The sequence below is a fragment of the Stegodyphus dumicola genome, chromosome X2 (assembly GCF_044657685.1).
Source record: "Stegodyphus dumicola isolate Sdum_Otavi_A_Nest chromosome X2, ASM4465768v1".
Taxonomy (NCBI): domain Eukaryota; kingdom Metazoa; phylum Arthropoda; class Arachnida; order Araneae; family Eresidae; genus Stegodyphus; species Stegodyphus dumicola.
Genome location: NC_140781.1, coordinates 49,668,624 through 49,930,966, shown reverse-complemented (window position 1 = coordinate 49,930,966; position 262,343 = coordinate 49,668,624). Strand labels below are relative to the sequence as shown.

At 34.6% G+C, this 262,343-nt stretch overlaps 1 protein-coding gene across 3 annotated transcripts; it reads right to left on the bottom strand.

Moving 5' to 3' along the window:
- Positions 1–20,766: 20,766 nt before the first annotated feature.
- LOC118181850 (uncharacterized) lies at positions 20,767–185,545 on the bottom strand. Of its 3 annotated transcripts, XM_085809006.1 has the most exons (9): positions 185,296–185,545; positions 162,125–162,172; positions 59,897–59,931; positions 43,516–43,809; positions 37,920–38,333; positions 32,528–32,569; positions 32,282–32,323; positions 26,575–26,653; positions 20,767–21,912 (listed from the first exon to the last, which is right to left on the bottom strand). In XM_085809006.1, the coding sequence occupies exons 1-9, from the start codon at positions 185,528–185,530 to the stop codon at positions 21,089–21,091; spliced, it is 2,013 nt and encodes a 670-aa protein (XP_085665132.1). In that variant the 5' UTR covers positions 185,531–185,545; the 3' UTR covers positions 20,767–21,088. The 3 variants fall into 3 exon arrangements, with proteins under 3 accessions (XP_085665132.1, XP_085665133.1, XP_035206954.2); XM_085809007.1 differs by lacking the exon at positions 37,920–38,333; XM_035351063.2 differs by lacking the exon at positions 162,125–162,172.
- Between the last annotated feature and the right edge of the window lie 76,798 nt (positions 185,546–262,343).

Here is a 262,343-nt window from a genome sequence, read left to right as displayed (position 1 = left end):
GCATCGTCTGGGAGACATACATTGTATTAACAATCATACCAACCATGCAATATTGGTTTTTTGTAAATAGGTTCTTTTTGTAATTTGCTCCAGCGAGAAAAAATCGCAAATTTTTTTAATAATATCCAACGTATAGCATCTTTTTTTGCTCTTTACCTTTAGTTTAATAAATAAGCTTTACAAATAAGTCAAATTTGTTTTGCTTCTAACTCATCCTTTGCCTGATTTTGCATTATCCTTAATTTATGGACATGAGTGTATTTATTAATCGAATGTATTGGTAACATGATGTAATATTTAATTAGTAATAATAAAACTGTTTCTCTTTTGGTCAAGTATACTAAAAGAATATCACTATTTAAACGTATGTCCTAATTATTAGAAAAAGTATTAAGATATTGCTGAAAAATTCGTTTTCAGTTATTATTAAAATAAAAAATAAAGCATATTCTTAAATTCCAAAGCGAAAGTTAAAGGAGCAAATAATTTTTTCTATATAGCATTGTGTAAGACAAGCACGCTAAATGTGGTTTGGAAACGAAATAACGGCGCTCTTATGAATGGTATAGAAGTTAATGTTCTTTGGTTCCTGAATGGTATATAAGTAAGTTCCTGAATGTATATACTATTCAGGAACCATTCATTCTGTAAAGCTGTATTTCACTCTTTCAACCGCATTTCATCCGTAATATTACGAAAAATGGGCAAGTAAGTCTTTCCCCCCCAAAAAAAAAATGTAGCAGGGGCAGTTTTCTAACTCCCGCTTTAGTTGGTCTGTTGACAAAGTTTAAACTGCATTTTTCATGTCTCGTAAATACGTGTTAATATATACATCTTATCCGCAAAAGTCCATAGCCACCTTTTATTTTCGGAACCGTTGATCATAGACATATACTTCCAGTTACAAAACTGTTTTACATGACAGAAAGATGCATGTTTTCGTTTTTTTTTTAAGTAAAAAAAGAAATTAATTTTGTGTAAATACGAAATCTAAACCACAGTATCTAAGTGCTTTTTAGCGTAAGCACTAAGACTATTTTTTTTAACTTGTTTTTTAAATTTTGCAGCTCAATGCGCAAATATCTTGACCAGAAAGGTCTTTTTTAGTTTGTTCTCTTTTCTTCAATTATATATATATATAGAATGATCTAAAATTCATTGAGTTCGAAAATAAGTTTTTCTAATACTTGCGCAAAAGCTGCAAAGTAAGATAATAGTAATTTATTTACTAAAGAAATATTGATTATATTATGTCCTAATATAAATTTAGTAGAATGTGTCAAAAAAGAGTGAACCCATATGTAAGAAGTTTAATTCCGAAAATTGTGTTTTAAAGTAACTTGAATGTAAATCATGAAATTATGAATGAATGTAAATCATGAAATTATGAATTATTCATGATTTAAATTCAAGTCTCTTTAAAACATTTTTTTCGTGATTTACATTCGAGTTACTTTAAAACACAATTTTCGGAATTAAACTTCCTACATATGGGTTCACTCTTTTTTGATACATTCTACTAAATTTATATTAGGAGATAATATAATCAATATTTCTTTGGTGAATATATATATATATATATAAACCATAAAATTCAACCGTATTATTAACCGAAATATTTAATTTTAAAATTTGTCGTCATTCTGCATTTGTACTAAGAAGTCGATTAGTAAATAATTAGGATAATTCGAAGAATCTCAAGGAATGTAGCGAGGTCAGAGGGTCATCTAAAATCCTACGCTAGTTTCATTCAAAAGTTAGAGTATCTTTGTTCAATTATTGAGTCCTCGCAGAAGACGAATTCGCACAAGCGGTCTTCCAGACACCGCACCAGACTTTAATGGATCACCGCGCATAATGTCTGACGACTTGGTCACATAAAGGATTGTCCAAATTTCAATAATGACTTTTGTTTCCGTTTTAGGAACCTGTCATAAAATATCGCGGAATATTTAGGAACCTGCTGAAATATCGCATAATCTGGCCAAAGCATTCTGGAGAAAAAGTGTGCATCCATCTAAAATCCTACGCTAGTTTCATTCAAAAGTATTTTCGTTCAATTATTAAGTCCTCGCAGAACACGGATCCGATTAAGCGGTCTTCCAAACACCACACCAGACTTTAATAGACCAGCGTGCATAATGTCTGACAACTTGTCCCACGAGGGATTGTACAAATTTCAATAATGATTTTTGTTTCCGATTTAGGAGCCTGTTATGTTGGAATATCGTCTCATCTGTCCAAAGCATTCTGGAGAAAAAGTCTGCGTCATCTTCGACTTTATTCATGACCCAGTTGCAGCCACGAAATCGTTGTTTTACAGCAATAATTCATGGTTTGGTAAGGGTGGGCATAGCTCGTGCATTACCAAACATGCCTTTGTGATAGGCTACCTGCCCTGGAGATATCTCTCGTACTGCTTTAAGGATGCGCTAATGCATATTGTAAACTATCTCCAGGGCGGCTTGTAAGTGCTTCCTGTTTCCTGAGTCATCAAACTCTTTCAGTGATTCTTGGATGAAGATTTGTTGGAAATCTGGCATATTTTCGTACAATCTGGATGGCGCTTCATGGGCATTCACCTTATAGGAGCACCATTTCACAAAATATTATTGCTCATTCATTGGGTGAAAGCTGCGGTTTCAATTCACAGGTCTGCCTCTAATTCCAAGTGGATGAGCTTTTTCATCGGCAAAGAAAGGTACATAGGCTTATTACGTCTGACGACAGTGCATTTGATTTCTTTGTATTTGTTTTCTGTTTGAAATATGACATCCAAGTTTGCGCGTCGTATTTGTATACGGTCAAATTTTCATTTGAAATAGTTACATAGGCATGGCTTTAAGGGGGAGATTCTTTTTCATTTTTGGAAGAAATTCACACTTCGCGTAAACAAAACGTCGCACTTCCATTTCGGACATTTTAGGCTGTACAGGTGACTATTTATCATGTCCAAGTGCACGACATGTCTTTGTATACTAAGCCAATCATATTATACAGCTATGTAATTGATTTTTTTTATTGTTATTGTTTGTTTCTTTCACAGTTTTTGAGATAGGATTGCGAAGTTGTGAATTTCGCTGGTATGGGAGCTGCAAGGTGTCTCCTTTTATAGAGCATGGTCTTTTTTACTATAATCAGACTTTACGTTCATAGCTGTAGCTAACTGTGTTCGCCAGTCACTTATAGATAAAAGGAAATTCCTGTTCACCTAGCATATATGGTTGTATATATTTATAAATATGTTTTTATGCTTTTCTTGTAGTATGTATCAGTTTTCGAATTTAGTTTGATGCAATTAATTCTGAATCTTAAAGTTATTTTATTATAAATTTTTATATATATGTACAATGTTTGGAAAAGGTGGCTACAATTTTTTTTTTTTTTTTTTTTTTTATCTTAAATGTTGGTTTTGGACATTTGGACATTTGCATTCCATCACAAAGGTTTTAAATATAAGGTAGGGAGTTTTATGAAAACAGTCGTAGTGTGATTGGGGAAGGCTTTTCTAAGCATGAAATATAACTTTTTAGATGACCACAGTAGAGAAAAATTCTAATTAGGGAAATACTCATTATACTTAATACAGTGGTGATCAAACACAGGTCTCCGAACCGCGCGTGACCATGTGAAATCATTTTTCGCAGCGAAAGCCCAAGTTAACGAAAATTGTAATTGTTTTTATTTCTGACCCCAGACCTCCTGATAGTTTCATACCCCCTTCTTTTTATGATTTTTAGTGCAGAGAGGTTTAGAGCGTAAAGTCGAAAATTAATTTTGCTGAGTTGTTGCATCCCAATGTTATCCTTAATTTATATTATATTTTAAGCCCAGGAATGAACATTTTACTGAAAAATACTATATTTAAAACGGCATTTTGAATTTCTTATATTTGTATCTTTCATTTGGTTTCAATGTGGTTTTATCTACGAACATACTATTTACAAAGATAATTTGAAGTACCAGTACCTTGAAGTACTCCAATACCTTGAAGTTTTCATTACCATTGTTTTTATTGTTCTGGAACGTAATGCTAAGTATTAAGCAAAATGTAGGATCACTGAATAATTTCTTTGGTAATTTTGAAAGTTTATAGCAAAATAGCTCTAAGAGATAGAGCTAAAATGTGCATAGCAGTACACAAAGAATCTTTCCAAGTGTGCATTCGCTATAGTTCTATCACGTAAGTGTAGATTTAGCCACTAGATGACAGTTAAAGCTAGGAGGAGAATCAGGAGGTATGTGTCAGTCCTATCATGTAATTGTAGATTTAGCCGCTGAATGGCAGTTATAATGCGAGATGAGAATCACTCAAATATGATATTCCCTGTTAAAAATTTTACGTGCTGTCATCCTTTATTGGTTCCTTTCTGCCCTTTCATTTTCACCTATACACTTGTTTGACCTTGAGTGCTTCGAGGGGTCATGTAGTTGGCTGCATGCCACGTGGTTTGATTTTTTCGTCTGCGGTTCATTTGTCTCGTTACATGAGCTAGAGCTCAGACGTGAATTTTACGTGTCGCTAGTAATACTCGAAATTTTGAACACGTAAATTTTTCGTGTCACTAGTAATACACGACTTTTTAAATACGTAATTTTAACGTAGTCCTAGTGATAGCGTCTGTTATTTTTAAATTTGTGAGCGGCATATATAAATGTGTTTCAAATCTTATTTCATACTGTGTTGAAAAAATGGCGAAACGCCGCAAATATTTAACGAATGAAGAAATTCAAGCAATGCTTTTGGAATCTGATGAAAGTGAAAGTGGTGATAATGTTGAATTTGATGAAGATATTGATGACAGTGATGCTGATCCGGATTATATTCCTGATGATAGAATAGAGATTGATCCTGATTTAGTAATTGATTCCCCGATACAAGATATTGAGTGCAGTAGTGATATGGACAAAAGTAAGAAAAAGAAAGTTGAATTAAATGTTGAAAAGAAAAATAGAAAGACTACAAATATTGAAGATACAAATGAACAAGGACATATTATATTTCTGGATGCTGACTTAGTAAAAGGAATAAATGGTTATGAGTGGTGTACGAAAATTAATGACACCACTAAACAGAAAACCAGCGCAAAAAATATAGTTCATATTAGACCAGGTCAAGTTGCTGAGGCTCGATTTGCTAAGGAACCAATTGATTGTTTTAATTTGTTTATTTCCGATGTAGTAAAGGAAGAAATACTTACTCACACAAACGCAGAGATAAACAGAAAGAAGATAGGTTATGCCAATGCTACGGATGGTTCCCTAAATAATTTAAATTATGATGAACTGAATGCCTTGTTTGGAATATTAATACTTTCTGCAGCTTTAAAAGATAACCATTTGTCAACAAAAATTATGTTTGATGTAACTTTTTCTGGTGGAAGGTATAGAGCAACATTTTCTGAGAGACGCTTTTCATTTCTTTTGGATTGCTTAAGATTTGATGAAAAAGACACAAGGGAAGAGCGTAAAAAAAACTGATAAATTAGCTGCTATTCGCCAAATATGGGAAATTCTTATTGAAAATTGTAAAAAATATTACAAACCCAGTTCACACACGACTATAGACGAGCAGTTGATTGGATTTCGGGGAAGATGTCCTTTTCGCATGTACATTCCGTCAAAACCCAACAAGTACGGGATAAAAGTGATAATGATATGCGACAACAGCACTAAATACATGATGAATGCGGTCCCATATTTAGGAAGCGGAAGTGTACCTAGAGGAATGGTTGCAGCAGACTATTTTGTAAACAAACTGACCGAAACTATCAAGAACAGTAACAGAAACGTAACAATGGACAATTGGTTCTCGAACGTGCCTCTTGCTGAAAAGATGCTAAAAGAAGACAAACTAACAGTGGTTGGCACGATAAAGAAAAATAAAAGGGAGTTTCCTCCGGAATTTACTGATGTAAAGTATCAAGAGCGAAAGAATGGTTCTAGTTTGTTTTTATTTCACGATGAAGTCACTGCAGTATCTTACAAAGCAAAGAAAAAACTTGTGACTTTAATATCAACGATGCATTCTAACTCAGAAGTTAACCAGTCAACCGGAAAACCAGAAATAGTTATCACATACAATTCTACAAAAGGTGGAGTTGACTGTTTTGATCAATTGTGTAATCATATGAACTGTGGCAGAAAAACCAAAAGATGGCCAATGGCTTTTTTCTATAATATTATAAATATAGCAGGAATAAATGCATACGTAATTTATCTGCATAATTTTTACAGAGATCGAACTGGAAATGGAATGCCATTATCAAGATTGAACTTCATGTTGAAACTTCATCAACAATTATGTGAAAAATGGCAACTTCAACGTCTAAATGTTCCAAATCTGTCAAGAGAATTGAAAGATATAATCACAAAAGCGTTAGGACAGGAACCACAGATTTTAGAACTTCCCCAAAATCAGCAAGGTCTTCGAACCTATTGCAGCTTTTGTGACTATAAAAAAAAAAAGAGAATGACAACCACCTACTGCAAATGTGGAAAAGCTATATGTGGAGAGTACCAGATGAAGTCATGTCCTTCTTGTGTATAGACATAATTGTATTGGTAACTAATTATTATGTAAATTTATTTTTTAATTGTGTCAATTATATTAAATTTAAAAGGCGAACAACTTTTATTATAGTTTTTTTTTGTTTTCGTGGTTTTTGTCTATTATTAATTGATATTTTAATATGTGTTATTTAAAATAAAATGTGCTAAACTATATTTTATTTATATTTTATCTATCAGTATACATTTTTATAGTTTTCAATTATATTTTTAAATACAATTAATTATCAAGTTAATGAAAATTTAGTAATATTGGGTAAAACAGCAAATAAAAACATATTTAGAAACATCGAATATAAGAAACATATAAGTAAAAAAATGAATTTTAAACGAGCACGTAAATTTTACGTATCGCTAGTGATAGCGGCATATATAAACACGCTAGTGTTCTAGGGTTAAATACAAAGTTTACTGCGTCTTACATTTCACTAAACGTGAGTCGTGTGTGACATTACATCAAAGATTTCGTGTGAAACTTGAAATAAAAACATCTACACACAAGACAGTTGTCCTTGTTTCAAAAGTTTCAAGAAGACTGGCTGCCTATGCAGTGCAAAAAGTACCGGTTGGCTGAGACAGTCGACAGAGACTGAAGTGTGCTGTAGCACCAGAAGTGCACATTTTGAACAATTCTGGGGATTCAAAGGAACATATAAAATTTGGGAAGATTCTTTATATACTGATATGCAGTTTTGCTGTACTTGTTATGTTTACTTCAGTTAACATTTTCGAAATCCCAGAAAACGTCGCCATGAATATTGTGCTAAGACACACTTGAAACTTGCTGTGATATGTTCAGAAACTGGTAACGCCAACTCTAATAATTTAATTATAGAAAATTACATAAATGTAAAATCGCATAGATATTCTAGAACGAATTTACAATTTATATGGTTTTTCTCTGTCTGTCACTGATTTAAATTTAAGATTTTTGTATCAAATGTGAAAAACAAACTGTGAAATAAAAAGTTGCTCATTTTGTCGATTCATTTTTCTGTCTTAAGGCTTGTGTCTGATTAATGAAGTCTGTAACCTTTTATGGCATCGCCTATGCATGGATGGTGCGTTAGAAACAACTGGTGGTTTTTTAAAAGAAATAGAACGCCAATGGAAAGTGAAAATAACTATTTTTCACGTATATTTATTGCAGAAGGAATAGATTTTTCTATGGTATCATCTTATTTTGAATAAGACGTAAGGTAAATGAACATCCTGCACGTCGAAGCATCGCTTGAGGTACTGACTGCTCATATACACTCCTGAATTCAGTCCTTAACTCAAAAATGGTACAAGAATTTGTTTCTTACATTTTGAGGTAACACCAAAAGAACAGTCAGGTAAGGCTAAATCAGGTGTCCGAAGGGATCATTCTCACGAATCGCCATTATTGTCAGGTTTAAGGCGTAAAAGTCTGTTCACACGTTCTCAACAGGGTTTAAGCCAGTCAAGAAAAGTAAAGTTATGCATGCATAAATGTGCAGTTGATTCAGTGAAACCATCGACCGAATGTCAGTTCGTATTGATTTGCTGTAATTAGTCGGTTTTTATACCTAGTTGGCATAAAGTCGAAAAGTTGGAAAATTTAGACAAAATCCTTGTACCAATTTTTGTGACGTAGCAAGTTTTGGCTGCTTAGCGATGAAACTCGGCTTATGACCGCAAAGTTCTCGTCTGAACGAAGCCTAATGCTGCAGTGGAGGCCCTGGAAACAGCAAGAAACGTGGTTATTTTTGACCGCGAAAAACTAAGCCATGGTCCGTCGACAACTATACGCAGCTAGTATTGGCAATTACTGCAACCACCACTCACGGTAATGAAGTCCTGTAGCATCATGAAACGTTTGGAACATTACCGTGCACCGTTAGAGAATTTTATAACTGCACACTGGTATCGCAGTCGTGGGAGTAGTTTCTAAAATGGATCAATGGGCTTCAACTGCAAATTTGGCTCACATGATGTTAGTATTCTGCTTCAAGTTACTGCTTGTGAACTCTGCCGTACGTTTCGCAGTTTGCTTATGAACTGATAGTGTTTCATTAATTACGTCGATGATATCATTGAATAATGATAAGAAAGGCCAGTCGTACGTACGCTTGGCTAAACTAAAATAGGTTTTTAGTGCAGGAATGGAAAATTTGATGAGAAACAGTATGTCAGTATTACAAGACTTGCTCAATAATACAATCTTATTACAAAAAAAAAAAAAAAAAAAAAAAAAAAATTGGCGTACCAAGAAGGAGTTGTCCGATGGAGACAAAAATTCGTGGATAGGAAGATTATGTACGGAATAGAAAATTATTAACATTTCAGAACAATTGAATGATTTATTTCATAGTTACATAGTAACGAGTTCAATAAGGTGCTGACCCATCTCTAGCCTGTATGCAATCTGTCACACGGCGTGGCACAGATTGATAAAGCTCCCAGATGGTCTGCGTCATTCAGATTCTTGCCAAATTTGCATCAATTTTCGAGCTAGGTCATCAACATTCTCTGGTAGATGCAGTCACCTTCCCATCGTATCCCACACATAGACGATGGGAGAGAGATCTGGCTGGCCAAGGATGTGTTTGCCAAACTGTAGGGGTCTGGCATTATCTTGCTGAAAAATAAGGCCAGGGTACTGCAAAAGGAACGGTAGCAAAACGGGTCTCAGAATGTTATCGATGTATCGCTGTGCTGTAAGTGTATCTCTAATGATGTTTGCCAAACTGTAGGGGGTCTGGTATTATCTTGCTGAAAAATAAGGCCAGGGTACTGCAAAAGGAACGGTAGCAAAACGGGTCTCAGAATGTTATCGACGTATCGCTGTGCTGTAAGTGTATCTCTAATGACGATCAAAGGGATCCGGTTATCATATGTTATATTGAGACGTGCCGTGAGAGGGTCGAATAAACACAAAAAAAATATACACTTATCTGTTAAGACATCTTGACCAATGTTATATCTTAAATTCATATTATGTTAAATGTTAAATATGAAACTACTTGCCGTGAAAGGTAGTGATCGTATAGTGAAACGTGTACAGCATTTTTGCGTTGTGAAAAAAAATGCATCCCGGGACCGCGCCGTGAGAGGATCGAAACATAAGAAAAACGTATACAAGATATAAAGGAAAAGTTCATATTAAATATATAAAGAAAACATACTGTAAGAGGTTCCAGATTAACTATCAGTTTATTCAATTACATCACAATAAGAAAAATCTTAACCTCATCTGAGAGTCTTTACATTTAAATTCACAAAAAAACTTAAGGTTTGTCTGGTAATTTAAAAAAAAGGAAAGGGAAACAATTTAAGCCTGAGAGCTAAATTTTAGATTCGACGTTGTTTTTACGGCTAAGGACGTTTTTGAAAAACTTGCCTAAAGTTCAAACACACCAAAAAAATAAAACTTATCTTGAGTGGACATCTTGAAGGTCGACCGGGCTCATCGTTACACTGGTATGTTATTTTTCCACTGTAGAACAGAAACAGGAGCACTGCTGCCCAGGACGGCTATCCGCTTGGTCCTGAAAGTCCTAATTTCGCCTCTTTACCAGCACGCCGCACGGAAGAGTGTTTTCAACTTCAGGCCAGAAACGTTTTTTCTAGGCAATTACGGCTCGCCTGTTCTTACTCATCCCAAGAGCAAGCTTCACGAGTAACGTCCCAAGTAAGTTCCACCCGCCAGTCAGTAAGAGAGAGAATCCAACTCGAATTTCCTTCAAGCCAGTTTTCAAGAGCAACGTCCACTAGTGGAGCTGGCCCGAAAATCAGCGAGTCCAAGAGTGAGTGAGTCCAGAGTCAGTGAGTCCAGAGTAAGTGTGTCTCGCCTCTTAACCAAACGCGGCCGGGGAGCATATTTGCCGCTCCCCGCCGGAAAACATCTCGCTTCGTAATTACATTTTTTCCAGCAAGCCCGTAAGTCCAGCAAGCCCGAAAATCAGCGAGTCAGTCAGAGAGTCAGCCAAAAAGTAAGTGTGTCTCGCCTCTTAACCAAACGCGGCCGGGGAGCATATTTGCCGCTCCCCGCCGGAAAACATTTTTCTTCGTACTTCTTCACAAAACGGGCTCCCACTATGGCTTCACTTATCGCCCCCTTAATTTTGGCAAAATTTTCGTTTTCAACTCCAGAATGCGGAAATAAGGGTGATCGCGCATGCGCGCCCTTCTTCACTTAGCCAACAACCGGACCCTCAATCGCCAAAAACCTGAATGACTTACATTGAAAGACAAGTAGCAACCTTTGACCTTTCTGTCACGTACTTTCCTCTCTTAAGGTCAACTAACAATGAAAATTCTTTCTCGAACATTCTAAAGGACAAAGCACGCGAAATCATGACTTGGCAAAAATTGCCTCCCTTTCCCTGCTTCTTTCACAATGAATAAAAGTTTGTACAAGATTTGCAAATAAAAGAAAATAAATAATATTCATTTAAACTAAATAATATTTCCAGAAGCATCTGTTTTTCCCCAAAATTAAGGCCTTAAAATAAATAATTCATAATCAAATAAAAATTAAGATTTCCATAAATCATAAAATCATTCACCTAATTTTTATAACGCTATCAGATAATTTCTCTACATAACACATATAAAAAGGCACCCCAGACCATAACTGCTGGTTGAGGGCCTGTGTGGCGAGCAATAGTGAAAGCAGGATCGGCACGCTGTTCTGGGTGTCTCCAGATACGTCTTCGATAATGGTCACGACACAGTTGGAAACGGAATTCGTCGCTAAAGACTATATGTCCCCAGTCAACATCATTCCAACTTGATCGATCCAGGCACCACTGTAATCTGGCTCGACAGTGTACAGGCGTGAGTGGCAGGTGGAACGGTCGGAACAAATGTAGATTTGCGTACCTCTTTCAAACTCTGACAGTTGCTCGTAATGAGCTCGAATCCTGCTGCGAGGCATTTTTTCAGTCGTTGAAAGGTATCCTAAATCGCAATGCAATAGAAATTTTTAACAATAGTTCAAGAACAGCTCCTTATATACATCTGCTGATGCGCAGTTGCGATGTGCTGGAGATCGCACTATTCATTCATTGGACACCAAATTCTAATCATTTGAATATTAGGTCAAAACATTTATGCATACGAAATTTCAAAGCAATCAGATGATAACTTCTTGGTGCGTCGATTTTTTTTGTTATAGAGTGTATTTTGTGAAACACTTATAACATAATAATTACAGAACACATGCAATCTACATAAAAAAGATTTGTTATCGGCTTTTCGTGGGCATGGAGGAATTTTTTAACACCTAAAATTGAGTGTTATTATTTCCACCACTGGAATTCGTGTTATAGAAAAACAAAACTTGTGTGCAGTTTACCTGCGGAAAATATTTGTTGCAAACCTCGTTAGCAAACTAACCAGCGATAAAAATGCACAATTAAGTCTTAAATAATTTAGTGTTTTCTTTATAAAATATGTGCAAAGGTCTCCGTGAGGTGTTCATTTATAATGGAATAAAATTACAGGATCCCCTCCTCCTACTATTTGGCATTGCTGTTTTGTACATCTCATTTTAATTATATGATTTTATGTTTATTATCTTGAATTTCTGGGGATTAATCCTTAAACAAGTAGATCTTTCGCAAATGGTCAGATGAAAGTTGTTTCATGTGTTGAACTGAATTCTAAATACAAAGATTAGATATTGCAGTTTTTTTAAAGAATACTGTAAATAACATTCGTTTATTAAACAAATTCATAAAAGCATCGTTTTTCTCTTTAGATGGTCTGAGAAGCTTTTTTCTCTTAATTCTGATGCTTAAAGAAGAAGCGTATTTCTTAACTATACAGTCTACTTGTTTAAAAATAATAAATCGATAAATTAAAAAAAATAATATAATTTTAGAGCTATCTGAACAGGTCGAAAATTTCAATGCAAAATATTTTAAATATCCTAATAAAACTTGAAATGTTTAGTTTGAAACCATTTAACTAACATACAAAGAAAATTTTAAATGTAATATTAAATTTATAATTATACATTCATTCTACTTAGTAAGGTTAAATTATATGAATAATTATTTTTGAATTATATGAAATTATATGAATAATTTAACCTCATTAAACAATATCGCATAGGATAAAATTCAAAGTTCCAAATAAGATAAACTAAATGGTGTGTGTTTTAAGTTTAATGTATGTTGTATAAAATCTATCTATACAATGAATTTTAAAATAACAAAGTCATTACTTTTTTTAATATCTAAATTTCATTGTTGTATATTTATGATATAATTTTTGCAAGTAAAAATGCTCATCCATTGACTAAATTTATGTTGATGAGATATTTTGGCTTGTTTATTTGAGTATGGCAAAATATATGACTGTTATTTCCTAAGGAAATCTGGGCCCAGCAGGGGCTGAGCTGTAATGTCGCTGAATACTGGTAGTTCAGTCCGTGGTTCGAATCCCTGCGAACGGTGCTGGCTGCACAGGCGTTTTCGTTAATTTTCCTATATGTAACATGTAGACAAGGCCAGTTTTCCTTAAAAAGTCTTCCATGAAGGCATTCCTTATCTTAGACAGATGGCCTTCGAGCGCTTTGTCGTAATCAAATATATCAAACCAATCAACGTTAACGGAAGTTATGTTTTCGTGACGGACATAATAAGGAAAACTGGCTAGTAATTACATTACTCACGAGGAAAACCATGAAAACAACCATACAGTCAGCACATTTGTTGAAATTTTAACTCAAGTGGAACTACCAGTGTTCAGCTGTCTTAACTCCTGGGCCGCTGGTGAAATGAAAAGAATATTGATACACATTTAATGAGTTTCTGAGTTATTTGCAAATGCATCAGAGATTATTAAATATTTGAACTTTTGCTTAAAATGTTAATACCCAAGACTACAAATACAGTAAAACCTCGATATACGAGTGCCCTAGTATACGAGTGTTTTGAGGTACGAACCGCCGAGTGAGCGATAATTTGCTTTGAGATGAGAGCAAGATTTGAGATACGAAGAATCGCATACTACACCGCTGCACACGACCGCAACATGCGCGCGCATGTTGGTGTCGTGTGCAGCGTCTAACACTTTCTCCCATCTCAGACTAGACTTGTTTCTCTGGGAAAATCCATGGGTCTGGAGGTGGATGAGAGAGATGAGGAAGCGAAAATTAATTTTCTCAAGATTTGTGGAATATCCAGCATGTGTACACGTTCTTTATAATTTCTTTTAAACAAGCACCAAAATCTTCTCAGGTTCTTAAATTGGACCGAATTTCATGTTGAAATTTTTCCACAGATAAAGGCAGCTTTAATTTCACTTTGAAAAGAAATTTAGGCAGCAAAAGTTTCTTTATGGTTATAAATTGGCGGTACAGGTTTCGTGACAAAAGAGAGGATGCTGTTGCAAGTCTATTGATCTGATGCAGAAGGTCCTTCCCCATATACTATTGCGCAGTTATGAAAGTCGTGTACCGTTGAGCTTCTGCAATAACTGTTTTACCTGTCTCATTAAAAATAGTGAGAGAGAGGGAGAAAGAATGTGAATGAGTCAAACTTAGCGCTATAGAAATTTCATAACATACTTTTTTTTTCTTTGGCATTGTGGAGATAGCATTGATTTATTTCTTGCGGATTATTTGGAGCCCAGTATCGGTTATTCTGCTATTGATATTAATAACTCTATCGCGGAAATGGAGTGTTGTGTGGACCAAAGTTCCGTCTCAACTAAAATCTCGACTATACATAATCGCTATGATAAGAATAGCATAGAGCTGGCATTGTATCAAAACGCGTCGGAAAAGAGTCAACTGATTTTGACGCACCCTATATATGTGTGTAGTCACCCTGTTGCGAGTTCGAATCCTGGAGAAAGTATGCACGTTTGTAAGTGTACCTTTGCGACATGAGGGCACTTACAGTACCTAAGAGCCGAAAGTTCTCTACAGAGGCTGATAGGAGGAAAAGAGGGATGGGAGACCATTGGCTTCGTCTCTTAAGGTGCTTTGAGCTTTATCTCGGCTTAAGGTGCTTTTGGGCTTTTCACCATTAGATTTGGTAATACAAAGGGAGGCTTCTATTCCGAGAGGATCCCAGTTATCACAGACAGTCACGCTATCGAATCATATACGTATTCATACTGAATATGAACAAAGGCTCACCTAATAGCCCTGTCATCCTGCTTATTTTAACATAGCCAACTATATCACGCTGACACTTCTGGAGCCTGACTCTGAATTTTTAAGGATAAGGCAAACAGAGGTACTGATTTTGTCACGTAGTAACTGGAGAGCTTATATAAGAATGGACGGGCACATTGAGTTAGTTCAACTCGGTCTTTTAGGCAGAGCTCACGGTCCTGAAGACAGCTGTTAAATATTCCCCCTCGTTACCACAGCCGGTTTCAATCTATTCCAGCCTAGCAGCGATGGCTTAGCTCCAGCTTAGCAGCAATGGCTGGCAACTATTGAGCGAGCCCATTAGCTCAACAGGTCCAAAAGTTACTGCTAGCAGTTCTAGAGCACATGCATCGACGTGTATACTGGGTTACAGACCGTATAGGTATCATGGCCAATGAGTAGGCCAATATTCTTTTCAAACAACTTGCCAATGCCTAAAGTGAAAGCGTCACAGCAATACTTTTTTATTTCTTGGCTAAAGCTAATTACGGTGCGCAAGCTACTGTGTTTTCCCAAAAATAAGGCCTAATAAAAATATACCTTAGCATGACCTTTCAGGGAACTCCTAACATAAGGCCTGTCCCTAAAATAATTCCTAGTTAAGGCAGCTAGTCAGGGCGCTTTATTCCCGAATGATCAAGTGCGGATGCAACACACATGCATATTTGAAACAAACGGATGTGATTGCGACAAATTAGAATCTTCAGTGTTCAATACGTTGCATCAGCAACGGAATTTTAGCATTTTATTTAATAATTAATTTAAAGGATAATAAATTTTGGGTACTTTTCCGTTTTCCCGGCGCAGGCGATAAAGTCGCCAGTAATGGTACAGCTGATGCCAAACAGAATATCCTCGCTGGTAACCTTTTACGCCTCATTTTCAAACCAAGTCGCAGACATTTCATATCAGATTGATTGTTTCTTTCAATCCTGGCAATAATTACATAGAATTTTTACCAGATAGTTCAATTTTATGCCCTAAGGCCATTCGTGGTAATAAGTCAATTAGGATGCAATCACACCTCTCACCCGAACGCGAAAATATAAAAAAGGCAAAGTCAGGAGTTAAATGCATCAATTCTAATGAGAATGCACTAGCGAATTAAAGCACGGCCGTTTTACATAATTTCTGAGTAAGCTATTCGTACAAATTGAAATAATTCTTGCATTTAAACTTATATTCCAAATTAAGATTTAACTTGAAATTAATGTAGATAATTAGTGAGAGAATTAGATTTTTGTACTGTAGTTTACGTGAGATGAGATCACTTGGAGTCACGTGATATGAACCGGCGAATCAGGATTTTGAACCATGAAAGCGTAGTAAATTCTTAAATTAATGTCTTTTTACAAATTTATTGGCTTTTTACAAAATTTTCAACAATATTAAAATGTTTATGCCTTCAAAATAAGAAATTTTTAGAACTACCATTTGTTAACATGTTTTATGTGTATACTGTATGTTGACGCCAAGAAAGTCCGCTTGGCGATATTTGCGCCGGCGAAACAGAAAAGTACCAAATTTTGATGCTCAAGTAATGAGCGCAAGAAGAAAGAGCTGTTCCGTCGAGTGCAAGATAGGAATTTTGGAAGACACCGGGGATAAAATCTAACAGATTTCTGCAAACAGAAGAAGCTGGATCTACAAATGGTCCAAAATGGAGATCAGAATGCAACAACCTCAATCAACAGATCGAGGAGGGAAATGCCAAGTAAAAACTTTCGAAAATGATTGCTATGATGAAATTGCAGCGTTTATTGGTCAAGGATCTCAAGCTACCATTGATCACAGAGGTGTCTCTGCAATATTCATACCCTCTACTTGTTACGAAAGTGCACGTATTACATTACATGTATTTTAAGAAAGAACCACCCTCTAATCATATCTAAGGGCAAGAAAGAGGAAATCGAATGTGTTCAAGGTATTTATATTCCTTAGACTGATCGGATTCATGCACTCAAGTAGTAAGATGAAAGTGGGTCGATTTATTCCTCTTGCTTTGTAAGGTAGCCAAAAGTGTACACTAATGAGGAATTCTGCCAGTATTCACCATGAGCAACTTTCTTGCAGAAAGAACTGATCAAATAATGATTCCCGCAGAAATAACTACATATCTCCAAACTCCTTAAACAAGCTATTTAAAGACCAACTGAGCACGAAAATCAATGACTATACTGAAAATAGAATGCAGAGAAATCAAACAGGGAACTTTGTGACGCCTAAGTTGCAAGAAGTCGTTACTTGGGTGAAAAATGCATGGGAATGCCTTACGAGCAGGCTACACAGACAAGAAGAGCTCACTTGAGGAAAGTTTCATTGCTCAACATGAGCGGCTAGGGCCAATGGTTTTAGAGAAAATGAAGTAGCAAAAAATTTAGCCCGGCAATCCGCGGTTTGGAGCTTTAAGATGATGTTCCAGTGAAGACGATACGCATGTATTAGAATAAATGATTTTGTTCATTTTTGAATATTTTTTTAACGTAAATGAATGTATTTCTTAAACCTGAATAAATGTATTTCTTGTACCTGAAGTAATATATGTATTTCTTGAGCATGAACAAATGTAAACTATTTTGCCTGAAAAATAAGACATCCTCTGAAAATGAGGCGTAGCGTGTCTTTTGCAGCAACAATTAATGCAAGACCGGTCTTATATTTGAGGAAACACGGTATTAGATAAATGACAGGAACACTGGGCTACAGAGGATACAGGAAGGAACGTTTCATCACCATCTCGCTTACTAAGTGATGACGGACAACAAATCTGCGCAATTTCAAAAACATGGCAGAGTGTGAAAAGGCATAGGAAGCGTATACCTATGTTTTTGAATGCCCCTTGGATGAAAGGTGGAATCTGAACAATCCAGTGGATGTTAACTAGCCAGCGTAGTCCATCAATACATTATGCAACATAAGAGCAAAAACTGCATATGGAAAATTTTTACCGCAGATTCTTCTTCTTAGACTGAATTGCATTAATTTCAAGACCTCACTCCGTTTAATGTGTATTCACTCTCATTCATAACTAATCTATACCTGTATAATACAATTATTGTTGTTCAATCAGCATACAAGTTTGTTTATTGATTGATTTCTTATATCAAAATTATGACAGTAGATAATTTATTTTTTATTATATTTATTTTTTCTGTTCCTGTATTTTATTTGTAATTGCATAGTATATAGCAACAACTATAATACTTATCGAACTATCGTTAACTTCAGTATCAACAAGATACAGTATTGCTTCTGCTTTTTTTTTTTTTACTGGTATCATCATTATTATCATTTACTTTTACACATTGTACATTTAATCAGTTTTCTGCATATTCCAGTAACGTTACCTGATTCAAGTCCTATTGTTCGCTAATCTTTCTTACTGTACATTTTACACTGACTACCAATAAGTATTTGGACACCTGTGATAGAAAAGAAAAACTAACTTTATTCAAAATCAATAGTTGGTAGAGCCTCCACGAGAGGTAATTACAGCGTGGACCCTCCGGGGCATACTTTCCACAAGTCTTTGTATGACAGCTAGTGGTATTTTCTTCCACTCGGCTTGGAGAAGACATAGAAGTTCCTTCACCGATTTTGCACGGGTAGTGCACCCCTGAATTCGGCGATGCAACTCGTTCCAGAGGTTCTCCATAGGGTTCAGGTCTGGACTCTGGGCAGGCCAGTCCATTCGATGAACTCCATTGGCACCATACCAAGCCTTGGTTAACGTCGAAACATGACAACTGGCATTGTCGTCCTGAAAGTAACAGGGGTCCAACCCGGAAAACTGCCACAACGTAGGAAGCACATTGCCATCCAAAATAATGCAGTAGGCATCGGAGTTGAGCTTACCATGAATGGGGACGAAGGGTCCCAGCCCATACCAGGAGAAACACACCCAGAAAATAATTCCACCTCCGCCGAACTTGACTGTTGGCACAATGCATTCTGGCAGGAGACGTTCTCCAGGTAGACGCCAGACCCAGACCCTGCCATCTGAACGGTAAAGGGTGAACATTGATTCGTCACTTCAAAGAACCCGTTTCCACTGATCTACGGTCCAATTTCGATGTGCTTTGCACCACATTAACCGAGCAGCGTGGTTGGACTTTGTGATCAAAGGCTTATGGGCAGCAGCACGACCATGAAAACCAAGCAGATGTGCTTCCTTACGGATGGCATTCATTGAAACAATACTCCCGGATGCCTGTTGAAACTCCTCGCGGATGAGGGCCATCGGTTGGGTGCGGTTCTTCCGAATTTCTCTGGACAGCACTCGTCGGTCTCTATCTCCCAGTTTCGTTGGTTTGCCTACTCGGGGCACATTCCGACAATCACCGCTCACCTTCCACTTCTTAATCACATAGGCCACTGTCAATTTTGGGTACTTCAGATCGCTAGATATGTCCCTTAAGGATCGGCCACATTTGTGATACCGAATGATTATACCTTTCTCGAAATCAGACAGCTGCGAACTGCGAGGCATCTTGCATGCGACTAAAGCCGATGCTGTTTCCTACAGGATTTATACCGGCGGAGTCCGTGACGTACCTTAGGACCGCAGATATCGTCATTTGCATAGGTGTCCAAATACTTATTGGTATTCAGTGTATTTTATTTTGCCTGCATTGTACTATCACTGGTAGTTGTTAAATTGTTTTGTACCTTAGGACAGTATTATGTCTTGATATGGTCACTATACTTTTTAATGTACATTTTATTTTATTTTGCCTGCATTGTACTATCACTGGTAGTTGTTAAATTGTTTTGTACCTTAGGACAGTATTATGTCTTGATATGGTCACTATACTTTTTAATGTACATTTTATTTTATTTTGCCTGCATTATACATTCATTGTTAGTTGTTGTTCTGAACTTTAGGACAGTATTTGTCTTGACATGTTCACATGTATTTACTGTGCGATAGTAGTTGTCGGCCACATACTTTGGTACCTTTTATACTTGCCCGAGCTGTCATTTGGCCCTTGGGCGAGGTTTTGTATTTAGAAGAATCTACTGTTGGTTGGCTATATTGGCTGTACGCTCAGACGCTGCTAATTGGGGAGGAGTTCTGCCCTTTCTTACATGCGTAATTCTGCAACTACCTGTGGCAACTTTCTCGGTGATGAGATGGCTAAATGAACGCTGGATTTGGGCCATTCCCTATGAAAGCATTAAGATGCAGGTGTCCGGCCATTTGAAACAACAATATACGAATAACTAAAGGGAATTAAATAAATGGCAGAACTTTGGTTTCTCTATGAGGTCTTGTTCAGATTTATGGTAGGTAATAAACTGAATGTAAGCTCAAGGTAAAGAATAGAATGAATGATATGGAATTTAAATAATATTTATGGTAATTAGAAAGTATTTCACTTGAAAAATTTTAAAGACAAAAGCTCGATTCAATTTAAATCTATGCTTAAGAACAGTAGTTATGGAAGTAATATCTGTAACCTCCTAACTGTGAAGCCTATAGCCTGCTTTCACAACTAATCAATGTATAGATCTTTTTCTATTCTTTTCCTTAGAGAAAGCACAGTCTGAAAACGGGGGGCGAGGGGACTGCTGCTTCAGTTTGACGTAGATTTTTACAATTTTGTCAATTGATTTGTCGTAAACCATGACTTAATTTGTCCTTCACAATTTTGTCAAGGACGATCATACCCAAGTCCCTCTTCTCCAAAAGGGGGAAAAATCGATTTTTTATTCAAAAAGAATTCAATTTTCATTCAAAATTACAAGTTTTATTCAAAAAAACTACGCCAAATTAAGGTTTTGGTTTTTGCTTTATTTAAAAGTCTACATTGATATATTTCCCTACCAATCTGGCAGTCTAATACCTTGGAAAACTCCACGTCTTTTTATGTTTCAGTCAGTGTCATGCGTGTTTGGTTGCTGAAATGTTAGTGTATTATGCTTTTCGTAAAATACATTTTACAGTACTAAAAGTTTAGTTTGATGAATAGCATAATGCTGGTGAATTAAACATACGGAATATTTTTTTATCATTGTTTATCATTGTTCATGAAAGTTTGATAAAAGAAAGGAGTATCTTTATAACATGCGATATTTTATTAAACGGTTGTTACATCTGTTGGAGGGAATACATTCTGTTCCATTCACAGAAGTATTTAAGTGTCATAATAGTGCAAAGCTCTTTTTACGCTTCTGAATTATGTGAAAGCATACATTATTAATGAAACATTTATTAAATGTATTCTACCACAGTTACAGATGGACAAAAAATTATTTCTTTCGATATAATATGATAATTTATTCTTTAATGGCAATGCATAAAAGGTTCACAACACCACTTTGTCACGATATTGAGAGGGGAACTGAACTAACTTCTTGACGTTAAACTTCTGTGTCATTCTAAATTTTGGCCGGTTCACTTTCAGGATTTTCCGTCTGCACTTCTGAATGCTCTTCATCTTTTGTACTTGTTTCAAAATTTGCGCGAACAAGGCTGTCAGATAATACAATAATTTTTCCATCTCTCAGTTGTCTCTTCATGTCATCACTCAGCTCTGCATCAATTTTATGACTTGAATTAGATTTATATGGAATGGATGTCATCAAGTGCGATTGAAGGAATGTGGCATTCTTATGATCCCATTGTTTCAAATAAGGATAAGGAGCATAACTGCCCCTAGCAATATACTCTGAGTAATGTGGAAGTGGGGTTAGAACATTACTTTGTTTTTGTTGTCGCTGAGGTTTCAGAGTTCCCTTAGGGACCTCTACATAGGGATATGAGATAAAATGCGGATAATTGGGTCCCAGATTGTTAGGGGGTTGCATTACATGACTTCTTATTGCATAAGTGGGTTGATCTTGCTTCTGGAGATACGCGATTGAGTCTTGAATAGCGTCATGATGCTCATGGGCAGCATTACCTGGTATGTTCTGGGGCTCACGAATTTCTTGAACTTTGGAATCAGCCGTTGGTCCATTCAAAAGCATATGCTGGTAAGTGTTATTTATGTATGTTACTTTTGGCTGCGGAGGTTTAGAATAAATTTGAATTTCTTCTGAGTTTGACATGTCTGGTTTAATTCCAACAATGACTTTTTCGTCTTGTTTTAAATCATTTACCCCTTGTATAGCTTTATTAGCTTGGTTAGGTTCCGCAGCTTCAAAGTTATTTATATCTCTTCTGTTCGACTCTTGAGTATTCAGACTTGGATTTATAATACCTGAAAAAGCAAAATATCAATATGAAGTAGCTATTAAACAGTGTTTTAGAAATAAACTAATAAGAAATTGCAAATGAGTTTATTTTTCATATTTCATCACGTGAGTGGTTTTCATTTTTCTTATAAACACGAATTCTTAATTATTATAAGTGCAAATGAAGATGAACAGCAAAAGAAAAATTAAAACAGTTACAAAAATACACATGCGGGAAATTTTGGACGTGTATATAATTAATTCTAAAAAGTACTTCTACGACACCTTATTGTAGTTTATAAAAGTAATTAATAATTAAAATTATCTGTAAGGATAATTAATACTTATAAAATCTAGGAAACTTCACAAATTATTTGTGATTTATTAAGACTGTAAATATAGATGCTTTATTTCATATGAAATAAAATTTAGTAGTATTGCCCAAAACATTTTTAACAGAACCCAAATCATAAGTATTTGTCCTTTATGGAAAACAGTGAAATAGTTTTTTTATAATACTACAGCAGAGTCCTGGAAACTCGACTGTCAATATCTCAACATTCCGTATAACTCGAAAATTTTTAGGAACTTTTTTAAGATATCTCTAGGCCGAACATAGAATATGTTACATACCGTTACATATAATTATTATTTATGCGTATGTCTTTCCTGTTGTGTTCAAAGATTTGAACACAACAGGAAAGGAAGTTTTCTGTAAATTCTTTTTTGTCGTTTTCGCACTGTACCATCTATTCTTGGAACTTCTTGGGTTCTTGAAATTTCAAGATAGTTTGTAACACGTTGCAACGCTGTTTGCTTCTATCTAGGATACGAAGAAAGTCAGGTAGCAGCTGATCCCTGGCTCACATTCTTTTCTATTGTTGTGAAACGTTAGGACATTTGCCTGAAGTTCTGTGACTGCAGCTTACTGAAACTGAACTCACATCAGTTCATTGCGGGTATCGTTCCTTAGTTCACATCCAGGCGTATAAGTGTTAACTTATTTTTGAGAAGTTTTAATATTCTATGAAGTGAAAATGTCGTTCGAAAAGAAAACTCACTAACGTGATAATGTAAATGAAACTAGATGCCTTAAAGAGATTGGCTAAAGGGGAAAGTGTAAACAAAATTACCATGGATTTAGGTGTTGGACGGACTACTTTGATAGAGTGGAAAAAGAAGAGGTTCGAAATCGAATCTTGGTGTGTAAAAAGAGCATGTACAGTTATTTTAAAGGAAAGAAAAGTATAAAAAGGTGGTGAATATGAAAAGTGAGCGAGGCGATTTATTTGTGGTTCAGGCAGCAAGGGGAACAAAGAACGCCTATTTCAGGGAAAATTTTTAAAAGAGAAAGCCCTAAAATTTGCCAATGCTACCTTCAAAAACGCTGGCATCATGGTAAGAAAAATCGGCACTTGGCTACAAAAGAATCAAGGAGAGAGCCCCAATCTTTTCATGCTGCAATGCACAGGCAGCCGAAAGCTCAAACTAGCGCTTATAGGCAAATCAAAAAATCCCCTAGCATTTAAAAACGTAAAAATGTACACTAATGGAACCGAAACCAACTATGATCTTCCTGTTTGGTACTGGAATAGGTCAAACGCATGGAAGATAGGAGCAATATTTAAGGATTGGTTTCATCAGCAGTTCGTTCGATCGGCGGAAAATTTTTTTAAATTAAAAAAAAAAAAAAATCTACCAAAGAAGGAGATTCTCATTCTCGTTCGTTCCTGGAGAAAGTTGCTGGACCATTCGGAAAACGAATTTCACAGAAGCAGAGAAAAGACGAAACTTGTGAAATAGTTGACTTGAGAAAATTCCAGGCTGCAAAGAAGTTACTGATCGTGATGCTGAAGAATGGATGGGATAAGATGAAAATTAGGACATGCAGAAATAGTTGCAGTGTTGAAAGACAATGTGGATAAAATGAAGATGAATCAGAAAACGAAGAGATTGAAGACAACAGAAATGCTAAAATGATAACCCACAGTGAAGGACTGAAGGCCGCTGAAGGAATGCTTCTTTACATGGAGGAGCAAGGTGCATCTGGTATGGATATTTTGCTCCTCCTTCACCTACGGGATGAAGCTGCACGACGACTGAATGAATGTGAGAAGACAATCTACCATCACACGATATTTTTATACCAAGAACTGCTAATAATGTTTATTCATTTTTGTATGTACGTTTTTTTACTCAATTATATTAGGGTAGTTGTTCTTTTTATGATCCTATTGTGCTAGAACTTGACACAGAAAAATCAGCATTAATTTAATTGTATGCTGTACTTTTCTGTGTCCAATATTATGCTACAAATTTCTAGAGTAATTTGCAGTTAAATACTAAGTGTTCTGAATCCACCCTTTATTCCGGAAAACTAGACAGTCTCCCAGTCTACATTATGTCGAGTTTGCCGGACTCTGTATTATTGTATTATTTTTTACATAATTGGCATCGCAGCTAAACCTAAGAGGAATTTTCTTCAATTTAAGTAAAATATAATTATATTTTATAGTATTATTTTAAAAGTAATCACTATACAATTGTAGAAATATTTTTTTTTTGTTTGATATTAATCACACAGCCAGTTTGCAGCATATTTTGCAGCATCTGAAAAGTCTCATGTTCGATTACTGGTGAGGGAACGGTCGATTTTTCAGATTCTTCCTACATAACTTAATCATTCTTCTAAGGATGATGCTTACCAGTATTAATAATGTTTTCATTAAGAATATTAAGTGTGTATCAGTTAAATGAAAACTATTTCTGAGACCTTGAATAACGTTTTCCAAACTTTTGAATGTAAGTGTAATGATAGTATATTCATAGTTCATGAAGTTGTTCTAAATTACTGAAAGAGCCGAATTCGTGAAAGACCTGTTTATCTGCAAGACCTTAAATACAAAGCCAATTTTTTCTTATTAATATTAATAGTGTCATAGAATATTTTGTACAGTTAAAATTTTATTAATTTAATCAGGATATGCTTTAATATTTTAGCTGTTGTAATCGATTTTAATGAATACACATAAACGTCGGAATGTTAATTTTTTTAATACCTTCCATTGTAAATATTATATTAAGGATACCGACAGCTGTAATATTAGAAGCATCAGTAAAACTGAAACATTTTAATATAAAAGGATGCTTTTATAAGAATTTACACTTAGTTCTAAATTTTCATGGGAGATTGCTGAGTTTTTTAGTTTAAATATTAAATCAGCATGTACATTTAGTCCTTGAAAATCAGTGGTTGTGTCAGTCCATAGTTTGCAATAACATGTGCGTTAGGTATACGCATTAGGATTGGATTATTAAATTATGGCAAAGCACACGAGGGCTATCTGCCTAAAGGGAGGGATGCCTTTGTGGAGGACTTTCTAAGGGAAACTGGATCGTATACACGTTACACATGGGGAAAACCACGAAAACGTCCATGCAGCCAGCCCGTTCGCGGGTTTCGAACCTCGGACCGAACTACCCGTGTTCAGCGGCTTTACCGCTCGGCCGCTTTTGAGCAGGTATACGCATTAGAATTACACTAGTTTATTTCCTATGATAGATTTTTTGAATAAATACACTTCAAAATCTTTTTGAGCTACATAATTTTAAAATAAAAACTCTGCGCATAAATTATGTAACTTACAAGATTAAAAATAACTTCAAATTTATTTTTTGAATATTTAAAATGTATACAGATAGTACTTTTTTATTATTTAAGATTATAAAATGAACAAAAATGTATTATGAAAAATTATTAGTTTCACAGCTAGTACTGCAGTGAACTCAGTAGCACAAATCTCTATATTTTTCTTTTTGACATTTATATTATAGTATACAAAATGTGTTAATTTGCAGTTTATACTATCAATACGATAATAGTCAGTCTAAAAATCAAATTTTAAGATGTTAAAATTATATATTAATTTTGGACTGCGCAGAACATTGGCATCGTTATCCTTACATGATTTAATTAAGGACCAACTGCATTTGCCCTCTCCGGAAATTTGCCTATTACGATTTTCAGAAACAAACTATTTATATTTACTGTTCTGCTTGTTAAGCTGATAAAATTATGACTTAAATATTTATAGTAACTTTCTTTTCAGTGTAGAAGAGCAATATATGTAAACATGATTTTATGTATTCATTTTTACATTTTTTACAAATGAATTAATTATCAGATCAAGGAAAGAATTCATAAATAAATATTAACAATCAAAACATGGTAAAGCAGCGAACAAAAGAGTATCATGAAGATAACAATAACATATAAGAGTTACCAAAATTATACTAACCAAATGAATGAACAGTTAATTAATGGATGAAATTATAATTAAAGATGATATGCAAATGTCATAACTAATTAAAAATAAACAAAGTTTTCGAATTTTCACCACATCTACCACAAGCTTGTTTGTTTACATTAGCAGTTCTTACATCACGTGACCCCTAAGTCACCGGAATGTATCTCATTAGAGGAATGAAGGCTTGTAGGAAAATTAAAAATTTTCTAATTTTCTATGTAGGGATTTATATTTACTTTAACTTGTTAGTTAAAATAAATATAAATCCCTACAAACCTCATATTAAATAATTTAGTATTTAGTAAATTAAATAACTGGACACAATGCATCTAAAACACAGCTTGAACTGAACTGTATATAAAATAAAAAATATAATCATACTTGCGTAATGCGGATTGTCAAGATGCAAAGTTTTCGTTATTTCAGCTTGGGATTTTCCCTTACTCTGAAGTTGTGCCACCTAAAGGAATAATCATACATCCATGTTAACAATTTTTCAAGCTATTTTGTATGTTACGGGAAACTGAAATTCATTACAACAAAACTAAAAGATAATAAAAGGTAATTATTAAAATCAAACAAAAATTTTGTTACAGGAGAAAAACACTTGGATTTTGTACATACGCATTTATAAAGGCATATTAAGTGAATCATTCTAAAATATAATTGCGATTGCCAACTATATACAAAATTTTTAAAAAAAAAAAAAAAAAAAAAAAAAAAAAAAACAGAAAATTGCATCATCTTTATTCTCGATGCTATGATTATTTAATAAAATGTATAATCAGGCATTATTATTTAAAATGTCATTTAAGGGTATGGAATCAAAAGTTATTTTTCTAAAAGAGCGCAACAAAGTCCAGGAGTCTTCGAGGAGTTAGTTGGTGAGCCGCAGTTCTTCGACCTAGGGCATTCCAGACGTTTTCAGTATGGCTGAGGTGAAGCCAGTATGGTGGTTAATGTATTTGAGCAATATCCTCAACCTGAAAGTGTTCACTCACTCCTAGTTAGTAGTTCTATAAGTTCATGCATTTTCAGCCGTGAACAAAAAAAAATCTGAGCTCAAAAGCGCCCATAAACAACCTTATTTGGGGACGCAAATCCATGATGCTTATTTCCTACCAAGTAAGCCTGAAACGTGGAAATAGTCTTTCATGAACATGCCACTGAAGATTGCGTATTTGAGGCTCTTTTCAGGAGAAAGTACATTTAGAATCATAGCTTAAACTTGAATCACTTGATCGTCTAAAATCACTGAACTTGTACTGATCCGTAAACAGTACTCACGCGCAATCATCTTAGCTGCTCTGATCACTGGAGGTGTTTTTGCTGTGGTTTGTTTCACTTGCCTGACAGTAACTTCAGAACAAGCCAACGAAACTCATCGTACAAGATCATTGAGCACCATACAGCACGACTTCACTCAGTTTCGATCCCAATTTTGATGGATAGCACCCCAAAGGGATGGGGTCGAGTGTCTCCCATCCCCTCTTCCCCTACCACCAACCTCTCGAGAAGATTTTCAGCTCGCTGCATATTTAGAGTTCCCCCATGCCGCACGGACACTACATTTACAAACATCCATGCCTTCTCTGGGGCTCAAATAAGGGGCCCTTCGGTACCGCAGTAGGCTCCCTTAACCATTGTGCCGTCTGGGCGGCTGCTCATTGGAGTAGCAGTTGCTACTGAGATGTCCCAAGTGATTGCGTAATGGTCTAGCGATGGCGCAATGATTTTTTCCTGCCCAAAACGACAGATAATGATCTTCAGATGCTGCAGTTACCCTCAGACGCCTTTGGCCAGCGAGATAACTATTTTTTTTCAGGCTGTTCTAGATTCTTAAGAGAATGGTTTGAAGGATATTCAGCTCTTTGTGGTTATTCAACTCGGTTCGATTCATCTAGAGCAGCAGTTCTCAATCTTTTGACTAACGCGTACCATCTAAACGAAAATTGGAAACCTTTAGTACCACCACTACAAAGTAGTACTACTACCACCACCACTCTTGAACAAAGCTCAGAACGCATAAATTTACGAGTGCTAGAGAAGGAACTCAATCAGGATGTTGGAATTTTAATTTTTGAATTTAATACCTAAAAATAATTTGCTTCTTTGCGTACCACCTATTTTTCTCTTGCGTACCACCGGTTGAGGACCCCTGGTCTAGAGTCTAGCGACCATTCGGCACTTCTGGCTTTCAACCAAATCATATCTGACAGACATGGTTAACCATCTGACTATTTTCAGATCTATAGCTTTACGTTTACCTGAGCTATACTCGATGCTGAGCCTTTTGCTTTTATGATTTGCTGACATTCGCATTATTTCCATACATTGTGGCCATACCAGCGCAAAAGTAGGTCTTCGAGTTCTTATGTTATTGCTATAATAATTACATTCAGTGCAATTTTAACCGTATTTGTAGATTTAGCATAACGTTTAAAAGAAAATTAAACGCGAATGCACAATTGAATAATTAGTTCCTGGTGCATTTTTACGTATATGAATCAAAATATATGGTTTTATTAATTTCTTTCTTCTTCCATTCTTTATTAATTTTTTTTAATTTTCCATCATTCGAAATAATTCAACTGATAATGTTTAATATATTAATGTTTTGCTTGAGATTATTTAATTCGGTTTTATACATCTTATTATACATGCATTTGTAAGAAATTGTCTCCTTCCTTACCGGGTTTCTTCGTGGTGTAATTGCAAATGCATCCGGCTAGAGTTGGAATTTCAGGAGCCTGGCGAGGGCACTGCTGATTTTTGACATTTCGTGTTTCGAAATAAACCTAGTGACTCTTCACATTTTCTGACTAAGGTTAAACACACTTCGACGTAATATAAGAAGTTAAGCTCTGTGGACTCAATTCACAAAAAAGTAGCGAGTGCCTAGTTATTTATTACAAAGTATACTAATAAAATTAAAGAAAATATATTCAGGTACATTTTTAATTCTTAAGTGATTACTTCACAACAAGTATATCTATTAAAACGTTTTGTATGTTAATACAAACAAAATAAAGAACCACAATAAATTTCAATATAAACTTCGCACCGATATTCCTCCCTTTAATAAAGTGCACAGAGTCTCATTCGTTTTAGTAACATAAACTATGAGAACTCTACCCAAGACTTAGGCAACTTATCACTATGTCTTTGGAACTATAACCGAAACTTCGAAAGGGTGTAAAATACCCTTCTATTTAACTCAGATAAAAGTTTAACAGTAGGCACTGGTCGTGCTTATAGAAACAGCCTTAATTTTTCGCTTAACTCAAAATATAAGAGAATTTAAATTAGACTAAATTAATCGTAAGCTAGCCAGAAGGCTACACAGACACAAAACGCGCAAGTTGGCTTAGACCTAATATCGGAGTGTTAAGCTTAATGGTCACAATAACGCAATGCCGCAGATAAGCTCTCAAGAGAATCAAGTAGCAAACGTGGCCTTCAGCAGGCGGAACATGCTCTTATTCTACTCTCTAAAACCTTCCTTAAAATCCTATCACTTTTCTATTACAAACGTTATTTGAATCACTAGAAATCTGCATTCTGGCAGGCAAATAGAAAGCGAGAAAGACAGTAAAGGTAATTAGCATAAAATAACTGGTTAGAAAAACTAAATGTATACTCTACAAGTGTAACAGTGCACTAAAGAGTAATAATTGCCATACTTGTATAGTTCGTAGCTTCTGGAGAGAAGCTGGAGGGACAGAGATACTAGTTTTTCAAAGAGTGTCGCAAAGTTTTTTTTTTGTGGAACTAAGGTCCAGAAAATACGCAAATCATCCACCTTGCTGAAGAAGGTAATCATCCATCAAACGAAAATATAAACACACAGTTGCTGCGTAGAGTTTCTTGATGATCTCATCCTAACACCTTTGGGCCGGCATAATAATATGTCTGTGAACACGTACATTAAGGTGCAATATGCCAAAGAATATACTAATAAAATAATGCAGGACAAATTACCAGTGTATCATGACTTTAGTAAATCTTTGTGCTCGGAATTTTAATTTTGAGTATAGGGTTAAGTTCTTTCACTGTGTAAACTGTTGTGTACTTTTTTATGCACTGTAAAATGCTAACAAAGAATGTCTTGCTGCTTGTAGTTATCACATTTAATGCGCTGTATTTGTGTAGTCTTATGCAACGATGTTAAATGTTACATTATGTTGAATACATACACCCATTATATTTTTTTTGACTGGTCCGATGACATTGGAAAATGTGTAAGTAGTATAGTAATATGTTGCTATGCATATATACGCATAGCATTCACGTCTAAATCTCTAAAAATACTTCACATGCTTAATAGAATGATGGCGCAAGGGTTATACTTAGTTTCTAAATTGGGCGAGAAAGATGAGAAATGGAATCCACAGATATGTTGTGATTTGAGTGCTACTAGTTAAGGCACTTACTTAAGGGTTCACGATCATCTTTACCATACGGGTAATGTACACATTGCTGATTATTACTGCATATCGTACCAATTTGTGAAATCTGTTCACTCCATCAACTATACAAATCTATCATTAGCTTTGCGCCTATACAATCGAAACAGTCTTATTTCCTATCCCTAAAGCAATGAGGTCGTTCAGTCAAGATGATGACATCCTTCAGCGAACGAATGAGCCACTATATTGCTCGCAGTATCATTGCCTAACTATTAAAAAGAAGTTAAATAATAAGGTAATAGATTTCGCAAAAAAGCACATAAAGTTGTTAGGTTTTTAAGCTTTCAACAAAACGACACATTGTACATAAAAATGAAAGGATTTTACGAAACGTTTTCATGAGTTGTGTTGCGCAGATTTTGTCAATTCATTAAACTTTTAGAGATGTAACAACAAAGCGAAGATTCGTTAAAAAGGACATCGCTTTTTTTGTAAATGGCAATACTTATCTTTTTATAATTTTAGTTCATCTTGTGAAGGCGACGAGCGGCGAAGTCGCTGAACACTGGCAGTTCGACCCGGGTTCGAGAGCTAACGAAAGGGCTGGCTGAATCGGCTTTTTAAAATTCGAATCGTAGTTTTCACCATGTGTAACACAGATAGAGCCTCCACGAAGGCATCGCTTCCCTTAGATACATAGCCCTTGTGTGCTTTGATGTAATCAAATAAGCCAAACGAAACCAAACCGTCCTATGTACATGACAGAATGTTATGAAAATATACTTCGAGAGCTAAAATGTGATTACCTGTAGCAAATATAAAGTGATAGTTATCGGCAAACTTTCTGAAAGTAAAATATTTTTTGCAATAAATTTGTAACACATATGATGGCTTTTGATTTGGAAATCCAATAATTATGATAAAACTAGGTGCAGTAAAATTTCGATTATTCGAATTTTGAAAAGCGAAATATTTGAGAAGTCGAATATAGAGTTACAGAAATCGAAATCAATGTAAAAGTTTTCCATCATGCTGAATTTTGGAGCACTCGAAAATTTTTTCATCTTCATTCAGTTTCAATTTATCGAAGTTCGACTATATTAACTTCGTAAAAATTAAGCTTAAAAAATAAAAAAAAAAAAAAAAAAAAGATCACACCAAATTTATTGGATTTGGATATATTAGATTACGGCCAAGCTTACTGGTTATATTCTTAAGCAAAGATTTGAATTCGTGGAGGATTTTCTAAGCTAATTTATTTCATATTCACGTTATACAGGAAGAAAACCATGAATGTACTGGACTGGATTATTTTAGATTACTTCTTGAATCAGTTTTCGTGCTCTTCCAAGCGCAGCAAGTATGCATTAAATTTTTTCATGACTGAAAAGTATATGCATATTGAAATTTAATTCACTTTGGCATTCATGTAATTCAGCATATAAAGGATTAAATGTAAATCCCTTTAGATCTTAGATTATAACTTTTTTATTTGCATGTAGATCACGATAAAAAAATAATTTTTAAAATTGTAAAAAATTAACTATTTAATAGGCCATTCTTATCTATTAATTACGAAGAGTTAACTGATAAGATCAGGTGGTCATAGTAGAAAAGTCTTAAAAAGTAAAAATACTATCATTTTCAGACTTGCAAATGAAAAGAGTACGGTAGCTTACCTCATGCTGAAGCATTGTGCTTAGTATTCCCTTTTCCAACTTCTGAAACAAAAGAAAAAATAGTTTAACTATTAGGCATTAAAATTTTGAAATGAATATTTTGAATTTCTGAATTCTGCACAGAACAGAATAGAATAGAAGAATAGATTTTTTTTTTTCATTTTTTCGTTTTTTTTTAACTTGATGTCACGGAAGCTGTATAAATATTTTATGTTAAAATGACAAATAACTAGAAATATAACTTACATCTTCGCTTATCCTTGATTTGAAACCTTCTTTCTCCGTTTCCTAAAACAGGGAAATAGTAGAAAAAGTATCTCTTAAGTTACACTGAAGTACAAGAATTAATTTGTTACTTGTTTTACAGAAGTAATTATACATCAAAGTATAGAAACATTATTTTAAGTTACCAAATTCGATGTTTAACCAAGTGAATAAGGAAGTGAAATATACAGGGTGATTCAAAACTAGAGGAACAACTTCTAGGAGGGGTAGGGTACACCTAGACGACCTGGAATCCTATAGCATTACAGGGTCGGAAGTGCAATCTAACCAGATAGGGGGAATTAAACCAGAAAGCCCCGTCTTCTTGCTTAATACTGCATAAATTCACATACTTCTCCAATTGATCTCTACAGCCCTAAGTTAAAACGTTCAGTAACAACTGAGAAAGGCGCCTAATTAGCCAAGTAATAGCGAGTCAGCTATCTTTGTTATTTGCATAAGTCAGCAAGCCACGTCTTCTTTCTTGCATAAACCCAGTAGTAATTTGTAGGGAACGATGTACCTTAGAAAATGAGATGAAGAAAGATCAGAGTTACCCAAATTAAATCTGGCTTAAATGAACCTGAACTTAAAAGTAGTAGCTTACATATTTCACAAAACATTGCTGAGTAATTGATATTTTAATTCTATGACATAAAAGTTGCATGGTAACTTGGAAATGTGATTAAATGAAGCTTTCGACTAAACTTCCCATTTAGTTTGCATCCCTTTATTCTTGGCAATATTATTATCAACAAATTTTAATATTTGCTATGTGTTACACGAATTTTTGCATTAAATAAATTAAATCTCATATTCAACTAAAAACTCTAAAACTTTTGAACGCATTTTTCCCATGAAAGCACTGTATTATTATATTTCTCAATTTAGCCACAGTTCTTATTATGTCATTTACTGAATACGATTTTCTAATTGTTAAATGCATGTTAACATCAATACTGAAATTAAAAGATTTTTTTTCCGTTTCTTCCAAGATTGAACTAATTAAGGCCAATATTCCTTCTAATTATTATCATAACTGTGCGATATTGGAAGTTGCACAGAAGAAAAAATATTGTTAAACTGAAAAAATATTGAGTGCTATATTGTTAAACTGATAAGTTACTGAACAACTTCCATTCAGTGACGTAATAATAAAATATACTGCGCATTCATAATGCGCTTTCTCTCTATTTCTAGGAAATTAAAGATCTATGAAAGTACAAGATCTTAGTGTTTAAGTAATGATAAAGTAACAGAAAAATATTGTGCTGAAATACATAGCGTCATGTAGAGTTTCATTGTATGAGGAACAAATAAAAATTTTGCTTTTCCATGAGAGCTCTGTATAAACCATAAACAATGAATTGTTTTCACTCATTGCCATTGTCTGTTTCTTTAATTTCCAAAAATCCATCTTTTCTGCCTCTATAAAACAAGGATCCGCGAGTAGATAGTATCAGTTTTTCTTGCTGTCTCTTACTTATTCTTCTTATATGAATCTTATAAACTAATGGAATATATTAACTTTTGCCCTAAATGTCTTTTTTCGAAAGTTTTATCATGGTTACGTCTTAATTAAAGTTCTTTCGGAACAGCAATAGTTGGAAATAGGGTTTTTATAACCGCAGATGTCAGAAGAATTACAATAAGGTATTTTCGCGACTTTTGCTGTGGGTGATTCTACGAATTCAGAATCCTTCGTTAAAACGTTTTGTACTTCCTGTCCAAAAGGCAATATGATGCAGAGCTGTTACTTAAAGAGAGACAACAAAAACTGCAATAGAGTTTTGGGAGACATTCGTGAATTTTGGTTTCCTTTCCGATTACGTTTGGTCAATAATGTGGCTGAACTCTAATTAATTTGTAGGAAATTACTGCATTCCCTGAGCATGTTTTTGGGGTGTAAGTATTTAGCACATTCATTTAGCAGTTTGGGAGATCCGTGATTTAAATCCTGGTGATAACAAAATTCATTTTTGACGTTTCTCACTCCGGAAAACGTTTAATAGTAGCCACAAAATACAGAACGTTTAAAAACAGGCGGAAACTAATTTCAAAAATTGTGTAAATTCCAATATGGATATTATTGGCAAGTTGTTTCAGTGGACGACAGCCCTATACTGTAACAAATTATACGTCACCTTGAAATTTAAGTTGCAGTTTACGGTGTGAATTCTAAAATCCGATTATTTAGTGCAATTTTGAGATGAGTTGTTCCTATGTAAAACAAATTTTTGTGACTGAACATTGCTTCGTAACGGATAATGATTTCTTCTATCTCTCACGGTTTGTTAGCGAGTGCAGCATTTTATTCCAGATTTCGTCCATTTTGTCCGAGCTCAGAAGTCCGAGCTTACAGTTCCTCGAAATCAGGTCACTAAGCGGAAAATCATTGTCTTGTTAAGTTTACAAACAAGAAGGTATCTTTAAACTTTTCAACTACTCTCTCGTAAGAATACGTTGCGAAGTTATGCTCAGTCATAGAGATTTGTTCTGTGGGAGAAAAACTCATCTTGATCTTCCACAAGAAAATATATTTTAAAACAAAGAGCATAAACTGCAAAAAAAATTTCAAGTGATATTTTTTAAGTGACACATTAACCTTTTAACCTTTTAATGTGTAAACCCACTGAGACTATTTACCATTAATATCAATTTTGGAATTTCCACAATTTTTGGAAATTTAATCTGCATGACTCTTGGATCAGCTAGTAGTATCTGCAAACTATTTAGAAAGTTTTGTATCTCTAAAGGTAAGGAAACTTCGCTCGTTTCCCACTAGTAAAATATCATCGGAAATGGGAGAGATTAACACGGTGAAAGATTAAATATCAATATAACTGCTTTGAAAGACATACAAAGAGGAAACGTTACATTCGCGTATTTTTTTTTAAGTTATGCCTTAATGGCACAAAAACAGATTTTGCAACGTTAGGTCTCGTTTCTTTAAAACCCGAAATACTGAAAATTCTAAATTAACCCTCTGACTGCTCAATTTGTGGATCGCAATCGCTTCCAGAATTGCGTTTTTTTTCTTTTTTCATATTTTAAATCTATATACTATATAAGAGAATTGGAAAATGCACTTTTTCTTTCTAGAAAATATTTTTTATATAGATTTTCATCATGAGAAACTAATTTGCCAGAAAAACCAATTTCAGATGTTATCACAAAAAAAAAAAAAAAAAATTTTTTAAAATAAATTTCAATCGAATTACAGTTAATTTCTATTTATTGCATAATATAAAAAAGTAAACTGTATAAAATTTAAGAAAATATAAAGCGCTGAAGGGAAAATACCTTAAAAATGCAGTTTAATACGATAGAGTTCAAACTTCAGAGTCTTTGCACCAGATTCAATAAATCTAATTAATAAGCAATCTAATTATTAATCTAATCAATAATTTAATAATTTAATTAAAAAATCAAGATAATCGCTGAACGTTTTCTAGCAGCCATTTCTGTAAGAAAAAAGCGGCAAAAAGTGAAGTTTGAGCGCTAATATCACGTGCCTTCAAATGCCACAATTTAGTGGACAACTTACGATATCTGTTGGCCAAAACGCAAACTAAACACCTAATACTGTATATAATTTATTTCAATGGTTAAAAGGGGAAAAAATAAATTTTCGTAGAGAAATGAAAGGCTTCTTTTTGCATCAAATGTTGGAAATTCCGGTTTTTTTTACTAGCGAAACACATTAAAGTAAAAATATTGATGCTAACTGCACACTGTTGAAAAATAAATAAATCTATATAATTCTCCTTCATATATGAACAGTAATGCGTTGCTTTTTATAATACCAAGAAATGTAGTGCTTAAGATCATGGCATTTAGCCCTCTTTACTGTAAATTGAGGGAAAAAAAGTTTCTTCAGTTATAAGTAACAGCTTCCGAAATATATGAAAAAAATCCATAATTCTTTTCTGAGAAAGATTTTCAAGGGTCCGTTGATGCAAGTTTCGGGGATCGATAGTTGAAAGTAAAACTCAGCTACTTTTTGCTTGATAGTGAGTCCGAGACTTGATGTACATATGCTTCCACGAAGAGTCTCTAGTTTTTAACTCACGATAAGCCAAAAATCAAGTGCAGAAAACTTCATAAACTAACTTTTTCTGTTTCATTATTGTACATCAAAATAATATTTATGTACCACTGGCTGTTACATCACATATAAAGAATATCTTCAGGTCCCGTTCGCTTCTGCAATACTGGAAACTTCTATTTTATAAAAGCTGGAAAAATCAAAAATATGAAATATATAAATGTAGTGAAATTTAAAGGCAATCAGCCAATGAATGTCTAATAAAAACAAGAACTGAAAATGTTTATTTAAGTTTTGATCGAAAAATATCTTTTTTTATTTCCCTTCCGAAACTAATGATTATTATATTTCCGTTTTAACTTAATTTCCATCTTTTGCCCATACAATAAAACATTATGTCACGATTCAATAAACTGCATTGTTTAGAGTCAAGAGTATTTTTATTTTTTAAATTGCTGGTAGTCGTTGGTTTATACGTAATCTCTCGGTATTTTTAAGAATAGAAGTTCATTTAATCTCAGTACCACTACATTGACTTTCAAAATTATTTTTATGGACATAAAAACAATTATATTTAGTGAAGTAAAGAATCTGAATTTTTTTTTCCATGAGCAAGCGTATGGCGAACCTAATTGCCATAAGAATTATCTTGCCATATATTTCTTTTTTTGGCACAGGTTTTTTTTTTAAATTTTGCATACTAATATTTCTCTCATTTCTTCCACTTTGGTCTATCTGCTGAGCACTTGGGATGCGATGTTTTCATATTTATATAACATGGCTTGCTTTATTTTTTAACTCTTTTACTCAGGTTTTTACGCCATGATTTTGATTTAGCCTTGAAGTAAAACAAAAAGAGTTCGAATCTAGAGATAACTTAAAAGATCTTCGGTAGCACGATTTGTTAAAAGAAGAGCTTTCAAAAAAGGAAAAGAAAGCCAGAAATGGTATGCAGTGGCATACCATTTCTGGCTTTTATCCTAATGTAAATGTTCACTTCTCTAAATATTCTTTGCCTAAGACACAATATAAAAGTTTTAAATGACATGCATTTATTTTCATTGTTATTATAATTAATACAATAGAATTAATAACATCAATTATATTATTAACTAGCTCTGCGTTTGTTTCAATGCAAATGTTCGATTCCTGAACAGTCTTTGCCTAAGGACGTCATATGAAAGTTCTATGACCCACTTGCATGAAATGTATTTATTTCATCATTATTATAAGTAATATAACACAAATAATGTAATACAAGTTAATAATATATATTATATTGCTAATTAATTTAGAGGTATTACTAGATTCATCATTTATACGAACTTGAATATATTTTCTAGGTTCTTCAGGAGTTTTCATGCTAGGTGAGTGTGCTTCTGTGCTTTGATCAGGATTACTTGGAGATTCAACTTTGTTCTTATGTAAGCTTTGTAACTCTCGAACTAACTGATCATCTTCCATTCCTTTTAGTTGCGATTCATCCTCATCTAGATTATTAGAAGGATAATCATTTCCTAGGACCGTTTGTTTCAATGCTGGTGATGCTACTGGGTATTCAAATGCCAACTTCTGGACTTTCACTTCAGATGCATTTATGGCTGGGGCTGGCGCATTTAGGGCTGGGGCTGGTGCATTTATGGCTGGGGCTGGTGCATTTATGGCTGGGACTTTCACTTCAGATGCATTTATGGCTGGGATAGCGAATTCTGGGCGTAGCATTGCCATTTGCCTCCAATTCTGCATAGAACAAACAATTGTTATTCGAACATAATATTTACTTAGAAAATTATGTAGCTTAATAATATTGCTGTAGGCCCACCAGCGGCAGAGCGGTAAAATGCCACTGAACACCGATAGTTCGGTTAGGGGTTCCAGTCTCGGCGAACGGGCTGATTGCATGCAGGTATAAATAGAAGGGCTAGGTCATTCCTAAGTTCGACTCCTCGCCGACGCGAGCCTCATGGAGGGGGTTAACTGGAAGTAATCTGACGTGTCTGTGTTGCACCTGCTCTGATTTCGCACGTTTAAAACTGTAGTTTCATTCAGTTGCGAGACGATTTTCTGGAGGTCGCATATCCCAAATTAATTTTAATCATACATATTTGTTTTCTAATAATGCAAATATTTAATAATTTGTGTGTATATATATATATATAGTTTTAGTCAGTTTTCCTTTTAAATTCTATATTTAAAGTATCCTTTATGTAATATGGCTTTTTGTGCTGTACCAACGTGCCGTAACACTTATAGAAATACGAAAGGAAGAAATATTGTATCTCATGCTTTCCCAAAGGACAATTTGCGTTTGTCGAAAGAATGGATACATGAATGTCGAAGACAGTATTCTATTAATGTGAAAAACGCAAGAATTTGCGGCGAACATTTTCTGTGCAGTGATTATGAAGATGACATGAGAAATCACTTGCTTGAAACAGTTGAAATGCAATATTGTGCTGAAAGTAAATTTATCGTGTGCAGTAAACGAAACAACACCAAGAAATCGGAGACATTTGAAAAGAAAACTAATGCAGAGTGCTTTTGAAAGACTACACGAATTAAGCCCAAAGAAAATTTATTTTGAGGCCGAGAACGAAATTGAAGCTGACAATAATAAATCAAATGTGAATGATTTTGAAATAAAACTCACAAGTGACAATGACCTAAGTGTAAAGATAAACAAGAATGTATTGATAATTTGAAGAACAAAATAATATCCTTAGAATATTGTGGTAAAATATTGAAAAATAGAGAAAAGGAAAATTTTAAAATGTTTACTCAGCGACAAAGAAGGTGGACGACATCTAGAAAGAAATTTGTATCGGAAATTCAGAAATTAAAATTCCAAACAACGAAATTTAGGAAAAAACAGAACAGATCGGAGAATTTGGAAAAACGTCTAAAGCATATTTTTACAAAACGCAGATTAATGCATTCCTAGAAAAGAAGGAAAAAATCAGGTGGACTAGTGAAGATATTTCACGTTGCATTGTCATAAGAGCTCTGTAGAATACGATTCTTAAATAGAAAAGCATATGTTTTTTCTAAAGAAAAGCAACCCAAAAGGCAAAAAAGTAGATTGCTTCGTATGTGGTAGCCAATAAATAATATTTCAACAAATTGTAGTTGCATTGTGACTGTACAAGTAAGCATATATAATATGTTTTGATTTGAAATATTTCTAGATGACATTTTAGAAGTTAATAGCGTAAAGCATATTTCAAATGAGAACTAATTTTGTTAAGTTATTGTTAAAGTTATTTTTATTGTATGTGTTATTATTGATTCGATTTTGTGCTAGATTAGCATTCTAGATAAAATATAATAGTATAACATTTAAGTAACTGGCATAAGAAAACCTGCCTTCTTAACCCCCACTTTTGAAAAATTAAATAATTTTTTTAGGTACTGTGAGTAAAGTTGTTTTGTCTAAATTAAGATAACAATCTTAATGCATTTATTTAAATGTAATATTGATGTAAGGCTAAGTTACAAAATTATTTTAAAATATATGTTATTATATTGAATCGAGAGAAAAATATGCCAATGTAAAATTTACAATTAGGCTGAAATTCAAACTTAGATTAGCAGAAATTTTGAAAACTATGCCAATTTAAGGTTGTTTTTTTTTGATTAATTTTAAATAGCTGTTATTATAGTTATCTGAGAAGCAGTAGTACAGTTCTCTTAGTTAACATGCAGATAAAGAAATGATTAGAAATAAACAGGCATTTAAAAAAAAAAAAAAAAAAAAAAAGAATCCCTGAAAATTAAAAAAAAAGGAACTTTATGCTAAGAGTAGCGCATTTTATCTGTTATTTTAAAATTGAGTAAGTACTATTTCATTTTTTAATGTTCAGTGTAAAATGCATACTGCAGTAACATTGTCTCTTCTAAATTACAGCTATCTTTCACACACAGCTCATTTTAAACGCTGGTTCTTCAGATTTAAAACGCTAATTTCTATGTTGTCAGTTGCATTTCCGCGCTCAGTGTCATCATGGCTACGTCATCACTCCCCACTGCCTGTTTCAGGGGGAAAAGCTCTATGAGCTAGCCCTTCTCTTTTAAGTCCTGGACTGCATGGATCTTTACGTGGTTTTCCCCATGCGTAACGTGAATACGAGCCAGTTTCCATTAAATAGTCCTCCACGAGCATCCCTCTGTTTCCGTGTAGTGTAAAAATGGCGGAGCACGAAATAAATAAAAAATAGTAATATTTATGTATCTTAAAATACTGTAATGATATTTTTCTCATTTACTAAACAAATTCGGCTTAAAAACTTAATGCTTTTTCTGCTACGTAAGATCAGTCACCTCATGTTCATATTTTCGACCTTATTCTAGTCGCTTAAGCAGAAAACGGACGCAAACCAAACAATCATTAAGTATGGAGTATGCATCTCACCTAGATTTAGAGTTTTAGACGAATATTGTTTAACCTGTCGATTACTTAGCAGTTCTGTTTTAGTACGTATAGCATGCTGCTGTACATGATTAAATGAAAATAATCTCTACTGAGGAATTAATTCGTAATTAATTTAATTATTATCATTACAAAATAGATTAATTAACTGATGCTAAATAATGCACGAAAGAGTTGTCCGCCTAGAGCTGCTTGTTTAAATTAATACGATAAAGAACTCAAGGACTGTCTACTTGAGGGAAGGGATGCCTTCGTAGAGGACTTGTAAACTGTGCCGGCAATTACATTATATACGAGAAAGACTAAGAAAATACTCATATAGCCAGAAAATTCATCAGTATTCGAATTCTGAGTCGAATTGTCAGTGTTCTGTGGTCTTATTCACTCAGCCACTGATGGTGTTTCTACTTAGAACGTTTGAAATATATGCTCAGGTTTTAAGATCATGCTTTATATTTCTGCTACATATGATATAAAACACCTAGTTTACCAGCAGCCAAGTTAATGAAAATCAGTGGTAGTTTAAAGATGCAATCTGGCTATGTATGTTTCTTCATCTATTTTGTCATGTGTAACTTAACTATAAATCATTTTCTCTTGGAAAATGGTCATAAATTTTTTATTCCAAATCTGTTTTTCCGTAACTGAGAACTTCCTCCCTTGTTAAAGACGTCCATGCAGACCGATCATTTAGCGTTGGTTCAGATGTCGCAAATAGTAAAACACTACTTGTATGAGATCTAATCCCAAAATTACATCATGAAGTTATATATTAACCTTCTCGTTCTCTTTACGGCTGTAGGGTATAAACATGACCATAGCACCCGCTACTTTCCAGTCTTGAAGATTTCTTTGCTCGTGATGAAGAAGGACATGTACCTGTCCGCCCTCGAAATTGATTGAGTTCTTAACTAAATTTAGGCCCACAAGGTTTCTGCTTTGCTGATTTTATGATGCATTGAAATTCGTAAATCTTTCCAGATCTTATTTAAATAAGAGTATAACTTGAGCTTTATTAAAAAATTGCCCTTTGCATCTAGGTCGTTTTACTGGGAATCTAGTCAGCTAGATCAAAAGCTTCATCCCTTTGATCACTGATGAGCTGATCATAATGCTAAAATGATATCACTGCAACTAGCGCGTCAACGACAGTAGAGACAAAAGAAAAAAAAATATCGATTTTATGCAAAACAGTAGTGAAGTGCATACGCTTGGGAGGGCAAATGCAACTCAGCTTTCTCCTCCCAGAACCCTCCAGGACCTGAAAACAGCGTTGCTGCAGGAGATGGACCAACTGCCACAGGGACTCATAAACTGCCTCATTTCCAGTATGAAATCACGCTGTAAGATCTGTATGACTGTTAGAAGGACACCGTACCTCTATTGCCTCCTTTTGTTCGTTCTTGCAACCTTTGCCACAGACCTTCCTGCGCCGATAAACCTTGCGCAGAGTCTTGCTTGTCTACCATGACTGCTGTTCGGTATATATTTTGTACTACATTAGCCTACGACCATATCAGATTTCATTTAAATCTGTCAAACAGTTCTGGAGATAATCGACTACATGTGAAAATTAATTTTGAATATCAGTGTAAAAGAGCATATGAGCACATTGTTCGCTGTAATTCAATAATATGCATGCATATAATTCCTAAAAAATTATTAAGAAATTATATGTTTGACAAATCAAAATGCACGCTTTTACTTCCTTTTACTAGTTATGTTTGTGGACTTTGTTAATTATAATGGGATACTGCATTTATGTTCATTGTAACATAGGAAGGAAAATGCTGTCCTCTGTTCCTTAATTTACAGCAAAAAATTCTTAAACACCCTTTTTAAACATTATAGATGCCGTTCAGACGGGAAAGTGGTTAGTGACTCTGACTGCCGTACTGAAGGGCCAGGTTCGAATCCCGGAGAAGGCGTGTATGTACTAAATTGTCCCTCCCTTCATAGGAAGTAACAAGGGCCACCTATGAAGTGCCTCTAATAAAATGACCAGCACTTCTGGCCTTAGCAGCAGCCTAGTCCTTTTTTAATTATTATTATTTCCAATGATGGGCACTAGTCGTTATTGGCATTGGTCACTTAATAAAGTGGAGGTAACTAATAGGGTAATAATAACTAAAATAATAATGGAGGCAACTAATAGGTGGATCACCGTTGCCTCCTGTGAACAAACAGATAATTTACGTCCATACTTTCTACGGGATTCAAACCCGGGCTCTTCGGTATGGCAGTAAGAGTCACTAACCATTTTCCAGTGTGGGCGGCCTAGTCTTAGCGGTGACTAAAGCCTAAATTAGTTAGTGCTTGTCACTAAAAACTATTGGTTTAAAGCTTAATATACTGTTTTCAATTTTCGGCTTGCAGCTGCTGTCATATTTTTTTGCGATTAGATTTATGTTGCATTATCTTTGCTTCAAAGCTTGTAACATGAATATTTGTTAAATATGAATACTAGGAATAAATAGGTATTGATAGTTTACTCACCTTACCAAAATGGCTATTAATAAAATCATTATAATCATTATACGTTTCTGCATTGTACAGGTATTCGGTTTGTTCTAGCGCTCTCTCCAGAGATTTCAGTCGATAGAGGAATGTTTGAAGCCATATTCGTTCCTTAAAAATCTTGACTCTGTTTAACATAGTTTCTGCTTCCTGGAGGAGATCTGAAGTTTTGCGTTTGAACAAAGCGGGATATCCTTGGTTTAGTAGGTAGCCACTAGTGAGTGGGGCCTGCCTTTTCCTAGAGGGGTCCTCAGGTTGTCTATTGTCCATGGCCTAGAGTTCAGAGAGAAAAAAGAAAAGAAAGTGATGAAATGAGAAATGCATCAAATAAATACATTAATCTGCTAGTTTCTTCAAGCTATCTCAAAAGATTTGTTTTTTATTACCCATATGGAGAAACTATGTGCACTATGGGATGCAGATGTTTTGATTCTAAAAATCGTATTATAATACAAGACTATAATAAAGTTTAAGAAATGAATATCACAGTTTTTTAATATTTCTTCGAAGAACTGTGGCTGATAGCGTTACTACTACTTCACCGATAAAACTGATTTTTGGAGATATATATCTGTACTGCTTGTGTATATACAAATTCAGAACTTGCAAATGGGGTGTCGATAATGAAGAAAAAAGCTTATTTGTAAACTTATCTAAAAGTTTAATTATTTATAAACTCATACAGTTATGTTACTCACTGCTTGAAAATTAATTTGCATTTGAGTATAGATGTCTTTAAAAGTCAGGTGGTACTGAAGGAAGAATTTAAGAAATTAGGGTTGGATGAAACTGTGATGGAATAACCCTTTGCACTTGTAACCCTACATTAAATTTTTACTTTTAGTAAATTTTTATCTAAAATTTAAATTTAGATTAGCTCACTCTATGGCAACCTTTAAGTAGTTTAAATTCTATGGTTTTGTGTTATTTACTAAAATAAAGAAAATTTCTTCAAATGGAATTTATTGTCGACAAGATTATATTGAGCAGCTCATTTATGTGTTACGTCTACGTGTTAGTGGAACTTCTTCCAATCAAAAGTATTGTTGATGAAATTATTATGCAACACATTATAATATCTACGCGTTAAATATAATGGAACTTGGGTTATCCAACAGTCTGGGGACTTTTGTCGTGACGGTTAAGACAACAGACAAATAACAGAAGCTCCTTTCACAATCTCCGCTACCAATCCAGATTGGTTGTGTAATTTAATTGCATAATAGCTACTCAGTTCGCTATTATTTAGAAATTTATTGTTTATTATTTAGAAATTTAATATTTATTAATCTTATATTTTTAATATTTATTAATTTATTTTATTAAGCTCAAAATAGTTCCTAGGTAAAGAACGATAAATATCAAATATCTTTTTATTGTTCTAGAGCGCTTTAATTTTTCATTTAATTTATTATTTTCCTAGACTGCTTTTAATTTCAGCTCAGTTTAAAATAAAACGTAATACTGCGTTTTTTGTCCCGCGCAATAACTGAAAAGTATGTACAAAATCTGGAGTACAAACAAAGCTAATTCGTTATTGTTTCAGGTGCAAGTAAGACTACGTAGATAAAACAGAAAGTGGTGTCTGAATGTTATTATTAAACACATGAATGTAGGTGTAGGCGGTTAACTGTCATTCCGACTGTAAATTGCATTTTTCTTGATTAACCGTAAGAAAGGTGAAAATAAATTTTGTATACAGTACTGTACTGCGCCTATGCCATTAAACGCAGCCATTTTATTGCTTTAATACATCTTGCAATTTTTTGAAGTTAATCTACCCATCGGATTATTTTAGTCACTAGTGGATAATAGAAACTGACGGTTAAAATTTTCTGTTGCAACTGTTCCAGTGATGTTAGTTATAAGTAGGAATAGGAACTTGAGAACTGGAACGTCTTAATATTTTTTTTTTTTTTTTGTATTTTCTCTATTCTTAATTTTATTTCTTTATTACTACTTTATTATTTAATCTTTCTTGTTTTATTACCTTATCATATTTTCCCCCTCTCCCCCAAATGCTGAATGTCGAAATACGCTAAATGCACATAGCAACATAAAAATCACTGTAAATAATGTAAGAGTTCAACGAAGCACGAACTCTTGTACATCGTACATAACTGTGTGTAGTCTGCAGTGCTTGAAGTCGTATCACTGTGAATAATACAGGGTGTTCCGAAACTCATGGGCAAAAATTTAAGAAGTGATAAAGATGCGTATTAGAAATGCTTTCATGGGGAAAGGTGTATTCATCCGTGAGTAACACATACGCAGTGAAAATCAGGCTGCGCTGCTAGCTGTTGCAAAACCAACGTGCAAACTCGACACGTGGCGCATAATCTGCAGGTATCCAGGCTTGCACTTTGTGTACATGGTAGAGGTGTAATGCTTCGTCCCGTAATACTCGCCAAACAATAGAGTGGGACACATTTACGGCACGGGAAACTCAGGCGTGCTAATATCCGCACGATCTTCCACTCTTTCAGAATGTCTTCTAGAACTTGCGTCCGCACACTCCTGCCACGCCCTTATATCATGCATGACGGTGACAAAGGATCCCGTTTCGCACAGGCACCGATGCACAATCGCTCGAACATTTTTCGGTTTGCCACGTGTCTTCTCGAGAAACGCCGTCTGTACAGTTTTTCGGCTTCCAGAGCATTCCCATTCGCAAGACCGTACATAAAATATATTTCTGCCTTTTCCTGATTAATGTACGTCCACATCTTTTCTGAAATCTACGCTAGAAATGACGATGTGTAAGAAAACTCGCGTTTTATGCTTTTCATTACAGCGCAGTCTAGCGGATCACCACTTGGCACTCCGCCCATGCATTGTATGGTGAACATTGCTAGTTTGGATGTTTTCTACCAGCCTTTAAATTTTTTGCTCATGAATTTCGAAACAACACCCTGTATAAGAGCATAACGAAGCACGAACTTGTGTACCATGTAATATTTTATGTAACATAAAAGTGCGTAACCTGTAATGCTTGAAGTTGTTTCAATAAATATGTGTCCGCTAATTGTTTTCTTTTCGTTGGAATGACATTAACCCGTTAGGTACCCCAGCTTAGGTCGGATGTCAACTCGACGACGAGAATTAACGAGAAGTACGGTGAAAGCGAGCCACACAGACATTCATATACTTTTTTAGATTCATATTCGTAACCTTAAAAAAGATGCAAAAATGATAGTAGTTAAGCTAAGCTACTTATTATTTAATGACAAAAATGTTCCGCCAATCCCCAAAAGGAAATTGCGTTTTCGTTTATTTGACAGTGTAGAATAAAAAAGGAATGCTTTATTTAGTAAGGTTTATTAAGTTTAAAAGTAAAGCAAAAAACGAATTTTTTTGCACAAACTTTTAAAAAACTGTATAAAGTCCAAAATTTGGCATAACTGTAATTAATATGATATCGTTTCCAGATTTTATTTATTATATATGGTTCACTTGCAATGTGTTTAAAATATCTCATAAATGAGAATAAAATGAACACATTCATAAAAATAATTTTAAAATGGCTTAAGTAATAAACTATATCCTTCCCTAACTTAAACATGCTTCTTCATACTGAAAAGATAAATCAGCAGACACTTCAGAAGAAACAATGACCGTATGAGGGGTTAGAACCCCAATGAGAATTAACTCCACCTTAAACAGTTTTCAAAAAAAAGTGCATTAATTAAAAATGGAACAAAACTAATGAGAAAGACAAATCCTGTTTTTTTTATGAACCATATACATGACAACATTTGTAAGGTATTTTCTCCCTTCTTACTGCGTGCCTGTGTGGTGTAATCGTGAGAAAGCACGTCCACCTAGCAGTCGGGAAATCTGGAGCTCGAATCCCGGTAAGAGCATTGCACATTTTCAGGTCTTCCGTTCCGAAATGAAACGCCCAATGGTCTCTAAAAGTACAACTTTACAAACATTAGGTATTTAGGCGCGAAAATACTTTACGCTGAATTTAAAGCCTATTAAATCCGATTAGAAAAATACCTATAGAATAAGAATTGAGTAGAAAAATACAATATTAGCACGAAAATAGATAATCGCTTATTTTACGTACTGAAAATATTGATCAAATACAACAAAAATAGCCAAACGCTTAAACCAATCTCTTTTAATCATTTTATTCACCAGATACCCGAGTGTATTTTATAAGAGAAGAAATGAACAAATGCCTAGTTTTTAAGTACGAATGGTACAAAGAAGATCATATTTAAGAGTGTCAAACACATGCAACTTTCCTCTAACGACTGTCAAATTACCTTAGAGTCCGTGGGACTTCGTTCCTACGTCCGTGGGACTTCGTTCGTATCCTACGTCCGTGGGATTTCGTTCTCGCGGGCGCAACCCCGCTGTCCCGCCCGGTTTTTACGAAGCATTGGGCAGTACATTAACGTTGCAAAAGAATTACGTTGTCACCTTGACGCCGGGCACCAATCCATTGGCATTTCAGTTTTGTTAAAATTTAAAGGGAAAAATATTTAAAGAAATCTGTTATGTGGACTATAACTATTCTTAAATTTCATACTGTGTTTACAGTAGGCATCCAACTAATTTTCAGACCTTATAACTGACATTCGTCTGTAGCTAGTTTTCTAACTAACTGACTGTTTTTACTTATAACCAGATTTGGGTTATGAACGAATAGAGTTTACACGTCATCTGTGAGCAAAATCAGTAAATTTTGGAATCACCTGGTTTGAGCTCTAAACGTTTGTAACTTCATACTTTACCTGTGTCTCACAAAAAGTGGAGTTACACCATTTGCGTTCTGAATTCTCCAGACATTTCTCAACCCTTACTCTACATCATTTACACAGACACACCGGACGAAGACACAGACCTCCGTCCCAGGTCCTCATTATGTGGGACCCATTCAGAGTTTGGAGTATCCTACGTCCGTGGGACTTCGTTCTCACGGGCGCAACCCCGCTGTCCCCGCCCGGTTTTTACGAAGCATTGGGCAGTACATTAACGTTGCAAAAGAATTACGTTGTCACCTTGACGCCGGGCACCACTCCATTGGCAAACACATCATTTAAAACAGTCGGATGACAAGGGGTAACCTCCATATTTTTTTTGGAAAGGGATTAATGGATGGGAATGCATGATTGGACTAGCCGCCATCAGCCAGTACTAAAAATAAAGTTACTAGAATTTGTCAACGAGGACAGGTACGCTGAAAGAAGAGACTTCGGCAGCATACTCCTGATAAACTAATGAAGAGTTTGAACATTTACTTACTTTGCTCTGAGCATTTACTTAGAGAATCATGACTGAACAGATGCAGGTGAACAAGGATGTTCAAAGACATTACTGTCCAAATCATGATACTATATGAATTCGATGAATTTAGCTTTTGTTTACTCCGGGCTATGACGTTACACAAGACAGGTTACAACGAACTTAGATTCACCGGAGAGTAGAAATGACCTTTATTTCTTTCACCCGGCAAGTTTGAAAATTATCTGAGAGTAAAAACGATTTTCAGAGCATGATTTCATTTAGCAATTTTTGGTTCGACAGCTAACTGCTAAATTCTACTTATTTCACAATCATTCGGCGTCGACAGATTACATGCGTCCGCAGCTATTGATAAAATATTTTGAAAAATATACTTATTTATGCAATATTGGAACTTATTTATGCAATATAAATAATATATTGGAATTATATTGGAACTTATTTATGCAATATAAATAATATATTGGAATTATATTGGAACTTATTTAGGCAATATAAATAAGTTCTGCAACTGGCAACCATCTTGCTTTCACTGCTGCAACTACTATTCATATCCATGAAGATCAGTTCATTCTAAAGTGTTAACGCAGACTGAGGATATTTTTATAGTTGAAGGAGTGTAATTATCTTCAGCGGTTGTAAAGCTAAAGTTAATCCGACTGTTGCACGTGATCGGATAAACAAAACATGAATAGGTGATCTCGTTGTGCTATACTTATGCTTTTCACAGTAGTAGTAGATATTCTTCTTCTTACTACAGAATGGTCATTTGTGAGCTCATGTTTTGTTGCGTTCATACTTTGACGCGCGGAAAGACTGAAAATGATTTGGAAAGGGCTGTAATGCAGGAAGGCCTCAACTGCTTTAGCTATAAATCAATTCCACAATGCGTGGGAGACACTAGGATGAAGAGTTGGTAATTTTTTGCCTCAATATGTAACGAATCCATTTACATCCATCTAGCTGCTCAGTATTTTAGTAAGTCAGTTAAAGGATTTTTGCTTGATATAATTAACAGTAGCTTTGGAATAATGCATCTGAAAGATAGTGTAATTAAAGATTTAGAACAGGACACATTTATAAAGATGCAGTATATAGAGCTATTCTTTTGCTTTGAGCTTAAGTACTTCATTTAGAAACTAATGTATTTGTCTAAAATCTGTATTTAAAATGTTAAATATTTTTAATACTGCATATAAAGTTTTTTTAATGTTTGTAAGGAAATTTATGGTTAGCGATCATTTTTAAGCCTCAAGGTACATGCATTTCTCGTAAAGAAGTAACCTGCTGTAAGTACTAAATTCGTAAATTGGGCAATTGTTATGCATTGTAGTACATGGTGTTAACACAATGGCATTAAAAAAGAAGCATATAGCTAATAAACGAGTGGAACAGTTTCGCTTAACAGTATGATAATACAAACTTCTGTTATTCTAAGAAAAGAATTCTTAAGGAATAAAAGCTTCCTGAAAGCAGAATTTTTAATAAGATAAGATATATTTTTATACTTTAATGGGAAACACATTAGTTTTCTAAAAAAAGAAACTGAGTATGCTCTTTACATTTCCGCGCTTACGTTTTAATATTTTCCAAACGAAAAATCTTACTTTTCTTCTGTTATGTTGCCAAGGCGATATCTTGTTTTAAGCATCCTGAAATTGTAATGCACACCACCTTTTAGATTTTCATAGCATGCATACAACGTTTGTTTTTATAATTTTCGCCTGTTGTGAGCAGAAATTATGCCATTGTTAATGACCAGTTGCGTGACTAAGAATTCCTTCCCTTCAAATCGACACTCGAGTAATTCGATAGGTGTGTCCATACTTGGTAATATTATTATATTTTTGTTTCTAAGCTTCAAAGATTTCGGTTTTCAGCTTAATTTTTTTTTTTCTACAATTATTTGTGGATCATTATTTCAACTCAAACATAAATAGGTGATCTCGTTTCAAACATAAATAGGTGATCTTGTTGTTGCACAAGAATCATATACAATAAAGATCGCATAAATAGGTGATCTTTATTGTATATGATTCTTGTGCAAGTTTATCTAAATAGGCCATTATGAGATTGTACCTATCTAAAAAAAAATGAAGTTTTGGATTTTAAACCGAGGAAACAGCCGTAGGAACTTCCTGTTTGCTTACTTCAAAAGCAAAGCTGGAAATCGTGACCTAATATTCAAACTGATGACCAGATCTTTACGAGTGACTATGTATTACTGTGCCGCTTATGGCCTCATTATTCGTGAAATATTCATTTTCACTCAGAATGATCTGATTCAATGCATATCTAAAATTCTTCTGAATGCTATTAGATAGAAAGAAAAATATTTTTTGCCTTTTATTGCATTGTTCAATGACATAATAATTATTGCTAAATCTCAGCTGTCTATCTATTTATGATATATCGCAACAAAAGGAGGAAGAAAATCATTTTATTGACGATGATAAATATCATCGAGATAAATTTCGTTGTTTTTTGGTTGCAAATGCGGATAGCTGAGTTAAAACGTCATGATATCATATTATTAATTTTGCAGAAGAATTTGATTTGAAAATAAATTAGTTGATGAAGCGTATGATGGCACCGTGATTTTGGGATGAAATACAGTGATGTAGAACATTATTATGAATAATGGACATGTTTTGAATGAATGCCTACACGCTTACGCATCGACTCATATTTCATTGTACATAGCGATTTTTCGCTAACGAGATATTGCTTGAAAGTTTCATTCATAAACCTTCCAACGCAATACAGGCGTCCTAAATATTGAAATTTCATCCTCTGATGAATTTTTTTCTAGCTTCTCATTGTTTATGTATTATAGCTGAAACAACTGTAGAGACATTAGGTTTCTTCGAAGCAGAAGACATGAAAAATAAGCAATGCCCTCGCCGGGACTCGAACCTCGAACCTCTCGAGTACGGGCCGAGTGTGCTGGCCATTACACCACGAAGGCATGCTAAGAAGGCGGGAGAAATACCTTACACAATCCCTTTTAAAGGGCGACTGGGGATTAGGGGACTCAATCGCTAAATCCTGGTGGTGGAGAATCATCCTCCTCCATCTTTTATTTAGTTCAGGCGCCACTGTAGATTTATTAGGTTATTTCAAAGCAGAAGACATCAAAAATGAGCATTGCTCTCGCCGGACCTCTCGAATGCGCTTCGAGTGTGCTGGCCATTACACTACGAAGGTGAGAGAAATATCAAATACCTGCACCTTTGTTGCATTCTGTAGTTCAGAAGCACTCACCTGCCATGATGAACTTCAAGGGATGGAAGTTTGTTTTCATTTCGCTATATCCGATCCGATAAGAAAATGATTATCTCCTCCAAATACGTAAAACTTTAATGGTGCATTGTCACGTCTACCCAAAGAAGTGAATAATAAATCTAATTAAAAATTCATATGAAAATTTAATTGCACTGTAGAGTCATTAGTAGTTTTGATACTGGAGATTTGAAAAATGAGTAGTGCCCTCGCCGGTATTCGAACTTCAGGCCTGCCGAATACGCATCGAGAGGGCTTTCAGTTAATCACGAAGGCATGCGGAAAGGAGGGAGAAAATACCTTATAGCACTTATTGTTACGCAAAGTTATTAATTTTATTTTTCTTTGTTCTTGAGTCTTTCCATTGTTCTGACAAATTCATTGGCCTTTGCATTTGTCCAGATATTGGAAAATTGAGACTTATTTGAGCGGTGAATCATTATAGCAATTCTTCTTCAGCATCCCTGTTGGTCCACCTTTCTCAAATTTTTCAACGTATCCAAATTTTTTCACGAACAGAAATTATTTTCGATTTTTTTTTATGTAGTAACTACTGTAGATTTAGATAAATTGTGTTTCTGGCAGATATCAGTTTGCTTAGATCCGTTTTGTATTTCTAGAATAAAGTTCACCTCATCGTCAATGCAGAAGCTATATGCTATCACGAAGCTATAGTGATCTCGCTATCAGGAGGAATTTTTTGGCGCAGAGCGCAGAGATAATGTCATATTTGGCCAAAAGAATATGGGAGAGTTTGCGCTGTTCTGGGAAATATGAAAACGAAGGTAATTTCGTCACCCGTTCGTCTTATCCAATGTCCAGTGATAACACAATCCTTTTTCGCAAGATATGTAATGGTTGAAACACAAAATTTAATAACCTTTATAAATTATCTTTTGTTCCCTTATAGCCTTTGTTCAGAAAAGTGTATACATCGGGAGTAAAGATGAAACAAAATAATATATGTGTTCATTTTTACGTATGGAATTTGAAAGGAATTTAGGTCCTAGTATTCAAAACGTTTAGGAATTTAACGATTAGTAATTTTTTGTTAAAGCTGCCAGAAATTCTAGGAAAAATAATGAAAAATACGACCAAAAAAGGGAGGAATGGTTCAGTCGAAAATTATAGTATTTATTGTTCAGTTATCATTCAGTTCCTTATATCTGATATTTATTCTCTTGTGGTTCGCTATAACAGCGGAAAATAACTCCAAATGTACAGAGAACTGCCGAAAAATTCGTTCGTTACATCCGAGGAGTAGTTATAAGTAATTTATAACGAGGTTCGACTATGTAATTAATTTTGCAGCAATATATCAACTATATCAGCATATCTTTAAAATGTTTTTTGCTGTTTCTTCACTGCTTTTTCAATGCAAAAAAGTACAGCATTTGCTATACGATGAAGTTTCACTTAGAGGCTGATGCATATCAATCATAAAAAGAATTCTTTCTGACATATTGAAAAAGGAAAGGCTCAAAATATGGAACTGTGTTAGAAGAATAACAAATTAAAAAGTTTGAAGTGAACACTACATGACTTTTTTGTACGGCCTATTAAATTATACACATTTTTTGCTGCACTTCATTTAAACGTACTTCCTCGAATTCTTCTAACTTAATTAACGGATTTCTCCAGGCAAGTTGAAAATAAAATAAAAAATTTCAAATTTTTGAAATTAAATATCCCGGTCAATTTTTGTTAATTCTTTTTACAAATTAACGTTGTTAAAACATGAATATTTTCGTCGTTTAAAACATTTCTGTAACTGGAAGTATATGATTACCACCAAAGATTGCGAAAATAAGGACGAGTAAGGACTTTTAAGCCGGGCTAGGGGCTGGGACGTTTGGTAATGCCAACTATAATGTAAAAACGGGAAGCACAACTAGATGTTACAGCGGTAGACAAAGCAGGTATAGCATATACAAATTTCAACGTTCTATATTTTCAACGTTCTTCTATTTCAACGTCTAGTTTTTGACTTATACGAGATACATATAGATGTACCTACGTGCGTATAGACGTCACAAAAAAGGCCTTTTTGAAGCCCTTTTAGATCCATTCTACTATCGGTTTTGGAAAGAGAGTCCTTTATTCTATCCGTACGTACACACGTCAAATAAAAATATCGCCCAAATGAATTCGGAAACGGTCAAAATGAATATTTCCATTGAAACATGATACCCTACATCTTTCACGATTACAGTACTTCTTTTACTTCGTACAAGAAAGTGAAAAAAAATTCCAAAACAAAGTGTAAATTTTCTGCTACTATTGAAAAAAATAAAAAACCAGTTTTTGAAAAATAAGAAACCATTATCGTTGGAGCGTCCAGATTAACTTGACATTAGTAAGAGACATGCTTCCATTTAATAAATGCATAATCTTTTAGAGTCTAAAAACAGGGAAACAAGAGAAATCTTGCACTGTCCTCTCCATGATTCATTCTCGAATCCCCCGATTGGCAGCGAGACGTGCTTCCAACCGCACCACAAATTCATACAGTAAGGAGAGAGAAAATACTTCACATTCTCCCCTATTTAAAGGGAGACTAAGAAGGTGGGACCAAATCCTGGTTAGGATGAATTATCGTCCAGCATAATTTAGTTCAGGCGCCACTTATAAAGTGTATTTTCATTTTTTAGATCCTGGAAACATGAGAGAACATGAAATGCTGAGATTCGAAATCCGAACCTCCCGATCATCAGCCGGACGAGCTTCCAATACATCACGATGGCACACGATAAAGAGGAAGAAAATATCTTACAAGCTTCATTTTCAAAAATCTTTGCAACTTTTAACAATGTCGCATTAGTCGGTCACATATAACTATTTAACACATTTCTAACTAAGCCATAATTCATCTCTACGTCATACAATACAATTGGCGACACGTTTTTCGATTTTTTTATTATCAAGACGTGATTATCAATTTCTGGCAGCTTGAGATCGGCTCACGTGGTGATGCCACAAGCAATTTTCTCAACATTGCTAAATGAGCACCAAACAAAGCTCGTTTAAATAATTTGAAACTTTTCGAGTATTTTATTGTGAAACCAAACGAAATGTTATCTGGTTATTAACGAGATGTTGAAGAACTTCGATACAGTTCATCTCCGCAGTTCATCTTTACTATTCTTCCTCCTGGAAAGGTTTGAATAAGCTCAACATCAAAAAACAGTCTGATACCTAAATCTTTGATTTCAGTAAATGAGAATGATATATATATATATATATATATATATATATATATATATATACCGAAGAGCCATTATATTATGACCACCTTTCATCTATTAACAATGGGCTTGCCCAGGAAAAACAGCACTGCGCGTGCGAGGCTGATGTTGGAATACATAAAGCGGCTGTGCATTGTCTCAGCCGCTGAAAAACCTGTATCCAGCCGACTAAATCGAAAATCTTGGTCATCAGGAAACACCGAAGACGAGGTCTTCTCAAATCAAAAGTTATTTTAATTGGATCTCCTGTCCCGCTTGTTAAGAAAACCAGTTACTTAGGTGTCACGCTAAATAACAACCTCACCTGGAAAGGTAACGTGACCCAGGCCTGCTTGAAAGCCTACAGGATCAAGTTCAACAGTTTTCCACTTTTTAAGAGTGATAATCTATCACTGAACCTAAAGAAAAAAGTTTTTATCTTTCGGTTATCCCACCGATTCTGACCTATGCCTCCCCTACCTACGCCAATGCCACAGATAAGGATATTAAGAAAATTCAGGTAGTGCAAAATAAGTTTCTTCGCACAATCACTGGTGCGCCATATTACGTCCGAAATAAAAGTCTTCATTTCGACCTGAAAATTGAACTAGTTCAGAATTTCATCAATAGGATTAATGAGAATTTCTTCGCAAGAGCTTTGATAAACAACCCAGCGAAATTCGCTGAAGTGCTTTCCTACGAAATTCTGAGCGAAGACAAACTTCTACGCCCATTCGCCGCCCACCTACTACAAACAAATCAGGCCAGCCAAGTGAAAGTGCAGATAATCTCCTATGGTCGTCGGATTTAATTAACACATTTTTTCGTTAATTCATGCACCGCAACTGACCCAACAGTGTTTTAGATGAACTGTTTGTATTTTACGAATATTTTACGGGGGTCATTCTCTCGACTTCGGACATACCAAGAAATTTTAAGACTTTTTATTCCTTTACTGTGATTTTCGACATACTGGACTTTATATGCTACCGCTCAGCCAGGCAATCTCCGGCCCCCAGTAGCTTGAAAAGTAGCAGCCATTTCAGTGCTGTTCTTAAAAGTACATTTCTTCACCATGTAAATAGTGTACATAGCAATTTCTGAATATTTCATGTAATTGTTTTGAATTGTGTGCATATATCTTTTCAATTAGAGCAGTAGTTGGCAAGCCACGCCCCTCATTGACATTAGATTCACTGCTTTTGGCCACGTGACCAGCTAAACGGTGCCTGACAACAGCCCCTTCTATAGCTCCATCCAGTCTTGATATTTTCTCCCAGGAAACAATGAACTTCAAAGTTTTTCCCACCTCAGCGTATACATCATCTGGAGAATACTATTTACGGACTTTCTCAGACGTCAGGCCCGATTCGGGATTCACTCAGGAATCTGGAAAGAGCAGGGATAGGAATTCCACGCTGCATGCCAGAATAATAACAATAGTATCAAAGTATCAAGTTCCAAACATAGCGCGATTATCGACATAATGGAAAAAGCAGCTGATTTAGCAGACTTCTATAAAGGTCAAATCGTTATGGCTCGGCGACTGGGAACATCAATATCCGAAAAGGCGCGTTTAGTGGGCTGTTCACGTACAGTTGTTGTGAGCACATATCGAAAGTGATATATGGATGGTGAAACGACAAGTCACAGGCCAGCAATGTCACGTCGAAGGGGAAATGATTTCAGAGGAGAGCGGAGATTAGTAAGCATCGTTCGCCGTGACCGAACAGCTACAACAGCCGAAATCACCACCAGTTACAACAATGGTGACCCAGACAGTGTTTCTCAACACACTGTCTGGGTCACAACATACACTGCTGCGTATGGGCCTACGTAGCCGGAGGCCGAAGCATGTTTCTGCCCTGACGACACGTCATCGCCAGCTGCGCCTGCAATGGGCCAAGAAAAATTGGAATCGGACATTAGAAGAATGGAAGAAAGTTGCATGGTCCGACGAATCACGTTTTCTGGTCCATCACATCGACAGGCGTATGCCAATACGCCGATTTCCAAACGAAACCCTGGTTCTCAGATGCACAGTTCGACGGCGACAAGCTGGTGGCGAGGGTATTATGATGTGCGCAATGTTTTCATGAAGCATATTAGGACCAATAATTCCCATAGAAGCATATTAGGACCAATAATTCCTTCTCTACCGAAGCTATCTGGTTAAGAATTTACCTAAAAGTATAGGCTGAATTTAAATATAAATAAGGTTTATGTTAAATTTTTAAAGTAGCATTTCACAAACTTTTTAGCATCGCGACCCACATTTATAGCAGCGACTTACGCGATACGCATGCACATAGTTGCTTTTGTGAAACGATTGAGAGAAAGAAGAGATATAAAGGAAATAATGTGCTAATATGAACGAGAAATAAATATGATTAATTATTAACAATTCCTTGATAATTAAAAATGAATTAATATTTTAATTGAATATGTATAACTTGGGGGGGTGTGTGCTTTTAGCGTCGCTGACTGCCGTGCAGAGATTGCTCGGATTCGTATCCCGGAGAAGGCATGGATATTTGAAAATGTATACTATCTGTGCAGCATGGGGCACTCTAAATATGCAAGGAGCCGAAAGTCCTCTCAAGAAATTTGTGGCAGGTGAAGAGGAGAGGGAGACCCTCGAACCCGTACCCCGGGGTGCACTCCATCAAAACTGGGGGTGGAATTGAGCAAAGTCATACTGTCACCTGTATGATGCTCTAGGCTCTTGCCAACGACAAGCGCAATCTTGCACTCCTTGCCTCGATAAGTTTCGTGGCCTGGTTCTGATGTTATTATCAGATAAGTGAGCTACGGTCATAATAACAAACTACACCTAGGTATTTAATTACTAGTAGCAATGTTAATACATTGTTTTTACAGTCCATTCAGTATAAATTATATGCATCTAATTTTCGTGCAGATATATTTAATACTCGAAGGAAGTGATATAAGTTAAATCATTTAACCATACTTCAGATGTTATATTTGATTAACTACATTGTTCACTAATTTTTGTTTCAAAATATATACCCAGATGTATCAAAATCCAAAATATGCACTAGCGGCCGAGCGGTAAAATCGTTAAACAGTGGTAGTTCCAACCTGGATTCGAATTCAGGCGAAGGAGCTGGATGTATGGGGGTTTTCGTGGTCTTTCTCGTGTGTAACGTGTACACGAGCAAGTTTTCTTTAGAAGGTCCTCCACGAAGGCATCTTTCCCCTTAGGCAGATAGCCTTACTGTGCTTTGCCATAATAAACTAAACCAAAGCCAAAACAAGATAAGCAGTTGATATCAGTGTATTATTTTAAAATTTTGCTTCTTCATAATATGCGAGTAAATATTGGGAAATATTAAATAAATATAATTTAAAATCATGCTTAAGAGTAACAGTAGATGTAAAAGTAAGAAAGATTTTCTTAATTAATGATAATGCTTAGTAGTTAATATATTATTGGAGAAGTTAAAGCAACGAGAATCTGCTTAATATTCATGAATTTACAGAATTAGTTTCGAATATTTAAATACAGAATCTTCTTCTTCAATTACAGAAGTGCAAATGACGAAAGAGAAGCCAGTGATAAGATCTTTATGTACCCAAAATTACTCAAAAAACATCTCTCGTTGGCGAATTAAGATTTTCTAGTGGCATTTCACATTCATAAATGTCTTTCAGTTTTCGTTACGATTTCGTTACGATTCGAATTCCAATCCGCCTTTATCCTCAAGGTTTTAAGAATATCATTTCATAGTTGTTTTCATTTTCCATCAATAGAGGGCGCCAGCAGCTTGCCTTCTTTCCTGTCATTCTTATCGCCTTATTTTGACACTTGTTTCTTTTTCGTCATTTACACTTCTGCAGCTGAAGTAGATTTGTTCTGTATTTAAACCTCCGAAATGAGTCCTCCAAATTTATGAATGTCATATTGATATATTTTTATTCGGCGTGTTATTTTAACTCAAATTTAATTAATATATATCAGAAAATTATTGTGACTTTAACAAACATTTTGTGAAATTAATCAGCTTAATTATCTTATTTACAACTTGAGCAAAATGTTGTCTTTATTCGCGTATTTTCTCCCTTTTTCTATTAATTTTACCGCTTGAAAACCGCGTTGGAAATATACGCAGTGTATACTGCTTCTGAAGTAATGGCTTAAATGATAATGATAAATCTAGCACATTTAAAGGCATAAATAAGGACATAAGACACTAATGTTATAATATGTATTTCAAAGAACTTCATCAATTTCAATAATATTATTTTTACTTAGGCAGATTACTTTACTATTTGTGCACACATTTTACATTGTTAGCATGAATCAGAATTTCTAAATTAAATGCTGAAAATATAATGGATAAAGTACCCGAGGGAGGAAATATGCGAGTAAATATTGTATTTTTGCAACTGGATGACTTCAGTTTTTTATTATTTATTTTTGTACGTAATATTCAAGCGAAACCAATACATTAACATTTTTGTTTGAGTAAGATTAACTGCAGTTCACTTGATTTTCGACAGAACTTATAATTACATGTATTTAGTAAATAATCCTTTCAATTTTAAATGCCAATCAGAAATAAAATCTAATTTACCTGTTGAAGCTCAGGCTGCCCTTGAACAAAGCCACCTAAAAAAAAAGAAAAGTTTTAGTACATTCAAAAAAACTACATTACTGCATTAATAAGTACTACATGTTAGAAACTACGTAATTCATATTAAATGTAATTGAATATAACTAAAAAAAATATACTGTATCTATATATATAAGTAATATTCATGTCAAAGAAGCATGAAAACAGTACAAAAATTAAGACATATATTCAATGGACAATTATATTCATGTCAAAGATGCATGAGAACAGTACAAAAAGCATAATATATATTCAACGGAAAAAAAATTCGTATCAATGAAGCATGAAAATAGTACACAAATTATAGCATATATTCAATGGAAAATAATATTCACATCACAGAAGCATGAAAACAGTACAAAAATTATAACATATGATCAGTAGATATAATATTTATATCAATGAAGCATGAAAATAGTACACAATTTATAATATATATTCAGTGTAAAATACTATTCATATCAAAGCATGAAAACTACAAAAGTTATAACATATATTAAGTGAAACATAATATTCATTCATTCATTCAGTGAAACATAATATAAAAGAAGCATGAAAACAGTATGCAAATTATAATACATTTTCATTGACCTCCTTATCTGGTTTCACTTTAACCAGACTCACTTTTAGAAATCGTATTTTAGCAAGATTCACATTCGCTTCAGGAACATTCTTTTACGATAGTTCTGTTTTGAATTTGCTTTAATTTGAAATTCTGAATTCCAGCAAGCGGAAATAGAGCATGCTAAATTTTCAAATGTAATTTAGTGTTAGAATGCTTTGCTAATGGAGATCTTGTGAAATGATTGGATTATTCAATTATGGCAAAGCACACGAGGGCTATCTGCCTAAAGGGAGGGATGCCTTCGTGGAGGACTTTCTAAGAGAAACTGGCTCGTGTACACGTTACACATGAGGAAAACCACGAAAACGCCCATGCAGCCAGCCCGTTAGCCGGATTCGAACTTCGGACCGAACTACCAGTGTTCAGCGTCTTTACCGCTCGGCCGCTGGTGGGCTCTTGTGAAATGAATGCATAGTGAACCAAATGTCAGAAAAATTGTAGGGGTGACTTGAGAAGAAAACCATCTACCAATGATATTACCTTCAAATGCCTTCATCATGGCCACTGGTGCGGTAAAGTTGCTGAATTGTGATAGTTCGGTCGGGAATTCGAAACCGGCGAACGGGCTGGCTGCACAGACGTTTTCGTGGTCCCCCCCCTGTGTAACGTGGATAATTGCGAGTTTCCTTTGAAAGTGTTCCAAGAAACATTCCTTTCTTTAGCGGATACCATTGCGTAGTAATTAGAGTAATTATATTTTTGAATCAAGAAATGGGGAAAGTGACAATTTATATTTTACAAATAAATAAAAATAGTTTTAAGAAGGGTTCATAGAATACAGATACCTTATGTACTGTACTTACGTACTATCCCATCGACCGTTGGCGGAAATTTCGTACTACTAAATCGTACTACTTGGCCAGTCGACGAGATAATACGTAAGTACCCATACTGTTTAAATCAGATTTACAACTTGCAATTTTCTATCCTTTTAATAATAATTTCTATCCTTTAAATCGGCGCAGTCTAAAGATTTGATTCCATATAGGCCGGTTCATCGGGAATCTCCTGTATATATTCATACATACATACGTGCATGCGTTACATTATTAAAAAATATTTATTAAACTTGTTAAACCGAAAATAAACATGCAAACTTCACGGTAATTTTTTCTTATTCAAAACCCAAACAGGTTTGGTTTATTTAATTATGGCGAAGCACTTTTGGAGCTATCTGCCTAAGAGGAGGGATACTTTCGTGGAGGATGTCTTAAGAGAAACTGGCTCGTATACACGTTACACATGGGGAAAAACCTGAAAACGTCCATGCAGCCAACCATTTGCCGTGACTCGAAACCCGGACCAAACTACCAGTATTCAGCGATTTTATCGCTCGGCCGCTGGTTGGCCTCAAAAACCGAACAGATAAGACCAACTCTATAAAAACTCTTAATTTGGATAAAAACACAAAATGAACGACAAAGGAGAATAAAAAGTGGCAAATAGAAGCACATAAAAAAAAAGATGATTCTCATATTTGTCATAGTGTAACAGAGATAAATCGCGGTTTATGATAAATTTGTAGACAATACTTAAATTGCGCATGATTAACTATAAACCAAACTTGACATGACAGCTACTCTGCGTATAGGATGATTAGTTTCTCTTTAAACGAAAATAAATTTTGGCGCTTTGCCAGCCATTTAAACTTTAACAAATGAAGATAAGAAGAGTACAATAGAAAAAATATGCTCACGCTATAAGCAGTAATTTGTAACTGTCTTTTTTATACGTGTGCGTTGTGGAGCGTGATACGAATCATAAGACAAAATAAGCAAAATCTATTATCATACATTTTGCAAGAGCAGGAGGTTCTGCCAGCAAGAAAGTTTGAGCATGATTTGATTTTGCAATATACTTTATTCATCATCTAAGTCAATAGTTTCGCTCCTATTTTTCTTCCCGTGCGACAGTTAAATGGCTTCTTAGTTAAAGTCATTTAATTAAATTCACATTAGATAAGGCTTCATAACATATTAATTTACTTGTTTGGTATAAATGAATTTTATTCATCTTTTGTACATAATTAACCTTTCCTGGAAGCTAGGACTATATGTCCCATGCATTCGCCATATTAAAAAAATTACTTTACTATGGAGATTTAAAATTTACTACATAATGCGAAGCTACTGCTTCGCATTATGACAGACCATGCTGATTTGTTTTCTGTTCCTTGCTGATTTTTAATAGTTAACTATATGGCTTCAGTGCATAAAGAATTAGCCCTCCGCAGTCAACGTGAAAAGGTTAAATTAAAAGATTCCCTAAAATACTCAGAAGTGTTTAAAAATCTTGCATCGATATTATCCAGTTAAACTAAAAACTGCGAGAGCTTTATTGAAACAATCCTCATACGTTTGTATTCAAAATTAAATCTTTTAGGAAAACAGAAGTTTATATAAACAAACAAGAAGCAACAGAGTAATAACTAACCTTTTCCTGGAAACTGGGACTAAATGTACCACGCATTCTCTACATTAAATAAGGTTAGAAAATTTTAGTTTACTATGGAGATTTAAAATTTACTACATAATACGAAACAGTAAATGACAGACCATGTTGATTTGTTTTTCTGATCCTTGCTTAAACTAAATGGCTTTAATGTATAAAGAATTAGCCCCCGCAGTCCACGTGAAAAGGTTAAATTAAGAGATTCACTAAAATATTTAGAAGTGTTTAAAAATCTTGCATCAATATTATCCAGTTAAACTAAAAACAAGGTGAGCTTTATTGAAACATTTCTCCTACATTCCTATTCAAAATCAAATAAATCACTTACGAAAATAGAATTTACGTAAACAAACTAGAAGCAACAGAATAATAACTAAAATTATTAAAATTATTCATTTGCTTATAGAACTGCTAAGATTTATCTTACAACTCTCACAGTCGGCAGCTTTATCGTTTGGTTTGGTTTAGTTTGGTTTAGTTGATTATGGCAAAGCACTCGAAGGCTATCTGCCTAAGGAGAGGGAGGCCTTCGTGGAGGACTTTCTAAGGGAAGCTGGCTAGTATAGCTGTTACACACGAAGAAAAACACGAAAGCGCCCATGCAGCCAGCCCGTTCGCGAGATTCGTTCCTCGGCCCGAGCTCCTAGTGTTCATCAACTTTTACCGCTCGTGGTTCCCAAGAGCTTTATGATTATATTTTTAAAGACTTATATGAAACTGCTCCTTCTGCGATTTTCTTATGTATTTTTTATGTTAGTATCCTTTTAATGCTTTGCTGATGTAAGCAAAGCTGGTAAATAACATTTTATAGTGTCAGATTAATCTCTGTATTTTTGAACTCCTTACATCTAATTTTGTTTTAACAATAAATAATAATTTTTTAAAAATATTTTTTATAGTGTGTGATGAGTAAAACTCTGAGAGCTTTTCTAATTAATTTCATGGCTTACGAGAGACATATAAATAATATATTTGAAGTGTTTACATTTCACGACGCATCTATATTAAAATTCGTCCATACTTTGATTTGGCAAAAGAGCTCTGCGTCTGAAAAAACACTTTCTTTTCCTGTCAGTTTGATTCCCCATTCTTCACGAAGTGTAACTTAAGAAAATGTTATTTCTAGCACTCAGATAAAATTTGACTTCTTTCTGCCACAAATGTCTACCTTTGTTCCTGACATCTAAAGAAAGAATCCATTTTGCATTTTTTCCCTAGGCATTTGGAAGGCATATTATACTTCAGATTACATTTTCCATTTCTGTTTCTCTTTTCGAGAAAAAAAGGCCTGAAGATTTACATACATGAAGGAGACTTTTACGCAGAATATCTTTTAAGCCAGCTGAAAGTTATTGTTTGGAGAAATATATTGGATTTCGTAAGATACTTTAACAGACATGAGCCCAGTCTGAAGGTTTTTACTTATCAGTTTTAAAGATGTATGAGTGAAGATTTGGGTAACTGTAAAAGTTGACCTTGACTTTTTTTCACAATTCTTTAGACTAAGAATATTGAATTACACAACTACTAAGGAATTATTTATGGAATATTTATATGCAAGTTGAGCTCCAGTTTTTATTCCATCTGGAAACAAAATTATTGGGCTCAGACTAGAAAATGTTTCTTTTCTACTTCAGTTTTTGAAATGAAAGCAAAACTGTGCAACAAGTGATCTACGTAACTTCATTAACATGAATAGCACTGAACTGATAGAGAAATTCTTAAATGGTTTTTGAAATTGATTGGTTTCTTTGTTAAGGTTGCACCAACCTAACATGTTTAATGTTTCCCCAAAGGAAAAACTCCAGAGGCGTCAGATCTGGAATATAAAATCACCAGATGTGCTACTTCATACAGATTCACCAGACCTGCTACTGCATACAAAATCACTAGACCTGCTACTGCATACAAAATCACCGTGTTTAATGAGTAACACAAATTCATAAAGCCGAGAAACAGTTAATTAGGAAAACATGACATTCTACATGAACATTTTGTTGATATCCTAAAAGTTAGAGATTTTTTTTCAGCATATGGCATATCTACTTAATGTTATGGTTACGACTGTTTCTTGTTTGAATGATTATGGGAAAACACACGAAGATTATGTTCCTAACGGAAGGAAGGCATTCGAGGAGGACTTTAAGGAAAACTGGCTCGTATTTAAATTGTGCGCAGGGAAAACTGTGCAATTATCTGTTTCTGGGATTGAAAATGGGACGAACCACTTTATCAACTTAACCACTGATGGGCGGATACATGATTAGTAGCAACTGAACTATGCTCATTAGAGCTAGGATTAATCATTTTTAATATCTTGCACATATTTAAGAATTACTTCTAACTTAACGTAATTTCTTTATTAATTGTCACACCACTTTTACTTAAATGTTGGTTATTTATCAAGAATTTCTATACTTTTTGTTGCTTATTTTATAAAAACACATTACAAAATATTCAAAATCTAAATGTATGTATATGTATTTTTTCTAGTTTTGGAAAGGAGAGTGATGATCTAGCAGTGGTGAAAGTAGTGCACAGGGTAAAAAAAACCACTGCATTATTGTATGCAAGCAAGCAGTGATGTTAGCGAATATTGTGATAAGAACTAAATACCCCCCTCGTATAAACGCAGCTAAGAATAAACTATGTGTGGTGTGGTGGTGGTGTATTTAATTATGGCAAAGCACACTAGGGCTATCTGCCTAAGGGGAGGGATGCCTTCGTGGAGGACTTTCTAAGGGAAACTCGCTCGTATACACGTTACACATGGGGAAAACCATGAAAACGCCCATGCAGCCAGCCCGTTCGCGGGATTAGAACCTCGGACCGAACTACCAGTGTTCAGCGACTTTACCGCTCGGCCGCTGGTCGGCCAACTATGTGTGAAAGATTGTCTTTAGTACTGACACACTGTATGTCGAGTTTGTCATCATCCAGCGGTCGAGCGGTAGAGTCGTTGAACACTGGTAGTTCGACATTAGTATCCATTCCAGGCGAACAGGCTGACTGCATGGTTGCTTTCTTGGATTTTCCCATGGACAAGAGACAGCTTTACAGTAAAAGTTCTCCACGAAGGCGTCCCTCCGCTTAGGCAAGAAAAGCCTAGCGTGCTTTGCCATAATGGCGAGTTTGTATATTATAATTTACGTTTTCGCATCGATTACAGTACATTAAAAATTTATTGTAGTTAAAGAAACATATACATGCGATAAATATTTTACTACGTAAGTTTTAATTATTTTATCTCAGTTCTGGGTGAATGGCTCAAAGGAAATTTTAACTCGCTTTAAATTAAAAAAAAGAATAATCAAAATTATTGTAGAGTTTATCATTAAACGCGCATAATATATCCTTGCAACGAGTGACTGGACCTAGGAGGAAATACACAGAAGTTTGTCGGTCTCAAGTTCAAGAATGAATAAATAAATTTCAGCTTCTTTCATTCCACTTCTATCTACTTCTTACCTTTATAAACACACGTTGTCTTTAACACAGAGTTTAAAGTGAAAATAATTAAAAGAACAATGAGAAGTTTCACCTTTTTTCAGCAATGTTTTAATGGAACTTTACGGTGCTATGCTACTTTATGTTAATTATTACGGCAAAGCACATGAAGGGTAGCCTGAGGAATGCTGCTTAATAGAGGATATTTTTAAGGGAAACTAACTTGTTCACATTATGCGCGAGAAAAATCTTATACAGACAGTGAAGGGAATGGAAAAGTAAAATTGCCAAGGGTTACATAAGCTGATCAGATTTTTTTTCGAAACTAGAAATTAAATTATGCAGTATACTCCATAAATTTTAATGCAAGATTTTTTAAATTACACTAGCTGATATATAAGTTACTAATTAGATAGTGTTATGTATAAGAAATGGACATAATTAAATATAAGTACACCAGCGACCAAGCTATAAAATCACTGAACGTTGGTAGTTCAACCGAAGCCCACCAGACTCTGAGCGGTAAAGTAGCTGAATGCTTGTAGTTCGACTTTAGTTCGATCCCGGCGAACGGGCTGGCTGCATAGGAGTTTTCGTAGTTCCTGACGTATAATGTTGATATAAGCCAAAGTTTCCCTTAAAAAGTTCTCCATGAAGGCATTCCTTCCCTTAGGTAGATAGCCATCGCCTGCTTTGACACAATCAGATAAGCCAACCAGTTCGATCCATGTTCAAATCCTGCCTGAATGGGCTCACTACGTGAGAGGTTTTGTGGTTTTCCCCATGTGTGAAGTGAATACGAGACAGTTTTCCGTAAAACGTCATCCGCGAAGTCATTTGTCCTCTTAGGAAGATAGTTACTGCCTGATCTTCATAGTACAGATCATAATTAAAACCTCTGATAACATACTAGCGGTAGAGAGGTAAAATCTCTGAGCGCTGGCAGTTTGACCCAGATTCAAATCCCGGAAGAATGGGCTAGCTGGATTGGAGGTTTTGTGCTTTTCCCAATGTGTAATGTAAATACTATCCAGTTTCTCTCACAATATCACACGAAGTCATTCATCCTCTTAAACAGATAGCCCTCGCATGTTTTGCCATAATCCAGCTAACAATTAAGTGTCCAAAAGGTAACTTTGAATTTCCCCGGCAACCGAGCGGGTAAAGACAAACAACGGTAGTTTTGATTCGGGTCCAAATGCTTTTTCCCGTGTTTAAGTATGACTATGATCCAGTTTCCTTTAGAAAGGTCTTGCGTGAAAGATCCCTCCCGTTTAGTTGATAGACACAGAAAGCTTTGCCATAATCTAAATCCAAGTTGAGGAAGTAAGACCGGGTGTCTGTACTCTTAGGGAACAATGATAAGAATATTTTAATAATCCTTAGCCTTATTAACCTTCTCCTTACTATTTCTTCCGGAAAAAGTTGACCCCTCAATGGCATAAATCACAGCGTTTAGTAATTACTAGAACGCCTTTACTGTGATGGATAGGCAAGGCGTTATAAAGATTCTGAGTCCTTGTCCTTGCTCTTTTTGCCTCTCTCGCAGCCAAATCCTATCTATGCTATCGGGAATGAAACCTGCAAAAAAGCTATCGAGTTCAGTGATCTTATCTATTCGGCCACTTCTAGATATCTTACAATGTGAATATGAAACAAATGAAAAGTTAATAAACATGGCTACCTAATAACAATCTTGCATTTTATTTGTCGGAATATACCTTGACTTTTATAAATGAAGTACTAAAAACATTAATTAATTACTCACATTTAAGTAAATAAACTGATATTAATCGTGAAATTCACTAACCAAAGAATTTTTAGAAATATTTTATGGAAAGAATTTTTAGAAATGTTTAATTTTAGAAATTTCTATATTAATTCATTCTTTAAAGCAAGAGATCAAAAGAATTTAACTTAAAATATCCCGCGCTTTAACTTAAATTTATTTTTATTTATATTTTTAATGTATGATGTTGAAAAAAATAATTATCGCGTTTAATATAAATGAGTGAGGATATTTAATAGGAAAAATTCCTATCACGTTTTACAACATACAAAGTGCTACATGCACGAAACTGACCGAATGTTTCTTTTAAGTTCCAGAAACGTTTGTGAATCGCGTCAAATCGAGACTAGTTAAATGGATGGTTTGGAGGTTTGCCAAAGGCCTTCTAATCCGTCCTTGCGGACGTACCACTAGCAGGGAAGATTTCAGTTGGCTAAAAGCTGCCTCACAGCTGATTTTATCGATCACAAAACTGATAATGCTTTGTGCGACAAAATGCAGTGTTATGCCAGCTTAGAAAACATGCTATCGTAAGAGCAAATCATTCAGTTTCCTCAGATGGAATTCAACTTGTTTGAAGAATAAATCAATGATTCCTTTTCGAGATAACTTTCCTCTAATTCAGTTTTGCGCTGCTTTTACACGAATTTTAGAAAGCCAATAATGAACTCATTTTAAATAAGACAGGTCTCTTTTAAAACTCAACTATATAAACCTGAAAAATAAAGAGCGTCTGGAAGATATTTAATAAGCTGAAGAATTAAATTGGGGATGCTTTAATCAACCCTTAGGCTGCTTTGAACCATTAGTAAATTAAATTTTCTTTATTTGGGAAAATGAAATACAGAAGTTTTCTGCGTTGAAAACTTGCGTGGTTGTAGAACTATTGTTTGTGGATCTTTAACAAACCTTCGCCTTGACGATTTGGGGAACATATGCATATATTTGCATATATACTTATAAGTTTAAAGTTGTTGAACTTTCTTTCTTCCACATCTGTGTGTTCAGGCTAATTTTGCGTATTGAGCCTATATATACTGGTTGTGAATAATTTCAATTCAAGAATGAAACTCGGTAGTTCGATGACATGACTGCGGAACATTTCCGGGGGAGAAATTATAATCGCATTCGTGCTCCGCAAACTAAATAATATACTGACCACTCACCCTTCTGGATCGACTGCCTATGAAGCGAAAGAAGCAGGCTCGCAAAAAATGTTTCCGACGGAACTGAAAAATTCCCTTTCCATCTTTAACACATTTTAGGGGAGGCGGATCTTTAAAATTTCAGACGTACCGTGAAGGATGCGGAGCTTATACAAACCGACGTCTAACTGACTGGCCGCTAAACTAAATGCCTGGATGGTGTAAATTAGGAATCCAATTCCTGTATTTTACACTCCTGGAGCCGAGACTGTACGAGAACATATCTCTGCCAATACAATCAACGACCCCGGGAAGAGGAGATGAGAAAGAAGAGAGAGAGGGAGAGAACCACAAAAGGGACAAATCCTTTAAAACATTTTTAAGGAGACTAAAATAAATTTAAAGAAATGTCTTGCAAAATAATAGCATTTTGAAAGGTTAAATTAAAAATTCAACTAACTGCATTTCGTTTTGTACTTCTGCAGCTGAAGAAGAAGTTCTATATTTAACTTAAAAAAATAGTTCTGTACATTTATGACTATTACATTGATTCTTGTTGCTTTAGCTCCTGAAATAATCGTCATTTACCGCGTTATTTTAATTCAAATATGTGTAACTGTATTTAATGTTTACTTAAGTATTTCTGTTATTAATGGTATATCAAAACAAATTATAAAATCAAAGCACTAAAGGAGTAATGTCACGTCGGTTAGGTCGAAGCACAGAGTTTCATTCGTAAAAGAAAATTATTCACAGCCAGTATGACACAATAGAAAAACGCATCATAAGCGTTTAGAAGTCAAGTATTCGAACTTCCACCGAGGTTAGATTATTTGATTACGGCAAAGCACACGAAGGCTATATGTTATAAGAAGAGGGATGCCTTCGTGAAGAACTTTTTGAGGAAAACTGGTTAGTATTCAGGTTACAGATGGAGAAACCACGAAAACGCACAAAACACCCTGCAGCCAGCCCGTTTGCGGGATTCGAGCCTCGTACCGAACTACCAGTGATCAGCGATGTTACCGCTCGGTCTATTTTGGGACTACTTTTCAAGTAAAAGCTTGGTTAAGACGGATTCAGCTGTGATTTCCCTTCGTTTTCATTGCTTGTTTAAATTCAGTTCGCAAATTTTAAAATTATTTTGCTTAAAGCGTTATTTAAGTGCCCATGTTATTAGCATTATATAAGAATCCTGTGGAAAGAATTAATTTTGAAATGATGCAGTTTAAAGAGGTTTATTTTAAGCAGTTCTTACTTTTAAGAAGGTTTGGTTTATTTTTAATGGCTAAGCACACAAGGCTATCTGCTTTAGGTTGGGTTTGGTTGGTTTGGTTTACTAGATTACGGCAAAGCACTCGAGGGCTATCTGCCTTAAGGGAGGGCTGCCTTCGTGGAGGACTTTTTAAGGGAAGCTGGCTCGTATATACGTTACACATGGGGAAAACCACGAAAACACCCATGCAGCCAGCCTGTTCGCGGGATTTGAACCTCGGACCGAACTACCAGTGTTCAGCGACGCTACCGCTCGGCCGCTGGTGGGCCCCTATCTGCTTTAGGAGGGATGCCTTAGTGACGGATTTTATTTTTAGGGAGGAAAAGGAGAAATAACTAAATTAGGAAAGAGATTAAGGGATATTGGAATTAAGGGATATTGATAATTAAGGGATATATTAAGGATAATTGGATTAAATTAAGGGATATTGGAATTTAAAGTTAACATTTTCTTTCTTTTTTTTTTTATCTTTCATACACACACACACATATAATTTATATAAAAAAATGCTTAATTGTATACTGCGCAAAATAAATGAGCAGAATCTTACGCAACCCGTATTTTTTTTCCGAAATCATTTCGGCTTACTGCTTTATTCATGTTTCAGTTATCCGGACTTTTAATTTCAATTATCCACGGTTAATATCTCGAAGATTACAAACAGCACTATAAAGTCAGATTATACAGATATACATTTTGGGGGAACTTTACGGTTTCTAAATTCCTCTAAGATTTCATTATTCCGGTATAAATTTAGAGCTCATTCTTAATTTGAAAGTAACTATTAATAAATTAATTTAATATTAAAAAAATTGAAGCGGGTATCAATGTAAAATTATGAGCTTATGAAACATTAGGTAAAGACAGAATAGGCGAACGAAATATTGATCTTTCTCGAAAAATCAAGTGTGAAATTACTGAATATCAGAAAGTTGGATACATTATGTATAAGAAGAGCTGACGATGAAAAAAAGTGCGGAAGCAACTGCAAGTCAAATACGTTAAGTTATCAATTTTAATCAGACTGGCTGTATGTACCATCTCTTTTGAGTAGCTGACACTTTTTCTTTCTTTTAGTCGCTCTCGTTTTCTTTTCTTTCTCTTATCTCATTTTCCCTTTTTCTTCTCTTCTATCTTGTCGCTTTTATTCTCTTCATTAATATTCCATATTCATAATAAAGGATGTCACAATCTGTAAATGTTTCCTGATTGGTGCAACCGAAAGTTTTAGAAAAGACTGATTGCTTTCAACACTTTCGATATCTTCAGCGAGTTCGCTTTATTTACTAACTCACCGACTGTTGAATCTTGCGTCCAATGCGGGTGATAATTTGTTACCTGTAAGCCACGGAATAAGCATTAGCTTACCAATTTGTACATCCTAAAATTTTGCTCCTTTTACTTAACTTCAGTTATTATTTTCATTACTCTATTTACTGCATTATTGAATAAAATTCAATTCATTTGCTCAAATTCCTCTCAAAACGAACAGAACTTTCTTTGAATAGTGCATTAGGGCGCGACTTTATGTTCTTTTTATTTTTGTTTAATAAGAATTTATTCCCACCAGAGGCCGACAGGTAATTCCCTGAATACTAGTAGCTTTACGCAAGTTCAAATCCTTACAAACGGGCTGGCAGAATGGAAGTGTTTTTGGTTTTTCTCATATGTAACGTGAATATGAGTCAGTTTCGTGTACACGTTTCGCAGTCGTGCACCGAAATACGCAATTACTTTCGAAGAGCAGTACTATAAAAGCCCAGGAGTTATGCATTAAAATAATCCCATATATGGAGTTAGGTACACTTTTTATTAATTACAATGTTGCTACAAATGTTAATAAAATTATCATTTGGTTATATTATAAAGTAAATGCATTTTAAATTATATCAGTGTCGTTCAGACGGGAAAGTGAATAGTGACTCTGAATGTCGTACCGAAGTGCCCGGGCTCGAATCCCGGAAAAGGCGTTGATGTAATCTGTCTGTCCCTTTATAGGAAGCAACGGTGGCCCACCTGTTAGATGCCTCCATAATAAAGAGACCACCGCTTCCGGCTTTAGTAGTGGCCAATGCCTATAAACGGCTAGAGCCCGCCATTGGAAATATATATATATATATATATATATCAGTTAGATATATTATTAAAAGGCAACACATTCAAATAATTAAATTTTTGTTGCTCTTCAGTACGTCAGCTTGCTAAACTGGTAATTTGAAAGCTAAAGACCTTACTACATCACGTCAAACGGCACCTGGCCGTTTGCCAGGCCCGTGTAGCAGATAAATTATAGTTCGTATGTTTCTGCTCATTGATAACATTTACCAAATCGTGAGCATGATAAATGCTTAGCAGTGGGATATAATGTATGGAATGTAATTTAACGTGAAGCAACGGTCTAAAAATATTAGAAGTTCTCTGCTAAAGGTGTTGGAGGGCAGAAGAAATAGCTATTAAATAAATCCTGAATTGCAGCATAAAATCCAACTTTCAGTTTCAACAAGTATTCAAAGGTGTTTTAATAGCAGTCATTTCCCTTACGATAACACAAAGTTTAATTCATTTTATTGTGATTTAATGCAAACACGCTACATACGAATGTAAGGTGTACATTACATTTGCGCAGGTTATGTGATAGATGCACCAGCTCAGACTCATCTATAAACACAAATTGTGCGTCCATGGCGCCCCGAAACAAACGTACATGTTGTTCCAGAATGACGTCACGATAGATTTGGCTTGTCATGGTTCCAATTTGAACATGCAGGTCAGTTCTGGAATCCAGAATAATTCCATCCCAAACGAGCACTCCTGCCCCACCGTAACGGTGTCGTTCAATGATATTTTCTTGGTGGTAACGGGTCCCTGGAGCTCTCCATATGAAAGTCCGGCGAGAATAAGACTGCAAGCTAAACCTGGACTCGTCGGAAAACATCACACAAGCCCACTGTTTCGGTGTCCACAATGCATGCTCTCTACTCCAGGCTAACCGCAGGCGACAGTTAGTTGCAGTAAGTGGAATGCATCTGACTGGTCTACAAGCATATATAGCAATCTGCCCTAAACGTCTGTACACGGTCTGCCTTGAAATTGTCGTACCAGTGGCTGAAGAGAGCTGACGAGACAGGTCTGAGGCTGTGCTCCGCCTGTTTCTTTTGGCAGTAACTGCCAAATACCGGTCCTCAGTCGGCGTTGTAACTCTGGGGCGACCTGTACTGTAACGTCTTCTCACATTACCATCATCTTGGAATCGTTGCCAAACCCTGGAGATTACACTCTGGGCAATTCCAAGTTCGTCTGATACTTCCAGTTGGGTACACCCACATTCCAAACGGCCGATAATTCTACCACGTAAAAAATCATCCAAATGCATCCTTTGTGTCATAACTATTCGGTTATTGCACTGAAATGCTTATAAAGCGCCTGCGAACAATTTTACTTCTTTGCCTGTATTCCTTATATATCACTCTCTTACACTCTCGTCATTGTGACGTACCATCGGTGTCATCTGGTTACTTCCTGAAATTTGCATATGATTCTTGAAGATGTGTGTAGTGATTTTACAGGTGATATATTTATTTTAGAGATCGATTTCCGCGTGACTCCGAATTATCCTTAATTTATGGACATGAGTGTATTTATGCTTTTGAACATCAGTGATGAAAACCGTAGGAAGAATTTTAGAATTGAGAATTCGGAAACTCCACCTATTTTGACAAAGTTCGTTTTCAGAATGCATGCTATATTTGAAGCTTTTTTTTAAAATGTATACTTGGGATTGAGTTATAGTTTCATTTATTGAATATGTTTCAGCAGGAAGGAACAATCAGTCACGTATCTGAAAATCGAGTTAATTACATAAATCTGACTTCTGCTATCCAGCAGTTACTTATGTTGGTTATACAGCAATTACTTATATTGCTATCCAGCTAATGCTTCTTCATTAGCTGTCTACGGATGAACAACCAAAGAAACCTTCGCAGAAACAGCGAAAGAAAATTTATTCCTAACCGAAACATGACTTCATTAACTCGTCAAGGAGAATTTGGGAAATTCGTTTCAATTATGCGTTTCTTTTTTCTCGCTAAAAGTAATTGCATGCTTAATTTCTCGTAATGAAAGATTTCTCATTTCGATATTTTTTAAATTTGAGCGAATATTTTGTTGCAGGGAATTTGTATCTTAATTCCTTACTCAGTTCTAACTGCATCTACATTCTAAAGGATAAAAAAAATGCGATTTCTGCCTTTCCAGCCTCTAGCCCTGAGACAGTTTAACGCCCTACGATACCTAATAACTGTCCAAAAAATAATTTTATGAAAAGGATCAACAGTAGCTTGAAATCTGTGATTTTCAAAATTGAGATGCTTGCGAAGATTATTTTCTTTCTTTTTCAGTGACGGGCACTAGCTATTTTAGTGCTTTGGCTATTATTAAAGACTGAAGCAGTAGTCATTTTATTATGTAGACACCTAATAGGTGGCCACCGTTGCCTGTTCTGAAGGAACACACAATTTACATCCATGCCTTCTCTGGGATTCGAACTCGGAGAATCCCAGAACCTCTCGGGTACTTCGGTATGGCAGTTGGAGGCACTCACTTTCCCATCTAGGCGGCGTGCTTGCGCAGATAGAAAGATAATATATACCTTTTTTCAATATATATATTTCAATAATAAGTATAAAAAATGATACTATATGCTTTTTTTCCCATTTTAGGCTTTGGCCACTACTAAGGCTAGAAGCGGTAGTCATTGGCGGCCTATGAAGAGGCAGACAATTTATCCATGCCTTCACCGGGATTTGAACCCGAGACCTTCGTTACGGCAGTCCGAGTCCCTAACCATTTTCCCGTCTGGGCGGCGTACTTGGACAAATAGAAAGATAAATATAAAAAATTGTAATATATGGTTACGATGACGTTTCATTAGTTTAGGTTAGGTTAGGTTAATGTAAAACATACGAGTGTTACCTGCCTAGGAAAGGAATGCTTTTGTGAAGGACGTTTTGAGCGAAACTAAGTCGCATTCATGTCACACACCAGAAAAACCATGAAAGTTCCCATGCAGCCTGCTCGTTCATCGGGCTTTGAAATGGGGTCAAAATACCAGTGTTCCGCAATCGTACCGCTCTGCTGATGGTGGGCATATGTTGCCTTCCATTGTCATATATAATATATTTGCATGTATATTAAACACAGAATTAATAAATTTAGTTTTTATAAAGTACTCTTTTCTTGAGAAAAGGGGCACATTCATAGACCACAAATCCAATTCTAAATTTTTATTCAATAACTGGATTATAATGCTTGTTTGGAAACTTTAGAGAATAGAAAACTTATTTTAAAATTCTTCTCATAAAAATTCTATTTTTGAATGTAAAATATCCTCTAAATTCAGACTCGAATATTAAAACGAAAATCAAAGAACTTTGACATTTTAAAGCAAAATATTTGTTTAAATTTCAGACTTTAGAAGTTAAAGGCAGAAAAGTGCTGGCAGTAAGTCTCTCTAAGCATTCCGAAAATCATTTGATGTACAATTAAGAGTATAATATTTATTATGCTCAAAATGTATTTCAGTAGAACTTAATACTTAAAGGATTTGTAAAGCATATCTGATAGTATGCTTCCTAATTTTTTATGCTTGAAAGCCTTTAACCTTTTCATGCTGAACTAGTTGCCATCTTTGGAGACTAAGAATGGGTGGAATTGGTTTACAGACGTGACAAATTAACGCCACGAATAAAGTCGACATTCTCTTTGCCCCCAAGCAATTTCATGGTGTATATTTTAGGCTTCAGTCTTTTGACGACCCATCATAGAACACTTAAAATTCCTGTTTCCGCAGAAATTATCTTGGAAGACTTTGTACGAAAAAATAAACGAGCGATAAAATATGAATTGAAGTAGATGAAAGCTCGTCCACGTCATAAAGTATTTATGGAGTTAACTTGTGACACTTTCAAACCAGAGATATCTTTTAACAAGAAGCAACAGTGCGTTTAATTGTATTATGTACTTCACATTTTTATGAGAAATGCAAGATATACATAATATTTACTTTATCTTTCTTGTAGGATGCTAGTTAAAACTTTCGTATTTACGCAGTTGAATCTGTCAACATATGTTGGGATATCTCATTTATGCCATTGTAAAATCAGTATTCTAAGTATCATCTTTCATGACCGGCAGGATGTTTCGTTGTTAGTTGAGGTTGATTACTAATTCATGATCTGCTATTCAAATACGTTCACCAGCGGTCGAGCGATAATGTCGCCGAACACTAGTACTCAAGACATAGGTTGAGTTCCAGGCGAACGGGATGGCTGTATGAGCGTTTCCGAGGTTTTCCTCTTGCCTAACGTGTATACGAACCACTTTCCATCAGAAAGTCCTCCACGAAGGCATCCAATTCCTCAGGCAGATAGCCCTGATCGTCGATTCAAATACCTAGTAATACATGAATTAGCTGTAACTACATTTTTTTTGCTCTTACAAGTCTTATTGCCATAGGCTGATGGTTAAGGAGACCGGGCTACTAAAACTTCAAAATTTTTTTTCGGAATTATTTCAATCGGAACTGTGATGAAGCAGATGTTGTGAGTATGAAAAAGGACATTTTGTGAGCATATTCAAGTATGGAAAGCGCACAACTTTAATAATCCAAGCCAATCCAAATTCTTTTAAATTGTTTACATATTTTGCTTTTTTTAGACCTGAGGTTAATGATAATCCTCTGATATATCATCATTATCTTTGTATGTACGACAGTGGTGCAAAATTGATATGCAAAGTATTACACTATGCAAATATTTTCATTAGTATATATGTTTTACCTTTGTACTGGTATAAAATAAATCATAATTTAACCAATATTAAATTTTAAAATTTTCCTTTTATATAATTATTGTTCAATTTCAGTATTCTGACAACCTTTTTCTATGATCTAATTCTATATTGAAAAAAAAAAACTCTTTTACAAAAACTTTTTGTATATTTTAACTCTAAAATATATGTAGATTTAAAATATGTAATAAAAAAATACGCAATTTTTGAACCTATTTTGTTAAAAAAAGTACGTAGTGAGAGGGTTAAGCAACACTCCCGTAAGAATGCATTGGGAAGTAATGCTTAATCATAAAAATTCTTTCTTCTTTGGGAAAACTCTTTTCCATGTTGCACAAGACAAACGGTTTTTAAAGGTAGCAGAATAATCTGCAATTGAAATTTCCATACGAGTAACACTATAGAGGTATAGGATCCATTGAAAAACTTAGCCATTTAAAACCCCCATTTTGAAGTTTCCTCAGATTTTGAAATTTTGATGTGCATGATGTCCTCCGGTAGTATTACGATTAAGTATGACAAGACACCTAGGACACCTAGGATATTGGGATTATTTTGATAATGATAAAGCACTCGATGGCTAGCTGTCTAACGGGAGAGATGCTTCCGTAGAGACTTCTAAGAGATACTCGCTCGTATTCACATTTCACATGGGGAAAGCTATGCAAACCTTATGTAGCCAGACTTTCTCAATGATCTCTTTTCTCTGAAAGACTTCTCTCAAACTACTAGTGTTCGTTCAGCGAATTTACAGCTTGGCCGGTGATGCAGCAAGGGGGAGGATGCTTTCGTGGAAGAATCTGTAAAGGAAATTGGTTCGTATTTAACCTAGACATGGCATATATAACGTGGATACGAATTACATTAACTTAAAACTATCTCCATGAAGGCATTCCTTCTTTGTCGCTTTCTTTAAAAATTCTTTATCTTTCTCCTCAAATTAACTGCGAAACTGCTATCTTATTTCTGTACAATCTGTTACCTGTAATAGTCAATCTGATTATTAATTGATAAATTTATCATCGTAGTGCTTACCTGAGCAATCCTGCGCTTACAAAGCCACAAAAATATTTTGTTTATGTTTTTATTTATTTGCCTTGCTGTTAAAATCTTTACCTTATACAAGCCCTTTCCCTCCAGAGGTCGTGCTGTAAATCTGCTACACACTGAAATCTTGGGGTTTTGCCTGCCTAGATAGGAATTTTCATTGTTTTCCCCATTTGTATGACGAACCACATTTCCTTAATAGGTCCTTTGCGAATGTTTCCCTCTCTTTAAGAAGATAGCCCTCATGTATTTTCCCGGAACTTAAATATTCCTTATCTTATGCTATACACGTGAAAGGCCTTGAAATTGCATATGCAGCAAACCAATAACCGGGATTTAAAATCTGGCCGAACTACTAGTGTTCAGCTGTCTTTATTTTACCACTGATGAGACATATCTAGTATTAAAACGCGAGAAAATGTTCTGTCTTGCTAAAAGAAAGCACTGCACAATTTAATTAATAATAAATTCTCTCATTCAAAATTAATTATATTCTTTCAGAATATTTAAGACTTTATTGTCACAGTTTAGAATGGGAAACTGTATGTTCCATTCTCACTGTTCATCTGTATAGCAAAGTCTAACAAAAGCCAATAATATTTTAATCTTGAAGAGATTTTTTGCAGCGAAACACAATTCGTAAGCGAAAATGCAATGACTACGATACCATAAAGAAATCAACTAACATAATGATTACTAGCGAGGAAAATAAATAAAAAAAAAATTAGAAAGACTTGTTTGTCATCGTGATATAATAAAAGAAATTGTAGAGTCAATATTTAGAAAACGAAAGTTTGATACTAGTTTTACCTCAACAATAAAGGAAAAATTTAAACTTTTAAATAATTTCTATCCCAGTATGCCACAGAGAATAAAATATTGCATAAACTTACCCGGGATTACAAAAGGAATTTCTCTTTATTGAAACTCTACTATTATAGAGATTTTGAAAATTTTGAAAGTATCGACGTGTAAAACTCAGTTTAATAGAAATGAAATACCTTAATTGGCGGAATAGCTTTCAAATGGCAAGAAATGAAAATCCCTTTGAGAGCGTCAATTCAATTCGAAGGTTTCACAAATGGGATTAAATTTCTTACTTCAATTTCTCGTTGTTTAAGGGAAAGAATTATCGATCTTTTCTCAAACATAACCCGAGCGGCTTCTTACTATCCCACAGTGGGATAGTGCATTAACATTTAGCATATTTGCCCTGAAAAGTTAAAAAAAAAATAATATTTTTGGAATTTTGACTTGAACAAAACAAACTGAATATTCATTTATATTAAAGCTAGTTTTATTTTCCATTCTCTTTTTATAACTAGGAAAAGGAGAAAAAACTCTACTGTATAATTTTTCCGTACATAGCTTAAGCGGTCTTTTGAGATGCAAGCACAATTTGCTAAATGAGTTTTATTTTGAATAATTCCCTAGAAACATAAAATGAACGATTTTTCAGTAATGTGACAAATAATAATTGAATTGCTAGAGTTTGAAAAATGATTCTATTGCTTATGAAATGTTTTGACAGAAACATTTTGTTAAAATACATTTTGAAATGACATTTTTAATGGTAGCTACAAAAGTTAAAGTGACCGTTACGAAATAACAGCAGAGGTGAATAGGTAAAACCGAAGAAAGGAAACAACTCATTCATTATTTCATATAGTTTAATGTATTTCCGCTTAAAAATTATAATGTGCCAAAGGTGGGATTTAATTGGTTAGTTTCCTTTTCATCTTAGTTTGTTTATTCGAATAAGCAAAAGTACACAGGGTACATTTAATTAAGAGAAAAGATATTTTAAGAAGTTACCAATGAGAAATTAGCGAGTATTTTTGCTTTACGGCTTAGAGTGTTACGTTAGGAATATACTGTTAACTTAGATTATTTTGAATCATTAAGAGCACATTAAGTGACCAGAAATTCTAATTCAATTAACTTAAAAAATTCATATCTTTTTTCAGTATAACGTGAGTACAAGCCAGGTTTCTTTAATAAAAAAACCCTCCATGAAGTCATTCTTTCTCATAGGCAGATAGTCCTCCCGTGTTTTATCATAATCTAAAATAATTCTAACAATTCGCCGATCTTGCTATTTACATGCCGGATAGTCCATCATCTCTTAAAGGTCAGTTTGATCCAGAACGGTATTCTGTCCATGAAAATACAATTTCCCAGCTTTCATATTCTCAAAGCACTTGGTGATATTTCCATACAACTCTTGTAGCAATACAAAGGTGGTTCCATAACTACAAACAGCCTTTGCATTTGCCACCAAAGTGGTATGGCATAGCATTTGCTGGTGGGAATGGATTACTTAGATTACGGTAAAGCACTCAAGGGCTTCATGCTTAAAGGTAGCGAAGATTTCGTGGAAGATTAATTTAAGTAAAAATGGCTCGTAATCACGTTACACATGTCGAAAACCATAAAAATTCCTAAGCAGACAGCCCGTGTGTCGGAATTTCAGCTCGGAACTACCGGTATTTAACGGTTTACTGCTCGACAACTAGTGCGTCGTGTTTGCTGATAAATACAGGAATTGACATGATGTCCCGGCACAGCAGCAAATAAAATCATAAACATAATATCGTCACGGTGTGGAAAGAAAAATGGCTTATTCTCACGTTACACAGGGATAAAACCATCGAAATTCTCAAGCACCAGGCACGTTTACAGAGCTTTCAGCCGGGGTCGAACTACCAGTGTTTAGCGGTTTACCAATCGAAAGGTAAATGCGCCATGCGTGCTGGTAAAAAATAAGAATTTTCGCTGGAAGTACCCATCCAGCGGCAAATAAAACTTTAAATGGTGTTGTCATGGTAATCGAAGCGTATGATTGAAGAGGAATCGCATTGCATTTATAAATTTCTCAAGAGTAACTAAACTGACTGTTCTAGATGAAGTTTATACGAGATCGTATAGAAACAACGTAACAGTTTTACAGATGATTCGGGGAGTGAGATGGAGACTTTTAAAAAATTCTTCACCTTAGTTTCGTTTGGAAGATAAATATGTCAGTGTAAATTTGATAAAAGATGGCTTTTGAAATACTAATGCACTCTTGCAAATTGGCATATTTGTTGGATACGTTAAATTTATGATTATATTAGCATTTCAGGTATTATTCTGATAACTATATACGATAGTTAATAGCCTCTATAATGGTATTATTAGCTATGCAGATTAGTACAGTACACCATCTTATCACATAAGACGCAGAAAATTTCCCATATACTAAAACCGAATTCGGTTTTAGGTATTGTATATATTTATTTATGGAAGCATATAGCAAGTAAGAGCGATCAGGTGATGACTATACTGCGTAGAAAAAGACCATGATAAAATTTAGTTAGTATTTAAAGTGGTACCATGACTACAAATCTGTAAGATAATTCCAAAAATGTGGACCTACATCTCAAGATCGCAAGATTTAAGGATACAATGAGTAAAAAAATATTGGCAATTACCTATAATAGATCATATTAGCTAACAAAGGAAATGCTCTTAATGCACAGTCCAAAAGGGCTTTATCCTTGAGGGGCTATTGTTTTCGTTTTCCGAATTTGCGTTGGTTCACTATAAATATCCGTTTCACTTTTCAAATCGTTGCCACCAAATACTATCGCCTTGTATTATATTTGAAGAAATTAAATAAATAAAATATGTGCATATATGTATGTATGTTTCTCGCATTGTGATGAAACAACGGTACTTAGAGCCATCCGATTTTTGAATGACGTAATCCTACTGCGAATATGGGCATCTGAAAGCCCAAATTTGAAATTTGGAATTTGTTTTATTATCGATTTCATATTTTGTAAAACTTTAACGTATTTTTGATTAACAAACTCAATTATTTAAAAGCGAGAAATGGCAACACTTTACGGAGGAAAAAACTTCTTGTCTCCAGCTCGTGGAACTGCGTATCGGAAATTCTAAAGATATGCTGATTTAAAAATTATTTTGCGACATTGCTGTTGAACTGAATTTTACGGTTTAAGGGCAAAGAACAAGGATGTTTAATAAATAAAGGTAACACACAAAAAGTTAAAAAAAACGCTCCTTTGGACGTTATTTTAAATCTGAAACCTTTCAGTTTTTTTTTTTTGTTTTTTTTGTTGTTGTTGTTGTTTTTTTGTAAGAGCTGAGCAAAATGCACTCAATAATTTATAATATTACATCATTAAATTTTTCTAGTTAAAACTCTAATAAATATTGCTACTGAAATTAAGGAGCTGCTTAATTTCATATGTCAATTTATCATTGTTAACCGGAAGCTTAATTACAAGGCCCAAAAAAAAAAAATCTTTCACTGTGTTATGAAGATTTTCTTATACTTCGTATATAATAATAATTCTTTATATATATATTAAATCAATTTGTTTAAGCTTTATGTAAAATGTTTCGCCATTTTTGACCCAAATACCGCTTGGCTACTTGAGAAATGGCCTAGAAACGGCCGAGGTTTAAAATCGCTGAATGATGATAATTTTGCCTGGATTCGAATCCCAGCTAATGGGTTGGCTGCATGAGAGTCTTCGTGGATTTTCTCATGTTAACCAGACTTTGGAAAACTGGTTAAAAGACTGCGAAAGTATCCCTTCTCAGAGCGAGACAGCACTTGCGTGCTTTACCGGAATCAATAATAACCCTAATGGTACTTGAGCTATCTTAGTATGCACATTTCCGATAATCCAGCTTTTCGTTAAGCTCAGCGTGATTCACATTGGTATTCTCGGCTACAGCGCACGAGTTTGCAGCTTCCATACCTAGAAAACAATTGGTGAATTTTTCTTTACAACTCGACATAAAACATGGGGATTCTATGGAAATAATAAACACAGATAGTCCCCATGGTTCGTGACGAGTAATATGACATAAGGCTTTTGGGATACCTAACGGGGATCGTAGTTAGCGACTGCGACTGATGAGCTCGGTTTCGAATCCCAGAAAAGGCATAAATGTTTGTAAAAATGCATAGTTCTTGTGCGGCACGCAGCGAGCCTAAAGTCCTCTCGAGAAGCTGATGGAAGAGGAAGAGGGGTGGGAGATCCTCGGAACCGTCCCTCTCCCAGGATGCTCCGCCTCAAAATTGGGGAAGAACTGACCTAAAGTCGGGCTGTCACCTATATGGTGCTCGACTCATGCCAACCAAAGCTCTCGATGGCTATTTTCCATAGAAATAGGAAACCGTCATGAAGGTCTTAAAGAAAATTGGCTCGATTAGCCGTTACATATGAGGAAAACTACGAAATTTCCAATGCAACTAACCCGTCAGCCGGGATTTGAGCCCGCGTTGAATTATTAGTCTTCGGCAGTTTCATCAGTTGCTTGAAGGCTTCTGGTTACGAGAAATGAGTGAATACAATTAATAATTTATTTAATATTAGTTATGGGTATATCGTTTTTCAAAACTCGAATAGATAATGAGGTGCAGTCTAAGAAAATGTTCAGTTTTATATACTGCTTTATCATTAATGTTAGGACACGTCGTCATCAAGGGGGGGTGGGAAACTTTTCATTGTGTTGTTAAGTTTTATTGAGCACGATGTAGTATATTAAAATAATAATTCTTGGTTAAAACATTACGTAAATATTCCCCGCTCGGCACTTATGCAGCCATTAGTTCAGCCTTATTACTTAGACTCTTGCCCCTAGAGTGCCGAATCACTGAATTTCGGGTAACCTGACCCAGTTTCAAATCCCAGCAAACGAGCTGGCTGCATTGGAATTTTTGTGGTTCTGCTTGTAAGTCACATGAATACAATCCAGTTTCTGGAGAAATGTTCTCCACTAAAGCATCCCTTCCTATAGGTTTATGGCACTCCTGGTGCTTCACCAGAAACTAGAAATATATTAATCCCATTTCTGGGATCTTGCTTAAACCTATCCAAAAAGCCATCTCCTCTTAAAAGTCAGTATGATTCAGATCAGTATTCTGGACTGGAAAATGCGAATTTGCAGTTTCCGTATCTTCAAGATATTTAGAGACATTTCCTTATGACCCTTCGAGTAAAACGGAGGTGGTTCGGAGATCATGAACACAAACCAGTTCTTCAAAACATCTTCAGTAGTATATCATAAGGCTTGCTGGTTGTTTTGAGTAATTTAGATTATGGCAAAGCAGTACAAAGCTATCTAATTTAGAGGAAAAAGGACTACACGGAGGACATTTTAAGGGAAACTTGCTTGAACTGATGTTATACATGTTCCTTTTGGATATCAGAAACAGGGCTCGTGTATTTTATGCCCCCAGAACTGATACTGTCAGAGTAGAATAATAAGCCAGTACATAAGATCCCAGGGGTAGTACAGAAGGGTTGGTTCCTTTGATTATTGCAAAGCACTCCAGGGGTATATGCCTAAGGGGAGGGATGCCTTCGTGGAGGACATTTTAAAGGGAAACGGCCTCGTATCCACGTTGCACATGGGGGAAAACCACGAAAATGCTCATGCAGCCAGCCTGTTCGCGGGATTTGAACCTCGGACCGAATTACCAGTGTTCAACTATTTTTACCGCTAAGCCGCTAGTCGGCCTAGTAGGAGAGGGAAGACACCGTTAAAGACATTTATTTGAAATTTTCTAGATTTCACGTTACATTAGGGATAAATGAGGCAAATACCCATGCAGATAGACAGTTCGTTGTGGTTTAAATTAAACCCTTGTCCAACTACTACCATTCAGGTGACTCACCCCTCACTCGCTGGTGGGCTTTTAACTGCAAGCATTTCTAGAAAAGCATTTACAACTTTTTAAAAAAATATTATTTAAATCGGGTTTTCTTCAAAACTCGGAGAAATTCTGCGACGCAGTCAAAGAAAATGTTCAATTACCATTAATCTCAATACACCTCGTCGACAACGGAGAGAAAATTCCATTGTTTTGGTAATTTTTTCTGACACTAATATAAAATATAAAACTAATTCCTGGCATAGATTCGACCAAATTATATTCTATATTATGTGTAATATATTTTTGGATCCTAATGCAAGAATTAATTTAATTTTATTAGGAAGCTGTTAGAGAGGTAAACACTGGATGTCTGTCCACAAGGTCACACTCTAGAGTACTGAGAGGCCGCATGGCAATCTTCATCATTTCCCGGATGTACAGCTTGAGCAAAAGACAGGTTTACTTGAAAAATCCTTCACGAAGTCATTCTTTCTTTATGCAAATAGCCCTTCCGTGCTTTACCATAATCTAGAATAATCCTTACTCTTCTTTTTCCATCTTGCTAACCCGATAATCCACCTCCTCTTAAAGGCCAGCATGACATTGCGGAATAAGCTTTCCATATTCCACATCCTGAAGACACTGGGGATTTTACCTTGCAGCTCTCGGAGCAATACATCCGCGGTTTCGTATTCACAATGCAAACCGCCTTTGCATTGCATCCCGAGAGTGGTACGGGATAGCATTTGCTGATACGATTGGAATATTCAAAATATGATAAAGCATTCAAGGGCTTAGTGCTTAAAGGAAGAGAAGTTTTCATGGTAGACTTTTTAATTAAAAACCGTCTCGTATTTACGTTACACATTGGGAAAACCACGAAAATGCTAATGCAACTGATCATTTGAGGGAAATTCAGTCCAGCTCTAATTATCATTATTTATCGGTGTATGGCTCGACTGCTGGTGCACCGAAGTTGCCGGTAAATATAGAGCAGCCTACCTGGTATAGTTGGTAATAATGCTGATTGCAACACCGATTGGCCTGGATTCGAATGTCGGAGATAGCATGGATGTGAGTATATAGTGTTTGTGAGGTAAGGCGGAACTCAAAATATACGGCAAGTCGAATGTCCTGTTGAGAGGTTATGGTAGGGAAGAGGGGTGGGAGACCTCGGACCGTCCCTAGGGGTAGTTTTCTCAAAATTGGGGATGCACAGTTAGAGCGGAGGGACCTTTTCCCTGTACGACCAACGATTAAATTTGTGTTTCTCGCTCACTTCTACCTCTAACCTGGTAAATATAAGCATTTTGCCAGGAAGTTCCCGCGCAGAAACAAATAAAATCATACACATGGGTTATCGTCACGGTGCATGAAGCGCTGGATTGCCCTGGTAAAAGCACTGCATTTATAAATTTTTTTAAATATTAATTAAATTTACTATTCTAAATAACTTTTTAAGAAGATCTTATGGAAATAAAGTAGCAGTTTTACAGATAACACGGGAGTAAGATGGGTAATTTAAGTTGTATGTGAAAGAGAAACAGACCAATGCAATATCTGATAAAGATGGCTTTTCTGAAAGTCAACTAGCTGTCACAAAATGGCCTAAAATTCTTACAGCAAAGTAATAGCAGCTGTGTTACTTGGCCGTTAGATTGGTAATATCACTGAGGACTGGTTTTCTGATCAGAGGCCGAAAGTTCCTCAGAACAGACTGCTAATAATAATTTTCATCATAGCTGTCATGTGTAATGTAAAAACAAGCAAAGTTTCCTTAAAATATACTCCACGAACGCATCCATTCGATACAGAGATAAGTCTCGCGTGCTTTACAATATTCTAAAATAACCGTATTCATATATATTTTCGATCTTCTTTTATGCGAGCAGCTGAAAATCCTTCTCTTCTTTAAAGTCAGCATGTATCATATCGGTATTCTTCGTGGATAACTTCAACTTCGTATCTACCAAATCTTCAAAATGCTGGATGAGTTTTCCTTACAACTCTTTACGTAAGACCGAGGTAGTTTCATAGCTACAAACACGAACTACGTCGGGTTTACGTACTAGAGAGGTATGGCATGGCATTTGGTAGTGGGATTAGATTACTTAGGTCAAGATAAAGCTCTCGAGGTATTAAAGAGACGGAAGTCTTCACGTAAGAAAATGGGCTAGTACTCATGTTTGATGTACGGCAAACTATGAAAACTCCCAATCAGCCGGCGCGTTTGTCAGGATTTCAGCCCGGGTCAAGCTAGCAGTGTTTAGAAGTCTATCACTCGAAAGCCAGTGCACGGAACTTGCTGGTAAAGGTAAAGAATTTGCGAGGAGGTTCCAACCAGCAGCAAATAAAGCTTTCATCCTTGTTGGAAGGGCATGATAGCCCACGAACAGAATTAAATTTATAAAATTGTCAATAGCAATGTAACTGATCATTCTAGAAAAGTTTTATACTATATAAGAATAATATAGCATTTTTACAGATGATTCGTGGAGTGAGATGGAGGCATTTCAAATTTCTTTAACTTCGGAAGAGAAACGCACCAATGTAAAATCTGATAAAAAGATTGCTTTCGCGAAAGCCAAAAGTAACTGTCGCAAATTAACAAATAAGATGCATCCATTAAATTTATTATTACATTTACATCTCAAGTATTGTTTTGATAACTATGTTTGTTAGTTAATAAGATCTATAATGGTATTATTTGCAACACAGTTGAATACAAAATAATATCTCAACACATAACAGAGAGAAAGTCACAGTGGAATTTCGCCATAGTTCTGCTTTGAAATACTCTCAACTTGATATCCGTCAGGACATTTCGTCGACGACAACAGACAAAGACCTTTCATTATTTTGCTAATTTTTTCTGAGCCTGATATTTATAACAATAATAATCCATGGTATAGATTCAACCAAATTATATTAAGTATTCTGTGGAATATTTCTTTCTCTGCTTGGCCTTAATTAATGCAAGAATTAGTTAATCTTTCTTAGTTTTGCTTTATTATGTGCTCCGCCATTAGGCATTACACGGAAAGGGAGGGATGCCCCGAGGAGGTCTTTTTTAAGGGAAATTGGCTCGTATCCACGTTACACATCGGGAAAACCACGAAAACGTCCACGCAGCCAGCCCGTTTGCCGGGACTCGAACCTCGGATCGAACTACCAGTATTCAACGATTTTATCGCTCGGCCACTGGTGGGCCAACCTTTCTTAGTTGGCTTTTAAAATTGTAATATCAATGAGATCTGACCAGAGGCCGCAAACTCCAGCGAACACACTGGTGGTATTAAATTTCGCCTTTGTCGCCAAATATAACGGGAATGCAAGTAATCTTAAAATGTCTTCAAGAAGGGATCAGTTTCAAAGACAGATAGATCTTGCGTGCTGTACCATACTCTAAAGTAATCGCATCTGTACACTGTCGATCTTCTTATTCAAGTAAGCTAAAATCCATCTACTCTACGTCTCAGAACGGCATTCTTGGTGAGAAACTCCAACTTTGCAGCTTCCAAATCTTCAAAATACATGATGAGTTTTCCATACAACTCTTTATGTAAAACAGAGATGATTCTGTAAATACAAACAGGAACCAGCTCGGTCTTACGTAATAGAGTAGTATGGATGGCACTTCGTGGTGGGATTAGATTGCATACGTTAACACAAAGCACTTCAGTTCTTTAAAGAGAGATAAGCCTTCGTATAAGAAGACGGGGTGGTACTCGTGTTACACATACGAAAAACTATGAAAATTCCCAATCAATCAACCGGTTTGCCGAGATTTCAGCTCAGGTCGAGTTACCACTGTTTTGGGGCTTACCATTCGAAAGTCAGTGCATGGGCTAGCTGGTAAACGTAAGAATTTTAATAGAAGATCCCCATCCAGCGACAAATAAAACCTTAAATGGTGTTGGAAGAGCATGATTGCTGAGGGGCATGAGTGAATTTACAAAATTGTTAACAGTATTGTAAATGAGTATTCTAGAACACTTTTATACCAGACGGTATAGAAATAAAGTAGCAGTACAGATGACTCCGTGAAAAAAGATGAGGAATTTAAAGAATTCTTTACCATATTTCTATATAAAAGAGTAACATACCAATGTAAAATCTCGTAAAGATGGCTTTTCTGAAAGTTACTAACTGCCTCAAAACGAAGTATACGATGGATTCACGTTTTAGGCATTGTTCTGATAACCGATCTGTTTTTCGTTAGTTAATAACATTTATAATGATATTATAGGTTAATGCAAAGCATCGACTCAGCCTATAACACGGAGAAAATTCAAAGTACAGCAGTACCTACGTATAGGTCTGCACTGAAGTACGCCAGACCTGATATACGTCCTGTTTGGATGTGAAAGGTTTTGTTCATTATACGACATTTACTTGGAATACGACTCGAGCTGAGTCTGGATTGTGAGCACTACCCTTGTTTACGTCTTTCAAGACGCAGGCTAAAATACCGGTTATCAGGGGCTTCACTGCTCGGTCACGGTTGGACGTTTCGTTGCAAGCATTGATCGGAAAGCTTTTAATTTTTTATGGTAGTTAAATCTATTTTTCTTTCAAACCTCGAAGAGGTTCTGAGGGGTAATCTAAGGAATTGCTTAATTTCTATTAATTTAAGAAGCTGCTTAATTACCATTTGTCTCAGAACATTTCGTTAACAACGGGAGGAAAAGACGTTCATTGCTCTGTTAATTTGTTTTGAGCCCGATATATAACACAATAATAATTTCTGGTACAGATTCAACCAAACTGTTTTCAAAACCCAGCGAACAGGTTAGATACATGGGATTCTTTCTGGGTTTTCTCAGGTGAATATTAGCCAGTTTCCCTAAAACGTCCATCACGATGGTGACATAGTAGTACATGCCTTAGTCAGGCAGCACACCTCTGCTTGTCTGGAACCTAACCTAATCGTTATCCTATTAAGATCATCTTGATATGCATTTATCTGATAATCCAGATCTTCGTTAATGTCAACATCATTCATATTCTGGATTTTACAACTTCCGTATCCTCAAAACACGTCGGTGATTTTGTCTTACAACTTTTGGTGTAATACGAGAGAAGTTCTGTAACTATAAACACGAACTCCCTTTGTATTGCACACGAAGAGTGGTATGGCATGGCACATGTTGTTGAACCGAATTACTTAAACTACGACAAAAACCTTCGAGGTCTATGCATTTAAGGAAAGGTGAAACTTCATTTAAGAATACTGGCTCTTACTCACGTTATACGCCGGCAAAACCATCAAAATTCCCAAGCAGTTCGCCAGGATTTGTGCCGGGGGTCGAACTACCAATGTTTAGCGATTTATCAATTGAAAGGTAGTGGGCCTGCTTTCTGGTTAAAAGTACGAATTTTACCAATAAGTATCCAACCAACAACAAACAAGACTTTAAATGGTGCTGTCATGATGATGGAAGCGCATGTTTGGCCAAGAGGAAAACTGCATTTATAAACTTTGTCAATAGCAATTAAATTGACTATTATAGGTAACTTTCATTCGAGAGCGTATAGAAAAAAAACGTTGCAGTTTTATAGATGATTGATTCTATTAGTAAAACTGATAATTTTTTCAATTCTTTACCTAAGTTCTAACTGGAAGGACATGCATATTTAAAATTTGATAAAAAATGACTTTTTTAAAAGCTCACTTTCTGTGTCAAATTGCCATATACGATGGATGCATTAAATTTAATTTTGTATACAGTGGGTACAAAAAGTATTTGCACACATACATTTTTGTTCGCAATTTATAAGAAAATGCATTAATAAATACAAAAATTGGCATTTAAAAAATAGAATAAGCCTATTCATTTAAATTAATTACAAAAAATACAATAATATTAATAATAAACATTTTTTGCAACAATATTAAAATAGCTTATGTCAAAAAAAGTATTTGCACACTCAACTCAACTCTAGCAAATTTGCATTTTATGCTATTATTTGACAATCATCCCGCAGTAAATAATATATGTAAGACGACTATAAAAGGAGGTGTTTTCGAAATGTTATCAGTTGATTGCCGATTCAAATTGTAATGGCACCTAAGAAATCTGAATTGTCGATTTCATTGCGAGAAAATTTTTTTTTCTCTACGTGAAAATGGCCTAAGTTATCAAGAAATAGGTAAAAAAGTAAATGTTTGCTTCTCTACTATTTGGTATGTTATAAAGAAAGAGGATCTACATCAAATAACTTGCGCTCTGGACGCCCAAAGAAACTTTCACTGCGAATGAAGCGAAAAATCATAAGAGAAGCATAAAAAAATCCATTTGTTAGTGCAATTACTTTAGCCAATGATGTCGCTTCAACATCTGGAGTTCAAATCTGTGCCCAAAGTGTTTGAAATGTCCTGCACGATGCACACATTTATAGGAGATCACCAAGGAAAAAACCTCTCCTAACTGAACGAAACAGACTGAAGAGACTTGAATTCGCTAAGGAATATATCAATAAGCCAATCGATTTCTGGAAAAATGTCATATTCTCCGAGAGTGAGTTCAATATTTTTAAATCAGATGGCAGAAAATTAGTTTGGAGAAAACCTTGTGCTGCTTTTCATACCAAAAATGTGTTACCTACAGTTAAACATGGAGGAGGTTCTGTTATGATTTGGGGGTGCATGGCTAGCAAAGGAATTGGTAGTTTGTGTTTCATTGATGGGAATATGACAGCTCGAACCTATATTGATGTGTTGAGAGATAACTTGCCACAAAGTGCAATAAAATTTGGTATCAGTAATTCGTACTATTTTCAGCAAGACCATGATCCCAAGCACACTGCCGGTATAACTCGTATGTGGTTGCTTTATAATGTACCCAGAAAACTTGCCGCTCCACCACAATCCCCAGACTTAAATCCTTTGGAAAATCTGTGGAATTCTTTGGATTTAAAAATAAGAAAAAGGAAGATTTCAAGCAAATCTGCCCTTAAACAAGCCCTTATTGAAGGGTGACCGAATACTGAGCCTACTGTTACAGAAAATTTAATTAAATCAATGCCAGCAAGATTACAAGCAGTAATAGATGCTAAAGGCATGCATACTAAATATTAGTTATTTGAAATTTGCTTATATATTTTATTTCTTTTGTATTCATGCAGGTGTGCAAATACTTTTTTGATACGAGATATTTTAATTTTGTTACAAAAAAGCATTGTTATTTATATTATTGTAATTTTTCTGTTTGTTTTGGATGATTAAACTTATTCTGACTTGCCAATACCAATTTTTTAATTTCTTAATGCTTCTTTTTATGAATTGCAAACAAAAATGTAGGTGTGCAAATACTTTTTTTACCCACTGTAAATGTATAAGGTATTATTCTGCTAACTATATACGTTAGTTAATAAAGTCTATAATGGTATTATTGGCGACGTTGATTAATGCAAAACATCATGTGATCACATAACAACGAGAAACTTCCAACTAATTGCAGGCAACATATACAAAAAACACAATAGGTTTAGGCATTGTATTTATATTTATGGAAATGCAGAGTGAGTACGAGGGATTAGGATATGGCTGAAGATCATTAAACAAAGTAGTACTACATAGTCATAAACAACGATAAAATTTAGTAAGCTTTTCAAGTAGTCCCATGATTGAAAATCTGGAATTACATTCGAAGAATTAAAGATATGTTTTGATTTTCACTTTCTTTGCTATTTTTTGGTTGTAAGAATTGAGCAAAATTCATTTAACACATTTTTTATATTAGATCACACAATGTTTCTCCTTAAATTCTAATAAACACAGCCATGCATCGTAAGGAAGTGCTTAATTTAATCCTCCTTTTTTACCATAAATAACAGGCTTTTTCATTATCAGCCCCCCCCAAAAAAACCATTTTGCTGAGTTGCAAAGATTACTTAATATATAACATGAATCTTTATATATAAAAATTAAATCATTTCAAGTTTTATGTGAAATGTATCTTTACTTGGAATCTAATGCAGCTTTGTTACTTCGCCACAAACAGTCCTTAAACTGGTGGTCCACAAACTTAGTGGTCCACAAACAGTCGACGACTAAATCTGCTCAATATAGGTATTACTACCAAATGCCAACGAATAGACTAGCTACATGGCATTCTTTCTGGATTTTCTCAAGAATAATATGAATAGTAGCAGTTTCTGTTGTTCTTTTACGAACGTATACTCCCACATAGTCAGACAATACATTCGCACTTTGCTGGAATCTATAATAATGCCACTCATGCGATCTTGTTATGACGGTACTCGACAATCCAGCTCCTCGTTAAGCTCAGAATGATTCAGCTTAGTAGTCTGGACTTTCAGGTCTCCAAATCCTCAAAACAGTTGGCGACGTTTTTCCTTACAACTTGTGGAGTAACACGACGATATTCCGCTTTCCTAAACACGGATAGTCCTCGTGGTACCGCACGAGAAGTACGGCATGGGTCTTGTTGGTTCTTTGGAATTATTTAGATTATGGTAAAGCACTCGATGGCTATACTCCTTACGGAAAGAAAGCCGTTTTGAAGGGAAACTGGCTTGTATTTATGTTACGCATACGAAAATTTACATGCAGGCAAGCCCGGTCTCTGAGATTTCAGCGCAGGTCAAACTACCAGTATTAGGTGGTTTCATCGCTCAGTCGCTGATGGGCTTGGTTGCAAGTATTGAGTGGAATGCGTTCCATAACGTTTTTAATATTTGTCAAGTGCATTTTTCTTTCAAAATACGTATAGATACTGCGGTCCAGTCTAAAAACACTGATTTATCGTTAACCTTAGGGTACGTCATAATCAAGCGGGAGAGTGATTGTCTGACTGTGTAGCTAACCTTTTTCGTAGCTCGAAATATATTACAATAATTATTCCTTGTATATCTTTGGCAACTTCATTTAAAATATTAAGTGAAATATTCCGCCACTCATCTCGTAATGGAGCCATTAACCTTCTGACCGCAGGTATAAAATTAATAAAAGTGTAAAAAAAGAATTAAAAAAAAACTTTCCATCTTATGAAACTGACGGCAGTTGTAATACTAGTTTCTGTCGACGCAATAAGGAAGTTCCCAGAGTATATTCAGTATGAAAGGTCAATGCGTAATTTACGGACTCCGCGTTTTCGGAGGGTTAGTTCAGCTTTGTTATTTAGGTGATGTCCCGCCAGCTGCCGAATCGTTGCTCACTGGTAAACCGACTCGGGTTCAAACTGCAGCAAACAGCGGGGGCTGCATGGGAATATTCGTAGTTTTCCTTATATGCAAAGTGAATACGTTACAAATTTTCGTATAATATCCTCTGTGAAGGTATCCTTCCTCATAAGCATATAGCATTCCTGGGTGCTTCATAAGGATTTAAAATAATCCTAATTATAATATGGTTATCTTGTCACGCACCGATAAACAGGCTTTTCTATAATCTCAAGCATGCTTCAGATCGATACTCTGTGCTAAAAAAAAATTTACAGTTTCTATGTCCTAAAAAATGTTGGGAATTTTTCCTTACGAGTTTTGGAGTAACGGAGAAGCTGTTCTGAAGTTACAAACACAACGCAGTAGTACACTCCGAGAGTGGTATATATTTTCCGAGAGTGGTACATACTTTCTGGTGGATCTGTGTTATTTAGATTACGGTAATGTACACAAGGGCTTTGTGCTTTAGCATACTTTAGCATAGTCTGGGTTATGAATGAAGCCTTTTCATGGAAGAAAAGGAGAGTTCCTTCCTTCCATGAAGGCTTCACTCTTTGAACTTCATGGAGTTAAAAAAGGTAACCATCGTGGAAGTTTCTTTAACGAGAACTGGCTGCTTATTGTCGTTACACATGGTGAAAAACACGAAAATGTCCTTGCAAGTATCCAGAACTTCAGCCGGGTAGAGCTACCAGTGCTCAGCTGTTTCACCGCTGAGTCGTTGGTATTCTTTTGATTGAGGAAGCGCAGTCGAATGAATTTAATAATTTTGTTCATATCAGGTAAATCACTTTTTCTTGGAGACTCGATACTGCTGCGGAATCTAAGAAACTGCTTAATTTTCATAAATTTAAAGAAACTGCTTTATTACCTTTAATCTTAGGACACTTCGCCAACAGGAGGGGTAAAAACGTCTCCTTAATACTTTTCTTGTGCTGCTAATTTTTTTTCTAAGCCTTATGTACAGTATAATAATAATTCCTGGTACACATTTGATTTTGTTTTTATGTGAAATATTTCCCCATTTGGATATTAATGCGACATTTAGTTCAGCTTTGTTAGGAGGCTGTTACAGCGGTAAACACTGGATGTCTGCCCACAACGTCCCATTTTAGCGTACAGACCGGCCATACGACAATTTTCATCATTTTGCGCATGTGTAGCTTGAGCAAAAGAAAGCTTTCCTTTAGAAGCTCCCCCCCCCCATATCGAGTCGGTTATGCAAATAGCCCTCACGTGCTTTATCATACTTTAGAATAATCCTGACTCTTCTTTGGAGATCTTGCTAATCCGATAATCCACCTCCTCTTAAAGGCCAGTATGACTCACTGCGGGACCAGCTTTCCATATTCCACATCCTGAAGACACTGGTGATTTTACCTTACAGCTCTCGGAACAATACATCCGCGGTTTAATATCTAAAACACAAATCGCTTCTGCATTGCATCCCGAGAGTGTTGCGGCATAGCATTTGTTGATGCGATTGGATTACTTAAAATGTGATAAACACACGAGGGCTTAGTGCTTGAAAAAAGAAGTTTTCGTGGTAAGTTGTTTTAATTAAATCTGTCTTGTACTCATCTTACACATGGGATGGATAGATCCCACCTTACACACGGGATCCCGCAAATGCTTTAGATGCTTTTGCATCCATTGAATGCTAAAGTAGCTAATCCATTTGCGGGCAATTCAGTTCGGGCCGAACTACCAGTGTTTACCGAAGTAGGCTTGAGTGATAATGCATTGGACTTGCTGGTAAATATAGAACCGCTCAGCTGGTATAGTGGCTAGTGACGCTCATTGCCTTACCGATGATCCCGGGCTCGAATCTCAAAAAGCATGGATGTAAGCATGCAGTGTCTACGCAGCAAGTGGGTACTCAAAATATACGTCAAGCCAAAAACCCTCTAAAGAGGTTGGTGGTCGAGAAAGAGGGTTGGGAGACCTTGGACCGCCCGCGGGTTGTTTTACCTCAAAATTGGGGGTAAAAGTTAGAGCGGCGGGACTATACCTGTACCACTGATGGTGAAATTTTGGTTTCCCGCCCACTTCTACCTGTAGCTGGTAAATATAGGAATTTTGACTGGACGTCCCTGCGTAGTAACAAATGAAATAATACACAAATCTTCGTCACGTTCCTGGGTGTGCACAATAGTCCAAGAAAAGAACTGCGTTTATAAATTTTTGAATATTAATTAAATTTACTGTTCTAGATAACTTTTTTAGAAGATCGTATCGAAACAAAGTAACAGTTTCACAGATGACACGGGGAGTAAGATGGAAAAATTTAAAAATTCCCTACCTTAATTTGAATTGGAAGAGAAAAATGCGAAAGTTTAATTTTAAATTAGGTAAGAAACAAGCAAAGATTTTAAATAAAAGTCTGTCAATTTTGGAGGTTATTTTAGGATCAAAATATTTTTGCATAGCTTGGGAGAGGGTTTTGTTCTTGATTGCATTTTCAGATGACCGCCAAAATCTGTAGAGTTTTATTTCAAATCTACGTCAGAATAAGACAGTGTTTTTGCCTAATTTTAAATTCAGTTTGTAAGTTAGATAAGAATTTTGAGATATAAATCTCTAGAAAGTATTATTTTTAAGAATGTATTACCTAATTTACAGTCGAAGGATATACAGAATTTAATTTTCCATTACATTTACAAGAACTGAAGTCGAGCATAGAATTCGCCAAAATCGTTTTTTTATTTAATAGATTAAGTCATTTTTCTTTACTTCAGTTGGGGCTTTTTTCCGCACCCTAGTTTTGGCGTTTTTTTCGCACCGTACCTAGTTAGGGCGCTTATTTCGCACCCTAGTTGGGAAAATTTTTTTCTCTACCCCAGTTGAGATTTTTTTCGCACCATAGTTGGAGCTTTTTATCGCACCCCAGTTATGGAATAAATATGAATTAAACGTTCATAGCTATATGTTGAGTAATATACTAAGTCCACAACTTGTTCAAAGGCTTACCCGCCTTGGCATTGATTCCTCTCAGTTTGTTTATTTGTGGAGAGCAGCTGACCTACCTACCTGCCCACATATGGCCCTGTGACTTAATTAGGCTGTATAGACATTAACACAGCACAGACAATAAAGTAGAATTCCCACAATTGATCGACTATTATTGATATAATTCATAATCTTTCTTGACAGATTTATCGGATATTGTCAGACGTTGTCTGACACAGTGTCATCAAAGTAAGGTAAAATCCATTCCCCGTTAAAATTTAAATTGTTTTGCAGATTGTCTGACAGATTATCGAAATCTATTCCATGTTAAAATTTAAATTTATGACAAAATCTTTCCTTACATCTTTTAAGAGGGTTCGGTCTCCATGACGTGTTCACCATCTCCAATTTCATTGCAGCTGCCGCAGAGGCCGGAGTTTTGAAGATTCAATCATTTAAAATATGCAGGAAAATGGGCACGACTCGTCGAAATTTGATTTCAGTCTATATCACTGTATGTTTGTTCCTTTTTTATTGTTACCAAAAATATTCATCTGATTTATCTAGGTGCTGAAATGTACTTAGTGGGACCTGTAACCATTCCTTTTGAAAGGAGATATACAAGAGAGAAAAAAAGTTCAATGTACTGTCGCTTCGTCTCAGGCGGCATTCCAAAGCATTCCGTAAGTATTTGACAAGAATAAGAACGTCTGAGAGGCCACTTCATACGTGTCCTGCTATTGGAATGTTCCTGTAGCCCAAGGTCCTTAAAGTAGGAATCATGAGTTGATTTTACTAAACTACTCTGTAGCCATTTACTCAGGAGAGTTTCATTACTGACTTGGAATGTACAACTTTCAGCGGAAGAAATGCACGTGTTCTCCACTGCAGTGATATGTCTGTTTTGTGATATCAGGGGTGCAAGAAAAATACCAGCGAAATTCTCCATACAATCGTCGCCACTGGCCGAGACAACGATTATTGTGTTTGTAGAATCTTCATATTATTGATGTGACAGATTACAGTTCATTTATGAAATACCAGCTGTTATCATGGCAGCTGCCGAGATCTTTTTCGTCATTCATTGCCACATTTACAAAATTTATCTTGAGCAAGATTTGCCGCAGACTTCTCAAAATTTATTTTTATATATCTTCATATATGCGTTTGAAGACTAGATGAATTGCGACAATTCTGAACAGCAAGATATTCAAATGAAATTGGTGAGCGAAAGTTCCTTTTCTTTCACTTCAAAATCAGACACGTTGGGTGAGGTTACATGAACATGGGTATGCACACGAGATCCATCTGCTTAAAGGGAGGAATGCATTCGTAGAAGGAAAATGGCTTTTATCGAAATTACACACGGGGAAAACTACGGAAACACCCATGCAGCCAATCTGTTCACTCGGGTTCGAACCTGAGGTGGACTACAGGAGTTATACGATCTTAATCACTCAGCCAGTAGTTAGTGACAATTACTTTCAGTCAGGCAGTAACAAATACTTTCAGAAATTATTCCTACGATAAAAAAAACCCTATTGCGTGGCTTCAGAAAAATAATTATAAACATGTCTAGAAGTCAATACATAGGAATGGAACTAGCCGATATGAAGACGTTAAATCATCTTATAACTGATATGTCAAATTCACTCCTAACTGCCCACCATGACGACACCATTACGGACATTGTCAAGTCGTGCAGCGTACCTACCATCGAATTCGATTTTGTGAGGCAAGACGTTAAATATATCATTAAGACCTGCTCAAGCCCCACCTCCATATCGGAAAGCCACCCGGATTTTGATGGCGTCTAGAGGTCAATACCGAAAGCTTTCCTCTTGTAAAGGTAGCGAAATTCCCAATTCACTAAGCATAGAAGGAAGATATACGAACTGAAGTCTGGTCCGCCATGGAATTTACCTGAAGGACAATATTTAGGAGTTTGGTTCATATATATTATATACACCCAGAGCCAAGACTGTCCGAGTACAGATCTCAGCCAGTGTAATAATCGGCCCTAGGGGATAATGTGAAGAAGGGCTGAATATGGTATTGAGAGTAGAAGGGCTGAATAATATATCATTAAAAGCTGAGTTTATATATACAGTGAAAGCGTGTTTAAGCTTTATAAACCTAATCCGTAAAAGTGTTTTCTTCATTATATTTATTTTACTGATATAACAGAAATACAGAGAGTGAGCAAGACCTCAGTCTTTAAATTTTCTTTCGGGTTTTCTTAACTGTACATACATCACCATAATTTGACTATTATTCCATGATTTTACTATTATTATTTTCAGATTATATTCAATAAAAATGATAAACTTGAATAAAAAAGATAAAGATTCAATAAAAAAGATGTATCTTTAACAAAAAAGCATGGAAGACGTATACTTTATTTTTTGTACGTGTTTCCGTGTAATTTAAGAAAACGCGTTACAGGTGTTTATATCCAGCTCTGAATACTTATATAGAGAGATTTATTTCATATCCTTAATGAAGATTTATCCCATTACTATGGAAATGACATTGCTTTCAGAGTCAAGTTCCTTTCAATTGCTTTGCTTTAAGTACTCCGTGGCTGACATCTTTATTTCACATAATTGCCTGAATTAGACGCCCTATTACGAAAGCTTTGTTGTTGATAGCTTGCGCTTTAGACAAGATATTCCAACCGAATAAACTTCAGTTCACTCACTTGGCATTTTGCAAGTGTAGACGTCATACACACCATGGCGTGCCTATGAAATTGACTGTCAGTATGAGAGCGCATATAAGAATGAAAATTGATTATTCAAATATTATTTTAGAATTATTCTTTACGCTCAATTTAATACTCAGATACGGATCCAGGAAGGGAATTTTGACGTGAAAAATTAATGTTTTGTTTAGCGATGTCGTAAATGCAGAGTCAAATGAAAGCATCCATAGAATTTCTGCTGCGTTTAAAAGTGAAATCAGTTTACGATATGAAAACTCCAAAGCGTTTCTCGAGTATTTGATTGTTCAGAATCTTCTTTCCTGCATTTTTTTTCATGCTTAAAGTTCCCCAGTCGATACCATTAACAAGATTAGGAAATAACAGCTTCAATTTTGATGCATGCGCGGGTGAACTATGTTTACCCAAAACGACACCCTTTAATGTTCCCCCAAAGACATATCAGAGAAGACAGTGAGCGATTTGCTTAAGTACTTTCCCTTACTTTGGCACTTAGTCTGTTGGAATTTCTTAGACCTTTAAATATGTCGTTTCAATACCGTAGGGTTTAATAAGATAGTAGACAGTTGATATACAGGAAGAATTCTATTTCGGTATTTTTTTTCTTCTCTCTATTTGCTTTAATTATTTAGATATGAGGATATATTTATTACATTGTTTTAATTCTATTATATAAGATGATGTTTCTTAATGTTTATAATACGTTATTTCAAGAAAGAAGTAAATTAAATTCCAGCTATGAAAATAATCATTGTTCTCAAATGCAGTAATATTATTGATTCTAAGATACAATAATAATATGAAAATCGTATTTTTTATAATACAAGAAAGAAACATGTACTAATATTCAAAGATGATTTAATTATTAGTTTCTTAAATTATGCTTTAATTTGAAAGTCTCTTTGTTGTCAGGCGACTGCCTCTGTCTTTGGCTGGGGGTGGAATCCTGAAGAAGGCATGGATGCTTGTAAGTGTATATAGTGTGGCATGGGGGAACTTAAAGTAATGCTGAGCCTAAAGTTCACTAGATAGGTTGATAGTACGGGTAAAAAGGGTGACTGGTGACGGAGGGCGAGGTTACCTGATGTCTAACAAAGATAACCATGTGTAAGACGGTAGAAGAAACTTGGATCGGTCCCTTGTTTTATTATCCCTTAAAACTGGAATGGTGCTTGCCCTTTCTCATATGTGTAATCCAGTCGTCTCTTTGGTGCATTCAAAGTAAGGTTCTCGTTAATGAAAAACTAAATGATCGAATAGGTTCGATCATTCCCGAGGAATGCTTAGCTAGAAAAGTGTCCGGCTGTTGAAGGAACGAAACACTTTAATTTGTAACTAAGAAACATTTACTTGAAAATACAAGTCAAGGACAAATATTTTAAGTTCGTAAAAACATGAATATTTGCAGTCTCAAACGATTGAATCCTCCATACTTTATTTATTACTTTATTTAGTTTTGGATTATTTATTATTACTTTATTTAAGTTGAAAGTTGTCAGTCTAAAAGAAGGAATGTCTTTGTGGGGGACGTTTTAAGAAAATTGGCTCATGTTCACTTTACTAAGAGAGAAAGCAGATAATAGCAGATAAGCAGATTTAAGATTACCGTTCGGTCGCTAATGGACTCATCCAAACTGAAAATTTCAGAATTTTCAGACTGTATGAGATTTAAGGTTAAGTCTACTAATGTTAGATGAATGTTCTTCTTTAATCAACCAAGGAGGGTACCAGATGAAAGACGGGAGGATAAGATAACACTAATAGTTTCAATCCTGTATGAATCTGATCCAGTTACATGTCTCTTTTCATGGTTTTCTCCATGTGTAACTCAAACAACAGCCGGTTTTATTCCTTCGTAATAAACGACTTGCTATTTTTCTTGTAACGGGGGGTATCATTCATGTAGCGGGCCACACATATAACGGAGCGTATCATCCTAGTCTCGTCAGCAATAAAATCAGAAAGCTCCATCCTGACTCAGCTGTATACTGAACACTGTCCTACACCGGCTTATCTACATGAGTGCGGCCCTTAGAGACTCGGACCACTTCTCCTGTGTCAAAGTAGGCAATTTGAGACATTACTTACATAAATGTACCCTAACACGGGACATGTATCTCTCAGAAATGGAGAGCTCGACAAGTGGAAAATGAGAAAGGGCTAAAGGAAGCTCTCAAGGTAATTGCATATATTAATACTAATGCTAATAATATTTAGACCTTTTACACAGCACTTTACACTTAACTCAGAGCTGTCTATTGCGAAGTACGTTGCTCAGTCTCGGATGACGTTTAATCTGTAACAAGCATATTTGCTTCACATTCTCTAAACCGTTATTTTATAAATATTTGTATGAATTTTTATTTTGACACTTACATATATTCTGTAAAAAGTTCCTGTAATATCTAACACAATATGTGATTATATGAAACTGATGTAAATAATCATATAAATTGTGCAGTGAGACTTTTAAACTTATGATATTCTGTTCACTGATAGCAACACAGGATTCCAATATATTTTCTTCCAGAGCCTTGCATGCCCATGTAACTCAACAACAATTGTTTAAATTATATCGTAGTTCCCCCCATGTGTAGCGTTTACAAGTCAGTTCACCTTAGAAAAGGGATGGGCAAACGTTTTCGGTTGCGGGCCAAAAATCGAAAGAAAAAAGTTTGGCGGACCAAGATAAGTTTTTCTAAAATTTTAAAAACAATATACAAGCATTACAAGTTAAATGTATTAATGAGATGAATGAAATTCCAATTTCATTTTTAAAAGTTCCTTATATTGAGGTTCGAAGTGATATGTACTGATTCTCAGGAACGAGGCTAAATGCTCATTTGTCAGTATACTTTTGAAATAATTCTTTCTAAGGTTTATAGTTGAAAACACTTGTTCACATATATAAGATGAAGCAAATATAGCACTGATTTTCTGGGCGTGAGATGCTAAATTGAGAAACTTACTTTCGATAATGATTCGTAAAACTCAAACTTTGGCATATTTAGAAACAACTGCTTGAGATGATTGTTAGATTGCAAATCAATTAATTCAAGCTGCAAACGTGACCTCACTGCTTCACAATTTATGTTGAAAGCCATAGTAAAATATCAGTTCTGTTTGAATAGCACTGCGTTCGAACCCAAAATGCAGTTTTTTCAAGCCATCTTTATAATTCTTAAGCTTCTTTTCATTTACTGTATTTCAAATTCATTTGTGTTGAATTTAACCTTAATATTTCTATTCATTTGTATTGAACTTAACCACGGGAAATGAGACCAGTCGTTCTTGCTAGATTAAGAGTTTTATTAAGAGTTTTATTAAGTTTTAAGTTAAGATAATTAAGTTAAGATTAAGTTTTTCTAAGAGGTCTAATTCACCTATATTGGATTCTCATATATCTTCTCGAGAAAGAGATAACTCTTGCTGGCGCCAATATACAGCTATAACTAACAAAGAACTTCCGCTTTTAACACTTTGCCGATTGAAAGCTGTCTGTGCTTGCAATTTACGTCGATTTATGTTTTGTAGAAAAAAGTAGAGAAAGTAAAAAGATCATCAGTCCTTTGAAAAAAGGGAAGGAAAATATATTTAAACAAAGTACAAAAGGAAATGGATATATAATATATAAATATATATTTCTTTTAATTTTGCCTCGGAGCGGCAAATTAAAATTCTATCCGCGGGCCGGATGGAAACTTCCGGTGGGCCGGAGTTGGCCCATCCCTGCCTTAGAAAGTCCTGTACGAAGGCATCCCTCTCCTTAGGCAGATAGCCCTAGTGTGCTTTACCATAATCTACTAAACCAAATCAAACCATTCCCCAGACCCTCCAGGATCTAAAAAATGCACTTTCAGAAAAGTAGCGTACAGTTCTACAAGATCAAAAAGTCTATGAATTCTATGAAATTAAGATGCGAGGCGTACTTTTCTGTCAGAGGTGACCACACACCATATTAAAGAAAGATTACTTTATAATAGTTTTTAAATGTCCATAAATTTGACTTAAAACTCAGAATTTTGACATTAACCAGCTATCAAAGACGGTATTTTGTACTAACTAATGCTTTTGTACGAATTGTGTCAACCATTTTTCGATAAGCGTGAGGTATTTTTTCTCTCTCATTATATTTAATATTGACGAGCAAAGTAATTATAAATGCACTAAGGAAATTCATGTTTTGTGTTAAACGTATACTGTGAAGAAATTGAAATAATAGGAAAGTATAGATTCTGATAGTTAGCAGACCGTTCAGTTTTTGAAAAACAGAAGTTTTTACGGAAAACGTGCATTCAAATGCAAGCAAAATTTAATGCTTCTAAATCCTGAAAATCCTTTAGATTCTTGAAGATCCAGAATACAATATAATTTAAACTCGAAATAATATTACCTCAATTCACAGATTCAAATAATGTTAGATTGTCGCTAAAGGATGTAACGGTTTAGGTGGTCAGTAGAAATTCGATATCGAACTCATTTATAAAGAAGCCAGGTGTCTTGGATCCCAACGTAACGAGTTAGCTGCGAAGCTGAAAACATATTTCAAGCTCTTTGCGCATTTTCTGAAATCTGCCTGTCAGTGCTTCCTGCAAATCGAAGCAAATATAACTTACGTTTTTATCTCCTTCCGCATACAAACTCATGTACATGGATAGTGAAAATGAGCATATTTTATAAAAAAATATATAATTCAAATGAGTTACTGTTATTCCCTTGTCTGGGCAGTTGTCATACTGGAGCAGTATTTGATAATGATGATGAATGAAGTATTTATGAACGAATTAGATGAAATATTACTCTAACGCTGGCTATCGTATAGTTGTTAAGCAGTACAGAGAATAATGAAAGAAAACTATTAGACTAGCCGGGCTTTTGAATTTAACTTTCAGAAAAATGAGCAGCAAACACATAACGAAATAATGATAAAAATAACATAGAAATTTCTATTGATAGAAGCATGTGCTCTTCATGGAATAATATGCTATTTATCTAATTTATTAATGCATTATAGCATATTAAACACCGGCACTTAAATAAATCTTGTAAATTACGTTTCTTATTTAAATTAATAACTATAATAAATAAATCGCTTATGCTCCGGATAGTTATCATATTCATCCATTAAAAATTGATCAAGTTATTTATTACATACTTTGTATGCAGAAAGGATATTAGGAAACAGTAAAATCTTAATTAGCTTAGCTGTTTTTTATTATCATCGTGTATTCATTACAATAAACACATTTGTTTACTTTTATACATTTGTTTGAAACTTACCATTGCAGCGATTTTTCTGCGAGCTAAGCTACCAGAGCCTATCTGTTAGCTTTCGTACTTTTTCCGTACTTTTTTTTTTGTACTGGTCTTTCTTAATACTTTTTTCTTTACAGGTTCCGGATATTTCATTCAACAGCCGAAAAACTAATTCGAATTCTTTTAGATTTCCTCAAAATTAGAGTAGTCGTTGTTAAAGCAATTTGAATAAAATTTCAGAACACACTTGGTTTTCTTTGTGATTAATAATTTAGCATTTTTGATGTAGAGTTATATTAATTTCATTTTGTGATCATTTTAATAAGCTTTAAAGCATCTTTAATTAAGTGGCAAAGTGGCAAAAGTTCAAGAGTTTCTGTTGACGTACTGGGGTCATGATAAGGGGACATTCTTAACACAAACGTTTCTGTAGTGCAAAAGAATGCCTTACGCTAGGTTTCACTGTTTAGTTTTAATTGTATAATTAGCAGCAGTTTTTTTAACTTTCTAACTTCTAAGCTCTAATTTTTTAAATCTCTCTAATTGTTATTTTAATTGTCTTTCGAAGGCTAAAGCCGACTTCTGCAAACAGAATAGTAATTTGTGCACTTACTGTAAAGAGAGAAAGGTTTTTCTAATGAAACTGGATCATCTTGCGAATTAAAATCGGAATAAAAGGACATGTTTACTTTACTTTAGAGCTAATTTCCTCATCGATTTAAAGTTTCATTTCCTATCACTGCTTATTAGTGAAATCCTTCTTATCCTTAATAGGTTAAATTAGATTATTTGAATTCGGGAAAACACACAAAAGTTATTTGCCCAATGGATGTCCTGCCTTATCGGAGGGCTAACCATGAAAACCAACAATCTAGCCAGCACGTTCGCTTGGGATTGAACCTGGGATTGAACTCCCAGTATTCAACAGTCTTTAACCTCCCTCTCAGATACTTTTTTTGCTTCTTAATTTTTAACTGTATTTATCTACTATTTTTGTAAGATTATTTTCTTTAGCATTAAATTATTGTACAAATGCTGCTATTTTTTTTTGCATTATCTTTCTGAGAAAAATGTCGGGAGTTTCTCAAAGTAAAAACTGTGACTTAATTCTTTCGAAATTTAAAAATTTGAGTAATTTGAAAAATATACGTTTTTATAAAAATCGAAAACCTGCCGAAGAGGAAATAATATTTAAGCAAATAATAATGTGTAACAAGAATCGTCATAACAATGAGTAAATTTGACAGACTACGGTTCTGAAGGTTAATTAGACATTATAGTCTTGCTACATTTCTAAATATTTTTAGCCCAAAGGGGCAGTTTGCCCAGAAGGACTATTAATTTCGTTTTGGCATTTTGCGTTGGTTCACTATAAAACGGCGTTCCACTTTCCAAATTGTTGCCACCAAATACTAGAGACCTACCTTATATTTAAAGAAATTAAATAATGAAGAATCTGCATGAACGTATGTGTGTTTCTCGCACTGCGAAAAAACAATGGTACCTGGAGACATCAAATTTTGAATAACATAGTCCTCCACTCGAATATGGGCATGTGGAATCCGAAATTTGGAATTTGGTTTACTATCTATTTCATATTTTGTAAAACGTGAATGAATTTATGATTAACAAACTCAACGATTTCAAAGCGAGGAACGGCAAAACTGTAGGAAAAAAAAAATATTTTATCTCCAACGCGCGAGACTGTGTATCGGAAATTCTATAGATATGCTCTTTTAAAATTAATTTGCGACATTGCTGTTGAATTGAATTTGATGGTTTAAGTGCGAAGAACATGATATTTAATAAATAAGAATAACACACAAAACGTTAAAAAAACGCCCCTTTGAGTGCAACATAAAATCTGAAAGCTTTTAGAATTTTTTTAAAAATTTTATTTCCAGTGTCAGAGAATAAGACAAACATTATACAAATAAAACAAAATTCTGAATGCATATAATTTAAAAAGTCAATATCTCATCATTTGACTTCTAGGCGTTCCAATACCTCTCCACCTCAGAGGCTCCACGCTGCGCCCGGCATCAACTGATGTGGGTCCTGTCCAATTTTCTGCAATTAAGCCGCAAAGTAGTCAGTTTGGTTGGTAAGAATACCAACACAACAGAGATGGCTCTCCAAGCAATCGTGACCGGTTTCAAGCCTAAAAATGGTCACAGCTATTCCTCGTGGTTTGTCTGGTAATTTCCTTTCCAAGATGTTCCTCCAGCTCTTGGCTGAGGATACGCTTCATAAGTGCACCGTTCCATTTCTGCTTCAGGAATTGACGAATGTATAATTTTGCAGAATGGTAAGAACTATTAAAACTGCAAATTGCTGTCGCAAGATTTATGTGAATTACTGCCACATAGGACTAAACGAAATGCTTATTTTACGTTCATGTGCTCTTCCCAGAGTTTATTTACTTAGTATAGGTTCTACCGTATCGAACGGAACTTAAGTCATTACATATGATAGCCTAGGGGACAAGTCATAGATGAAGTAAAGATTGCACCAAGTCGAAAACTTCTTGATCTCCGATCTCCGATGGTAAGAACAATTTGTAGATATCTTTTGAACAATTTCTGTACCTTTTTTTGCAAGTTTGTCTGCCTGATCGTTACCATAAAGGCCACAATGACTGGAAATCAATTGTAGTACCATTTCTTTTATCCCTAGTCTCAGTTTCCCTAAAAGAATTCGGCATTCAAGGATTTTCTTGGAGATTGGACAGGCCCCCTGATTCAATCACCTATAGTGCCTCCCTGAGTCCGAGAAGATGACTGCTTTGTCACAACTGAAATTTGGGGCATTATTAATCTGTCTTAGAGTCACACAAACAGCCATTACCTCGCCATCAAAAGCCAGTGTCCGTGCGCCCGTGGGTATGTAAAACGAAAACTGGGCGGAAAAAATTCTCCGGCCGGCATTTAGCGAACCTTCAATAAATGAACCATCCGTATAGATGTGAAATTAGTCCGGTTACGATGCTATGGTAAATACCTGATATAATTGCTTACCTTGAGACGAGTAGCCGACGTCCCGACCTGTGTATTTGGCAGTTAAGCTTTCTAATGGTGTGAATATAGCATCTGAATTCTCCTGTTGGAGCCAAACTAACAAGTGGAAGGTGGATATTGTTGTTTTCTGTATTAAATACTCGAGATACTGAAACCCCGCAAACAGAGGTTGGTAGAAATTGTTAACTCTTAGGTTGTACTACAAGAGATAGCTCTAATAATCCTCTCAATTAAGTTTTAACTCTTATCTTTGTTGTTGACATTTCTGTAGATTTTTATTTAGTGCAAAGGCAAAAATCCGCCAGCGAAAGGCAAGGTTGAACAAATGAAAATAATTAGATAATTACGAAGTTTAGTTGTAGGGGTAAAGCACTCTAAACAGTTCTTGCAAGTAACGAAACAACAGTTAATTGGTTAATGAAAAACGTAAAAGATCTATTTGCCTAAGCTAAGGAATACTTTCGTGGAGGAATTTAAGAGAAAAACCTGGCTTGTATTTGCATTACACTTCGGGAAAACTAAGAAAGCACCTATTTAGTCAAACCATATATGGCGAGATTCGCATCCGGAACAAACTGCCAGTCTCAGTGGTCCCATACCACTCGGCCATTCTGGCCAGGTGCAGCATGGGAAATGAAACGCGATAAATCAGGAGGGGATATTTTACTTTTCAGTTTTATTATATATTCCAATTTCTAATTTAATTTAGTATTTCTGTAAAAAATAAAATAATTACTTAATATTTGAGACAGCCAATATCTACTTACATAATATTTTGAGGTATATTTTCTATTTCTGTATTTTATAAATTTCCTTCAACAATTATTTTCTGAATTAATTTTATTATAATAAGTTATTAAATGACTATAATTTCCGATTTTTAATTTCTAAATGGTGAAAAAAAATATACCTTTGGATTTATATGATTTAAAAGAAACAGCTAGTAATTCAACATTTAAATAATCAAATAATATTTAAATTCTACAAACAGTTCATCAGAAATATATCATTTTAAAAATAACATAATCGTAGTAATTCTAGACTCTAAAACAGCTGTTTAAATTATACTTTCATAATTAAATCTTTTACTTCCTGTTATACTACAACTCATCTTCTGAATTTTATGCATCTCTTTACCGCATCCTTGATTTGTATCTTTCAGTGCATTATTTTAGCTCGTTGTTTACTTTTTTCATTAAATATTTTCCCTCACAACCTAATAAAATTCTATAAACATTTTCTTTTAGTTGCTCTTATGCTCTTACAATTTTATGCCCACTAGCACGAGGCCCACTAGTGGCCGAGTGGTAAGGTTGCTGATTACTGGTAGTTGGCCCGAGGTTCGAATCCCGTGAACGAGGTGGCTGCATGGACGTTATCGTGGTTTTTCCCATGTGTAACGTGTATACTAGCCAGATTCCATTAGCAAGTCCTCCACGAAGGCATACTTCTCCATAGGTAGATAACCCTGGAGTGCTTTCCCAAAATCAAATAAAATAAACCAAAACAATGTTAAGCAAGAGCGAATATTTTTCCTATGCGTTTGGCGCATCCCATCTTTTACGTTATGCTCTAGAAATTAGCCACCGCTAAATCAGCTACAAGCTTAGATTTTGAAATATAATTAACGAAAAACATTCAGCTTAGTCTCATTCAGATTTCGAAAGATCGAAGAATATTTTTAGCACTCCGGTAATTGTTGCTAGTAATGAAAGAAGTTTCAGCAATCTTAAAATAATAAAAATTTAATTAGGCTTTCACATTGAGAAAAAGTACGAATGTGGATATTTTTCTTCACAACTGATACATTTTCTTGATTCTCTAGAGAACAAAAATAAAGTAATCAATTAAATTTTGAAAAGAAAATGTTGGGGACTTTTCTTCCTTAAAAACAAGAAAAACTAAATTATGAATTAAATGCTTGAAGATTTTAACGCAATACTTTTTTATGTTTGTTGCATTATTATTTAATTAATTTAACTGGATTATCAAAAATTTCTCTTTTAATATTCTTCATTTAAATTCTACAAATCTTTTTATGATTATATTTCTGTATATAAAAAGCTGTGATCAAACGTTACGATCAAAAGTTACAACATTATGATTCAAAAGAGCTGCATTTGTCTGATTGCAAAAATGTACTGGTATAGTTCAATTTCATCTGTACAATAAAGGCGTGCATTTACCCTCTTGCCTCAGATGAAGAAATATCCTAGCACTGCTCTTCTGGATTTCTGAACTAGCTAAGACAAAATTCTTATAGTTTTGGAATAAAAGTGCTATTCTTAAGTGTAAATACGAACATATAAAGAATTATAATAATAAAAGAGTTGTTCAAAATTCGAATCAATAATGCTTATCGGCGTAGTGTATTTATGGAAGGAATTCTCTTTTAAACTTTCGTATGACTGAATAAAGTCATTTAATTTTTAAGCTATGTAAGTTCAATAAAATATCTTGGATAATATTATTGGAGAGTCTCATAATTAATTATAGCAAAACACTGGAGTTTTGTTTGCTTAGATCACTTCATCGAGGAACATTATTAAAGAGAGTATGTCTATTATAGTATGGCACCGAATGAGTACTTGACATTTTAGAGACAAAACAGCTTACTTGGAATGTCAATTGATATATAACCATTTAAAGCTAAGAATCTAAATTAAGACCAGTTTTATGTAACAGGCACTGAAACAACCAAAACGATTTCAAGAAGTTAAGCGACTGAAATTCCAAAATTATAAATATTCGCGCTCTTAATCGCGGAAATGCTAATGAGAAACATTTATGTTTTTTAATACGGAGGTTATGAAAACTGCCTGAATTTTGATCAAAAAGAAAGATTAAGATGTTTCGATTTTCTAATTTAATGAGAAATATTTACGTTATTAGCATATTTTTCAAGATTATGAAAACGTTTTGTAATTTCTGTTTTAATAAAAGTAACATTATAACATGATGTTTCTAATAAAGCTCTAATTAAAATAAGTAACAGAGTTTTTTGACTTTAACTTAGAGGGATTTACGTTAATTAACCAGTTACTTTATTATTTTTACTATACGTTTATTTCTTTTTTCGTCGGCTCTCACCACGATGCCAATTAGTTTATGTATTTAGGCACAATTCAAAAGAGAGCTTTTACAGAGCTTTAGCCATAATTGCTCGTAAACGTTTGTGGGCCTGAGCCAAAGCTTGTATGCCAAGTTTACATTGCTTAACATTTAAATCTGTGTAAGAGTCAAGCTGTCGATTCAATAAAGAATCTTCTCGGGTTGGGGTTATTTTACTTCTTAAGTTGAGGTTATTTTACTTAGAAATTTAAGACTAGAAGAATTTTACTGGCAAACTCAACCTCTCTCTCTGCAAAACTAAAAAGACGCTTTTCTCATCTTTCACAAGTGCCCACCAGCGGCCGATCGGTAAAGTCACTGAACACTGGTAGTTCGGTCCGAGGCTCGAATACCGCAAACGGGCTGGCTGCATGGGCCTTTTCATGGTTTTCCTCATGTGTAACGTGTATACGAACCAGTTTTCCTCAGAAAGTCCTCCACGAGGCAATTCCTTCCCTTAGGCAGAAAGCCCTCGAGGCTTTGCCGTAATCACGTAAACCAAACTGAAAAGTCAGTGACTAGATAGAAGGTAGGTGATGAAAACCAAATGATACATCTCTTCAATTTTAATTTTAGTAAAAATTTACCAAATAATTCAAAAATTTGAAATATATAGCATTTTGAAATACTGCGTTTAGATTTCCGTCTGAAATCTCAGTTTATAAATTACAAATTATTCAACGGTTTGCGGAAGGAAGAACATGCATCACTGAAAACAATCCAGTGGGAAAAGGTTATATTAGCATTTGTTAAAGGAACCTGTAATTTATAAATAATCAATCAATTCAATGAAAACGAACCCCGTAATGATTTTTATCATTTTTTTAATTCTCAGCTTTGATGAGAAATAGAAAATTCCTAGCTACGGGACGGTAAAGTTCTTTCCTTAAACATTTTAATTTTTAAATTAACTAATGTATCCGAGAACTGATTAACTAATAAAATATCTCTGAAATTTGCAGCCCAGTAACAGCCTAACGGTAAAACAGTTGAACATTAGTAGTTCAAGCTAGGTTATAATCGCAGCTAATAGGCCTGTTGAACGGGAGATTTCGAATAAATACGAGCCAGTTTGCTTTGGAAAGTCCATCACAAAGGCATTCACCTTCTTTGGAATATGGCCGTCGTGCGCTTTCCCATAACTCAAACTTCCGAAGATTTCCTTTCTATTGGTTCACATTTTTATGCAGGAAATGATAGCGGCTTATCAGATTTCACATTCGAGAATATGTCATATAAGTAAAACTGTGAAAATTCCATGCCTGGATTCGGATTTCGAAGTACTAGCTACTTTTAAATTAGGTTAACTGAATATAGTAAAGCGACAAGTGCTGTATGCCTAAGAGAATATGTGTGTATTTATTTATGGCAAAGCACACGAGGGCTATCTGCCTAAGGGGAGGGATGCCTTCGTGGAGGACTTTCTAAGGGAAACTGGCTCGTATACACGTTACACATGGGGAAAACCACGAAAACGCCCATGCAGCCAGCCCGTTCGCGGGATTCGAACCTCGGACCGAACTACCAGTGTTCAGCGGCTTTACCACTCGGCCGTTGGTGGGCGCCTAAGAGAAGGAATGGCTTTATGGAGGACTTATAGGAGCTGGCTCGTATTCATGTTAAACATTGGGAAAAAAACCAATCATGCAGCTAGCTCGTCCGTTTGGGATGGAGCTCGCAGTATTCAGTTTCTTAACTACTCGGCCACTAGTGGGACTACAGAGATCAATGCGCGATCTTTTTGCAGTTTTCCTTAAGTATAGTTACTATATAAGCCAGTTTTCCTCAGATAGTCTTCTACGAAAGCTTTCATTCTCTCAAGCAGACAGCATTCGCGTGTTTAGATATAATAATTACATAAATAAGCAAATAAACCGAATGACTAATGTAAGGTAAGGTAATTTATTCACTACAGAAAGGCAAGTGAGGGGGTATCTATTTTAAAAGGATTTATTGTGTAGAGAATTTACTGAAGAAAATTAACTTGTATATAGTATATTAGTTTTGAGAAATTAAGGAAAATACCGCATTCAGTCTGATGTTTTCATTTATAATCGAGTCTGCAATGAAAATATTAGCACTTCGGTGATTTTTATCTACAAGGCTTTGGGCGAATAATGTAGTTGGCTCAACTGTGAACTTGAGAACATACACGTTGCGTTGGGTTCCATAACTTTTCGGACAAAGTGAAATTTTCAAGATGACTTTGAATCACTTTCGCATGTAAATTAAACGAAGAATATATTTACCACTAAACTAGATTTACCGAAGCACAAATAGATCTGTGTATTCGTATATCACTGCCCTTTGGTTTTATCAGTTAAGCAAACCAATGTGTTTGAATTATTTTAAGTGACAAGAAGAAGTCTAATGTGGCAGAATATCTGATGTCGTGCTGGTACGATGTGAGGAGCAAACCCAACTTGAGATAAAAGGGTTCCTTCAGTATATTTTCGGAGTTGATTTAGGGTGATTTAGTTTTTAATGACAGATACAAATAAATCAGAAATTCAATGCAGAGAAATAACAATGGGTATTAAGTATTTCCTAGAGGAAGGATCCAAAGGATGCTGACTGATCTGGGTATTTCTAACAAGATAATGATTATCTATATTTTACTTCTATATTCACTTATAACATAAGACTGCTAACTGGTTTTAGTCTGGCAATGTTTCTGTGATAACGTGCTCATTATGAAGCCAATATACACTGAAGTGACAAAAGCCATGGGATAGCAATATGCAAATATACAGATGGCAGTAGTATCGCGTAGAAAATGTATAAATGCGAAGTGCTTTGGCAGGGCTTTCATTGACGGGTTGTGAGAGAGAATCAGAGTTTCTGATTTAAGCGCGTCTGCCTTTTTAGCCACTTTCTTGTCGGTGAGTCGAACGTTTTTCCTCGCTCTTGATTGCCGTTACTCTGCTAACTACTCGCATATTTCTGCACTTGTTGGCACATACAGAAGGTTTGTTCCCGTTGAACCTTGTGTTCTGGGGACTGTAAAAGGTCCTTGCGTGCCCTATTTCTTGCCTAGCTCTAATTTTCTTGACTTGGACTTGATCTGGAAAATGTCAATTATTCAGCAAATTGTGGATCGCTTTCATGCACTGACTTCCAGGAATGATAGCCTGACCCCCTATGAGCAAGTTGAATTGGCATTCCTGAACAGATTTATGGATATAATAAATAACACGGAAAGAGATTTGGCCTCTCAATCTGAGTCTAACCATTCTAACGATGTGGATTCAAGCATGGAATGGATTACCCCCAGTCACAGTGTTAAACGGCCGCTCAGCCCTGAAAAGTCAGCCGAATTGGATTTGAAAAACAAATACCATGTGCTAACTCAGCTTCCTCCCGAAAAAGCTCATACCCATGGTACTGAACGGAGTACTCACTCAACTACCCAAGGCGATGTTGCAGTAAAACGCAGGATGAAACCGAAGGCTGCAAAAGCTGATGATTCATCCAAAAAGCCGAATGAAATCTCCTCCACAAACCCATCTAAAGTAGCGACCAGTAGCCACGCTAAAGTGGCGCCATCTAGTGAATCCTCCGAGAAGCCGGCTGCAAGTACGTCCCTGACGGAAAGCATGTTGCGGCCTATTGGAAATACAGATGAGGTCACGTGCCCGGCTGGGCAAATAAGTGATGCTCATGTATCTGAAGAATTTAAGTTTCCGAAAAGAAGTTCGAAGCTTCCGCCGATTGTCATTAAGGATTCAAACTGGAAATGGAAGGATATTACTGATCTATTGGATAACTCCGGCTACAGTGAATTTAATGCAAAGATGAAAGCCGTAGATGAATTTGAAATCAAAGTCAATTCCAGTGAGACTTATCGTAACATCACGAACCTCCTTGACGACAAAAAGATTAAATTTCATTCATATCAGCTTGCTGAAGACAAAAACATCAAAGTCGTCATTCGTAGCCTTCCGATTGACACCCCAGTTACGGATATCCAAGATGCTCTCATTGCAGAAGGATACGCTGTAAAAAAGGTTGTACAAATGTCTCGCCGAAAAGGTCCTGAAATTGCCCCCATGCCTCTATTTCTGATCTTGCTAGAAAGGAATGAGAAAACCAAGGACATTTTTAATAATCTAAAGTATCTTATGAGGCTAAAGATAACAGTTGAAAGATACAGAGGTAGACGCGGTATCACGCAGTGCTTCCGTTGCCAAGACTTTTACCACGCTCAAAGTCAATGCCGTCACGCACCACGGTGTGTCAAATGTGGTCAGGGGCATGAGTCTCGTGACTGCACCAAGCCCAAGGATGTGCCACCAAAGTGCTGTCATTGCGGACTTCCTCATACTGCCAGTTTTAAAGGTTGTTCGTTCTACCCCAAGCCTCGCTCATCCTTTGTGCAAAAAGGCATATCATATGCAGATAGAGTAGTCAACAATAGTAATGCTACTCCCCCACAGATGGCGCCACAAGCAATCTTCCCACAACTCAGTGAGCTTCAAGCAAAGCTCGACGAAGCTAATGCGGTAATTCAAAAGCTCACAACAGCCATCTCTATGTTTGCTGATGTAGCGAAGGCACTTCCTACCGCCTCTATGATAGAGGACACAGTCAGGCCAGCTTCTCCCAACCATGGATAATCCCACCTCCCGGCAAAGTTCTCCTGTTAAGATCCTGCTCTGGAACGCGCAGAACGTTACCTCCAAGATACCGGAACTTCATGAATTTATCCAGCAAAATAACGTAGACATCTGCTTAATTACAGAAACCCATGCTAACCCTTCGCACTCCTTAAGGATAGCCAATTATTTCAGCTACCGTAGTGACAGACTCCACCACCGTGGTGGCGGAGTGCTCATTTATGTTAAAAGGACATTTGATTCATATCTGAAAAGTGCAGAAAATTGTGATGGAATGGAAAGTGTTAAAGTGATGGTGAATCTACCCAACATTGGGGATGTCACTTTCCGTGCGATGTATAACCGCCCTGTGAACAAGCTCAGTGCTGAAATTCTGGATAGACTTATTAACTCAGACTTCCCCACCTTTCTAGGTGGCGATTTAAACGCCAAGCATCTCGACTGGGGATGCCGCAACTCGAATTATAATGGACACATAGTGCATGATTTTGTGTGTAATTACCCTGTCTTTCTGCATGTGCCGGATGAGCCTACCTATAGGCCAAATATACTCAACCATCGGCCTGACATTCTGGATATTTTTATTACGACGTTCAATATTCCTATGGCTATTACGGTAACATGTGACATGTCTTCTGATCATGTACCTGTACTTGCTTACCTTGTAGTGGAAAATGCTAAGAACCTACCGCCAATTAAGCATACTGATTGGAATCTTTATCATAATACTTTGATGACCACTGATTTTAATTGTGACTCGTTACAAAGCACTACGGATATTGAACGTGCTATAACAGACTTTACTTCGTACCTGCATTCTGCTAAGTCCCTAGCTACGACTGAGGTTGACCGTGTCAGACATGAGCACACGCTTCCTGCCAATATTCGTGAAATAATCTGCTTTCGAAATCATCCCCGAAAGGAATTTAATCTCACCTGGGATCCTGCTATCAAAACTCAAATTAACAGGCTTAATAGGAAGATCAAGCAAAAGATTCAGGACCATCGTTCTAGCTTATGGCAGGATAAGATGGAAAAGATCAACGACGAACCTGGCGCCATACAAGGACACTAAAACGCCCCTGCTCTGCCAGAAAACCGCTTAAATGCGATAACGGATTTGCTTACTCCGATCAAGACAAAGCGGAACTTTTTGCGGAACACCTTTCTAAACAGTTCATTCCAAATTCCTTCCCCTCAGATCATAGTTCGGACATTCAAGTTCATTACCTTAACGATCAATGGCTGCACTCCCCTTCTACGGAACCTTCTATCAAACTAACCACGCCGCACGAAGTGCAGAACATTATTAAGGGACTTAAATTAAAGAAAGCTCCAGGAAAGGACAAGATCACGAACCAGATGCTGAAAAACATGCCTTTTAAGACCGTATGCAAATTAACAGGCATTCTCAATGCATGTTTGTATCAAAATTATTTCCCGCTTTTCTGGAAGCAAGCAAGCATCCTAATGATTCCTAAGCCAGGGAAAACACAGGATTACCCGGCAAACTTTAGACCCATCAGCCTGCTGTCCTCCATAAGCAAGATCCTGGAACGTATTATTTATCTCAGAATGCAAGGAAACTTGGACTTTCTCGTTGATCACCAGCACGGTTTCCGGAAAGGACTTTCGACCACAACGCAGTTAGTCAGGCTCACGGAGTTCATCGGCGCGGCTATGCACAACAGAATGAGTGTTGCTATCCTGATGCTAGACGTGGCAAAGGCTTTTGACCGCGTCTGGCATCCAGGGCTAATCTATAAGCTAATTAATCTCGGTTTCCCCAGAAATCTGATACTCATTATCAAGTCCTTCCTTGAAAATAGAACTTACACCGTTGGAGTTGGAAATGCAACTTCATGTGTCAAAAATATTTACGCAGGTATTCCTCAAGGGTCAATTTTAGGCCCGGTTTTTTACATCATCTATACCAACGATTTCCCTTGCTTTTCCGAGGATACAAATGTTCTCGCAGCCAGCTACGCTGATGATACAGCGATAGCCACCAAGTCTCTAAACCCAGAGTATGCCTTGTCAAGAATTCAGGCCAAAATCCCTGCTATTGAGGGGTGGTGCAGTCGCTGGAAAACGTGCATTCAGCCAGAAAAGTCCAAGATTCTACTCATTCGAAATCGCAGACAGAGGAAAAGGGTCAGAACTGAGGTTAAACGTTTTGGCAAAATCATCCCTACAGTTGATAAAGCTAATTACCTGGGAGTTACCCTTAACAAGAACTACAATTGCTTAGAGTAAGCGGAAAAGCACACGGGATCATTTTCAGGCTTTTTCCTCTCCTAAAGAATGAAAACCTCACCATCAGACTGAAAAAGAGGATTTATGAAACTGTAATCCGACCCATTCTCACGTATGCTTCCCCAGCCTGGGCAAACTACAAAGCAAACGAAATTAGCAAACTCCAAGTGCTTCAAAATAAGGTGCTAAGAATCATCACAAAAGCTCCTTACTATGTTCGGAATAGGACTCTCCACTCCGACTTGAAAATAGATACTATTCAGGACTACCTCAGCAGAATAAACAACAACTTTTTTAATAATATTATCAATGTGAATCCCGCTAATTTCACGGACATTCTTATCTACGAAATCCTGGCTGAAGACAAAAACCTCCGCCCATTTGCCGCCCACCTCTTGAGTTCAGAATTCTAAGTTCCAGTTTTCTGGTTTTCAAGCAGCATCGATCGGGGTCAGTTTCTGGGAGGGTGACCTCCCACGTGACTGGCTCCGACGAATGAACAGTTAGTATTCGGGCTATCTTACACAGGTCATCCGAAGTTTCTTTCTTCGGCCCCTGCTAGGCGGATTCCATCCAAGATGTAGCAGTACAGGAGCAAAGTGCTTCTTTTTCTCTCTCCAGCACACTTCTACCTCCACGAGAGAAAATTTCTTTCAGGTTTCTACTCTGTCAGGCCCCACATGGGATCACATCAGGAACTGGCAAGAGAAGGACTTTAATTTCCTGCTGAAAGCCAGTATAACCGCAAAGTTCCAAAGTTCCAAAGGGCTTTCATTTGTATTTAAGTTATTCACGTGAAGAGGCTTTGACGTGATTATGGCCGCACGACGAGAATTAACAGACTTTGAACGCGGAATGGTAGTTGGAGCTAGACGCATGGGTCATTCCATTTCGGATATCGTTAGGGAATTCAACATTCCAAGATCCACAGTGTCAAGAGTGTGCCGAGAGTATCTAATTTCAGGCATAACATCCCACCACGGACAACGCAGTGGCCGACCACCTGCACTTAACGACCGAGACCAGCGACGTCTGCGTAGAGTTGTCAGTGTTCACAGACAAGCAACACTGCGTCAAATAACGGCAGAAATCAATGCGGGACGTACGAGGGACTCCGATAGGACAGTGCGGCGAAATTTGTCTTCCTTGGGCTATGCCAGCAGAAGACCTCTACTGACAGCACGACATCGCCTGCAGCGACTCTCGCGGGCTCGTGAGCATATCGGTTGGTCCCTAAACGAATGGAAAACCGTTGCTTGGTCAGATGAGTCACGATTTCAGTTGGTAAGAGCTGATGGTAGGGTTCGAGTGTGGCGTAGACTTCACGAAGCCATGGACCCAAGTTGTCAAAAAGGCACTGTTCAAGCTGGTGGTGGTTCCATAATGGTCTGGGCTGTTTTTACATGGCATGGACTCGGTCCTCTGGTGCAACTGAACCGATCATTGACTGGAAATGGATACCTTCAGCTGCTTGGAGATCACATACAGCCATTCATGGACTTCACGTACTCAAACAACGATGGGATTTTTATGGATAACAATGCGCCATGTCACAGGGCCACAATTGTTCGCGATTGGTTAGAAGAACATTCTGGAGAATTCCAGCGAATGATCTGGCCACCAAGATCGCCCGACATGAATCCCATCGAACATTTATGGGACATTATCGAGAGGTCAGTTCGTGCCCAAAACCCTGCACCGTCAACACTTTCACAATTATGGGCGTCTATAGAGGCAATAGAGGCAGCATGGCTCAATATTCCTGCAGGGGACTTCCAACGATTTGTTGAGTTTATGCCACGTCGAGTTGCTGCACTTCGCCGGGCAAAAGGAGGACCGACAAAATATTAGCAGGTATCCCATGACTTTTGTCACTTCAGTGTATATGCCCTGTGGAAAACTTAAGGAAAATATGGGTCAAAAGGTGTTCGATCAAAATGAGCAGTACAATTACGCCAATATATAAGCTGATGTTTCAGATGGTTCGTAGAAATTATACCTTGTTCTTTTAAAAGACTCATCGATTCTTTGCTTAATAGAACGTTCGAGATAATTCAGTGATATGCATGACTCATAGGACTTTGGATTCAAAATGAACCAACTAGAATTTTGAACTTTTACAATAAATGTGAAACTACGAATCAGTGAAAAGATAAGTTTCTGAGGATCATTTCAGAATACACTCAGTACTTTTCTTTTCTTTGTTTTCATACTGTTTATTTAACAGCAAATATAGTCCCGCAAATTTTGTTTCATATGTAAATAAAATTAAAATACTTGAAGTATTCGTGAAAATCTGTAATGCACTATGCGTATATGCAGAGGTTAGTCGAAACGTAACGCACAATACGCTGTAGTTCGGTAGTGACAGATACTAGATAAATGAAATTTTATAGATAGGAGCATTTGTTCATCTATCTACAAACCTGACGTATACCTAATCCCACCTAGTGATACCTATTTCCACTTACCCTACACCTAATTCTTACAGTTATGGCAAGAAAGCTATTTTAGTTGATCAATTACAGGTATTAGTGGACAGAACATCGAAATTTCACCACATGTTTAGACCCACCGTGCTAACTGCGCAGCTCTGCCCCAATTTTGAATAACACCCCAAGCAGCAATAGGAAAGGCTACCACAAACTGAGACACTATTACGTCGACATGCAGTGATCAAATGCCTCTAAAGATACAGGAATAACTCACCAATATCTGTTCACTGTAAGCTGTTGTCAGTCTATGAAGACAATGTTACGAATCGAAATCATGTATATCGAGGGTTTCAGTGATTCCGAGGTGATGAGTGCAATACACAAAACTAGCCAGGATCAGGTAGGACACCAATTGTCACAACCGAAGAAAACGCATCAGCCATTGAGGGAACTCATGCAGAACGAAAGATGTATCCCCACAAGACTGATATTGGAACACACAGGTATGGCAATAGGATCTGTGTTAAGGCTAATGCAACGACTAATACTCAGAAAGAATTGTGCTCACTGAGTTCCACGGCTCTTGAGAAGGGAGAGGCAATAAGGAAGAACGTGTATGATGATTTTATGCAAAGGAACTTATGCTCATGGAACTTTGCAGAATGTTTTTTGGAGTCATCACATTTTGATGAAACCTGGTAGTTTTATTTCGATCCTGAGGCCAAATACTGTCAACGGAATGGGTGTCATTCGTTCCGTTGAATCAAAGATAATTGCATTTCAGTAAAACAAATGTATTATATATTCAGAGACATTTCTAAACGGTCATTATGACCACTACTATTATACACCTATAAAAGTTCATTCCTCTAGTGCTTACCATCACATAGCTGCAGTGGACTGTGCGTTGTCTTTTGACAACGCACAGTCCACTTTTTCTCTATGTAGATACATAGAGAAACATAAACGAACGGCATGAAATTGTGCATCAGGAATGATGTTACCATTTGCCTATTTATGATGCTTTGCAAGATGGAAACCTAATTTAGATATGTGCAAGGTAAATGAACCTTTTGAAGATGCTTTCGTTAAGATATTTTCTGAAGGGTGAAATTATATTTGATTTAATATTTTGGTTGTGTTTAAAAGCATTACTTAAAATTACATGAATATTTTGTAAGATGTAAAAGACCATACAAAAATGAAATGAACTGCAGTGGGGAGAGAAGTAGTTGAGCAGAATATTATTTAAAGTTATTGGGAGAGAAAGGAAAATACTCAAAAAACATATTTTAAATCTCACAAAAATCTTTAAATAAATAAATTTCCTTGGCAAATGATAAAAAATTCACTGAAATCGCAGATATTCTCGCAACGAAAGAAAAATCAAAACAATTCATCATGCTTTACATTGAAATATAAACGGTTTCTGGAGGGAAAAGTCTCGTTACTAAGCAATATATCTTTAGTAAAGTATCATATGAGCTACGATAATATGATAGGACTAGACAGGTATAGGTATGTGAGAAAAGATTTCGTATAGCTAGAACTTTAACGAAAGGATGCATAAATTGGTAGGGATAAAATTTCAAGCTCTATTTGATGGAAATTCGCGAATATATTAGAGGTGATCGAGTAGAAAATTGCCGATCTGAGACTAAAATATCGTATTTTAAGGAAGGGTTTATATTTTGCAATTAAGAAGCATTAAAACTATCCGATGTAGCGCTATTGCAATTCATCTATAGTTATTTTATAGAGAAGATGCTTGGAATAAACATTCTACAAAATGTTGGATATAAGAGGAGCATATCCAGCTTAAAAGTTAAAATTGGGCAGAATGCAAATTGATTTGGATTTGATTTTAAATTCAGAGAATATGACCCTGATTTCTCTTTAAGAAGAAATCACCCCGAGCCGCAATGCAAAGTTTTATTGTTTAAATATTACCCGCCCTCATTGGCTAGACACTTTGACTTCCATATCTAATGATATGACCCCATTGACTTCCACATCTAACGATTGCTGATTAAGCAATCGTTAGCTATGGCGAAATCCTTCAGTCATTTAGCAGTTTCACTACCGAGAACGCTGCCCACGTTGCATCAAATAGGTCCCGATTTTACACCAAAAGGCCATTTACATCAGATGACAATCTCGAGTTTACACCCGCGAGAAAGGGATACATCCTAATTTCGCTGGAGGAATACCCATGAGAATGGATCCGAGGATCTCTCAACCCTCTTCTTCGGCCACCAATCTCTCGAGAGGACTTTCGGCTTGACAGTATTTTAAATTCCTCCATGACGCAAGCACACTGTACACTCATAAACATACATGCCTTGTCTGGTATGCGAAGATTATAACACTTAGGAAATATCCGGCCGCAAGACTAGAGTAACGACTTACCTCCACCTTTTTGACTTATCACCAGCTTGTTGATTACTAGCTCACTAAGACTTGTTCAGTCGTAACGACGCCATTAAGGAACATCGCCGAGCCGAAGCAGAGTACTCACTACCAAGTACTTCTTTATGAGTTAGACGTTGAATGTACCACAAAGAGTTAAATGTACTTAGAGGGAACGCCAAATATATAACAGCCGGTTTTCTTACAACCATGTCAACAGGTGACATTCTTTAAATATGGAATTAAAATTAATAAAGAAAGAAAACACTTTAAAATCGTGACGTCATCTATCAAGCAAAACAAGAAATGTATTAGGATTAATGTTAAAGCCATTACTCAATTATATATCCTTTCCTTTTCATTTCGCTCAATAGTTGGCGTAGCGATTATTGTTTTCCTTATTTACTTATTTACCTTTATTACATTATCGAATAGTAAGATCTGAGATAGCTGCGTAGCTAACCTAAGATCGAGTTTTGACCAGTTTTAAAAGTTTGACTCTTACTTATGATGATAATTTTAAGCAAATTATCATTGACTTTTTAGCTAAAATTAAAGGATGAATTTGTTCCTTTTTTGAAATTAATGTCGACAGATATGTGAAAAACTTGTTTTAGCTTACCTCAAAAACCGAACCTTTCCCATGCTCTGCCAAAAAATTCATTGTTACAAAGTGGGGAAACGATTATTCTGCACAGGGGGGGGGGGTAATGTATAGCATTAAGAATATTTTCTAATGTCTAAAATAATGTTGCAAATGTTTATGAAAAATTGGAGCATTATAAATCACATGAATTAAATGCACATTATAAACTGTGTATATCAATTACAGATAGTATTAAAAATAACAGATGTAAATTATAAAGCCATATGCATACTGCTTTCAGTTTACTAAATCTGTTAAGCAATGTATTTTTTAACATGAAAGATAAATTAAGGATCCTATTGTTTCGTATCCTATTGTATCGAGCCGCTATACAATAGGATACAGATACGGGTACGCTATACAATAGCTCGGATCCTATTGTATCGAGCCGCTTCGAACGGAAATATCTCTGAGAATCAGGTAGTTTGTGAGACCCTTGGGTGACAAATGAAGTGTGTTATATCACTTTGAATGACAATAATTTTCAGAATGAATGGATGATAAATGCCCTGGTAGCGTAACGTAAGGGAATTTAAAAAATGGAAAGAATGCTTATAATATCAAAATTTAGTCTTCTGCTATTTATTCAATCCTTAAAATACGCCACTGACGGTGAAATTCGTTGAATATCAAGCTGCTGATTTGCAGTTTCAATTAAACCCGAAAATTAAAATTTCGAATTCCCGTGAAATCTTTATTTAAAAATGAAAAAACTAATTTAAAACCGCACACTCCCCTTCTCTAACTGTTTATGAATGATTTGAGGCCTAAGGAATAGCAGATACAACAATAAGCTCGGGTGAGATACAAGTTACAGAAAAGTAGAAATGAAGGTATTGTAATGTTAATGTTAATCTGTATTCTTATTAAAATGCAGGTTTCATTTAAAGAATAGTATTGTGATAGTTACCTGTTGTTTATCCATGACCACTTTTCATTTGCTATGTTCTTACTGTAACTGCGTCCTTCGGAAATTAAATTATTTGCATAATTTTCCCCTCTCGATTTTCGAACGATTTTTCTTATAATTCTTTCGTCTTATTTTATGTTACAAAACGAAAAGAAATATTCATCTGGATTTCACAAGAATCAGCATGGTGCAAACTTAATAAAAAAAAACATTCCTAGGAATGTCCTTTGGAAAAACCAGCACTGTTCCCTAAGGTAAAGAATCTGTCACAAACCAGTCGAGTGGAACACTTTCTTTATATCCATTTAAAATAAATATTGGGACATAACATTTGAATGCTACCATTTGTATAAACAGTTACTTGAAAGTTTCACTGACCAGGAGAGGTGGAAATAGCTGGAAATATACTCCTCTATTTTGCTTTATTTGAACATCATGATAATGGCTAAAAGTGGTTACGAAGTACATATCTTTCATTCATCCTAAATACCACACTTCAATTGTACTACCTTGGTTTGAAAGAACACAAACTAAATATGTTTATATGCTTAGCCAAAAAATATTGGGTATTTTACAAGTGTACCAAAAGTCATATATTATGTCAGATTTGACGGGAGCTGTAAGACTTTTCTTTTCCATTTGCTAAAAGGAATTTAAAAATTTTTATGCTTTCATTTTCATATCTAGAAAGAAAGTCTACCGCTTTTGCTAGAGTTTGCTTCCTCGAATGCACTTGTTTAGTGGTGATGTTAACAATGCAACATTTTTGCGGTATGATTTTCTGGAAGAAGGGTTTTAAGAAGTACCGAAAGTTTACGTAATATTTCCGTCTTAGATGAAGTAAAATTGGGGGTTAATAATGAATAAAAGTTCTTTGCTCAGGTAATATTTACGAATATTTTTTATCTAATGGATGAACCTGTTTTGATATAATGGTAATGATGATTGTAGAATGATATCGGGAATGGCATTCTATTTCGTCACAATATTTATTCTGCTTTAGAAATGACTTCGTAGCTGTAGCTGTTAGACAAATTAATATTACTTCCTACAAGGTATTTCTCCCGCCTTAGTAGCATGCTTTCGTGGTGTAGAGGCCAGCACAACAGAACAACCGGCGCGTATTGGAGAGGTCTAAGGTTCCAGTTCCGGAAAGAGATGTGCTCAAGTTTCATGTCTCCTGCTTCAATATAACCTATAAATTTTAATACTACATACCAATAAATTTTAATTCCAGAGTTTCCACTCATTCCAGAGAATTAAGATTTGAGTAGTAATCCGTTTAGTGTAAAGCTAAGGAAATAGCTCGTAATCGTACCAGTGTTTAGATCAAAATTTGGCTGATGCCCATCACACTTGCCTCTTAGAGATTGCCGCTGTCATAGAAGAAACTAGAATTCTCAAGAAAGTTTAGCTTGGTTCGTATGTTAAGATTTTAAGCCATCGTATAGCTCATAATTCGATCCGTAGCTTGTAGCCTTGCTTAGAAAGTATTTAAAATAGGAATGCCAACGATTGTTAAAGGACTGCCAAATCAAGGCGACTGGTAATTTTGTTTTGTAATATTTTACGTTACCCCTACAAGTGGTGAGGCAGAACAAACTTAAGTTAGATATTTGTGTTTGTATGGTTTAACCTGTAGGGATTATTTTAATTTTCCCACTCAGAATGAGATTTCAGGATCGCGTTTTATGTAAATGAAGTAGAACCAGTATTAGTTCAGTCCCTTCCGTAGAAAAGCTCAGAAGTTCTCAGTACAACGTGTTCTGCCTTCGGGGCTATGTCGTTGCCTTAAGTCTATCTTACTACGTTCTGCCGTAGTCTTACGTGCCTGTTAATATTCGCCGGTGAAGTTTAATTACGAGCCAACTCGGTTAGTTTTTTTCTGTACAGCTTCGACTAAAGTTTAGCTAGTAAGAATTAGTTTAGTTACTTATTTTCTATCTTAAGTTAAAGCTCGAGTGGAGGCCTTCCTGTAATCCCGAGAGGGGCCGTCTGTAGTATTTCTTGGAGTGAATAAAAGGGTATGTTTTAACCCTTATTTGAACTTATATTTTATAGTTATAAGAAGACGAGCGAATAGTCGCTAGACACTTCACTAAAGTCCTACTAGTCAAGAACACTAAAATTAACTAGAACTTTATAAACCATTTAGTTAAGGCACCGGTGGTAACTCATCTCTTAGCTTTTAAGTAACAGTTGAGGGGTGAGAGTTGAATTTGAAAGAGTTGATAATTAGAAATAACGACATAAAATTGTGTCAAGTTCTAAAAATCTGTTTTAAATTTATGAGAATTCAAGGATATTTTTGTCTGCAATTCAGTTATGGTCTTTTTTTATGTTTGCTACAATTTGTAAGGACGTCTAATGTTTGGTAAATTTATTAAAACATTTATATTAATCTGCTTGTAAAGTATGTTGCTTTAACTGCTATTACGCTTTCAAACATTTACTAAATTTTTTTCCTTTGATTTATCTGAGATCAAAGGTTTGGTTGAAATGCGAATTAAATGTTTTCTTGACGAAAACCGAGTGAAATAACTTTAGATCACAGTGGCTTCATTTTGTTTGCTATTTAAGTCATCCGACTAGATTATTATTTTCATATTGAAAAGGAAATAATTTTCAATACTCATTTTCATTTAATGTGCAATTGAGCACGAGAAAAATAAAGAGGAAAGAGTTCTCTTGATTTTCTTATTAATTATGAAGTTTTGAATTAAATCAAATAGCATTCTAAAAAGAGAGGAAGAACGCTTTAAAATGCTTATTTTACTAGCTAAGCTGAGGCGTTTTGTTAATAAACATTTGAAAAGCTAGTTAACATCAATATCCTGTAATCCTTCTAACAGAATCGCACGGGATTATTTTATTCTATTTGCCGAACTTTTTGGTGCGGGGTGTTCTCCCTCGGAATTTCATGCGGGCGGAAACTTAGTTAGCAAGACCCCGTGATACCTAGTATGCCGGGCAGTACAGTGTAGGCCTTGCTTCAAACTGTATTTCTTTTATTTACTTGCCATCCTAATCGGTATAATGGTTAGCAAGGCTATCTACCATGGCGATGAACCCTGGTTTGAGTGCCGGAAAGAAGAGAAATGCTTGTAAGTGTATAGTGTTTATGTGGCATAGGAACACTTAAAAATACTGGCGAGCTAAAATATTGATGACAACGTACAGATGATAGGTCACTAATTGAATTGAGATTGGTGGATAGGTAACTAATTGATGCCCGGATAATTAGCACTAAGTGATTATTATTAATTGTCACTAATTTAATTATTAGTCACACTAATTTTCACGAACTAACACTAATTATTTATCACTCATTTAATAATGGTTACTAATAGCTAATAGATGATAGATCATTAATTAAGACTGATTCTAGATCTCTAATTCATGATCTAGACAAGGGGATATAAACCCTCGGAAACTTCCGAGGAGAGTTCTCCGTCGAAATCTGTTCAGTCAGTGCGGTGGGACGCTATATCTGTAAAACCATTGATAAAAGTTTGGTATTCTGTCCACTTCTTCCTGTACTACTGCATACTTATAAAAGTAATTTAAAAAAATTAAAACTATGGAGGAAATAATTCGGTGATTTGTTTATAAAGCTAAAACTGCAATAACAAATTCATCTGTAAAAAAATATCTTACATCCTAATCCGATTTATGCAGACTGAATAAACAAACATACTAGGATTTCTTATGGAAGATTGAGAATATTAATAAAATTTGCTTCCCAATAACAAGGATAACCTAAGTGAAGATTAAAACTGAAACGGATTCAAACATACAGAAACGATATTCCACTAGACAGGGATTTGCTCTTACGAAATCGCAGCTTAAATATTCGTTGAAATCTATTGCGACACATTCAGTACAGAGAACTGATGTTCATTAAATTTATCCTTGAAAAGGAGCTTTTGTATCCCATTTGCATACCTTATGTGACACTCAGGATCAATATTTTATCGAAAGCATAGAGGATCAAACTGTCTTCGGATCAAATTGCATTTAAACTTCAGAATAACGTACTCAACGCATCTTTAAACCAACGACTTATATATAATCTGTTATGCTTGGGGTCTTCAAAAATTAGAGCAATGTATAATAAGCTAAAGAGCAAGTCAACGTTAAAGCGAGAGTATAAAAGTATAAAAGGATTTGTCTTTAAATTGTTTGTGTGTGGAGTTATCCTTAAATTAATTGCGGACAGATTTATCTTCAAATAATAGTTTTTTAAAGAACAAATGTTCCCTCATCTTGTCAGAATGGACACACGGGCTTATGAAGAATATGCGAGTTCCTAACTTTAATTTATTCCAACGATAAGAAATAGGTACTTTAGGTTAAAATAAACCTCGAATTATAATTATTGGAGAAGTCAAGCAACAAAAATCAGCGTTATATTTGTAAACTGTGCAGTAACAGATGCAAGTGTTCTTGTCCATGACGACTATCGGGCCACCTTTGTCTCCCTTTGAAATAATTATGTTCAGTTTAGAATGAATTTCGAACAACACTTACAAATATAACGTTGATTCTTGTTTCTTGACTTCTCCAATAATTAAATAGGTACTTGCTGTGCATTTACGGTAAGATCGAAAGGTATGATACTCTCTAGTTCAATTTTTCCGTCTTGCCAAAAGACAACTAAGCTTAAAAAATGAAATGTTTTTGCTTGATGTCCGTAATATAGGGCAATGCATGCACCGTTTACTAATTGAATAAGTGTGTTCATGGAAGTGTTCATAAAATTATTAGTTTCATGAATCAAAAAAATTGTTTTAAACTAAATCCTTTGGATTTATTATGAAAATCATAATAAAAATTTAAAATAATGGAGAAGCGTACTTGGTTCCTTTTATCGCTCGTGTTTTTTAAAAGATGATGTGCTTATTTTATGTTGAATGGTAATTCTCTGAAGGTCAATAAATTATCTATGAAACCGAGCGGGGAAAAATATTTTATCTTTCTAGCAATGGCAGTGTTTGCTGATTATTTGAATGATAAATGCATAGTAGAAAAGCGTGCTGTCCTGTTGGCATGTTAGGCCGCCCTTCCAGTATAGTGCTTAGTGACGCTGACTATGGAACTGACGCGCCCCGGTTCAAATCCTGCAGAAGGCGTGTGAATTGGTAAGGTTATTTGTGCTGAAAAGAGGTACTCACAACACACGGCGAGCTGAAAGTCCTCTCGAGAGGTTGCTGGTAGGGAAAGAATGGTTGGAGACGTCCCCCCCAAGGTGTTTTCCCTTAAAACTGGGGCGGAAACTTACGAGTTAGCTAGGTTCAGCAATAAATCAATCACCTGTGATACTACAGCGGTGCTGGCCTAGCTTCTAACTGTATCTGCTCTCATGTTAGTTGGAGAGCTAACTGCCACATTATTGGCTTCGGGCTCGAATCCCCCAGAACGCGTGGCTGCTTGTAACGATATAGTATCTTTGTGGTATAAAGGTACTTAAAATATTGTCGAATTGAAAGTCATCTCGGGAGGTTGATGTTAGATAAACAGGAGTAAGAGACGTTGGGTTCCGTCTTTTGAAGAAAGGGAGTTCTCCATCAAAACTGGGACCGATAAAATTCAGCAGCGGGACTCATCAGCCGATAAAGTACCCTAGTTGACAGGCCGTTCCGTCGTCGGTGGAAGAGTAAAGTAGCGTAATGTAACGTATCAAGAAGTAAAAATCCATAAATTTTGGAAAGACACCGCTAAAGACGTTTCTAATTTCAGGAACGCATTTATTCTATAGCAAGAACATCATAATATAAAGTGTTAGAAATATTTCCCATTCATTAAAATAATACTTCAGATCCTCTATATATAATAGCTTGGATTTTGTTATATATGAATCACAGACTAATATTCCTTGGATCTGGTTACCTTTTTATTATAATGAGCAATTACAAATTTAATTGCCCGTCAGCTTTACTGATGCTTTTATTGCATTTTATAGTTATTTTTATTGCAGATCTAGAAGGATAAATTTTGAATATAAATTGATTCTTCATACTATTTTCTTTTTTTTTTTCATCAGTAAACTGTCACCGTAAATTTTCCGTATACTGGCTTTCTATTGGGAACTTCTCGTGTTGAGAAAATTTCGTATAAATGTTTTTGCCAGTTAGAATGACAACAATATGAATATAAGAAAAAGATTTGTCGCCTACTATTAATTTTATTACGGTATATCTCAGAGGTATTTCTTGACTTTTCCAAGATGTAAATGTATTAAGTTTTTGAACCAAGAAAACACGAAAGTCAGTTATGCCTTCGTCGGGATTTGGATCACAAAACTTCCAAATGCTAGTCGGACATGCTACCACTCACATTCCAAGAGCACGCACGTGAAGTCACATGCTAAAGATATGCTTTATTTATTTTGAATTAAACTGGTAGCTTGAAGTCGCACACTTTTAGCTTCTTTTCTTTCTTTGGCATCAGACATTCTCTTTATTAAACAATAGTTGGATCGAATGCTAATTTTCTCAAATCCAAATTCAAATTTCGGAAGGTTATTGAATTTTTCACATGAGAATGACAAGAGCAAGAAGAAAATAATAAATAAAACTTCGATTTTATATTAAATCAAAATATTATATTAAAATTTTGGTTTTTATGTATTGTCCTGTCGAGCGTGAAGCTATCGCCAAGTAGATGATTTAGTACCGATTATGGATAATCGTGACGTCACAAATTTCGTTCTGATTGATTCTAGATGAGCCATCTTTGGTTTTTATGAAAAAAGATATAAATTAACTGTCATTACGGAATTTTGTTTCCTCGTGTTAAAAAAAAAAATAATCAGTTCAAGAGCTGTAGAATCACATTTGTGATAGAACTCCATTTATAGCTGGTCCAAAGAATTAACATCTGTTGAAAGGGGAGGAAAAACAGCAGGAAATGGCCAATCAAGTTTAATTGATTGGAGCAATCACCTTGCGGGATATTCGTACTCATAGCATTCTAAACAGAGTTGTGGGTAAAATCGGTGGGCCTAACAAAATAATAGAAATCAAAGCCTTTTTACGAAGCACAAAAGAGAAGTGAGTCTAATATTTCAGCATCGGTAGCTATCTGGTGGACTGGTGAAGAAAGACTGGATGTTTTATTGTAAGACTTGCAGACAGAAGTGAGATTCAGAATTCCGCATGAACGATTGGCTTAACTTTGGCGTGATCTCTGCGAACATTTAGATCGATTGTAGTCAATTTTCACGGTCAGCGGGATAATATATAAGTACCAAAATTGTTTCAGTCAAAAAAAATAAACTTTAAATCTCATTTTAACAGATGTGTGGTGTGGTGTGGTGTATTTAATTATGGCAAAGCACACTAGGGCTATCTGCCAAAGGGGAGGGATGCCTTTCGTGGAGGACTTTCTAAGGGAAACTGGCTCGTATACACGTTACACATGGGGAAAACCACGAAAACACCCATGCAGCCAGTCGGTTCGCGGGATTCGAACCTCGGACCGAACTACCACATTTTAACAGAAATTGTAGCAATGCAGTATTTAATTTTAATAATTGTAGCAATTAATTGTAGTAATGCACGTTTGAAGCTTACTATAATTATAGAAAAGTCAGTGTGCATTGCTGCTATCAAATAAACCAAACCAAACCTCAAAAAGCGCAACTGTTACTTAGTAAGCAGATAGAAATGAAGTTGCGTTCATGAAGTGCATCGTTATAACTTTTGAATGATGAGCTTCATTTTCTCAATATTATTTAACAAAAAGAATCCGAGTTATAGCTCAGATCTTTTTAAATAAAAAGGAAGTATATAGGGAAAGCATTTGAAAATTTGACACACATACACACTAAAAATGGAAATGGAACTCTAAAATTTCTTCAGATAGTTAAGAGTGTGGTTCACAGAACCAATACGAGATAATGTTGGTTTCAACACGAGGTTAATGTATACCATAAAATTAAAGCTAACCGGCTGGCTGCAAAGATGGTCTTGAGCCTTTTTCACATGTGTAACATGTATACGAGTAGGTTCCCTTAGAAAATTCTCCACGAAGGCCAAGTGCACTAAAACTGCAACATTGGCTTTTTTTTCTATGAAAGTTTCTAGTGGATCTCAGTAAAGCTAATCTTTCTGATATTTTGAGTTGAAAAAGCTTAAAAGATTTTTGGATAGGTTTCTAAAGCTTCGAATGACGAAAAGAGTGCTACCATTCCCAGATTTCGGATTTTAAATCTTGCTGAAGATTCAAGGGATTAAAGGATTTGATTGCCTCACAATTTAGTCACTAATTTTACAAAGAGATATTACATTTGATAATCATAAATTTACTGACAAATTCAAATTTGTTTTGTTTTATTTTTATATAATAGTATTACTTGAATTCTTTATTCCTGAATATATAATTTTTAAGTGATGCTTTCTATGTCTGAAAACGTAATTTTTTAAGTAATACCCTCTATGACAAAATTTAAAAGAAACTTAAAAATTAATCCATTTATATTAGCTCAATATTTAGTTGAATCATAAATATTTCATCATATATAGTTTTGAACTTCTTATTTTATAAAGATCTCACTGCAACTCGAAACGTACATGTAGATAGCAATTTAAATCTGTAAGACAAATGCAAATATCTTAAGAACATTTCTATCATAACATTAAGTAGTGTTTGCATTACAGGAAAACACTTAACGATGATAATGTAAGTGCAATAACAAAGGGAAATGCTGTATATTTTTTTCCCTTTTTCTTACATTTCATTAAACGAAGTAATGAATCCACACCATCAAAAAGGCATATATTTCTCATCAAAAGGTAGCGTGACTTAGTCGCTATAATTAAGCAATTTTGAAAATGACCTGTGCAGAAAACTGTTTTTCAAATGATGAAATCATTTAGAGCTTTCAGGTTTGCCCACTAACTGCTGTGCATTTCACCAAAATTTATTTTTAAACTATCATATGCGCTTCTGCTTATGCATAAAATACTCGGAAAAATTCATCAGTACTAAGTTCTTATTTGATCACACTGGCTTTAACAGTTGTAGATACATTAGGAATTCTTTTTTTTTTTTTTTTTTTTTTTTTTTTTTTTGGAAGCAGACAAGATGAAAAATGAGCAACAGCCTTCTCCGGGAACTGAACCACGGACCTCTGGAATACCGGCCCAGGGTGCAGAACCACTACACCACGCTAGGAAAGCGGGAGAAATACCTTACATACTCCCAGAAACTGAAACCCGTATGAGGGCAGCCTAACGATCACATTCATCTCATATTGGATCCCCAAACACTGACCTTACAACTTAAAAAGGGGAGTACCCTTTTTAAAGGGCGACTGGGGTTTTTAGGGGACCCAATCGCCAAATCCTGGGTGTGGAAAATCCTCATTCAACAGCCTTTTAGTTAGGGCGCCACTGTAGAGACATTTGTATTTTTTTTTTTTTTTTTTTTTGAGGCCGGAGAGATGAAAAATATGTAATAGCCTTCGCCGGGAATCGAACCACGGACCTCTGGAATACCGGCCCAGAGTGCAGAACCACTACACCACGAAGGCACGCTAGGAAAGAAGGGAGAAATACAGTAAGCAACCATTTTCAGTATGCTTATACAGTAAGCAACCATTTTCTTCATATAAATTCGACCCACAAGCAAATTCTTTTTTACCTAAGAAGTAGTAGATGAAGACTAGTTTTAAAAAGCATTATTTTAACATAGATAAATCTATAGTTATGCTTGATATACATATTTATGCTTGATAGGTTTACACGTACTGATTTTCACTTTTCAGAAATGGTTCATATGGGATACCTGAAAAACATGTTATCCGAAATAGTTCTTCCCACTTTTAATTCTTTAAAAGCGGAGGAACTATATGGATGGTATGAATTAAAGTCATATGAAAAAATACACTGAATTTAAGTATTGCATGGAAAAAATTAAATGGTACATTTGTCCAGAGACTTTATTTTACCGATGAATCTTGTGCCTTCTTTTCACACACAATTCACATTTTAATGCTATCAACATTTCATAGCATTAGAAATCTGCTTGCGCAATCTTTAGGAACGTGCCTAGGCCGTCACATTACGCTACGTACTGTTGTGCTAGTACGGCATTTCTCACCTACATGACCTACAAGTTTGGCCATTTCACGAGAAATATAAGACCTCTACCTTTCCACGCATCCTGTCAACTAGCTAGCTTCCAAAGTGTTCCCTTCGTCGTGACATTAAAGTCCTAATTTTTCATCCAAATTACATCTGCTTAGCAAACCAAGGATTTTAAATCGTAAACGCATTTATTGGTAACTTAAGTCTTTATTATATTTTTAAAAATTATCTATGTATAACTGATATAATTTTAAATATATTTAATTCATAATGCATCCTATTGATCATTATGCTCATTTGCAGCATTACTACACTGAATAAAAGGTGTTTGAAATGACATACGTTATGTATCTCAGTTTAGAATCTTTATTTTTTAACCTTATACCAAACCCTGAAAGAAGTGTATTGTTTCCAATTACTATGTGAAACGGCATCCTGCAAAACAAAATCCGTAGACACGAATGTCCACCAATGGCCGAGCGGAGGAACACTATAAGTTCGGTTCGGGAATCGAATCCTGGCTACGGGTAGGCTGCATTAGTGTTTTCGTGGTTTTCCGCATGTGTAACGTGAATTATGAGCATGTTCTCCACGAAGGCATCCCTCTCATTAGGCAATATAACCCTCAAGTGCTTTGCCATAAATCAAATAAACCAAAACAAACCAAACCGTAGACACGATCGAGTCTCGGAAGCTGGCTGACAAGATGACCCAAAAGAATCCGAAAGAAACCCTTGATAACCGTCACCATTATTCGAAATGTAATACCTTTAGTTTATCTTCTATGCACTCTCGTGAATAGCCGGTTCTTAATGTGAAAGTGAATACTTTTTAAGTTTATTAAGATTATTTGAAGAAGAGAGAAATAGCAAACTACGGCTTGAGATGGTGAAAATTAATATCTTTGTGAATTTTTAGACTTCTCGAAAACTAAGGACTGTTTCATATTGTTCAGAATTTTATTTGATGAAAGTAATACATTAAATACAGAAATGAGATTTATAGACAAATATGTTTTCAGGGGAAGCGTGACGAGCATATGACGATCACAACAAAATTACATTTTATTGCACTAATCTCAAGGGCCGAGAAATAAAGCTAAAAGGACTACACTATGTGGCAAACTTAACCATTGTTCTCCGCCAAAATGATATATTTTTTTTAATCTTAGGGGAAAATAAATAATTATGGGTTAAAAATGCAAGGAGTATCGGAACAAGTCTGCCGGACCAAACGCTCTTGAAATAAATATTACTATACTTAAGAATGATCTTCATTGAAAGTTATGTATCTTGATATGAGTAAATTTCCACTTATTCTTTCTTATAATTTTTAATTAAAGCAAAATGCTAAGGAATCAAAATAAAGCACATTTTTTAGTGAAAAAATAAACACGGTTATAATCATAGACAGTAGTCTATGAAAGTCTAACATTTGTTTCACTAGTAATGAATTCTTATGGACGACCGTGGTAAACAATATATAACAGAACAAGACTGAAGCAAATTTTAACTGATAATTCCTTTCTGTCTTCTGTTTATTCTAGCCCATCAGGGACTGAACACATGTATTTCAACCTGGTTTCGTATACTGAGTAAGCTTCCTAGATGTGAATACTCATCTTTCCTATGCGGAACATGAATACGAGTAGTATTCCGTAGAATGTTCTTCACTAAAAGCACTTCCATATTAGACATATAGTCCTCCTGCGCTTTGAAATAAGTTGATTACACAAATCAAATTTCTATTTCTTCAACTCGTAGGACGAAATCAAAAGTGTTCTCTAATGTGAAGTTGCAGACTCATCAGGTTTATTGGAATAATATGAGAAAATCAGCATTGCCCTCGCCGGAAATTGAACCCAATTTCTTCGGATTCCTCACTCGTTGTTCAGACCACTACACCACAAGGCCACTCGGGAGAAATGCATTTAAAGTTATACATTTCTTCGCAAAGGACCAAGTGGAGATCAAAGGCACTTCAGCTTGGGTTTAAATCCTGATCCGGCGAAAGGGCCCGTTGCTTGACATTAAGAATCTTCTGAGTACCATAAAGAAGTATCCAGGTAGCTATCGCTTCCTTTAGGCAAGCCTTGTTCAATTAAGAAACGAGCAAGCTTCCTTATATTCACTCTCATTTATCAGGCGACTGCGTGGAGGAGCAAGACTTGAGAACAGCCATATCAAGAAAATACGAGTTGTCGCCGTCTGGGGTTTTAGTTCAAGCGTCACTGTAGAATCATTAGGGTTTCTAGAGCATCAGTCAGGAAAAAAAACAGCAGTAGATATGCTGACCCTTATACTGCAGGGATACATACCTTGAATGATTCTAATTTTCTGGGATGCTAGTGAAAAATATTTGTTTATTTTGTTCTGCTTTATTTTTCTCATTAAGTCTACAGATAAACCACCACTTTACCAGGACATTAACATATCTTGATTTTACGAAAGGAAAACAACAATAAATTAAATTTCAACCTTTTTAATAATTTATAAAGTAGCAAAATCGTTAAACAACATCATATGTTATGATTCCTCATACCGTACTATTTAATGCAGGTAATCCGATTATTGACTTTTAAGTTTCTTTGGGTTGAACTTTCCTTTTTAAGTTTTTGAGTTGTCTTTTAACTTAAACATCAGTTTAAAGAAAGGTATAGGCATTGAAAATCTGTAACACTGTCATTTGGACATCTGTATCTGTACACTTGTCATTTGGACAACGTAGGCGAAAATCTGTTCCTCGAAAGTTCAAAGGAGTCTGAAATTTTTCGTTGAGTTTAATAATGAAAAGAATCCACTTTTTTTTTCCTTTTTCAAACTCACCACAATCCTAGTATATAGCAGTCATAAATCATGTTTAACTGTTAACAAAAGAAATGAAAACTCAAATATTAGTGATACGCTCCCATTTTCACTAGTCAATATATATTATCTCATTCACTCTGTTTTCGCATTACTGACCCTGCACAATAACTGATATAAATTAATTGAAATAAATATCGAGTTTGCCTTTTTTCACAAGCTGGCCTAAGTAATCGTACTTATCTCTACAACCAGGAAGAGTAGTCTTTACACAGACGGCGGGAAGGCCTATTAACTGGGTTATCAAATTATCGGATTTTGAACCCCGTCGTTGGCAACCCAGTCCCAGTTTTGAAAGAAAACCCTTTAGGGAAGAAATTCGAGGGTCTCTTACCCACTGTGCCATCTGGATAGCTAGTCTAAGGGACCTTTCCTTACTTACGCAAGGTATATAATAGATGGCCCCAACATTTATACCTTAAACTAGCCTAATATCTATATAGAATATTTAGCGTAACACTATTTTAAGTACCTCTTTGCCGCAATAACACTATACACTTATTATTCATGCCCTTTCCGCAATTAGAATGCAAGCTAAGGTTCAGGCAGCCAAATCGCATACTGCCATTCTAACAGGAGGATAGAGTGAGGTTCAATATAGAGAAGTAAAATAGATATGAAATCATATAGGTCTAATATATAAAATATTCTAATCTCCGAGTCAAAAATGTCTCTTGAAACACAGCTTTATGTTCGAAAATACCAGCAGCGGAGACTCTTGTTTATCAGCAGAATCGTCATGCCATAATAAGAATTGTAAAAATTCCAAGAAAATGCAAGACAAGAAAAGAACAAAAAGGCCTTATTCATTCGCGATGAAACAAACTATAATGAGGAAATCCTGACGGTACCTGGCACTTTCTGTATTGAAAGAACTGACTTTAAAAATGAACGTACATGTATGAGATACTTAATAAACTAATACGATATTTTTGTGTGACTATAATTTTCAGATTTTGAGAAATTTGTTTGACATTAATCGAATTTTTGCTTATATTATTCGAAAAAGCTTATTCATTATTCTTTCAGCATTAGGTTAATACAGGGAAGAAATCCATTATTTAATTTTGATAATACAGGGTGTCAGCAAAGTCCCTAAAGTCCTCTTATTGTGGGCATCCTGTAAGTGTGTGTATGTGTGTGTGTATTTAATTATGGCAAAGCGCACTAGGGCTATCTGCCTAAGAGGAGGGATGCCTTTCGTGGAGGACTTTCTAAGGGAAACTGGCTCGTATACACGTTACACATGGGGAAAACCACGAAAACACCCATGCAGCCAGCCCGTTCGCGGGATTCGAACCTCGGACCGAACTACCAGCGTTCAGCGACTTTACCGCTCGGCCGCTGGTGGGCGGGCATCCTGTAAGAGGATGCGCAGTAAATTCTTTTAGTGTTATTCTACATATATCAAGTTTTTTCCCAACAGATTGTTTTGGTTTAATATAAATGAATGGTATAATGTGAAGATTTGGGGATCCAAAATTTTTCATGTTAAAAGTTAGCTGAAGCAAGACAATCCAACAGTGAAGGTTTGGTGTGTTATGCTGCATGAAAGACTTTAAGACTTATTTCCTTTCATTAACGAAGAAGAACACACCGGAGAACCTTCCATGCATAGATTAATTTCATTTGCACATGGATGGAGGTCGTCAGCTAGAAGTAATTTTTCAGCAGGAAGAGAAGAACAAAAAGGCTTTATTCATGACAAAGTCCTAGTCATTTGCCATAAAGACTTTGAAATTTACTTGTAAAAGTGTGACTAGTACCAAAAATATAAGTTATTCCATTCCCAAACAACAAGCGTTGAAAATCGTTCAGGTACATTGTGGATTTTGTGTACATGAATTATTAACACTCTCATGTGGATAAAATATTTTGGTTTAAAGTTGCAAATATTCAATTCTTCACGAATTTTCGGATTTCTTAAAAAATCAGAACTCTGATACTGCCTCAGAATTTTATATGATATATATATTAACAGACGAATTAACGTAATTTTCGTGTTTCCGAGTAGGGTTTCCTTCACCCTATTGTGCATAAGGCGCCGCAACAAAATTTAAACTTTTTTGTATCTCACGGGCGGGGGACAAAAATGCAATAAAGACTTTACTTTATAAATGGCTAACTTAGCCTTTCTTTTCCGTTAACAAGATTTTTTTATTTTAGGGGAAGGGCAAGAACTATATGCTAAAATGCAAAGAATATCAGAACTGTTCTAAAGGACCAAATGATTTTTTTTACACTTAAATTGAATGGGCTTTATTGAAATTGACATAGAAATGCTCAGGAACCAATCGAAAACGAATTCTACAATTGAAACAGTAAATCTGTTTAGTCATAATAATGGCGTACTAAAGTTAGATCTTTCGTCTCATTACGAATGAAGTTTTGTAGCTTACTGTGAAGAAAACGTACAGCTGAACCAAACTGAAACTAATTTCACTAGCAATTTCCTCTTCTGTCTCTTCTAGCCCATCATGGGCTGAACACTGGTATAGTTCACACCGGTTTCGTAACACAACGAATTAGCTGGCTACACTCGAGCTCTCATGTTTTACCCCATACGGAACTTGAATATGAGCCATGTTTCCTTAGATAGACCTTCACGAAGTGAATTTCCTCTCTGAGATAAGAAGTCCTTGTGCGCTTTGTCATAACTGATTAAACAAACCAACTTTCTTCTCCCAGTATGACGTCATCAGATGTGTTTTGAATGTAAAGTTGTAGATTCATCAGGTTTTTTGGAAGATTAATAGAAAATCAACAATGCTGTCGCTGAAAATCGAACCCTAGTTCTTCCGATTCCTAGCTCGTTGTTATGACCATTACACCACAAGGCCATTTGGGAGGAATGCATTTTAAGTTATACATTTCCGTCACAGATGACCAAATGGATATAAAAGGCACTTCGACTTGGGTTCAAGTCCTGATCCAGTGAAAGGACTGGCTGCTTTAGAACAAGAATATTTGAAGTCCCTTAAAAGAAACAAGAAACATCCAAGTAGCAATCGCTTTCCTTGGGGAAGACTTCCAATAGCTACATTGCCTTGCTCAATTAGCCAACAAACCAAGCATCCTTATACAGACTCTTATTTAACAGATGATTGCGAGGAGGAGCAAGAGTCAGACAGCCAGATAGAAAAACAACCAGTTACTGCCCTCCACGTTTCTAGATTGGGCGCCACATCAGATCCCTAGAGTAGGAGAGAGGAAAAAATTAACGGCGGATAAGCTAACCACTACACCACAAGGATACATACGTGGAACAATTGTAATTTCCTAGAACATCAGTAAAATCTATTTGCATGCCTCTTTTTTGTTTCACCTTTCTTAAATCTACAGGTGAAATCCCCACTTTACCATGAATATAGTCGGGTTTAAAATATCGTGTTTCATTAAATAAAAAAAATAAAATATATTTCAGGCTTTTCAACAGTTTGTAAGGTAGAAAAATGTTGAAACAATATCATCGGTCAGGAGTCAGCGTACTGTAAGATACTCTCCATTTAATGCAGAGAAATCCGTTAATTAAATTCTAAATTTCGGTTTGGTATGCCTTTAAGTGAAACTAGAGTGTAAAGAAATGAAAAGGCAGTGAATTTCTGGCTTAAATACCCATCTCAGTTAGACAAAGCAGGTCTAATTCTGTTCTAAAGTTCTGCTAACCTAAATCTGTTCCTAAAAGTTCAAATGAATATGAAATTCTTCCTTAAAATTTTTTAAGGAAAACAATACAGTTATTTTCCTTCTTTAAACTCATCAATCTTAGTACGCAGCAGCAATCATTAATCATGTTTAACTGTTAGTAACGACGAAAACTCAATGAGTGATGTATATGGTTTTCTAGAGTCATTAAATGTTATTTCATTTACTCAGTTTTCACATTACTGAACGTGGACATTATATGTATAAATTAATTGATATAAATACATAAACTGATATAAATATCGAGTTTGAATTTTTTATAAACTTGTGTAAAGTAATCATGTTTACTTCTAAACTAGTGATAGCAGCATCTGCACAGGCCACGGTACGGCCTGTTAACTGGAGCTTCAGCACGTCGGCTATTGAGTCCCGCCGTTTGTTAGCCTGATTCAAATTTTGATAGAAAACCCTTCGAAGGACAGATTCAAACTGTGGATAAGGGTTTCTCACATACATATTATCTCCTATCCTCAATCTCTCCAAAGCACTTTTAGCTCGACACCCCCTATGACACACCAACACTAATCAGTTAACATTCATGCCTCGTACGAAAATCGAACCAGTTGCCAAGACTAAGGCAGGCAACTCCCCTATCACAGTCAAAACAGTGTGGCAGCTTGAGGTTTAATTCTGAGAAGGGAAATAATTAATCACATATGCCTAATGCATAAAATATTTGAAACTGCAGGTCACAAATGTGCTGTAAAACGTAGATTTTTGTTGAACAACAATTCTCATCTACCAGCAGAATCAGCTTGTTATGATAAGAACCATATAAATTACAAGAATGTGGAAGCCGTGAAAAGAAAAAAAAAGGCTTATTTATTCCCGATGAAAAAAAAACTGATATGAGGTATTTGTGACTGGACCAGCCACTTCTGTATTGAGAGTAGTGACTTTAAAGAAGAACAAGCATATACTGAGATAGCTAACAAAATAATTTTATATTTTTGTGTGACTGTTGAAAAAATTAATCTGTTGAAAAAAATTGATAAATTTTGAACTTTTATAATTTAAAATACTTTATTCGAAGAACTGTTTGATATTGCCTCTCAGAAATTTCTGTAATGAAATTGGTACATTAAACCCTGAAAGTAGATTAACAGACGAGTAATACTTCGCCATTTTTGGGGATAACTCCGAGCATAATAGCGCTCACATCAGTTTTTGAGTTACAATCCGCTGATATCAAAGGCAGTGGGGAGGCCAAAAGGACTGTGCTACACGGCAAATTTTGTTTTCCATCTGCCAGATATTTCTTTTAATCCTAAGGAAGACAGATAGCTCTGATTTAAAATATAAACAATACTGGAACTATTCTGTAGGGCCAAGAGCTCGTGAAATAGTTTTTATTAGCTTTAACATACTTGGGTTTCAGCGTACGTTCAACATACGTTTTACAGCACATTTGTGACCTGCAGTTTCAAATGTTTATATATTAGGCATATCTGATTAATTATTTCCCTTCTCAGAATTAAACCCCACGCTGCCACTCTGTTGTGACTGTGATAGGGGAGTTGCTTGCCAGGGCAACTGGTTCGATTTTCGTAAGAGGCATGAATTTTAACTGCATAGTGTTTTAGCTTATTGTTGTTTCATAAAATGAAAACAACAATAAGCTAAATTTCAGACTTCTCAAGAATTTGCAAAGAAACAAAAATGTTTAAGAAAATCATTGGTCACGATTTCACTTACTGTAAGCTACTTACCATTCAACTCAGAGATATACGTTTATTAGCTTTTAAATTTCTCTTTGAGTTGTCCTTATCTGAAATGGCAATTTAGAAAAAGGCATAGGCACTAAAAATCTAGCTTCAGTATACATGTTAATTGTACAACGTAGGCGAAAATCTGTTCCTTTAAAGTTCAAATGAGTCTCACTTTCTTCGTTAAGTTTGGTAATGAAAACAATTCACGTTTTTGTCTTTCTTCAAACTCACCAATACCCTAGTACGTAGCAGCAGTCGCTGATCACGTTTAACTGTTAACAACGACAAAAGGTCAGTCGCTGATATATACCGCTTTCGTTAGTTAATATATGCTATCACATTTACTTTGTTTTGATAATATTGACACTGGACATTAAATGATAGAAATTAATCTGGATAAATACACTAATTGATATAAATATCAACTTGACTTTTTTTACAAGCTTTTATAAAGTGATCGTGCTTAGCTCTACAACAAGCGATAGTAGCCTTTACACATTCGACGAGGTGGACTGTTAACTGACTCCTATTGAGCTCCGCGGTTAGTAGCCCCGTCCCAATTTTGATAGCAAACCTTTCAGTTATAGTAGATCCGAAGGTTTCTTACCCACTGTTCCCTTACTAAAACCTCTCAACAGAACTTTTAGCTCGACACTATTTTAATTGCCTTATGATTCAATACTCCTATGCACTTAAGATTAAAGTCTTTCCCGGAAATTGAACCCGCTGTAAGATATCAGCCAGTTCCTCCACCTCCACCCGGACAGGGTGGCAGTGTCTTACAAGTACTGAAAAGGTGAATAGAAATCAGATCCCATAGGCTTAATTTTCCGTGTTAGGGCAGATAGTCTTTGTGCTGTTTGCCACAATTGATCAAACGAACGAAACTTTTATCTCTTTACCAAGTGTGATGTATTCAAAAGTGTTCTTTAATGCAAAGTTACAGAGTCATGAGGTCTTTTGGAAGATTACAGAGAAAATCAGCATTTTCCTCGCCGCAAATCGAACCCTAGTTCTTCCGATTCCTAACTCGTTGTTCTGACCACTGTACCACAAGGCCATCTGGGAGGAATGCATTCAATTCCTTCGCAAAGTTCTCACTTCTTTCACAATGGACCAAGTGATATCAAAAGCACTTCAACTTGGGTTCAAATCCTGATCCGGCGAAAGGGATGGCTGCTTGAGACTAACAATATTCTGAGTTTCTTACAGAAACCTCCGAGAAGATATCGCTTCTCTTAGGCAACACTTCCTGAGCCTCACTGCCATGTTCAACTAAACAACGAAACAATCATCTTTACACTCGCTCTCATTTAAATGGTGATTACCAAGAAGAGGGAGAGTCAGACAACCATATCAAAAGAATAACGAGTTGTCGCCCACTACTCGTTATTCTTTTGATATGGTTGTCTGACTGGTTATTCTTTTGATATGGTTGTAGTTAGTGTGCCATTGCAGAATAATAAGGTTTTCAAAGCAGGGGTAAAGAAAAAAATCATCAGTGGGTATGTTGACCACTACATCAGAAAGATATATATGCGAAATGTTTTTAATGCCCTAGAATATTAGTGAAAATTATCTGTTTAACTTCCTTCTTCCCATTAAATCTACACGTACATTTACGCTTTTATTATGACTTTTGTCGGCTTTAACATAGTATGATTTCATAAAATGAAAGCAACAATAAGCCAAATTTTAGGCTTTTCAGCAACAACATTTACCTATGCTTTCATAATAGTGACACTGGGTATTAGTTGATAGAAAGTAATTGATGTAATTACATAAAATTAATATAAACATCGAGCTTGCCTTTCATTACAAACTTGTGTAACGATTAGTTCAACAGCTAGCGATAGCAGCCTGTGCACAGGTGACGGTGCGGCCTGTTAACTGGGTTTACAGCATGGAGGCTATTCAGCCACTGGTTATCTCCATCCCAATTCTGATAGAAAATCTTCATGGCTCAAATGCGAGGGTCTGTTAACCAGCATCCCCGTAGCACCAATCTCTCAAAAGAACGTTTATCTCGAAACTACTTTAAGTACTTCTATGCCCTTCACTTAACATTCATGCTTTATCCAGAATTAGAATCAACGCTAAGACTAAGGCAGCCAATAGGGGGCATCCCATAGGGGGCATTGGGTTCAGTGTTGAAAAGAAAAATAGAAATGAAATCACATTTCCCTAATGTATGAAAAATTTTTAATTCCTGTTTACGAATGGCTTGTGTAACAAAGATTTAAATTCCTGTTTACGAATGGCTTGCATTAACAAAGCTTTCTGTTAAAAAGTACTCGAAGATTCTCATCTACCAGCAGAAACAGCATGCTACGATAAGAATGATATAAATTCAAAAAAAGGTGCAAGACAGGAAACGAATAAAAAGGTTATTCATTCTCGATGAAAGAAAACTAGTATGGGGTTTTTCTGACGGGTCGGTCACATTTCTGTATTGAAAGCTCAGACTTTAAAAAAAGAATTCACATATACTAAGATATTTTACAAAGAAACGTAATATGTTTATTTATATGAGTCTATTTTTTCAACTCCTGAAAAATGTTTTTAAACTTTACTCAAGTTTTTGGCTTTAAAAAAAACCTTATTCATTTTTCTTCCAGCTTTAGTTTAATCAAGAGAACAAATCCATTATTTGTCTCTGATAATGCATTAATTATTGATACTCTTGGGTAAAATATTTCGCTTTTCAAGTTGCAAAAGTGCTACGAAAGTATCTGTTTAAATTATATTCTAGGGGAAGAAGTTACGAGTTTTCTCTTTTTTTTCCCTTAATAAATACAGTTTTGTATTCTTTCTCGTCTTCCACTTGATTTTAAAAGGTCCTCTAAGAAAGCATCTTTTGCTAAGGCATAGAGTCTGTAATTTTGTCGTAACGAGTAGAGTTAGAATAGGGCTGGGCGCTGAATTTTACCAATAAATATACAGGTTCTTATGCTGTCACATAGCACGAGGCACGAGATTTTGTGCCGGAGCTCTATCATAGTTAGGTCGTATATCTATAGACTCATCACAATAATTGTTTAGATCTGTACTCAGTTTTGATGAAAAACACCCCGATGGGTGGTTCCGAGTACCTCCTTCCCCTCTTTGCCTACCACAAAACCAATTTAGACTCGCCAGAAGACGTTAGGCTCGACAGTACTTTAGTGGCCCTATGCTGCTATACACTATACCAGGGATGGGCCAACTACGGCCCAATGGAAGACTCTATCCGGCCCTCGGATAGAATTTTAATTTGGCTGTCCGAGGCAAATTAAAAGAAATATATATTTATATATTTTAAGGTATTTCTCCCGCCTTCTTGGCATGCCTTCGTGGTGTGGTGGTCTGGCGCGTATTCCAGAGGTCTGTGGTTCGGTTCCCGGCGAAAGTGTTGCTCATTTTTCAAGGTCTCCTGCTTCCAAAAATACATAATGTCTCTACAGAGGCGCCCGAATTAAAAAGGGTGTTGGATGATGATTCTTCGCACCCAGGTTTTGGCGATTGGGTCCCCTAAAAAAATAAAAATACGCAAACGAAAAGGTCTATTCCGTTCCCGTTATAGAAGTACAGAATAAGCCAGAAGGAAAAAAAGGTGAATTCTTTATTTTTCAAATTATTCAAATATTATAGTAGATTCTAAGAAAGTTTTTCTTTTAATAAAGTTTGAAGAATGGCACAGATAATCAAACATAAACGGCCCAGAGGATGGACATAACTAGCACTTCCCCAGCTTTATTTTAAATTACAGTTTCAACAAACTTGCGTATTTAACGCAAGCAGGAGTCACACATTGTAAAGATCTCCATCTCTATAAAAAACTGCAATGGATTCATCTCCTTGAAAGAGCAAATACGACGCAATGAAATCCATGTTTAATTCACAAATGTTACAAACCCTAATTAAGAAGGGTCTTCTAGCAAATGATATCTTTTAACAAATATGCACTTCATTCCCGCATCCTCAGTCTCTGCGCGTAACTATGCTTTCTTTAAACACGGCCACGCAATTAACCGAATGATGAGGCGGAAATTATCCAACCCTCCGTGATAAGTAGCGCCTAATTACATTTCCTTCTGGTACAGAAAGACGGCGTTTCCTCGTTAAACTGCCCTTTTTATGTCATTCGAAATCTTTGTAACTGGGCATTCATGGAGAGATTTTTGCGAATTTAAATCGAGCATTCCTGGAATAAATCTCTAAAAATATCTGATAGTGAAGTAATTAAATAATCATTAATTTCTTCCGACGTGTGAAACAAAAATTGGATTTAGAAATATCTACGCATAGTTTACAAAAGTAGCAGCATAATTACAATGAATTTAAAGAATTTTATGAAATCTGCATCATTAAAGAAATGAAAAATAAATCTGTTAACAGAGACGTAAATTAGAAGCGAAAAACCGGGCGTACCAGATTCAGGTGTCATAGTTTCGAGAATTTTATTGTAGTTTTAGACATCTGTCATTTTCACTGTCAATTAGAGTATCTAAATTGCGGATGTAATGCAATGTCATTGTCACTTGTTATTAATAGTTTAGAGCCATTTAGTGAGTGGTTAGTTTAGAGGCATTTAGTGAGTATAATAGTTAAAACATTTATTGAGTATTACAGATAACCTAATAAGAAACGAAAGACAAAATTGATAACGAAGAAGTGAAGATGGAGCGTTGGAAAACACTTTATTTTACTGTTGATAGATAAACAGTTAAAAAAACGCAGTTTACCTATCACATACTGATTGAATTTTACGTTTTGATTAAAAAGTTCAACTACTGGCCAGTTACAGAAACAATACAGTTACCATGACGGAAACAAAGCTTAAAATTTTACGTTTTTTTTGGGGGGGGGTGCAAGTACCCATTCAGTAATTTTCCTCTCTGGTTCTACCTATTTGTAAATCAAATCTATAGGATAAGGTCAAGTAACACCAGGTAATTATTTTAAATGGCGTAAGGAATTATTTTAAATTTCTGTTGGTTTCAGCATCAAGAAATTTAAAGGAAATAAGTGCCTAAATATGACTGATTTACTAAACGCAAAATAATAATGATTTAATTTCTTCTGAAATCCTACAGATAGTAATTAAATAAATAGGTTTTTTTTATGTTAAGTTAGACGCCGGGGTTCTCAACTGGTGGTACGCAAGAGAAAAATGTGGTACGCAAAGAAGCAAAGTATTTTCAACTATTAAATTCAAAAATTAAAACCCCAACATCCTGATTGAGTTTCTTCTCCAACACTCGTAAATTTATGCAATCTGAGCTTTGTTTAAGAGTGGTGGTGATAATAGTACTTTGTAGTGGTGGTACTTAAGGTTTTCAATTTTTGTTTAGATGGTATGGGTTAGTTAAAAGGTTGAGAACCAATGAGTTAGAGAATTAATTAATATAGGTAGGATGGCATTTTTGGCGAATAAAAAGTTAAGACAGTGATTGAAAATTTCTAGTAATGACTAAATTACACACGGTACACATCTACAAAAGTTGATTATGACTAAATTCGTAAAAATCGAAAGTTGAAGAAAACCAGCATTCTTAATCCTAAGTTTATACAGTGCTTGGCATGGTCATAGAGCTGCTTGATCCCTTTGTAGTACTCATCTTTGGGATAATCATGGAGTCTTTTATTATGGTTTCCTGAATCCTTTCAGTATTATAAAGAGAATGACCTTCGAAATATGATTTGAATTTAAGGAAAATAATTAGTATGTAAGTGACAAATCTAGTGAATAGAGGAAGATGGCTGACAAATTTGACACTTTGTTTTGCTAGTAAATGCTTAAAAAGAATAAAAATATGTGGCAGCGCATTGTTTTACAACAGAAACCACTTATTCGATCGATTCTTTTCAGAAGAATTGAATTCTGTTGTCTTTATATAATATGCAATTCACAGTCTGTCCCTTGTTAACAAATGCCTTGTAAACTGTTCTTTTCCAGTACAAAAAATGATTACTGAGATCGTCTTCCTTTGAGATCTATGAAAAGGAAATTTCTGTTCCTTCTTCTACAGGAGTAAATATTTTTCGCTCCTGAAGAAGAGCGACCGGAGTTTTATTATCTTAAAAAATCGATGGAGATTTATTCAAAACTTATACCATACCTAAGGCTGTTTTTTTACCTAATTTAAAATTTGCTATTGAATTGTTTCTGTTAAAATATTATTAAGACATATGTTAGTGATTTAAAAAGAAATAATAATTTACGGAGAAGCTTACATTTTAAAATGACTATTCAAATACGGATCGAAGGATGATGATGCTAAGAACTGGTGAATTTCTTCCCTTTACTAGAAAAGGAACTGTTTATATAGCTGTAATTATACATAGCATATATCAGAAAACTAAGCAGTAAAAAAAAGAAGTAGAAAAAATGTAGAGTATAATTTTGTGTTAGAAAAGACTCTTCAAGTTAAGAGAAAGGATTTCAATTCTCTTTGCAACAGGCTACAAAGGATTGCATTTGAAAGACAGGTAAACCCTTTAAAGAATAGGAATCAGTGAGAGATTTAAAATACTTTTGACATAAAAGAGTTGAAGTTTTTTCGTGTAATTTGAATTCCGGAAGATCTTTTTCTTAAGAAATATGTTTCTTATTTTCTTTGCTAGCAAATGTACTGATGATCGATTCTTATTTGCAGCGTACTTGAAATCTTAGAACCGACATACTTATTTCTAATTTTGTCGCAGTTTAGAAGCATTCATCTAAACAGTCAAAAATTCATAGGAGATCTGAATAGTGATCATCGCTACTGCAAACTTATCGGGATTTGGAAAATTTATTGAAACAATAAATAACTTAGTTACTTGTAAGGTATTTTCTCCCTCCTATCTGCATGTCTCCGTGGTGTAACTGGAAGCACTAACGACGCGTATTCAGGAGGTCAGGAGTTCGAATCCCAGCGAGGGTAATTGAAGATTTCTTCGATTTCCTTGCTTCGAAAAAATTCTAAAAATTCGACAAGTGGTGCCTGAACTAAAATGTGGTGGACGATGATTTGTCACTATCAGGATTTGGCGATTGGGTCCCGTCATCCCCAGTCGCCCTTTAAAAAAGAAGTATATAAAATATTTGCTCCCTCCTTTCTGTATGTCTTCGTGGTGTAACGCTCGACGCGTATTTGGAAGGTCTGACATTCGAATCCTGGTGAGGGAATTGCGGATTTCTTCATCTTCCCGATATCGAAAAATTCTAAAATGTCTCCACAAACTAAGCCTACGTAAGCATAAAGTAAAACGTTAAGAATTACTTCGAAAGCTTTTAAATTACTAACTTTTGCGAGCGATTTTGCACTGCAATATAAAAAGAATATTTCTGTAGTTTTATTAAAGAATTTTACTTTAGGTTTGATATGTTTTGATTATTGCAAAGCAGGCGAACGCTATCTATCTAAAGGAAGATTACCTTCGTAGAGTACCTTTTTGAGGGAAATTGGCTCGTATCCACCTTATAAATGAGTTAAGCCACGAAAATCAAACACGCAGCACCGCTGGCTGGCTGTCTAGTGAACGGACGTTTATACTAAATACTCACTTAAGAAACTGAGATCACTACGTAGCGAAATAAATTAAGTAACTAGTTTGAATTTCACTATTTTTTGCTTACTGATTTCACATTAAACCTGTTCGGTAGTATATAAGTTTAATTAATATATATTTATGAAGAAGAAGTGTGCGTACTGGCAAATATTAGCGAAAGCTTTGAACTGCGCTAACTGAAATTCCTGCGATGCACTTCTTTAGACGTCGCGTATGCTTATTAGTGAAGTCAGTGGTTAGCCATGTACACTGTGCTAGTAAGTGATTTGGTTTATTTGATTGTATCAATGTTATCTATCTAGAACGAGGAACACCTTCATGGAGGAATTTATATGCGAAACTGGCTTGCATCCACGTTACACATGACAAAAAAAGCCACGAAAATGTTCATACAGCCAGACCGTTAGCTTGGACCTGAACCCAGGTCGAAATACCAGAGTTCAGCGATTTTACCGCTCGGCCGCTGGTAGGCCACGTAAGAGGTAATTTAGTTCCAAATTTAAGCTTTGCTAAACGGGATTGTGACTGAGTTTTAGATCATTAGTTAACAGTCTTTTTAATAACTCATAGGAAGTATTAAAGTTATTGAATATCCACTGTTGGAATTGCTATCGATGTTACTAAACATCGATAGCAATTCTATCGATCTCTGTAAGTTGAAAATTAGATCTGTATATCAACAAGGTCGGCGAACAATTACTCGGGAGTAATTCATCGGGTGTGACAAAACTCTTTGGTCCTTTTATGTCTTATCATATTCACCGAGAATGTGGTTCATAGTCCACCAGAGGGAACAGATAGTTATTGCATACGTGAATAGAGAGGGGGGGACGGACGCAAAACACGTAAATTCCCTATGGATATGAAACTCAATAAGAAAATTTTCGAAAAGCATGTTCCCCGTAGAACATAACTGAACCCTTTGGTCCTTTTCTGTCTTATCACATTCACCGAGAATGTGGTTAATAGTCTAGAATTTTAAAAGCTTTAGGAAGGATTGGATTAAAATCATTCACTTAACATGTGAAATCTTTGTGAATATAAAAAGGCCTCAAGAAAATCCAATTTAATCATATACTCTTATTTCCAAGTTGGAAATTTAATCATAATTATGACTTTGGATCTGCAAAAATTATCCAAAAGCTTCTTCCGTTTGTGAATTGGATTTTCTTGAGGCTTTTTATATTCACAAAGATTTAGCATGATTAGTGAATGATTTTAACTCCAATCCAGTCCTTCCTAACGCTTTTAAAATTCTATTAGCATAGTTCTTGGTGATTATTTTTGCCGATAGATGGCGTTGCCTCCTCGCGCATGGTACTACCGGAGGGTATAAAAAAAGCCCTTACAGAGGTTGCATTTCTAGTAATTTTGTTCTCCTGATGAGGAGGGACCTATAGCTGCCCTCGAAATCGATTGAGTATTTTAATAAATGTACGCAAAATACAAGGTTGTTATTGCGATATTGGCTCTCAGAAGTATATTATACCGGATTAGAAGCACCTTGCTCTTATTGGTTCCTCTAATTCCTTTCTAGAGGCAGAGTTGCCAGAGCAACTTTTCTCCAGCAATGTAAAATACTGCACCTGCGTAGGCGAAACAAATCGCTGAAAGAAACTATTGCCCAAAAGTTGCCGCTAGAAACCTTCCGTTCAAATCGACGCTGTAAGCAATGCGTTTCTCGGTGTCTAAGTGTCTTATTGCGTTGCGCAATGGCAGATTCGATAAAGCTATAAGCTTTACTCAGGAATCGAACCGCACCTTGAAGTGTGGACTAGCAGCAAACCTTTGAACATTATACCACTACACTCTTAAAGAATATTTTTAGTCCGACTTTACTTGTGTTTGCTGGTAACATTTGCAAGGACGATAAATCGTTAAGACGTGTAGATTCCAGCCTGTTAGCTTGGTGAATTGAATACAGTTTGGCGGCTTAGGATGAAAAAGATAAAACTTCATTGACCGTCTAAAACATGCAACCATATTTTAATAACGATCTCATACTTCTCATACTCTTCTTTCATTTTGTTTTGCGTTTTTTTTACATGTTTACAATGAAAGCGTCTGCTGCATCGATCGGAAGCTGTTGCTAAAACAGTTTTAAAATTGTATTCGTGCCTTCAAAACTAAATGAAAAAAAATATTTCTCAGGAAGCCTACTGTTAGTACAAAATACGGGATATTCGTGAAGTAGCCTCTGACTGAGACAAAATCGTTAAAGTGAGGATTTTAAGTTCAAATCGATAGCTTGGAGTCGTCAGGGGTTGAAACGTTCTTTTTCTGTTATCGTTTGCAATGCTTTCAGCTGAATACAAAAAAGAACCGGAGAAACTGAAATGTAACAAAGTATATACAGCAAAGAAATTCATAAATTTCTGCAAAGGACGTTTAAGTGGATTCTGTAGGTTCATATATAAATAAAAAGGTTTTATAAGTACATATGGTTATCAAAGGGTTTTTAAATACCTATAATAATAAAAATTACGCAGAGAAACAACTTAAGGTATTACTGTGAGAATATTTACGGAAGGAAAGCTTTTTATAACGATGTATTAATTATCATTTCTAATGAGAAAACATGACGCTACTTTAATTATCATTTCTAAAGCGTAAATATGATGATATTTTAATTATAATTTCTAAAGTGTAAAATGACGATATTTTCATTATCAGTTCTAAGAATTAAACGCGACAATATTTTAATTATTATTTCTAAAGAGTTAGTATATCAATATTTTAATTATCATTTATAAAGAGTAAAAAATAATCTTCTAAAAATTGTCTCACTGAGAATTGAAATTCTAATTCCGTTGTTTACTTTTACTACTCTTTTCGTTTTTAAGCGCTTGTGTGGACAGTACGTCTTTATGCAGCTATATATCAGTTTTGATTGACTGCAGCTAAGTGAATGAAATCCGGAATTCTTTTATTCCTTTTACTGTATGAAATTCGAATCCGAGCCAGGCAAGATAAGAAAAGGATGACTGGGAGACGCAGCTGTCTCATGATAAAGGAGAAAGGACTATCTGCCTAAGCTCTTTCTTAATTCTCACCGAAAACAGCTGGAGAATTCTCATACATACACTAAATTTTTCTTTTAGTTTTGGCAAGTTGCAGAAGATCCTTTTACATTGTTATTTAATCCTGTATCTTTGTTTTAGCACTGTAGCCGTACACGGGAAGTGAATCATCAACAGCAGCAAAGACAGTCTAATTAGCTCGATGAAGAAATGAGTTAAATAAGCAAAATATCACAGATTTTCCTCGTCTGTGGTTTATAAGCTAGGATCAAATGGAGCCTAAAACAGCAGAATTTAGCTGTGAGTGAAGATAATAATAGAGGATTTTCAAAATCAAACTTGCTAATAAGAAGTTTGTTAAGACACAATAACACGCCGAATAAATACTAATTCAGAAGTCAAACAACAAAAATCAGCGTTATATTTACAAAATTTTCACAGGACTAGTTTCGATGGTTTTACCGAACCACCATCTTCAGCTGCAAAACCGCAAATGAACAAGATAGGAAAAAATGATTAGATAAGATAAGAAAGCCTGGACAAGAATAAGCAAGTGGCGCCATCTGTTGGTGAAACCAGAACTAAAACATAATTTCTCTAAAAGCCGAAGGCAAATTTGGATTGGAATTAGGATCGTTAACTAGAACAGAAAGATTTTTATGAATGTGAAATGCCTCTAGAAAACCCAGTTCTCCAATGAAAGATGTTTTTTGAATAATTTTGGCAGCAGAAAAATTGAAAGTGTGATTTTCGGACCAACAATGTTGAGCAACAGAAGACTTCTGTGTTTCCTTTTTTCTAACATATGCCTCATGTTCTTTGACGCGAAATTTTAAGGCTCTCTTAGTTTGGCCAATGTAAATTAAACCACACTGGCAAGGAATCCTATAAATACCCCAGGAATTCATATCCGGAATGGGGTCCTTGAGTATAGAAGTCGGAATTTTATTGATGGGAGAATAAACAACCCGAAAGTTAAATTTCTGCAAAATGTGTGCAACTTTATAGCTAATTGATGGAAAGAAGGGAATGACAACAGAATTTTTATAATCTCCTAAAATAAGAGTGTGGCTTTTAGTGTGTTGAGATGAGAATTTTTTAACTGCTTGATTAATAATGTTGGGTGAAAAGCCCCTGTCAATAGCTATTGCTTTTAAATAATTTAGTTCTTCATCAAGGGCTAGTTTGGAGGAGCAAACTTGAAGAGCTCGGAAAACATAGGAATAAAATGAAGCTAACTTTTGTTTAGTCGGATGACATGATTTAAAGTGTGGTGGAAGGCAAACCGATGAAGGTTTACGGTAAACTGTAGTACTGAAGTTGGATGTGTTACGTGTGACCAAAATGTCGAGAAACGGAAGAGAATTGCAAGTCTCAAGTTCAAAAGTGAACTGAATAGCAGGATCAACAGAATTCATTGTTGAAAGAACTTTATTTAAATCATCTTTATTACCTTCAAACAGGGTAAAAGTATCGTCTACGTAGCGGAACCATGCCGGGAAGTTTAAAGTTTCAAACAATTTTGATTCATAATAATGCATGTAGATATCAGCCAGGATGGGACTGAGGGGGCTTCCCATGGCTAATCCCTCAGTTTGCTTGTAATATTTATTTTGGAAAACAAAATGTGTTTGTTTCAAACAAAGTTGAGTGAGAGAAATTAGCTCATCAATTTCGATGCAAGAGAAATGAAATTCGCAAAGTCTGGTTTCTAGACATCTTAATGCACCCTCCACTGGGACATTGGTGAATAATGATTTTAAATCAAAAGAAACCATGAGTAAATTACTAGGAGAAATGTTTTTAACCTTTTTTACAAACTCTATTGAATTTTTTATGGTGTAAATGTTATTGTCTAATAGAGTGGAAAATCTAGAAACTAAATATTTAGCTAATGGATACGAGGCAGTACCTAAATTTGATACAATAGGGCGGAAAGGAATACCACTTTTATGAATTTTGGGAAGAGCATATAATCTGGCACAATTCGCAACAGATGGGATAAGCGAATGTTTTAAGTTGCTTGAAATGATTTGCGAAGATTTGATCGCAGTTTTTATTTTGGACAAGTCCGAAGGTGAAGGATCTTTAGGGATCGTCACTAAACTCTTAAACGAAGGACCATATAATCCGATCCCTAAAGATCCTTCACCTTCGGACTTGTCCAAAATAAAAACTGCGATCAAATCTTCGCAAATCATTTCAAGCAACTTAAAACATTCGCTTATCCCATCTGTTGCGAATTGTGCCAGATTATATGCTCTTCCCAAAATTCATAAAAGTGGTATTCCTTTCCGCCCTATTGTATCAAATTTAGGTACTGCCTCGTATCCTTTAGCTAAATATTTAGTTTCTAGATTTTCCACTCTCTTAGACAATAACATTTACACCATAAAAAATTCAATAGAGTTTGTAAAAAAGGTTAAAAACATTTCTCCTAGTAATTTACTCATGGTTTCTTTTGATGTAAAATCATTATTCACCAATGTCCCAGTGGAGGGTGCATTAAGATGTCTAGAAACCAGACTTCGCGAATTTCATTTCTCTTGCATCGAAATTGATGAGCTAATTTCTCTCACTCAACTCTGTTTGAAACAAACACATTTTGTTTTCCAAAATAAATATTACAAGCAAACTGAGGGATTAGCCATGGGAAGCCCCCTCAGTCCCATCCTGGCTGATATCTACATGCATTATTATGAATCAAAATTGTTTGAAACTTTAAACTTCCCGGCATGGTTCCGCTACGTAGACGATACTTTTACCCTGTTTGAAGGTAATAAAGATGATTTAAATAAAGTTCTTTCAACAATGAATTCTGTTGATCCTGCTATTCAGTTCACTTTTGAACTTGAGACTTGCAATTCTCTTCCGTTTCTCGACATTTTGGTCACACGTAACACATCCAACTTCAGTACTACAGTTTACCGTAAACCTTCATCGGTTTGCCTTCCACCACACTTTAAATCATGTCATCCGACTAAACAAAAGTTAGCTTCATTTTATTCCTATGTTTTCCGAGCTCTTCAAGTTTGCTCCTCCAAACTAGCCCTTGATGAAGAACTAAATTATTTAAAAGCAATAGCTATTGACAGGGGCTTTTCACCCAACATTATTAATCAAGCAGTTAAAAAATTCTCATCTCAACACACTAAAAGCCACACTCTTATTTTAGGAGATTATAAAAATTCTGTTGTCATTCCCTTCTTTCCATCAATTAGCTATAAAGTTGCACACATTTTGCAGAAATTTAACTTTCGGGTTGTTTATTCTCCCATCAATAAAATTCCGACTTCTATACTCAAGGACCCCATTCCGGATATGAATTCCTGGGGTATTTATAGGATTCCTTGCCAGTGTGGTTTAATTTACATTGGCCAAACTAAGAGAGCCTTAAAATTTCGCGTCAAAGAACATGAGGCATATGTTAGAAAAAAGGAAACACAGAAGTCTTCTGTTGCTCAACATTGTTGGTCCGAAAATCACACTTTCAATTTTTCTGCTGCCAAAATTATTCAAAAAACATCTTTCATTGGAGAACTGGGTTTTCTAGAGGCATTTCACATTCATAAAAATCTTTCTGTTCTAGTTAACGATCCTAATTCCAATCCAAATTTGCCTTCGGCTTTTAGAGAAATTATGTTTTAGTTCTGGTTTCACCAACAGATGGCGCCACTTGCTTATTCTTGTCCAGGCTTTCTTATCTTATCTAATCATTTTTTCCTATCTTGTTCATTTGCGGTTTTGCAGCTGAAGATGGTGGTTCGGTAAAACCATCGAAACTAGTCCTGTGAAAATTTTGTAAATATAACGCTGATTTTTGTTGTTTGACTTCTGAATAAGAAGTTTGTTATTTGCAGCTTAAGACATCCTGTTTTTAACAAAAATTTCAAATCTATTTTCTAAGGATTAAGAAAGCACTTTAAAATGCGGTTTTAATGCCCTTAAAGCTAGTTGCAACACACTACAACAAACTGAAACGGATAAATCACCCAACTTAAATTGCCATTTTATTTACCACGGATCAAATGTCCTCTCTCTCTATTTTTGGAAAAAAAAAATCTCAAAATTTCTACGCTAGCAAATACCTTCAAAATGAATGCTTTTGTTCTAAATGTCCCCAGAGGGATAAAAAATATTTATCCTTTCTTCTGAAATAAAGAGTGTCATCGCTATCTCCCATCAAAAGCTCAGTGATTCTTTTCAACCACACATCTTGTACGTGCTTAGCCCAGGCGGTCTTCTATATCCTGTTTTTCGAAGCACTTAGTGATTTAAAACATTTTGTTATTTCTCACTGGTTTGTATGGGGATGATTATCCGCAAGTAGCATATCAGTAGTTGAAAATTAGAGCTTATTCCTTTGTAAAGAAAGACTGGACTAAATGAGCTCTTACATAGTTCACGTGTACTCAATAAAAGATCGTTAGCGATTTTCTTTTTATTTCCACAGTAACTTAATCTAGATTCATTTAAGTTTGTTTCATGTAAAAAGATATTTATGCTATCTTTCATTGAGAAATCTATACGCACGATGGCAATGAATGCAGATTGGCTCTGGCTTTAATTTTAGATTAAACTTGTGTTGGAGTTATAAAGCTTTAATTTATAATTGAGAGCAATCATCTTTAGAGAACAAGCACAATTCGTTGCAATTAAGGCACCCTTACTAAATAATTCAAATTAGTAATATCAGCCAAAATAAGCTTTGAAGTGTAGATAAAGATATAGTTAACAAGAAATAAAATCGATATTGCTCTCTTAGTCTAGCACAAAAGGAAACATTTTTAGGTTATAATGCTCCAAAATTAAAAAATGCGCTGATTTAGAAAAGCCTTAATTAATATTGCATATTCATGTAAAGCAGAAAGGAATGTGGTAAGTACAATTTGTAATTATCACATGTTTACCTCATAATAGGTATATATGATTTTTCTTCTCTTGTGGTTATTATTTTAGCAAGTTATAACAAGACTTTTAAAAATTTATAATTGAATTTAGGTTATGATTATTTAGTTATACCAAAGCACACGAGAGTTATCTGCCTAAACTTAATGTTGGGTAGTGTATAAATTAATTTACTGTTATTGGGGTAATCTGTACTTAAACTTCAGATGGAATTCGATATACTTCTGCTTCAGTTACGTAAATATATATATATATATATATATATTTCCAATGGCGGGTACTAGCCATTGTAGACCTTGGCCACTACAAAGGCCGGAATTGGTGGTCACTTTATTATGGAAGCAGCCTAATAGTGGGCCACCGTTGCCTCCTATGAAGGGACAGACAATTTACATCCCCACCTCCTCCGGGATTCGAACACAAGCCTTTCGGTACGGCATTCAAAGTCACTAACTACTTTCTCGTCTGGGCGGCAGTTATGTAAATATTATTTTGGTAATTGTTTCTCGTTTTCAGTATTCCATAAACTGAGTTTGTGAATATATTTGTTCTACTAAAAATGACTGCATCTAAGGAACGTGATAATGCTGAATCATTGAAAGTGCTTTTGCTAAATTAAAAGCTGGGTCATTAGCCTGTCATTCTCTTTCCCAAAATGAAATACCATATCCTGAAGTTATACAGGAAACTAAGTTATATCTTACTCTGGAATCAGAGAAGTTGTCCTTAAGATACAGCAGAATTTGTTACAATGACGCTCTTTTTAGCAATTTACTCTGAAATTAGCAAATGATACCAATTTTTATTTAAAACTCAATGAAGTGAGGAAATTTATTGTTTCAAAACATATTTGGCAAATGTATTTTTTAAAGTTAAAATAGCTAATGTTTAATAAATGGTAAATTAAAATACGCAAATACAGAATAAACTTTATAATTTGAGTTTACTCCGTGAGTTTGCTTAACTTCAGCTTAGATATAGCGTAGCTTTTTTATATCTCTCAATGGAAATTATGCAGTGGTTATTTAAATGAAATGTTTTGTTTAGGTTAAAGTAAAAATACCATTAAAAGAATCATCATACATTTATTACATTATTTAATTAAAAATTCTACTCAGATAAAACGTCTTCTCATAATTCTAAAATACCTTCAGCCACGCATCATTTCTAACTCCAAACTGCACGCGAAAACAAAGACAAGTCCGTGGCAGAAAGACAGTAAATACATATGACTGGTTTTGGTTGGACAAGGATTAAAAGTGCGAGTCACGGAACATTCAGAAGCACACTGAAATGGGTCCAACAAGGGAAAAGACCCAGAGTTAAGCCAGAACTGACTTGGATAAGAGTAGTAGACACTGAGAGATTTTGTTTTTATTTAGTTATGGCAAAGCACTCGAGGGCTATTTGCCTAAGTGAAGGGATACGCCTTCGTGGAGGACTTTCTAAGGGAAACAGGCTTGTATACACGTTACATATGGCGAAAACCACAAAAACATCCATGCAGCCAGCTTGTTCGCGGGATTCGAACTCCGGACCGAACTACCTCTGTTCGGCAACTTTACCCCTCGGGCGCTGGTAGACAGACGGTGAGAGAAAAAACGTCGGTATGGCATAGAGATTAAGAAAGCGATATTAGGCCGCAGCAGATGGAGAGAGAATCTGAAGGCCTTTGGTACCAGGCTGCTGTACAATTAATAAAGAATTATTTTAATACTATTGCAATTTTTCTAAGACTGTTTTTTAACACAGAACATGCCGTCTGGGACCCCTGAGAATTTCTCCTTATATTCTGGGTTAGATTATAAACTTTCTCTTCCTTTTAAGAAGTGTGGACGCTTATTTTTATGTAAAGCCCATTAGATAAAATATTATTTATTAAATTTTCTATTATTAATATTTTTTATTATGACACTTAATCGAAATCCGCATTTTCATCCTATATGCGAACATTTTGATCATCGGACAGCTGGATTAAAACGTGAGAAGGGTTATCTTTATAAATTACTAGTTAAATAAATTTTCTCCACGTTTTGTTTTCTCTAAAATAAGACATTTAGGAACTTAACGAAATCAATTTTTTTTTCAAGCTAATCTTTTCCTACTTAATTATTTTTGCCGATAGATGCATCTTAATTACTTTAAAGATGCCTTGAAAAAATTCTGGCATCAAACAAGTCTCCAAGATAAATGAAATACTCGCACAACGCAAGGAAAAAATATCCTCCTCTCCTAAATCACGCTAATGGAAGACTGTTTACTTTAAGAAAGCAAACCTGGCCACAAGAAGGCCAGAAAACGAGAAGAGGGAGCGTACATATAAGAAAATGACAGCAAAACATGTTTTCTGGTCGCTAACACTGAAGAAACGATAAAACAGTGTTCTACACAGAGAGAAATCACTTGGTTTATTTGACTAAGAAAAAGAAAGTCATATATATTTCTTTAACCGCTAAAGAAGGCGAAAGTACTGTGTGTATCCGGGTCATTGATCTTAAAATTTGTTTCCTTTTCTTGATCAAAATTTCATTCATGGAAAATATTGATAATTTCTATACATTGATAATCTACAGACAGCTAGCTTTTAGGATAATTTTTAAGCGCGAAATATAAAAGAAGACAACATGGATTAGTTTCAAGCTTGAAGATGAAACTAAAGCTTTCCTTATAACTTTTAAATGTTATTAACTGCATTATAGAGCAGATCTGAAATGAAGTAAATGGGAAACCGAGTCAAGCATTTTATGTTTTCTCCCGATTCATGATTTACCTGTTCATGAGCCGACAGTTGATATGGAGCTTTTACTTTGTAAAAGCTACTTCTAATTTTTCAAACGAAAAAGAGTTGGGTTTGGTTTATTTGATAATGACCCAGTACTACCCTACAGTTAAGGGTTATCTGCCTAAAAGGAGGGATGCCTTCGTGGAGGGCACGTTTTAAGGACAACTGGCTCGTATACAAGTTACACACGGGGAAAACCACGAAAATACCTATTCAGCCTGCCCGTTAGCCAGGATTTGAACCCCCGGACCGAATCACTGTCTAGCGCTTTATCGCTCCGTCACTGATGGCCTCAAACGAGAGAGGAATTTAAAAAAAATATGGTGCGTGGCATTTTCTGCTCATTAAACATTGCGATTTCTGTATAGCTTTATTCGATAATATATTTTAAGCAGTATTCGTGGACGTCAATGTAAAATATTTTGCTCATCAAGTAATGAATAAATTATGGGAAAAATACATAAATATTCTACTCTCATCTTAATTTTGACATCATCCAGGTCCTTGCTCATGAAATATCGAATATCTAAACCCCTAACTTTTATAGGTTAATTTCATGGAAATTAATCATAGACAGATGAAATGCATTGAAATTGTTAAATTTTCAAAATAAATAAAGATAAAAACTCTTCTTGAAGTTGGGAGTACAATAAATAATGAATTCAGTTCAATTAAAAGATTTAAGAAATTTTAAGCAAAGTAATTTCCAGTGATCGAGTGAAAGGACTTCAGAAAAGAACATTCGTATCTTACCTTCGTTTGATTTCTTCATTAGTACCTTTTTCGGTTTGCGAAAGAAATCTGAAAAAGGAGAAATATTTGCACATTTTCTAAAAGAAAAGAAGACGAAGTATATTGTTCAGCATAATGTTATTCAGTAACTGTGTACAGTCTTTATATTTGTGTTGGAGTAGGGAACATGAACAGCAGCAATGTCCTTGCCGGGATTCCAACTCGAAATCACCCGATTGCCAATCGGACGCAATTCTAATTACAACAGAAAAGCACTCGGTAAGGAAAGCAACGCTTCCTTACATTCTCTGCCATTTGAAGGGTAACTGGGGAGGAAGGGATCAAGTTGCTAAATCCAAGTGAGGATGCATTATCGTGCATCACATTTCAGTTCGGCCGCCCCTTGCAGAGACTTTATTTTTTATTAGAGTGGGAAATTTGAAAAATCAGCATTTCCCTCGCCGGGATTTGGATATAGATTCAAGATATTTTTTCAACGTTAGGAAATTTTGACTGCTTACAAAGAGTGTGTGTGTGATTATGGCAAAGCCTCGAGGGCTATCTGCCTAAGGGGAGGGATGCCTTCGTGGAGGACTTTCTAAGGGAAACTGGCTCGTATACACGTTACACATGAGGAAAACCACGAAAACGCCCATGCAGCCAGCCCGTTCGCGGGATTCGAACCTCGGACCGAACTACCAGTGTTCAGCGACTTTACCGCTCGGCCGCTGGTGGGCCTGACTGCTTACAAAGAACTGTTCGATACAAAACAAAAAAAAAGTATCAGTTTGACTATTTCAGACACACTACCATATTGCAGGCATTCCACACCAGCAACAAGAGACGACAAACTTCGACTTTCGACAAAGGAACAGCCAGGAAAAATAAGTGCAGACCGGTGGCCAGCCAGCGCCGTGTGGCAAAGTCGCTGCACGCTGGTAGTTCCGACCTGGGTTCAACTCCAGGCGAACGGGGTGACTGCATGAGCGTTTTCGCCATGTGTAATCTGTATACAAGCCAGTTTCCATTAGAAAGCTGTCCATGAAGGCATCCCTTCCCTTAGGCAGATTGCCCTCACGTGCTTTGCCGTATTTAAATAAAACAAACGAAACACAGATTGAACTGATTCACAAGGACAGCGATATTCTTTCCTTCTGTCCTAAATCTTCTATTACTGAGCAGATACTTTATCTCCTCTACACTTTCTGCTCCTTAATCTCTTCTCCTACTTCTTCTACTACGTAGACTCAGACTATCGAATAGTTGTCATCGCTTTCCCTCTACGTTTACAGTTGTGACAGGTGAAGCCATAACACATGATTTATATTTATTTGAGCTGTAAGTTTATACCATTGTTGTTTTTAATGTTATTTTAAGTTTTATGAGTTTTTTGATTTCATCAGAAAAGTCTTTTTTGGAAGATTTGAGAACCAGTGTATTTCTTTCTGCGATTACTGCTAGTATTTTTACTGTAAGAATTAATTGTAACTGTTCGCTTTAATATATTTCAGTTTATGAAGAACTTCACAGGAAATTTCTACTTTCATTAAGTAGATGGAATGCTAAGTTTTATCTTAATTTTAAAACAAAAGGTGTAAGCTCATAAAATCTTTCCTTTGGGGATTACCTATCACACCTTTAGTTTGATCTTTAGACTCGATAAACTTTAAAGATGTTACTTAAATTTTATAAACATGAACCTTGCTCCAATATACGAGTAGTTTATAAATTATTTAGCTAGACTTTTAAGATTCTAAAAATAAGTAATTGCGATTTTTATATACTAATGAATAAAAGAATTTTTTAAACATATTTCTGATTATTTTATTTGTGCAGAAACATTTTGCAGAGCGATTAGGAAGCACTAAAAAAATCGTACGCAAGAACTTCTTTAGTTAGGACAGAAAAAAAATCGGTGTTCCTAAATGTAGATTACATATGAGCGCTTTTTTGTTTTAAAACGTTTCCGAAAACTGTTTCTAAACATTGTAAATTTACAACAACTTTTAATATTTTCATGCTAAAGAAACTAATACATGAGTAATGAAATACTTAATATTTAAAATACGGAAAAAAGAAACAGTTTTTATTGATAATTCAATTATACCATTTATTAAGGATAAGTAATTCGAATAACTACTCGGTCATTAAATCATACAAATAGCGTTTAAAAAAATCAGATATATTTAAAGAAATTTTGATCAATAACTTTCGCAAAATCTACTTAATAGCTTAATTTGTGTCAGAAGACAGAATAGCAAACTTTGACAACTTAACAACAATTTGGCAACTTATTTGAAGGCTCAAATATAAACTTACTACTTTAAGTTTCCTGAAGCTAGTCTCAGTTTCAATAAAGGATAGAGGTGAAACATTTCCTCTTAACGTCATTTTTAGATTTATATGTGAAGAATTTACCCGAACTCCTGAATTATAATTAAAGGATCTAAACTTTTATAAATAGCGCTACCTTGCTTTCCCGTTATTTCTTTAGCAATCAAACCCTGTACCGACACTATTAGATGGTTGGGTTTCATTGTTATTTTATATCTTCCACAGATGTTGTCTTTTATAACCCGCTAGATTCACTGTTGTCTTCAATACTGTGTTGTGGAGAAGCAATAACATATTTTACAAGGTTCCTTCGTTGGTTTTATACGCTTGATAGTTCTTATCGGTCTACTGGCTCACAAACACATTGTTTCGCTTCCAGTTTTCTCGGGGCAGCAAATTATATACGCAATAGTCTTGTGTTTGACACTTTTGGTTCCTAAATTTTAGAGCGCATTTCTTCGCAGCTGTTCGAGTTTTTCAACGAAAGATACATTTAAAATATCTGATTTTAAAACATTATTCTATTGGATTTATAATATAATTTATTTTTTCAAAAGAAATATGCATTTAAAATATTTTGTTTTTAATTAATATGAACTATTTTACATAACATCTTTTCAAATAAGGATGCATTTAAAGCATTATGCTCTTATAAATTACACTTTTGTAAAGTTTTAATTTAAACCATTTTTAAGCATTATTCATTTTTTACTTATTAAGAAAAATACGTTTAAAATATATTTTCTCTTTTTTTTACACCTTTCTAAGTGTGCTTCACATGAATGAAAAATCCTTATGATAAATTAAGCAAGCAAAGAGTCTTAAAATTCTCAGAATTCAGTCCTTCGTAGCTGTAAGTTCTCTCTTTAGTTAATCTAGAGTCTTAAAATTGTCATTTGCAGTACAGTATCATAGATGCAATTGTTACCTAACAGCTATAAACTTTACATTAATTGTACTTTGACATTAAGTGAGATACAAATAAATTTAATTATCAGCGTCCATAAAAGTATTCTTATGCGGAGGAAAATCTCTTCTAAGTAACTATAATGGTTTACTAATACCCAAGAACTTTCCGATTCTTTCCAAGAACAAACCGATTCTTTCGCAATATCGTCTAGACTAGCAGAAGTGTCGGATCTAAGAACTCACAGAAACCTTCAAGTTAAAGTATTAAAATTTTATTCGCTAAGGTAGGGTGTGACGACTTTCGTTCCTAAATCAAGCTGCAAGTCGGAATTTAATACAAAGGTTTTATTAATGTTCTTAGAAGTTCTTGGAAACTGCTTTAATATAGTTATATGTTCAAAGTTTAATACTTCTTTCGTTTAATTCATCGCGAATATTCTCAAAATACTCAGGTTGTAGGGCATAAACAGAAACTGCAGCAGAAATTGTAACCGATAGTTGTAATACAGTTAGGATGAATATTAAAGGAGAAGCATTTATTTCTCCTCGCGACATACGCATGTTTCATTAAATGTAGAAAACTCATTTATTTGGCAAATATTTATCCTTCTAATATAATCACTGTTGAATTTTATAGACAGCTCTTTTGAGCTTTATAATAAAATTCATTAACGTCATACCATTACAGTAATTCTGATAATTTCTATTTCCCACTTTCGTTTTGAGAAATGATACATTAAATAATTTTATATTCTGTATCAACAGAAAATACTGCAATAATGTTCTCAAGGAAATTCATATATTTTCTTTTTTTTTTTCCTGGATATGATTTACAAACTTTATTTTTTAGAAGAATAACAGTTATGAATTTTATGCTTCAACAAATATATATTATTTCTTTTTCTTTGCTTTCAACCGAATATGCATTTTTCTTTCTTCTTGATCTTATAGAAAGTGCAAAATTTGCCTCAGGTAAAAACTGAATGTAGTCTTTGGTTTCTTTTTGCCATCATTTTAATCCCTTTACCGTAGAGATATATCTTTTGGTCCTTAGAGCTTTCAACAGTCTGTAGCTCAAGTATGTAAGGTTTACACTTTTCTGTATATAGTCGGAAGAAGAAGTGTTCCGTTTTAAACGCGAAGATGACACAGCGTCCTTTTCCGGTTGCTGATTTCCATAGTTCTTCGGAGAAAATATTTTACTGCAGTGAAGAATTCTAATTTATAATTTTTCATACCGGTGCTGAGATTCTTAACTATTGGAACTCCAAGAGTTTTTGGTTGTCTTTACATATATGCATTACGTATGGTAGCTCTTAAATTAATATAATAAATTAGTGTATGGCAAAACAATAAAATGCATTCGTTTGGGTGTAACTGCAAATTAGAAAAAATCACCTTTTCATGAATGAAAGAATGCCAGCTAAAATGTCAAGATACTTTAGCTTCCATAGAAAACGAAAGCTAAATGCCGAATAGATTACACAAATTTAGACTCTTAATTTGATGTTATTTGTAAAGCCGTAATTTCCGATCTCACTCATAAATATACGTCTGATTAACCCCGCTCTCTTTGCATGCTGGAATAGAGCTGGCTAGCCTAGAGCCCGGGTTTGAATTCCAGAGAAGAATTGGATGCTTATAAGCGTATAGTGTCTTTGCGGCCTGGGAACACATAAATGTTGTCGAGCCGAAAATACCCTCGAGAGGTTTGTGGTAGGTTAAGAAAGATGGGATTAGTGCGAAATTTCAAGAATCTCTTAGTTTAACCAACGTATATGAAGTCACTTTCTCAAGAAATAGTGTATACCCCGGGAGTTTGTATCCGGAATGGGATTCTTTAAGTATGGAAATGCGAATTTTATTTGCAAGAGGAAAGATGACACGAAGTTACACTTCTGTAAAATACATGCAATATATGCAATTTTATAGCTAATCGATGGAAAGAAATTAATCACTAAAGAATTCTTTTTATTATGTTGAAATGGAAACATTTAAATAATACTAGGTGAAAAGCCTCTATCAGTTGCAACTGCTCTTAAATATACGAGTTCTTGGCCAAGAGCCGACTTGAAGAAGGAAACTCGAAATGCGCGAAAAACAAAAGAATAATATGAAAAAAAAAAAAAAAAAGAATAATATGCAATACTTCTGTTAAGTTGAATGGCATGATTTGAAATGTAGTAGAAGGCAAACGGATGATGGTTTACATAAACTTATTGTACTTAAACATATTGTACTACATTTAGATGCATTTCGTGTGACCAAGATGACGACGAGGAACGTAGCTGGATGTCTCAAGTTCAAAGGTGAACTGAATATCAGGTGATAAAGTTCTTTCTATAATTAATTATTTCTATAATTTATTAATTACTATAATTAATTATTTCTATAATTAATCTTTTCTATAATTAACTAATTATTTAAATAATTAATTAATTAATTATATAATTAATTAATTATTTATATAATTAATTATTTATAGTTGTTTTTACTTTTTGTCGATAGATGGCGCTAGGAGCTCTGTCCAATCTATGATGAATACACCACGAAGTCATGCGATAAGGAAGAAAAATCTTTATATAGTTAACTTGTAGGTTTTCCCTTTTGAATCTTTAGAAGGTAATATTTCTGAGTTTACTTCTCACAAAAATAACGAAACAGGGCATCAGATGCATTGAACACACTCCTGCCGTGTATAGGGTTAAAAATGGGTTTAATCTTCTAAAAGTATGTTCCTGCTAAACATTCAGCAATTTTACAATAAAGCATATTTATAAAGTAAAAGCCGTAATTATAACACAGCAAAGAATTTGGTAGATTAAAACGAGCTTGCGATTAATAAACAACTTATTCATTGTTATGTGATGATTATTGGGATAAATTAATAACGCAATGTTTTATCCTTTTTACGTCACATTGTAATTTAGTCAATATCTGTGACGACGATCCGGAAAATTACTACTGCGGAACGGGCTTCTTACATGATTGTTTTCGTGGTTTTCACCATTACTAGGGATATCTATCGTTCAGCAGCGTCATTGTTGGTTCCATAATTCGAAAATTAAATAAATTTAAAGATAAAGCGATTAGAACGAGAACACAAAAAGCGATTACAACCACTTCTCAAAAAAGGTTCTCCAATCGCTGTTCTAAAATTTATATACCCTTGCAGGGACTTGAGCTGTCCACAGGATCGAAGCCAGAACGTCTCTTTTTTTTTTAGAAGCTTAGATTAAGTTAGGTTACTTAAATAAGGGAAAGCACACAAAGGCGAACTGCCTAAGAGAAAGAATGCCTTCGTGGAGGATTTTCTAATGCAAAGTGTCTCGTATTCACTTTACACTTGAGTTATACTTGCTGAAATACCAAAGGCGGCAGAAAGCATTGGATTGAATTGGTTATCTGAATACGGCAAAATGACTATTTCCCTTATTTAGTCTTTGCTTCCAACCGAATATGCATTTTTCGTTCTTCTTGATCTTATAGATATTGTAAAATTTGCCTCAGGTAAAAACTGAATGCAGTCTTTGGTTTCTTTTTGCCAGCATTTTAATCCCTTTACCGTAGAGATATATCTTTTGGTCTTAAGTGCTTTCAACAGTCTGTAGCTCAAGTATGTAAGGTTTACACTTTTCTGTATATAGTCGGAAGAAGAAGTGTTCCGTTTTAAACGCGAAGATGACAAAGCGTCCTTTTCCGGTTGCTGATTTCCATAGTTCTTCGGAGAAAATATTTTACTGCAGTGAAGAATTCTAATTTATAATTTTTCATACCGGTGCTGAGTTTCTTAACTATTGGAACTCCAAGAGTTTTTGGTTGTCTTTACATATATGCATTACGTATGGTAGCTCTTAAATTAATATAATAAATTAGTGTATGGAAAAGCAATAAAATGCATTCGTTTGGGTGTAACTGCAAATTAGAAAAAAATCACCTTTTTATGAATGAAAGAATGCCAGCTAAAATGTCAAGATACTTTAGCTTCCATAGAAAACGAAAGCTAAATGCCGAATAGATTACACAAACTTAGACTCTTAATTTGATGTTATTTGTAAAGCCGTAATTTCCGATCTCACTCATAAATATACGTCTGATTACCCCGCTCTCTTTGCATGCTGGAATAGAGCTGGCTAGCCTAGAGCCCGGGTTTGAATTCCAGAGAAGAATTGGATGCTTATAAGTGTATAGTGTCTTTGCGGCCTGGGAACACATAAATGCTGTCGAGCCGAAAATACCCTCGAGAGGTTTGTGGTAGGTTAAGAAAGATGGGATTAGTGCGAAATTTCAAGAATCTCTTAGTTTAACCAACGTATATGAAGTCACTTTCTCAAGAAAAAGTGTATACCCCGGGAGTTTGTATCCGGAATGGGATTCTTTAAGTATGGAAATGAGAATTTTATTTGCAAGAGGAAAGATGACACGAAGTTACACTTCTGTAAAATACATGCAATACATGCAATTTTATAGCTAATCGATGGAAAGAAATTAATCACTAAAGAATTCTTTTTATTATGTTGAAATGGAAACTTTTAAATAAAACTAGGTGAAAAGCCTCTAGCAGTTGCAACTGCTCTTAAATATACGAGTTCTTGGCGAAGAGTCGACTTGAAGAAGGAAACTCGAAATGCGCGAAAAACAAAAGAATAATATGAAAAAAAAAAAAAAGAATAATATGCACTACTTCTGTTTAGTTGAATGGCATGATTTGAAATGTAGTAGAAGGCAAACGGATGATGGTTTACATAAACTTATTGTACTTAAACATATTGTACTACATTTAGATGCATTTCGTGTGACCAAGATGACGACGATTAAAGTAGCTGGAGGTCTCAAGTTCAAAGGTGAACTGAATATCAGGTGATAAAGTTCTTTCTATAATTAACTATTTCTATAATTTATTAATTTCTATAATTAATTATTTCTATAATTAATCTTTTCTATAATTAACTAATTATTTATATAATTAATTAATTATTTATATAATTAATTATTTATAGTTGTTTTTACTTTTTGTCGATAGATGGCGCTAGGAGCTCTGTCCAATCTATGATGAATACACCACGAAGTCATGCGATAAGGAAGAAAAATCTTTATATAGTTAACTTGTAGGTTTTCCCTTTTGAATCTTTAGAAGGTAATATTTCTGAGTTTACTTCTCACAAAAATAACGAAACAGGGCATCAGATGCATTGAACACACTCCTGCCGTGTATAGGGTTAAAAATGGGTTTAATCTTCTAAAAGTATGTTCCTGCTAAACATTCAGCAATTTTACAATAAAGCATATTTATAAAGTAAAAGCCGTAATTATAACACAGCAAAGAATTTGGTAGATTAAAACGAGCTTGCGATTAATAAACAACTTATTCATTGTTATGTGATGATTATTGGGATAAATTAATAACGCAATGTTTTATCCTTTTTACGTCACATTGTAATTTAGTCAATATCTGTGACGACGATCCGGAAAATTACTACTGCGGAACGGGCTTCTTACATGATTGTTTTCGTGGTTTTCACCATTACTAGGGATATCTATCGTTCAGCAGCGTCATTGTTGGTTCCATAATTCGAAAATTAAATAAATTTAAAGATAAAGCGATTAGAACGAGAGCACAAAAAGCGATTACAACCACTTCTCAAAAAAGGTTCTCCAATCGCTGTTCTAAAATTTATATAACCTTGCAGGGACTTGAGCTGTCCACGGGATCGAAGCCAGAACGTCTCTTTTTTTTTTAGAAGCTTAGATTAAGTTAGGTTACTTAAATAAGGGAAAGCACACAAAGGCGAACTGCCTAAGAGAAAGAATGCCTTCGTGGAGGATTTTCTAATGCAAAGTGTCTCGTATTCACTTTACACTTAAGTTATACTTGCTGAAATACCAAAGGCGGCAGAAAGCTTTGGATTGAATTGGTTACCTGAATACGGCAAAATGACTATTTGCCTTATTTAGTCTTTGCTTCCAACCGAATATGCATTTTTCTTTCTTCTTGATCTTATAGATATTGTAAAATTTGCCTCAGGTAAAAACTGAATGCAGTCTTTGGTTTCTTTTTGCCAGCATTTTAATCCCTTTACCGTAGAGATATATCTTTTGGTCTTAAGTGCTTTCAACAGTCTGTAGCTCAAGTATGTAAGGTTTACACTTTTCTGTATATAGTCGGAAGAAGAAGTGTTCCGTTTTAAACGCGAAGATGACAAAGCGTCCTTTTCCGGTTGCTGATTTCCATAGTTCTTCGGAGAAAATATTTTACTGCAGTGAAGAATTCTAATTTATAATTTTTCATACCGGTGCTGAGTTTCTTAACTATTGGAACTCCAAGAGTTTTTGGTTGTCTTTACATATATGCATTACGTATGGTAGCTCTTAAATTAATATAATAAATTAGTGTATGGAAAAGCAATAAAATGCATTCGTTTGGGTGTAACTGCAAATTAGAAAAAAATCACCTTTTTATGAATGAAAGAATGCCAGCTAAAATGTCAAGATACTTTAGCTTCCATAGAAAACGAAAGCTAAATGCCGAATAGATTACACACACTTAGACTCTTAATTTGATGTTATTTGTAAAGCCGTAATTTCCGATCTCACTCATAAATATACGTCTGATTACCCCGCTCTCTTTGCATGCTGGAATAGAGCTGGCTAGCCTAGAGCCCGGGTTTGAATTCCAGAGAAGAATTGGATGCTTATAAGTGTATAGTGTCTTTGCGGCCTGGGAACACATAAATGCTGTCGAGCCGAAAATACCCTCGAGAGGTTTGTGGTAGGTTAAGAAAGATGGGATTAAGGCGAAATTTCAAGAATCTCTTAGTTTAACCAACGTATATGAAGTCACTTTCTCAAGAAAAAGTGTATACCCCGGGAGTTTGTATCCGGAATGGGATTCTTTAAGTATGGAAATGAGAATTTTATTTGCAAGAGGAAAGATGACACGAAGTTACACTTCTGTAAAATACATGCAATACATGCAATTTTATAGCTAATCGATGGAAAGAAATTAATCACTAAAGAATTCTTTTTATTATGTTGAAATGGAAACTTTTAAATAAAACTAGGTGAAAAGCCTCTAGCAGTTGCAACTGCTCTTAAATATACGAGTTCTTGGCGAAGAGTCGACTTGAAGAAGGAAACTCGAAATGCGCGAAAAACAAAAGAATAATATGAAAAAAAAAAAAAAAAGAATAATATGCACTACTTCTGTTTAGTTGAATGGCATGATTTGAAATGTAGTAGAAGGCAAACGGATGATGGTTTACATAAACTTATTGTACTTAAACATATTGTACTACATTTAGATGCATTTCGTGTGACCAAGATGACGACGAGGAAAGTAGCTGGATGTCTCAAGTTCAAAGGTGAACTGAATATCAGGTGATAAAGTTCTTTCTATAATTAACTATTTCTATAATTTATTAATTTCTATAATTAATTATTTCTATAATTAATCTTTTCTATAATTAACTAATTATTTATATAATTAATTAATTATTTATATAATTAATTATTTATAGTTGTTTTTACTTTTTGTCGATAGATGGCGCTAGGAGCTCTGTCCAATCTATGATGAATACACCACGAAGTCATGCGATAAGGAAGAAAAATCTTTATATAGTTAACTTGTAGGTTTTCCCTTTTGAATCTTTAGAAGGTAATATTTCTGAGTTTACTTCTCACAAAAATAACGAAACAGGGCATCAGATGCATTGAACACACTCCTGCCGTGTATAGGGTTAAAAATGGGTTTAATCTTCTAAAAGTATGTTCCTGCTAAACATTCAGCAATTTTACAATAAAGCATATTTATAAAGTAAAAGCCGTAATTATAACACAGCAAAGAATTTGGTAGATTAAAACGAGCTTGCGATTAATAAACAACTTATTCATTGTTATGTGATGATTATTGGGATAAATTAATAACGCAATGTTTTATCCTTTTTACGTCACATTGTAATTTAGTCAATATCTGTGACGACGATCCGGAAAATTACTACTGCGGAACGGGCTTCTTACATGATTGTTTTCGTGGTTTTCACCATTACTAGGGATATCTATCGTTCAGCAGCGTCATTGTTGGTTCCATAATTCGAAAATTAAATAAATTTAAAGATAAAGCGATTAGAACGAGAGCACAAAAAGCGATTACAACCACTTCTCAAAAAAGGTTCTCCAATCGCTGTTCTAAAATTTATATAACCTTGCAGGGACTTGAGCTGTCCACGGGATCGAAGCCAGAACGTCTCTTTTTTTTTTAGAAGCTTAGATTAAGTTAGGTTACTTAAATAAGGGAAAGCACACAAAGGCGAACTGCCTAAGAGAAAGAATGCCTTCGTGGAGGATTTTCTAATGCAAAGTGTCTCGTATTCACTTTACACTTAAGTTATACTTGCTGAAATACCAAAGGCGGCAGAAAGCTTTGGATTGAATTGGTTACCTGAATACGGCAAAATGACTATTTGCCTTATTTAGTCTTTGCTTCCAACCGAATATGCATTTTTCTTTCTTCTTGATCTTATAGATATTGTAAAATTTGCCTCAGGTAAAAACTGAATGCAGTCTTTGGTTTCTTTTTGCCAGCATTTTAATCCCTTTACCGTAGAGATATATCTTTTGGTCTTAAGTGCTTTCAACAGTCTGTAGCTCAAGTATGTAAGGTTTACACTTTTCTGTATATAGTCGGAAGAAGAAGTGTTCCGTTTTAAACGCGAAGATGACAAAGCGTCCTTTTCCGGTTGCTGATTTCCATAGTTCTTCGGAGAAAATATTTTACTGCAGTGAAGAATTCTAATTTATAATTTTTCATACCGGTGCTGAGTTTCTTAACTATTGGAACTCCAAGAGTTTTTGGTTGTCTTTACATATATGCATTACGTATGGTAGCTTTTAAATTAATATAATAAATTAGTGTATGGAAAAGCAATAAAATGCATTCGTTTGGGTGTAACTGCAAATTAGAAAAAAATCACCTTTTTATGAATGAAAGAATGCCAGCTAAAATGTCAAGATACTTTAGCTTCCATAGAAAACGAAAGCTAAATGCCGAATAGATTACACACACTTAGACTCTTAATTTGATGTTATTTGTAAAGCCGTAATTTCCGATCTCACTCATAAATATACGTCTGATTACCCCGCTCTCTTTGCATGCTGGAATAGAGCTGGCTAGCCTAGAGCCCGGGTTTGAATTCCAGAGAAGAATTGGATGCTTATAAGTGTATAGTGTCTTTGCGGCCTGGGAACACATAAATGCTGTCGAGCCGAAAATACCCTCGAGAGGTTTGTGGTAGGTTAAGAAAGATGGGATTAATGCGAAATTTCAAGAATCTCTTAGTTTAACCAACGTATATGAAGTCACTTTCTCAAGAAAAAGTGTATACCCCGGGAGTTTGTATCCGGAATGGGATTCTTTAAGTATGGAAATGAGAATTTTATTTGCAAGAGGAAAGATGACACGAAGTTACACTTCTGTAAAATACATGCAATACATGCAATTTTATAGCTAATCGATGGAAAGAAATTAATCACTAAAGAATTCTTTTTATTATGTTGAAATGGAAACTTTTAAATAAAACTAGGTGAAAAGCCTCTAGCAGTTGCAACTGCTCTTAAATATACGAGTTCTTGGCGAAGAGTCGACTTGAAGAAGGAAACTCGAAATGCGCGAAAAACAAAAGAATAATATGAAAAAAAAAAAAAAAAGAATAATATGCACTACTTCTGTTTAGTTGAATGGCATGATTTGAAATGTAGTAGAAGGCAAACGGATGATGGTTTACATAAACTTATTGTACTTAAACATATTGTACTACATTTAGATGCATTTCGTGTGACCAAGATGACGACGAGGAAAGTAGCTGGATGTCTCAAGTTCAAAGGTGAACTGAATATCAGGTGATAAAGTTCTTTCTATAATTAACTATTTCTATAATTTATTAATTTCTATAATTAATTATTTCTATAATTAATCTTTTCTATAATTAACTAATTATTTATATAATTAATTAATTATTTATATAATTAATTATTTATAGTTGTTTTTACTTTTTGTCGATAGATGGCGCTAGGAGCTCTGTCCAATCTATGATGAATACACCACGAAGTCATGCGATAAGGAAGAAAAATCTTTATATAGTTAACTTGTAGGTTTTCCCTTTTGAATCTTTAGAAGGTAATATTTCTGAGTTTACTTCTCACAAAAATAACGAAACAGGGCATCAGATGCATTGAACACACTCCTGCCGTGTATAGGGTTAAAAATGGGTTTAATCTTCTAAAAGTATGTTCCTGCTAAACATTCAGCAATTTTACAATAAAGCATATTTATAAAGTAAAAGCCGTAATTATAACACAGCAAAGAATTTGGTAGATTAAAACGAGCTTGCGATTAATAAACAACTTATTCATTGTTATGTGATGATTATTGGGATAAATTAATAACGCAATGTTTTATCCTTTTTACGTCACATTGTAATTTAGTCAATATCTGTGACGACGATCCGGAAAATTACTACTGCGGAACGGGCTTCTTACATGATTGTTTTCGTGGTTTTCACCATTACTAGGGATATCTATCGTTCAGCAGCGTCATTGTTGGTTCCATAATTCGAAAATTAAATAAATTTAAAGATAAAGCGATTAGAACGAGAGCACAAAAAGCGATTACAACCACTTCTCAAAAAAGGTTCTCCAATCGCTGTTCTAAAATTTATATAACCTTGCAGGGACTTGAGCTGTCCACGGGATCGAAGCCAGAACGTCTCTTTTTTTTTTAGAAGCTTAGATTAAGTTAGGTTACTTAAATAAGGGAAAGCACACAAAGGCGAACTGCCTAAGAGAAAGAATGCCTTCGTGGAGGATTTTCTAATGCAAAGTGTCTCGTATTCACTTTACACTTAAGTTATACTTGCTGAAATACCAAAGGCGGCAGAAAGCTTTGGATTGAATTGGTTACCTGAATACGGCAAAATGACTATTTGCCTTATTTAGTCTTTGCTTCCAACCGAATATGCATTTTTCTTTCTTCTTGATCTTATAGATATTGTAAAATTTGCCTCAGGTAAAAACTGAATGCAGTCTTTGGTTTCTTTTTGCCAGCATTTTAATCCCTTTACCGTAGAGATATATCTTTTGGTCTTAAGTGCTTTCAACAGTCTGTAGCTCAAGTATGTAAGGTTTACACTTTTCTGTATATAGTCGGAAGAAGAAGTGTTCCGTTTTAAACGCGAAGATGACAAAGCGTCCTTTTCCGGTTGCTGATTTCCATAGTTCTTCGGAGAAAATATTTTACTGCAGTGAAGAATTCTAATTTATAATTTTTCATACCGGTGCTGAGTTTCTTAACTATTGGAACTCCAAGAGTTTTTGGTTGTCTTTACATATATGCATTACGTATGGTAGCTCTTAAATTAATATAATAAATTAGTGTATGGAAAAGCAATAAAATGCATTCGTTTGGGTGTAACTGCAAATTAGAAAAAAATCACCTTTTTATGAATGAAAGAATGCCAGCTAAAATGTCAAGATACTTTAGCTTCCATAGAAAACGAAAGCTAAATGCCGAATAGATTACACACACTTAGACTCTTAATTTGATGTTATTTGTAAAGCCGTAATTTCCGATCTCACTCATAAATATACGTCTGATTACCCCGCTCTCTTTGCATGCTGGAATAGAGCTGGCTAGCCTAGAGCCCGGGTTTGAATTCCAGAGAAGAATTGGATGCTTATAAGTGTATAGTGTCTTTGCGGCCTGGGAACACATAAATGCTGTCGAGCCGAAAATACCCTCGAGAGGTTTGTGGTAGGTTAAGAAAGATGGGATTAATGCGAAATTTCAAGAATCTCTTAGTTTAACCAACGTATATGAAGTCACTTTCTCAAGAAAAAGTGTATACCCCGGGAGTTTGTATCCGGAATGGGATTCTTTAAGTATGGAAATGAGAATTTTATTTGCAAGAGGAAAGATGACACGAAGTTACACTTCTGTAAAATACATGCAATACATGCAATTTTATAGCTAATCGATGGAAAGAAATTAATCACTAAAGAATTCTTTTTATTATGTTGAAATGGAAACTTTTAAATAAAACTAGGTGAAAAGCCTCTAGCAGTTGCAACTGCTCTTAAATATACGAGTTCTTGGCGAAGAGTCGACTTGAAGAAGGAAACTCGAAATGCGCGAAAAACAAAAGAATAATATGAAAAAAAAAAAAAAAAAAGAATAATATGCACTACTTCTGTTTAGTTGAATGGCATGATTTGAAATGTAGTAGAAGGCAAACGGATGATGGTTTACATAAACTTATTGTACTTAAACATATTGTACTACATTTAGATGCATTTCGTGTGACCAAGATGACGACGAGGAAAGTAGCTGGATGTCTCAAGTTCAAAGGTGAACTGAATATCAGGTGATAAAGTTCTTTCTATAATTAACTATTTCTATAATTTATTAATTTCTATAATTAATTATTTCTATAATTAATCTTTTCTATAATTAACTAATTATTTATATAATTAATTAATTATTTATATAATTAATTATTTATAGTTGTTTTTACTTTTTGTCGATAGATGGCGCTAGGAGCTCTGTCCAATCTATGATGAATACACCACGAAGTCATGCGATAAGGAAGAAAAATCTTTATATAGTTAACTTGTAGGTTTTCCCTTTTGAATCTTTAGAAGGTAATATTTCTGAGTTTACTTCTCACAAAAATAACGAAACAGGGCATCAGATGCATTGAACACACTCCTGCCGTGTATAGGGTTAAAAATGGGTTTAATCTTCTAAAAGTATGTTCCTGCTAAACATTCAGCAATTTTACAATAAAGCATATTTATAAAGTAAAAGCCGTAATTATAACACAGCAAAGAATTTGGTAGATTAAAACGAGCTTGCGATTAATAAACAACTTATTCATTGTTATGTGATGATTATTGGGATAAATTAATAACGCAATGTTTTATCCTTTTTACGTCACATTGTAATTTAGTCAATATCTGTGACGACGATCCGGAAAATTACTACTGCGGAACGGGCTTCTTACATGATTGTTTTCGTGGTTTTCACCATTACTAGGGATATCTATCGTTCAGCAGCGTCATTGTTGGTTCCATAATTCGAAAATTAAATAAATTTAAAGATAAAGCGATTAGAACGAGAACACAAAAAGCGATTACAACCACTTCTCAAAAAAGGTTCTCCAATCGCTGTTCTAAAATTTATATAACCTTGCAGGGACTTGAGCTGTCCACGGGATCGAAGCCAGAACGTCTCTTTTTTTTTTAGAAGCTTAGATTAAGTTAGGTTACTTAAATAAGGGAAAGCACACAAAGGCGAACTGCCTAAGAGAAAGAATGCCTTCGTGGAGGATTTTCTAATGCAAAGTGTCTCGTATTCACTTTACACTTAAGTTATACTTGCTGAAATACCAAAGGCGGCAGAAAGCTTTGGATTGAATTGGTTACCTGAATATGGAAATGACTATTTGCCTTATTTAGTCTTTGCTTCCAACCGAATATGCATTTTTCGTTCTTCTTGATCTTATAGATATTGTAAAATTTGCCTCAGGTAAAAACTGAATGCAGTCTTTGGTTTCTTTTTGCCAGCATTTTAATCCCTTTACCGTAGAGATATATCTTTTGGTCTTAAGTGCTTTCAACAGTCTGTAGCTCAAGTATGTAAGGTTTACACTTTTCTGTATATAGTCGGAAGAAGAAGTGTTCCGTTTTAAACGCGAAGATGACAAAGCGTCCTTTTCCGGTTGCTGATTTCCATAGTTCTTCGGAGAAAATATTTTACTGCAGTGAAGAATTCTAATTTATAATTTTTCATACCGGTGCTGAGTTTCTTAACTATTGGAACTCCAAGAGTTTTTGGTTGTCTTTACATATATGCATTACGTATGGTAGCTCTTAAATTAATATAATAAATTAGTGTATGGAAAAGCAATAAAATGCATTCGTTTGGGTGTAACTGCAAATTAGAAAAAAATCACCTTTTTATGAATGAAAGAATGCCAGCTAAAATGTCAAGATACTTTAGCTTCCATAGAAAACGAAAGCTAAATGCCGAATAGATTACACAAACTTAGACTCTTAATTTGATGTTATTTGTAAAGCCGTAATTTCCGATCTCACTCATAAATATACGTCTGATTACCCCGCTCTCTTTGCATGCTGGAATAGAGCTGGCTAGCCTAGAGCCCGGGTTTGAATTCCAGAGAAGAATTGGATGCTTATAAGTGTATAGTGTCTTTGCGGCCTGGGAACACATAAATGCTGTCGAGCCGAAAATACCCTCGAGAGGTTTGTGGTAGGTTAAGAAAGATGGGATTAGTGCGAAATTTCAAGAATCTCTTAGTTTAACCAACGTATATGAAGTCACTTTCTCAAGAAAAAGTGTATACCCCGGGAGTTTGTATCCGGAATGGGATTCTTTAAGTATGGAAATGAGAATTTTATTTGCAAGAGGAAAGATGACACGAAGTTACACTTCTGTAAAATACATGCAATACATGCAATTTTATAGCTAATCGATGGAAAGAAATTAATCACTAAAGAATTCTTTTTATTATGTTGAAATGGAAACTTTTAAATAAAACTAGGTGAAAAGCCTCTAGCAGTTGCAACTGCTCTTAAATATACGAGTTCTTGGCGAAGAGTCGACTTGAAGAAGGAAACTCGAAATGCGCGAAAAACAAAAGAATAATATGAAAAAAAAAAAAAAAGAATAATATGCACTACTTCTGTTTAGTTGAATGGCATGATTTGAAATGTAGTAGAAGGCAAACGGATGATGGTTTACATAAACTTATTGTACTTAAACATATTGTACTACATTTAGATGCATTTCGTGTGACCAAGATGACGACGAGGAAAGTAGCTGGATGTCTCAAGTTCAAAGGTGAACTGAATATCAGGTGATAAAGTTCTTTCTATAATTAACTATTTCTATAATTTATTAATTTCTATAATTAATTATTTCTATAATTAACTAATTATTTATATAATTAATTAATTATTTATATAATTAATTATTTATAGTTGTTTTTACTTTTTGTCGATAGATGGCGCTAGGAGCTCTGTCCAATCTATGATGAATACACCACGAAGTCATGCGATAAGGAAGAAAAATCTTTATATAGTTAACTTGTAGGTTTTCCCTTTTGAATCTTTAGAAGGTAATATTTCTGAGTTTACTTCTCACAAAAATAACGAAACAGGGCATCAGATGCATTGAACACACTCCTGCCGTGTATAGGGTTAAAAATGGGTTTAATCTTCTAAAAGTATGTTCCTGCTAAACATTCAGCAATTTTACAATAAAGCATATTTATAAAGTAAAAGCCGTAATTATAACACAGCAAAGAATTTGGTAGATTAAAACGAGCTTGCGATTAATAAACAACTTATTCATTGTTATGTGATGATTATTGGGATAAATTAATAACGCAATGTTTTATCCTTTTTACGTCACATTGTAATTTAGTCAATATCTGTGACGACGATCCGGAAAATTACTACTGCGGAACGGGCTTCTTACATGATTGTTTTCGTGGTTTTCACCATTACTAGGGATATCTATCGTTCAGCAGCGTCATTGTTGTTTCCATAATTCGAAAATTAAATAAATTTAAAGATAAAGCGATTAGAACGAGAACACAAAAAGCGATTACAACCACTTCTCAAAAAAGGTTCTCCAATCGCTGTTCTAAAATTTATATACCCTTGCAGGGACTTGAGCTGTCCACAGGATCGAAGCCAGAACGTCTCTTTTTTTTTTAGAAGCTTAGATTAAGTTAGGTTACTTAAATAAGGGAAAGCACACAAAGGCGAACTGCCTAAGAGAAAGAATGCCTTTGTGGAGGATTTTCTAATGCAAAGTGTCTCGTATTCACTTTACACTTAAGTTATACTTGCTGAAATACCAAAGGCGGCAGAAAGCTTTGGATTGAATTGGTTATCTGAATACGGCAAAATGACTATTTGCCTTATTTAGTCTTAAGATTAAAAGTGATATTTAAATGATTCGAACATGATGACGTGACCTGAGTAATATTCTGATTACGTTTGCTCTGTATGCGTTAAGGTAACTAAGCATAGGAATGAAACTGAAAGTAAATGCTGGTGTGGATTATGGGCTAAATCGGTGATCATGATATTAATAAGATAGCGCTCTTATAGCCCGTGCCGTGGTAGATAGTGTTCTAACAGCTCACGCTAAAACCTTAATTTATTCTTCATGCAATTATTTTAAACGTATTTCAATAGAAATTAATAACATTTTTGATTTCCCTCTAGTCGTATTAACATCATCATGCCGTCTTAAAATTTCCCCATGACTGAATGTGTGTATCTACGTATCTATTTGAGTTTGATTCATCAGTTAAGGAAAAGTGACATGCGCTGATTCGCATATACATCTCTGTGCACGAGTATTTTGCAAACGGATCTTCCCGGAAATCGCTAGAAGTCAACAACAAACAGAAATTATAAGTTAAACATACGTAAATGTTTTAATTTCTTGTTCGTACTTTTGCGAACTCCCTTTGAGTTATTAACTATTATTAATCACCTAATTTAATAAAACTACCGTAATTTACATTTATTTATTTTGTAGATGTTCAGCATCATTAATAAAATTTTAAATTTTAAATTATTACACTAACACCATTATCTAGCTGAAAGAGAAACAAGCAAATGCAAAATTCAAAATAAGGCAAAAAAAAAAAAAAAAAAAAAAAAAAAGCTTTTAGATTTTGAATAAAACTTTATCCATTTCGAAAGTAATAAGACACAGAACCATTTTCATCAGTAGCAATAATTATTTGCCGTAAGTAAGAAGAGGAAACTGTGTCGTATTCTTTTCGAAATCGGCAGAGGTTTATTAAAAAAAATCTAAGCTATCCTGAAGTCGATTTTTTTCCTCTTAAACTTATTGTATTTATATACTTTAGACGTCACGATTAACTGCAGTTATTATTTTACGTGTTTACGAAAAAAAGTTAATTTTTCATGTAAATATAAACTTCCATATGGTGTCTCTTAAAAAGGTGGATTGACTTCTTTTCCTATTTTTCTCGTATTTTGAATAAATAGGAAAAAAACGTGAGTTATTTTTCGCTTAAACCATCTGCGACAGTAACTGCATTTCATAGTTCGTATGAAGTTTAATTTTTGAATAACAGTAATAATAGTAATCGTAATTGATAATTATTATTACACTGCTTAATTATTATTACACTTATAGGGTATGAATACGTTTCAAGAGCTCCACAAACGTAAAGAAGATGGATATGGTTGTTTATATTTAATTATGAAGAAACTTTGTCATGGTGAATTCGAGCTGAAGCAATGGATTTCAGAACTTATGGAAAAGTAAAATTCTCTTTCGATTTTCAGCTCCGCTATCTTATCGGAGAGATTCCTCTGGAAATCTTATAATCGTTACAAAAAATTTTGAATACTATATGCTTTATTAATATTTGCAACTAACATATGCATACATACCTTCAAAAGCTACTTAACTGCAATGAACATATGGATACTTACCTTCACTTGACGGCGTCCAACATGAGCGTACTTACCTTGAAAAATTGTTTTACTGCAACCAGCATAGCCATTGTGTCATTTTCATTTTAAGTGTGCTAAATTTTAATGCTAATGATCTCCATTCATTCGAACTGAAGTTTAGGCATTTTTAATGCCATTTTTTTAAAAAATGTTTTTCCAACTAGCCAAAGCTTTGGTATTTTAATGCCTCTTCTCATTTTTACCTAACTAAATGAATCATTGTCCTTTTGAATTTGTTAGTTATATATCGTAGGTGCTTAAATGCCTGTTCGATGTATTTAACGAATGAAGAACGCCAAATAAATGCCTATTCAAAAGTGAATGTTCAGTTTTTATTTTAACGCATTTATTTTTTGGGGTGGCGTAGCCTCATTAAGATGAAATAATTCTGCATTACGGTCACACAGAACTGTTCTAGATTTATAAAGATACTTCAGAAAAATCATTAAATAAAGAAGAAGGGTCCATATTTGTTTAAGAATCTGAACAACAATGAAAATTTTTATCTATTATTTTTTTGAAGTTGTTCCATCGGTACTTACCTTAGTCTTGGCTACCTGAAAAAGAACTTCGAAGATCTCAATACCTGAAAATTATCTAAAATAATTAACTTGTAAGAGTTTTTGTTAATTAATCCACTATCTTATTATATTTTATTTGTATCGTCGCTTCTGCTCTTGTAGGCTCCCACCAGTACGCAAATTAATTACGAGTATACAAATGCCTTGAAGTTAGAGATATAGCTGCTAGCAGCAATGCTGATCTACGTAGTTCTTTTCGCCTAATTCATTAGAATTAGCTAGTTTGGCCTTAGCCTATTGCTAGCCGTGTTGCTCACGCATTAAAAAGTCTGAGCCAAAGTTAGCTAGAATTTTGCCTTCTAAACTTCAGGCGTTAAATACTTTACTTTAATAGTTTTCTGTTAGTTTAGATCTTGCAAGTAGCTAGATAGTAAGATTACTTTAAATACGGTAAAGCACTGGAGTGCTAAGTGCCTGAGGGAAAAGTGCCTTCGCGGAGAACGTTTTAAAAGAAACTGGCTCGTATTCACATTCCGCATGGGGAAAAATACGAAAACCAACCATGTACTCTTTCACCTGGGTTTGAACCCGGGTATAATTAATTACTTGCATTTAGCGGAATTAACCATTCGGACACTTGGTGGGACGCGCAAGCAGAGGACGTCAAAATAATAATGTAGACTGATTTGGTAAGTTGCTTAAACCTTTTTCTGTGTTGCTTTACTAAGTCGCCTGATAGTTTGGAACATAACGTAGTTGGGAATTTAGTGAGTGAAACTGAGTTTAGTGAGTTGTACTATAAAAACTAATTAAGTGAAAAATATCAGACAGTAAGAAAGAAAAACTGAAGACATGTTTTCGTATTTTAAGTTATTTTGAAGTTTCTTAAACATCGAGTTCCTAAGATTGATTGATTATTTCATTATTAACTTATTACTGTAAAAATTATAATCGACTGAATATTCATTTCAAATACCTTTCAGACAGGTACAAGGAGCATTAATTGCTTCAGTCAGGCAGTAATTAATATATAAGAGAAGTTGTACTATAATAATTTTGAGCCAGCAGATTGCTTGGTAGCCTTCTTAGGAAAGAGGCGCAAACTGAGTAAAGATTTTACGTAAGCCGTAAAATAAACTGTTGTAATATTTATTTTATTGTCCGTCTGAATATTTGTGGGTTAATACTTGAAAATTAATCCATGATTTTAATATTATTAGATGAATAAATTATTCTTATGAGGAGCAAGAACTTCAGAAAATGTGCTTTGCGGTCAATCTTGAAGAAAATTACGTCTTAAAATTAATAAAAGACGAAATTCGACGGATTTTAATCATGGAAGTAATATTTTGAGTAAAAGAAAATCCTACTGCAAATTCCAGTCAGATGCTTTTAAAATTATTCTATTTTCCTTTCCAGCATACGCTGCGCTATAACTGGTGAAAATCACAAATTTATTTGGAAGCTATAAAATTCTGAACGTCTATATTTTTTAAAAAGAGACGCAGAACAGTGGTTTTTAAATATAAATTAAAACACTGGCGTCTTAGTGCATTGTAGTGCAAGTTTGTTTCGTTTAAACTCAATCTCAAATAAGTGACTACCTTAAACTGAGCATTTGTCAGCCTGCGCTTTTCTGAATTATAACGCTCCAAGAAGCTTCAGCTTCATTTTTAGTTACGTATGCAGCAGTTAATTTAAGTTTCACGCAATCACCTTTTAGTTTTTAAACTGCTGAACCGCTTTCAAACAAATACTGCAAAATAATAAAGGATCAATCAAGCGATTACGCAATAGAGCTCAGATCTGTGATTTTAGGCATTGTAAATTTAATAATTGCGTACTTACGCGAAGTTGGGGCGATGTTCGGAGCAACGGAGATGTCCATAGCCAGGCAAGTTAAGTACAGAAAGGTAAGATAACGGTGCCTTCCGTTATTCATGGCCGTGTTGATTTCAGCGGGTTCAGGTGCAGATCGATCTCTTCGGAGTTTTATCTTCGTAGAGATGAGAGCTCTGAATAAGACTCTGAAACTCCAGCACCGGCTTATATAGGCTGTGGATAGAGGTATGGATTGATGCATACCCTCCGTGTAAGCAATCGGGAGGCGGTCTGAGCATCGACGCAGACTCAGGAACCAGGATCTTATGTGACGTCAATAATGTACCCAACGACACAGATTTTCCCGGGAAAAATGGGAACCGGAGGCTACTGTTCGTTGCTTTGGAGCACGCGCGAAATGAATCACGAAAGGATCTAAAATTAGAAATTCGTATTTTTAATAAGTGCATTAGAATAATGCTCCAAACTTGCGGCTGTGAGATGCATTTCTTTTTGAAGAAAGATCGATCTAGAAACGAAACTAGATCGAACTGCAAAATACTAGAAATAAACTTAAAAACCATGAACTGTGCCATAGAACATAAAATATTATATTAAAAAAATAAAAGAGAAATCTTTCCATTTTGGAATTTTACATGCACTTTAAACAAAAAGGTTTTAAATAGTAAAAACGTCCATTTTACCATAAACCTACGACCATTTTAGACCAGTTCTAAAAAAACCTTCATATTGTACTGTGGCTATAAGCACATAAGAAGTGATCCAAAATCTGAAATTTAAATTTTAATGCGTTTTTGAAATTTTTATGTAAAAGAGCTTTGCAAAACAGAAATAATTTTAGGACAGTGTTCATTGTTCTCACACGGGGTATAATTTCATATCTGTTTAATTATTAATCAGTTTCCCGACTGGAAAAATTTCTAAAAACAGCTTTAATTATTTTATTAATTTATACAGGTTATAAATGTTATAAAATATATTTTTTATGTGTTTCTCAGCAGAAACAACTGTCACGTAAAGAGTTCAACAGGTTACTAATTTGGTTTTATAAATCAATTAAATTTCAGGTTTTATATCAGGACACTCATTTATTCAACTTGCATTTGAGTAGAACACACTTTTAAATAATTAGTTTTAGCAAATAAATGCTGTGTTATTTTTTATAATAAAGAAAAACTCTGATTTTGTTTTAAATTTTTATTATAGAAAACAGAGAAATGAAACGTTCAGTGTAATTACCTGGTAACTACTAAACGATATAATAGCTGTATTTGCACTATAGAGTATTTTCTCCCTCCTTTCCGCACGCCTTCGTGGTATAACGGTAGCACACTCGGCGCGTATTCGAGAGATCGAGTCCGGCGAGGGCATTGCCATTTTTCACAGCTTCTGCTTCAAAATGACCTAATGACTCTACATTGGCGCCAGAACTAAAAGGTGGTGGATGATGATTCTTCACCACCACGATTTGGCGATTGGGTCCCCTAATACCCAGCCGCCTTTAAAAGGGGATATTTTCTTCCTCCTTTCCGCATGCCTTCGTTGTGTAACGGTAGCACACTCGGCGCGTATTTGAGAGGTTCAGGTTCGAGTCTTGGCGAGGGCACTGCACATTTTCATGTGATCCTGCTTCAAAATAACCTAATGCCTCTAAATAGTTAATAGAAAATACCAAAGCAAATACTGATCCTCATATAAATGCTTAAACAAGCAGGGCAAAAATGTTTACATAATAAGTTAGCAATATACCATATTCATATTTCGTGTTTCTTCGACTCACGTAATTTTCCTCCTAGGGTTTTCAGCGTATGATTTAGAAACTTCTATTTTAGAGTAACAGTATAAAATGCTTACAAAAATAGAAAAGCACGTTGTGTAAATTAATTAAGTTATTGAAACTGATAAGTCCTTTGAAATACATAATAAATAATATTCGTATGTGTTTACGTGGGGCTTTTAATGTGCTATGTTTAGAATTTAAGTCGTCTCTTCAGAAGCATGTTACACCGCGTATTTCTTCTCTCCCGTTTTTCAAACGATGAAATTAGAAAGAAAAAGGTGAAAAATAACGTGAATAAATACGGTATTCAAAACCTAGAAACATACATGGTATTGTGAATTAGGTTTCCGACGAAAACATCGCGCCAAAAACGTCGCGGAGAAAACAACGCAAGGCAAAAACGTCGTGGTACAAAACGTCGTGGGAGAAAATATAGCAAAGAAAAAACATCGCAGTTCTAAAACATAGTGGTACAAAATATCGTCGTCGACAATAAAGCGGTTCAAATACTTCGCAGTTTAGAAACATCGTCTTCGAAAATATCGTGGTAAAAAATAAAGTACATACAACTCATTGCATGAAGATAACATCGTAGACATGCGTTTTTCAGGCTTTAGAAATTGTAAAAGGATACTCTCATAATGATTTGTGAGCGCAAGATGGAAAGAAAGATAATTTTTACTTACATATTGTTTTATTAACTAATAAATATTTGCTGAAAATGTAAAATGGAAACTTAAGCATAGAAAATTAATGCAACTTATAGCACTTAATAAAATTTTAAACTAACATAATTAACTAGCAAAGGTCATTAATAAATTATTTTGTTATAAAGTTTTACTGGTAATTTTTCATGAAAAGTATAATCTAAAAAAGAATAGAAGAAGAAAGATAAGTAACTGCATGACCTTATTTAAAAAAAAATGCTAAGTTAATTATGGAATTATTTTCTTGACTTTTGTTAATCTGATAGTCTTATAGCGAAACTTATTTCTTGTTTTGTTCAAGTTGCTTGTTCTGTTTTATAAAAAATATTATTAGTTAATTAAAAATATGTAAGTAAAAATTATCTTTCTTTCCATCTTGCGCTCACAAATCATTATGCGAATATCAATTTACAATTATTAAATCCTGAAAAACGCATGTCTGCGATGTTATCGTCATGCGATGATTTGTAGGTACTTTATTTTTTACCACGATATATTCGAAGACGATGTTTTTAAACTGCGAGGCTTTTGAACCGCTTTATTTATTTATTTATTTTTTTTGATGATATTTTGTACCACGATTTTTTAGAACTGCGATGTTTTCCCTTTGCTTTATTTTCTCCCACGACGTTTTCGCCTTGCGTTGTTTTCTCCGCGACGTTTTCGTCTGCGATGTTTATGCCTCCATGTTTTTGGCTGTAACCGTGAATTAACAAGCAAATAATTTTGCGGATTGCTTTCGAGGGCTCTAGTGCTCGCTTTCTTAGTATCATCTGTCTTATCACCTTAGTAGTATCTCCCTGTGTGAGTACTGGTGTCAGGGATTGAATAATATCCCAGATGTTACTTCGAAAAGGAAAAAATGTTTCCGAGTAATATCGAGTAATCATTTCAGCATAAATTCATAGAATTAAAAAACAACAGTATCTTAGCTAAATGTTTCTAAGAAATTTTATTAATGCGACATTCATAGATCAACTGTACAGTATACATGATATCAAAATCGGTCAATTATGTAGCAATTTCACAAACAAAAGACTTTGAATCTAGCACTCTAAAAGACGCACAAAGTGAACGCTTCCCGCACAGATGATTCTTCTATGATTCAATAATCAGAATAATTAATCCTCGCAGAGGAGGAAGATCAATTTATCTACAATATGATATCCTGAAAGAAAGTGTTAAAATAAAAAGCCTCACAGTCTGATAATGATAACACTACAGTTACAGGGGTTAACAATGGAAAAAGTGATACAAGATCATAAAATATTTTGGCTTCATGACTACAACATATTTTCTTTGAATTCTAAGTTAATTTTATTTCTAATTTTTCCAAATTAAATGTATGTTCATATCTAAATTAAAACGTTTTGTTTGTTACAGTTCGCGTCAAATATGGTTCCACCGCACCGAGACTATTAGAGATCGATCGCGATCGGTAAGACCACTGAACACTAGCTGTTCGACATGGGTTCGTAAGTGTATAGAAGGTTTTGTGGTTTTCTTTATGAGTAACATTATTACTAGCTAGTTTTCTTTAAGAAAACCCTCCATGACGACATCCTTTCTTTTAGACAGATGGCTTTCTCATTCTTTGACGTAATCCTCATAATCCAGTCCAATCCCTCTACTGGGCAGCCAAGTTAATGCAAACTGCCGAATGAGAGTTGTATAGTTTTGCACAGTATGCTTTAAACTTAAATGTAAACCGTTATACTTAAAAAAAACCCATTATTCTTTAAATCAATTAGAAACATTTCAGATGTTAAAGTTCTGCATAAACTGTATGAAGAAAGCAAAATCCAAATTCGAAACTTAGAATCGTTGAATATTACTGCATGATGGTACGGGAATTTCCTCTGTCCCATAATTTTGCAAAAATTTCCTAAGGAGTTAAATTCAGAACTTAAGCGAAGTTAGAAAACGGAAGTAGGATTTGATTTAACTTATACATTTCTCATTAAAAAAGGCGAGAAGCTGTGAGTTTGATGAATTGGGGAAAAATAACTAAGCCATAAGCTGCTGTTAAGCATGAACAACACTGGGAAGCAAGTTATAAGCTGGAAATCCGAGTACTTCAGTTTCATCAACGATTGATAGAAGCGTATTTCTGTGATAAAGAAGACCATGGCGAATGTATAGAATTGTTGCTACCAGTCTCACTTCCCAATGGTGACAGCTCGACACCACAGGTGCACCATACAGATGACGGCTTACAGGTGACCTTCAGCACCATACAGGTGACATCTCGACTTTAGGTCAGTTCCGCTCCCAATTTTGATGGACAGCACCCCGAGAGGACGAGGTCGAAGGGTCTCTGATTCCTCTTTCCCTACCACCAATCTTTCGAGAGGACGTTCGGCTGGTCGCATATTTAGAGTATCCCCATGCCTCACAGATACTGTGCATTTACAAAGAACCATGCCTTCTCGTGATTCGAACCCGGACCCTTCGCTACAGCAGTCACAGTCACTAGTCAGCATTCCGGCTGGGCGGCAACTTACAGAATTGAAACACAGAAGGAGAACTCAATTCTTCGCGAGTACTGGAAAGAAAGTTTTGTGTTTAAACGTATCTGTAAGAAAGAAAACCAATTTTCCTGTAGGCATAGCTGTGGTAAACATACTTAAAGTGTTTGTATAAATTCTACTCTAACTATTCCCATAGTAAAAAATTAGGAATTTGAAACAGTGTCGGAAATTTATAAAAACTCTTCTGCTAAAACTGGATTGAATATTATTCTTCAAACAGTACATGCTGTAGCAGAAGAGAAAAATAATAATTACAATACTTCTTAATGAAAGTAATTCGTCATTTCGTGATTAATATTTATCAAGAAAATTTAAATTACTAATGACAGAAGTCCTTTTAAATATCTAAATTTGAATGCTTGTTATTAATGCGGGTTCCGGAAACGCAGCGAATGAAAGTCGAATTTATTCTACTTCCAGCATGAATTAATGATCCTAAAAAGTGCATAAATCTCGACGTAATCCAAAATCAGTCATAATAAATGCGGACATACGGATACCAGATGTGCAAATCGAGTCCAAACTCCAGATACTCAACATTACTTATGATGGTGATGCTGATGCTGATGCATTGAGTCATAAGATTTCAGTGTATATGGCGCAGATAACATATGGAATTTAGAAAGCGAAGAACTAAAATGAATAAATATGAATATCACAGCTGTGCCAAGATAATTTGTCACATATATCATAGAGGAAAATGCACGTATCCGGCAAATTAATTAACACTGCTTACTTACATATTTATCAAAGACAACTATTTTGAGAATCGCAATTCTCTTATATAATATTTTAAATTGGAGCATAATCATTAAAATGATGCAAGTAATTTATAAATCTTAAATAAATTACGTTAAATAAAAAGCCGTTTCAATAAATAAGAAATGAATAATAATACAATTCGTGTAAAATGTGCTGCGCTCTTTCAGGAATTTTTTTTCATAACTCATACTTTTTACCTTTAACGAAGCAAAACCATCAATAATTACTTAAAAAATCTACTTGATTACTTAATTCAATACTTTGTGCACAGAACAGTTCTATCTTTGAAAATATGTTTAGTCAAGTGAGTGAAAACATCACATAGTTTCTTATCATTTTAAATCTCTGGAAGCTTTCATAAGCAATAATAACTAAAATATGAAAATAATCATAACAAAACTTGCAAATACCAACACGAAGTAAACGACATTTGTGAATTTAAACTTGAAGCTGCTTTCAGGCATAGAAATAATTTCAAATTTTTGCACGCTTTATATTTTTTGGATAATAAAACTCTAAGCTGCTTCTTTTAAACGAAATAAATCTGTCATTTTTCACGATCGAAATGAAAATCGAAAGTAATTTCGTTTAATTTTTCATATCTCTGTATTTTTGTGAGATGAAAATATCTGTCATATCTTTCGGTTCTAATAACGAAAAATATCGAAAAATATTTTTCTTAAAATTTATTCTGTTATCAATTGATTCTTGATAAAAAAAACAATTTTTAAAGAAAAATATTTTTTCATCCCGCAGTCTGATTTAATAAGCAGTCTTTTCGTTTCTCTTCAAATTCTGTTGATATATTCGTATTTGGTAAGCTAAATATTCACTCTTATCGGAAGTATTTTCAGATATATGTTTTGTTATGTGTCGTAAAACAAATTTTAATATCTCTACTGTTAGCGCAAAGGGCGTTAGCCCAGATCCCTGTATTATATTTAAAGAAATTAAATAAAAAAGAATCTGCATAAATGTATGTATGTTTCTCGCATTGTGATACAACAACGGTACCTAGAGCCGTCAAATTTTGAATAACGCAATACTCCAGGGAATATTGGCATTTGGAAGCCGGAATTTGGAATTTGTTTTATTATCTATTTCATATTTTGTAAAGCATCCATGAGTTTTTGATTAAGAATCTCAACGATTTGAAAGCAAGAAATGGCAACACTGTACGGAAAAAAAAAACAATATTATCTCCAGCGCGTGAGTCTGTGTATCGGAAATTCCAAAGATATTTAAAAATTATTTTGCGATATTGCTGTTGAATTGAATTTTATGGTTTAAGTGCGAAGAACATGATATTTAATAAATAAATGTAACACACAAAACGTTAAAAAAACGCCCCCTTGGACGTAATGTAAAATCTTAAAGTTAAGAGATTTTTTATTTAATTTTTTATTTGTTTGCTTTATTCATAACGGCAAAACATACGAGGGCTCTCTGCCTAAGGAAAGGCATACCGTCTTAGAGGATTCTCTAACGAGAGCTGGCTATTTCTTTTAAGCATACAGAAAAACCAATGAAAGCACCCACGCAGCCAGCCAGTTCACCGGGACACGAACCCCGGTTAATCATTTTGCTAAAAGAACACTTTTATATACAGTTGTACTAACTGCAAGGATTTGAGTATGGTGGTAGCTTGCATACAAATAATAAAACAATTTGCTTCGAGATACTATTACTTTCAGACCCAGTGAATGATTTAACATTTGATGCCTCAATATAAAGGCCAAGCAATAATAACGAATTCAAAATTATGCAAATAAAATAGTGTTGATTTTTCTATCTCACGTTAAGTATTAAATAATTTTAAGAGGTTATTAATTAAACGAACTTTCGATTTCGTTTGGTTAACTGATTAAGGCAAAACATGTATCTCTGGAGATCTGCTTAACAGGAGGGCGTTCGTGGAGAACTTCCTAAGGAGATAAAGAATTTTTGCATCCCCCTATGCGTGATTTCATGATGAAAGTAGCTGGCATATCCAGCTAGTAACTGGAAGATCCATGGTTTGAATCCCGGTCAGGTGATAGTTGAGTTTTCGCTTTTCTTGCTCGGGGAAAAAAACTAGTAGATTATAAAGCGAAATTGGCTTGTATTTATGTTGTAGAGACATTAAGTATTTTTTGAAAGCAGGAGAGATGAAAAATGAGCAATGCCCTCGTCAGGACTCGAACGATGGACCTCTCGAAAACACGTCGAGCGTGCTGACAACTACACCCCACGAAGACATGCTAAGAAGGCGAGAGAAATACCTTATATACTTCCCCTTTTAAAGGGCGCCTGGAGATTAGGGGACCCAATCGCCAAATCTTGGTGGCGAAGAATCATCATCCACCACCATTTTTAGTTCGGGCGGCACTGTAGAGACATTAGGATTTTTTCTGGAAGCAGAGGACGTGAAAAATGAGAAATGCCCTTGCCAGAATTCTAACCACGGACTTCTCGAATACGCGTGGAGCTTGCTGACCACTACACCACGACGGCATGCTAAGAAGGCGGGAGAAATACTTTATAATGTAACATTTGGGAAGTTTATGAAAGCGATCGTGTGCATTATTCCTCGTTTTCAAGGATCTGACTTTTGCTAAACTACCTGTGTTCGGTGAACCTGTTCATTCGACAACTGGTGGAAAAATAATTCTTTGATTACAATTATTCCAAAGAACCTTAATTGTTATTTAGTATTTCAGACTTTTTATTATCTTAGTTTTTATTTTAATAAAAATTTATTAAAAATGTTATTTTATTTTTATTATATTTATTTCAATAAAATATTTATTTGCTGTCATTATTACCAGATATTAGGATTCTCTTTTTTGGTATTACTAGTGTTGGTGAATATCAAAGTTTTTGCAGTCTTAGCAGCAGTTACGTTAGTATTAGTCCAAATGGTTTCTCCTAATTCTTCCATAACAAAATTCAGAATTTTAAATCTTCTTTTTCATTTCCTTTATATTAAACGTTTAATGTCGTTATTAGATTATAAACTCTAATTCATTTTTGTAACATAAACTACGAGAACTCTAACAGACTTAAGTGGCTTATCACTATGACTTTGAAATTACAACAGACACGGGGGAAGGTTATAAAAAATCCTTTAATGTGACTCGGATAAAAGTTTAACAGAAGACACTTCTCGTGCTTACAGAACCAACCAGCATTTATGCCTTAACTCAAAACGTAACAGAATTGAAATTGGATTAAGTTAATCATAAGTTAACCATAAGGCTATGAATACAAAATACGCATAAGTTGGCTCACTATCCTAATGTCGGCGTAACTGGCAGAGAGTAACGTTACGGCCGCTGATAACCAGCTGTTAATGGAATCAACTAGCAAACGGGACTTTCAGCAGGCGGAACACGGTCTGAAAGCAGCGTTGAAGCACTGAAAAAAAAACTGTCGCCAGTATAATTTTTCTTTTGTCTATAATTTTTCTATTCTTTAATGATGATACCGACCATTCGCAAGCTCAGCTTTCTGTCTAGACTTTACAAGCCCAAGCCCTACATTTCCAAAATTATTATTCCATAATCTCAGCTTTCTCTCTAGACTTTACAAGCCCAAGCCCTACATTACCAAAATTATTATTCCATCAAAAACGAATTCAAATTCAGAAAACTCCTTAAAACAAGTAAATAACCTGTCCCCTAATTGTTCATAATCCACTTCGAATTAACAGTAAATCGTTTAATTGCAAATATAATCCTAAAAAAAATTACCTAAAGGGAAAATCATTCTAATGACGCTTTAACTCAGAATCACATAAAGTCGTTGCAATAATTAAATAAATGAAATAAATGTTTAAAAATGTGCAAATAGTATGCACGGACGGAAACTCTTTGAAAGAAAGCCCACGCTATTCTTACGCGTTTCAACCTTTCGCATTTCAAGTCAAATTTATTTCTAAATGATCTGTTATTCTTCTTACTTGTAATCCACTAATTCCACCCACTGCTAATTTTAAGTTTTTGCCTTTCAACCGAACTTTTTTATGAAGAACTGCAAATCCATTAAACGAATTTTTTCTTAGACAATTAGAGTAGAGCACACGTAAGACTTCAAGCCATCAACGAATGACTGCTTATCTTCTTAATGAGTACTTGGCATTATGTTTTTGCAATAATAACATTTCGAACAAATAGAGAGGGTGTTTGCACATTTTTGTAACGATTTTGAGTTTCTCTGTGAATTTAAATATTAATCTTTAAATACAAACGTGACTTACATCAAACTGGAATAAGGTTTAATTATTGTCTGCAGCATTAAAAATATTCTTTTCTTTAAAATGTCGTTGAAAAATAAACAATGGATTGAAGGTCATATTTTTGCGTTGTCCGAAGAGAAATACTCTTATTCAATGATTAAAAAAGGAGGTGAAAAGCAGGGTTTTAATATTTTTAAAATTTACATCTGACTGGGAAAAAAGGCACAAATTGCGTGCTCAACAAAGGTACGCACAGCTCTTATTAAATCTAAATCGCATCACATGTTTTAAAGGAAAATTCAGTTCCCTAAAGAGCTATTGCAAAATCTTTAAATATTTTTGCAGAAACTGTGAACAAAATTATAAAATCCGATTTAAAGCTAATTAAAACATAAAGTTTCTCAGCGTAAGAGTATGTGCAGATTGCTGTATGGAAATTATTTGGCAAGTAAAAAATGGAAATATATTGTTACAATTGATGAAACTTAGATATAGTACTTATCTGACGGAATAGAAAAAGGCAGATTTACTATCGAAAAAAAGATGAAAAATACTTAATATGTTGATTCAGAGAAAACAAGGAATAGTTTTTCTAAAAGATTTATGGTTATCACTCGATTCACTCATAACGGAAAACTTAAACTGAGGAAAGTAGAAAAAAATGTCAAAATTAATTCGCATTACTATCAGAAATATGTTTTAACACCTATTTTTTTAAAGAAGAAATTTCATCTCTTTATCCAAACAATCTTCACTACCTTAAGTGCCATCAGGAGAAGGCTCCAAGCCATATCTTTAATTCTACTGCTCTATTTTTTGAAAAATTGAGAAATGAAATCGAAATTGAAGTTATTCCCTTTAAATTTATCCCACACAAGTCCCCTGATGTGTCTCCTATGGATTGCTGCGCATTTGGACTTTTAAAGCAAGCTCTTTATAAGCGGCATCCCAAAACATTGGATGGACCCTGGAAGATTGTGAAGGAGGAGTGGAAGAAAATCAACCTTGATGTTTTAAGATAAGGAATTTTACATTGAAAATTAAGATGTAATGGGACAGTTCAACAAAAGGGCTATCAGATTAAGCATATTAGAAAGTATAATTCGAAGATTTGTTTTATATAAATCTTTTCAAAATTGTTGCAAAAATGTGTAAACACCGTCTGTATTTGAAATCTTCTCAATTAATAAAAAGTAACCGAATGTAATTATTTGATTTGGTAAGCTCAATAGATGAAATTAGATGAAATTTAAGCATTGTAAAAATATATTTAATCCAATAATCCAATAATATTTGTGTCTAATATTTAATTATGTTCAGTTTTGATATTAAATCGCTGTTTATTAATTTCGTTTTTGAAACAAAATATAAAATGACTTGAAGCAAAATTTGGGGACTTCCATTTCAAATAGACTGAAGGCCCACCAGCGGCTGAGAGGTAAAATCGTTGAACACTGGTAGTTCCAACCTGGGTTCGAAACCAAGTGAACGCGCTGGCTACATGGACGTTTTCGTGGTTTTCGCTTTGTGTAACGTGTATACGATCCAGTTTCACTTAAAAAGTCCTAAACGAAGCCATCCCTCCACTTTAGGGAGATAGTCTAGCGTGCTTTGCCGTATTAAACTGAACCAACAAACAACAAAATATACTGAAACTAAAGGGTAAGTGTCCTTCAATGAACATTCTCTAAATCAAATATATTACTTTTCCCAAAATAATCACTGTCTCAGAGTAGAAGGATTTCCTTTGGGAAACCTCCTAAGTTTTGTTACTGCAGAGAGTTTTGTACACTATCTTGAAATTAATTTGCTTCTAGTAACGCCTCTCTTGCTAATGGCAAGAAAATGACTTAACAAGCGAATATATCAGCCACGAATTCCACTGATCCTTCCATTCATTTTATTCTTGAAAGTAAATTTCTAAATCTCCTTCTTTTCTGAATATGGTAACAGAACCCCATATATTTAAATGTAGATCTGAAATCTCTTGGAAAACGATTTCCTTAATCTTCCTCTGCACGCCATAGATAATCCTATGCTCTGCTAAGCAAAATATTGTTATTCTAATAAATTCTAGCTAACAGTAAATCAGTCTGTTGAATAAAAGCTGAGTTCGTTGCGCTAAAAGTTTCCATTTAGCACTCTGCTATTAATCAGGAGCACAATCAACTGTTATAATTAAAACGCGCTCGCTCCTGTCATTTCGGTAAGCTTAATTTTTTTTCTTGCCACAACAGAAACATTGCTGGATAAAAGCAATCACAGTAACCTTATTATTATTTCCTTTTCCGTTCAGTTATTAGATACAACTCAAACTGTCTATAAATACATTATTTTTTCTTCTATTAATAAACTACATCGTTTCATTCTTATAATCATTAGATTTATAACCTTATAACCTCAGTTTGGAAATTTGGGGAATTTATAATTCCCTAATCAACATCCTGCATCATGCATCAAACAATACCAGAGTTTGAAATTTCATCTTAAGAAAAACAAACCTTATGCTAAAAGAGAATAATTAATGTTCTAGCTGATGAATTTAGGTGTTGGTTATTTTTTGAAATTTCCTTTTAAATTATTCAAAAATTCCCCTCAGGTTAGGAATTATGCCTCCTTGAAGAGTCTAGCACTCATTAGAATACAGTAATTTTAATTAATGAGTTTGATCTTAAACTTCCATATCTAAGAGTAGTAACACACTTTATCTCATATATTTATAATTATATAACATTTATTTCTCTTTCCTCTCTTTCATGTTTCTAATAATTGGCATTGGATATCTATCTTGCAAGGCAGCAGAATGCTTGTTGCCAATGGAGAAAGAATATTATCCAGATAATATCTTAAAATGGCTTGAGTATTATCACAGAAAATCATCTTCAAACTAATCTTGAATTCTAATGTTGAAACTTAATTTAGAGTTTGAAAAGCATCAGTGTATGGTGCCTATATAATTGGAAATCATCTAGATCCGCGGTTCTCAACCTTTTGACTAACGCGTACCATCTAAACAAAAATTGAAAAACCTTAGTACCACAATCATATTTTACGGTGATTATATTTCAATGTCTCAATAAAATTATATTTTGCCATTTGCACAACCTATTGGCTATTCAAATTAAATATGCGCATACTATAAAATATATTAAATTGAAAATTGGTTACCATTTTAATTATCAAAATTTAAGTTATAATACTTAAAGTTATAATTTAAGTTATAATTCTAAAATTTAGTGTGAAATTTGGGCCTGTTTAATGGAGATCAATTTTTTTTATGTCTGGTCTTATTTCACTTTGTTTTAACCGTAAATTAGAATCCACTTTTAATTCTCTTCTGCACTTATTTTTCAAATATAACTTGGAGGAAAACCCTTGTTCACACAAATAGGTTTTGCAAAAGAGTGATAAAAATTTAATAGATTTATTTGAAATGTGTTTAATTTTTTTTTTCGGTCCAGCCAAAAGTTAACAAGTGTTTTATTTTTTTAAATCTTCAGTTAGAGTTCGATGACAAAAAATTTCTATCAACTGATCTTTTTTTTTCACGAGGTTTTTGAATTTAATAGTTAAAAATACTCTGTTTCTTTGGGTACCACCTGAGCCCACCAGCGGCCGAGCGGTAAAGCCGCTGAACACTGGTAGTTCGGTCCGAGGTTCGAATCCCGCGAACAGGCTGGCTGCATGGGTGTTTTCGTGGTTTTCCCCATGTGTAACGTGTATACGAGCCAGTTTCCCTTAGAAAGTCCTCCACGAAGGCATCCCTTCCCTTAGCCAGATAGCCCTCGAGGCTTTGCCGTAATTAAATAACCTAACCTTGCGTACCACCTATTTTGCTCTAGCGTACGCCGGTTGAGAATCGCTGATTTAGATAATGCGAAATCCAAAAACACATAGACCGACCGTGGAAAATCTAATGCTATTCAACATTAAATCGCAAAGTTCAGGAAAAGGCGGTTTGAGTCCCTTACTTCTCTAAGGGGAATCAAGCCATCCCTATCCCCTTTTATTTATCCGCCTCAGTTTCGAGCAATTTCAAAATAAATACCTGAAAGTTTTACTAAGTTACTATAAACTTAGCAGATTATTTCAAGCAAAAAACATTCACAAATCCGTCAATGTAAATTAAAACAAACTCTCGCAAGCTTACATAAGGATGACGTGCCCTGAAATTTTAAGGAAATTGGAATTTAAGGAAATGAAAGGGTTTCGCTTTCGGAAATTAAAATCAAACTTTGAACTTTTACGTTTTCTGTCGAGAGTTGTAGAAAAATCCTTAAACTATCTATAACAGTGACCAATGGCATCAAATCATATTGATCTTTTGTGAACTGAATACTGCCCAAAACCTTCATTGTGGAGTTACACATTTTTTTAATACAAAATTTGTTTCGCGTTTAACAATTTTTGTACAAATGGATATTTCTTATTGAACAAAATTACAAATTTTGCGGAAAGCTTTACTTTTTAGGAGGGAGAAAAAACTTTGAAAATTGTATCCTCGAAGTCTAACGGAGAATGTTTGAAAAAAGCTTGGTTTCTTAACCGTTGAGAGCATAGGTGGTAATGTTTTTAAATGCTTACGAGTTAAAGAAATGTTCAGGCGTTTTCTGTTAAATGTGGCTCGTGTGATAGGGATCAGTACAAAAAATGCTTTTGTACATTCTAGTGCTGTGTTTTTATTTGTAAATGTATCTGTACTTATTTGTTACTGTCACCCTTTTCTCAGGCTATAACCATCTTATCCTTTAATGAGCACAGAATTGAATTCCTTGGTTTTGAGGATATCCCTTAGATTTTTTAACAGTGCTGGCAACGTAAAACATACATGTAAAATAAATTATATCTCAAGATGAGAACAGAGGGAGACCACGTTGTTCTCAGATCTCTAGCACATGGATTTTTGATCAGGTGACGAGCTACTCCCATACGGATATCTCATTTAATATTAAACACCTTTTGATTACTTTGGGTGTTCAGCTTTCCGGCAATATGTACATGTTTACGATGTCTTAAATATTTTAGAAGTTTTTCACCGTATTACAATGGATCCACGGTGATTTTCTGAAATGCTGAGGGGGATTGCAGAAAAATCTTTAACTCATTTGTGCTTTTAAAATTTATACCAACAACACGCATTTCATTTCACCTTGTCTCAAGATGATTCCCAAGTCTTAAAATTTTTCATGAGCTTGTGAATATTCAGACAAGGATTCTGACATAGTAACAATGAATTTATCTGCAAAAGGTTTTTCCAAAAACTGTACTGAGAAAAAATTAATATAGTCGCGTTTCTTTTTTTAAAGTTAAATGCAGCTGTGGTTAGAAAACGAGAAGAATATCTGAGCTACGATATTCATCAAACGATTATTTCATATTAATTACATATTATTATTTTAAAAACTTATAAAACTTAATTTCACACTTTTTTACGAGTGGAATTTATCCGAGTATTTTATTAATCATAATTCCTGCCGACGTTTTTTTGGTATTTTTTGGATGAAAGAATCCAAATAAAGAAAACTCCCTGGATTATGACACCCAATTCTGCAATAGCAACTATTCAAAAGCAATTATTTGCGAAATTATTTTTAAAAAATTAGTAAAATTAAAACATCTTTAGCTCGAGGTATTAAATAGATTTGAAGCATTCCGGTAGCAAATCTGATCTCTTGAATCCTTAAAATACGCTTACAAACATTTGGACGGAGAAGACCGTCTTTATGTAAATTAATTCGTTGTAGAAACAGAACAATAAATCCCATTAATTACCAGCCATGTGGGGCTGCAGCAAAGAGACCATTGAAAACAGTACTCACGTTCCACACTATCACGTAATCCGACAATGATTAAATGTTGCTATCCAATGAATAAATGACTAGGTAATACACCTCAAGTAATCTTTTGCTGAAAACTACGAAGACCTAAACATGCTTCATAGAACATCAAGGCTAATGTGAAGTTTACACAGACTTGCTGTGTTTACTCGTAAATACTGTATTTAGTTTGACAGCTGATCAATCCACTTGCAAGTGAACTCAATACTCAGTAATAAAACATGAATTTTGATATTAAAATTACTGTTTCTAAATATAAGAGAAGAATAAAAATTTCTAAAGAAATCCATTGTTATTTAGAAAGCTAAAAAATATTTCTTATGCATAGGTTTCTCCTTCTTTACAAGAGAAAAGCGTTTATGTAAAATTTCGTAACTCAAAAGGAAGTAAAAGGAGAAAGAAATTGCTGCTAATTTGCAATAAGGAAGCTCCTCCCTTCACCTCCGAAAAAAACTTTGCGAATCATTTTAGATAACTCATAAAGAGCTTAAAAGATCACTAACATTAAGAACAATATTATAAGTATTCGTGATGTAACGGTGGTACACCCGGGGCGTATTCGAGAGGTACAGGTTCGAGTCCCGGCGAGGGCATTGCCTATTTTTAATATCCTCTGCTTCAAAATAACCTAATCACTTTACAGTGGCTCCCGAGCTTAAAAAGATAATTCGTCACCACCCGGATTTGGTGATTGGGCCACCTAACCCCAGTTGCCCTTCAAAGGGAGGAGTATATAAGGTATTTTCTCCCTCCTTTACAAGCATGCCTTCGGGGTGTAACGGTAGCGCACTCGGCGAGTATTCGAGAGGTCCATGTTCGAGCCGGAGAGGGCATTGCTTACTTTTCATGTTTCCTGCTTCGAAATAACCTAATGACTCTACAGTATAATAAACATATAGCCTGTATAAATAGATTTCTTTTTGTATAGGAATGCTTTGTGATAGTGGCAGTGACAATGATATCTTAAAGTGAGTTTTCGAAGATTTAGTAGTGAAAATACGCAACAAAAGTCTAGTGTGTAGAAGCCAAGCGAGGAAGATCGTGTACTATAATTTCAATACTATTTACATCCGTCAGAGCTACGAGTATAATGTATATGTCAACCATCCCTAATACCTGAAGCTGGGGGTTCGTCGTCTGAGTTGACTGATCATAAAGTCTTGAAATACGACGACACAGTCCCGCTAATCGCCGAACTGTTAAATGATGTCGGTACTTTCAGTATATCCCGAGCCCGAACCCGCGAAAACGGACTGGCATGAAAAGATGGTTTTTGTGTTTTTCCCATATGTAACGTGCAGCAAGTTTTCTCAGAGGGTCTTACACGAAAGCATTCCTCCCCTTAGACAGATTGCTTTGCCATTTTCCAATAACGTAACGACAGTACCCTTGACTAAAGTATTGACCATAGTGACCGATGAAGGAGAAATCCAAAGAGGATATTATCCTCTTTGGATTTCTTTCATAAATCAAGAATGCTACTGATGTTGTAGTATATTCATCAAAGTGGCATATTACAAACTTTCATAAATCTGCAATTCAGTATTTTTATTAAAGACACTTAAATAGAAATGACAGCTCAAATTAATAATAGCATTGCTTTTGACAAATATTTGCTTTGAAGAAAGGCTTTTAAATTGCTTTGAACTGTAACATTACATCTTTGGACATCACTATAAAATTGAATCACATTTAATAATTTCAATTTCAAATCGTCATATTTTACGAACCATAACGGAGATCTAATTTCTGAAGCACGTCATTTTCAAAGTTATCGGTATAATAGATTTCCTAGTGGCAATTAAGTATGTCTGGTTATCTCGTTGTTTACAGGCTTCTTTGCATTATCTATGCCAATTGCAGATACCATCAATCGAGTAGTTTATTTAATTGACGTGCATCGACGTAGTTTCAGAAGAAATAAACCTCAGCTAAGAGTCTTATAAGGATTCTCGGTCAGAGTTAGAATTGCTGTTGCTATGGTTACGAACCACTTCTCAATCACCTAAAACTTTGCCTTAAATTTACAATTGATTTGATAATGTTGAAGGGGACCTCTAGAGCGATTTTATGTTGAGTATTATTTGGAACTTAGTGGAGTGCCTCACTTGTCCCACAACAAATCCTCACGCTTAATTCGTAATAACTACTCAAGATGTTCTCAGTATATCGCATATGGAATGAACTGAATTGTTTTGTTAAAGCACAGAACACTGCCTAAATTCCACACTCGATTTGACCAAGTGAGCCTTTAAAGATGGAATTCAAAGACCTCTTAAACTTCTTTCACGATCATCAAACTTTAGAGAGTACGTCGAAATTTCTTAAGTGCTGTTATAGAGCATAGACACTACAATTAACACCCATTTCTTAACTACAGAACTAGAAATCATTAATATATTTAACCAGAAAACATTCATAGGTTTCCTGGGATTCGAATGCAAATTCAACACTGTCATAAAACAGCATCTACTCACCACAGAATTTTATATGTGTAGAGCATCTACATACAAACATGCAATAATAATTAGAATTTTAAAAGTTATTTTACTGGAATTTCAGACTCATTTATTTTTTTTATTATAGTTTGTGTTGTTGTGACCAGTCCCGCTTGTCTGATATCAGGTCAAGCCCCCGAAATTCATAATGGCAAGGAGGCAAGATTTCCTGGGATTCGAATGCAAATTCAACACTGTCATAAAACAGCATCTACTCACCACAGAATTTTATATGTGTAGAGCATCTACATACAAACATGCAATAATAATTAGAATTTTAAAAGTTATTTTACTGGAATTTCAGACTCATTTATTTTTTTTATTATAGTTTGTGTTGTTGTGACCAGTCCCGCTTGTCTGATATCAGGTCAAGCCCCCGAAATTCATAATGGCAAGGAGGCAAGATTGAGTCTCTCGTGAGTAAGAGTCTTTGCCACTGTAGGTGACAATGTGACTTTGCTTAAGTCCGACCCCAGTTTTGAAGGAGAGCCTCGGGAGGGGTATGAGTCCGAGGGTCTCCCATTCCTCTTTCCCGACCAATATCGCGGTTGGACACAATTATAGTAGCTTAAAATTATCTATAATTAATTTAATTTAAGGTTATTTGTTGTTGAAGGATCAACGTTTACGGAGTGAACTAGAGCAAAGATAGATATGAAGAAAGCAGCATAGAAACACTTATATACAATTTGGTGATTGAACTTATTAACTGGTTGATAGGAATACAGTAATTTTATCGTTATATAGTCATTCACACACACTCCATATGTTGTTAAACATGTCTTAGAGCTACTGCATTGCTTCTTTGAAATCAGTTCTGGGAACAATCTTTCATCTCTTTTCTAAGATTTTCTGAATTTTTAAAAAAATGTTTTGTTTCAGGATTAACGTTTAAGGAGTGAACTAGAGCAAAGATAGATTTGAAGAAAGCAGCATAGAAACACATATATACAATTTGGTAATTGAACTTATTAAATGGTTGATAGGAATACAGTAATTTTATCGCTATATAGTCATTCACACACACTCCCATCTGTTGCTAAACATGTCTTGATGTTACTGCATTGCTTCGTAGAACTCAGTTCTGGGAACAATCTTTCATGTCTTTTCTAAGATTTTCTGATTTTTTAAAAAAGGTTCTCAATATAGATTCAACTCATGATATTTCACTTTACATAACTAAAACCAGCCTGCAGAAAAAAAGTTTGGTAAGTAAAGAAGACGGTCAAGGACAGTTACATTGTTTGTGGTGGTAAGCTGCTTGACAACATTGCATTTACGCCAAGGAAATTTCTTATTCTTAACTATTCGATCAGTGAAATCATGAAGGAAGGAACTGATTGCGTAAAACGAAACAAATATTTAAACATCTTTTCGGTAATATGTGATATTTTAATAACCGTAATTTGAGATGTATTAGAAACTTTTGTCCCCCCCCCGTCTATAATTTGGGAGCTCCCCATGCTTTGGTTGATAAAATGTAGTCCTGAAACATTGTAGATTCACTATAGGTATATACATAAACGCACAGACTGACACCAAAAAGTCCCACTAATGGCTGAGCGGAGAAAATCGCTGAACAATGGTAGTTCGACCTGGATTCAAATCTCAGCCAGCGAGCTGTCTGAAAGGGCGTTCTTGTGGTTTCCCATGTGTAACGCGAATACGAACCAGTTTCCCTCATTAAGTCCTCAGGAAAGGTATCCCTTTCCCTTAGGTAGAATGCCGTCTTGTGCTTTACCCATGTCATTTAAACCGCTAATGAAACGGTAAGCAACAAACAAATAATAGTAAGTAAATAAATATTATTCGCTAGAATTTTTATGAAATTTACCTTTTTACAATGATTTTATATTTGTGTTTTCAGTGGAATTTAATATACATCGGCAAAGCAAAGAAAGCATTAAATTTGGTGTTATTTGTTTATATAAAGTATAAAAATCTAAGAGAATTTTGAAACTTTGTGTTATATTTTATATTAGCGTGTATCTCTTCCATATAAATAAAATCCCTCCAACGGCCGAGCGATAAGTCCGCTAAACACGGGTAGTTCGACCCAGCTGCGAATCCTGACGAACGGGCTGACTAGACGGGAACGTTTTTAGCTTTCTTCATGTTTTAAAACGAGCCAGTTTCCTTTAAAAATTCGCCCACTAGTGGCCGAGCGGAAAAGTCGCTGAAAACTGGTAGTTCGGTCCGAGGTTCGAATTCCGCGAATGGGACGGCTGGCATGGACGTTTTCGTGGTTTTCCCCATGTGTAACGTGTATACGAGCCAATTTCCATTAAAACGTCCTCCACGAAGACATCCCTCCTCTTAGACACATAGCCCTCGAGGCTTTGACATATATACATATATATATATATAATATAAGAATGATGGAAAGAATTGTATGTAACTAACATCAAGTTTAAAACTGTACAGTTAAAAGAAGACATTTGCTTCGATGTTATAATTTTTTTCTTTAATATTTTTTCAAAGAGGCAAAAATGTTTTTCAACTGAGTCTGAAATTTTACTTGCCCTTTCCTTTCCTACAAAGTTCTGAAAAAAAAAGCAGTATTTAGTTTATTTCTTAACGAAAGTACTCCTGTTTCTAGTTTCAAAATGCTACTTACAAGGCAAGAGTTTAATTTCTAATACTAAGATTGAAAAACGAGTGTTTTGTTTTAATTTCTAGACTTGTTGCAGTTTTTAATTATAGGTTAAAGAGGATCTAATGCTTAAATATGTCGGCAGTATAATACCTAAAATCCTACATCTAAATAAATCTAAAACTATAAAAAACAAACACAATTTTGTAATAAGTAGTTGTTTACTTGTCGAAACAAATCTAAAAGTGCACATTAATGAGCAGTGTTATTAGACTGAAATTCTATTTTAATGCCAAAAAATAGTACAAAAAAAAAATAAAAATAGCAAAACTAGATTCTGAACTTCTTGCTATCTGAATTTCTTACCATTTGCTTTTTTGCCGTTAATTAATGTTATAAAGACAAAAAAATAAAATGTTTTAATAACCGAAAAGTTACGAAGGTCCGATTGCTTACTTGAAAAAATGAGGCAGTTTTTGACATAAATTGACTAGAAAAATTGTTATTTGAGAAAGATTATAAAATAATTGCACATGGTTTTTTTCTTTAATCATTTTAGCATGCAAAAAAAAAAAAAAAAAAAAAAAAAAAAAGAGTGACTTCTTAGACACTGATCAGATTGGAAAAATGAAAAGGAAGGTACGTTTAATTTAGCTTAAAAATTGAAAGCATACCTGGGACCCTGTTATGCCAACATTTTTAGTGGCTAATCTATCATTAAATGTTATTATTTTTAAAAATAACGATATTAATTAAACTGGTAATTTAAAAACATTCTCTCTTTGATTTCATGGAAAGTTTAAATCTAGTTTACTTCTCGAAAATTGTGTCCTTTTTTAAAGAAATAATTACCTCCTACGCATATCACAAAATTCTTAAAATGCACGTTTTTATTACAATAACATGCTTTAGGCTTAATCTTCCTTAATTGCATATTTTTTTAATTACGCAATTAAACGCAGATTAATGGATAAGACATATTAATGTCAATGTTTTGCATCGTCATTGTACAGATTACATGCAAAGAAATTTGCATTTTAATTGGTTGTATATTGTAATTCTTACATTCCTCATTCACTCTCTTGGAAAGTTTTTGTTTTTTTTTCCTTCTCAGAAATTATTTTGAATGGAAACGCTATTTTTTGTACTACTGGCACACATTTCATTCCTATCTTATTACCCAAAGCAATCACATAATAATTATTTTACGATGTGCACGTTTCTCATATTATTTAAAAGCAATCCTAAAATCACTCTTTTGCGATTTGTGTGAATCACTGATCACTAAATCTACCTTACTGACAAAAAGTCATTTTATTCCAACATTTTTTAAAAGGAAAAAAGCGAAATTATTCTAATAATTTACTTCTTAATGAAAACTGATGTGGCATTATAATTTGTTTCAAGAACAAACTCAAATTACTCTGAAAATTTCGAATTAAGTTATAACTACAAATTATATAAATATGACCTTTAGATAGTTATATTCTACATTATTATCCTGTATTCTGTATTGTGAGGCGAAGTGGTTGTAGAGTTATTAAGTTATTTTGAAGCAGGAAAGGTGAAAAATGAGTAGTGCCCTCGCCGGGATTCGAACCCTAGACCTCTCGAATACACTTCGAGTATACTTCCATTTATACCATGAAGGCATGCGGAAAGGTGAGAGAAAATACCTTATACAATCCCCCTTTTAAAGGACGACTGAGAATTACGGAATCCAATCGCCAAATCCGATAATTTATCGTTTACCACCTTTTAGTTCTTTAGCCGCTTGTAGTCATTAGGTTTTTTTTTTTTTTTTTGAAGCAGCAGAGATGAAAAATGGGCAGTGCCCTAGTCGGGACTCGAACCTTGGACTTGTCGAATTTGCTTCCAATTACACCACGAACACATGTGGAGAGGAGAGAGAAAGTACCTTATATGGTAACGCAAGTATTTTGTTCTTTAGTCTGTAAGGAGCTCAGTTATTGCTCATTTGCATACTGGAACGTTTAACAGAGTCCATGTTACTCAATAAATACTTGAAGAAGCAAACACTGTGAAGTTTAAAATGAACAAAAGGTAGTTCAGCGTAACAAGTAAACTCATATATAGGTGACAATATTCCTGGGTTTCGTTGAAATTAATTCAACATTGTGGATGCGTTGGCGTTACAATACATACAGCAGAATTGTAATGTTTCATGTGCAGTTGGAAATATAAGATCGAACGAAGAAAGATGGGACTCAGATCAGGTTTATCACACATCCGACAAGAACGGAGCGGAAGCTACGTCATTGACCGGATTACTGTGTATTTTCTGGAAGCTTCGGAAATCTTTATTCAAGGCTCGTATCCCGGCCAGCGGCCTGGCAGCATGGGTGTCTTCGAGATTTTCCCTTTGAAAAACGTAAATACTAGCCAATTTCTCTTAGAGGGTTCTCCACGAAGGCATCATTTCTTTAAGCACAAAGCCCTCGTGTGCTTCGCTATTATCAAACAAACCAAACATATTTTCAAATAATTTATAAATGTGCGTAAAGGTTAGACGTCGCTTAAATCTATCGAATCATCCTTATACGTATTTATTTCCTTTTTAGATTTAAAGATTTCAGAAGTTCAGACGTTCTTTTATCATACGAAAACAATGAAAAATTGCGTTAAAAATCTGTGAACCTTGTAGAGTCATTAGGTTAATTGGAAGCAGAAAAGATGAAAAATATGCAACCGCCTTTGCCGAGAATCGAACCACGGACGTCTGGCATACCGGCCCAGCGTGCTACCGTTACACCACGAAGGCACCGCTAGGGAAGTGGGAGAAATACCTTATATACTCCCCTTTCTAAAGGGCGACTAGGGTTTTAGGGGACCTAGTCGCCAAATCCTGGGTGCGAAGAAGTGCGAAGAATCATCATCCACAACCCCTTTAGTTCGGGCGCCATTTGTAGAATCATTAGGTTTTTTTTGGAAGCCAGAAAATATGAAAAATATGCAACCTCCTTCGCCGGGAATCGAACCACTGACCTCTGGCATATCGGCCCAGGGTGCTACCGTTACACCACGAAGGCACCGCTAGGGAAGTGGGAGAAATACCTTATAACCTTATTAGGTCGCTTAATTATAATTTTGGGAAGTGATTTTTAAGGTTGGTGAATTATTTAACTAAGTCAAACAGAAGCCTAATTTAACCTTTTTTAATTGTAAATCCTTTTGGTTAGGTGATTCTTATCTGACAAAAACAATTCTGAAATTTATGGCACTTCGCGATTTATTGGTAGAGGTATGAAACATAGTGTGTGTTACTAATCTACCCGTGTAAGATCTTTCATTGGTTTTTCAGACTGCGGACTCTAACTGCTTATCACAGAAATAAAGTAATCCATTTAGAAATAATACCCTTCTGATAATATTTTGATATATAATTCCATGGCGAAAAGCTTATGAATAAAATATTTCTTGTCTTTTACGCGGGCGTCATGCAGTAATCTCTTTATAAACAGAAATTAATTTTGTTTGATTTCAGAAAAAATTTCAGCGAAGTATATTCGTAAAAAAATTATAAATATTATTATACTTTGCAGAGTAATTAGGATTTTTTTGAAACAGAAGATGTGAAAAATGTACAATGCCCTCACCGGGACTCGAACTGGACCTCTTGATTGCGCGCCGAGAGTGCTACCCGTTACACCACAAATGCATGCAGAAAGGAGGGAGAAAATATCTTATAATTTTTAATGTACAAATTCATGCGAAGTTGTATACCATGGGCTACTTAATAACGTAAATTATTCACTTACACTAAAAGAATTCAAGTAAGTTTACGGTGAATGTATAAGAAATGTTTTTATTCCTGGTAAAAAATGTCTCTGACATATCTTAACAATTAAATTTTTCTTTTTACGTAAGTAGCCTGCGGCGTTTTAGCTAAAACGGTCGATGACAGCTGTCAGTATGTCAAGAAAATAGGTCTTTCCTAACTTAACATGGCTGTAAATTGGGGAAAAATAACTTGATAATCAGATCCTTTAGATAGCAGCTTAACACATGAAAGGCTTTGAAAACGGGCACTCACACTGTTAGAAAAAAATGTAAAATCTATCAAAAAATTGAAACCGGTTTTATAAAAATGAGAAATTTTTATTCTTCTGCGTTTCTTTTAGACAATTTTGCCTTAAATTTTGCCAAAACGTTTGGCCGTAAGAGTAACAAAATTTTTTAATTAATTTAACATCATATAAAGTATGAAAAAGTATTTTGATTATTTTTTAAATATAAAAACATATTGTTTTTAATTTGTAGAAACCCAATAAACTCTAAAATAAAAATACTGAAATTAGCCGTTTTAATACCGCATTATTCCTATATTATCATTATAGGGCTCTTGGATAGAGATTTCATGCATTTATCAGTACATCAGTGTATGTCATCTTTGAAAGCTTACAGCGCTCAGACATCACTAAACATCAGTCTACTAATGAACACTCTCCCGTCTTACTCGATGTTAATGCGTACATTGACAGCCTTTCGGTAAACAAGTCTGGACAGACCTCTTTACCAGTTTAGTGCATTTGCAAAGCTATTAACGTTTAAGTACTGATCACGAAATTAAATATATTTCTAATTCGACCAATGACAAGTGAGTATATCTCTGATTCAACCAATAACAAGTTTATTTGACAAATATAAAAAAATGGAAGGAATTTGTGAAAAGTTCAACTTTCGATTCTACTACTTTAACTTCTTGCAAAACTCTTTTATTTTTATTTCTTTTCCAATTATTTATTCTTGCATATTAACTTTCAAAATTGCTCAAACATATCTTTAAAGGTGTAAAACTAGAGAAAAACTGCAAAAACGCAGTCTTAGATCAGCAAAGATTTTAAATAAAATTCTGTCGATATCATGTTGATCTGACATATGTCCTTCTTCTTAAGCAGGCCCACCAGCGGCCGAGCGGTAAAGTCGCTGAACGCTGGTATTTCGGTCCGAGGTTCGAATCCCGCGAACGGGCTGGCTGCATGGGTGCTTTCGTGGTTTTCGCCATATGTAAAGTGTATAAGAGCCTGTTTCCCTTAGAAAGTCCTCCACGAAGGCATCCCTCCCCTTAGTGTGCTTTGCTGTAATTAAATACATCAACATCTTCTTAAGCAGCAAAAATATTTGCAGGAGTGGGTGGAGCTAATATTCCTTTGCTGCCAAGTTTTACATTCTTGTACTTAATTTCCGGTTAGCTAGCTTACCATATTGCTTTATGACAAAGCAGTGGAAATGCATAATTTAACTAACTTTTTAATATCTGTATAAATATATATAATAAGTAGGCGAAAAATTATCTCGTATGAAATGTGAAGTGAAATTAGATAGTAAATATGTACTATTGGTTGAAATTTAAAAATTTTAGCGTTGCAGCAATAGCGCAGAATTTTTACTTTTCGAGTTCGTTTTAAATTAAATTTAAAATTCATCAATTTTAAAGTTTTCTCTTTGCTTTTCTTTACAACGTATATATATGTATAGATAGATAGATAGATAAGTAGATATTACAACATTATATATATATAGATATATAGATAAATAGATAGATAGATAGATAGATAGATAGATAGATAGATAGATAGATAGATAGATAGATAGATAGATAGATAGATAGAAAGAAGATGGAGCCCACCAGCGGCCGAACGGTAAAGTCGCTGAACACTGGTAGTTCGGTCCGAGGTTCGAGTCCCGCGAACGGGCTGGCTGCATGGGCGTTTTCGTGGTTTTCCCCATGTGTAACGTGTATAAGAGCCAGTTTCCCTTAGAAAGTCCTTCACGAAGGCATCCCTCCCTTTAGGCAGATAGCCCTCGAGGCTTTGCCATAATCACACACACACACACACACACACATATAGAAGATGAGCAGTCAAAACGTTGTTGGAATGCTTTGTTGTAACTTTTTATCACCACAAATAATTAGTTAATTTTTTTACTACCATTATATTTATTTAGTATCGGAATTCATAACAGCACGGCAGTGTAGCTGAAGGTAGGAGTGAGTAGTGATCAGTTGGCTTGATGTCGAATCTCAGCAAAGGGCAAAAATTATAGTCATATCTGATTGGGAAAATGTGCTTTAGAGATTATGTTAGCCTTACAAACACTTTTACGGTGACGATTCTTTAAAGAGAACAGCCGTTTGCTAGTGGTTTTCAAGATTTCAGGATGGACAGGAATCGCTAGAAGACGAGTGCCGCAGTGGGAGACCATCAACCTCCATAAACGTAGGAATGATCGAGCAAGTGAAAAGGTTAATCACACCAGACACAAGTAGAATTGAATAAGAAAATTCAGCAGTATTCATCATCAAATATTATGTATTGCAATTAGAGAAGATACAATTGCAGGCTTATATCTTCAGCTCTTTTTACAGAAGAATGAAACGAAAGAAACTGAATAGGCTGTTCATTTCTGTTTGTTCCTGCATACAAATTTGAAACTAACAAAGTGTGTAAATGTATATCCTACGTGCGTACAGGGTTTTGCGTGACCTGTTACTGTTAATTAGTCCAAAATCAAACAGACATGAAGCGAATTATCGCTATGTCTGAAGTAATTAAAAAGCTGTGAGGAGGTTTTAGTAATCTTTTTATTTAAGCAGAATTTATATCATAAACTCAGTCTCTTGTGCAACAATATCAGCCACAGCTCGTGGTGATACAACTAAATAGAATGGACAAATTTAAATTGAACATCGAATAGTAGACACAGACTTCATAATTAAACATTTACTAGAAGGTGGCTCTGTAACTTTACCGGTGCGTCAAAATCAAAATGTCGACAGGAATAGAATGCAAAGCCGAATAATTACAACTACCAGAGCTGTCATGAAACTAACACGTTGCGTGTACATTCTGTCTCAAGGCAGAAACACGCTCTGTTTCAAAATCCCAAAACCTAGGTTCAAATATTTGCTATCTCATCATCATTCTGGAATACGGAAGGGAGAAGTTACAGTAAAAACCAAAATCATAAAAACTGGCTAATTTAAAACTTAACATAAAAAATAATACTGATGATGCTTTTTAATAAAACGAAAGTATTTTGATGAGTAATTTGTCAGTTTAACTAATTATTTATAAGGGTATTAGTTTATTTTTTGTAAATTGGTACAGATGAGTTAGATTGGTACTGAGTCAGGTCAGTACTAATATAATCCATCTTTAAAAGTCCAGTAATCAAGAAAGCTTCAAGTGAGTGGTATCAAACCATAATAACCAATTAATTTCATAGTTTTATGGAAAAAGAATAAAGCTAATTATTTTTATTGAATTTTATTTCAGCTTCGGCTCTTAAAGAAGAAATAAGCATTTTATGGTTTCCAAATTTTTTTTGCCTGTATATATCTGTTAGATCTGTAGAGATAAAAAGGGAGTCAATAAAAACATACTGTAAAAGCAGCTCTGCATTAAATGCAGTAAACAGCAAAAGAAGAATAGACGTGATTTCGTGGAAATATTTTCTTGGTTGATTTCCGATTAGTTATTATTAGAGTCATTTCAGAGAAATTCCTCTTAGTAGTTAATGTTTATTTGTCTGTTTATTTTCTTTTCCTCCTAATGGGATATTTGATACAAGTTCTTTACAAAATCTATTTCGTTTTTTTTATTGATAATGACATTTTATCTGTGATGTCCTGATAAGTCACAATTATATATATTTATACCTAGGCTTCTTATTAAATTCTGTCCAATCATGTTTTACCACAGTGTGAGCTGATTATAATTCTTTACGCATTAAAATAATTTATTTTACGTCGAAAAAATGAAGCATTGCTTGAGGAGAAGGAAAATATGAAAAAAAAAGTTTGCTATGGACACCACATGATTTCCTTTTGCAGTCTGTTAAATTATGCACATTTTTTGCTGCTTTTCTTTTAAACTTATTTTCTCGAACTATTCCTACTTAGTTATCCCTCCAGGAAAGTTGAAATGACATCAAAAACTGCAAATTTTGAAATTAAATATGCCGACATATTTTTGCTCTGCGGGAGTCAAACTTTTTATAATTTTATTTTTTCATAAAAAGTATAAAATTTTCCCAAATATAAATAATATAAATATAAGAAACGGGAGATCGCATTAAAATTACGATTTCGCTATTTGTCGAAAATTATTTTTTTTTTAAATTTTATATCACGAAAATATCAGTATAATCGTTATTTAAAACAGTTCTGTAAATGGAAGTATATGACTTCTACCAACGATTGCGAAAATAAAGGCTGGGTAAGGGCTTGGCATAAATTATATATATATATATATATATGTATATATATAAAATCAATTTTCACAAATATCAAAAATTGAAATTCAAATGGAGGATTATAAATTTTCCTTTTAAAAATTATTTGTATATAAATATAAGATAAAAATTAAGCAAAAGATAAATTATAATTTAAATTAGCAACAGATTTTAATGATTAATTTCTGCTCTGTATTCTAGAAATAGTATTCTCCTTTTTTCAATGCGACATTTCGAGATTAATCCATCTTGTACGACTTTTGCATAACACTGATAATGTAAATGAAACTGAAACTCAAAGAGCCAATAATAATTTTAGAGCAGTTTTAATTATCCAATCAAAATGTATTGAGAACCAATACTAACTCGATTTGAATTAAAATTTGTCTCATTAGTAAAAAGATGTTTTTGTAAAGTTATTTTTTTTCTTGTTTTGTTTTTTAGAAGTTGTTTTTGAAAAGCTTTCGAGAAAATAGACTTAAGCCAAAACTAATAACTTCTTGGTGACCTTCTGATCTTCGATGTTATTTTGTTATTTTGAAATAGAATAATAGGACATAAAATCTTTTCTCTTCCAGTAACTGAAACAAAAATACAGTTTGTGTAGGTGGAGAGCCGTTGCTAGGTACTTTTTTACCTGAAGCAAAAAGATAAATGCGTGCCTCTCTATATACTTAAATTAATTATATTTGTATATTTTCATATTCAACATAGATTATTGTACTAAATTATAGCACAGTTCTTGTAATCAATCTTAATCGTAACTTAATGTATTCAGAAAATAATGCGTGTAATAATTTATAAATTTTAAATGATAATGTTAGAGTATCTTTCTGATAAGTAGCAACATACATTAAAAACATAAATAGTAATTCAATAAATATGCAAAGCATTGCACTAATATTAAAGACTTTTTTGTAGTTTAATGTTATTGTTTTTAAAGAAGTAACAATAATTCTTTTCAAAATCTATTTGATTATTTATGTTCTGTAAAGAATGATATTTAAAAACTTTGCTTTGAAAAAAGAACATTTCGCATAATTAGTTATTAGTATTACTTTCATTTTGAGTTTATGAAGTTTCTTTCGCTCAAACAATAATAATTGTATATTTATACAATTGTATATTTAAAAGTATATTTAATGGAGCTTCTGAATTCAGAAGTGATCGAACTAAACTGCATTTCTGAATTATCTTTAAACGAAATGATCATGCACTAGCGACTAAAATTAATTAAATAGCATGGTTTTAACCTTAATATTTCTGATGGAATTATCTGGAGCATTTATGCCATTTGGATGTTTAAGTTGCCCTTCTGAAATACCTATATTCAATGACATCAGTTTTCAGCAATTAGAAACTAGAAATCGGAAGCTGTCTCGTTTAATTTTTGGTATATCCATTTTAATTGTGAAATTAAAAATCTATAACTTCCTTCATTTCTAACGTAAAAAAATATTTTTTAGAGAAATTAGTTCTTTTAGCAACTGATTTTTGACAATTTGATATATTTTTTTTATTTCTCTCATCTTTAGTTAATTTTCACATTTCTCACAAACATTTCTTGTAAAAAAAAGATAGTCATATTTAATTGTATAGTTAATTCAGTAGGGCAAAGGATACGAGGGATACCTGTCTAAAGAAAGCGATGCTTTCGTACAGGACTTTCTGGAGAAAAGTAGATCATTGCACATAGTAAAGCATGGAAACTCCTTTGCAGCCATCGCATTTATTGGTATTTAGCGTTAGGTTAATCCATCTATTAAACTTGCCTCTTTATGCATAATTAAAGGTTTTGAATGAAGACTTTATTAAGCTTTCTGTTTCTTGCAGTAATAAATTTTGTGCATAAAATTATGAGGTTTGATTTAATTTACATAACAGTTATTTTATGTTTGAAAAAAATTCTATTGGCAAGTTAATTGGAATTCTCGACACAGCAATAGTAACTAAGCAAGAAATTATATCTGTCTATAAAGAGAAAGTATTAGCACAAAAAAAACAAAGAAAATTGAACAATTTACATTGAAAGAAATGTTTAATAAAGTAAACATATAAATAAGCTCTTTTTTTAATTTTGACACTCTTTAGATCGTAAATGCTTCATTATTTCATAAATCATGATTTCATATTTTTAATTTCATAATTTCTACATGCCATCTTATTAGATTTAAACTGATGATCTAATATCCGGAAAAATCTCAAATCCAGGATCGCCGAAGTGCCGCTGACTCCGGATCTTTGACTTTGTACTGTACATTCCAGCAGCCCTAAAAGTTCAAAGATGTAGACCGCTGGTTCATAACCTGTTTTGCCCCATACACCTCCTTCACCATTGTTAGAAGATCACTCCCGCCCCCTTTCCAGAATGCAAAAATTACATATGCATTTATTTAGATTTAGATTATTTTTAAACTTGTTTTACAAATTAAACAACTAAACGAATAGAAAATTAATATCAAAACTTTATTAGGTTTAATATATTTAACCAGTTTACGTTTTGAATCTTAACTGTCCCTTTCTCTTTCAGTTTTCCTGCTAGAATGAAAATTAGTTCGCATGTATTTTAGTAAGAGTTTGAGATTGTTAAGACAGAGAATGTTCTGCTGTTTGAAGGTCACGTTACTAGTTTAGCTATTCTGGATGAGACTTCCTGTATTCGGCATTGCTTTAATTTTTGCCGATAGTTTAAATTCCCACCAGTGAAATCCGAGGCATTTTCGTAATTAAATTGCACTCTGTAACCTTTAGCTATTAGATATTTAAATTTAGTTAAACCTTTGAATTTCTACTTTGAGTTTCTCGCCATAAATGCTGGAGGATTTGTAAACACCAGGTGTGTCTTCTCTTCATGTATTTGAGTTTAAAATGAGAGTCCTTTACGCCATTATTAGGTCTTGATACTTAATTTTTAGTCATAGTTATTATACGCTGTAAGTTTATAAAATTTTGGTCACAGTTTACAGAAGCAAAAGAAATTTTAACTTGAATAAAATTAGTTTTAATATTTATAAACTAAAAATTGTACAGGACAACTAAACAAAAGGCTTACCGTATTTTCTACTGAAACTGTAAAATCCTCTCCCAGGGAAGAATTCCCCCTCTGGTTGAGAATCTCTGATCTAGAAGTTGCTAGCACTTTGATCATAATGTCATAGCTTTAAGAATTTTTTTTTAAATTTGGAATACATACAATTTCCTGGTGCAGTACAAATGTACAACACGGGAAGAATGCCGTAGATTTAAAAAATAATTTATGTGCTATCTAAATAATAAGTAAAATCTTAACAATCATTTTATCTTAAACAGCTTAATTTTATCTTATCTTATCTTAAGTAGTTGAATTCATTTAAATGCTAATATTTTAATCTTTGTAAAAATCATTCTTTTTAATATGCATTTAGGAAAAAAAAATAGTCTTAATGATTTTTATGTTAATAGAATTTTATAATGTTTTTAATAATATGGGAAATAAGAAATTCGTTTTCAAATAACAATTGTAATTGCGTAAAAAATGAAATTGAAAATATGCTGAGAAATTTGTAATTCGAAGAATCGTTTCAATATTAGAATTAATTTATAAAAATATAAACTGAATTTCATTAGTCAAATGGAGAGAAGCTAGTAAAGGATTAGAAAGAAAAGAGGTAATATTTAAAGAAAAGAGATAAGATTAGCAATATTTTCTAAATTTGATGCATTTTAAAAAATAAAAAGTTATATTTTAATGAATAGAAACCAGCCTTATGTCTGGCTCTGGAACATATCTTGTGAAACTCTTAAAAGCATCCATTGGGAATTCAACGTAGAGTCTTCCTTTTCGGGGAAGGGGGCGCTATCGTAGCGTTAAGTTTACTAAAACCTGTTAACTCAAGAGAGTTTCTCTCAGAATTTATATTTGACTATGATTTGACTGGATGTGCTTTTCACACTAGAAATTTCATTTATCGATTTTCACTGCTTATGCTGGTGATAAGCACAATTTGCCTTGCCTACAATATTCCTAGGTGAGATAAGTTTTTATTTTTGTTTTAGTTTTCTATTATGCTTGGTAACTCTCTATTATAAGTTTCTTACAAACTTTATTTATCATGCATTATGCCTAAAATTTTAATAATTAATTATTAAAATTTTAGGTAGATCAAAGTAAATTAGGATTTAAAAATTCTAGTTTGTAAAAACTTTTAGGCTTATAAGCTATTTTTTTATGAAACAATAGTCTGAAAAATTCAGCACAATTTTGACTTTTGAAAACATTTAATGTTATCATCACTAATAAAAGGTAATCTGTCTGAATTATTCATTCAAATTAAAATAAAACCTTTGTACCTAACATTCGTATTTGTTCGTATGACTCCAAATGAAAGCACTATGGATTTAATTGTGTAATGTTTAGTCTATAAAATTAAATTTCATTGTAAAATTAGTTTAAATTACTCCTCGAGCTCAGGATTTCTTATTGTAAATTTTTCCTGTAGCATAAACCTTACAGCGTGGTTTTCCTATAGCAATCTATAGAAAAGAAACTCGTAAATTATACTTTAAAGTACCATTCGAACAATTTCCTGGTGTGAAAGCTTAGATAAGGCTAAATATATATCTAATATGTGTCTCTGTTAGGAAAAAATCAGGATTGACTTCATATAAAAACGAAACACCCAGGTAAAAAGTGCCAATAACTTAGCACAAAATCCGTGATTCCAGGCAACGATTAATCATCAAGTTATATTTAGTTTCAATAAAAAGAACGTACTGCGAAATTTAATGTAAATTTCCGCAGTTGCTGATGCTCCATCCAGGTTCCCTCATTCGATTCGCAGTGCTGAAAGAATACAGTATCCTTTTCCCATCACCTTTAAAAAGTAATGAGCTATAATGCCTACTAGTGTTACATAAAATCAAAGTTATAACTTGCAAAGCTAACAGGCTCTAGAGCTAAAGTATTGCCACTTTCTCTGCAATAGAAGGTTTGTGAGGTAATAGTTTCATTAGCTTGATCCACGGTGGAAGGCTTTGCAAATCTTTTCTCTGGCAGCAATTATTGAAAGTACCACAAGCAAAAAGACGCAGAACCATTTTACTGTTTCGAAAGCGCATATTTTTAGTTATTGAAACCTGCATATCATTTTATGTTAGAGGCAGTATAACTAACTGCCAGGCAAGGGAAAAGAAACTCAACACTTTCTCGGTTTTTTGAGGCGAATAAAAATTTTATCATTCATTATCTTGTAAGAATTTGATTAATTATATTTGCTGCAGAAATTATTTCAGAATTCTGTGTGTATTAAAAATAACATTGATTCCATTTATAACTAAACAAAACAATTTACTTTATAATTTCATCAGAAGCGGGTTAAGTATATTTTGAGAATAAAAATGACCCCATTGTTTAAATTTCATTTTTAAATCATATCTGAAATCAATAACTAATTGAATTGTCAAAGTATAGGGATTAACAAATGCAGTAGAGATAGTATTTCACAGTTTCTAGAATTGATGTTTTCAAATTACTATCCGCAAAAAGATAGCCGGATAATGAGAATAAATGTTAACATTCATTTATCATACCTAAATGAAAGATGTTACGAAATATAACATAGGAAACAGTAAATACTTTTTGCGATCTAGATGCTATCTCTATATATTTAAGAGACGTTGTATATTTAAATTATTTTATATATTATTGTACATTTGTATTTGGTTTAGTGCGATTCGCTTGTATGAATTCACGTCAACATGCTCCGGGGGATGTTAACGTCTCACAGGAATGATAAGTGGAACCAACTGTTCACCCTAAAGTCGGGCTTGGAGAGACAAGTTTCATAAGTATGAATTCCTCTTACAGATATGCAAGACGAGGGTGCAAAAGACGTGCCGTAATACAGAATACAGCTCTCCTTTTCATAATTTGCTATACAAGCGCAGCCGTATAATAATAGAGAATAATTTGCTTTTCATAATTTGCTATACAAGCGCAGCCGTATAATAATAGAGAATAATTTGCTTGTCATAATTTGCTATAGAAGCGCAGTCGCTTTGGTAGTGGTTTTCATTCTTCATTGAGCGCATTTTGTTGAGGAGGATAGTTACGAGAACGTTTTTAGAGTACTTTTGAGACTTTTGGCACAATACAGTGTTTTTCAGAACTTGAGATGTGTCCATATGGGGCGAAAGACTCCTCATGAGTTCACCTTAACATGGTATAGCTATAACCAAATGAAATAAAAGCCCGATTCCTCCTTCCATTCGCCTGTACTAAGAGTGCAGCAATCGTATGTAATCATATTACTTATAAAATAGGTAAGCATGTTTGCTTTTCTCATATTCTAGTCAAAGGTGAAATTAGATGTTTAGAGCTTAGTTTGCGATATTTTTCACCGCAGTACAATAAAATACTCGGATTACGTATAAAAGCTCTTCTTTCTTGCTAGAGCATTGTTTGTTTGTATTACGATAAAATATTCAGGGGTTATCTAATTACACGGATCGACGCCTTCGGGGAGATCTCTTTAAGGGAAACTGACTCTTACGTTATATATATGGAAATACAGAAAACTATCCAGCCCGTTCGTCTGGATTTGAACCGAGGCCGATCCACTAGCTTTCAGCTATTTTACCGCTCGGTCGTTGGTGGGCCTCTTTCGTGCGAGAATTGCAGAAATAAATGGCAGAAGTAAAGTGCATAAATATTTTGCGCGGTAATAAACTTCTGATACCTTGTAGGTATTTTATTGATGTAATATGTGCTCTAATATCTATTTACAGAAGATTTAGATGAAAGGAAGAATCTGCTGGAATGTTGGTTTCCAAATCATTTTGATGTCGTTCTTAAATGAAACTGGGAGAGCATTGTGCTGAAAATTTCTTCTTACTTACACAGGTAAGCATTAAAATACTTAACTACGTGAATTAAGCTTCATTAAACATGACACTTAATTTACGTATTTTCCCCATTTAATTGGGGAAAATACGTAAATTAAGTTAATTTAATTCCCCATTTAATTGGGGAAAATGTTTGCAAAATCTACTTATATTCATACGATTTCTATGAAGGCAATAGGAAAATCTATATATATAAAAGGAAGATTTTGTCTGTGTGTGTCTTTCGTTTATGCTCCTCCTGAGCTAATAGACCCAGGGCTACGAAATTTGGTACATAAGTACGCTTAGACAAGAGACACTGCATCTCGAAACGATGTTTTCAGAATTCAAATGATCTTTTCTTCTTTTATTTTTTTTAATGAAATCGCATCAAATCGATGGCACGCAGCAATTGTTGCTGATATATCAATGTTGCCAATGTTGCTGATATCAGTACTGTTGCCACTCGGAAAAATGAGGGCGATAATTCTGTGAAGTGTTTAAATGTAATGTTTCTCTTGAATACTGGACGTTTGTCGAGAGGTACTTGGATACGACATTTTTTGTCGAGTCTGTGGAGAGGACGTTTGTTTTCCGGTACATTTAAAAGCCAGCGAGGGCTGGCATAGCGGTTAGTTTTATATAAATTAAATCAAAATGTTGGACCCAAGACTTAGGTTTCAGCTCATATTTTGAAAGCTAACAATTGCTAATAGTTCTCGCTTATCTAGTAAAGCGAGATACTGCCAAAAACATTATTGTAAACTATAACAGTGAAAAAAAAGCAAGTGCTTCATAACCTCTAACAGTACGAATATTTCTGAAATTAATTTAAAAGGAGCATTCAGTCAATACAGATAAGTAGATGTGGATAACTTAGAATATCTTAAAATCAAAATGTTTAAAATTAAAGAGGGCTTTACAGATATATATAATCAAGTAATTGAAAGTCAAGTATTAGAAATTTGTATTAAACATTTTTAAAAATGAATTAGGTTACTTTGATTGAATTATTTTTAAAACGCATTAAGTGTTGTTGAGAAAAACTTAAGCTCACTTGCATTAAATGGCTAATAATTATAAATTTTGGGACTTTATTTATGACTATAGTGGGCTGTTTGTCCATATATGCTGAAAGGTTTTGATAACTATGAAGTTAGAAATTTATTCTGTTCAGTTAAAAATATTTTCTATTATAACTGAATTTTAAACTAATAATTTTCCCCTCCTTTATTAATTTCAAAACGTAGCTCTGTTTTTAATGAAAATATCAAATTAAACTTTTGTGGTATTAGAAATTTAATTTCAATAATTATATTGAATAAACATAGTAACGAATTAAAAAAAGTTCAAATTTTTCAATTAGAGGAAGTTATTAAATTTTAGAGTAATAATTATTATAATTTTGAATTATAGTGAAGAATTTCGAATTATTTTTAGAATGTCATAAATGTGGAAAGCGAATTAAATAATTTTGAATATTAGTGCACAGAATTACATAACAATTATTTTTCGAATTTTAATACAAAAATATTAAGGATAATGTCTTTAAGGATAATGTCATTTAAAAGTGAAATGTATAAAAAAGTAATTTGAATGTTATGTTAAGAATAAATGAATGAAAGAACACAATATGTTGTAGGGAGTACTGGTTCAGAATCAGAGGAGTACATTTTTGCCTCTAAGCGTTTCTTCCTTTAATCTCTCATACAAGAAAGGGTGAAGGCTACACTTTTTAAGAATGAATGTAATATTTTCTATATTATTATTATTATTATTATTGTTATTATTATTATTATTATTATTGTGGAGTGTTTTAATGCAACTCCTAAACTGCCAATAAGCTTATGCAAGGTGAAGAGGTATTTTCAAGTGATTGCTCAAACAAACCTTAGTCATTGGTGCAGTCAGTTTAAGAGGATTTAGCCTTTTTTAGATGGAAATGTTTGTTTTACAGACTGTGGAGCTTTCAGTTTGTATATAATTGGGAAGTGAAAGTGAAAAATAAATAAGAATGAAACCATAATTTCACTAAGGTTTTACAATATTTATAATGTTAAAAGATAAATTATAAATATGAAATTTAAAATACTGTAAATTTTATGGTTTGATCTAATGTAGCAAGATAGTGTATGATGGGTAAGTAAAAGTGTTTTATATGTGATAGTCTGTGAAAACTTCTGAAAACCTTCTCTGAAGAAATATTATCATTTGTACTCTGGAAAACAAGGACGTTTTGAAGCTGAACCAAATACAAACATTCTGATAACTTTAAAAAATTGAATTTATTTAATAAAATGTGATGTTCAAAGGTTATGTCCTACATTAGTTAAAATTATTATTTAATTCAAAATTTCATTGCTTTTATTTTTCATATTATATTTCTCTTCATTTTACTCTCTCGTTTATTCTAAGCAGGTTTTTCTGTCATTAAGACATTCTCTCTTTCAAGATAAAAAAATATGTAATTTAAAATTCTAACCCTAATTTGCAGTGATCCTTTAACTCTCTTTTTTGACTTGGTAATTTTCCCTTTCTATTCTAAAATAGTAAATGCTCACAAGTCTTAATTGCATCATTTTAAAATTAATCCATGTTTCATGCTTCTTGTATAACGCTCATGACGCAGATTCTTACATAATCCTTCATCAAATAATAATTTTAAATATGCTAACCGAAACTTAGAACTAACCAATGGGGAAAGTCTAACCTAAAACTAAAACATTATGAACTACATTTTCATCTTGGACGTGTCGCATTAGCTGTCTGCTTCTCTGTCTAGCTAGAGTGCTGTTGGTGCTTTTATTTAATAGCAACCTCTTGAAAATGTGAAATTCATTAAAGAATGGATGTGCTTATCCTCAGTTTATCAGTGATTCATCAAAAATGTTTGTTAATGAAAGTAAAGAAATACTAAATCGAAAAACCCAATGAATCTAAACTAAATCTAAATTAAGCCTAACCCGCTAAATCCAAACTAAAGTTAAACTACCAAATTTTAAGATATCACTCTAAATTAATGTGAAATTCATTAAAGAAAGGGTGTGCTTAGCCTCAGTTTATCAGTGATTCATACAAAATGTCTGTTATTGAAAATAAAGAAATACTGAAAATTGAAATCAAAAATTGTTACTGAAAATCAAAAAAGAATGCTGCAACAGTTTCCTCGCTACCACCAGCGATGCATTACCATTTTAAACCCAACTCACTGAATCTAAACTAAACTTTCAAACTTCAAGACATCAAACTAAATTAATGTGAATTAATTAGCTCGAATATCTTGCACCTTTTGTCTCTTTTAAGTCGAATAATTGAATTAGATATTTTCAGACAGAATAAATAGAACGCGAATCACCAGAATTTGACAAAAACAGAAATTCAAATGCTTTTTCAGACATCAGGAAAATTAATTTTATTAACCATCAGTTTCAATTCACTTTAAGTAATTTCTGAAAGAGAAACCAGACTTAAATTTACAAAAGTACTCCTAAAATAGCCAATAAAACATGTTTATTTACCTTTTTCATTTCATATTCAGTTTCACTGGAAAATACATTATTCCAGTTGCCAATAATGTTCTTTTGAAAAAGACTCTCTGAATAAGTACTATTTTGTCAGTCACCTTGGACTCCAGAAACACTGAAAATGCCATATTCATCTGAAAGGAAGAAATAGAAGATTGTGGTTTAAAAAGCAAAGACATTAATTCTAAATATTTTCAGTGCTATCCAGATAATATACAGGGCAATCCATAACTAGAGGAACAAACTTCTAGAAGGGGTAGGACACATCTATAGACGACTCGGAATCCCATAGCAATTCTAACGAGACAGGGACATATTAGCGGCTGCCGCAGGAAGGACTGCCGACAGCCAGCCGCGGAGTGTTAAGATGGAAAATATGAATTCATCGTGATCGCAAACTGACATTATAAAGACCATAAAAGTAAGTCCTGACTTTCCTGATAATGCAGGTCCCCAACATTTTGTAATGTTGCATAAGACATAGAATCTTGGAAGTTTTGAAGTGCATTGGGCATTTTGAAATGGCGCATCTTCATGGCTACCGCGAATTTCCGATGGATGCCCAGCGTACTTCAAAACACTCGAGTTTCCATGCGGTGCCCAAATTATGAAATTTGGTTATAAAACTTCGGCGTCATTACTTCATTATCAAAAAGTCATGACTTATTTTAAGCTTAAAATTATTAAATGTGAATTTGGGATCACGATATATTAATATTTTCTATCCTAATACTTTTGTGGTTGCCTGTCAACGGTTCTCTTACGACAGCCCCTAACAATCTCCCATCCCGTTAGGATTCTATTTCCGACCTGCATTGTTATGGGATTCTGGATCGTCAAGGCCTCCTACTCTTCCTAGAAGATTGTTCCTCTAGTTTTGAATCACCCTGTAGTGGTTAAGTGGGGCTGACTGCAGTACCGACTATCCCGGGTTCGAATCCCGGAGAAGGTATGGATGTTTGTAAATGTACAGTGCCTGGGCGGCATGGAGGCACTCAAAATATGCGGCCAGTTGAAAGTCCTGGTTTCGTGATAGAGGAAGAGGGATGGAAGTTCCCCGGACCCGTTCTCCGGTGTGGTTGCTCGCCTTTAAAAGTAGGACTGAACTGGGCAAAGTCGTTTAACCAGCTATATGGTGCTCAAGACTTATGCAAACGATAGACGCAGTCTTGCTCGCCATGCCATGGTAAAATTCTTGGCATGTTCTGATTAGGTCAGACAAGTGACATTAGCAACAAAAGTAAATAATTTATAGGAAGTTTGTACTATTTCGTTTTTTAGTTTGCAATAAATGGATGATATCCATCTAAAAATACAAGGCTAATTTTAGGTGTTATTTGTGCTTTATCAGGTTTTCAAACAGTACTATCAATTGAGTGCGTAGATTAACTTGAGAACAGTCAAACTTTTATAAGATGTAGACAAAGCAGTAGCTTGTGATGCAGAATGATCAGAAAGCTGGAGAATTTATTAAAATAAAAAATACATTTCACAAAGCGATAATGGAAAGCGGTCATTAAAAGAAAATGTCAACACTGATCCTGAAAACATGATATTTTTTATTCTGCTTTCAATTTTTGAGATACGAGCGATGACCGTTTGTTAAGTAGACATAAATATAGTATTCTATAGTTAAATAGCCATCAATATATAGAGAAGTGATACAGTATTCTGCTGGGTAAGCAATGCTTGCAAACTGCATATTCTTTTCCAAGTAAGGCCCATTAGTGGCCGAGCGATAAAATTGCTGAACACTGGTAGTTCGGTCTGAGGTTCGAATCCAGCGAACGGGCTGGCTGCATGAGCATTTTTCAATGTTTTCCTTATGTGTAACGTGTCTCGCGCCAGTTTTCCTTAGTAAGTCCTCCACGAAGACATTCCTTCCCTCAGGCAGATAGCCCTCGAGTGCTTTGCCATAATCAACTAAACCAAACCAAACCTTTCCAAGTCTTGAAATGCTATAATTCTTAACCTGTGGATGAAAACAAGACAATGTTTAGATGCAGTCTCAAATACAATGTGTGAATATTTTATGTTTCTAAAGGAAACAATGTTAACAGGGAAATATTTATGATAGCTTAGATGTTTTACCAACGGGGCAGTGCACGATATGTTACCCATAATATTGCGGCAATTAAGGTGGATGCCAGACACACAGGTGCTTTCATTAAAACGATGCCCATCATGAATGTCTTCAGTTATCACTGGTGAACTTTAGCTAACAGTACAAAGAAAAAGCTTACAAAAATTGGCATGACTTTAAATATGTCACATACCCAGTATATGTAGTTAACTGCCAAGTAATTTTTATAGCTGTAATTATTGATTTAATATGAAATGAATATTCACGTTATATTTTTCTTATAACTAAATAATATTACAGAAAATAACGCTTAATGTGATCTCGGTTAATATGATCGTTCGGATATTGTTATCGTTTTACCGAAATTTCGTCCATTTATATACCAAAACATATCTCTCATTATATTTAATAATTCTGTAAGTATGATCAAATTATTACAGAATGAATTTTTTTTACTCAATTAAAGCCGCCAAACCAAAGATAAAGATGCCAGACAAGGTCAAAATATAATATAAAATTGCCAAATAATACAGATATAACGCCAAGTAAAGGATTAAGTTGCCAAACTACTTCATTTTTATTTTAATAAACCATTTAAAATTAGGGAAATAGCAACAACCTTAATTTTGCGTAGATTTTGAAAAACTTTTTTTTTTAAATAGGCGGGCGCTTTATTTAATAGCCGTATGGACCGGAAGTGGTAGCCATTTCAATATGGAAGCACCTAATAGGTGGCCACCGTTGCGTCCTATGAAGGGACGAACAGTTTTACAACCATGCCTTCTCGAGGATTCGAACCCGGGTCCATTGCTAAGACAGTCAGGGTTACTAACCACTACACCGGCTGGACGGCGATTTTGAATAACTAACTCTATCTATTTCGAAGTTCATTAGAAGGAGGTTTCTTCAGGAGCAAATATATTTCTGCAGAATTCTTTTTGCTTTCGGGAGGGGGAATTCCTCAAAAAACCAATGCCAAACTAAAGTTGCTGTTTTTTTCCTTCATTTTAAGTTTGATATTGCCAAGTTCTATACCAATATAACTAAAAAACGACGCAGAAGAATCCTCTTTCCAACTTTTATGAAAATGTTATGGAACTAACCAGTTTAACAAAGTTCGAATTCCAGATAACCAAGCTTTTATGTGCCAAAAATTTCTTCGCTGTGTTTTGATTTATGCTCTTTTCTAAGAAGCTCTCATTTTTTATTCTATTTAATTAATTTTTTTATCATATGTAGTCACGTGTACTCCTTTTTGATCATTTAAAAACTATGGAGACTTGTAAAAAGACGTACTAAGTCGACTGATTAGACCGCTGTGACCTTCTCTGAAAAATAATTCAGCGGAATGCTTCTTTTAAGTTAAATGCTTCATTTAAGCAAGATTATAAAGAATCGTGAAGATATTACTTTCAAATCAAAGCAAAATAAAAATGAAAACACGGAAATAGTCGTGTAGTTGGAAAAGTGATGATACTGAGAAAGCCCAAAAGTTTTGGTTTACAAAAATTCATGAAAAAGGTGTGACAATAGCGACTCAGTGCTGCTGCAGAAAACTGAATACGATCGTTAGAAAGGTGAAACTTCATTTTGTAGCAATATTATGGCCGATTTAGCTAGTGGAAGAAAGCATGGTTCACAGAAGCATTTAGAATGAAGAAAAAGATGCTCAATTACCTGCTGCAGGAACATTGTTGTAAAATGAATGGCATAAAGTGTCTTGAGAACGTTATAATGCAGATGAGACAGATCTATAGTATCTTACATTACCTCAAATTTCATATTTGTTTAAATCTCAAAGCTCAAAAGTTTGTAAAATATAGAAAGATAATGTAATTACTTATGATACGTCAATATGTGTGAGAAAAAACGAAAACTGTTAGCAATAGGGAGGGATCCTCGATGCTTTAAAGTACTAAAGAGTTTAACAGTGGTTTATGGATATAACTAATGTCAGTAAGCTTTAATGAATGGCTTTTGAAATAAGATCACGAACTATAGTATGGCGCATGGCGCATTGCCCCAAAATATATATTTACATAGAATTAAAAGTTCAAAGGCTTGTAAAATATCAAAAGATCATGTAACTGTTTATGTTGCGTAAATATGCATGGTAAGAAAACCTATTAGTAATCGGGGGATACTTGATGCTTTAAAGAACTAAAGAGTTTAGCAGTAGCTTTTAGATATAATTAACGTCAGTAAGTTTTAATGAATGGCTTTTGAAATAGGAGAACGGACTGAAGAATGATCTTTCTCCTTACTATTGACAACTGCCTAGCGCAAAATGTAAATATCTCTCTTAGGCATATTGAAATCCTATATTTACCAGCAAATACCACAGCTCTAATTCAACGATGTGATTAATGGATTATTAGAGCGACGAATGACTATTTTTGCCGTAAGATGAGTATTAGAGTTTTCTATAACATGGCTGATATAAATGCAAATGAATCACCAAGGAAACCTCAGCTTACAGATGTGATGAACATTCTGAACATGTTTTGGAACAGCGTCTTAGAAAAGCTTCATATATGCCAATATCTTAATAAATGACGAAACGCAGGAAGTTTAACGAGAGAAAGCAGCTTTTCCAACTAACATAAATTATGAGAAATTTAACGCATGTGTGAAATATTGAAGAAAACATTCAAGTTACGAGACTGATATAGAAGAAAATATCTGCCAGAGCTGGTACAAGGGAGAGACAAGTGAGGCACTAGCCTCATAGCACCATATCAGCCACCACAGAACATTAGAAATGCGTTTAAAAATTATAAATCATATTATTCGACTATAGAAAACACATTGAGAAGCACAGACTTAAGATAAATTAAGTAAAAAATACTTTAATAAATAAGCTGAGACTTAAAAGGTAAAGGTTAAAACTTGAACTTTAAAAGTTCTTTTTTTATCTTACTTAGAAGACATTATATTCTTGATACTGCATTAAATTTCAGTGCTAAGGAGTCATATTTCTGATACTCATGTTTTGTAGCCATCTTCTTAGTCAGGATAGCGCCTCTCACTTTATTCGGTATAGCACAGTGCCACCGTAAGAGGCAACAAAGTTCTTTAAATATGAATTGACTTGTTTATTTTATTACCTTCCTGCAATCTGGTTTCTATAAATACATATTTTTATTGCATGGATTCCATTAATTCAGGACAAGAGATCAAGAAAATATTCACATTATAAATAACTCATTGAAGCTTTAACGAAGAATTAATGGTGTTAATTTATTCTCAAATATTCTGCTGGTCTTATAGAACTGTATGCCTTTTTTCTAATATTTAGATTTTTTACTGGAACCAGCGTATTGACATTGATTTATGGTTAATGAACTGCGCAGACTCAATTGCCTGAGAAAGCTTTTCCGCCCATTACAATGTTAAGTACTGTAGCTTTTACTGTAATTTTCAGTATAAGAAATCAAATTAAGCAGCGGTGCAACTTTGCCAACTCTCGTTTTCCTAAGTCCACGAAATGAACTTCGAATGAGTTCATTTCTGCGAGAATTAATGCACTAAAATCCATTCGAAGTGCATCCAGAAAATAAATAAGGTTAACAGTTACAATATCACTCTTTTGATCCATTTTTATGAACTTTGCCGTTGAACGAGCTTTATTTCACCCTGTTTTATTCATATTTAATTTCTCTCTATTATTCCTGCAATAGCTACATTTTTTGTTAGGTGGTTTAAGAGAATCGCCATCTCATTTTACGTTCTGTCAAAAATATCTAAACAGAGATCAGGTAAGGCATGAGTTTTCTTTTTTGAGCTTCCTATTGTTTACAGTGCGACAGTAAAAAATTGTATAATATCAAAGAAATAAAAAAGATAGTTTTAAGTTCTGAATTTTGCTGCAAAAGGATTAAAATAAACATTTTCTTCTAATTATAAGGTAACAAATATTAAAGATCACAAAATTTTTTGAACGATAATAAAAATAAATATTTTGTTTATTAAAAATGTTATTAAAATTGTAGAGACATAAGGAATTTTTTTGGAAGCAGGGAAGACGAAAAATTAGCAATCGCCTTGGTCGGAAATCGAACTACAGACCTCAGGAATACCGGCCCAGCGTGCAGAACCACTACACCACAAAAGCACGCTAGGAAGAAATACCTTTTAAAATAAAAAATGGCTTCGTCAGAGGCCAAGAGGTTAAGACCGCTGAATACTGGGAGTTCGACCTGGATTCGATTTTATGTGAAGTGACTGGTTGCACAGTTGATTTTCATGGTTTTTCCCATGTTTATTGCAAATATTAGTCAGTTCCTCTTGAAAGGACCTGCACGAAGGCCTCCCTTACCTGAGGTAGATAGCGCTAATGTGCTTTGCCATATTCAAATAAGCTAATCTAACCGAACTTAAAAGTCGTAGCACTTGGAAATATGTATGTATGTATGTATTTAATTATGGCAAAGCACACGAGGGCTATCTGCCTAAGGGGAGGGATGCCTTCGTGGAGGACTTTCTAAGGGAAACTGGTTCGTATACACGTTACACATGGGGAAAACCACGAAAACGCCCACGCAGCCAGCCCGTTCGCGGGATTCGAACCTCGGACCGAACTACCAGTGTTCAGTGCCTTTACCGCTCGGCCGCTGGTGGGCCACTTGAAAATAAGTAAAGCTTTAAGAAATAATTGTAATCAAAATACTTATTTACCTTCGATTACTTATTGCTCATTTACAATTACTTGTCTGCTAGCGGTCGAGTGGATAAGATTACTGAATGGTTGGACTTGGGTTGAAACCCTGTGGTTGGTTACATGGGAGGTTTAGTGACTTTCTCCATGTGGAATATGAAACAGTTTCTCCACGAAGACCTCCCTCCGTTCTCGCGGATACCCCTAAAGTGCTTTGTCGTGATTTAATAAAAAAATAAAATGATATGTAATGTAAAGAGGAACCAGTTCATCCTAGAAAGCTTTTTACTAAGACTTCCTCACTTAATCAGATCGATTTTGCTTGTTTTGCTTTTAATTAATTGATCAAGCCAAATCAAGAACTTTTTTAATTATTTGAGACAGAAAAATCAATGTTATACAATCTATATAATTTTCATTTTGCTTTTATTGCTTAATATGTAACAAATGCATAAAGTTTATATAAGTTTCAAATGATAAATCATTGCAGTTCGGTGAAAATAATAACATCCTAAAGCATATCAGTTTTAAGTTATTACGAACTGCGTGGAATTTAATACCGCAAGAAATGAAAGAGGTAAATTAAATCTTTCAATCAAGAACTGTAACTGCTACGTTTAATGGAAGGATTACCTCGGTTCCAGTCGCGGTTAATTGAGCAGCTGCATAGATGTCTTTGCGATTTTCTCGGTATGTAACGCGAATAAGAGCTTATTTCCTTTAGAAACTTCCCTGAAAATATTTTGCCTTTAAGCAAATATATTCCGTATTCTTTGTTGAGTTGAATTAAACAAAGTAGCAAACTCACTACCAGATAACGAAAATACAACGGCACAAAAATTTGGTTGCATAATATGCAAATGCAGTCAGCCTTTTATATAGCTGTTTAGTTTATGAATGTAAAAAATATTTTTATTCATGCTTTGGTAGTTATCAATATATTATTTGCCTTTTGTCGTTTTATTTATAAATTCGTTAAAAATAATGTAATTCAAATAAATGCATACGTATTTTTCGTGTTTTGGAACATAGAAGGGATATCTTCTAGCAACTGTCAAAGGAGAGCATGTTATAAAACAGATAGAGAACCAAGGTTATTAAGATATATATGCTCTTCCTTCTATTTAGTGAAATATTTCATATTCCGTTCTGTTAATTTCTTGTAATGACTATGTCACGGAAGGTGGGTATTAATTTATAGCATTGATTGGACGCTTGAGTTGACATACGCATTAGTGGAAAACCTGTCTAACCAAAGATGCAAACATGAACATGCATCCCATCAAATCCTCATGGATGGAGACTCAACTAAATGCACATTCGATGTCTTGTCTGTACCATGAGAGACCATGTAGATATGGTTATTAATGTCTATTATACCTATAGCAGTGGTTTTAATGCCAAACATATGTAAGTAACGAGGTAGTGGCTTTTAGGAGGCTCTAAACACAGTTATTCACTTCAAATATAATTGGATTCTGTAGTGGAGCAACATGCAGTCAGCCCTGTTTATGTGATCATATCTGTTCACGGGTGTTTTGAAAACATTAACGAATGATGACATTAAAATAGGAAAAAAATATTCTTCAAAATAGCAGTTTAACTAATTTAATATAAATATAACTAGAAACATATAAGAAGTCACTTTCACAGCATTTTCATTGGGAAAATGCAAAGGTTTTTGCTTTTCATAACATTTTTAATTCTAAAATTAATTTATGAACTGTTCATAACATTTCTGGAAATTATTCGACTGATTCTGTACCCATGATCTTAATAATCGAAAGGCATTTCTCATTGAAAGAGAACATGCCAATGTATGTAGAATTTAACATTAGGCAAAAATCAACTTTAGTTGGGCAGGGATGTTTTAAGGGGAAAACAAATTCTGCAGAAATTGTTTTGCTACTGAAGAAGCGGGACCTGTGCCTGAAAGCCTTCGAAACGGATAGAGCTGCTGAAATTCTACCCCGGTCCAAGGTTGTTTTTTTCCCCTAATTCTAAATGGTTGACTAAAATCGAAACCAAGTTGTTTGGTGACTTAATCACTTGGCGACATTTTCTTGTCCTTGGCAATTTTTATACTCTATTTTGAACTTATTTCTCGACTTTGTCTTTATTTGGCGACTTCTACTTAAAAAAATTATTTTCTGATATTTTGATCATATTAAACCAGTTATTGATCACAATATGCGATGTATTTTCTATGTTTCGAGTATACAAACGGTTAATTCGGGAATTCGATAAAAATATCCGAGTGATAACAGTAAGCGCGATCACATTAAGCGGCGGGCGTCTATTGATATTTTTGCATGTCGTAGCAGAACAGTAAAACATAAGATAGAAACAGCATAAAGCCGCTGCCCGTATCAAAATGTGGAGCCAAAATCTCTACATGCAACCTTAAAAATAAAAAACTACAGAATTATGTTACTTTTAAATAATTTTTGTTAGCTGCAGAAACATGATACTGCTTCATTTCGCTATGTATGAATCTAAGAATCATAAGTTTTTCGTTAATTTTGAAATGACGGATTTTAGAAAAAAATATCTGTAAATATACTACTTTGTAAATATACTACGTTTAGGGCAGGGAAAGGAAGAAATTAAATAAAAAAAATTAAAAGCTGTTACAAATTAAAAGCTATTACAAGATAGAACTTCGAAATACATATTTTTATCTTATATACACACATACACACACAAACACACATACACACACATATATATATATTTATATATATATAATTTCATTATTAACATTCTGCCCAGCGGTAAAGTCGCTGCACACTGGTAGTTCGGTTCGAGGTTTGAATCCCGCAAACGGGCTGGCTGCATGAGTGGTTTCGTAGTTTTCCCCATGTGTAACGTGTATACGAGCCAGTTTTCAGTAGAAAGTCCTCCACGAAAGCATCCCTCCCCTTAGGCAGATATCGCTCGAGGCTTTACCATCATCTTATAAACAAAAAAAATTACTAACATTTCAGTAGGATGGATGAACATATATATATGTATATATATATATATATACATATGCATGTTTGTATATGTGTCACGAATTCGTCACGAAAAATATCTTCTGGTATATTTACTGTCTTCAAACCGAAGAGTTATTTTTATAATACAGATACGATAATTATTCAATTTATGAAAGGCTTTGTACTTGTTTTGTGCGATTTTTAACGCCGTTTAAAATACCCTCATCACTTAGCCTTCTGGAGGTCATAAATCATAGATGACACTTCACAAATAAAAAAACTTGAAAATGAAGAAAAAAAAATCTTAATGTCTCATTAGTGCTAATTCGCCTGCGCTCTTTCAGCTGTAGCTGTATTCCATTCACGTCTTTTAGATTCGTACTTGTTCTTAAGTCAATTGGTCTGAAGCGGTCTCTAAGCAATTTTATGTATTTCCATTATGTATTTGTTGTTAATGCGGTGTCGGGAAGATTTCAAGATTTTAGTAGTTTAAAATTCAAGTTTACATTATTTTCGTTACCATTAAAAATGAACATAAATAATGCGCCGGAAAAGAAGATTAATCACTTGGTTTAAAAATATATATGTCAAAAGCTTTTTTAACAGCTGAAAATTAATAGGAAAGTAAACTGTGAACCTATAAACCTATGAACGTCTACAACCTATGAAGAAAATAATTTCTAGTAATTTCTCTTCAATGCTGCAAACTTTAGCAGAGTCGAAACACCATCGCGTGCCGTGCCGTTGTAAGAAATAAACAATTTTATTTACGTACAAACATACATATTTTGATTAATGCATCCTAGAAAATTTAATAAAATAAGAGAAAGAGAGGATGGTGGGATTATTTACTCTCAGCTTTAGTCCTTGGAAATTTTCTCTGAAAATTTAAAAAGTTTTCATAATTTATTTACTTCTAGTTTAAATAAAAACAAGTTGTTTAATGATAAACATAATTAAACTGCATTTCTACTGTTTGATAAAAACTGTAATCAGCGAAAATGTCATGCTATTTCAGATAGAAAATAGCTGTAAATTTGTTTTGTTTTTACCTTTGTGATATAATTACTGTTATGTATGTTTTGATAAATATTTAGTAAGTAAAATTTACTTAAAATATTTTTTTATTAATGAAAAATTTTCATTTTGTTTAAAAAGTTCCCGTAAGATGATGCATTCGCACTTAATATTGCTTAAGTTATTTTAAAAGGAAACATTACTAATATTATTTACAATTTTAGTGACAAAGGAAGATTTTGTGAAACAGTTCCTAATTGTTCTTTAGCTGGCATCGTAATTTATTTATAAGTTAATTACATTGAATTTCCTTTACTAGCTTCTCCAATAATATGTTGCTACACCTCATCTTCAAACTCTAAATTTTTGTACTTCTAATTTTTTTAAATAATCTGAAGGGTGAGCACGGTAATTATTAACAACCATAAAAATTTACGGTTTTATACAGCCACACATTTATCCCACTGTTATTCCTATCTTTAAAAAATTTCAGGCGACATTTACGATTTCTTATTAAAATCATAATCAACTACCTAGAATTTAATATCTCATAAACATCCTGACTTTATTGAACTTCCGGCATGTGAAAAGCTCATTTTTTTCATTCTACATTCGAACTTAGGAGTAGTGTTCGCTTATAATCTACTTAGCGTACCCCCAAAGGCCCACAGGCTTCTGAGCGGTAAAAGTCGCTAAACACTGGTAGCTCAATCTAAGGTTTGAATTCCGGCGGACGAGCTGGTTGCGTGAACGTTTACATGGTTTTTCTCCAAGTGAAACGTGCGTAGTACCCGGTTTCCCTTAGAACGCTCTCCACGAAGGTATTCCTCGCCTTAGACAGATAGCCCTTGAGTGATTTGCCATAATCAAATAAACTAACCCAACCCCTCCCTCGAAAAAAAAAATAATTTCTCATAAATGAATGACTTTCGCGATAAGCACTGATAAAAAAATCAACCAGCTTCATTTGCGTTAAAGATATTTCTTGATTCGTGCATTTCGGAAATTTGTTTCTATGTACTTGTTTTTTTTTATCTGAAATAGTTTTTTATGTTCATATCTTATATTAAAAAGGTTTTGGTAAAATATAATTTCTGTCTCTCAAGTGGATGCACAAATGCACTGTATATCCTCACAATGAATTTCAACAATAAACTTAAAATATACTTTTAGAAAGTGTGAAATATATCTAAACAATACGGCAAATACTGTTTTTTAAAAACGTCATCAAAAGAAAATCTACTTCTATGTTTAGAGATCACTTTCATGGAGAAACTCGTGAGTGGGTCAGCATCCAACCCAAACATTCTCTAAACAATAAAATGCGTAAAATTGAGGTTCGTTATTTCGAATTAACTAATGGGAAAGCGACTTTGTTTTCGTATAGCATATACATAAATAGATTTTATTTACAAAAAATTATATTTTTGTAAAAATAAAATTCATTTCATTTACAAATAATTGCAATTGACAAACAATTTGTGTTTTTCAATTTTAAACGTTTTGCGAATGAATGTAAGTGAAAATCTGAGAAAAAATAATGCAACCGTAATTCTCAAATTTTACTTTGGTATTCAAGCAGCCAAGGAAACTGAAACTGTAATCTGAAAATTTTTAATTCTTATTAAATATATATATATATATCCTGCGGAATATATATATCCTGCTTCCTTATTAAATATATATATATCCTGATTAGTGTCGCCCAACCGGGATAGTGGTTAGCGACGCTGATTGCCGTACCGAAGGGCCCGAATTCCAGTCCCGGTGAAGAAATATATAGTGGCGGTGCGGCATGGGGGCACTATAGATATGCGGCGAGCCAAACGTGCTCTTGAGAGGTTGCTGGTAGGGGATGGGAGGGCGGGAGACCCTCGGACCTGTTCCCCCGTGTGATTTTCATCAAAATTTGATACGTAATTGATCAAAGTGGTATTTTCACCTGTAAGGTGCTCAAGGTTCTTGCCAAAAGACGGGCACAATCTTGCACACCTTGCCACGATATATTTAGGGGGCTTGTTTTGATGTTACTGCCAGATAAGGGAGATAAGTCAATACAACAACAACAATATATCTTAATTAGCTGATATAAATCAGCAATTAATAGATATCTTGACGAGAATATTATGTAAATATCTCTTTAATTACCCGTTAGCGTAGTCTTAATCAGAATTCAAAGTTACTGTAAACTTTTATTCCCACGGATAATAGCTGGAACAAAAATATTAAATATAAATATTAAATTAAAATAAAGGTATTCCTCCCACCTTCCTAGCGTGACTTCGTGGTCTAGTGGTCAGCACACTGAGCTGGTATTTCAGAGGTCCGTGGTTCGATTCCCGGCGAAGGCGCTTGCTTATTTTTCATCTTGTCTGCTTCCAAAAAAAATCCTAGTGTCTCTACAAGTGGCGCCCGAACTAAAAGGGTTGTGGATGATAATTCTCCGCACCCAGGATTTGGCGAATAGGTCCCCTAAAACCCTAGTCGCCCTTTAAAAAAGGGAGTATATAAGGTATTTCTCCCACTTCCGTAGCGTGCCTTCGTGGTGTAATGGTAGCACGCTGGGCCGGTATTCCAGAGGTCCGTGGTTCGGTTCCCAGCGAAGGCGTTGCTAATTTTTCACCTTGTTTGCTTCCAATAAACCTAATGACGCTACAAAGTGAGATAATAACTTGCTTTGCTTAACTGAAAACAATGAATAAACTAACTCTGCGTCAGAAGATCCGAAACCCACTTATCTGTATGTATTTAAGTAGCCCTTTTCCATTTTCTCATTTTCGAAAATGATTACGAATTTTATAATATGAACAAGTAATCACAGTACACTGAGTGCAATAAGAGTAAATCGTGAAAAGATGATCAACAGGTAAACTTTAAGGACTTACTTTCATTTACGTTTTAAAATGCGATTTGTACTGATGAATTTCTCCGAAAATAAAAGAAACGTCCAAAACCAGGAGAATTAAATATTTCAATAAATTAAAAAGACCTTATCCTACAATACATTCAGTGTGAAAAATTAACATTCATCGAGGACATTTGGAAATGGACTATTATTGGTACTCGTATTATTCCAAAAGAAAATTTTCGAGATTAGAAACTTACGGTTAGCTATATATTAGTACATCACACGGTATTTGAATCACATTTTATTTATATAATTTAAATTAAAAAGCTTAAATGCAAATTTTGAAGTTTATTTAATTTCATTAAAACTTGTATCATTTTCGAAAATTATGTTTAGGAAAATAATCCATTCACATTTACGTTTAAAACGATCGTGACCCTGGTATAGTTAAAAAAGGTTTTCTCCGAAATTGTTCTGCTCCGATTATATTCTATTATTTAGCAATAAGCGCATGAAGATCACAGCAACCCTGCATCATTTTCGATCCAAGGCGTGTCGTCATGATTGCACAGAAGGATTTTGGAGATTTTAGCAAATTAGAGGATTCAAGGTTTCTTTCAGCAACAGTCAGACCGTAGGGTAAGAGGTATAGTTTGAGATGGCACAAACGGCCCTTTTTTTAAGTGCCTTATCTAATATAAGAGACTGTAGTTCGGGTAAAATGATTTCTTGTATAGAGAAGCTATATTCTAACACGTATAAAACAAAGATAAATATTTCAACGGTTACCATCGATAAACCATCGGCTTCTATTACAACTCGCAGCTTAATGAAATACGTCGAAAATAGGATTCACAGAGCAGTAAGTTGCTTTTTGTGCATTATATGCATCGACAGGATGAGGCAATGCTTTACTGAACAGACGTATTTAGAGAAGGTCCTTTTTAATCCTACTCTATTAGTGCAAAATCATGCCTCGACTTGAAATTGAAGGCAGGTATGCCCACAACCATGTATTCTAAACATTCTAGTGTTCTATTATTATTTTTTTTTTTTACTTTGCTTTTCAGAACACACACGTATATACGTATGAAATGTAGATTTTCATACATTATTGGTGTTGTGCAGCCGGGGCAACAGGAATGAGACACATTTTGGAATATAAAGTGATACATTTATTTTAGCATCCATCTCCCAAGCGTTCCTCCTGTACATCAAGGAGAAGACCTATTTATAGATATGTGTGCGCCATGGAGTTCATCCAATCAGCGGTATTAATTGAGATCACGAGGTGACACTATCTTCTCATCAGGAGTGTTCTTACGGACTTTATGTAATATGACAGATTTATGAGTTTGGCGATCTGGCGGGCGCCAAGAGGTGAATGTAATTTATAAGAAAGAAAGGACTTCGCCAAAAAATTAGGAAAAGGGATGCAATTTAGATGGAGAATTGCCAACACATTTTTAAGGAATATGATAAGAATTTAATTTAATTAATTGATTTAAAATATCATTATACATATATATATATATATATGTACATATGTAAGATAAAAAATATGTAAATAAAATTATAATTTAAACTAACTGTAACCCATTACTTCTCCCTATCCATCCTAACAATCATAATAACTCCTCTGGATTGCGTCATTTCTAGATCATTCTATCTTGCATGTCCTCAGCGTTGCCTCCTGTCATCATCACGTAACTCTTGGGAAATGAAACTTTTCTAACTTGAACCTAAATTTTTCTCTTAACAGACAGCCATATTGGATAAATGCGCAGTTAGCTTGCAGTTCTATTCCCTCAGACGTTATTTCATTTCGCTTGTGCTTTGTCGTACTGCTAACTGCGCCGCTATTTAAAATGTGATATTTTATATAAAATTGTGGTGTGCGTATTGCACCCATGATTATGTGTGATGAAAGATATATTTTTGATAACTAGTTCGTGTCCAGCAACAAAAAGTATGTTCAGTTCGGATATATCTGTCTATAACTATCTCCTTCGTGTGTAATCATTCTAATTATGCAGAAATCTCTCCGAGTCATAATGCTGAGAACCATCCTAAATCCGTTGCAGATTACTCCAAGTTTTTATCTCGATTGAGGCGGGTATGATGTTGCTGTCTATCAGTGCTTCATACAAGTGTTATCATAGAAGTTATGGCTACGATTGTCGAAAAGATTTAGTTAATGCTTTCATGTGTAATCTTCATGACATCTACGGCTATGTCATTCTCTGTGTGCAGCAAGGAATCAGCAAATCATCTGCACAAGCGTTACTCAACCTTTTGACTAACACGTACCATCTAACAAAAATTGAAAACCTGTAGTACCACACTAAAACATGCTACTACCACCACCACCACCACATTTGAACAAAGCTCAGATCGCATAAATTTACGATTGTTAGAAAAAAAACTCAATCAGGATGTTGGGGTTCAAAAATAAAAAAAATTTGAATTTAATAGTTAAAAATACTTTGATTCTTTGCGTACCACCTATTTTTCTCTTGCGTACCATCAGTGTACCACCGGTTGAGAACCCCTGCAGATCAAATCGTGCTAAAACAAATGTGTTGCAAGTTTTATATGTTTAAAGTGAAAATCCATTCTTCGAAATTTAATCCAGCGTATTCGGTGATTTAATAAGGACAACGTAATTCAACAGCAATATGAAAATAGGGAATAAACTTGACTTGTAGATAATACATTTGCTGCGAAAATTAAAGATTAGATTATATAATAGATAATAATACAGCGTTTAGATAATAAATAATAGATAATAATTAATAGATAAAACTAATCCAGCGTTTGTTTATAGTAAAATGACGAGTATTTTCAGAGTGCCAACGTTCCAAATCATTCCGATGCTTTGTAGGTCACCGACCTGCATGTGTTTATCCTACTCTTATAAATTAGGATCTTTTTTCACCAGTATAGAATTGGAATGAATGCTTGAACTGTGTTGATGCTGTGATGAATACTTGAAATTGATAAATTACTATTTATATTATGCTTTTTACATGTAAACGCGTTCTTTAAAAACAATGTCCTTGAGCAAACCCAAAACTACTTCCATAAACGTAGAGAAATTTCATTTTCCAAATTTTGATAGTCAAGATTCTGAATTTCCTGCTGATAAGTATTTTTGATTTTTTGAAAAAAAATGTGAAAGCAAAGATGCTACTGACAAGGAAAAACTGTTGTTATTCCCAGAATTTTTAAAGGGAGAAGTCCTAACTTTTTATATTAGAGAGTATATTGATAATTCGATTGAGATGAAAATTTGGAGTAAGCTGCAACGGATTGACGATGGTTCTCAGCGTTTAACTTGGAGAGACTGCTGCATAATTAGAAAGATGACACTCGAAGGATAGACTTATAGAGAGACGTAGCCGAACTGAACATAATCTTTATTGCTGGACGCGAACTAATTATCAAAAATATATTTTTCATTTCACATGATCATGGGTGCAATACGCCCACCCCAATTTTATATAGAATATCGCATTTTGAATAACGGCGTAGTTACCTTGCATGGCCTGCGCAACGCTGTTGACATAATCCAGAGGAGTTATTACTACTTTTAGAATAGAGAGGGAGAAGTAACGGGTTACAGTTAGTTTAAATTATAATTTTTATTTAAATATTTTTTATCTTACATATTTTATATGTGTATATACTTAAGTCCTCATTTTTAACTTGGGTATTTTTTTTCTGTACTCTCAAACTGCTATAACTTTCCTGGACTGCGTGATATCTAGATTAATCCATATCATATGACTCTTACATAACAATGGTGACGTAACTAATTCGGAACTTAAAATTTCGAGAACCGAAACTTTTCTCTTAATAAGCTTCCATACTGGATAACTACGTCCTTTCTCTTCTGCTTCTCTCCCTGTAACGACGCTGTTTCTCTGTTATCTCTTCTTATCGCAATAGTATTAAAATGCAAATGATCTTGCAGGTACGATTAGAGTGCCTGGTGAATTGTGGCCAAAAATGTCAAATGAAATAAAAGTAAATATTTAATCTTACTCGCCTGCCAAGTTTGCTAGTCATTATGAATTCAACATTTCAGCATTCTACGCAATCATAATTCTTCTTTATGATGGAGCTGCATTCAGTATGCTATCTATGTGTTACGTCATCAATATTTCTGCGTCTTTTTTATTACACACGCACACACACACACACACACACACACACACACACACACATATATATATATATATATATAATGCCTAGGTTGTTTACAACGATCTAGGAACTGAGATCTAATTCAATCCCTAAAACTTATAGGCAACGCTGTTGGCAAAAAACAGATCAATTTTTTTCACTGAAACTTGCATTTTTGTAGCGCTGCTTTTGCAACTATGGAAGATGCAAAGAGGAATAATTTTCATTAAAAATGAAAGTGATTGCCATTTTCCAATTGGAAAGTGGCTGTGAAATCTTCAGAAGTTGTAAAGGTCTACGAAGAGTATTCTGTTCCCACATTTGAGAAACAACCTTTACTAAGTATTCGATTAGAGAGTTTTACCATACCATAAGGAGAAAGAGAGGAAGAGACACCGACAGCGTTCCTTAAAAGGTCGGCTTAAAAAATAATTTTTCTTCGAGATAAATATATTTAATTAAACGAGGATAACTCTGAGGAACTGCATTGTAATACTGATTAAATGAAACGAAAAATTATGTCTAAATTCCTAGAACTTCCTTTATATAACCTTCCTTTACATTTCTATATATTACATACCAGTGATCCGAAATTTCATCCAATGTGTAATCGCAATTAATTTGTTTTCCTCAAATTCGCCTTAAAGTTTCCATGGAAAACAATAGCAATGTAATTAATTAACCGGCAGTCAAATATCCTTGGCAGAAAGGATAATGCAATTTGGAATGCAAAGTTAATCTTGATAAATTAGTTACCTGCTGAAAAGTCAAGGCCGCATCACAGACAAAAACATTTCCAGTAACGTGAAACGGGCTTCGTTCAGCACTTCTAATTAACAAAATTTTTTAAGGAGCTTTCTCTCGAATTTCTAATAATTGGAGCTTACATCAGTATTCTTTTAAGTAAGAGCTGATTTTAAGACACCGTCATATATAATTGCAGTTTAATGACTAAATAAGTGCATTTTGAAGAATCTGTCTCTCAACGCGTTGTAGTAAAAAAAGCGACTAGTTGCTAATATCAGATATAAAATTCTACCTCGTGTTTCCTTTTTTCGCCGCAGCTTGAAACACATAATGACTATTTGCGCATCAGGGAGAACGAAGTAAACAACGTTGTTTAAATTTAATAATACGATTTGTGTTTAAGGGTTTTCTGCATTATTTTTTTTATCTATTACATAGAATTTTCATCATGAATTAGACTAATTGTAATTAAATTAAATTAATATAATAAGCAAGCAGAGGGAACTGTTAGACCTTTTGGTAATGATTATATGTTCTTGTAAACAGATAATACTGGGTTTTTTACTTGACATTTTTCATTTAGAGTTTAGAAAAAAATATAGTGTTGCTTACATTAGAAAGATATGGGCTTGAAATTGCGTGAAAATGCAACCACAGAGGCTTGAACGTTCATTTACAAGTCACCCGCAAACATATAAGTCTTTATCTGATTGATTACACAATTTTGCAATAGAAAACTACGAGGTCTTACTTCTTCAGGAAAAATTAAAATTTCAGTGTTGCCTTAATCTCAGCAATGCGTATTAAAAGCACCATTGAATTAACACATTTTGTATCACAGAAAGTTGATATATCCTTCATCGTTAATCACCGTATGTCCTTTGACTATTATTTCATTTTTTGGCTACAATTACACTAGAAACCCCTCCAAAAGTAAAATGAGATTTCTATAAAGCTTATTTCAAGATATGTCAATGTTAGCTAATAATTTTAATACCACTCTTCGCTTTACAGTATTATTTACAAATCTTATTTCTAGCATATTTGCTGTTTCTTCTGTTTTCTTCTACCAATAAATTGCTCTTATTTCGTAAGGTATTTTCTCTCTCCTTATCGCATACATTCGTGGTGTAACTGAATAGCAGATCCGGCTAGTCTAGCAATCGGGAGTCCGATGTTCGAACCTCGACGAAAGTACTGCGCATCTTTCATGTTCCTGCCTTAGATATAAACGTAATGACGCTGCAATTTTCCCTCGTATTATTTACTTTTAGCAATGGAGCTTTTGCAGTTGATACAGTATTTCAGTCTGGATACGTGAAGCGGAGAAAAGTGAAAAATATAATGATGTATGACCCAGAAAGTTAAAGCTAGCAAGTGGTTACCTTATCCCAGGGGCACAGATAAAGCTCTTCTCTGCATTCCGAGAAAACTCCAGTCATTTTCATTGTGATCTATTTTCTATTTTGATACTCTAATTTTACCGTTATGATTATAATCTCTGGAACAGAAACAGTGACCAAATTCATGCTTTACTGATACGTTAATGAGATTAATTAGCCAAGAATCTCTTTAACTTTGCACATTTATGTAATATGCAAACTCTTATCATGAAAACTCTTATTATATGATAAGAGTTTCGCAAAATTCTTATAATGAAATGTTTAAGCGTTTAAATTTGGCTAGGTACTTTTCTTTCTTATTAGCCATTGTTAAGGTTAGGTTATTTGAATGAAACAAAGCACAGACACGAAGGTTATCTGCCTAAGGAAAGAAATGCATTCATGGGAGACTTTTCAAGACTTGCTAGCTCGTATTCACTTTAGACATGGGGAAAATCGCTTTAGACATGGGGAAAATCGCTGTAGACATGGGGAAAATCGCTAAATCCAATCCATGCCGGCAGATCGTTTATCTGCGCTCGAGCCTGAGACGAACTACCAATATTCAGATATCTTAATCATTCGGCCCCTGGTGAAATTATCCATTGTTAAAGAAGAATAGCCATTGCCTAGAAGAATATTACTGAGCTTTGGTCCCATATATTATTTTTGGATTTCCATAAAGTATGATCTTAGATTACCTTTTAACATTTTCGCAAAACTATTTAGCTAATCTAGTTGCTACTGTCAGTTTTTCTCTGTCTGTTTTCTTATATAAAAAATGTTCGAAAATCGAGCCGTCTTTATTTCCTTAAATTTTGGTCCTAGATATGAACCTGTAATAAAGCGAGAAATTAATGAAAATAATTTTATGACAAAGAATTAATTGTTTTAAGTTATATGCAAAAGGTTCGTTTTCTTTACTACTCACTAGTGGAGGAAAGGATAAGATACTTGAAAACTGGTATTTCGACCGGGTTCATATTCCGGTGGGCCTACTAGCGGCCGAGAGTTAAAGTCGCTGAACGCTGTAGTTCCGATTTGGGTTCGATTCCAGGCAAACAGGCTGGCTACACGTGTGCTTTCGTGGTTTCTCCTATGGGTAATGTATATACGAGTTAGTTTCTCTTAGAAAGTCCCCTTAGACAGATAGCCTTCGCGTGCTTTGCGATAATTAAATAAACCAAACTAAATCAAATCCCAACAAAAAGGACTGCTTTTATAAGCGATTTCGTGTTTTTCTCATATGCAACGTGAATGTATCCTTCCTCAGAAAGTTCTCGTTCAAGACGCTTGCCTTTTATGTTGATGGTTCTTGCGTGTTTTGCCGTAGTCAAATAACCAACCAAAAATCTGTAACATTTAAGTATCAGATTTGGAGATATCTGTAAAAGTAATATTTTAACAGGTCTAGCTTCAGTTTTAATAACGAGTGTTGTTTTTCTCAAGGTAAAGCCACAGTTGGCAAAAATAAGCAGTAGTTTTGCTGTTGCTTTCAAAATCTGGTAGAAAAATTTAAGATTGTTTCTAGCAATACGACTAAAACTGAATTTCCGTGTAAAGTTTGCATTTTTCAGGCTTAACGAATCAAAAGTATTTACCGATTACAATCATGGCTATGTAATATGTTAGGTTTTATATCTCTGTAACATTCTTATCCACAGTCCGAATATCTGCATTTACATATGTGTTTATATACACAAAATATTCATAGCTACTTGTATTCTACATCTTTATGTTTGAAAAATCTATCAAGATGCGTATATGATACTTTCTGGTCTTTTAAATTTATAATTTCAGTTATGGGATTTATTCCATACAATAGGTGCACATGGATTTATTTTAGAAATATATAACAGATAGTTTCTAGAAAATCAAACGAAACGTTAAAGCAGCAGAAACAAATTTATTACTAAAAATACGGTGGCTGTTAAGTAAGTCTATCATTTTTAAGACATATTATGTGAACTGCAAAACAAAATTTGTGGCTGAAATCGTCCATTAGTGGGCATCTTTCAGCTAACAAGATAGGATTCACTGGAAAAGACTTTTGCAATAACAGATCGATGAGAAAGTATCAGCTGAGGAACAGTATGCGATCTCAAAGCAAAAGTGGTTTGCTTATGTGATCAGAAGCTCCTTAGTCTTGGGAAATTCGATAATAATTCTTTACCAGGTACTTCCTTTAGAGTTTTAGTTTCGTGGTTATCGTTGCATGTCATAATAGTTTTTCTCAGTTTCTTATACCCAAATTGAACACCGGCCTATTTGGGCGAATTTTCAAACACTTGTACTGCAGATTTCTGGAGATAATTAATTACTTTTGTTTTGGGAGTTTAAAACATTTCGTAAAATATTAATATAGAATTAAGAATTTGATGATATTGTATACTATATTAAACAGCAACAACAAAATTCATCAAGGTTTTCACCTTTAAATGCAAAACAGGTGCATCCTTTTGCATAAAAATGAATTTATTCCATATGAAAATCGAAGATAATCATTGATACATATGAATCCAAAAGGCCGAATCACTCGGTTTTAATTCATTAGCTTCCCTCGAAACCAATTAATTGAAACATTTTAATCTAGTTAATTATTTTAATCTAGTTAGCGTTAAAGCAATAAGGGAAGCTATTCAGTTGCTCTAGCCAATGATTACTAAGCACACGTTTTTAATGAAACGTACAGGCTAAGACTATAGATACCAGTTATTATTTATATGTATTCGAATCAGTATTTTTCTTATGCTTTATGTTTCTAACGGTCTAGTTTAAATATCACTCAATTTCAAAACATATTACACGAAAAGAAAGAAATGAACAATTAACTGATAATTTCCATAACAGGTAAAAATAGTAATTTTTCCGATTAGGCGAGCATATCATTTGACTAATATGCTCTGTATGAGAGGCCGATTGATTAAGATCGGTGAATATTGATAGTACGACCTGGTATGGGTTCGTTCCCAGACTAACGATCCGGCTGCGTGGTTGTTTTTCGGGATTTCCCTCCATCTGTAGCTCGAATAAAAGCCAGTTTCCATCAGAAAGTTCTCCCTGAAGACATCTCTTCTCTTACATAGATAAAAAATTGTGACTTTGTCAAGTAACCTTATCTAACCTAATATTGAGGCTTACGAAATGCTAAAGTTGGTTAGGATTTACGTAAGACTTATGTACTGCATTGAAAGTGTAGGAATTTTTTCGACGTTTATGCTGCTTATAATACATAATTTAGCATGAAAAATTTAATATGTGTAAACGTGGCTTTCCTAATTTTCCAGCTAATAAAATTTTGTGTTGTATTGATATAAAAAAAAATGCATCACGTTTTGATCATTCTTGCTCGAAATTTCAGATTATTGAAATATTTGCTCCTCCAAGGATACGTGGCTTTTGGAGTTTTCTACTTCGTCTTTCTACCTTATATAATGTTTTGGTATGGTTTGTTTAATTTGATTATGGCAAAGCACTCGAGGGCTATCTGCCTAAAGGGAGGGATGCCTTCGCGGAGGCACTTTCCAAGGAAAACTGGGTCCCATACATGTTACGCATGGGGAAAATCACGAAAAGGCCTAGGTATCCAGCCCGTCCGAGATTCGAACTCGGACTGAACTACCAGTGTTTAGAGAGTTTACCGCTTGGTCGTTGGTGGGTGTATTGGTGTAGTGAAGTAAATGTTTTACTCACAATGTTTTGAATATTTTTGGTATTTATAAATGGTATTACTTCAGGTATAGATTATTTTGTCTATCTGAAAGGAATAATAATAAATAATTAATTCAGATATTTTGTAGTACGAACTAGAGCTAAGTTTACTTAATAATTGTTCGAAGACCAATATATAAAGTTTATCAAAAAAAAAAAAAATCGGGATAATTAGACTTGAAGAAAAAATTTTGTTTTCATTTACAAAATTTTTAATTTATTTGCTCACAAAATTTATTATTATTTATTTACGAATTCACATTTATTATAAGAAGCAGATCTTTTGCTTTTCTGCCCTTAGATGTATTAAAATTTCACAGTACTCGTACTTGACGTCACATTTTACAAAGCACATTCTATTTTTTTAAGGAAAAAAATTCTTTTTACTATTGTGTAAAAACTGACTATGCTATTTGTTTGAAATAAACTGCGAAATCGCGTTTTTGTTTCTAAGGTATTCATACAACTGTAGCTTCTGAACTTTAAAATGCAAGTTATACCATTTAGAACAAAAGAAAATATCCACGGACAAATCTGTTTAATTTTTTCACTTATTTAGCAATTTTGTGGAATTTTATCCGTTTGTGGTATCAGCAGACTGATCAAAATCTACCTGCAGCTTTTGCTACTGATCAAAATCTACCTGCAGCTTTTGCTACTGATCAAAATCCATCTGGAGCTTTTGCTTTTCGAAGAAAATTTTAAATTTGTTTAGTCTATTTAAAATTTTTATTTCTGTACCTTTAATTGGGTGATCCAAATAAAGATCTTTTCTAGATCATGGGTTCAAATCCCTATGGGAATGGGCTGGCTGCACGGGCATTTTCATAGTTTTTTCCATGTTTAATGTGTATACGAGCCATTTTCCCTTAAAACATCCTCCACGAAGCCGTCCCTTCCCTTAAGATAGCCCTCCATTGCTTTGTAATAAATTAATAAACCAAATTGAACTTTTCTAGATCGTTTATTTGTGGAAGCTCTACACTTATTCTAATATAACAGCGAGATTTTCGTATATTAAAGCAGATATTAATAGTGGAATAAAATTACTAAATTCATCCTTGGTCATTTATTATATTACTATAAAACAACCAAAAATATCAAAACAAAAACCTTTCTTTAACATCATAAATTGCTAATTGAAGGGCGAAAGTTTTTGTTGTATTATGTAGTTTGAGAATGCCTTCTGCCCTTATTTTTATATTTATTGCCCGTTAAAGAAGAACAAAATCTACCATTTTTAACATTTTCTTTCTTAATGGAAGTTTCAGAAACTATACATATGTTGTTCAATATTCTTTGAAAGTAGTTTCACTTATAGCCTCTCTACAGATTTCTTGAAAAGATACTTAATCCTACAGAAAGAATACTCTGTCATGTAAAACTTTGAAAGAATTAGCAAGAAATAAGAATTAGCAGAAATAAGAATGAACAAGCTTTAAATTAAATAAAAAGAACAGAATAAACCTCAGCGCAGAACAGTCAACTTTAGAGTACTAATGAAAAGTAATAAATTGAGCGAAATTCATTGGTAAACAATTAATATTCTATGCTTGGTAACTGTAATGCCACAGCATGCAATCTGCCTACTCTTTTACATTGAAGGAAGAAGAGGAAGACAGAGATATAGGGTGTCCACAAAGTCCCTGAAGAACTTCAACAGCTTATACCTTTGGTGCTGGTCACACTTTCCCAAGTAAGTTTCAAAGTTTTTATGAGAAGTGACACCAGGTACACAACCTCGACGTGCAACATAATGACCCCTGCTTGACTGTCCTTCAACTGTAGCCAAATGTAATTAATCAATATATCGAGGTAAAGTCCGGCTGTTATTGTTTGTTCATTGAAAAAAATACTCCTAAAATCTTGGCATGCAGCATTCCACACCAAACATTTCCTCTCAGGTTGTTCCGTTTCATGTTCTTTGTGCCATGAGGATTTTCGGATCCTCAAATCCTCAGATAGTGTTCATATCAAACCAAAGCAAGTTATTGAGAAAAATATTTAAGTACGTATAATGACAGCACACAAAGTTACTGTACTACATTTTACAGGGGGCTGACAATAATAGAGTAACGTTGCTCAGGGACTTCGTAGATACCCAAAAAATTCTTTGCCCGAGTTTCGTCGAGTGAATGTGGTACGTCCTTCAGCATTCACCGTCCTTTTACTGTGAGTAATGAACAGAGAGAGAAACGGGACATGATAGCGCACAGCTCATTTCGTTTTGAACTTCTTACTTGTTTAGGTTTAGTTGATTACCCCAAAACACACTAGGGTTATCTGCCTAAGGGAAATGATGCCTTCATTGAGGACTTTCTAAGGGAAACTGGCTTGTATAGTCGCTACACAAGGGAAAAACCACGAAAACGCCCATGAAGCCAACCCGTTCGCCTCGAATCGAACCCAAATCGGAACTACCAGTGTTCAGCGATTTTACCCCTGGGCCGCTTGGTGAGCCAAATTTCTTACTAGAACATTAGTTATTCAGTGCATAAGTACAGACGAAACCCAAGTCTGAAGGATTATACTACATGAATATGTTTAAAAATAATATTTCTTTTTAATTTTAAATTTATAGGCAGGCAGCGGCTTGAACTGAGATGATGCTCGTGCTTTTCATTACCGTATGAGTACTTTCTGCAAAAGCTAAAACATTAACGGTTTAGCCTGTTCTGTTAAAGGTTAATTGCCTATTAGTGGTTTGTGGTCTGAAGTTAATATTTTCTTTTGGAAGTTTTCAAGAAACACTCTTGGAATCATCTCATAGTACCCCAAAATTTCAAAAAGGCAATATATATCTTCCTCTCAAAAACAATAGAGTAAACAGCCGTAAAATGATTAAAAATATTCTAGGATATATTTTAAAATTCAAATTATTTCCATTTATAAAGAATCACAAAATATTATTATTTACTAATCAGATTTTCAAAGCGATTTTATCAGATTATATCCACTAGCAAGAAACGTAAGCTACCACATTCCCTTAAGACTAATAATACAGCAAACCTGTTCACTGGCTACAATAAGAAGCTCAATAAATAGAATGAATATAAGGACGACAAAAAGAAAAAAAAAAGGATCTAGAATGATACGAAGAGAATCATTGTACGACAAACATAAAAAGAAGGATTGGTCAACATCACATTCGGTGTTTCTCTACATCCTAAGTGGGCTTGTAGCAGGGAGCTTAGCAGGGATTTCCAGCAGCTGCACGTGATACATTGGCTAAAGCAGTCAGTGCGATGAGGATGCTGGTTCTGCGTATAGTGGAGATTTGGGGATATGTGTGGTTTGGATTTGGACAGCGCTGGAAATTAAAGATGGAAGGTAGTCACATCTAATACTTAATGATATACGCATTGGAAATTTTCTATTGCGTAGTACATTGTATTCTTACCCAAAGAGACGTTTGAATTTAAAAACGTTATGTTTTAATATCACGCATACATCTGAAAGCAGATGAGTATATAACGAAACTGAATTAAAATGTATTAAAGTAGGTGATTACCAAAATTTTTAATTCTGAAATGCTATTAATTAGCTTCAATTTTCTTTTTAAAATCGTAGATGGAAAACTTATAAAAAATAGTTTAAATTTTCATTCTGTATTAGGAAGTCTGTATCAGGAAACACGGCGCATTAGAAAGCTTGGAAATAATGGCGCATATCTGAGGGCTAATAAAATTATTACAATTTTCGAAGTAGTTAAAAGCTATTTTAATGTGGTTTTACCACATAGCCTTACGGTGAAAATTCTAAATGACTCGCTTCTTTTTTAAACGTAAAAATAACTTTAAACTTAGTAAATAGGTAATTTATATTTAATTAAGTTATAAGGTACTTCTCTCGCCTTCTTGGTATGCCTAGAGGTCAGCACGCTCCACGCGTATTCAAGAGGTCCGTGGTTCGCGTCCAGGCGAAGGCTGTGCTCATTTTTCATCTCTCCTGCTTTAAAAAATACCTAATGTCTCTACAATGGCGCCCGAACTAAAAGGTGGTTAATGATGATTCTTCACCACCAGGATTTGGCGACTGGGTTCCCTAAAAGCCCAGTCGTCCTTTAAAAGCGGGAGTATATAGGTATTTCTCCCGCCTTCTTGGCATGCCTTCGTGGTGTAGTGGTCAGCACGCTCGACGCATATTCGAGAGGTTCGAGTTTCGGCAAAAGCTGTGCTCATTTTTCATCTCTCCTGCTTTTAAAATATACCTAATGTCTCTACAATGTAACACTAAACCAACATTTACTTATTTAATTTACAAACATTATTTAATTAGATCTCCTTTAGTTTGTATGCGGGAAACCTTTACGCCTTCACGGAATATCGAAATTAAAAAAATAATTAATTATATCAAAAAATATTTGTAGAGAAATTCAATCTCATATCAGTAAAATGTAGCAGAAAAAAAATGAAGACTTGTTAAAATTTAAACTGTTAGCAAACTCAGCACTTTAATGTTATAAAACTTTTATTCTAATTAGATTATTACAAACCCAAATTACTTTTTAGTAAACGTGTTATAAATGAATTTACATATATGTACAATGGATCTATTTATATAAGTGTTTAATTAAAAATAAATGTAAGCAAAAATATAGCCTCGTCAGTGGCCGATTGGTTAAGACCATTGCATACTGTTAGTTTAACCTAGTTTAGGTTTGATCCCAGGCAAATGGGCTGACAGAATGATTGGTATTTGTAGTTTCTTCTTTTGTTACGTGAATATGATCCAGGTTTCTTCAGAAAGCCTTCTACGAAGACACCCATCCTTTTTTAGCCGACAGCGCTCATGGATTTGCCATATTTAAATAACCTAAGCTAATCTAACCTAACCTAAATAAAATATTAAATTTAAAGTGCTCAGTTTGTTTAGAATAAAATGCCACGAAGCATAAATTAAAACTCGGAGAACAATGAAATTCAGTATTAGAAACGAAACACTTTTCGAAAACAATAACATTTCTCTCTTCCGATTTAATGTTATTTTACGTAGGAAGAAAACGGACATAAAATAACATCAGTTGAGAGAAGGGGTAATTATGTTCTTACCGCTAAAAGGAAGATGAATTTGCGAAAGATATGATATATTTGGATAGCGGAAACTAAACGAATTACTAGAATAAATAAGCTGTTTTACACACTGCAAAGAGAAACAATTAGATTCTGAATAATATGTTTATCTAATTTTCGAATACAATCATTGCGTTTAAAATTACTGCATATTTACTCAAGGTAGCTGTTATTTTTAGAAGCTACAGTTATTAAAAATTCCGACTCGGGGAAAGTTTTAAGAGGTTTATTAAAATTTTACTTTTAAGTTGCTGGATTCTGTTTATTTTAATCGCTTCTAATTTACATACCTCAATCCAGAAAGTACGTAAATTTAGATAAATAAAAGAAGCGCAGCATCTACAATACTTGAACAGTAAGATTATGATTTTGCCACGAAAATGCGGTTCACGGTGGAAGCAATTTTATTTACTTATTTCTAAGTCGAACGTTCTGGAAATAAATTTTAACATTTCATTTGAGGGCTATGCGTAAGTTAGAACCACCTCCCAGCATTTTAAATTACCCTTATTTTGTCTTCCTTCTTAACTGGTAATCCATAACATGTTTTTATTAACAGTTAAAGTTTTAGCAAAGTAATTGTATATTTTTAGCAAAGTAATTGTATAATTGTAACTTTGAATAAATTAAAAAATAATGTTCAGACATTTGAAAAATTCTCAACAAGTACAGTTTTAAGCTTATGGAACATATGTGAGGTTTTCTAGAGTTCGAAGAAACTGCCCAACTACGGAAGGCCACCTCCGCATTACAAGCGTAAGTTTGGATTCAGAGATCATTCTAAACTCTCTTAGCTTTTAGAAATTTCTTTCTGATCATGGCCTCAATGATGGCCGAAAATTTTAATTAGGTAAGTGCTTGAGGCAATTTTTCCTTTTAATTTTAGGTAATTTCTGTGTTATATTGCTCTGAAAACTCTTAATGTTTTAAATATCTCTGTCAAATAACCCCAGACACTTTGAACTGCTAGCTATATTAACTAGATATAGCGTTCAAGCTGAAAACTAAATTCCTGTAGAGAAAAGCCATTGAAAGGATTCAGCGAAGTAAACTGACTATTACATCCTTCGTTTAAATGTAATGGCTCACAGTGTGTTTTGAATTTCTCGATGATCTAAGTTATTTCCAGAGCCTTGATATAGGATTTTTACGATATACTTCTCGGAAAGAATAGAACTTTCCTATTAATATGCTACTTGTATTTTTATTAAAACAGAGCTGAGAAATTTTTAAAAGAGTGAGCATACTATTCACCATTCATAAAATATCCTTAATTAATAATCTTAGTTATAGAATTAATAATCCCAATAAAATATTTGTTTCCCAACATAATGTATTCTTCGATGAACTAAGAGTCTCAGTAAGTTTATTATCTAATTAATATTCATAGATTACAGAAAATTCATGATCTTTAAAATTGCTGATAACGATGATGAACGTAGCTAGTAATTTAGGCATTTTTATATTTAATAACGATTATATAAATATTCGGAAAGTAATGAAGTGCGCATAGGAATTAAGCGCGTAAACAGTGACTTCGCTAATTAGACCGGATAAATAAACAAATGAAAACTGGATAAGTATGTTTCCGTCAAACTTAATAAATGAAGGATTATTGATTCGTGGCACAACATCCAAGGATGAAGTATTCTCTACGTTGAAATGCTGTCGTGAAACTTTTCTAAGAGTTAACTAGCACACACTTATGTTAAACTTAACAAACACTATGAAACTCCTATACATCCAATCCGTTAAATTCGCTAACCGTTTAAATGATCTGATAATAATTTTCGGAACAATTTGACTGCAAGCGGCCAAGTGAAAAATTCACTTATTGTTGACTTGCCGTTGAATTTCATGGAAGAATGGTTGCCAGAGCCTCAAGGAGGTTGGACTTCTACTTCCACCCTAATTTTGAGGGAGAGCACCTGGGGGGTCCAAGGTAAATCCCACTCTTCTTCCCTGCTATCACACTACACGAGAGGACTTTCGGCTCGCAATATATTTAAGTGCCCCCATGCCGCAAAGACACTATACATTTACAAACATCCATACTTTCTCCGGGATTCGAACTCGGGCCCTTCGATAGCGCAGTAGGCAGCCTAACCACTATACTGTCTGGGTGGCAAAAAATTCGAAGAGGCCTGGTAATTCTACACGTAAATGCCGAGTAGAGGGAATAGTGTTTAATGGCGATGACTGCACTACTGAAGGACTCGGATTCGAATCTCGAAGGAGGAATGAATACTTGTCGTACAGTGTTTGTGCGAAAAGAAACTCAAAATACACAGTTAGCCGAAACCCTGTCGAAATCTCAGTCGTGGGGCAAGAGGAGCGTGTAGCCCTCGAGCCTTATACCGGTTTGTTCACCCTCTGAATAATTCCATCCGGGGTGGAAATTTAGTATTTAGCAAGTCCTGGCTATACAAAATATGCCTAAATGGATGCAATGGTGTCGGCCGTGCTTCAGACGGTACCTGTATAACGTAAATATGAGGTAATTTCCATTAGAAAGTCTTCCACAAAGGTAACTCTTTCCTTATCAGATAACACTTTGTGATAATTCAAGTAATCAAGTCCTATCCACTTGCGTGGTAGTGGATCTTAGTATGGAAGATAGCATGTTACGTCAACTTCAAAGTCAGAATCGTTGCATTGAGGAATAAAATTCTTATTTGATTGATCATCAGAATATCTACATATATATAAAGCTGATTACTTTAAGTTTTTTCAGGGGAGAAAAAAAAAAGATTCCGGTTTTTCTAGGTTACCCAGCTTTCAAATATTATCAAATTACTTTAAATGTGTCAGAATCATTAGCAATGTAAATTAATTTGAAACATGATTTTGTGATTAAAATGAACATAATTGTTGTAACCCTTAACAAACCTCCCACGAAAATTTTCCCCTTTTAAGCAGATAGCTTTCACGGGTTTTTTTCCATAATTCAATCCATTATTCAAGTTAAATATAAACTATTTAATATTCGCTAATTGATAAATCTATGTGCTGTTTATGAGCCACTTGCACTCAAGTGTTTTTCTGTTGTGAACAATAATTAAATAGATAAAACATTTCCATTAACAGATATGGTCTGCCTTTTAACCTTGCAGAAATTTTGTAATATTGAGATGTATCGAATTATAATGAGTGCGACGCTTCTGTTAACAAAGTTAACTAATTTAGTCTTAATTCTTCTGTTAACAAAGTTAACTAAGTCATGGCTGTAGTACCGTACTTATTTTCAAAATCTGTATGTTGTAAAACATCTTGTATTTGAATTGGATTAAGATAGTATTTAATATTTTTCACTTTCTTCATATAGTTTATTAAATTTATTGAGTAGTTAGTTTGTTCAAACCGCTGTTTTACACAACACAACGGCTGACACACGGCTAAATAATATTAAATACAGTAAACCCTTGTCGAACGGGGGGGGGGTTATGTCATTAACACATTGCGCCTACGGTAAAATCGCGTTCTGGAAAGCTGACCTTCTATGGGAAAAATGGGTTGGGTATAGTACAGATAAAAAATAATATAGTATAATTTATTCACACTTAAATATTATTGGTAGCCCCACCAGCGGCCGAGCGGTAAAGTCGCTGAAAACTGGTAGTTCGGTCCAAGGTTCGAATTCCGCAAACGGGCCGACTGCATGGGAGGTTTTATGGCTTTCCCTCATGTGTAACGTGTATACGAGCCAGTTTACCTTAGAAAGTCCTCCACGAAGGCATCCCACCCCTTAGGCAGATAGCCTTCTGTGCTATCTGCCTAAGCCTTCTGTGCTATCTGCCTAAGGGGTGATAAATGAGATCTTTCCTGCATAACGTGTTGCCTCGTTGTTACTCGCCCACCAGCGGCCGAGCGGTAAAGACGCTGAACACTGGTAGTTCGGTCCCAGGTTCGAATCCCGCGAACGGGCTGGCTGCATGGGCGTTTTCGTGGTTTTCCCCATGTGTAACGTGTATACGAGTCAGTTTCCCTTAGAAAGTCCTCCACGAAGGCATCCCTCCCTTTAAGCAGATAGCCCTCGTGTGCTTTGCCACAATTGAATAATCCAATCCAATCGTTGCTACTGATAACATGAACTATCATATTTATATTCTTTTAAGTCGCTTCTCCTGTAGTCAAAATTAAACATCTAAGAATAAATACTAAACCTGTAGGATGAAGACTGACTGGTGATCACATAATGCCGAAAGATCGTGATAAATGAGCAACCTGCTTCAAATGGATATCTTGCGAGTAAAAAAAAATTAACACCATTTTATTAAAAGGTGGTGTTTTGTCTAACCAAAACAAAGAAAAACTTCATAAGTTGTTGCCAGAGTAAATATATTCAATAATGGTCGCTTTATGTAGAGATCAAGTTCAGAATCTTTGCGTGTATCGGCCTTTGTATCATGCATTTGCGTGACTAGAAGCAATTTACCATTTGGAAAAAAAAAATGTCGAGCATATTTTTCTTGTGATGCATTAGGAATGATATGCAATTTTTTTTTAAATTTTAGAACAGATGTTTTTCTTCAAAGTTTCGATTAGAAATTTTTATATTTTTGAATCTCGGTACATTGCCATAAGAAGCAAAATAATAGATAAAGAAATACTGTTTTCTTACGAAAGAAAGATTGAAAAAATATTTTGTTTTTCTGTCGAAAATAGAAACAGACAGGAAATATTTGGTCCATTAATCTTACATGGACAATGATGTATGACAGTTAAGATCTTCTGTTTGTGCGTTAGTAATGGAACGAGAAAGAAAAATGATTCCTTTATAAGGTTATATTAAGATATTTGCCTGTTACTTTAACAGGTATTTCTCCCGCCTTTTTAGCATGCCTTCGTGGTGTAGTGGTCAGCACGCTCGAAGCATATTCGAGAGGTCCGTGGCTCGACTCCCGTCGAGAGCATTGCACATCTTTAATCTCTCCTTCTTCGAAATAACCTAATGTCTCTACAACTTCTCATTTATCTTTTCTATTACAGTTAACACCATAGCACAATAGTATGTCTAGTAACACCATAGTAACGCAAGCACCATAGTATGTGTATTAAGCATTACAAACAATTTTCGGTACTTTTAAGTTCGACAAAGATGGTTCGTCCTTCATTTTGAAAATGTTTTGTCAGACATAACAGTAGGGTACCTAAGTAGTATTGAAACTATTATTTTCGATTCTGTGTCCTAGCTTTAAAACGTTTCATTGACTAAAGTCAGAACACTGAAGAATCCACTATAATAGTTTCATAACGAAACTAGGCTTGCATACTTTGTGGTCTGTTATACATATATTGCAAAAGAAAGAGATAAAAAAGCCCTTTTGGCTTTTTATTTTGTTAAGGTTAACAGATCGTGAATTTTTTCAAATTTTTGGCCTCATTATTTTAGCTAAATTATTCCGTTCTTATCTTTTACGAAATTGCTAATTTCGGGAAAAGCGTTTAAAATGTTTAGATATATGTTAGTAGAAATATGAAAAGTGTACTGTATGAAAAAAGGGAAAATAATCCTTTACAGTTATTTCAGTATTTCGTATTAACAGGATTTCGTTTAGTTTATTATGGCAAAGCATACTAGGGATATCTGCGTAAGGGAAGGGATGCCTTTGTGGAGGACGTTTTTTAAGGAAATTGAATCGTATACACGTTACAGTTGGCGAAAACTACGAAACCGCTTATGAAGCCAGCTTGTTTACCTGGAATTGAACTCAGGTCGGAATTGCCACTGTTCAGCAATGAGCCTATATTGGCAGAGAGTTGAATAAAAGGTCAGAAGACATTTCTGGAGAGTGCAGTGTGCTTAAAATTATGCAACTATTTTTTTAATGGAAATAAAGCTAGTTAATTGTCATGAACTAATGTAATATAACTTTAAATGTATATCCGATTTCTAAATGAAATAATTTGTATTATTGGCTTTTATTTTAATTTAAATATTCTACCAATATCTCTCAGTTTATTTACAAATGAAAACAAAATCACCTACCATATTTGCACGATTTTATACATATATATTAGTAAGAGAAAAGAATTGTGCAAATTACCATTTGTAAGTGAGAACTTTTGCCCATCTGTAGCTGTTCCTTAATCGCCAAATTATACTTAGGCCATCATACGTAGTAATAACATATACTTCAAAACGTATAGCACTAAATAATTTTAGTAATCCAGGCATAGTTAATTGGATTTATTAAAGTTCAAATGTAAATCCAGTAAGAATAACTTCACTTCAAAATACAATTTTAGGGACAAAAGTAATCACTTTGAATATAAATCTGAAATGCATATTACTCAGATTTTCGTATCTTCCTAGGCATCCCTTAATTGCTTTAAGATATGATATTTCAAAAAATGTTAAGAAGTCTGAAATTTTGAGTCAAAAGTTTACTCCAAAACATAAACAGTCGTTTCCTCGGTTTTGGATACGTTGAGACTAATCCATTTTGGCCCAATTAAGCTGACACCCCCAAATAAACTAACTAACAATGATTTGAAATAAAGCTAATAAATACGTAGGCAATAAATAACTAGGTGCCCGTTTAATGGTTTATTAAACCGCAATACAGAAAATATTTAAATATTTGTTCTATAAATTGTATTTAAAAAATAATACATATATGAAAATTTTCCCAACTTGAAATTTTAATTCTGTAATAATGCATCAAGTGTAGGCTGTTATTTGCATCAAGTGTAGGCTGTTATTTATTAAAGTTCTAACAAAATTAGCACAGAGCTTCCTTCCTTACCTTATAAGGTATTTCTCCCGCCTTCTTAGCGAGCCTTCGTGGTGTAGTGGTCTGCACGCTCAGCGCGTAATTGAGAGGTCCGCGGTTCGATTCCCGGCGAAGGCGTTGCATATTTTTCATCTCTCCGGCTTTTCCAATTACCCTAATGTCTCTACAGTGGCGCCCGAACTAAAGGGTGTTGTATGATGATTCTCCTCACCCAGGATTTGGAGACTAAGTCCACTATAAAACCCCAGTCGCCCTTTAAAAGGGGGAGTATATAAGGTATTTTCCCGCCTTCGTAGTGTAGTGGTCTGCACGCTCAGCGCGTAATTGAGAAGTCCGCGGTTCGGTTCCCGGCGAAGGCGTTGCATATTTTTCATCTCTCCGGATTTTCCAATTAGCCTAATATCTCTACAACCTTCTTGCATAGCATATCGCCTGTATCTCGACTATAATTTCTTTTGCCTCACGTTTAGTCAGAAGCATAACTGGCTTATTGTTTCCTCATCATACTACTCACGCACTGACGCTTGGATTTAATGACTTCAACAGTTTGGTCTTCAAAGTTTTTATTTTCATCATAACATGACAAATTTTCATCTATTGTTGAAATTTCTTCATTATTCATGACAGGAATTATCAGTACGTCTTCATTTATCTCACTTTTTTTCTATAATGCTCCTTCTGTCGCCTATAATTTTTTCGTTGTAGGAGAGTATCACGGTTAATTTTTGTCGTAAGGTAGTCGTTTCCAAATATAGAAACCGAAGACAACATTAGATATAAGTTAGATTTCGTTATTTGTCGAAAATTAGTTTTTTAAAGCTTAACACTACCAACACATGAATACGTTTGTCATTTAAAACACTTACGTAATTTCATGTGTATGACTACGACCAACGATTGCGAAAATAAAGCCTGTCTAAAGACTTTTCAACTGGGTAAGAGGATGTATATATATATATGTATATATATATGTGATGTACCAGCTTTTGTCAGGAATAAATAGCTTGTTGAGGAATCATAAATGTAGCCGTAGCTTAAATTAACAGACGATAAGTTTAAAAAACAGGATCCATTTATTATTATTCAGGAGAAATAGCAGTTACAAAATCAGATATCCGGAGTAAATAAAAAGAATTACTAATAACTTTTTGTATGAAGTTTACTGCATCGTGACATTTAAGAAAAAGCCCCGATATTCCTTTTGCGAGTCCTTTTATAGCCTCTGGAAAGGCAGAGCTTCAAAGAAATGACGTCAGCCTCGTCAGCCAATCCAGTTCGCTTTAAATATCTCGAGAACTTTCTATAACTGATACGTGTAGAAAAGGCGGGAAAAACAACTTGACTACGGGGCTGTGGACTTAATTCCACGTACTTTCAAATAAGAGAACATCGCCATTAAAAATGAAAAGAACATACAGTTAGAATTTTAAGTGTATTCTTGAATATGGAATTTTATTACATACATACATATATATATATATATATATATATATATATACATACGTACGTTTGGCACCGCCGATTGCAATAAGAAAAGGAAGGCGCACAACAACATGTTATAGCAATCCCATATACAAAATTTCAATCCTGTACGGCAGTCGTTTTTGCGTTATGCGAGATATATACGTACGTACCGCATCACGGAAAAAAGATCCCTTTTTAAATCCATTTTACAATCCCTTTCGGGAAAAAACAGTCCTTTATTCTGTTTGTACGTATAGACGTCATGCAAAAATATCTTCCAAATATTTTCGGGAACAGTAAAAATGAATATTTCTGTTGAAATACCAGAAATGTTTCGGGATTACAGTACTTTCTGTACTTCGTACAAGGAAATAAAAATTTCTACAATTTTCCAAGGCGAACTGTTTCTACTCGTAATTCTGCGAAGCTCGTACGAATTTACTTGTTCGCAAAACAATCTGAGCCAAAACTTCATTTTAGATTTCTAAGAGAATAGTTAGTCTTGCGAGAAAAAGTTGCCTTCAACATTGATTGAAATAAACCTAATCTAAAATTAACTAATTAATTAATGTAAATATATTTAAAAGTATATTGTAAAATTA

Bases quoted from the DNA above. Each gene is read 5' to 3' on its own strand.
- LOC118181850 (XM_085809006.1), bottom strand. From the start codon at position 185,530: ATGCATCAATCCATACCTCTATCCACAGCCTATATAAGCCGGTGCTGG. The intron at 43,810-59,896 runs GTAAATTAGATT...TCTGAACTCTAG, and splicing joins GGCAGCCTGAGCTTCAACAG to GCCATGGACAATAGACAACC. The intron at 32,570-37,919 runs GTTCGTATAAAT...TCCCTGTTTTAG, and splicing joins AACCTAGAAAATATATTCAA to GAAACGGAGAAAGAAGGTTT.